Genomic DNA, 217,201 nt, shown 5'->3' on the forward strand with positions numbered 1-217,201 from the left:
TTTACATTTACATTTACGTCATTTAGCAGACGCTCTTATCCAGAGCGACTTACAAATTGGTGCATTCACCCTATAGCCAGTGGGATAACCACTTTACAATATGTTTTTTTTTTTTGTTTTTGTTTTTTTGGGTGGGGGGTAGAAGGATTACTTTATCCTATCCCAGGTATTCCTTAAAGAGGTGGGGTTTCAAATGTCTCCGGAAGGTGGTGAGTGACTCCGCTGTCCTGGCGTCGTGAGGGAGCTTGTTCCACCATTGGGGTGCCAGAGCAGCGAACAGTTTTGACTGGGCTGAGCGGGACCTATGCTTCCGCAGAGGAAGGGGAGCCAGCAGGCCAGAGGTGGATGAACGCAATGCCCTCGTTTGGGTGTAGGGACTGATCAGAGCCTGAAGGTACTGAAGGTCATTCTCATTCTGTTGCATGTGGTGACACAAGCATTAAGGTTTGGTTCATGGAGACGCAAACTTGGTGGGGATAACATGTCACTTAGTGGGGATAACATGTCACTTAGTGGGGATAACATGTCACTTAGTGGGGATAACATGTCACTCGTGTCAGCGGCAGAATGCATAGAAGAGTCAAGCCACTAGACCATCCTCGCCACTTTCCCTAATGAACTCTGGGCGTAACCTAACACTGTGACCTCAAACCTCCACCAACCATAACACACAGCGATCGCCACATCTCAAAGCGATCTTTCGACGGCCCCGACAAATTCTTTGGGATTCCACTGCAAAACATACAGCGAATCGGATCAATGAAGAGAGGAGCCCGTGGAGCGAGTTCTGCGAGTTCTGCGAGTTCTGCGGTGCGCACCTAGGGTCGATTCTAGGTCCGTCCCAGCAGGCATGCAGAGAGCCGCGCTGAAAGAAGCGAGAGATCGCGGTTCTCATGAAGGGAGGAATTAACTAGGATTGCCTTGGCTCACCGCTCTCTGAGCCTACTGAGGGAATAGTAAGCTACACAGGCATAATGAGGACTGCTTTAATTTGAACTCAGATTCAAAAGGTTCAGAGGAGAGTTGATTCTCTGGCTTGAAATGGTTATTTTCACCCTTCAGTTTTCTAGACACCTCCAACATATGTTTTGATGTGAAGGCAGATATTACATTTATAGAATACCTCTTCTTCTTCTTCTACAGTTGAATATGTACCGATAGACCAGGGATCATCAACTAGGGGGGCACCAGTTGCTATAGACACTGAGGTGTTCTACACACACGACTCTAGGGAAATGGGCTGAACACAATAACAATGTTCCAATTCTCAGCATTAGAGAGTGTTTCATTTGAAACCTACCCTAAATCTAATGTAATAACGTGAGCATTGCTTTTTAATTTTATATACACCTATATCTCGAGGATTGGTCCATTTTGATTCAGTAATAAAGTAGCCATTGTTGACCCAAATATAATCTTTAAATTGATCTATTTCTGCACCTGAGAGGCATAGAATATGTAAATATAAATCTGGAATAACTCATTTAAAAAACTAAGATGACAAAAAGAAAAGCATTTGAAAAGTTTTCTTTGCGTTCTCTGTGAATCTTTGTTTCAAGAGATTGACTAAAAGCTTTGCCGGGATCAGTCCTGTTTTGCATCAGTCTGTCTGCCTCAGCAATGATTTCCTCAAGCAAGGTCGGTAGCCTCCGCTTGAAATCAGCTAGATTAAACTCAAATCCTAGATCAATGTCTGCTATTTCGGTGTGGAAGGAGTGCTAATTCTACTGTGTTAAGAGTGATTGACCTTGTACGATCCACAGGGATGGGAAAGATTTAGGTAAAATTTAATAAAATGTAGTTTATTTGAAAACCTGACTGAAAATACTTTCACAGATATAGGGAATGTTGAGGGAATTGACACATTTCGATCGTTGCAACAGGATTTGAAATTGTAGTCCATAATGTACCTTGGTTAGGCTATTAGCTGGACAAAAGTAGGCTACATGAAAAGTGCAATACTGTTAATATAACCATGTGTTAGTGCGGGTTTTCAGTGAATTATGTAAATCACAAAGCTCATCTGCATTTCCTACAGCGCAGGAAAATTCAGAGCAACAAAAGACAGATCAAATTAAGATCCTAAGTCCGTACGTTCCTATCACATGTTTTCAGAAGTGCAGATGCCCAGAGATGTATTTAGGTATTCTTAACAGTGGCTATCGCGTGTATTTAGCAACACATATTATAAACATTAAAAACACTGTCAGACCGGGCTGTGTTTGAGCTTGATGAGGGCATGGCACTTACGTTCAAGGCATTCTTGGCAGCTTCTGCCTCTGATCGGCTGTCAAAGCTGACAAACCCCACTGGCTGGAGAGACACAACAGGCGAGACAAAAAACAGACAGAACAAAGGAAAGAAACAGGGTTTTAGGCATAATACTGACTCGGCACTTCTCTGTCTGAGTGACATATACATGTTTTTTTTCTCTCTCTCTCTCTCTCTCTCTCTCTCTCTCTCTCTCTCTCTCTCTCTCTCTCTCTCTCTGTCTCTCTCTCTCTCTGTCTCTCTCTCTCTCTCTCTCTCTCTCTCTGTCTCTCTCTCTCTCTGTCTCTCTCTCTCTCTCTCTCTCTCTCTCTCTCTCTCTCTCTCTCTCTCTCTCTCTCTCTCTCTCTGCTCTCTCTCTCTCTCTCTCTCTCTGCTCTCTCTCTCTCTGTCTCTCTCTCTCTCTCTCTCTCTCTCTCTCTCTCTCTCTCTCTCTCTCTCTCTGTTATAACCATGGCGACAGAGAGATCTAGAGGCCTGCAGTGTGGAGTCCACCAAGAGTTCAACATTCACTGGATGGTGCATAGCTCCCTATGCCTGTATAAGGGCAATGGGCCAGCAAGTACGCGTGAAAGAAAGAGAAACAGAGAGAGGGAGGGAGGAAAGAAGAGGGGGGAGAGAGAAAGAGGGAGAGAGGGAGGGAGGGAAAAGAGGGGGAGGGAGGGAGGAAAGAAGAGGGGGAGAGAGAAAGAGGGAGAGAGGGAGAGAGGAAAGAAGAGGGGGAGAGAGAAAGAGGGAGAGAGGGAGGGAGGAAAGAAGAGGGGGAGAGAGAAAGAGGGAGAGAGGGAGGGAGGGAAAGACAGAAGGAGGAAGTCACTTGTTTACGAACTCTCCGAACAGGCTTGTCATCTATTGTAGAAGCATAAATGCCTGTTCTGTGTTTCTTTCACCAAAACATTAGTGCATGTGTTACATTTTCTGTGACTTCACTTTTGTTTAGGAGAGAGGTGTGAGCAAAAGGCTTGAACAATGCAGTACTGGTTTGGAATCAAAATACATAAACATGCAGTACTGGTTTGGAATCAAAAGACACAAACGTGAGGCACTGGTTTGGAATCAAAAGACATAAACATGAGGTACTGGTTTGGAATCAAAATACATAAACATGCAGTACTGGTTTGGAATCAAAAGACACAAACATGAGGTACTGGTTTGGAATAGGAAGGTCTCTATGCAGAAAACAATTTTTGGCTATGAACACGGGAGACACTTTTTCATAGATTCCTGAACACAAACATCAGAGGGGAAGAGAGAAGAAAAGAGACATTGAGAGATAGAGAGAGAGAGAGAGAGAGAGAGAGAGAGAGAGAGAGAGAGAGAGAGAGAGAGAGAGAGAGAGAGAGAGAGAGAGAGAGAGAGAGAGAGAGAGCAGAGAGAGAGAGAGACAGAGAGAGAGAGAGAGAGAGAGAGAGAGAGAGAGAGAGAGAGAGAGAGAGAGAGAGAGAGAGAGAGAGAGAGAGAGAGAGAGAGAGAGAGAGAGAGAGAGAGAGAGAGAGAGAGAGAGAGAGAGAGAGAGAGAGAGAGAGAGAGAGAGAGAGACGTCAGAAAGTGTAACGGGTATAAAAATAGAACAGCCAGAGATCTTGCTATATATGGAGATGGCTGTGTTCTCTGTAGGAATGATTGATTTACATTAGCACTGTCATTACCATTAGTCAGGAAGGATCAACTCACAGTGCAGTGAACACAGAACATGGGAGAGGCATTCAAAACAAAGCCCTGAGTCCGTTATACTGTATGAGGCATCACATGACATCTGGCATGAGGCAAACAAGTAAGTCCTCAAAATACTGACAACTGAAGAGGAAATTAATATGTTGTAGGATTACTCACACGTCTACTTAAAGCAAAAGGCAGCTTTCCGTTTGCTGATACTGTCCATGAGGAATCTCTATCACCATAACCCCGTTTTAATGAATGTGTTATCTCTTTATGGGACACAATGTGATTTGGAATGAAGTACATCGACATAAGCTCCACTACCTAGCTCTCCAAGTGGACAGACGCCAGCCAAGCTCATTTTCAGCCACCTTCGGGAGTGAAAAGATACCGTCAGAGAATCGTTATTGTCAAAACATTCGCTTTGACACCTCAAATTTCTTTCCATCTCCCTTCCCCCTTGAACGTCCCACTAGAGTGTCTGCAAGCGTGCTATCTGAGAGCCAACGGCAAACATTAGCCAAAGCTACAGCTACTATTAGCCAAAGCTACAGCTACTATTAGCCAAAGCTACAGCTACTATTAGCCAAAGCTACAGCTACTATTAGCCAAAGCTACAGCTACTATTGCTGGGGTTTACACAAAACATTTTTAGTCATTTAGCAGACGCTCTTATCCAGAGCAACTTACAGTTAGTGAGTGCAAACATTTTTCATACTGGCCCCCCTGCGGGAATCGAACCCACAACCCTGGCGTTGCAAGCACCATGCTCTACCAACTGAGCTACAGGTGGCATAATACATAACGTTAATACAGTTACAGAACTGTATAAAAAAAAAAAAAATCTATATTTATTACAATACCTAGTATTAATAGACAGGTAAAGAACTACATAAATGTAAAATAAGAACGCAAACTTTCATATTCTTATGCCTTTTAGCAATTCATGCAACATGTACTCATAATAACGGCTACACTGCAGTCATCCATTTTGTTACAGTTGCAGGTCCGGACCCTAGAACCAGTTGTTCTGTAAACACTAGCGAGAATCTCACAACATTACGAACCACCCGTGTCTTTGGTTCACCCGTTTTGACGTCAATACGCGGTCCTCTGTAGCTCAGCTGGTAGAGCATGGCGCTTGTAACGCCAGGGTAGTGGGTTCGATCCCCGGGACCACCCGTACGTAAAAAAATGACCGTAAATCGCTTTGGATGAAAGCGTCTGCTAAACGGCATATTATTATTATTATAATAATAATGTGATTCGTAGATGCTACAATGGAAATGCAACAATTCCTCAAGCTAAGGCTTCAACCACAGTTTTCACTATACAGTAGCAATCAATAGCTACAGGTGGACTTTCCTCCGCGCTAAGGCTTCAATTTAATCTTTCACCTCAGCAACCATGTTGGAGTGTCCTCCGCGCTAAGGCTTCAATTTAACCCTTCACTTTAGCTACATATGTGGACTTTTAGTGATCCATCACTCCACTCCTCACCATTATCATCAGATGGGCTTCACGTCCTCCTTCCCTGTCTAGTGCATAGACACGAACTAAACCAAACATTTGCAGTGTTACAGTCTACCACCCATAAAGGGTTAACTGAGATATAGTGTAACGTGATACAGTCTACCCACCATAAAGGGTTAACTGGTGTATATATTACGTGGCCTTTGGACTTATTCATAAAAAAAGTCCCCTTGATATAGTTTCCTCCAGTTCTCTTATGGAGTTTCCTCCAGTTCTCTTATGGAGTTTCCTCCAGTTCTCTTATGGAGTTTCCTCCAGTTCTCTTATGGAGTTTCCTCCAGTTCTCTTATGGAGGTTCCTCCAGTTCTCATAAACTTGTTTTGCATTTGCAATTTAATTCCCCGCAACAACCTCACACCCAGCAGCATCCACCAGTCACACACAAAATAAGAATAAACTTTCATACACTTTCAATAAAACGTTGCTCTACTAGCCAACATCAGCAAGATGACCAGACTGCCACATCATAAGGAGCAGTGCATCCTTACTCTACTGAGGCTTTGCTTACAATTGCTTTCTCTGAGCAGGCCCTGATATCCTGATGCCAAGGGCACATCTTATCTTGAACTTTAAACCAAACACCAGATGTGCTCAGGAGGGCGATGCTACAGTTACTTAGGTCAGTGCCGTTGTGCTGTGATGTGCTGTTTTGTTTCTTGTTTTAAACTACACTGAAACAGCCTGCTGAGGGACTGAGCCATGTCTAACCTACACTGAAACAGCCTGTTCACTCATTCGTTACACCGTGTGGGAAAATGATGTATTTTTTACATACCTGTTTTGAGGTGAGTTTTATCAATGATCCCTCATAACCCTAAAAAAAAAGACCAAGACAAATTGTTATCATAAACAGCAATATTATTGAAAAACAGCAAGAAAATGTATAAGTATATACTCTATTTGATGTTATGATAGGATTCAACATGACAGTATATACTCTATTTGATGTTATGATAGTATTCAACATGACAGTATATACTCTATTTGATGTTATGATAGTTTTCAACATGACAGTGATGGTTCTTCTCGTAAAACAAAAAGATGTCAATGTGACATTAATGGACTTGGCATATGGTGTCAATAAAAACATTGTAAATGTGTATTAATTTACGTATTTTGGAGCAAAGTCTCATTAAATGCCTGAGCGTGTTTGTGTTACTGGTCGTTGGCTAGTCGTGAAAACTACACGTAGAGGCCCCCCCTTGAGTTTTACCTGATTAGCCTAAATGTACTGCTTTAAACACTTACATGATATACCATTTCAATGTACATACCAAACGCATGATCTAAGCGCCATATCAACTGCTCAAGGTAGAACATGCATAGTTCCTGTGCCATTAAAATGCTTGATTATATTCTGTAACTACACTGACAATGTTTATCCACCTCGAAACTACTATTTTTTTGGGAGACAACTGGTATTTTTCCATGATTACAGGTTTTCCCCATGGATTCGTTTTGATTGAATTCCAGGTTGAGGAATGCGTGCAGTTTTCCATTGCCATTTATTTCCTCATGACTAATGGAGGCCTATTGACGGAGCCTGTTTGAACAGAGGCCCTATCAATAAAAGAGGCCCTATCAATCGTTTAAAATCAACCATTTTAATGCGTACAAACCTTAAATGGTCTAAACAGGAGATACAGCTCTCGCGGTTTTATATCCAGAGGTAGTCCGCTGACAAATAGCGTCCGGACCTAAAGAGGAGGAAATGAGAGAGAGAGAGAGAGAGAGAGAGAGAGAGAGAGAGAGAGAGAGAGAGAGAGAGAGAGAGAGAGAGAGAGAGAGAGAGAGAGAGAGAGAGAGAGAGAGAGAGAGAGAGAGAGAGAGGGAGAGAGAGAGAGAGAGAGAGAGAGAGAGAGAGAGAGAGAGAGAGAGAGAGAGAGAGAGAGAGAGAGAGAGAGAGAGAGAGAGAGAGAGAGAGAGAGAGAGAGAGAGAGAGAGAGAGAGAGAGAGAGAGGGAGAGAGAGAGAGAGAGAGAGAGAGAGAGAGAGAGAGAGAGAGAGAGAGAGAGAGAGAGAGAGAGAGAGAGAGAGAGAGAGAGAGAGAGAGAGAGACGTTCATGTATTTTTCATTAACCTTCAGTAATTATAAATAGCTCCCGTACCTGACAGATGATGTAGGACATTGAAACAGAGAAATGGAGTCTGAAATGGTCTGATAAGCGTAGTGATTCAGTAACTTACGTATGGGGAACAAGTATGTGAAATACACTTGAAGCCAAGGTAAATACCATTGAAATATAATACACACAACCGATATGAGCCTCACTTAACTCCATCATCCCCTCCCTCCCTCCCTCCCTCCCTCCCTCCCTCCCTCCCTCCATCCCTCCCTCCACAACACACACTTTCCTTTGTAAGCATACGACGTTTTCTCTATGTAAGCTGAGTTTTATGGCCGTCCTCCCCAGCAGTTTTTTATTTTACCTTCTGTTTTATGTTTCAACTTTTCAACTCGGGAGATGTGAGCTGTGAAAGTCCTGCATTACGATGTATACGTCAGCTTAGAATGAAGTGAGGAATTCTGATCCTGGTCTTCTCTGCAAGGGGGGGGGGGTTGAACTATGAAAAACAACATGAGAATGATGACTACTGTTGAGGCTTCTTTCTCATACAGTGATGCTCTGGGAACTGATAGGCTCAGAGATCGGTTCAGGGATGGGATTGGTTACAGTGGTGCTCTGGGAACTGATAGGCTCAGAGATCGGTTCAGGGATGGGATTGGTTACAGTGGTGCTCTGGGAACTGATAGGCTCAGAGATCGGTTCAGGGATGGGATTGGTTACAGCACATGGGAAGTGACCCAGCGGGCAAAACTGGTTGCGATGACGTCATGGTCTTTTATTTTATTTTTTTGCAACCGGAAAAATACGTTGCCGTCATGTCATCATGAAAAAAAAAGGAGACGTATTTACCAGAAAGTGACGTCACTAAAACTAATTTAGGGGTGGCTGAGTGGAAACGTATAGGATAAGTTGGGTTTTAGTGGAACTTAGCAGGGGAAGGATATCTATGAGCTAAACATCTCTTGTTGACTGTGCAGTGAATCAAAACCAGTGCTCTTCATTGGTACAAGGATGTAGGACATGAAGGGTACGAACTGTGTCCCTACATGGGGAAGAACAGGGGGTTCATATATTCAACTAACAATGTCAAATGTTATTTTTTTTGTGTTCAATGTCCAAGCTAAGAACACACACATTTTGTCCAGTGTCAACAAATGTGCAATATAACCTCTTCTACCAGGCCTCATGTGGATACTTACTATATATACTACATCATTGATATCCCTGGTGAATTTGCTAGCAAAGACCACTTTCCAAATTAAAATAATCCTTTTCAGTGTTATTTTTTTACACCTGCCGGACGCATTTACTAAGACAACCACATGCCACATTATATCAGCTTGCGAGCCGAACTTGGCACGCAGGCCTTTAGTTTAAGACCCCGGATTCTAAGTAAAAGCTGTTGAAGTAGATCTGCATTTAGCCATGTAAAAATTCAGAGGAGTGTGGATTTCACAACTCACCATTTAGCACAACAGGATCTGAACAGATGAAGCGATAAAACATCCATCCAAAGCAACGTGAAACCCTGCGCCGATGCCAAAACTGCACCAACACAAACAGAGAAGCCTAGCAACTCCAGTGCTGGCAAGCCAAACCGCCAGCTGGCTAATTTAACCTCTATGACCTCCTCACTTTAGCCCTTATCTTACCTGAGCCAAGCCAACTCTACAGATCTGTCACTGGTGTTTGTCAACGGCAGGTTGGCTTAAATAAATGTGTGTCGGAGCTGCACTGGAACACCAGGTAGTGACAAGGGCAATTGCTGACAGGCAGTAAGGACTGTAAAACTGGAAGACAATGAGTGAGAAAGTAGACAAAGAAAAAAACAGTAATAATAATAAGGGTAGTGGAGATCCCATGAAAGTCTACTCAGGTGCCTAAATACTGTGGTGAGAAAAAACTGAGAGTTTGGCAAATGTTCAAGACATTCCAAAAGTTAATTGAGTTATTTGGACCTTTCAACTAACTTATTTCCGGGTTGACAATTTATGGTCTTTTGCCATGTGTTCATTCTCATCAATTGAGAAAGATTTGACTCCATTACTAAGCTACTGAACCGAACTGCTGTGGGTTTAAACCCTAACAACTCCATTACTAGGCTACTGAACCGAACTGCTGTGGGTTTAAACCCTAACAACTCCATTACCAGGCTACTGAACCGAACTGCTGTGGGTTTAAACCCTAACAACTCCATTACTAGGCTACTGAACCGAACTGCTGTGGGTTTAAACCCTAACAACTCCATTACTAGGCTACTGAACCGAACTGCTGTGGGTTTAACCCGAACTGCTGTGGATTTAAACCCTAACAACTCCATTACTAGACTACTGAACCAAACTGTTGTGGGTTTAAACCCTAACAACTCCATTACTAAGCTACTGAACCGAACTGCTGTGGGTTTAAACCCTAACAACTCCATTACTAAGCTACTGAACCAAACTGCTGTGGGTGTAAACCCTAACAACTCCATTACTAAGCTATGGAACCGAACTGCTGTGGGTTTAAATCCTAACAACTCCATTACTAAGCTATGGAACCGAACTGCTGTGGGTTTAAACCCTAACAACTCCATTACTAAGCTACTGAACCGAACTGCTGTGGGTTTAAACCCTAACAACTCCATTACTAGGCTACTGAACCGAACTGCTGTGGGTTTAAACCCTAACAACTCCATTACTAAGCTACTGAACCGAACTGCTGTGGGTTTAAATCCTAACAACTCCATTACTAAGCTACTGAACCGAGCTGCTGTGGGTTTAAACCCTAACAACTCCATTACTAGGCTACTGAACCGAACTGCTGTGGGTTTAAACCCTAACAACTCCATTACTAGGCTACTGAACCGAGCTGCTGTGGGTTTAAACCCTAACAACTCCATTACTAAGCTACTGAACCGAACTGCTGTGGGTTTAAACCCTAACAACTCCATTACTAAGCTACTGAACCAAACTGCTGTGGGTGTAAACCCTAACAACTCCATTACTAAGCTATGGAACCGAACTGCTGTGGGTTTAAATCCTAACAACTCCATTACTAAGCTACTGAACCGAACTGCTGTGGGTTTAAACCCTAACAACTCCATTACTAAGCTACTGAACCGAACTGCTGTGGGTTTAAACCCTAACAACTCCATTACTAGGCTACTGAACCGAACTGCTGTGGGTTTAAACCCTAACAACTCCATTACTAAGCTACTGAACCGAACTGCTGTGGGTTTAAATCCTAACAACTCCATTACTAAGCTACTGAACCGAGCTGCTGTGGGTTTAAACCCTAACAACTCCATTACTAGGCTACTGAACCGAACTGCTGTGGGTTTAAACCCTAACAACTCCATTACTAGGCTACTGAACCGAGCTGCTGTGGGTTTAAACCCTAACAACTCCATTACTAAGCTACTGAACCGAACTGCTGTGGGTTTAAACCCTAACAACTCCATTATCAGGCTACTGAACCGAACTGCTGTGGGTTTAAACCCTTACAACTCCATTACTAAGCTACTGAACCGAGCTGCTGTGGGTTTAAACCCTAACAACTCCATTACTAGGCTACTGAACCGAACTGCTGTGGGTTTAAACCCTAACAACTCCATTACTAGGCTACTGAACCGAGCTGCTGTGGGTTTAAACCCTAACAACTCCATTACTAAGCTACTGAACCGAACTGCTGTGGGTTTAAACCCTAACAACTCCATTATCAGGCTACTGAACCGAACTGCTGTGGGTTTAAACCCTAACAACTCCATTACTAAGCTACTGAACCGAACTGCTGTGGGTTTAAATCCTAACAACTCCATTACTAAGCTACTGAACCGAACTGCTGTGGGTTTAAACCCTAACAACTCCATTACTAAGCTACTGAACCGAACTCCTGTGGGTTTAAATCCTAACAACTCCATTATTAAGCTACTGAACCGAACTGCTGTGGGTTTAAACCCTAACAATTGCATTACTAGGCTACTGAACCGAACTGCTGTGGGTTTAAACCCTAACAACTCCATTACTAGGCTACTGAACCGAGCTGCTGTGGGTTTAAACCCTAACAACTCCATTACTAAGCTACTGAACCAAACTGCTGTGGGTGTAAACCCTAACAACTCCATTACTAAGCTACTGAAACACTGGACATGTCAAGACGAAGACTCCCAACATTGAGTCCACTATACAGACAGAACAATGGGACATTCCTAACTGAGTTGGACCATGCTCTACTGCACTCCAGTTGCTGACTTAGTATGACGTTAGTTATTGTGTTACATGATATATGCTGGAACAAGTCTGGTTTTGTGGTGCGTGTACTGTCGGATGTCAGACGACGCTCAAATGTGTTAACAGCTCTCCACACACATCTGCAATCGATTACCCCCCCCCCCCAAGAATACGATGAAAAGACATGGGTGTAAACATGTGTACTACCGTTTCCAGTGAGATATTACACCTCTACTATGCAGTAAACTGAATAGAAGGTTAAAGCAGTACTCCAACTAGACTCAGTGATTTCTGAAGAAGAAAAAACGAAGATGATGAAAGTAACTGATATCCTGTATAACTCTCTACTTTCCTGCCATGCTTTAAAGACCCCCAATGCAGCCGTTTTTTTTATAGCAACATCAAATAATTTCTGGGTAACAATGAAGTACTTTACTGTAATAGTTTTCCATTCAAATTTATCAAATTTATCCCCCCCCAAAAAAAATTGTCATTTTTTTTTTTCTCAAGCAACATTCTGCTAGGACTGTCTGGGAGTGGTCTGAGTAGGGGAGGGGGAAGTAGCAGTTTTAGGCAGAGAGGTTTGGAACTCTCTTTTTTATTGGTCTATTAACCAATTTACCGCCTAGTGATGTCACCAGGCGGGCCCAAACTCCCGCCAATGCAAACAGGCTGATTAGAAGGTCCTATTGTATTTTCAACCCGCAAGTATCAGGAAATACCACTGATACATTTTTATAGTGTTCGTTTTATCAGCTGTTGTACAATATGATACAAGAAACAGGAAAAACTGAATTTTGACTGCACTGGGTCTTTAATTGATTTAAGCCATGTTTTAGAACATTCTCCGGAGTCACTGTGAGTTTTCCACCTGCATTCCCATAGTGCTGAGGTGCCCTGTTTCTGGCTTGGAATCATTGACCATTTAGGGTGCTCTCATGCACACAAACCCGCTGAGCGTACTTCAATCAAAAACAGCAGACCCACCACCAGCCAGCTGAGAACTTCACAAAGTGCACACAGCGCCGTTACCTGGCAACAGTTAGCAAAGCTCGGTGCGCACCGGGCCAAAAACATCAAATCCTATTAAGGCCACCTTTGCTGTTTGTCCCGCGGGAGGAATGCATCTCTAATCAGCCCTCCATGATGCCTGTGAATGAAGTCATCACCTCAACTGTGATGGCCAAAGACAACTTTTGGGGGTCCCAGACCCACCTAAAGACAAAAAAAACAACCAAAAAAAACATTGTGACTCCTAGAACACAGTCATCAACCCCAACTGTAGCCCTAACTGAGGAGATGTCAGACCATTTCCAAAACAATGGCCTTTGTTTTCACACAAAATAAAGGCTGATTTCAGAATCAATTACAACCGAATCCAAAGTAAACATACTCTTAAAAATGTCTAACATGATTAGCAATCATTATATTGAGGCTTGCAGTAAAAGCCTTTTCAGTAACAACACAGTTGGTTCCTAGAAAGAGACATGTCTCAGCCATTCATGGTTCTTAATGAATTATTAATAATAACTCATTTGTGACAGTTGTAAAGAGCTACTGATGAACAGCAAAATAAATAACCATCTGTTCAGACTTAGATAAATACTTTTATTCTGAGTTAGAAAAGTTTGGTAGAATTATAAAATGATCTGTCTGATCGTAATAACATTATATCTATGTAACCATTGATTGTTTCATAAGCAATTACAATATTAATAAATCAATTATTTCTTAATGTAAGGAATGCATCCTTTCTTGAAGTCAGAGATGCATGGCTTCAGATAGGTGTCAAGTTAATGCGCTTTTTTTTTTACCACCTGTTATTGTTCAAATGAGAGATATGACCTTGGAGTGTGAGTGGGATGAATATTATCTATGTTGGAGCCAAGTTCAGTAGATAGAGGACTTAGGTGTGGTAGGGAGAGATCTGGCCCTGGAGGTTAGACTTGGCATTGTGAGGTCTGATTGTGTGTGTGTGTGTGTGTGTGTGTGTGTGTGTGTGTGTGTGTGTGTGTGCTTATATTTGTCCTATTTCACACATGTGCAAGTGTGTATTAATACACGTGTGAATTGGAAAGCTTTAGATGTCATCTCAGTTGTCACTGTTCTCTGTTAACGTCAGTCTGCTTCATTCTCATAGTTTTTCCTACGGTTAAGAGAAACTGAAGGCCTTCTAAGTGTCAAACTCAAGATCAGGGGTCATAGCAAGGTTAACGTTTGGGTCAGGGGTTAACTGAGAGGTCAAATCCACGCAAAGTGTTTTCAACCAACAATCACTGCCTCACAAAGGTCTGAAAACGTTAAAACAAGTCATTGAAGCCAGAGCAAATAACGAGTTGTCTTTAGGTGTTGTGTTCTCCTGGTCTTCCTCTCATCTAAACTGAGCCTTTAGGCTTCTTCATCTCCTGTCGATCAACCGCCGTCCTTCTTGAACCCAGTGACAGGCTGCGAGGGATCTTTTAACACGTCAAGAAGAAGGATACATTCACAGACTGTCAAGTAGATTATCCGTTTTTGGACACATTTACAGCTGCCTCAGTATGCCTCTCCTATATCCTCCCCCGTCTCTGTGATAAGACCCTCCCCCTCTCTGTGATAAGACCCCCCCCCCCCCTCTCTGTGATAAGACCCTCCCCCCCCTCTCTGTGATAAGACCCTCCCCCCCTCTCTGTGATAAGACCCTCCCCCCCGCTCTGTGATAAGACCCTCCCCCCTCTCTGTGATAAGACCCTCCCCCCCTCTCTGTGATAAGACCCTCCCCCCTCTCTGTGATAAGACCCTCCCCCCTCTCTGTGATAAGACCCTCCCCCTCTCTGTGATAAGACCCCCCCTCTCTGTGATAAGACCCTCCCCCCTCTCTGTGATAAGACCCCTCCCCCTCTCTGTGATAAACCCCCCCTCTATGTGATAAGACCCTCCCCCCTCTCTGTGATAAGACCTTCTCCATAGGCTGACTTAACAGCATTCCAAAGACAATCATTAGGATTGGCTAATTGAGCCTTTCCCACAAATCCCTTTGTTACTGATCGCCCAACCCAAGTCGGTAAGGTATGAGCTAAACTGAACAGAAACCGAGAACAGTCACTATTGGTTAAGCTTAAAACTACAGAAGAAAATGACCCTTTAAAAGTTAACTCCTTTCAAGTGGAGCTGCCCCACCTCCTGAAACAAACCAATTTAACACCTGAGGGTAAGACACTCCCACTTAATACAATGATGGGAGAGACTAACCCTGGTTAGCTTGACTGACACACTGGCTAAAGGCTCATGGCTTTCAGCTGAGCAATCAGCAGTCAGCCTCACACATTCTGCCTGGCTGGGTCATCTCAGGGTCATCTGTTAAACACTCAGGGTCATCTCAGGGTCATCTGTTAAACACTCAGGGTCATCTCAGGGTCATCTGCTAAACACTCAGGGTCAACTGTTAAACACTCAGGTTAATCTGTTAAACACTCAGGGTCATCTCAGGGTCATCTGTTAAACACTCAGGGTCATCTCAGGGTCATCTGTTAAACACTCAGGGTCATCTCAGGGTCATCTGTTAAACACTCAGGGTCATCTCAGGGTCATCTGTTAAACACTCAGGGTCATCTCAGGGTCACCTGTTAAACACTCAGGGTCATCTGTTAAACACTCAGGGTCATCTCAGGGTCATCTGTTAAACACTCAGGGTCATCTCAGGGTCATCTGTTAAACACTCAGGGTCATCTGTTAAACACTCAGGGTCATCTCAGGGTCACCTGTTAAACACTCAGGGTCATCTGTTAAACACTCAGGGTCATCTGTTAAACACTCAGGTTCATCTGTTAAACGCTCAGGGTCATCTCAGGGTCATACCAGGGTCATCTGTTAAACACTCAGGGTCATCTGTTAAACACTCAGGTTCATCTGTTAAACACTCAGGGTCATCTCAGGGTCATCTCAGGGTCATCTGTTAAACACTCAGGGTCATCTGTTAAACACTCAGGTTCATCTGTTAAACACTCAGGGTCATCTCAGGGTCACCTCAGGGTCATCTGTTAAACACTCAGGGTCATCTCAGGGTTATCTGTTAAACACTCAGGGTCATCTCAGGGTCATCTCAGGGTCATCTGTTAAACACTCAGGGTCATCTGTTAAACACTCAGGGTCATCTGTTAAACGCTCAGGGTCATCTCAGGGTTATCAGTTAAACACTCAGGGTCATCTCAGGGTCATCACAGGGTCATCTGTTAAACACTCAGGGTCATCTGTTAAACACTCAGGGTCATCTCAGGGTCATACCAGGGTAATCTGTTAAACACTCAGGGTCATCTGTTAAACACTCAGGTTCATCTGTTAAACACTCAGGGTCATCTCAGGGTCATCTGTTAAACACTCAGGGTCATCTGTTAAACACTCAGGGTCATCTCAGGGTCACCTCAGGGTCATCTGTTAAACACTCAGGGTCATCTCAGGGTCATCTGTTAAACACTCAGGGTCATCTCAGGGTCATCTGTTAAACACTCAGGGTCATCTGTTAAACACTCAGGTTCTTCTGTTAAACGCTCAGGGTCATCTCAGGGTCATCTGTTAAACACTCAGGGTAATCTCAGGGTAATTTCAGGGTCATCTGTTAAACGCTCAGGGTCATCTGTTAAACACTCAGGTTCTTCTGTTAAACGCTCAGGGTCATCTCAGGGTTATCAGTTAAACACTCAGGGTCATCTCAGGGTCATCTCAGGGTCATCTGTTAAACGCTCAGGGTCATCTGTTAAACACTCAGGGTCATCTCAGGGTTATCTGTTAAACACTCAGGGTCATCTCAGGGTCATCTCAGGGTTATCTGTTAAACACTCAGGGTCATCTCAGGGTCATCTCAGCGTCATCTGTTAAACTGCTGAGGGTTATCTGTTAAATGCTCAGGGTAATCTCAGGGTCATCTCAGGGTCATGTTTTCATGTTACAATATATGCCAATAGAAAGCTTGTCTGCTGGGATATGGGGGAGGGATGGGGGAAATAAAGAGAGAGGAAGGAGGGGGGAGTTGAATCGAGAGAGAGAGAGAGAGAGACTAAGATGATGGTTGGTGCTACTGAGGGTCATTATAATGCCATGAGTTAGTGAGTGCATGAGTGAAAAAGGGAGAGTGAGGGAGAGGAGGAGGAGGAGAAGGAGGGGGTGTTAAGATAGATCTAATGTGGTTAATTATAGTATGTGAGTGAGAGAGATGAAGTGCAGGTGACAGAATATGCACATAGACACAGCATGACAAAGCAAACCAAACCGGCAGACTGGCACGTCTTCCAACACCACTATCTGTCAATGATCACACAGCATCATAAGACATGAATGGACCTTAAGTCAGCAACGAGGGGGGGTTAAACCAAGATGATCAGAGGCACAATGGCTGCTTCTATTCTCCTTCTGCTGGTTTATTCTCAAATGGTTTTGAAGACTTCTGTACAATTCTAAACCCTTCTTTTTTTCTCTCCCAGCGTCACATTTCACGGTCGCACCAGCAGTTGTTGACACTAAGCCTTGTTGTGTTTTCAAATACCTCTTGTCACACAGCTGACAAATGGCCAAGATAAGATGACAATTCCCCTAGCGCTTTTATAAATAAACTCAACCCATCGGGTAGGGGGGAAGGTAGTGTGTGTGTGTGTGTGTGTGTGTGTGTGTGTGTGTGTGTGTGTGTGTGTGTGTGTGTGTGTGTGTGTGTGTGTGTGTGTGTGTGTGTGTGTGTGTGTGTGCGTGTGTGTGTACTTGTGTGTGTGTGTGTGTGTGTGTGTGTGTGTGTGTGTGTGTGTGTGTGTGTGTGTGTGTGTGTGTGTGTGTGTGTGTGTGTGTGTGCACTATCATAACTAGATTATGGCTCCAGTACCCCCCTCTGATATGTTCCACGTCATAGTTTGTTAATGTATCTGTGTGCCCTTTTCACAAACAGAAACACACACTCACCCACCAACCCACACCCACCCACCCACCCACCCACACCCACACCCACACACACACACACACACACACACACACTCCACACACACACACACACTCAGACACACACACACACACCCACCCACCCACCCTTACACACACACACACACACACACACACACACACACACACACACACACACACACACACACACACACACACACACACACACAGACACGGGGGAAATAACACGGTAACTGCACAGGACCCCATCGTGGCTTCACTCAACGTCATCCTTCATCATTTTCCCGCTGTATACCTCCCTGCTAAGATGTATCTGAAAAGGTCAACCTGGCCACATGACCTGCCATTTGAAGAGGACGCAGATAGCCAAAATGGGCTTGCACAATTCAATTAGGCTCCAGGGAGGGACGGTTGCATCCGTTGGACTGTAGTTAAGTGCAATTCTCTACCTCTAAGCTCTTCAGGTTTACTGTAACCTCTTGACCAAACTCAACCTATGGCTGGGCTTTGGTCTTATCTTGGATGAGGTTTCTCTTGCAAAAAAAATATGTAACCTCAGTGAGACTAACCTGGGTAAATAAAGGTTTAAATCAATAAATGAATAACAATAATATATTGATACAATTGTAATAGCTGAGATCAAATAGGGATCGGTCACTTGATAAGGCTAGTGATGAAGCCTTCAAAAGGCACAACGCAACATTAGACTCAAGAGTGAGTGAAACTTTGTTCCGAATTAAATGCTTGTTAAAAGTGAGGTTAGATTACAAGGTTGAAGATGAGATGAGTGCGGATGTATGGAGGAATGTGGAGATATGGAGATGTGACAGAGGGGTGGAGGAATGTGGAGATATGGAGATGTGACCGAGGGGTGGAGGAACATGGAGACATGGAGATGTGACCGAGGGGTGGAGGAACATGGAGACATGGAGATATGACCGAGGGGTGGAGGAACATGGAGACATGGAGATGTGACCGAGGGGTGGAGGAACATGGAGACATGGAGATGTGACAGAGGGGTGGAGGAATGTGGAGATATGGAGATGTGACCGAGGGGTGGAGGAACATGGAGACATGGAGATGTGACCGAGGGGTGGAGGAACATGGAGACATGGAGATGTGACCGAGGGGTGGAGGAACATGGAGACATGGAGATGTGACCGAGGGGTGGAGGAACATGGAGACATGGAGATGTGACCGAGGGGTGGAGGAACATGGAGACATGGAGATGTGACCGAGGGGTGGAGGAACATGGAGACATGGAGATGTGACCGAGGGGTGGAGGAACATGGAGACATGGAGATGTGACCGAGGGGTGGAGGAACATGGAGACATGGAGATGTGACCGAGGGGTGGAGGAACATGGAGACATGGAGATGTGACCGAGGGGTGGAGGAACATGGAGACATGGAGATGTGACCGAGGGGTGGATGAACATGGAGACATGGAGATGTGACCGAGGGGTGGATGAACATGGAGACGTGACAGAGGGGTGGAGGTTGTGCAGAGGAGCATGGTTAGAGGTGGAGGAGACATTTATCTAAAACTCCTACAGAAAATGTATGCAAATTCTTCAATTTCTTTGTTTTAGAGAAAGCATTGTCTAACTTCACTTTTATGGTAACCAGCACTGCTGGTCAATCCTGACCTAATATAATCCACAGTTACAATAATAACCCAATAATTCGAGACCATAATTTATTTCAACATTGCCTACATCAGTGATTAACAGTATTGGTGGTTCGGGAGAGCTACTGGGTTCTAGTCAAGAACTGAAACCCAATTCAACTAATTGATTAATCATTCATCAATGATGGTGTCATCTGCAGAAAATCAACAGTTTACTGTAATCCAGCACCAGTCAAGTCTTTAAGAGACACTAGTTTACAGTGAACAAGGGTGGCAGGTAGCTTAGTGGGTAAGAGCGTTGTGCCAGTAACCGAAAGGTCGCTGGTTCTAATCCCCGGGCCGACTAGGTGAAAAATCTGTCGATGTGCCCTTAAGCAAGGCACTTAACCCTAAATGCTCCTGTAAATCGCTCTGGATAAGAGCGTCTGCTAAATGACAAAAATGTAAATGTAAACAAGGTGTGTGTGTAAGAACAATGAAGCAGGTTTATGCTGCACTGAATTGCACAGATGATTGCTACTCCAAGAACTGTTTTTTGAGGAAGATGCCAGAATGGTAGTTGAACGTTTGGCACTTTTAGTATGAGGATTTACTGTTCCTGTGTGGTGTTGTGGAACAGGAAAAATTGACACCCTATATTACTTGTTTTTGACTAGAGGACAGTGTTTTCCCAGCAAACCAAAATTGGTTCTGTGAATGTTCCCAGATTGTGGGAAAGGTGTAAGAACATTCCTCCCAAACGTTCTAATGACAAAACATTTGTCCAGTTAGTGTTTAGTGCATCAAGGGTTAAAACCCAAACTACACTAATTCACATAACGTACTTTGGCGTCAGTTGTGATTTGAGAAATGTTTTTTTGTTTTGTGTGTGATGTGCCTTAATGTGTTTGGACCCCAGGAAGAGTAGGTGATGCCTTGGCAGCAGCAAATGGATATACCTAATAAATAGAATCAGATCTCTATTAAGTGGTCCTCTGTAGCTCAGCTGGTAGAGCACGGCGCTTGTAACGCCAAGGTAGTGGGTTCGATCCCCGGGACCACCCATACACAAAAATGTATGCACGCGTGACTGTAAGTTGCTTTGGATAAAAGCGTCTGCTAAATGGCATATTATTATTATTATTAAGAACATCGCAGATTTAATTTCATAACGTGAAACTGAACATGATCAGTATTTGAGCAATTTCCAAACGCAATGTGTCAGTCTAGGATTTACAGTGCTCATACCTACATATACCGATCAATAAGCAGTGGTGTCTATCCACTGGGCACACACTGGTTGAATCAACGTTGTTTCCACGTCATTTCAATGAAATTACGATAAACCAATGTGGAATAGATGTTGAATTGACGTCTGTGCCCAGTGGGTACTTATTTAGATGTTAGTGAACAAGCAAGAAAAGTTGCAAGTCATCCACACTTGAGGGTACATTTCTTTGAAATTATGCAAACGCTTAGTGTGTGTGTGTGTGTGTGTGTGTGTATGTGTGTGTGTGTATGTGTGTGCATGCGTGTGTGTTTGGTGTGGGTGTCTGGGTGTTTGTGTCTCTGTTAGTTTATCTGTGTTTGAGTGTGTGGCCTTATGTGGGTATCTGTTAGTGCTGGGCGATTAACATAAATGTTGAGTCGTTTTTGTTTTTTAAACCATGAATTGACCGACATCGGTTCAGTTATTTGAAATCCATTTCGTTAGATATTTTCTGTGATCACAATGCACAACATTGCGCAGTTTCTCTAGAGCTAAATCAGATCAAGCCCGAACTGTGCGATGTAGTCGGGAGTTGTAGTTTCCAACAGGCCAATATTCTACATAGTTTAGCGCAGAAAACGTGGTCATTAACTACAATGACCATAATCCATTGCGTGCCTAATTGTCCAGTCTGTGACAGTCTGTCACGCCCTGGCTCTGGGGACTCCTAAATGTTGAGCCAGGGTGTGGAGTTTCTATGTTATATTTTCTATGTTAGTTTCTAGATCGTGTGGATCTATGTTGGCCAGGGTGGTTCCCAATCAGAGGCAGCTGTATCTCGTTGTCTCTGATTGGGGACCATACTTAGGCAGCCTGTTTGGCACTAGTCGGTGTGGGATCTTGTTCCGTTAAGGTTTGTTTTGGTAACCTAGGACTTCACGTATCGTTTGTTTGTTGTTTTGGTTCGTGTGTTAAGTACGAATAAATATGTACGCTTATCACGCTGCGCCTTGGTCCGTCTCTTCCGTATACGATCGTGACACAGTCACTACCATCATGGGACTTTTATTAATATGTTTTATTCTTGTTGTTACAGCATTCAACCCACATAGTGCATTTGCTAATCACAACCGAAATCGAAAACTGTGATTATTTTGTAATAATCTAACTGAAACCAAACCGACCTCAAAAAGCACTAATCAAATCGCTCAATTCTAGTATCTGTGTGTGAGTGTGTGTGTGTGCATGTGTGTGCATGTGTGCTGGGTTGTACAATGTGTACTTCAAATGAGTAACGAACCCCTTACAAATATTTGGACATATTTCATCTCATTAAAGACAAAGTGTCACTGTCTAACTTCCAAGTCAATATACCTGAGTAAATATTAGGCTTTGTGTGGTCTGGAAAGCTTCCAGATTTCTCCATGGCCAAGTTCATTAGAATCTCCTGTGCTCTTTAATGTAGTCTGTATAATCTCTCGACTCCAAGCTTTGCTTTATATTGTACAAGTAGAAGGAGGCCTCAGCTGGAATAATGATCCACTATCGTACTTTTTGTTAGAAACTTTCATGAGAGCAACTACATGAATTTGTTTCCACAACCAAACAAATACCATTTCTTACAGAGGACGCAAAGTTAAAATACTTGGGTGATGGGTTCATTTAGAGTGATATGAGTCTTTAGGTGCTGCTGTGAGCGTTGACGTGAGACGGGGTGGCAGGTAGCTTAATGGTTAAGAGCGTTGTGCCAGTAACCGAAAGGTCGCTGGTTCTAATCCCCGAGCCGTCTAGGTAAAAAATCTGTCGATGTGCCCTTGAGCAAGGCACTTAACCCTAGTTGCTCATGTAAGTCGTTCTGGAGAAGAGCGTCTGCTAAATGACTAAAATGTAAGAAGTCTTCAGATTAGTCTGTTAGAGAACACTCGTAACGTTTGCTCAGATTGACTTGAACTAAGCCGTTCAATTTATGTTGAAAAATAGGACCAATGTTTGTCAAGTGTCATGATGTGCTGTAGGTATGAAAGGTTTATTATAGCACACTTACCTTCGGGACTTTACTGGAAAACTTTACTGGAAAATTGCAGTAAACCAAAGAGAGAGAGACACACAAGGAACATAATACTTTTCTCTATGACTCTCTCCTCCGATATCTGTGTGATGCAAACCGGATTGCATCCATAGTAGTCTAAATAAGGTCTAAATATAAGGTCAGGTCAAGATGGACTGTTTGCCTATTCAGACATGTGTGACTAATACTTAGGCTGTAATTCAATTATTTCATGATAAATAACACATTTAATCTGATATACGTTTCTTACATCACTTGGCTGGGTAGACTGCAGCATATTGCAATAACACATCTGTCACCTAGAAAGTGTTCATTTCACTGCCAAAATAAATGACTCCATGAAAATTATACCACTACAAAACATATTTACATAGCAAGAGATATTAGGACATTTGATACAATATTGCTCAACGGAGCTCTTATTATTTTTAGAGAGAAGAAAACAACTGTCAAATTAGTGAGATATTACTTTACCAGCCTACATTAGTGTTCAGATTATGGATACCAGAGACAATAACATTCAGCGATATAACGTTTTTTCTTTACTGAAACATTGTTCTCGGTTCTTTTCCTGTGCTAATGCAGTATGAAGGCATATTGCCTGCATGTTGCAAAAGCAGTGTTTGAAGATGAACTGAAGATCAGCTGACGGCCATTCAGCTTAGTTAGAATGAACATGCATACTCCTACACAAAAATGTTCCTATCAAGGAAATCCTACATTACTCAATCTATCTCACATATTCATCAACAACATGATGTTGGACTTTTTCTTCAAAACTACTTCAGCAGAGTTTTAATTTGTAGTCAAAAGTTAAGAGATGATTATCACCAGTATGAATATCTCATTGTCTTCGGTCATTGAGAATAACCACAATTGAACAGTTCTAGACACATTATGACCGTCATAAACTAATAGGTTTAAACATGCATCACCTGTGAATCAACTATTTGAATGTTCTTACTTATCGAAGAAGTATATATATATATATATATATATATATATATATATATATATATATATATATATATATATATGTTAGAATTAAGATGCGCTAGTCAGACAACGTGACAAACCAAAATGATATTAGATGGTCATACCTCCTCTTCATGACTGGTGAATTCATTCGATTCGTTCTCCTTCTCAATTGTATTGTTATTCATTCTGAGACAGTTATCACTTTATCTTGGACCGCGTTTAGTTTTGTTCTGTCCTTCTCCGGAGAAAACTGAGATCAAGCCGTGTCCGACCGCTGTCCTGTGTAAACTACCTCGAGCTTTTCCCTACTTTCCCGGCATTAATCAAATAAGTCAATGTTAAAAGTCAACTGACAGATAAACTGATAAATCTTGAAATGGTTCTGGATATAGTTCTAGATAACCCGTTAACACGACGATATATTCCTCATTAGAATTCAGTATTCCTATGGAAATCTTTCCAGAACCACTGCGCGCCGGGAGGAGTGAGATGAAATAACTATTCATTTAACTGCACAACGGCAAGGCAGACCTTGACGAGGAAAGTTCTCCCATCTCCTTCAAAGAGGGAGGGGGGGCTGGGATGGGGCGTGGGATAGGGAGTGTGATGCGCCGTTTCTCCGAGCTTATGAATGTTTTATAAGGTGTCATACTGGGAATACAACAAAGAAACACTTATTTGAGCCTCCTGCGCAATACACACGATTATCGAACGTTTTAGATTCTCACGCGCGTTTCAGGTGGCCAAACATGTTTTCCAATCGAGGGGACATCTAAGCTATTCACGTGCTTTTAACAAAAACACAACAATAACACGTTCACAACGATATTTCATTGTATTGTATTGCACAGAAGCCTATATGTAAAGATAGCCTAGCTGACATTTGCTTTGGCCTGTTACATGCTATTGTATATAATTTGACGCTTTTATTCAGTGTGCAGTCAGTGTGTTGCGAGTTGAAGTTGTGAACTGCTTCAAGCTCATATAACATGTATCGCAATAGGATTAAGCATTAACCCACTCGAATTGCACATCATCATAGACTTCTGTCAATTATACATGTAGGAACTCGAGATTCACACAATTGTTTAACTAACTGTGTTTTGCAAACTCGGAGAAAATGCAAACACATGAGAACAAACTCTCATACACACTCATGCCACACACACACACACACACACACACACACACACACACACACACACACACACACACACACACACACACACACACACAAGCACTAGGGGTTTGAACAATAGTCCAAAGACAGTAAGACACCAAAACAAACAGAAATAGGTATAATAATAATTCAAGCTGGAAGCAGCAATGCCGGGGTTCAAGCTGTGGGCCCACTGTGCCACCATCAGGACAAATTGGACACATCGCCACAGGATGAGCTACTTTTCATTCCTTACTACGCTTGCCAAATATCACAAATCAAGACTCTAGTTCATACGATAATAAGCCAATGAGCTTGCATGAATGGATTTTCCCTGTCCAACAGCGCCACCTTGAGGCCAAACTGAAACACACTCTACAGGTTAGCTAGACTCACATCGCTGAGCATGTGTGCCAAATTCCATGACTGAGTCAAACAGATCAAGAGATATGTGCCTGCCATAGGGCCACCATGTGGTGGATCTCATTGTTCTTGCATATGTTGAGTCTTGACAGTGTTTGCAACATGTCGTTACACTACGAATATCATTGACTGATTTATATGCGTTTATGTGCCAGACCACGCCCACACTAATGTTTATTGGTCAGTGTTTATTGGCCATGTTGTTTGAGATGCTAGCCTGGAAAAACACGGGGGCAGTATGAAAAAAATATATAAATAATAATGTATTCACTAACTGTAAGTTCTGGATAAGAGCGACTTTACTAAAATGTAAATATAATGCAAATACAACAAATACAACAAATATGACAAATACAACAAATAATATGACGAGATCCTGAGGCCCATTTTTAAAAATGGTATCTGTTACCAAAAGATACATATCTGAATTCCCAGTCAGGTGAAATCCATAGATTACGGCCTAATTAATTTATTTAAATTGACTGATTTCCTCATATGAACTGTAACTCAGTAAAATGATATTGCTGCATGGTATTACTCCAACCTCGTGAAAGTGTTTTTTTTTTTTTTACATTTTACTCATTTAGCAGAAGCTCTTATCCAGAGCGACTTACAGTTAGTGAGTGCATACATTATTTTTCATACTGGCCCCCCGTGGGAAGCGAACCCACAACTCTGGCGTTGCAAACGCCATGCTCTACCAACTGAGCTACATCCCTGCCGGCCATTCCCTCCCCTTCCCTGGACGACGCTGGGCCAATTGTGCGCTGCCCCATGGGTCTCCCGGTCGCGGCCGGCTACGACAGAGGCTGGATTCGAACCAGGATCTCTAGTGGCACAGCTAGCACTGCGATGCAGTGCCTTAGACCACTGCACCACTCGTTTTCATTTTTGTCAAAAAAACCAACTTTATATCGAAGGAGTGCCTTTGATTTGACGGCCTTCACATGCGCAGTTCGGCGAGAGACGACCGTTAGACCCGATGACGTGTTTCTACGTATGAGCTTAGCTAGCCAACGTCGCCATGACATCACCTACAAGGGTGATCGGGGATTTCTATTGGAGAAGCAGTTTCTGTCTATCTTCATACTGTACTGTCTTTGGTTTCATAAATAGCATGAAATGAACCCCCGCATGGCCTTTCAGAACTTTGACCTTGCTTTCCGATGGCTGCATCCATCACTTAAAGCCCCTGAGTACATGTGTGCTTTCAGGCAAAATAGTTCTCTCAAGACATCATCCATGTCTCTGTTTGTCCAGAGTGATGATGACCATCACCGGCTGGGTATTCACCCAAGGTGTGGTGTGAAGGAATAACTGGTGTCATTCAGTCAAGATGTCACCTTGTCTGTGCTTCCTGCCTCTCCTGGAAGCCTGTCACCTTGTCTGTGCTTCCTGTCTCTACTGGAAGCCTGTCACCTTGTCTGTGCTTCCTGCCTCTACTGGAAGCCTGTCACCTTGTCTGTGCTTCCTGCCTCTCCTGGAAGCCTGTCACCTTGTCTGTGCTTCCTGCCTCTCCTGGAAGCCTGTCACCTTGTCTGTGCTTCCTGCCTCTACTGGAAGCCTGTCACCTTGTCTGTGCTTCCTGTCTCTACTGGAAGCCTGTCACCTGTCTGTGCTTCCTGCCTCTACTGGAAGCCTGTCACCTTGTCTGTGCTTCCTGCCTCTCCTGGAAGCCTGTCACCTTGTCTGTGCTTCCTGCCTCTACTGGAAGCCTGTCACCTTGTCTGTGCTTCCTGCCTCTGCTGGAAGCCTGTCACCTTGTCTGTGCTTCCTGTCTCTACTGGAAGCCTGTCACCTTGTCTGTGCTTCCTGTCTCTACTGGAAGCCTGTCACTCTGTCTGTGCTTCCTGCCTCTACTGGAAGCCTGTCACCTTGTCTGTGCTTCCTGTCTCTACTGGAAGCCTGTCACCTTGTCTGTGCTTCCTGCCTCTACTGGAAGCCTGTCACCTTGTCTGTGCTTCCTGTCTCTACTGGAAGCCTGTCACCTTGTCTGTGCTTCCTGTCTCTACTGGAAGCCTGTCACCTTGTCTGTGCTTCCTGCCTCTACTGGAAGCCTGTCACCTTGTCTGTGCTTCCTGCCTCTACTGGAAGCCTGTCACCTTGTCTGTGCTTCCTGCCTCTGCTGGAAGCCTGTCACCTTGTCTGTGCTTCCTGTCTCTACTGGAAGCCTGTCACCTTGTCTGTGCTTCCTGCCTCTACTGGAAGCCTGTCACCTTGTCTGTGCTTCCTGCCTCTACTGGAAGCCTGTCACCTTGTCTGTGCTTCCTGCCTCTACTGGAAGCCTGTCACCATGTCTGTGCTTCCTGCCTCTCCTGGAAGCCTGTCACCTTGTCTGTGCTTCCTGATGTGTGCCTGTGTTCTTATTAGTCAGCCCCCTGAAGCCCTGAGAGGCACTGATATTGAAGCATCAATTTACAATGACCTAAGACTGCTAGAAGATTTAGAAGATTTGGTAACACCGTTTAGCGGTGTTAACGCATTGAAGTTTAAAGAGCCATAGGGCTAGGCATTCTAGAACTCAAAATGTTACAATTTCTACATATTTATGTTCTAATTAACTTATAGTGTAGTAAAAAAAAAAAAACGGTAGTTTGCCATGCTAAATTACAGTTGAAGTCGGAAGTTTACACCTTAGCCAACTACATTTAAACTCAGTTTTTCACAATTCCTGACATTTAATCCTAGTAAACAGTCCCTGTCTTAGGTCAGTTAGGATCACCACTTTATTTTAAGAATGTGAAATGTCAGAATAATAGTAGAGAGAATGATTTATTTCAGCTTTTATTTATTTCATCACATTCCCAGTGGGTCAGAAGTTTACATACACTCAATTAGTATTTGGTAGCATTGCCTTTAAATTGTTTAACTTGGGTCAAACGTTTCGGGTAGCCTTCCACAAGCTTCCCACAATAAGTTGGGTGAATTTTGGCCCATTTCTCCTAACAGAGCTGGTGTAATTGAATCAGGTTTGTAGGCCTTCTTGCTCACACACGCTTTTTCAGTTCTGCCCACACATGTTCTATAGGATTGAGGTCAGGGCTTTGTGATGGCCACTCCAATACCTTGACTTTGTTGTCCTTAAGCCATTTTGCCACAACTTTGGAAGTATGCTTGGGGTCATTGTCCATTTGGAAGACCCATTTGCGACCAAGCTTTAACTTCCTGACTGATGTCTTGAGATGTTGCTTCAATGTATTTTCCTTCCTCATGATGCCATCTATTTTGTGAAGTGCACCAGGCCCTCCTGCAGCAAAGCACCCCCACAGCATGATGCTGCCACCTCCGTGCTTCACGGTTGGGATGGTGTTCTTCGGCTTGCAAGCATCCCCCCTTTTCCTCCAAACATAACGATGGTCATTATGGGCAAAGAGTTCTATTTTTGTTTCATCAGGCCAGAGGACATTTCTCCAAAAAGTACAATCTTTGTCCCCATGTGCAGTTGCAAACCGTTGTCTGGCTTTTTTATGGCGGTTTTGGAGCAGTGGCTTCTTCCTTGCTGAGCGGCCTTTCAGGTTATGTCGATATAGGACTCGTTTTACTGTGAATATAGATCATTTTGTACCTGTTTCCTCCAGCATCTTCACATGGTCCTTTGCTGTTCTTCTGGGATTGATTTGCACTTTTCGCACCAAAGTACATTCATCTCTAGGAGACAGAACGCGTCTCCTTCCTGAGCGGTATGGTGTTTACTTGCGTACTATTGACTGTACAGATGAACGCATTTCAGGCATTTGGAAATTGCTCCCAAGGATGAACCAGACTCGTGGAGGTCTACAAAAAAATGTCTGAGGTCTTGGCTGATTTATTTTGATTTTCCCATGATGTCAAGCAAAGAGGCACTGAGTTTGAAGGTAGGCCATGAAATACATCCACAGGTACACCTCCAATTGACTCAAATGTTGTAAATTAGCCTATCGGAAGCGTCTAAAGCCATGACATCATTTTCTGGAATTTTCCAAGCTGTTTAAAGGCACCGTCAACTTAGTGTATGTAAACTTCTGACCCACTGGAATTGTGATACAGTGAATTATAAGTGAAATAATATGTCTGTAAACAATTGTTGGAAAAATGACTTGTGTCATGCACAAAGTAGATGTCCTAACCGACTTGCCAAAACTATAGTTTGTTAACAAGAAATGTGTGGAGTGGTTGAAAAACTAGTTTTAATGACTCCAACTTAAGTGTATGTAAACTTCCGACTTCAACTGGAGGTGTTCAATGTCTAACAGTCTTTGACAGTTGAGACTTTGACAATGGTTTAACCATAAATGTGACCAGTTTCAGGAAACTAGGCGTATATGGCGCGTCACTACTTCACAGGAGAGGCATTTGAACGTAAACATAAACAAATAAAATCTAATGCTTTCTGGAACGTGAACATTCATGTGCCTTAATAGCAAACTTGTTTGCCATCTGTAAATCCGAATAAAAAAATTAAATTACGAGCCTAGTTGGTTTATCCACGGAAAAAGACAGGAACCTTCCCGCTAGCCATGATTGGCTGAGATAATAGATGGGCTAGACATGCCAAGAGATGAGCTCAGATTGGTCTGCCATGTAGAACGCTTCTGTCTATAACATGAGCTGCTTAGTATGTAGCAATGTACTAAAGCATATATTTTTTAAAGATATCATGAAGAACTACAAAAGTGTTGCTAAGGCTCTTCACTTTCTGGAGGACCGAATTTTGAAATCAGTGGAATGCCCGGTGGAAGCAGGGTATGATAGCTAAGGAGATGGAGAGAATTTGATTGCAAATGCGAAGGGAGTCAAAAAGGGAACCCAGAAGGCTGTTGTGTAAAACACCTGTTACATCTTCAAACTAAGGGCAATAATGGCATCCGTGACAAAGAGGGAGAAGCATTCATCCATGTATACGGCTAAGAGAGTCTAGCTAGCTACATTTTCAGATATGATACATTTCTAATTTTGTCAGAAATTTGTTTCCATTGCAAGTTAAAGCGTACTGTTAGCTAGCTAGCTAACGTTAGCTGGCTGGCTGGCTGGCTGGCTGGCTCGCTAGCTAACGTTACGTGTATGATCTGTGTAGTTATATTATTCGTATCTCAGAGCCATTTACATTGCTAGTTATAGTCTAATGTTAGCTAGCTAACATTGAACCTATCTAGTTGGTTAGCTTTAGCTACCTGTATATTCATGTAGGGTAGTAACATTATGGGTTGGGATTATGGTTCATTTTTTAGCTAGCTAGCTAGCTACATGTCTAAACAAAAGACTCCACTATGCAAGTAACCATTACACTGTAACGTTTACACCTTCTGTATCCTGTGCATGTGACAAATAAACTTTGATTTGATTTTATATACTGTGTGTTTACCAGAGGCGGTAATGTGAGGAACAGCATGACCTGCAGCAATGTCAAATTAGGATATAAAGTTATGCCAGCGAGACAGTGTCCAAGTTCTAAAATTCTCCGGTAGAATGCCCTGCTTTTATTTCATCACACTCTCAACGGTAAGCTATTTTCTGTAATTAGATCGCCATTAACTTGTAAATAATGATCTTGTTGTGAGTTTATTTTCCAGTGATAATTAATACAAATTAGCTACAGTTAAGACGTTGTGAGCTATATGATATGGTCATTATTTGAACTGGCTAGCCAGCTAACTTAACGTTAGCTAGCTAGCTAACAAGCTAGAAATAAACCAAAACATTGTTTAGAAAGTTGCTTTTAGTTGCCTGGTTTGCTAGATTGACATATACTAAATTGATCTTTAAACGGATGGGTTTATTGGTGTTAAAATACACCAGTTATGCTATTTTGGACCACATTTGGACCACCAGGCTGCTGATGTCATGCAGCCTGTCGTTTTTGTGTTTATACTTTTTAATAACGACAACGACAAGTTTGATGTCGGACAACAATAGAATGTTCATGATGTCACTGTGACAACCGTATACAGACATGTCCATAGACGTAGTATAAACCAGCCTTTAGTCTTGAAATCTTTGGTTGTTTAGTCCACTACCGTACTCACTCTGTTTAGCACATGGCCTCACATGTTGAATCCTTTAAGAGATGGGTGGGGCTAAGGCTTAAGAGGGTGTGAACGATGCTGAATGGGTGTAGACAAAGAAGAGCTCTCCAGTAGGTTTACCAAAACATTCTAGGGCCATTTTCTCAAAAGTGGGGTTACAAGTTTATCAACATTCAAAGCAGAATTACTTTCCCATTGTCCCTCAACTGTAGTGTATGATATACCATTTTCTAGTGCCGAGTCTCTACTTTTATCCAATGTAAAAAACACAATTTCAAATGTTGCTACATAAGACCGAATCAAGCCGGCCGGTCACAAATGTTTATGGTGTGTAACAACAGCTTCACATACAGTATGGTGCTGTACCTTTTGAGTGAAAACAGAGATGACGAGTTATATACACTGAGTGTACAAAACATTAAGAACACCTTCCTAATATTGAGTTGCAGCCCTTTTGCCCTCAGTTCATCGGGTCATGGACTCTACAAGGTGTCGAAAGCGTTCCACAGGGATGCTGGCCCATGTTGACTCCAATGCTTCCCACAGTTGTGTGAAGTTGGTTAGATGTCCTTTGAGTGGTGGACCATTCTTGATACACCTGGGAAACTGTTGAGAGTGAAAAATCCAGCAGCGTTGCAGTTCTTGACACAAACCGGTGTGCCTGGCACCTACTACCATACCCCGTTCAAAAGCACTTGAATCTTTTGTCTTGCCCATTCACCCTCTGAATGGCACACATACACAATCCATGTCTCAGTTGTCTCAAGCCTTAAAAATCCTTCTTTAACGCGTCTCCTCCCCTTCATCTACACTGATTGAAGTGGATTAAACAAGTGACATCAATAAGGGATCATAGCTTTCACCTGGTCAGTCTATCTCGGGTTTTGTACACTGTGTAGACTGTTTAAGATATTCTTTGTCTTTGCAAAGTCTTTGTCAGTTTTATCTTTGTGTAACATATTCATACCGTCTTATTGTAGTACAACTGTAGATGAACCAGAAAGAAACATCCAGCAAAAGAGATGCATGTTTTTGATGTGTTTTATTCAGGGTGGGGAGGAGGAGGACGAAGAGGAGGAAGAGGAGGAGGAGGAGGAGGAGGAGAAGAGGAGGGGAAGAGGGAGGAGGGTCTTCAAGCAGATAAAAATGTAAATGTTCTTCTGCTTTCCGATGTGTACCCAGACCCTTATCAAAGCTTGCTCCCAGGCTCTGGGGGGTTGGGAAGGGGGAGGAGAAGAGAAGAGAAGAGTGGTGGAAGGAGAAGGGGTGAGAGGGGAGGGGAGGGGGTGAGAGGAGAGGGGAGGCGGGAGGGAGGGAGGGAGATGTCCCAGCTGTTTTTGACAGGTCTCAGAGCTGTGTGTTTTGCTCTGACAGCAGAGATGTCCTCTGAAGAGCTGGTCCGGGAGACCAGGGGGACACGTCAGCAAGATTTAACACCACACCGCCTCAAAATCAATGATGATACTTGCAGTTTCTGATTTCTTAGTTTCTTGAGCAAGAGAGAGAGAGAGAGCGAGAGAGAGAGAGAGAGAGAGCGTGCGAGAGAGAGAGCAATCTATATTTAACAATGTTTTGTTTCACACTTCGTCCTGTAAGCATTACATGGCAACGCAATAATTTTGATAGCGCACAGGGCTACGGGCCAGAAGGTCGTGGGTTCGCAGACCACCGTGGACAAGAGTAGGGGTGGAAAGATATCCTTTATAGTAAAAGCATTGCATTAATCTATCATCGTATTTGTAGGTCAGAGAAAAAATGTGCCTTTTATAAACAATTCATGCAATTCTACGTCATTTGGCAGAATCTTTTTTAATACCACACAAATTACAAGCTAAGAATGAACAGAGAATGCCAAATCAGGGTGTCTTGTTTGCAACGAAACTGTCCCCTGTTTGTAAATAATTTTATCTGAGACGTCATTCAGAATCTGAGCGTGGTACTTTCAAAAGTCAGGTCTACCTTTCCATCCCGGACAGAGGAGGCCGAAAAATCTAAACTTTAACTGCTCTTTACTATTCTTCCGGGGCTTAACCCAACAAGAGAAGGTCACAAGAGTTTCCCTAAAAGCTGTCTGGGTTTAAACATCTTCTATTGTACAGAAAGTTAATAGCGTAATCAGTTGACAGTGACAGTATTAAATTACTTCCCAAGCAAAGTCTATTTATTGTCTCCTCGGCTATAAAATATTGTATCTCAGCCTCTGATAGTCCCATATGGATCGGCGTCACGACTTTCCCGGGTATTTTACAGCTTGTTTCTAGCATTAAGCATCGCGGACCAAAGCGCTGTTATAGGTTTAAAGGAGTTCATTTAAAGAGTGCATGGTGGGTGGAGGAATTGTCCGACAAATATATGGATATAGCAGCCTATAGCCTAATTCTGTCTGTCAAACAGGTAGGCCTAACTCTTATTTCTTAAATAGGAAGAAATAGGCTCAGACACAAAGCCCTCTTGTTGTTAGTAAAGTCTGATTAAAATGAAGACGGTTGAAATGAATTATGCCTACTTTCAACACCATGAGTTCTCCATTTCCAATTGATTGTGCGGCGGCTGAGGATTCAAGTTTCTGCACGAAAATGTAAGTGACTCTACTCTGATAAATACATAATGGGCAGGAAACATAGCTTGCTACTACTGTAATTGATTTAATTAAAAACGATCAAAGTTGTCCTCCATTGCATCTTTGAGCTCTCATGGCTATATTCTAGCCCGCGCGCAAGATCGTGCATTTTTTGGACTAGGCATAATCAAATATTATTTTCGGAAGAAGCCTTTGACTCCTCCTGAACTGTCACCGGAGGCCTACACAGCATAGCCATTGGTTAGGCAGCACAGGAAAACGTTTTGATCAGCAAGGGCAGAGCAGGCCGGGGGCTCAGGGTTGGAATATCCATTGCAGTGTGTAATGCAGCCTAGTTTTATTTACACCATCCCAGCAGCTATCTTAGAAATATAAATTTGCTCTGTGCTTCTCCCAGCATGCACGTCGTAGCCTATAGCCTATAGGATATGGATAATTTGATTGTGACCACACAAATAGCCTATAGGCGTGCTTGATATTGTGTGCCCAGTGGAGAATCAGAGATGAGGGTCGGCATCGGGCACATCCATATATAGCCTAATAAGCAATTAATTATAAAACACTGAGAAATATTGACATTTCCTCAATTACAAATTACATGACCCTCGCCTGGACTAGATTAAAAAAAAAATATATATATATATACCTTGACTGAAATTGAAAAAGCATGACCCTCCCCCATTTTCCTCCAGGTAACCATTCTGTACATTTCAATCCATCCCTAAGCATGTGGCCTCAGTCAGGCTCCCCCTCTCCCAAAACAACACACTGTTGCAGTAGTCACCTCTACAAAACCAAGAAAACATCCCATCAAAGCCAATGGCCATGGTTCGTTTGGCAGTGTACAGTGATGTAGAGTAAGTGGGTCTCAATGGGCTGAGAGTCAAACCATTCCATTCCTTTGACTAGCGTTTCTCCACATTCCTGGTTCCTATATGGTTGGCAGGCTTGGCTGCCCCTTGATCTACCTCTGACATCACTAATGAGCAATATGCGGAAAGATTGACCCATTCTAATTGGCTGTAGGAGGCTGGAGGACGGGGTCACTTCTCGAGGGATTGGTTCTTCTTCCAAAGGTATCCATCCCTTCATGTTCTTTAAAGTCACAGGGGGGGAACAACACTAGGTCTGTTTTCCAAGGCTTTACCAAGGTGTGGCCCCTGTTTTGTCAAGTGCATTGTGGCAATAAAGTTTGTCAACGGATGCATTTGGATTCAACTTTTTTTTTTTAACAGTGAGTTGGCGGACTCACATTATTCTTAAACTCTCTGGTTTGCGTCTTTCTCCTTTCAACCAACATCTGTTTTATATCTGACAGGGTAGCAGGCCAGCGACCGAGTTCTGCTGATTAAGTAGGTTGCGTCCCTGTGTAGGGGAGATAGAACTTTAGTTCACCCTCAAGGACAACATAGAGGTCCTCCACCTCACTGCTATAAGAATTAAACGTTGCACAGAACAGAAAACAATAACATGACTGGGTCTCCAACCCCACACCTGACATGTATCAGAAGAATACCTGCAATTGTTTAGCAGAGTAAATCTATGTTCAAATAGAGGGGGAAGGGCTGTGCTTTTGGGTGGGTATAAGCTGCCATGGGTCAATGAGTAGATAAGATGTCCTCTGTTCTCTTCTTAACATGTTAAGTGTGTCCTTCAGGCTTGGCTTCCATTCTGTTGACACGTGTAATGGAGTATAAGGTTCTCTTATGGAATGCTTTTGAGAAGTCCTAAAATGTATTGAGAGAGAATTCAATTCAAAAGGGAGGACCAAGGGTTTAACTCGTAAAGTTATACTTTCTCCTTTGTTTGCTGGTGAAGAAAGTGCATTGGGTTAAGAGTAAACCTAAAACCCTCATCATAACCCCATGTCTCTCCAAAAATAGCAATTTAGCAGAGACGCTTATCCAACAGTCAGTGCATTCAACTAAGGTACGTAAGACAACCACATATCACAGTCATTGAAAGCGAAAATAAATAAATAAGCTGCACACATTTTGGGGACTTTACCAAGCCTGACTTTACTAAACCTGACTTTACTAAACCTGACTTTACTAAGCCTGACTTTACTAAGCCTGACTTTACTAAGCCTGACTTTACTAAGCCTGGTGAATCCAAAATAGTGAAGGTAGCTTTCATTCTGGATTCACCAGGCTAGACTTTAGGAATGTAAATGACCAAAGACTTAGACTTTACGTAAAACAAAATGCTGTTGAGGTCTGCTTAGTCTGACAACCAGCTGTCTGTGACTGAATATAACTGCTTGTCTGATTATACTGTTGCGCCATCTATATTTTTGCCAACTTTATCTCAGACTTGATAAACTGGGATCTCCGATAACGCTTGATTTAAAATTACAAAGACAAAAGTACGCAAGAAACGATAAGGTATTTTGATTAAGGATACTTATTGGAGCTACAGTACATAAACACAGGTGAAATTGCTGTTGCTGTTTACTTTCCATTCTCTGAAATTCGTGTTTTCTTTCTCCTCAAGGCTAAAGCTGTTGTCACTATAATTCAAATTGACATTTATGGAGACAACTGGTGTTATGATTCGTGTTATGGAAAGTTTCCCCGATTTGAGAAATCTATTTTTCTTTCAATATCAACAGATTATATCAACAGTTGCATTACCACTGTTGTGGATATTGTGTTTGTCAAACACAACTTCAACAATTTGATATGCATGTCGAATGTCTCGAAGGCAAAAACCAATGCTGAAATATTAATGCTGAATAAAATAGGATTGCAGCAAAACCATAGTCCCAATAGAGAAAAGACCAGATACGTGTATATGGGAACCCTTGTTTATCTAAAGGCAAGGACTGAGGACATGACAACCAGTGTAGTCTTAGTCCCTGTTGGGATGAAGTTAATTATTCCTGTTGAAATGCAATGGATGCCACTGTGCCCTATAGGTCACATTTCACATTTCAAAAGGGAAGCAGACCTGGATGCAAAGGTCAGCTGTCAGAAAGCCTTTATCTCCTCGGGACTAATAGTGGCCTTTTTTTCAACATGACCGACAACAACTTGACTTGAACTGTATCTAGTTTGTGTGTCCAAACCGTGTACTGAATACGAAAATAGATGAGGTTCTATTTTGTAAATCATGTTCTTGGTTGGCTACTACGCTGGTTGGTTGGTGTACGCCGTCATCCCCGATAGATCGTGAAACATTTTGTAAAAGAGGCTGGCTTTCAAAATGGAAGGGAAATTATGTTGTTTACATGGCTTCCCTAACATATAGAACTAGAGAAAGTTCTAGAGCAAGTTCTCCTAAATCAGATTCTCAGGTACTAATATTTACGGTGGCTTAAAGGTCCAATGCAGCTGTTAAAAAAAAATATCAATATCAAATCATTTCTGAGTAACAATTAAGTACCTTACTTATTTTGATTATTTTTCAGTTAAAATGGTCAAAAAGAAACAAAAATAGCTTCTTAGCTAAGAGCAATTTCTCAAGCAAGAATTTTGCTAGGACTGTCTGGGAGTGGTCTGAGTTGGGGGAGGGGAATACTGACACCTTGCTGTTATATTGGCAGAGAGGTTTGGAACTCTCTTTCTTATTGGTCTATTAACAAATATACTGCCTGGTGACGTCATCAGGCGGGCCAAAGCTCCATCCCACCAAAACAGGCTGACATTTCAGGCACCTTTTCAAACAGCTCTAACACTAAAAGGGCATTATCATTATTTTCACAATTGCACCATATTATACCAACCTCATTGTGCGGATATATATATATATATATATATATATAAACACAGGAAAATCACGTTTTTGACTGCACTGGGCCTTTAAGATAACATGCTGTGGGGCCTTTCTGCGGGGCCTTTCTGCATGTATCTTATAGTTTCTTGTAGACTAAATATCAGTGTTATGATTTAATTATGGCACACAGAAAAACAAACATAATTCTGCACACAAAATGGAAACATGATATAAAACCTGAACTCTTTCATGGTTGATAAATGTCCAATCCATGCAATTACTCAAGAAAAAACAATCACTCAGACACAAAAAGAACATAATTCTGATTTAATTCCACCCGTGACAGCTGTACTATTCTCCTACAAAAGACTATGTGCTTGGGGAGTATAAATAACTAGTTCCCAAATATAGAATTGCATTTCAACTTCCTGCTGAATTCCTGCTTCGACTCCCTATCAACATATGCCCCCTGCCTCTCCAGCTTCAGAAAAACCCGTCCACAGATTAGAAAAGCCACAGATGCACACACACACGCAGTCCTTGTCACTCCACACATCCGTACAAATGAGCCGGACATCTGTCCCCCTTGTCAAATTAAAGTAACTGATTGGCGCTGCGGAGAGGGCAAGCCCCAAAATAAACCAAAGGGAGAGGGATGGAAAGCCCCTGCTGCACTCCACCCCACCTGTGAAATAATTAGCCCCCTGGTTGATCTGGGGCTCATTCAATGAGGATTGGCAGTTTGAGACGCCAGCTGTACCCCCTACCATGAGCTGCTGCACTGCGGTGCCCATGTAGAGTACAACAAAACATTCTCCATAGGATAAATGTGTGTGGGCTCTCTATGGATCTCTCTGTTGATGTTATGCATTTTGGGGCGGTTTCCCGGACACAGATTAAGCTTAGTTCTGGACTTTTTTCAAATCGTTTTCATTGATTCTCCATTGACTGCTTTTCAGACCAGGACTTGGATTAATCTGTGTTTAACATAACAAAACATTTTACCTCGTTCGACTGTATCTGTTGCTTGAATCACTTTGGAGATGCAACAGATACATAGCTTTGAGTTATTTCCTCAAATAAGAGTTTGAAGTGTGTCCTAGTTTGTGAATAGTTTAATTTATTTAGAAAAACTGGCTTTTCGCCTGTGCTGTCTTCACAACAATGACAGGTTACTACACACACTCCATTCTCTTTTGTCTACATATCCAAAGGACCCACTGGGCAAAAACAGGTTGAATCAACGTTGTTTCCACGTCATTTCAACAATATGATTGTATTTGCTGAAAGTCGTCAACGTCAGGGAATTACGTCTTTTTTTCACCTAAGTTTGAACCTAAATCCAATGACATGGTGACATGTCTTGTTGATTTCACTTTGAATTCACGTTAGTTGACAACAACCAAATATAAATGTAAATTAGACGTTGAAATGACGTCTGTGCCTGGTAGGGAAGTAGATAAAAAAAATACATTAAAAAGCTCCCCTCACACACCCACACACACACACACACACACACACCCACACCCACACACACACACCCACCCACCCACCCACACACACACACACCCACCCACCACACACACACACACACACACCCACACACACACCCACACACCCACCCACCCACCCACACACACACCCACCCACACACACACACACACCCACCCACCCACCCACACACACACACACACACACACACGGGAGAGGGTTGTCTGTGGTGCAGATGGAACACCACACAGGGGGCTCTATGGAACAGCCTCGGAACACCACACAGGGTGCTCTATGGAACAGCCTCGGAACACCACGCAGGGGGCTCTAAGGAACAGCCTCGGAACACCACACAGGGGGCTCTATGGAACAGCCTCGGAACACCACACAGGGGGCTCTATGGAACCGCCTCGGAACACCACGCAGGGGGCTCTATGGAACAGCCTCGGAACACCACACAGGGGGCTCTATGGAACAGCCTCGGAACACCACGCAGGGGGCTCTAACGAACAGCCTTTGGGCAGCCATTGTTCCACCCTGCTCCGTAGTGAGAGTAGGGATAGCTGCCACACCCCTGCCCACCACAGCGTACCAGCTGTATATCTAGAGCTCCCACTGTGCTGGCCTGTAGCGCGCGGCTCCTCTCTGACAACCCCTGATAGGAAGCACCATGTCACGCTGCCTTAGAAGATTAACGCCTTCGGCAAAGTGTCGGCCACTCCTAGTTTCTTTGGTCCAAACAAAGACTGTGTAATATAGTCTTGTTGAGTATTTGGGTCATTCCACGAATAGAGTGCCTTTCATGTCCCCCGGACATTATGTGTGTACATTTTGATAAAACACTCAATTTAACAGTTGAATCACATACATCTGCACTTTAACTAAAGTAAACTCAAATCCAATAGTGTGTTTTTATTCAAATAAATTACTTGTTTTCTCTGAATGTCCCACGCCATGTTTGTCCAACATCTAGGAAGATTTTAACCCACTTAACTCCCAAAATGTCACCATTGCTGTAAAGCCCTAGTTATTTTGTTGCTTTGAGAAAGGAATTTCTGAAGATTGTTATTTATTTAATGTGATGAGTGATGAATTTACATTTGTCCCTCAGGTTTAAAGTCAACCCTGTAAAGTTCAAATATTGTTGTTAAGCTTGCATTCAATTTCCCCTCCCTGTTGCACACAACAAGCTCCCTGTCACAAGGGGTGTTATGGCTGATTTAAGATTAAATCATCAACCCTGTCACTTTTATAGTAATCTTTCTTAATTTAACTTCTTGAGATAATAGTTATGAAGTTGAACATGTGCTCTTTATGACAGAATGTTAAAATTAGGTCAAATAAATAGCTATTTTTCACAAAATTACTCTACCCGAAAGCCACTCTATTCGTAGAATGACCCATGCATGAATTTGCAATGAATATTGAATATGTACAGATTAGTAGTATAATTTGAGCTTGATATCATGTTCTGGGATTTGTATTCCTACTTTTAAAGGAGGTAGTATAATTGTATTTGAATCGTGTTAAATTAGTTTATATATGGCAACACCCCCCCCATCAGATGAAAGACAATCAGACTATCCTGTTTAGATATCAGAAAATGCTTTCTTGACTTCTTAAAAAAAACAGTCCACTAAACGAATAAGATCAACCCGTGGCTAGTCTCATGACCAGTATGTGTTTAATGTATCTGTGACTGATATGGGTGGAGGGTAAGCTACAATAGGCGATAAATCCCTCACTGGCACCTCCTTGTGGAAATCACACAAATAGCGTCAAAAAAACGTCAAGCAAATCTTCCATGGACTACTGAGCCTACCGTCCGTCTAATCTAAACGGAGCGTTATGTGGCGCAATACGCTTTCCCTACAGCTTAGAAAAAGCAATCAACACCAGCTTTATACTTTGTTTACATACAACTACATACATTCAGGGCCTATACTAGTCTGTGAACAACCACACAAGAATGAATCCATCTTCATTGTTTCTTTTGAATTGCTTTATATTTCACAACAACCAAAGCTGAAAAATATCCTTTATATATTAACATAAAAACAGAATCTGCTCAATTTAAGACAGAAAAACAACATATGACATTTGAACAGACAAAAAAAATAATAATCTACAATAAAAAAAGAGCAAGATAATAGACGAATATGAAAGAAAACCAGGAACTGTTTTACTATTGGTTTAGCTAATGACCCAATGGAGTGCTGAATATGGGCTCTCTCTTATGATTGGGAAGTGAGAAAAGCTAGAAATGTGCTCTCATGCCTCAGAGGAGAGAAACTACTTCTTATGCGGTCTAGGACAACTGGTCTAGTACCACTGGTATAGGACCACTGGTATAGGACCACTGGTGTAGGACAACAGGTGTAGGACCACTGGTGTAGGACCACTGGTATAGGACCACTGGTATAGGACCACTGGTGTAGGACCACTGGTGTAGGACAACAGGTGTAGGACAACTGGTGTAGGACAAGTTCAGTCTCTACACCTTTCATTGTTAAGGTCTGGTGAGCGTCAGGGAATGCTGATCTTCGGTTAGTCAGAGGTTAGTTTCTGACAGGGGTGGAGGTTCCTTTGGCAGTCTTCTTCATGTGATGGTAGTTGGGCAGGATCTTCATGAGGAAATCTAGCTGGAGCGTCTGAGGCTGGAAGATACATTTTTGTTAGAACAAATTACAACATTTTAAAATCAGCTGTCAGAGATTACAATATTAGAAGACAAAATAAATCCTAAGCATTTTAATCATAAAATGGATTAGCTATCCCCTGATGACAATATTAATGCAACCACTAGCATTGGACGGAGAATACAAATATTTTGTTGGTGTCCTTTACCACAGTCACCTAATACTATAGGTTTCTGTACCACGCTGGCATACCATTAAGAATAACGTGATGTATTGGGCTAGCATTCTCAGTGGTATTATAGTATGGACACTGGCACATGGGGTAAGCAGGTAGCCTAGCGGGTAAGAGCGACGGGCCAGTAACCGAAAGGCCGCTGGTTTGAATAACCGAGCCGACTAGGTGAAAAAAAAAACGTCACTTGTCACTTAACCCTAACTGCTCCTGTAAGCCACCCTGGATAAATGACTCAAACATCATTTGTCTAGTATATTCCTTACTGAGGAGCTAGGTGGAATTAATGGCAGGGACAAACCTGAGGCCTTTCTGTCTGCACACGCCTCATGCAGTTGGACCCGTAGATGACTGTGTTCTCGGGAATGACCTCGCACGTGTTCACCTGGCAACAAGCGCCGACGATACAGCCACTGGTGAGAATGACGTTCTTCCCTAGGTCCGCTGGGACAGAGAGCGAGGGGTGTTTCGTCATCATACAGACTGCATTCAAAATGGCTTCCAAATAACAGCAGGAGGGTGCATCATTAGTGGCTTACGTATGGGCACCAGGCGTTTTATAAGCATATTTTTGCCGTCACATACAGTATCATACCTTTTGACTCGATTACATTGTTGTCCCCAATTTTCAATGCTTGAGAGACTTAAGAAATTGGTTGAGGGTTAAACATGAGAAGTTGGTTGAGGGTTAAACAAGAGAAGCTGGTTGAAGGTTAAAGGTTAAAGGTGATGAGTGTCAGACATTTTCTTCAACTGCTCCAAAAATCATTGGGAGATAACACAAAATCAACATGTCATTACAATACTTTGTTATTTTTCCTCTTGTATAGACATTAGTTAAACTAGCCTTTAGGAGATGTCCCTCATTTAAAAAAAAGCAATAACATCACACTAGTTTCCTTGAGCAAATGGTCCACAACAACCGGTCATTGTGATCACGCGCAGTAGAAGGATACCACAACCGACTTCAAACACATTGTTGATTCCAATCGTCATGGTCTTGGGTTCAACCCCTTCAGTGTCAGGCATAATATTTTCTGGATAACTAAAAGATCAGAGGCAAAATGTAGAGGAATAAAAAGAGCGTGTTAAAACTGACTTGGACGTATGGATACACAGCTAACTGCAGTTGTGACCTACCTGTTAATGATCAGGGCCTGTTCCTCGATCAGGTTACCTTCTCCAATGATTATAGGGCCTGCCTCAGCTATAATACGTGCTTTGGGGTGGACCACTGTTCTTGGACCTGCCGGAAGGAATAGACGGTTGATACGCATCTATAATGCGACACAGCACAGGGAGCGTGCTTATTCTGATTTGGAGGAAAATGGATAAAACAGTATAGAGTGTGACTAAAGTCTTACCGATGGTCACATCTCCTCTTATTTCACTTTCTACACACACAACTGCTCCAGCAGCAATGTTGGCACTGCAAGAGTTGGCAGAAAATACATGAAATTGTGATGGTAGCTAGTCATGGCTTGCCTGACGACTCAAACTGAATTATTTCCCGCTGCTCTATCGTCTGCCATAATTTAAAGTCGTTTGTGGTGACGTCAATATGAGGGGATGTGTACAAAAAGTAATCAGCGATTGGATCATCTCTAACCAATTGGGAGTATCAAAGCCAATGAGGATTTTTTTCCAAAACGCCGCTTTACCCACGTGTTCTGCGATGGGTCCCAGAAATCCCATCGGTTTTCTGGGACCAATCAGACGTCTAGAGTGGATTTCCATTCTAGAATTCGTCAGGGAGGTACTCAGATCCAGAATCAATGGTGAGGTTAGTTTTGCATGACCCGGTGCCCCGAGTGGGTGGAGATTTCACTTAAGGACCAATGGAATGGTCCAAAATGACCAAATCTACCCAGCTGTGGCACCAGGCCATGCAAAACAAACTCGACCATTGCGGAGAGAAACTAACGTCCGTGGGCGTGGCGTAGCAATGAGCAAGGAGTTTGGGTAGCCAGGCAAAGTCATGGCAACATTAGTCAGACTTATCTCCAAGATGGCAATGATTTAGCCTTCTTATTTGATGAGCTAACGTTACTGTAGCTAGCAAAACCGCAATGGCTAGCAGCCGGCTAACTTAGCTAGCTAGCTAACATAACCACTTGATCATCAGGGGCCTCATTTATAACCGTTGCATTAATTTAACACAACATTTCTGCTTGTGCCATTTCTGAAGATATTGAGATTTATAAACTTGGCGAAAGCGATACATACGCATGTTTCCCGTTATAAAATCAGACCTGTCGTAAAACTCTGTGCACGTAAACGAGCATTAAAACTCTGCCTGGAAAACGCCCTCCATTCAAAGGTGAGCAATATATTTAGCAATAGAGCCCCACAGTGGAGGTGTCATAAAACCTAGCAGTCAAACAGGGAAATGGTTCCAATCATTTTTCCACCATTACATTTTTCCCATAGGGGATTTTAGAAACACTTCAAATAAGGGCTGTGTATCGTGTAGGCTTACCCTGGTGTGACGTTTTGATAACCATGTAAATCTCTCTTGGACAAGGTGACTTGTATCAATATATTTGGCTCTATTTACTCTCAGATTTGAAAATGCTAATTAGCATCAAAGTAGACATCATGCAAAACTACAAATCCCTGCAAGCTCCTGCACATCATCTCTAGCCGACACCTTTGCTAACAGGTATTGTGTCAATTTAAAACGTGCACAAGACAGTTCACAGAATTGTCCATTTAAATACATTTTGCCAATTTATTCATTACTACATTTAGCTAACATTTCTTGAGATTCTTACCTTTGCCTTGGTTCGGCAGTCTGGACCAGGCCATCATGGCATTTGTAGTTCTTTATGATAGCCGCATTAGCAGCTAATTAGTATTTCATTTTTGGGGGGTAAATACGGGGCGAATATATTGATAAAAGTCACCTTGTCCTAGAGAGATTTACACGGTTATAAAAACGTCATGCCAGGGTAAGCCTACACGAAACACAGCCCTTACTTGAAGTATTTCTAAAATCCCCTATGGGAAAAATGAATGGTGGAAAAACAATTGGAACCATTTCCCTGTTTGACTGCTAGGTTTTATGGGTATTATGACTCATACTGTGGTACTCTATGGTTGTGAAAATAAAATAAATAGGAAAAATATTCCTTTGTGTAATTATAAGATTCCTGTCTATTTTAGATTCTAAAAAGAAACACTCTTATCACTAACGGCAAATGGCTGCATTCTTGTTAATATGTTTTCTGTTTTTTGTGACTTAAGCTTTTCATCAAAATATGTATTTGCCAGTTTGTAATACAATATTTCAACCACTAGCAGATGTGCATACAGCATGGTCTAAGGTTTGCGGTGAGGCGAGCACATTCTCACGTCAAGTTCAATTTTTATAAATGCCAACTTTTGTATGAAAAACTGGCGCATTCAACTTTTGGGGTATATTTTGTATGTACGAACGGTTTATAAACGAGGCCCCAGCTGACCGTCAGATGTTAGCTATTAAAAGATACGATACATTCATTATGTTTGCTAAGCAACAAACTAACAACACGTCACTTAAGGCCAGAGACGTATCTATCTCTGTTAAAGCACACAACTGAATATTACCGGAGATGTTCTATCGTCTTTGATATTACTGAGGCATGGCACTGGCTAGCTAGCTAGCTGAATAGCTAACAACATTACCGGGTGTTGCTTCTTTGCTAGCAAGCATTGCCAGCCAGAAAAATACATTGACATCTTAGTTGGTTGGCTAGCTACATTGTTCCAGAAAATGTGCATATTAATATAACCTTGTGGCTAAATTAGTACAAATATTACCTTTTCTGTAGCATCTGTTTAGTGTTGGGGTCTGCCATCCTGACAGAGAAGAGGATACTATCGACAGTTGATTATGATTCCTGGGGGAACAGTCGTTGTTGATTGTTGCTGTCTGGATACACCAATTCTACGTCTCTACTGCACTCTGCTGTATTACTTTGGTGGTGCGATTCAGACTGACTCAGATTTCTGTTGAGTTCAGCTTTATCAGAGAAGAATACCACCATCTTTGCCTTTATTTACTGTACTCGCCGAGTTTTCAGACTTGCTGCAGTCTGCAGAGCTTCAGTTATCGGTCATTAGGTAAAACATCTGTGTGTCGACACTCAAAGTAAAAATATTCCATATAAGAGAAACAATGATCTAGTCTAGGCCTACATCACCACCTAAACATTACCTTTGCATGCCTTTAATTTAAAAAAGGAAATAAGAAAAATGAAAATTATTAAAAGGTTTGTTAAAGAATGAAAGCTCAAAAAAGATTCAAATAAATAGATAATTTATCATCTTACTATTGAAAGTAAGAATTGTAGAATACACCAGGTGCAATTTCGAAATGTGTTTGTGCATCAGCAGTATTTATCTTGTTATGTCAGTCATCGACAGTCACTCAATTAGCCCACGTCAGCTAAACATTTTTAGATTAGTAGTTAGTCTAGCCAGCTATCTAAACTTGTAGTAATCATGTGTGAATATCGACCGGGCACGCAGGGCACATGCCCAGGGGCCCTGACCTCCAAGGGGCCCCCATTGATTTTGGTAGTTCATTCTCACTCAGATATCACATACAGTGCATTCAGAAAGTATCCAGACCCCTTGACTTTTTCCACATTTTGTTACGTTACAGCCTTATTCTAAAATGGATTAAATTACATTTCTTTCCTCACACAATACCCCATAATGACAAAGCAAAAACAGTTTTTTTTTTTAAATGTCTTTGCTATGAGATTCGAAATTAAGCTCAGGTGCATCCTGTTTCCATTGATCATCCTTGAGATGTTTCTACAACTTGATTGGAGTCCACCTTTGGGAAATTCAATTGATTGGACATGATTTGGAAAGGCACACACCTGTCTATATTAGGTCCCACGGTTGACAGTGCATGTCAGAGCAAAAACCAAGCTATAAGGTCGAAGGAATTGTTCGTAGAGCTCCGAGACAGGATTGTGTCGAGGCACAGATCTGGGGAAGGGTACCAAAACATTTCTGCAGCATTGAAGGTCCCCAAGAGCACAGTGGCCTCCATCATTCTTAAATGGAAGAAGTTTTGAACCACCAAGCCTCTTCCTAGAGCTGGCCGCCCGGCCAAACCCTCATAGATATCATCCTGACAAATTTACCCTCTAAATACACCTACGCTGTCTTCAACCAGGATCTCAGCGATCACTGCCTTATTGCCTGCGTCCGTAATGGGTCCGCGGTCAAACGACCACCCCTCATCACTGTCAAACGCTCCCTAAAACACTTTAGCGAGCAGGCCTTTCTAATTGAGCTGGCCCGGGTATCCTGGATGGATATTGACCTCATTCCGTCAGTAGAGGATGCCTGGTTGTTCTTTAAAAATGCTTTCCTCTCAATCTTAAATAAGCATGCCCCATTCAAAAACTTCAGAACTAAGAACAGATATAGCCCCTGATTCTCCTCAGACTTGACTGCCCTTGACCAGCACAAAAACATCCTGTGGCGTACTGCATTAGCATCAAACAGCCCCCGCGATATGCAACTTTTCAGGGAAGTTAGGAACCAATATACACAATCAGTTAGGAACCAATATACACAATCAGTTAGGAAAGCAAATGCTAGCTTTTTCATACAGAAATGTGCATCCTGTAGCACTAACTACAAAACGTTTTGGGACACTGTAAAGTCCATGGAGGCTAGGAAACACTGTCACCACCGATAAATCTACAATAATCGAGAATTTCAACAAGCATTTTGCTACGGCTGGCTATGCTTTCCACCTGGCTACCCCAACCCCGGCCACCAGCCATGCACCCTCCGCTGCAACTTGCCCATGCCCCCCCGCTTCTCCTTTACACAAATACAGACAGCTGATGTTCTGAAAGAGCTGAAAAATCTGGACACCTACAAATCAGCTGGGCTAGACCATCTGGACCCTTTCTTTCTAAAATTAGCCGCCGAAATTGTCGCAACCCCTATTACTAGCCTATTCAACCTCTCTTTCGTAACGTCTGAAATCCCCAGAGATTGGAAAGCTGCCGCGGTCATCCCCCCTCTTCAAAGGGGGTGACACTCTAGATCCAAACTGTTACAGACCTACAGTGGGGGAAAAAGTATTTAGTCAGCCACCAATTGTGCAAGTTCTCCCACTTAAAAAGATGAGAGAGGCCTGTAATTTCCATCATAGGTACACGTCAACTATGACAGACAAAATAAGAAAAAAAAATCCAGAAAATCACATTGTAGGATTTTTTATGAATTTATTTGCAAATTATGGTGGAAAATAAGTATTTGGTCAATAACAAAAGTTTCTCAATACTTTGTTATATACCCTTTGTTGGCAATGACACAGGTCAAACGTTTTCTGTAAGTCTTCACAAGGTTTTCACACACTGTTGCTGGTATTTTGGCCCATTCCTCCATGCAGATCTCCTCTAGAGCAGTGATGTTTTGGGGCTGTCGCTGGGCAACATGGACTTTCAACTCCCTCCAAAGATTTTCTATGGGGTTGAGATCTGGAGACTGGCTAGGCCACTCCAGGACCTTGAAATGCTTCTTACGAAGCCACTCCTTCGTTGCCCGGGCGGTGTGTTTGCGATCATTGTCATGCTGAGAGACCCAGCCACGTTTCATCTTCAATGCCCTTGCTGATGGAAGGAGGTTTTCACTCAAAATCTCACGATACATGGCCCCATTCATTCTTTCCTTTACACGGATCAGTCGTCCTGGTCCCTTTGCAGAAAAACAGCCCCAAAGCATGATGTTTCCACCCCCATGCTTCACAGTAGGTATGGTATTCTTTGGATGCAACTCAGCATTCTTTGTCCTCCAAACACGACGAGTTGAGTTTTTACCAAAAAGTTCTATTTTGGTTTCATCTGACCATATGACATTCTCCCAATCCTCTTCTGGATCATCCAAATGCACTCTAGCAAACTTCAGACGGGCCTGAACATGTACTGGCTTAAGCAGGGGGACACGTCTGGCACTGCAGGATTTGAGTCCCTGGCGGCGTAGTGTGTTACTGATGGTAGGCTTTGTTACTTTGGTCCCAGCTCTCTGCAGGTCATTCACTAGGTCCCCCGTGTGGTTCTGGGATTTTTGCTCACCGTTCTTGTGATCATTTTGACCCCACAGGGTGAGATCTTGCGTGGAGCCCCAGATCGAGGGAGATTATCAGTGGTCTTGTATGTCTTCCATTTCCTAATAATTGCTCCCACAGTTGATTTCTTCAAACCAAGCTGCTTACCTATTGCAGATTCAGTCTTCCCAGCCTGGTGCAGGTCTACAATTTTGTTTCTGGTGTCCTTTGACAGCTCTTTGGTCTTGGCCATAGTGGAGTTTGGAGTGTGACTGTTTGAGGTTGTGGACAGGTGTCTTTTATACTGATAACAAGTTCAAACAGGTGCCATTAATACAGGTAACGAGTGGAGGACAGAGGAGCCTCTTAAAGAAGAAGTTACAGGTCTGTGAGAGCCAGAAATCTTGCTTGTTTGTAGGTGACCAAATACTTATTTTCCACCATAATTTGCAAATAAATTCATAAAAAATCCTACAATGTGATTTTCTGGATTTTTTTACCTCAATTTGTCTGTCATAGTTGACGTGTACCTATGATGAAAATTACAGGCCTCTCTCATCTTTTTAAGTGGGAGAACTTGCACAATTGGTGGCTGACTAAATACTTTTTTTCCCCCACTGTATATCCATCCTGCCCTTTCAAAGCCAAGTTAACAAACAGATCACCGACCATTTCGAATCCCACCGTACCTTCTCCGCTATGCAATCCGGTTTCCGAGCTGGTCATGGGTGCACCTCAGCCACGCTCAAGGTCCTAAACGATATTATAACCGCGATCAATAAAAGACAGTACTGCGCATCCGTCTTCATCGACCTGGCCAAGGCTTTTGACTCTGTCAACCACCGCATTCTTATTGGCAGACTAAATAGCCTTGGTTTCTCAAATGACTGCCTCGCCTGGTTCACCAACTACTTCTCAGATAGAGTTCAATGTGTCAAATCGGAGGGCCTGTTGTCTGGACCTCTGGCAGTCTCTATGGGGGTGCCACAGGGTTCAATTATTGGGCCGACTCTATTCTCTGCGTATATCAATGATGTCGTTCTTGCTGCTGGTGACGCTCGGATCCACCTCCATGCGGATGACACCATTTTGTATACATCTGGCCCTTCATTGGACACTGTGTTAACAAACCTCCAAATTAGCTTCAACGCTATACAACAGTCCTTCCGTAGCCTCCAACTGCTCTTAAACACTAGTAAAACTAAATGCATGCCCTTCAACCGAACACTGCTTGCACCCGCCCACCCGACTAGAATCACTACTCTCGGCGGGTCTGACCTAGAGTATGTGGACAACTACAAATACCTAGGTGTCTGGTTAGACTGTAAACTCTCCTTCCAGACTCACATTAAGCATCTCCAATCAAAAGTTAGATCTAGAATCGGCTTCCTATTTTGCAACAAAGCCTCCTTCACTCATGCTGCCAAACATGCCCTCGTAAAACTGACTATCCTACCGATCATTGACTTCAGCGATGTCATTTACAAAATAGCCTCCAACACTCTACTCAGCAAATTGGATGTAGTCTATCACAGTGCCATCCATTTTGTCACCAAAGCCCCATATACTACCCACCATTGTGACCTGTACGCTCTTGTTGGCTGGCCCTCACTACATATTCGTTGCCAAACCCACTGGCTCCAGGTCATCTATAAATCACTGCTAGGCAAATCTCTGTCTTATCTTAGCTCACTGGTCACCATAGCAACACCCACCCGTAGTCTGCACTCCAGCAGGTATATCTCACTGGTCATCCCCAAAGCCAACACCTCCTTTGGCCGCCATTCCTTCCAGTTCTCTGCTGTCAATGACTGGAACGAACTGCAAAAATCTCTGAAGCTGGAGACTCTTATCTCCCTCACTAACTTTAAGCGTCAGTTGTCAGAGCAGCTTACCGATCACTGCACCTGCACACAGCCATTCTGAAATTAGCCCATCCAACTACCTCATCCCCATATTGTTATTTATTTAGCTAATTTGCACCCCAGTATCTCTATTTGCACATCATCTTTTGCACATCTATCATTCCAGTGTTAATACGAAATTGTAACTATTTTGCACTATGGCCGATTTATTGCCTTACCTCCATAATTTACTACATTCGCACACACTGTATATATATTTTCTATTTGTATTTTTGACTTTATGTTTTGTTTACCCCATATGTAACTCTGTGTTGTTGTTTTTATCGCACTGCTTTGCTTTATCTTGACCAGGTCGCAGTTGTAAATGAGAACTTGTTCTCAACTGGCTTCCCTGGTTAAATAAAGGTGAAATAACAAAATAAAAAAATAAAAACTGAGCCATTGGGGGAGAAGGGCCTTGGTCAGGGAGGTGACCAAGAACCCGATGGTCACTCTGACAGAGCTCCAGAGTTCCTCTGGGGAGATGGGAGAACCTTCCAGAAGGACAACTATCTCTGCAGCACTCCACCAATCAGGCCTTTATGGTAGAGTGGCCAGACAGAAGCCACTCCTCAGTAAAAGGCACATGACAGCCTGTTTGGAGTTTACCAAAAGGCACCTAAAGGACTCTCAGACCATGAGAAACAAGATTCTCTGGTCTGATAAAACCAAGATTGAACTCTTTGGCCTGAATGCCAAGCGTCACGTCTGGAGGAAACCTGTCAGCATCCCTACGGTGAAGCATGGTGATTGCAGCATCATGCTGTGGGGATGTTTTTCAGCGGCAGGGACTTGGAGACTAGTCAGGATCGAGGGAAAGATGAACGGAGCAAAGTACAGAGAGATCCTTGATGAAAACCTGCTCCAGAGCGCTCAGGACCTCAGACTGGGGCGAAGGTTCACCTTCCAACAGGACAATGACCCTAAGCACACAGCCAAGACAAATAAATAAATATGCCATTTAGCAGACGCTTTTATCCAAAGCGACTTACAGTCATGCGTGCATAAATTTTTGTGTATGGGTGGTCCCGGGGATCGAACCCACTACCTTGGCGCTACAAGCGCCGTGCTCTACCAGCTGAGCTACAGAGGACCGCAATGCAGGAGTGGCTTCGGGACAAGTCTCTGAATGTCCTTGAGTGGCCCATTCAGAGGCCGGACTTGAACCTGATCGAACATCTCTGGAGAGACCTGAAAATAGCTGTGCAGCGACGCTCCCCATCCAACCTGACAGAGCTTGAGAGGATCTGCAGAGAAGAATGGGAGAAACTCCCCAAATACAGGTGTGCCAAGCTTGTAGCGTCATACCCAAGAAGACTCGAGTCTGTAATCGCTGCCAAAGGTGCTTCAACAAAGTACTGAGTAAAGGGTCTCAATACTTATGTAAATGTAATATTTCCGGGTAAAAAATGTTTTGCAAACATTTCTAAAAACCTTTTTTTGCTTTGTCATTATGGTGTATTGTGTGTAGATTGATGAGGGGGAAAAACAATTTAATACATTTTAGAATAAGGCTGTAATGTAACAAAATGTGGAAAAAGTCAAGGGGTCTGAAAACTTTCCGAATGCACTGTAAGCATAAGTCATTACAAAATGTGTAGAATAGCAGGTAATTAGCTTTAAAACTGCAAACATTTCTCTCCACCTCATGGCAAATAGGTAGAATTGCAGGAAATTAGCTGTAAAATGGCTAACAATTTCTCTCTGCCCCATGGCAAAATGTGTAGAATTGCAGGAAATGAACTTCCCAGCATACATTTTTCTCTCCACCATCAAGACAGGGGCCACTAAAACGTTTAGTTTTTTTCTTAAGGGGGTGGGGTTTCTTTAATGTATAAGTGGGTTGGTAGGAAATGTGGAATAGCTGTCTACTTCCTGACTCCTCCTCTCTCTTCCTCCATCCTCCATTATTCCTCCCAGCTCAGTCATTCACACTGAGGAATCGGAAAGCAGAAAAAGAAAACAGTCAAATCATTTCTGCAGTTACAGTACATACTTTGAGGTGGTTTTATATATCCAAACACAAGTGCTATGGGAGTTCCAGTCAATCTCAACTGTCTCATGCGAATGCTAGAAGAATAGAGTGTCTCTGGCTATGTATGCAAGCAATTGGCCCAGCGTCGTCCAGGGTAGGGGAGGGAATGGCCAGCAGGGATGTAGCTCAGTTGATAGAGCATGGTGTTTGCAACGCCAGGGTTGTGGGTTCGATTCCCACGGGGGGCCAGTATTAAAAATAAATATGTATTCACTAACTGTAAGTCGCTCTGGATAAGAGCGTCTGCTAAAAATGACTAAAAAAAATAAATAAAAATTTTTGTTTCTGTGACCATATCGCTAGCCGTATTCTTATTCGATCCTCATGTCTCTGTGTTGGCTATACAAACCAGCGTGGATCTCAGGGGCCCATAGAATAACTGTCAAGGTGTACGGGGACAAATCTGAATGATTAGTGTCTCTTAATTAATGTGAAGTGTCTTTAGCCTTCTTTTTTCAACATGTCATATTTGACTACTTCAACCTCTTCTTTTTCGACCTTCAGCTGTCCACCTGTTTCTGTCACTCCACTCTTGATGAACTCCCTCTTCCATCACATCTCCTTGATAACCCTCGCCATGAAGAAGATGAATACTTTATTGATACATTGTTCTTATAGTCCACAACAATATGTCTTATGCTTTTTTAAATCACTTCCTGACACACACACACACACACACACACACACACACACACACACACACACACACACACACACACACACACACACACACACACACACACACACCCACACTCCAGATCTTTCCTGTTGCTGGTCCACTCCAGGCCAGATTTTTCCAGGTGGTCATGGCATTCAAACTAACCCTCAGGTGATGATCTCCATCTTCCACCTCTTCTTATAATCCTCCCTCCCTCCACCCTCTTCACCTCACCCTCCCTTTTCTTACTTGATGCTTCTTTCTCTCCACCATCTTCTTAATCATGGCCTCTCTCTCTCTCTCTCTTTCAACTTCTCCTTAGCGCTCAGCATTAAATTACTTACTTCACACAGGATGTCATACGGTATTTGACTTTGGAATCAAAAGGCCCTCGGGAGATAAATAGGTAATTTATTCAAAATATGAATCAAGAACATTTTAGCTGAACAAGACCATTTTTAAAGTCAAGAGAGACACAGGTTGTAAAGATTATTTTCACAGGTTGTTCTTCTAGGGGTGGCCAATCTTTTACGCATAGGGCTCTTGTTAGATCCAAGCAGCAACACACCTGATTCATCTACTAATCTTGATTAGAAACATTGAAACTGAGTGGAGAAACCGACTGCGCGCACACACAGACCAGTGTTGTCAAAGCGCGCGCGGAGCAATTTTTTGTTATGGACAGATTTTTACGCACACTCGTGTCACGCAAGCACCTGTCTTTCTTGCGATGGTAGGCTATGGAGTGCTGATAGATCAGCTACCATGCAAGTGGACTATGCATTTTTTTGTGTTTAGTGGGAAATCTTCTTATGATGAATAGGAGTTTAGGGTGGATTGGCGTAGCCTACTGAAAAAAATGCTACGGCGGTCCTCTCAACTCCACAATCTTTGAGGGAGAAGATGTCCTGAATCTGATAGATTTACAAGATCCATGATAGCTATGAGCTAGCTATCATCATAAGGGCTATGCTTCGGGCTTAAGCTACCTTCATTCTTGCAAGCAACAGCCAGCAGCCTTAGCTAGCTACTATTTTTAGGAATCATATCACATATAAACAGACACCTAATGAGATATCTAGCTATGTAGATAAGAACGTTGCCAGCCAGTCTGGCAATGGAACATTTAGAATGAATGACTGGGTCGCGTCCGTAGATACAGAACAAAAAGACTGAACGACTGGGTCGCGTCTCTGGCAACCGAACCGATAGAACGAACAACCAGCCGGCTTGGGTAGCAACCCTAGATTTGTGTCGGGACTATATCTTGTGGAAGGATGAATAAAATTAATCAAAATAACGGTTTTAATGAAAATATGTAAATCATTATTTGAATATGTTGGTAACCCGTTGTATAAAAGTGATAATGCCCTCAAAGCCGGTGTTTGGAGGATATATTGGCCTCGACTTCGTCTCGGGCCTAACAACACCCCTGCCAATATATCCTCCAAACACCGGCTTCTCTGACATTATCACTTATATGTAACTAGTTATCTAGCTAGCTAGCTAATAATTAGATGGGTATCATACATTTTATTGGTAAAATAGCAATCCTTCAGCAGCCCTCTCATAGTTGTGGCTGGTTAGCTAGCTACTGTACTGTAGACATCAGACACTAGCCAGTTCATTTTAGCTCTTCGCTAATACCAATGACAAATGCTCTTCAAATTGTCAATATGACCATTTTATTGTGTACAGTTATAAAAGACAACATTAACATAAAAAAGACAAGACAAGCGAATAGCTAAATCAAATGGGCTAGCTAACCTGCTAGCTACCTTGCCTCGTTTTTGGCTGACTGTCTACTCGGCTTGTTATCAGAAGTTAATTTCACAGATTCATCTTATCAATCGGAAAGAATACTCTAAAAATGTACATATTATAATTACCAACATAAAAACGAAATGTATACAGTTTCTTTCCTTAATATTTTTGTCCTGATTTAATTGACAAAGCTGTCAAAGTTGTGAGAAACCTTTCAGGCCCAGTGGAGGTGAGGCGCCTCCCGGTGGCAGCATTCATTTACTTTCAGTTCCCGCACCAAAACTCACAATTTGCTCAAACCTGCCAATGACACATTGGCGTCTGTCGTTACTATGGCAATTCAAGATGGCGCTACCGATACCTCCAATAAACGTTCTTCAAGATCAAAATCCTAAAAATATAGATGTTTCTATGTTAAATGCACGTTTGGTATTAGTGGACGAAAAACATCTCTTTGTTTAGCTGTACTTCCTGAAGTCTTCCCTGTTCCCTTTGTAAACAAATAATGTATATATTCTAAGTGTGTTCACTTTCATGTTGACAGTGACACACACGCACACACACACACACACACACACACACACACACACACACACACACACACACGTGCACGCAACACACGCACACACGTGCACGCAACACACACACACATTCTCAGACACACACACACACATAAACACACACACACACACGACTTACAGTTAGTGAGTGCATACATTTTTTCATAAACATGACATAATACAGAACATTAATAGACAAGAACAGCTCAAGGACAGAACTACATACATTTTAAAATGGCACACATAACGAACATATCAATACATACACACAAAATATCTAGGTGAAATAGGGGAGAGGCGTGTGCCGTCAGGGGTTGCTTTATCTGCTTTTTCTAAACCAGGTTTGCTGTTCATTTGAGCAATATGAGATGGAGTGGAGTTCCATACAATAATGGCTCTATATAATACTGTATGCTTTCTTACATTTGTTATGGATTTGGGGACTGTGAAAAGACCCCTGGTGGCATGTCTGGTGGGGTAAGTGTGGGTGTCAGAGCTGTGAAAAGACCCCTGGTGGCATGTCTGGTGGGGTAAGTGTGGGTGTCAGAGCTGTGTCTAAGTTGTAACTTGCTTTTTGGAGTATGCAAACAATTTGGAATTTTCAACACATTCATGTTTCTTATAAAAAGAAGTGATGCAGTCAGTCTCTCTTCAACTCTTATTTATTTGCAGCAGTTGACCACATGACTGGACAATAATCAAGATAAGACAAAACTAGACCCTGCAGGACTTGCTTTTTGGAGTGTGGTATCAAAAAAGCAGAGCATCTCTTTAGTACGGACAGACCCCTCCCCATCTTTACAAACATTGCATCTATATGTTTTGACCATGACAGTTTACAATCTAAGGTAACACCAAGTAATTTAGTCTCCTCAACTTGTTCAACAGCCACACCATTCATTACCAGATGCAGCTGAGGTCTAGAGCTTAGGGAATGATTTGTACCAAATACAATGCTCTTAGTTTTAGAGATGTTCAGGACCAGTTTATTACTGGCCACCCGTTCCAAATCTGACTGCAACTACTTGTTAAGGGTTTCAGTGACTTCATTAGCCATGGTTGCTGACACATATACAGTTGAAGTTGGATGTTTACATACACTTAGGTTGGAGTCATTAAAACTCGTTTTTCAACCACTCCACAAATTTCTTGTTAACAAACTATAGTTTTGGCAAGTCGGTTAGGACATCTACTTTGTGCACGACACAAGTAATTTTTCCAGCAATTGTTTACAGACAGATTATTTCAGTTATAATTCACTATATCACAATTCCAGTGGGTCAGAAGCTTACATACAGTGGGGAGAACAAGTATTTGATACACTGCCGATTTTGGAGGTTTTCCTACTTACAAAGCATGTAGAGATCTGTAATTTTATCATAGGTACACTTCAACTGTGAGAGACGGAATCTAAAACAAAAATCCAGAAAATCACATTGTATGATTTTTAAGTAATTAATTTGCATTTTCTCACAGTTGAAGTGTACCTATGATAAAAATTACAGACCTCTACATGCTTTGTAAGTAGGAAAACCTGCAAAATCGGCAGTGTATCAAATACTTGTTCTCCCCACTGTACACTAAGTTCAATGTGCCTTTAAACAGCTTGGAAAATTCCAGAAAATGATGTAATGACTTTAGAAGCTTCTGCTAGGTTAATTGACATCATTTGAGTCAATTGGAGGTGTACCTGTGGATATATTTCAAGGCCTACCTTCATACTCAGTGCCTCTTTGCTTGACATCATGGGAAAAAGAAAAAAATCGGCCAAAATATTTGTAGACCTCCACAAGTTTTGTTCATCCTTGGGAGCAATTTCCAAATGCCTGAAGGTACTACGTTCATCTGTACAAACAATAGTACACAAGTATAAACATCATGAGACCACGCAGCCGTCATACCGCTTTCTAGAAGGATTGGATCCACTTTTAGATCTGTAAGTAAATGATTTTCATGAATTTATATAGCTAATTTACTATATGTATTTCATTTTTTACAAGTTGTTTACTTTTTGGGCTTTAGTTTACATAGGCCTATCTAACAAGTAATTTCAATGTTATATAATTCCAAAGTAGTTATTGTCTACGTTTCATATTAGTTCACTGTTTCATCCTTGTTACTTTGGAGAGGCCACTGAACTCTCATTGTTTATTTGTGGTTCTCACCTCTGCCTTTGTCTCCAAAGTGTTTCTGTTTGCTTCACACCTTCTATGTGAGTCACTGTACAGATAAAGTTTAGTTTTTTTTTGTCATTTAGCAGACGCTCTTATCCACAGCAATTAGGGTTAAGTGCCTTGCTCAAGGGGCACGTCGACAGATTTTTCACCTAGTCAGCTCAGGGATTACAACCAGCAACCTTTCGGTTCCTGGCACAACGCTCTTAACCACTAAGCTACCTGCCGCCCACCACTGCTTGGTGTTTTTACCTTACAGTAATGTCATTTTGTACATTTAGTCAACTGTAATTCTGTGTGTCTTACAAACAATATATCCCTTTATTTTATTCACCACAGAGTGGAGGATGCAGAGGATTTGGACGATGACATTTGGGAGCCACCCCTCCCCAGCAAGCGCCCCCGCCAGTCAAGGTCTTCACACCCCACTGCTATGTCAATCACCCCGTCTGATGGTTCTACATCCACCACTCCGCAAAGACCCCACTCCTCTTCAACCACCCCCACACTGTAGGCCCTGGCACCACTCTCCTCTCTGCAAGTTCATCTGGAGGTGCGGGGGCAAGGAGGAGATCTAGGCCTCAACAGAGAAGAGGGAGAGGCAGTGGAAGCAGCACAACAGAGGGAGATGAAACTGAGGACAGGTTAAATACGGTCCTTGAAGATGAGGAGGAGACAGAACAATTTAGGTTTAAACCCAAACGACCTGAAGGCCCACAGTTGGTTAGTGATGAAAACATACACCCACTTACAGCTGTTTCAGCTCTACTTTACCACCTCTGTACTGGGAACACTAATTAGTCATACCAACAAGTATGGGGACAAGAAGAAGCAGCAGGGGGGGAAGGAAGAGGTCCTGGAAACCTGTCACCATGGGTGATTTACATGGGACTGGTAAAGGTATCAAGACTAGTTGACAACTGGAGCAAGTCCCCACTCTATCGGTTGGAGTTCCCCACTTCCATCATGAGTGAAAAACTGATTCTTGGCCATCAACCGTACACCTTCACATGAGTGACCCACAGAGGGATCAGGAGAATGTCCAGAAGAAGGGGACTGCACGGTATGATCGTCTTGCAAGGGTCAAGACCCTTTATCATGACATGATGGAGGCATGCAAAACTTGCTTCCAGCCCTGCTCAAAATCTATCTATAGATGAGCGCATGGTTGCCTCAAAGGCTCGAATTGGCCTGAAGCAATATATGAGAAATAAGCAGACCAAATGGGGCTACAAGCTCTTTGTGCCAGTTCAGCCTCTGCCTACACGTGGAACTTGTTCATCTATGAAGGCAAAGGCGATCACACCCGCTGGGAAGGGCCTTAGTTATGACTCTGTCAATTCGTCTTGGCACCTAAAACCCTCACAAACTTTTACAGATGCACAATTGAGAGCATACTGTCGGGCTGTATCACTGCCTGGTATGGCAACTGCACCGACCGCAACCGCAGGGCTCTCCAGAGGGTGGTGCGGTCTGCCGAACGCATTACCGGGGGCAAACTACCCGCCCTCCAGGACACCTACAGCACCCGATGTCACAAAAAGATCATCAAGGACATCAACCACCCGAGCCACTGCCTGTTCACCCCGCTATCATCCAGAAGGCGAGGTCAGTACAGGTGCATCAAAGCTGGGACCGAGAGAATGAAAAACTGCTTCTATCTCAAGGCCATCACTGTTAAATAGCCATCACTAGCACATTAGAGGCTGCTGCTGCCAATTTGAAATCACTGGCCACTTTAAGAAATGGAACACTAGTCTCTTTAATAATGTTTACATATCTTGCATTACACATCTCATATGTATATACTGTATTCTATTCTATAATATTCTACTGTATCTTAGTCCATGCCGCTCTGTCATTGCTTGTCCATATATGTATATATTCTTAAATTCCATTCCTTACTTAGATTTGTGTGTATTGGGTATATGTTGTGAAATTGTTAGATATTACTTGTTAGATATTACTGCACTGTCGGAGCTAGAAGCACAAGCATTTCGCTACACCCACAGTAACATCTGCTAAACACGTGTATGTGACAAATAAAATTGTATTTCATTTTCATGCAGCTGATGGACTTCCCCCTTACTTGGCAGTGGGTACAAGCGCTTTTGTGGACAATTTGTATACTAGTCCCATGCTTTTCATAGACCTCTTCAAAAATAAAACAGGGTCTTGTGGCACCATTCGTCCTAACATAATGGGTTTTCCCCAGGACCAAGGTAAACCACATGACAAAGACAGCGGAGAGGGGGACCATACGTTGGATCAGGACTAACAAGCTGCTTGTTGTGAAATGGAAGGACACTAGGGAAGTAACCACGCAGCATAAGGTATTCAATAACAACCATGTCTCAAGGAGGGTGAAAAAATGCCAATGGGGCATGGGTGGGGGGGGGTTGTCGACCTATCTGATGCTCTGATAGGTTACTACCAGGTCCTCCACAAGACCAGGAAGTGGTATTGATAGAATAATTTGGTAATGACTAATTATTACACTCCATTTTATTAAATGTGTTAGAATCCTGAGACTATAATCTAATAATGTGTGTGTGTGTGTGTGTGTGTGTGTGTGTAGGACCAGTAAAGATTATGACATTGTGTTACTATTTAGCAATGTGAGTAGAAGTTAGACCAGACAACAAAGGACAAGGAGAACTGTCTACAGATAACTGAGGAATGCAGCCTGCCCGAGAAGGGAGTAGATTATGATAAGAACGTGTGTGAATAAAAGTTGGACTCTGAAATTGTGATAACAGAGCTCTCAATGAATAAAGGCTGACCATTGCATGATTGGGTCTTTGTTTAATTAATTTCTGAGAATTATTCAAAGATTTAAGTGTTTGACTTCAACCATTGAGATAGCAAAATTCTCATAACAGGTATAAGACTTTTTTAAACCACTTTGTGGACATTGCTACAGTAAACACTTTCATTCTCCACAAGCAGATGACCAAAGCAAAAGGTCAAACCCCTCTCTCCCAGTTGACCGTCCGAGAGCAGCTGGTGTTGGAAATGGCTGAATTGGAGCACCACTATCCAACACACATGCCATAAGACAAAAGGAAGAACTGCGAGCAAAACACAGCGGGAGGGGGGTGAAATGCCAGATCTTCTGTCCGAAATGCCAGTTCGCTTTTTGTTTCCTGACAGAGAGGGACTGCTTCAAAGACTATCATGACATGCACCAGCTTTGGTGAAAGTGAAATCGAATCATCTACACCTGGGATGTAAAAGAACACGAAAGCCATTTGTAAATAGTTCAGCTTATTTCTATTTTTTGCTACTTTTTTAGTGAAGGACACATGTGTAACCAAATTTGTGTTTGATAATACATTTTTATATATATTTTAATGTATGTGGGACCACTACATTGGAAATGCCTAGGCTAAACGTTCAGGCACTTTGGAGAGGATGAAAAAACACTTGGATATCCCCTGTATGTCCCCCGACACCACCACAATGTTTGAGAGAGGTTGGTGTTGTAGAAATTTTGTTTTGATAGTGAACAATAACTTTTAGGCACATCCAGTGTGCAAAAACAGTGCAATTACCACATTCGGACACTTTGGAGAGGTTGAAAGGAACCTTGAATGTACCCGGGATACCCCATAACACCACCACAATGTTTGAGTGGGGTTGATATGGTAGAAATTGTGTTTTTATACTGAACAAATAGCATTTAGGGATTGCAAATATGTAATAGCACTGGGATTATCTAATTTACAGACATGTGGCACTTTGGAGAGGTTTAGGGACACTTGGAAAGGTCCCGTGACCACACCTGACACCACTTACTGAAACATCTGCCCATTTCTAGTTGTTAGGTCTATCAATCCCATTTTCTTTTCTGATATTTTTCACGTTGTGGAAGCCATCTGATGTGTTTCCAGCTCTCTAGTCATCAATAGTTCACTTATAGCTTGTCAATGGAAGATGACTTTCAAAATAAAAAAACAAAAATACGGTTATTTTGTGTGTGCTTGATCTTGTGTATTCTGAACTATGTAACTCCTATCTATCTTCTGATCATTTCCTCATCATCTCTCAGATGTCTTCTTTCCAAATATACCAAGTTTTTAGCGGAAATATACATTTTACCATTACATTTAAGAGGTTAAGTGGATTCAAATCTTCCTAGAAGTTGAACAAACGTGACATGTCAAAATTGGGATTTTCAGAGAAAACACAATTGTTTCTTTTTTTTACCCCGTTTACTCATATCCAATAGGTAGTTACAGTCTTGTCCCATCGCTGCAACTCCCGTACGGACTTGGGAGAGGCAAAGGTTGAGAGCCATGCGTCCTCCGAAACACGACCCCGCCAAGCCGCAATGCTTCTTAACACAATGCACGCTTATCCCGGAAGCCAGCTGCACCAATGTGTCGGAGGAAACACTGTACGCCTGGCGACCGTTTCAGCATGTCTGGCCCGCCACAGCACGATGGGACAAGGACATCCCAGCCAAGCCCTCCCCTAACCCAGACGACACTGGGCCAATTGTGCGTCGCCTCATGGGTCTCCCGGTCGCGGCCGGCTGCGACACAGCCCGGTATTGAACTAGGATCTGTAGTAGCGCCACTCGGGACGCTATTGGACTTTTTAAGATTGTTTAGTTAGAGCAACTGTTAAATTGAGCGTTTTATCAAAATGTACACATTATAATGTCTGAGGGACACAAACAGCACTCTGTTCGTCGAATGACTCAACTGTATCTTATCTTAACAGGTTATAAAATAAACATTAAACAAAATAAAGAAATTGTAAATGAAGTGGAACACAAATGCTTTCATTAAGTTGTTGTGTTGTGTTGTGTTGTGTTTGGCAGGTTTGAGTCTCCAACAAGGACCTTGACCATGGAGGCTCCCAGAGGGGTGGAGGTCACTGAAGCCAGGGGGAAACTGAAGGCCACGGGTCGGAAAGACCTGGAACTCCAGTCAACAGAGGGAGAGGTGAGGAGGTCATTGCACAGCATCAAATGTCCTCAATTAAGTTATCATAATCTATCAAAACAAACTGTAGTCTGTAGATGGTATTAATGATTGTCAGTTTCTGCTGTTGTTGATGTTCAGTAAGGGAAACTGGGGACAATTGTAACAGATTTTTGCGTTGTTTTTTTAAAACCTTATTTACTTATTTTTCACTGTTTGATTTAGATATGTCCAAATCTCAAAAACAAAAACAAAGTACATTTGTCGGCTAACTAATAGTACATAATAGAGACCTGTGTTAAATTCTGTCTTAAAGACCCAAAGTCCTTAAAAGTCCTAATGTTACAATTAACCCCAATAGCAGGTTTAGTTGTAGCGTTATATGGGACAGCTTTAACACTGTCTTCAACGGTAAAAAATGAGGGGTAATTGAACAGTGTTTTGATTTTAAACTGATATTTGGATGGAAATACACCAAATTGACCAAAACATATTTTCATTGCATCTTTAAAGCTACAAAAGAATGAAAACTACCTCTTTGAAAAAAAAAAAAATTTAACCTCCCGTTTTGGACTCGACGTGTCAACGTATGGTGCAGACATGCACTATAAACCATCTGTGGTTATTTCCTACCGTATACATAGCCTAAAGAAAGTTACACCCCCTTGAATTTATTTCTCATTTTGTTGTGTTACAAAGTGGGATTGAAATTGATTTAATTATAATTTATTTGTAATTGGTGTACTATGTAAATACTTCGTAATGTCAAAGTGAAAAGAAAATTCTACAACATTTTACAAATTAATAAGAACAAATTAAACTAAAATATAGTTGTTGCATAAGTATTCACCCCCCCTTTGTTTAGGCAAGCCTAAATTAGTTCAGAAGAAATTTGCCGTAACTCATTATATGGACTCACTCTGTGTGAAATAATAGTGGTTGACATGATTGTTGAATGACTAACTCATCCTCACGCACATCTGGCAACCATCATTACGCACACCTGCGTCTCATCAGTCACACCTGTACTTCATTACTCCCTTGATTAGTTAGCCTTTATGTAGCACTCTTTTGTTATCAGTCATCAGGTAGTATTGTTTGTGTTTCTATGTCAGACGCTTCTCTTGTTTTGTATCGCGCCATGGTCGTTATTATTAAACTCACTAACTGCACCTGCTTCCTGACTCCCTGCGTCTACCTTACACCCAAGCAGACACAGGCAACAACCAGCTAAACGACAGCGAGAATAAGTTGATTTTCAAACTATTATATGAATGCATCATAAGTTAGAAGCATCACGAAATAACAGATATAATATCTATAAGACTTCATTAGTTAGTTTCATTTCAAGCAGTAAACTGTTTTCACCCAAGTATAGATAAGACTTTTTAAGGCCTACTTACAATGTGATAATGTAATTTTGCAGCCTACAATGGAAAAGCTATTATTCTATGTTCGCATCAAATACCCTATTCCTTGCAAGTCATGTAGCCTATAGATTATAACTAAACCATAAGTGATGATGATCAGCTCGGACAATAGATAGCTGCAGTGTTTTGGAGAGTTATTGGAATGTTGTGAGTTTATCAAGACAAAAAGGACACTATGGAATTACTGATACGTTTCCGGGATGCGACTCCGGGATGCTGACCTTCTAGGCAGAGTTGCAAAGAAAAAGCCATATCTCAGACTGCCCATCTTAATCTTTTATTTTTATTGGCCAGTCTGAGATATGGCTTTTTCTTTGCAACTCTGCCTAGAAGGTCAGCATCCCGGAGTCGCCTCTTCACTGTTGACGTTGATACTGGTGTTTTGCGGGTACTATTTAATGAAGCTGCCAGTTGAGGACCTGTGAGGCGCTTGTTTCTCAAACTAGACAGTCTAATGTATTTGTCCTCTTGCTCAGTTGTGCACCGGGGCCTCCCACTCCTCTTTCTATTCTGGTTAGAGCCAGTTTGCGCTGTTCTGTGAAGGGAGTAGTACACAGCGTTGTACGAGATCTTCAGTTTCTTGGCAATTTCTCGCATGGAATAGCCTTCATATCTCAGAACAAGAATAGACTGACGAGTTTCAGAAGAAAGTTATTCGTTTCTGGCCATTTTGAGCCTGTAATCGAACCCACAATTGCTGATGCTCCAGATACTCAACTAGTCTCAAGAAGGCCAGTTTTATTGCTTCTTTAATCAGCACAACGGTTTTTAGCTGTGCTAACATAATTGCAAAAGGGTTTTCTAATGATCAATTAGCCTTTTAAAATGATAAACTTGGATTAGCAAACACAACGTGCCATTGGAACACAGGGCTGATGGTTGCTGATAATGGGCCTCTGTACGCCTATGTAGATATTCCATAAAAAATCAGCCGTTTCCAGCTACAATAGCCATTTACAACATTAACAATGTCTACACTGTATTTCTGATGAATTTGATGTTATTTTAATGGAAATGTTGCTTTTCTTTCGAAAACGAGGACATTTCTAAGTGACCCCCAAACTTTTGAACGGTAGTGTATTTCTAGACACATGGATAATGTTCCAGAGGTCAGTAATACAACAAGAGAGGTGGCCAAAAATACAATAATACAAAAATAGATATATAGATGTATTTCAAAAACACGTATTAGACATGTAGAGACACTAACCAAGCATTGGCACATTGAATAACAGCTGTGGTTTCTAATTTGAGTAATTTATCCTTTTACAATTGTCCCGGGTCTCCCCTGTTCCCAATGCACTCAAATCACCCCTATTCACATATCATTTATTTAGTTGAATTGGCATCAATATACCTTTCAGAAAATGTATCATTGCTTTAGTCTAGCCAAAATATCCGATCCTGATTCTATTTTTCCAATCAGATCTTTTAGATGCAAACACGATCCGACCGGGGAGCTTTCTTCCTGCTTGGCTTCCACTCCCCGTCCTCAGACGCAGCTTCTCAGAAACAGACTGTTGTACGAGCTGTGTATCTGCCCCAACGGCAAGCTGTATCTCTCCCCTGCCGGCAGCAGCTCCACCTGCTACTCCACGAGCAACGTCTGTCCTGGAACTGATATAAGAACAGACAGGCATCTTGCATCATTTAAGATCTTAGCTGTGATTCCCACCGCTGCTGCAGCATTAATAATAGCAAAACAACGACAGTGGAGTGACCTTGGCCCTGTCCAGAACTGACAGGTATAAAGCAATATGGCTAATATTTCACTCAGCCTATCAGACGGCAAGTTTGGACCTACTACCATGGTACTAACGGTTCACATGCTGTCGGAGTTATCGGAAAGTTCGGAGTTCCGACTGGGAAGTTTCACTTGAACGAAAATGTTTTTACCCGAGGTGCCGAGGTGTGACGTTTCGCCACTGACCTTTCACCTTTTCAACCAAAAGATGACAACAAATCCGTTTTTGAAAATTACAAACGTATCAGTTGGGATAATGCAACAAGTTAGACCATATATTCAATGTTAAGCAAGCTAGTTAACTTTAATGTTAGCAACGTTAGCTAGCTTATCAAGTTAGCTAAAATCGTATTGGTTGAATGATTTTTCCGACTTCAAAAGCACTTGAATACAATCGTGTCGAACTTAGGACTACCAAGTTTCCCACTTCTCAGTTTCCCACTTCCCACGAGCACATGAATGCCCTATCCAATACCTTCAGATATACATGAGTGTCCAGAGTGAAGGGGCTAGGGGTTAGAGTGAATGAGCTAGGGGTTAGAGTGAAGGGGCTAGGGGTTAGAGTGAAGGAGCTAGGGGTTAGAGTGAAGAGGCTAGGGGTTAGAGTGAAGGAACTAGGGGTTAGAGTGAAGGAGCTAGGGGTTAGAGTGAAGAGGCTAGGGGTTAGAGTGAAGAGGCTAGGGGTTAGAGTGAAGGAGCTAGGGGTTAGAATGAAGAGGCTAGGGGTTAGAGTGAAGGGGCTAGGGGTTAGAGTGAAGAGGCTGGGGGTTGTTTCTGGACTGGGCCCATGTTTCAGAACAGCTGAGCCCAGAGGACGGTGCTTTATTTTTGTACTGTATTTTTTTAAAGCTTTATTGGATATACTGGATTCAATGACAGTGATATGACAGACTAATCATGATATATATACACTGTAAAGGAAACAAGAGAACTAGAGGAGAGATGAAACACAGGCACTTTTGCTATGGAAAACATGTGATTGAAAATAGGATTGAGCCTGTCAGTATCCTTGTGTCTCCGAAGAAGATGATCTCCTAGATGAAGTTTGAAAAAGGCAGTATGCATCGCACTTGTTATTAAAAGCGCAGATTTTGCCATTAATTTTTTCAATGTCTAGAATTTTCAAAGTTCGTTTTTCATAAAATGCTTGATGGGAATTGCTGTATTTTCCATTGTCTTAAAAGTGTAATAATTTCAAATGATATGTTTTCTATGTTCCATGTACTGTACTTTAAACTAAAACATGTTTGAAAAATACATTTGTAATGGTACTGGTAAATACACAAATATTTTGTTTGTCCTGTTATTTCATAGTGTGCACACTTCACTTGATTTCCATTTCTAAATAAAATGATGCTCAATAAGAATGCTAAATGGTTTAGAAAATAATATGGGTTAATCATTTTCATATACTGATGGTTTCCCTGACACAGATTAAGCCTGGAGAATTTCATTTTCAGTGGTGTAAAGTACTTAAGTAAAAATACTTTAGAGTACTACTTAAGTATTTTGGGGGGGTATCTGTACTTTACTTTACTATTTATATTTTGGCCAACTTCTACTTTTACTTCATAATTATGTACTTTTTTACTCCATCCATTTTCCCTGACACCCAAAAGTACTCGTTAGATTTTGAATGCTCAGCAGGACAGGAAAATGGTCCAATTCATGCACTTATCAAGAGAACATTCCTGGCAGACTCACTAAACACGAATACTTTGTTTAAATTATTTCTGAGTGTTGGAGTGTGCCCCTGGCTGTCCATAAATTAAAAAAACACTAACATTGTGCTATTTGGTTTGCTTAATATAAGGAATTTGTAACAATATATTTACTTTTGATACTTAAGTATATTTTAGCAACTACATTTACTTTTGATACTTAAGTCTATTTAAAACCAAATCGTTTTAGACTATTACTCAAGTAGCATTTTACTGGGTGACTTTCACTTTTACCTGAGTAATTTTCTATTAAGGTATCTTTACTTTTACTCAAGTATAACAATTGAGAACCCACCACTGCTCATTTTAACATGCTTTTTAGTCCATGACTACGCTTAATCTGTGTCTAGGAAACCGTCCCATAGATCCAACAGTATCATCTAGTAGTTCAAGTAGTCTGTCTTATGTTACCTCCCATTATTAAGCTTTTTGCCAAAGAAAACCCATCAGGCACCTGTGGCCAGGCCCTGTGGCCAGATTATCCTGTAAGGAGATGCAGCCATGCATTTGAAAGAGTCTTAACTCCCACAACCCTTCACTTACTGGTCCTCCTGTAACCCCAGGGCACTGTTACCCTCCAGCAGGGACGAGCTATGATGCTAAGGTCCATGTCAAATTTTTTTTGGAAGACCTTTGATCCATTTTGAGCCGCTTGCACTGGGGCTGAGATGGTGCTGGATTGGGTTTCAAAATGTAAGCTTTAGCTTATCTCCTCTTGCATGGTTATAAGTCATACTGAACTTGCCTATGCGCTTCCTGCAGCGATGGCCTCTACCCTCTAGTCCAGTACCTCTACCCTCTAGTCCAGTACCTCTACCCTCTAGTCCAGTACCTCTACCCTCTAGTCCAGTACCTCTACCCTCTAGTCCAGTACCTCTACCCTCTAGTCCAGTACCTCTAGTCCAGTACCTCTACCCTCTAGTCCAGTACCTCTACCCTCTAGTCCAGTACCTCTACCCTCTAGTCCAGTACCTCTACCCTCTAGTCCAGTACCTCTACCCTCTAGTCCAGTACCTCTACCCTCTAGTCCAGTACCTCTAGTCCAGTACCTCTACCCTCTAGTCCAGTACCTCTACCCTCTAGTCCAGTACCTCTACCCTCTAGTCCAGTACCTCTACCCTCTAGTCCAGTACCTCTACCCTCTAGTCCAGTACCTCTACCCTCTAGTCCAGTACCTCTACCCTCTAGTCCAGTACCTCTAGTCCAGTACCTCTACCCTCTAGTCCAGTACCTCTACCCTCTAGTCCAGTACCTCTAGTCCAGTACCTCTACCCTCTAGTCCAGTACCTCTACCCTCTAGTCCAGTACCTCTACCCTCTAGTCCAGTACCTCTAGTCCAGTACCTCTACCATCTAGTCCAGTACCTCTACCCTCTAGTCCAGTACCTCTACCCTCTAGTCCAGTACCTCTACCCTCTAGTCCAGTACCTCTAGTCCAGTACCTCTACCCTCTAGTCCAGTACCTCTACCCTCTAGTCCAGTACCTCTACCCTCTAGTCCAGTACCTCTACCCTCTAGTCCAGTACCTCTACCCTCTAGTCCAGTACCTCTAGTCCAGTACCTCTACCCTCTAGTCCAGTACCTCTACCCTCTAGTCCAGTACCTTTACCCTCTAGTCCAGTACCTCTACCCTCTAGTCCAGTACCTCTACCCTCTAGTCCAGTACCTCTACCCTCTAGTCCAGTACCTCTACCCTCTAGTCCAGTACCTCTACCCTCTAGTCCAGTACCTCTACCCTCTAGTCCAGTACCTCTACCCTCTAGTCCAGTACCTCTAGTCCAGTACCTCTACCCTCTAGTCCAGTACCTCTACCCTCTAGTCCAGCAATGGCTATTTTCATAAACATGAGCTGCATCACATTATTTTGGGTTTGAAAATGCCTATCCCTATGTAGAGGGAGTTATTCTCCTGAAATAAAGATAACAGAGTAGCATTAAAGATGTACTGGCTGATTTCCTCGTGATTTTCCTCATTAAAGAAATTAGACTGAAAAGATGAGTGCTTTGATGTGGGTGTTTCTTGTGTGTGTCATCGCACGTGGGATGCGTTTGTACATTCACGCTGGCAACACAGTCACTCAATCATCTAGAGAACATTAAATGAGTGTAACCGGCTCTGCAAGGTAAAACAAGCAGAGTGAGGTGTTCTCTCATTTGTGTGTCAAGGTAGCTAGCAAGCTAGCCAACTTTAGCCAAGGTGCTTGACTGACATCAGAACGCTACTCTTTAGCCGGAACGTCCAGTGTGCCCCACCAAGTGAGAATTTACGAACGAACAACCATTTGTTAGCGGGTATTACTTGAAATTAAAATCAAACCGAACCTTCAAATATTAAAAGCAAAGCAGAGACGTTGCGGATAAATCTCAGACTTTTGGGCTATCTGAAGTAAAACCTTCTTAGAAGAGTATGGTTTCAATCCATCAACCACTGGGTTATGGGCACCTCACACCATGTCTTCAGCTGAGAACGGAGGCAATGTTCTCTGCTTTCCGCCAACCCAGATGGGACTCAAACCTACAATCTCTGACTTTGGAAGCCAGTGCCTTATCCATTTGGCCAATGGCACACTATTTTTCAACCCTGCTTGCACTTCAATGCTAAAAACCAGCTGGATAGTTTCAATCCATTGACCTCTGGGTTATGGTGCCAGCGCGCTTCCGCTTTGCCTCTCTGCTTTCAACCAATCCGGACGTGACTTGAACCCACAATCCCTGGCTTAGAACGCCAGTGCCTTATTAGGCCACTGGGGCACTTTCTAATCAGTATGAACAATACGTACTGACAGAAGGAGTGAAAACAATACACCATTGAATGGACTGAGACCTACTCACAAAATTAGACATTTTTCATCCAAGTTTGCACTAACTAACTGGTTAGCTTCAATACATTTTACTCTGGGTTATGGGCCAAGAATGCCCAGAACCTGTATGAATTATACAAACTGACAGAACCAGTTAAATAAAATCAGCATTGAATGGGCCCAGCACGCTTCCGCTGCGCCACTCTGCTGTCGGACACCCCAGATGCGAGGTGAACCCACAACCTATAGCTTAGGAGGCCAGTGCCTTATCCATTAGGCCACTGGGGGCACAGGTTAATTAGTTAGAACTATACGAATTGACAGAACCAGTGAAAAAAATACTAAGTTGAAGGGACTGACACCTTAGCTCATGAAATTAGTATTTTCATCGCTGTTTGCACTTCTTAGCTAAAAGAAATCAGAGGATGGTTTCAATCCATCGACCTCCACTCTGCTTTCAGCCACCCCAGATGGGACTCGAACCCACAATCCCTGGCTTAGAAGGCCAGTGCCTTATCCATTAGGCCACTGGGGCACAGGTTAATCTAGTTAGAAATATACGAATTGACAGAACCAGTGAAAAAAATACTAAGTTGAATGGACTGAGACCTACTCATAAAATTAGAAATTTTCATCCAAGTTTGCACTTCATAGCTAAAAATCAACTGGATAGCAGAGGATGGTTTCGATCCATCGACCTCTGGGTTATGGGCCCAGCACGCTTCCGCTGCGCCACTCTGCTGTCGGACACCCCAGATGGGACTTGAACCCACAATCTCTGGCTTATGAAGGCCAGTGCCTTATCCATTAGGTCACTGGGGCACAGGTTAATTAGTTAGAACTATACGAATTGACAGAAACAGTGAAAAAAAATACTAAGTTGAAGGGACTGAGATTAGCTCATGAAATTAGGCTCTTTTCATCCAAGTTTGCGCTTCATAGCTAAAAATCAACTGGATATCAGAGGATGGTTTCGATCCATCGACCTCTGGGTTATGGGCGACCACTTATCCATTAGGCCACGGGGCACAGGTTAATTAGATATACGAATTGACAGAAACAGTGAAAAAATACTAAGTTGAAGGGACTGAGATTAGCTCATTAAATTAGGCTTTTTCATGCCTGTTTGCACTTCATAGCTAAAAAAATAACTGGATAGCAGAGGATGGTTTCGATCCATCGACCTCATCACGCTTCCACTGCACCACTCACTCTGCTGTCGGACACCCCAGATGGGACTTGAACCCACAATCTCTGGCTTAGGAGGCCAGTGCCTTATCCATTAGGCCACTGGGGCACAGGTTAATTATTTAGAAATATACGAATTGACAGAACCAGTGAAAAAAATACTAAGTTGAAGGGACTGACACCAGCTCATTAAATTAGGCTTTTTCATCCCTGTTTGCACTTCATAGCTGAAAACAACTTGATAGCAGAGGATGGTTTCGATCCATCGACCTCTGGGTTATGGGCCCAGCACGCTTCCGCTGCTGTCAGACACCCCAGATGGGACTTGAACCCACAATCTCTGGCTTATGAAGCCAGTGCCTTATCCATTAGGTCATTGGGGCACAGGTTAATTAGTTAGAACTATACGAATTGACAGAAACAGTGAAAAAAATACTAAGTTGAAGGGACTGAGATTAGCTCATTAAATTAGGCTATTTTCATCCCTGTTTGCACTTCATAGCTAAAAACAACTGGATAGCAGAGGATGGTTTCGATCCATCGACCTCTGGGTTATGGGCCCAGCACTCCCGCTGCGCCACTCTGCTGTCAGACACCCCAGATGGGACTTGAACCCACAATCTCTGGCTTAGGAGGCCAGTGCCTTATCCATTAGGCCACTGGGGCACAGGTTAATTAGTTAGAACTATACGAATTGACAGAACCAGTGAAAAAAATACTAAGTTGAAGGACTGACAACAGCTCATGAAATTAGTATTTTCATCCCTGTTTGCACTTCATAGCTAAAAACAAATTGATAGCAGAGGATGGTTTCAATCCATCGACCTCTGGGTTATGGGCCTCCACTGCACCACTCACTCTGCTGTCGGACACCCCAGATGGGACTTGAACCCACAATCTCTGGCTTAGGAGGCCAGTGCCTTATCCATTAGGCCACTGGGGCACGGGTTAATTATTTAGAAATATACGAATTGACAGAACCAGTGAAAAAAATACTAAGTTGAAGGGACTGACACCAGCTCATGAAATTAGTATTTTCATCCCTGTTTGCACTTCATAGCTGAAAACAACTTGATAGCAGAGGATGGTTTCGATCCATCGACCTCTGGGTTATGGGCCCAGCACGCTTCCGCTGCGCCACTCTGCTGTCAGACACCCCAGATGGGACTTGAACCCACAATCTCTGGCTTATGAAGCCAGTGCCTTATCCATTAGGTCATTGGGGCACAGGTTAATTAGTTAGAACTATACGAATTGACAGAACCAGTGAAAAAAATACTAAGTTGAAGGGACTGAGATTAGCTCATTAAATTAGGCTTTTTCATCCCTGTTTGCACTTCATAGCTAAAAACAACTGGATAGCAGAGGATGGTTTCGATCCATCGACCTCTGGGTTATGGGCCCAGCACGCTTCCGCTGCGCCACTCTGCTGTCAGACACCCCAGATGGGACTTGAACCCACAATCTCTGGCTTAGGAGGCCAGTGCCTTATCCATTAGGCCACTGGGGCACAGGTTAATTAGTTAGAAATATACGAATTGACAGAACCAGTGAAAAAAATACTAAGTTGAAGGGACTGAGATTAGCTCATTAAATTAGGCTTTTTCATCCCTGTTTGCACTTCATAGCTAAAAAATAACTGGATAGCAGAGGATGGTTTCGATCCATCGACCTCTGGGTTATGGGCCCAGCACGCTTCCGCTGCGCCACTCTGCTGTCAGACACCCCAGATGGGACTTGAACCCACAATCTCTGGCTTAGGAGGCCAGTGCCTTATCCATTAGGCCACTGGGGCACAGGTTAATTAGTTAGAACTATACGAATTGACAGAACCAGTGAAAAAAATACTAAGTTGAAGGGACTGACACCAGCTCATGAAATTAGTATTTTCATCCCTGTTTGCACTTCATAGCTGAAAACAACTTGATAGCAGAGGATGGTTTCGATCCATCGACCTCTGGGTTATTGGCCCAGCACGCTTCCGCTTCGCCACTCTGCTGTCAGACACCACCGATGGGAATTGAACCCACAATCTCTGGCTTAGGAGGCCAGTGCCTTATCCATTAGGCCACTGGGGCACAGGTTAGTTATTTAGAAATATACGAATTGACAGAACCAGTGAAAAAAATACTAAGTTGAAGGGACTGACACCAGCTCATGAAATTAGTATTTTCATCCCTGTTTGCACTTCATAGCTGAAAACAACTTGATAGCAGAGGATGGTTTCGATCCATCGACCTCTGGGTTATGGGCCCAGCACGCTTCCGCTGCGCCACTCTGCTGTCAGACACCCCAGATGGGACTTGAACCCACAATCTCTGGCTTATGAAGCCAGTGCCTTATCCATTAGGTCATTGGGGCACAGGTTAATTAGTTAGAACTATACGTATTGACAGAAACAGTGAAAAAAATACTAAGTTGAAGGGACTGAGATTAGCTCATTAAATTAGGCTTTTTCATCCCTGTTTGCACTTCATAGCTAAAAACAACTGGATAGCAGAGGATGGTTTCGATCCATCGACCTCTGGGTTATGGGCCCAGCACGCTTCCGCTGCGCCACTCTGCTGTCGGACACCCCAGATGGGACTTGAACCCACAATCTCTGGCTTAGGAGGCCAGTGCCTTATCCATTAGGCCACTGGGGCACAGGTTAATTAGTTAGAACTATACGAATTGACAGAACCAGTGAAAAAAAATACTAAGTTGAAGGGACTGAGATCAGCTCATGAAATTAGGCTATTTTCATCCCTGTTTGCACTTCATAGCTAAAAAATAACTGGATAGCAGAGGATGGTTTCGATCCATCGACCTCTGGGTTATGGGCCCAGCACGCTTCCACTACCCACTCTGCTGTCGGACACCCCAGATGGGACTTGAACCCACAATCTCTGGCTTAAGAGGCCAGTGCCTTATCCATTAGGCCACTGGGGCACAGGTTAATTAATTAGAAATATACGACTTGACAGAACCAGTGAAAAAAATACTAAGTTGAAGGGACTGAGACCAGCTCATGAAATTAGTATTTTCATCCCTGTTTGCACTTCATAGCTAAAAACAACTTGATAGCAGAGGATGGTTTCGATCCATCGACCTCTGGGTTATGGGCCCAGCACGCTTCCGCTGCGCCACTCTGCTGTCGGACACCCCAGATGGGACTTGAACCCACAATCTCTGGCTTATGAGGCCAGTGCCTTATCCATTAGGCCACTGGGGCACAGGTTAATTAGTTAGAACTATACGAATTGACAGAACCAGTGAAAAAAATACTAAGTTGAAGGGACTGAGATTAGCTCATTAAATTAGGCTTTTTCATCCCTGTTTGCACTTCATAGCTAAAAACAACTGGATAGCAGAGGATGGTTTCGATCCATCGACCTCTGGGTTATGGGCCCAGCATGCTTCCGCTGCTGTCGGACACCCCAGATGGGACTTGAACCCACAATCTCTGGCTTAGGAGGCCAGTGCCTTATCCATTAGGCCACTGGGGCACAGGTTAATTAGTTAGAACTATACGAATTGACAGAACCAGTGAAAAAAATACTAAGTTGAAGGGACTGACACCAGCTCATGAAATTAGTATTTTCATCCCTGTTTGCACTTCATAGCTAAAACCAAATTGATAGCAGAGGATGGTTTCAATCCATCGACCTCTGGGTTATGGGCACAGCACGCTTCCGCTGCGCCACTCTGCTGTCTGACACCCCAGATGGGACTTGAACCCACAAGTTGAAGGGACTGAGATTAGCTCATTAAATTAGGCTTTTTCATCCCTGTTTGCACTTCATAGCTAAAAACAACTGGATAGCAGAGGATGGTTTCGATCCATCGACCTCTGGGTTATGGGCCCAGCACGCTTCCGCTGCGCCACTCTGCTGTCGGACACCCCAGATGGGACTTGAACCCACAATCTCTGGCTTAGGAGGCCAGTGCCTTATCCATTAGGCCACTGGGGCACAGGTTAATTAGTTAGAACTATACGAATTGACAGAACCAGTGAAAAAAATACTAAGTTGAAGGGACTGAGATTAGCTCATTAAATTAGGCTTTTTCATCCCTGTTTGCACTTCATAGCTAAAAACAACTGGATAGCAGAGGATGGTTTCGATCCATCGACCTCTGGGTTATGGGCCCAGCACGCTTCCGCTGCGCCACTCTGCTGTCAGACACCCCAGATGGGACTTGAACCCACAATCTCTGGCTTAGGAGGCCAGTGCCTTATCCATTAGGCCACTGGGGCACAGGTTAATTAGTTAGAACTATACGAATTGACAGAACCAGTGAAAAAAATACTAAGTTGAAGGGACTGAGATTAGCTCATTAAATTAGGCTTTTTCATCCCTGTTTGCACTTCATAGCTAAAAAATAACTGGATAGCAGAGGATGGTTTCGATCCATCGACCTCTGGGTTATGGGCCCAGCACGCTTCACTGCACCACTCTGCTGTCGGACACCCCAGATGGGACTTGAACCCACAATCTCTGGCTTAGGAGGCCAGTGCCTTATCCATTAGGTCATTGGGGCACAGGTTAATTAGTTAGAACTATACGAATTGACAGAACCAGTGAAAAAAATACTAAGTTGAAGGGACTGACACCAGCTCATGAAATTAGTATTTTCATCCCTGTTTGCACTTCATAGCTAAAAACAAATTGATAGCAGAGGATGGTTTCGATCCATCGACCTCTGGGTTATGGGCACAGCACGCTTCCGCTGCGCCACTCTGCTGTCGGACACCCCAGATGGGACTTGAACCCACAATCTCTGGCTTAGGAGGCCAGTGCCTTATCCATTAGGCCACTGGGGCACAGGTTAATTATTTAGAAATATACGAATTGACAGAACCAGTGAAAAAAATACTAAGTTGAAGGGACTGAGATTAGCTCATTAAATTAGTATTTTCATCCCTGTTTGCACTTCATAGCTGAAAACAACTTGATAGCAGAGGATGGTTTCGATCCATCGACCTCTGGGTTATGGGCCCAGCACGCTTCCGCTGCGCCACTCTGCTGTCAGACACCCCAGATGGGACTTGAACCCACAATCTCTGGCTTATGAAGCCAGTGCCTTATCCATTAGGTCACTGGGGCACAGGTTAATTAGTTAGAACTATACGTATTGACAGAAACAGTGAAAAAAATACTAAGTTGAAGGGACTGAGCATTAGCTCATCAAATTAGTCTTTTCATTCATCGTGTTAGCACTTTTATAGCTAAAATCACGAATAGCATAGGATGGTTCGATCCATCGATCCGGGAAGCACCCTAGGTTGCATGGCCGCTGCCTTCTCCGCTTCAACCCCAGCAGATGGGACTGGCACCCACAATCTCTGGCCAATCACCAGTCTCCCTGGGGCGCACCATAGGGTACATTTGATAAGATTAAAACTTGAAAACATTTAACAAATTGACAGAACCAGGAAACGATACTAAGTTGAAGGGACTGAGATTAGCTCATTAAATTAGGCTTTTTCATCCCTGTTTGCACTTCATAGCTAAAAACAACTGGATAGCAGAGGATGGTTTCAATCCATCAACCTCTGGATTATGGGCCCAGCACACTTCCGCTGCGCAACTCTGCTGTCGGACACCCCAGATGGGACTTGAACCCACAATCTCTGGCTTAGGAGGCCAGTGCCTTATCCATTAGGCCACTGGGGCACAGGTTAATTAGTTAGAACTATACGAATTGACAGAACCAGTGAAAAAAATACTAACTTGAAGGGACTGAGACCAGCTCATGAAATTAGTCTTTTCATCCCTCTTTGCACTTCATAGCTAAAAACAACTGGATAGCAGAGGATGGTTTCGATCCATCGACCTCTGGGTTATGGGCCCAGCACGCTTCCGCTGCGCCACTCTGCTGTCAGACACCCCAGATGGGACTTGAACCCACAATCTCTGGCTTATGAAGCCAGTGCCTTATCCATTAGGCCACTGGGGCACAGGTTAATTAGTTAGAAATATACGAATTGACAGAACCAGTGAAAAAAATACTAAGTTGAAGGGACTGAGATTAGCTCATTAAATTAGGCTTTTTCATCCCTGTTTGCACTTCATAGCTAAAAACAACTGGATAGCAGAGGATGGTTTCGATCCATCGACCTCTGGGTTATGGGCCCAGCACGCTTCCGCTGCGCCACTCTGCTGTCGGACACCCCAGATGGGACTTGAACCCACAATCTCTGGCTTAGGAGGCCAGTGCCTTATCCATTAGGCCACTGGGGCACAGGTTAATTAGTTAGAAATATACGAATTGACAGAACCAGTGAAAAAAATACTAAGTTGAAGGGACTGACACCAGCTCATTAAATTAGGCTTTTTCATCCCTGTTTGCACTTCATAGCTAAAAAATAACTGGATAGCAGAGGATGGTTTCGATCCATCGACCTCTGGGTTATGGGCCCAGCACGCTTCCGCTGCGCCACTCTGCTGTCGGACACCCCAGATGGGACTTGAACCCACAATCTCTGGCTTAGGAGGCCAGTGCCTTATCCATTAGGTCATTGGGGCACAGGTTAATTAGTTAGAACTATACGTATTGACAGAAACAGTGAAAAAAATACTAAGTTGAAGGGACTGAGATTAGCTCATTAAATTAGGCTTTTTCATCCCTGTTTGCACTTCATAGCTAAAAACAACTGGATAGCAGAGGATGGTTTCGATCCATCGACCTCTGGGTTATGGGCCCAGCACGCTTCCGCTGCACCACTCACTCTGCTGTCGGACACCCCAGATGGGACTTGAACCCACAATCTCTGGCTTAGGAGGCCAGTGCCTTATCCATTAGGCCACTGGGGCACAGGTTAATTAGTTAGAAATATACGAATTGACAGAACCAGTGAAAAAAATACTAAGTTGAAGGGACTGACACCAGCTCATGAAATTAGTATTTTCATCCCTGTTTGCACTTCATAGCTGAAAACAACTTGATAGCAGAGGATGGTTTCGATCCATCGACCTCTGGGTTATGGGCCCAGCACGCTTCCGCTGCGCCACTCTGCTGTCAGACACCCCAGATGGGACTTGAACCCACAATCTCTGGCTTATGAAGCCAGTGCCTTATCCATTAGGCCACTGGGGCACAGGTTAATTAGTTAGAACTATACGAATTGACAGAAACAGTGAAAAAAATACTAAGTTGAAGGGACTGAGATTAGCTCATTAAATTAGGCTTTTTCATCCCTGTTTGCACTTCATAGCTAAAAACAACTGGATAGCAGAGGATGGTTTTCGATCCATCGACCTCTGGGTTATGGGCCCAGCACGCTTCCGCTGCGCCACCACTCTGCTTTCAGACACCCCAAATGGGAATCGAACCCACAATCCCTGGCTTAGAAGGCCAGTGCCTTATCCATTAGGCCACTGGGGCACAGGTTAATTAGTTAGAACTATACGAATTGACAGAAACAGTGAAAAAAATACTAAGTTGAAGGGACTGAGATTAGCTCATGAAATTAGGCTTTTTTCATCCCTGTTTGCACTTCATAGCTAAAAACAACTGGATAGCAGAGGATGGTTTCGATCCATCGACCTCTGGGTTATGGGCCCAGCACGCTTCCGCTGCGCCACTCTGCTGTCAGACACCCCAGATGGGACTTGAACCCACAATCTCTGGCTTAGGAGGCCAGTGCCTTATCCATTAGGCCACTGGGGCACAGGTTAATTAGTTAGAAATATACGAATTGACAGAACCAGTGAAAAAAATACTAAGTTGAAGGGACTGAGATTAGCTCATTAAATTAGGCTTTTTCATCCCTGTTTGCACTTCATAGCTAAAAAATAACTGGATAGCAGAGGATGGTTTCGATCCATCGACCTCTGGGTTATGGGCCCATCACGCTTCCACTGCACCACTCACTCTGCTGTCGGACACCCCAGATGGGACTTGAACCCACAATCTCTGGCTTAGGAGGCCAGTGCCTTATCCATTAGGCCACTGGGGCACAGGTTAATTAGTTAGAAATATACGAATTGACAGAACCAGTGAAAAAAATACTAAGTTGAAGGGACTGACACCAGCTCATGAAATTAGTATTTTCATCCCTGTTTGCACTTCATAGCTGAAAACAACTTGATAGCAGAGGATGGTTTCGATCCATCGACCTCTGGGTTATGGGCCCAGCACGCTTCCGCTGCGCCACTCTGCTGTCTGACACCCCAGATGGGACTTGAACCCACAATCTCTGGCTTAGAGGCCAGTGCCTTATCCATTAGGACATTGGGGCACAGGTTAATTAGTTAGAACTATACGAATTGACAGAAACAGTGAAAAAAATACTAAGTTGAAGGGACTGAGATTAGCTCATTAAATTAGGCTTTTTCATCCCTGTTTGCACTTCATAGCTAAAAACAACTGGATAGCAGAGGATGGTTTCGATCCATCGACCTCTGGGTTATGGGCCCAGCACGCTTCCGCTGCGCACACTCTGCTGTCGGACACCCCAGATGGGACTTGAACCCACAATCTCTGGCTTAGGAGGCCAGTGCCTTATCCATTAGGCCACTGGGGCACAGGTTAATTAGTTAGAACTATACGAATTGACAGAACCAGTGAAAAAAATACTAAGTTGAAGGGACTGAGACCAGCTCATGAAATTAGTATTTTCATCCCTGTTTGCACTTCATAGCTAAAACCAAATTGATAGCAGAGGATGGTTTCGATCCATCGACCTCTGGGTTATGGGCCCAGCACGCTTCCGCTGCGCCACTCTGCTGTCTGACACCCCAGATGGGACTTGAACCCACAATCTCTGGCTTAGGAGGCCAGTGCCTTATCCATTAGGCCACTGGGGCACAGGTTAATTATTTAGAAATATACGAATTGACAGAACCAGTGAAAAAAATACTAAGTTGAAGGGACTGAGATTAGCTCATTAAATTAGGCTTTTTCATCCCTGTTTGCACTTCATAGCTAAAAACAACTGGATAGCAGAGGATGGTTTCGATCCATCGACCTCTGGGTTATGGGCCCAGCACGCTTCCGCTGCGCCACTCTGCTGTCAGACACCCCAGATGGGACTTGAACCCACAATCTCTGGCTTATGAAGCCAGTGCCTTATCCATTAGGTCATTGGGGCACAGGTTAATTAGTTAGAAATATACGAATTGACAGAAACAGTGAAAAAAACACTAAGTTGAAGGGACTGAGATTAGCTCATTAAATTAGGCTTTTTCATCCCTGTTTGCACTTCATAGCTAAAAACAACTGGATAGCAGAGGATGGTTTCGATCCATCGACCTCTGGGTTATGGGCCCAGCACGCTTCCGCTGCGCCACTCTGCTGTCAGACACCCCAGATGGGACTTGAACCCACAATCTCTGGCTTATGAAGCCAGTGCCTTATCCATTAGGTCATTGGGGCACAGGTTAATTAGTTAGAACTATACGAATTGACAGAACCAGTGAAAAAAATACTAAGTTGAAGGGACTGAGACCAGCTCATGAAATTAGGCTTTTTCATCCCTGTTTGCACTTCATAGCTAAAAACAACTGGATAGCAGAAGATGGTTTCGATCCATCGACCTCTGGGTTATGGGCCCAGCACGCTTCCGCTGCGCCACTCTGCTGTCGGACACCCCAGATGGGACTTGAACCCACAATCTCTGGCTTAGAAGGCCAGTGCCTTATCCATTAGGCCACTGGGGCACAGGTTAATTAGTTAGAACTATACGAATTGACAGAACCAGTGAAAAAAATACTAAGTTGAAGGGACTGAGACCAGCTCATGAAATTAGTATTTTCATCCCTGTTTGCACTTCATAGCTAAAAACAAATTGATAGCAGAGGATGGTTTCGATCCATCGACCTCTGGGTTATGGGCCCAGCACGCTTCCGCTGCGCCACTCTGCTGTCTGACACCCCAGATGGGACTTGAACCCACAATCTCTGGCTTAGAAGGCCAGTGCCTTATCCATTAGGCCACTGGGGCACAGGTTAATTAGTTAGAACTATACGAATTGACAGAACCAGTGAAAAAAATACTAAGTTGAAGGGACTGAGACCAGCTCATGAAATTAGGTATTTTCATCCCTGTTTGCACTTCATAGCTAAAAACAACTGGATAGCAGAGGATGGTTTCGATCCATCGACCTCTGGGTTATGGGCCCAGCACGCTTCCGCTGCGCCACTCTGCTGTCAGACACCCCAGATGGGACTTGAACCCACAATCCCTGGCTTAGAAGGCCAGTGCCTTATCCATTAGGTCATTGGGGCACAGGTTAATTAGTTAGAACTATACGTATTGACAGAAACAGTGAAAAAAATTATGAGTTGAAGGGACTGAGATCAGCTCATGAATTAGTATTTTTCATCCCTGTTTGCACTTCATAGCTGAAAACAACTGGATAGCAGAGGATGGTTTCAATCCATCGACCTCTGGGTTATGGGCCCAGCACGCTTCCGCTGCGCCACTCTGCTGTCAGACACCCCAGATGGGATTTAGAACCCACAATCTCTGGCTTAGGAGGCCAGTGCCTTATCCATTAGGCCACTGGGGCACAGGTTAATTAGTTAGAACTATACGAATTGACAGAACCAGTGAAAAAAATACTAAGTTGAAGGGACTGACACCAGCTCATTAAATTAGGCTTTTTCATCCCTGTTTGCACTTCATAGCTGAAAACAACTTGATAGCAGAGGATGGTTTCGATCCATCGACCTCTGGGTTATGGGCCCAGCACGCTTCCGCTGCGCCACTCTGCTGTCAGACACCCCAGATGGGACTTGAACCCACAATCTCTGGCTTAGGAGGCCAGTGCCTTATCCATTAGGCCACTGGGGCACAGGTTAATTAGTTAGAAATATACGAATTGACAGAACCAGTGAAAAAAATACTAAGTTGAAGGGACTGAGACCAGCTCATGAAATTAGTATTTTCATCCCTGTTTGCACTTCATAGCTGAAAACCAAATTGATAGCAGAGGATGGTTTCGATCCATCGACCTCTGGGTTATGGGCCCAGCACGCTTCCGCTGCGCCACTCTGCTGTCAGACACCCCAGATGGGACTTGAACCCACAATCTCTGGCTTAGGAGGCCAGTGCCTTATCCATTAGGTCATTGGGGCACAGGTTAATTAGTTAGAACTATACGAATTGACAGAAACAGTGAAAAAAATACTAAGTTGAAGGGACTGAGATTAGCTCATGAAATTAGGATTTTTCATCCCTGTTTGCACTTCATAGCTAAAAACAACTGGATAGCAGAGGATGGTTTCGATCCATCGACCTCTGGGTTATGGGCCCAGCACGCTTCCGCTGCGCCACTCTGCTGTCGGACACCCCAGATGGGACTTGAACCCACAATCTCTGGCTTAGGAGGCCAGTGCCTTATCCATTAGGCCATTGGGGCACAGGTTAATTAGTTAGAACTATACGAATTGACAGAAACAGTGAAAAAAATACTAAGTTGAAGGGACTGAGACCAGCTCATGAAATTAGGATTTTTCATCCCTGTTTGCACTTCATAGCTGAAAACAACTGGATAGCAGAGGATGGTTTCGATCCATCGACCTCTGGGTTATGGGCCCAGCACGCTTCCGCTGCGCCACTCTGCTGTCAGACACCCCAGATGGGACTTGAACCCACAATCTCTGGCTTAGGAGGCCAGTGCCTTATCCATTAGGTCATTGGGGCATAGGTTAATTAGTTAGAACTATACGAATTGACAGAACCAGTGAAAAAAATACTAAGTTGAAGGGACTGAGACCAGCTCATGAAATTAGTATTTTTCATCCCTGTTTGCACTTCATAGCTAAAAACAACTGGATAGCTTCAATCCATCGACCTCTGGGTTATGGGCCCAGCACGCTTCCGCTGCGCCACTCTGCTGTCAGACACCCCAGATGGGACTTGAACCCACAATCTCTGGCTTAGGAGGCCAGTGCCTTATCCATTAGGCCACTGGGGCACAGGTTAATTAGTTAGAAATATACGAATTGACAGAACCAGTGAAAAAAATACTAAGTTGAAGGGACTGAGACCAGCTCATGAAATTAGTATTTTCATCCCTGTTTGCACTTCATAGCTAAAAACAACTGGATAGCAGAGGATGGTTTCGATCCATCGACCTCTGGGTTATGGGCCCAGCACGCTTCAGCTGCGCCACTCTGCTGTCAGCCACCCCAGATGGGACTTGAACCCACAATCTCTGGCTTAGAAGGCCAGTGCCTTATCCATTAGGCCACTGGGGCACAGGTTAATTAGTTAGAAATATACGAATTGACAGAAACAGTGAAAAAAATACTAAGTTGAAGGGACTGAGACTAGCTCATGAAATTAGGTATTTTCATCCCTGTTTGCACTTCATAGCTAAAAACAACTGGATAGCAGAGGATGGTTTCGATCCATCGACCTCTGGGTTATGGGCCCAGCACGCTTCCGCTGCACATCACTCTGCTGTCAGACACCCCAGATGGGACTTGAACCCACAATCTCTGGCTTATGAGGCCAGTGCCTTATCCATTAGGTCACTGGGGCACAGGTTAATTAGTTAGAACTATACGAATTGACAGAACCAGTGAAAAAAATACTAAGTTGAAGGGACTGAGACCAGCTCATGAAATTAGGTATTTTCATCCCTGTTTGCACTTCATAGCTGAAAACCAAATTGATAGCAGAGGATGGTTTCGATCCATCGACCTCTGGGTTATGGGCCCAGCACGCTTCCGCTGCGCCACTCTGCTGTCAGACACCCCAGATGGGACTTGAACCCACAATCTCTGGCTTAGGAGGCCAGTGCCTTATCCATTAGGTCATTGGGGCATAGGCTAATTAGTTAGAACTATACAAATTGACAGAACCAGTGAAATAAATACTAAGTTGAAGGGACTGAGACCAGCTCATGAAATTAGGCTTTTTTAATCCAGTTTGCAATTCATTGCTAAAAACCAAATTGACAGCAGAGGATTGTTTCGATCCATCGACCTCTGGGTTATGGGCCCAGCACGCTTCCGCTGCGCCATTGCTGTGAACCAGATGGGACTTAAACAATTCTGCAGGAGGCCAGTGCCTAAAGGTCATGGGGCACTATTAGAAGGCACTCTGCTGTCGGACACCCCAGATGGGACTTGAACCCACAATCTCTGGCTTAGGAGGCCAGTGCCTTATCCATTAGGCCACTGGGGCACAGGTTAATTAGTTAGAAATATACAAATTGACAGAACCAGTGAAAAAAATACTAAGTTGAAGGGACTGAGACCAGCTCATGAAATTAGTATTTTCATCCCTGTTTGCACTTCATAGCTAAAAACCAACTTGATAGCAGAGGATGGTTTCGATCCATCGACCTCTGGGTTATGGGCCCAGCACGCTTCCGCTGCGCCACTCTGCTGTCAGACACCCCAGATGGGACTTGAACCCACAATCTCTGGCTTAGGAGGCCAGTGCCTTATCCATTAGGTCATTGGGGCATAGGCTAATTAGTTAGAACTATACAAATTGACAGAACCAGTGAAAAAAATACTAAGTTGAAGGGACTGAGATCAGCTCATTAAATTAGGCTTTTCATCCCTGTTTGCACTTCATAGCTGAAAACAACTGGATAGCAGAGGATGGTTTCGATCCATCGACCTCTGGGTTATGGGCCCAGCACGCTTCCGCTGCGCCACTCTGCTGTCGGACACCCCAGATGGGACTTGAACCCACAATCTCTGGCTTAGGAGGCCAGTGCCTTATCCATTTGGCCACTGGGGCAGAGGGTAATTAGTTAGACCTATACGAATTGACAGAACCAGTGAAAAAAATACTAACTTGAAGGGACTGAGACCAGCTCATGAAATTAGTATTTTCATCCCTGTTTGCACTTCATAGCTAAAAACCAAATTGATAGCAGAGGATGGTTTCGATCCATCGACCTCTGGGTTATGGGCCCAGCACGCTTCCGCTGCGCCACTCTGCTGTCTGACACCCCAGATGGGACTTGAACCCACAATCTCTGGCTTAGAAGGCCAGTGCCTTATCCATTAGGCCACTGGGGCACAGGTTAATTAGTTAGAAATATACGAATTGACAGAACCAGTGAAAAAAATACTAAGTTGAAGGGACTGAGACCAGCTCATGAAATTAGTATTTTCATCCCTGTTTGCACTTCATAGCTAAAACAACTGGATAGCAGAGGATGGTTTCGATCCATCGACCTCTGGGTTATGGGCCCAGCACGCTTCCGCTGCGCCACTCTGCTGTCAGACACCCCAGATGGGACTTGAACCCACAATCTCTGGCTTATGAAGCCAGTGCCTTATCCATTAGGTCATTGGGGCACAGGTTAATTAGTTAGAACTATACGAATTGACAGAAACAGTGAAAAAAATACTAAGTTGAAGGGACTGAGATTAGCTCATTGAAATTAGGATTTTTCATCCCTGTTTGCACTTCATAGCTAAAAACAACTGGATAGCAGAGGATGGTTTCGATCCATCGACCTCTGGGTTATGGGCCCAGCACGCTTCCGCTGCGCCACTCTGCTGTCAGACACCCCAGATGGGACTTGAACCCACAATCTCTGGCTTAGGAGGCCAGTGCCTTATCCATTAGGTCATTGGGGCATAGGCTAATTAGTTAGAACTATACGAATTGACAGAACCAGTGAAAAAAATACTAAGTTGAAGGGACTGAGATCAGCTCATGAAATTAGTATTTTTCATCCCTGTTTGCACTTCATAGCTAAAAACAACTGGATAGCAGAGGATGGTTTCAATCCATCGACCTCTGGGTTATGGGCCCAGCACGCTTCCGCTGCGCCACTCTGCTGTCGGACACCCCAGATGGGACTTGAACCCACAATCCCTGGCTTAGAAGGCCAGTGCCTTATCCATTAGGCCACTGGGGCACAGGTTAATTAGTTAGAACTATACGAATTGACAGAACCAGTGAAAAAAATACTAAGTTGAAGGGACTGAGACCAGCTCATGAAATTAGCTATTTTCATCCCTGTTTGCACTTCATAGCTAAAAACAAATTGATAGCAGAGGATGGTTTCGATCCATCGACCTCTGGGTTATGGGCCCAGCACGCTTCCGCTGCGCCACTCTGCTGTCTGACACCCCAGATGGGACTTGAACCCACAATCTCTGGCTTAGAAGGCCAGTGCCTTATCCATTAGGCCACTGGGGCACAGGTTAATTATTTAGAAATATACGAATTGACAGAACCAGTGAAAAAAATACTAAGTTGAAGGGACTGAGACCAGCTCATGAAATTAGTATTTTCATCCCTGTTTGCACTTCATAGCTGAAAACAACTGGATAGCAGAGGATGGTTTCGATCCATCGACCTCTGGGTTATGGGCCCAGCACGCTTCCGCTGCGCCACTCTGCTGTCAGACACCCCAGATGGGACTTGAACCCACAATCTCTGGCTTAGGAGGCCAGTGCCTTATCCATTAGGCCACTGGGGCACAGGTTAATTAGTTAGAAATATACGAATTGACAGAACCAGTGAAAAAAATACTAAGTTGAAGGGACTGAGATTAGCTCATTAAATTAGGCTTTTTCATCCCTGTTTGCACTTCATAGCTAAAAAATAACTGGATAGCTTCGATCCATCGACCTCTGGGTTATGGGCCCAGCACGCTTCCGCTGCGCCACTCTGCTGTCAGACACCCCAGATGGGACTTGAACCCACAATCTCTGGCTTATGAAGCCAGTGCCTTATCCATTAGGTCATTGGGGCACAGGTTAATTAGTTAGAACTATACGTATTGACAGAAACAGTGAAAAAAATACTAAGTTGAAGGGACTGACACCAGCTCATGAAATTAGGCTTTTTCATCCCTGTTTGCACTTCATAGCTAAAAACAACTGGATAGCAGAGGATGGTTTCGATCCATCGACCTCTGGGTTATGGGCCCAGCACGCTTCCGCTGCGCCACTCTGCTGTCAGACACCCCAGATGGGACTTGAACCCACAATCTCTGGCTTAGGAGGCCAGTGCCTTATCCATTAGGCCACTGGGGCACAGGTTAATTAGTTAGAACTATACGAATTGACAGAACCAGTGAAAAAAATACTAAGTTGAAGGGACTGACACCAGCTCATGAAATTAGTATTTTCATCCCTGTTTGCACTTCATAGCTAAAACCAAATTGATAGCAGAGGATGGTTTCGATCCATCGACCTCTGGGTTATGGGCCCAGCACGCTTCCGCTGCGCCACTCTGCTGTCAGACACCCCAGATGGGACTTGAACCCACAATCTCTGGCTTAGGAGGCCAGTGCCTTATCCATTAGGCCACTGGGGCACAGGTTAATTAGTTAGAAATATACGAATTGACAGAACCAGTGAAAAAAATACTAAGTTGAAGGGACTGAGACCAGCTCATGAAATTAGTATTTTCATCCCTGTTTGCACTTCATAGCTAAAAACAAATTGATAGCAGAGGATGGTTTCGATCCATCGACCTCTGGGTTATGGGCCCAGCACGCTTCCGCTGCGCCACTCTGCTGTCAGACACCCCAGATGGGACTTGAACCCACAATCTCTGGCTTAGGAGGCCAGTGCCTTATCCATTAGGTCATTGGGGCACAGGTTAATTAGTTAGAACTATACGAATTGACAGAAACAGTGAAAAAAATACTAAGTTGAAGGGACTGAGATTAGCTCATGAAATTAGTCTTTTTCATCCCTGTTTGCACTTCATAGCTAAAAACAACTGGATAGCAGAGGATGGTTTCGATCCATCGACCTCTGGGTTATGGGCCCAGCACGCTTCCGCTGCGCCACTCTGCTATCGGACACCCCAGATGGGACTTGAACCCACAATCTCTGGCTTCGGAGGCCAGTGCCTAATCCATTAGGCCACTGGGGCACAGGTTAATTAGTTAGAACTATACGAATTGACAGAACCAGTGAAAAAAATACTAAGTTGAAGGGACTGAGATTAGCTCATTAAATTAGGCTTTTTCATCCCTGTTTGCACTTCATAGCTGAAAACAACTTGATAGCAGAGGATGGTTTCGATCCATCGACCTCTGGGTTATGGGCCCAGCACGCTTCCGCTGCGCCACTCTGCTGTCAGACACCCCAGATGGGACTTGAACCCACAATCTCTGGCTTAGGAGGCCAGTGCCTTATCCATTAGGCCACTGGGTCACAGGTTAATTAGTTAGAACTATACGAATTGACAGAACCAGTGAAAAAAATACTAAGTTGAAGGGACTGAGATCAGCTCATGAAATTAGTATTTTTCATCCCTGTTTGCACTTCATAGCTGAAAACAACTGGATAGCTTCGATCCATCGACCTCTGGGTTATGGGCCCAGCACGCTTCCGCTGCGCCACTCTGCTGTCGGACACCCCAGATGGGACTTGAACCCACAATCTCTGGCTTAGAAGGCCAGTGCCTTATCCATTAGGCCACTGGGGCACAGGTTAATTAGTTAGAACTATACGAATTGACAGAACCAGTGAAAAAAATACTAAGTTGAAGGGACTGAGACCAGCTCATGAAATTAGGTATTTTCATCCCTGTTTGCACTTCATAGCTAAAAACCAACTTGATAGCAGAGGATGGTTTCGATCCATCGACCTCTGGGTTATGGGCCCAGCACGCTTCCGCTGCGCCACTCTGCTGTCTGACACCCCAGATGGGACTTGAACCCACAATCTCTGGCTTTAGAAGGCCAGTGCCTTATCCATTAGGCCATTGGGGCACAGGTTAATTAGTTAGAAATATACGAATTGACAGAAACAGTGAAAAAAATACTAACTTGAAGGGACTGAGACCAGCTCATGAAATTAGTATTTTCATCCCTGTTTGCACTTCATAGCTGAAAACAACTGGATAGCAGAGGATGGTTTCGATCCATCGACCTCTGGGTTATGGGCCCAGCACGCTTCCGCTGCGCCACTCTGCTGTCAGACACCCCAGATGGGACTTGAACCCACAATCTCTGGCTTATGAAGCCAGTGCCTTATCCATTAGGTCATTGGGGCATAGGCTAATTAGTTAGAACTATACGAATTGACAGAACCAGTGAAAAAAATACTAAGTTGAAGGGACTGAGATCAGCTCATGAAATTAGTATTTTCATCCCTGTTTGCACTTCATAGCTAAAAACAACTGGATAGCAGAGGATGGTTTCGATCCATCGACCTCTGGGTTATGGGCCCAGCACGCTTCCGCTGCGCCACTCTGCTGTCTGACACCCCAGATGGGACTTGAACCCACAATCTCTGGCTTAGGAGGCCAGTGCCTTATCCATTAGGCCATTGGGGCACAGGTTAATTAGTTAGAACATATACGAATTGACAGAACCAGTGAAAAAAATACTAAGTTGAAGGGACTGAGACCAGCTCATGAAATTAGTATTTTTCATCCCTGTTTGCACTTCATAGCTAAAAACAAATTGATAGCAGAGGATGGTTTCGATCCATCGACCTCTGGGTTATGGGCCCAGCACGCTTCCGCTGCGCCACCTGCTTCGACACCAGATGGGACTTAACACAAGGAGGCCAGTGCCTTATCCATTAGGTAGGACAGGTTAAATGGGCCCAGACGCTCGCTGCGCCACTCTGCTGTCGGACACCCCAGATGGGACTTGAACCCACAATCTCTGGCTTAGGAGGCCAGTGCCTTATCCATTAGGCCACTGGGGCACAGGTTAATTAGTTAGAACTATACGAATTGACAGAACCAGTGAAAAAAATACTAAGTTGAAGGGACTGACACCAGCTCATGAAATTAGTATTTTCATCCCTGTTTGCACTTCATAGCTGAAAACAACTTGATAGCAGAGGATGGTTTCGATCCATCGACCTCTGGGTTATGGGCCCAGCACGCTTCCGCTGCGCCACTCTGCTGTCAGACACCCCAGATGGGACTTGAACCCACAATCTCTGGCTTATGAAGCCAGTGCCTTATCCATTAGGTCATTGGGGCACAGGTTAATTAGTTAGAACTATACGTATTGACAGAAACAGTGAAAAAAATACTAAGTTGAAGGGACTGAGATTAGCTCATTAAATTAGTCTTTTTCATCCCTGTTTGCACTTCATAGCTAAAAACAACTGGATAGCAGAGGATGGTTTCGATCCATCGACCTCTGGGTTATGGGCCCAGCACGCTTCCGCTGCGCCACTCTGCTGTCGGACACCCCAGATGGGACTTGAACCCACAATCTCTGGCTTAGGAGGCCAGTGCCTTATCCATTAGGCCACTGGGGCACAGGTTAATTAGTTAGAACTATACGAATTGACAGAACCAGTGACAAAAATACTAAGTTGAAGGGACTGACACCAGCTCATGAAATTAGTATTTTCATCCCTGTTTGCACTTCATAGCTAAAACCAAATTGATAGCAGAGGATGGTTTCGATCCATCGACCTCTGGGTTATGGGCCCAGCACGCTTCCGCTGCGCCACTCTGCTGTCTGACACCCCAGATGGGACTTGAACCCACAATCTCTGGCTTAGGAGGCCAGTGCCTTTTCCATTAGGCCACTGGGGCACAGGTTAATTAGTTAGAACTATACAAATTGACAGAACCAGTGAAAAAAATACTAAGGTGAAGGGACTGAGACCAGCTCATGAAATTAGTATTTTTCATCCCTGTTTGCACTTCATAGCTAAAAACAACTGGATAGCAGAGGATGGTTTCGATCCATCGACCTCTGGGTTATGGGCCCAGCACGCTTCCGCTGCGCCACTCTGCTGTCTGACACCCCAGATGGGACTTGAACCCACAATCTCTGGCTTAGGAGGCCAGTGCCTTATCCATTAGGTCATTGGGGCACAGGTTAATTAGTTAGAACTATACGTATTGACAGAAACAGTGAAAAAAATACTAAATTGAAGGGACTGAGATTAGCTCATGAAATTAGTATTTTTCATCCCTGTTTGCACTTCATAGCTAAAAACAACTGGATAGCAGAGGATGGTTTCGATCCATCGACCTCTGGGTTATGGGCCCAGCACGCCTCCGCTGCGCACACTCTGCTGTCGGACACCCCAGATGGGACTTGAACCCACAATCTCTGGCTTAGGAGGCCAGTGCCTTATCCATTAGGCCACTGGGGCACAGGTTAATTAGTTAGAACTATACGAATTGACAGAACCAGTGAAAAAAATACTAAGTTGAAGGGACTGAGACCAGCTCATGAAATTAGTATTTTCATCCCTGTTTGCACTTCATAGCTAAAACCAAATTGATAGCAGAGGATGGTTTCGATCCATCGACCTCTGGGTTATGGGCCCAGCACGCTTCCGCTGCGCCACTCTGCTGTCTGACACCCCAGATGGGACTTGAACCCACAATCTCTGGCTTAGAAGGCCAGTGCCTTATCCATTAGGCCACTGGGGCACAGGTTAATTAGTTAGAAATATACGAATTGACAGAACCAGTGAAAAAAATACTAAGTTGAAGGGACTGACACCAGCTCATGAAATTAGTATTTTCATCCCTGTTTGCACTTCATAGCTAAAAACAACTGGATAGCAGAGGATGGTTTCGATCCATCGACCTCTGGGTTATGGGCCCAGCACGCTTCCGCTGCGCCACTCTGCTGTCAGACACCCCAGATGGGACTTGAACCCACAATCTCTGGCTTATGAAGCCAGTGCCTTATCCATTAGGTCATTGGGGCACAGGTTAATTAGTTAGAACTATACGTATTGACAGAAACAGTGAAAAAAATTATGAGTTGAAGGGACTGAGATTAGCTCATTAAATTAGGCTTTTTCATCCCTGTTTGCACTTCATAGCTAAAAACAACTGGATAGCAGAGGATGGTTTCGATCCATCGACCTCTGGGTTATGGGCCCAGCACGCTTCCGCTGCGCCACTCTGCTGTCGGACACCCCAGATGGGACTTGAACCCACAATCTCTGGCTTAGGAGGCCAGTGCCTTATCCATTAGGCCACTGGGGCACAGGTTAATTAGTTAGAAATATACGAATTGACAGAACCAGTGAAAAAAATACTAAGTTGAAGGGACTGAGATTAGCTCATTAAATTAGTATTTTCATCCCTGTTTGCACTTCATAGCTGAAAACAACTTGATAGCAGAGGATGGTTTCGATCCATCGACCTCTGGGTTATGGGCCCAGCACGCTTCCGCTGCTGTCAGACACCCCAGATGGGACTTGAACCCACAATCTCTGGCTTAGGAGGCCAGTGCCTTATCCATTAGGCCACTAGGGCACAGGTTAATTAGTTAGAACTATACGAATTGACAGAACCAGTGAAAAAAATACTAAGTTGAAGGGACTGACACCAGCTCATGAAATTAGTATTTTCATCCCTGTTTGCACTTCATAGCTAAAAACAAATTGATAGCAGAGGATGGTTTCGATCCATCGACCTCTGGGTTATGGGCCCAGCACGCTTCCGCTGCGCCACTCTGCTGTCTGACACCCCAGATGGGACTTGAACCCACAATCTCTGGCTTAGGAGGCCAGTGCCTTATCCATTAGGCCACTGGGGCACAGGTTAATTAGTTAGAAATATACGAATTGACAGAACCAGTGAAAAAAATACTAAGTTGAAGGGACTGAGATTAGCTCATGAAATTAGTATTTTCATCCCTGTTTGCACTTCATAGCTAAAAAATAACTGGATAGCAGAGGATGGTTTCGATCCATCGACCTCTGGGTTATGGGCCCAGCACACTTCCGCTGCGCCACTCTGCTGTCAGACACCCCAGATGGGACTTGAACCCACAATCTCTGGCTTATGAGGCCAGTGCCTTATCCATTAGGCCATTGGGGCACAGGTTAATTAGTTAGAACTATACGAATTGACAGAAACAGTGAAAAAAATACTAAGTTGAAGGGACTGAGATTAGCTCATGAAATTAGGATTTTTCATCCCTGTTTGCACTTCATAGCTGAAAAACAACAGGATAGCAGAGGATGGTTTCGATCCATCGACCTCTGGGTTATGGGCCCAGCACGCTTCCGCTGCGCCACTCTGCTGTCGGACACCCCAGATGGGACTTGAACCCACAATCTCTGGCTTAGAAGGCCAGTGCCTTATCCATTAGGCCACTGGGGCACAGGTTAATTAGTTAGAACTATACGAATTGACAGAAACAGTGAAAAAAATACTAAGTTGAAGGGACTGAGATTAGCTCATTAAATTAGGCTTTTTCATCCCTGTTTGCACTTCATAGCTAAAAACAACTGGATAGCAGAGGATGGTTTCGATCCATCGACCTCTGGGTTATGGGCCCAGCACGCTTCCGCTGCGCCACTCTGCTGTCAGACACCCCAGATGGGACTTGAACCCACAATCTCTGGCTTAGGAGGCCAGTGCCTTATCCATTAGGCCACTGGGGCACAGGTTAATTAGTTAGAACTATACGAATTGACAGAACCAGTGAAAAAAATACTAAGTTGAAGGGACTGACACCAGCTCATGAAATTAGTATTTTCATCCCTGTTTGCACTTCATAGCTAAAACCAAATTGATAGCAGAGGATGGTTTCGATCCATCGACCTCTGGGTTATGGGCCCAGCACGCTTCCGCTGCTGTCAGACACCCCAGATGGGACTTGAACCCACAATCTCTGGCTTAGGAGGCCAGTGCCTTATCCATTAGGCCACTGGGGCACAGGTTAATTAGTTAGAACTATACGAATTGACAGAACCAGTGAAAAAAATACTAAGTTGAAGGGACTGAGACCAGCTCATGAAATTAGTCTTTTCATCCCTCTTTGCACTTCATAGCTAAAACAACTGGATAGCAGAGGATGGTTTCGATCCATCGACCTCTGGGTTATGGGCCCAGCACGCTTCAGCTGCGCCACTCTTCTGTCAGACACCCCAGATGGGACTTGAACCCACAATCTCTGGCTTAGGAGGCCAGTGCCTTATCCATTAGGTCATTGGGGAATAGGCTAATTAGATAAAACTATACAAATTGACAGAACCAGTGAAAAAAATACTAAGTTGAAGGGAATGAGATTAGCTCATTAAATTAGGCTTTTACATCCCTGTTTGCACTTCATAGCTAAAAACAACTTGATAGCAGAGGATGGTTTCGATCCATCGACCTCTGGGTTATGGGCCCAGCACGCTTCCGCTGCGCCACTCTGCTGTCGGACACCCCTGATGGGACTTGAACCAACAATCTCTGGCTTAGGAGGCCAGTGCCTTATCAATTAGGCCACTGGGGCGCAGGTTAATTAGTTAGAACTATTCGAATTGACAGAACCAGTGAAAAAAATACTAAGTTGAAGGGACTGAGACCAGCTCATGAAATTAGTATTTTCATCCCTGTTTGCACTTCATAGCTAAAAACAACTGGATAGCTTCGATCCATCGACATCTGGGTTATGGGCCCAGCACGCTTCCGCTGCGCCACTCTGCTGTCGGACACCCCAGATGGGACTTGAACCCAGAATCTCTGGCTTAGGAGGCCAGTGCCTTATCCATTTGGCCACTGGGGCACAGGTTAATTAGTTAGACCTATACGAATTGACAGAACCAGTGAAAAAAATTATTAGGTAAAGGAACTGAGATCAGCTCATGAAATTAGTATTTTTCATCCCTGTTTGCACTTCATAGCTAAAAACAACTGGATAGCAGAGGATGGTTTCGATCCATCGACCTCTGGGTTATGGGCCCAGCACGCTTCCGCTGCGCCACTCTGCTGTCTGACACCCCAGATGGGACTTGAACCCACAATCTCTGGCTTAGGAGGCCAGTGCCTTATCCATTAGGTCACTGGGGCACAGGTTAATTAGTTAGAATATACGAATTGACAGAACCAGTGAAAAAAATACTAAGTTGAAGGGACTGAGACCAGCTCATGAAATTAGCTATTTTCATCCCTGTTTGCACTTCATAGCTAAAAACAACTGGATAGCAGAGGATGGTTTCGATCCATCGACCTCTGGGTTATGGGCCCAGCACGCTTCCGCTGCGCCACTCTGCTGTCAGACACCCCAGATGGGACTTGAACCCACAATCTCTGGCTTAGGAGGCCAGTGCCTTATCCATTAGGCCACTGGGGCACAGGTTAATTAGTTAGAACTATACGAATTGACAGAAACAGTGAAAAAAATACTAAGTTGAAGGGACTGAGACCAGCTCATGAAATTAGGCTATTTTCATCCCTGTTTGCACTTCATAGCTGAAAACCAAATTGATAGCAGAGGATGGTTTCGATCCATCGACCTCTGGGTTATGGGCCCAGCACGCTTCCGCTGCGCCACTCTGCTGTCTGACACCCCAGATGGGACTTGAACCCACAATCTCTGGCTTAGGAGGCCAGTGCCTTATCCATTAGGCCACTGGGGCACAGGTTAATTAGTTAGAACTATACGAATTGACAGAACCAGTGAAAAAAATACTAAGTTGAAGGGACTGAGACCAGCTCATGAAATTAGGCTTTTTCATCCCTGTTTGCACTTCATAGCTAAAAACAACTGGATAGCAGAGGATGGTTTCGATCCATCGACCTCTGGGTTATGGGCCCAGCACGCTTCCGCTGCGCCACTTGCTTCGACACCCAGATACTGAACACATGCTTAGGAGCCAGTGCCTTATCCATTAGATGCGGAATTAGTGGGCCCAGCGCGCGCGCCACTCTGCTGTCGGACACCCCAGATGGGACTTGAACCCACAATCTCTGGCTTAGGAGGCCAGTGCCTTATCCATTAGGCCACTGGGGCACAGGTTAATTAGTTAGAACTATACGAATTGACAGAACCAGTGAAAAAAATACTAAGTTGAAGGGACTGAGACCAGCTCATGAAATTAGTATTTTCATCCCTGTTTGCACTTCATAGCTAAAAACAAATTGATAGCAGAGGATGGTTTCGATCCATCGACCTCTGGGTTATGGGCCCAGCACGCTTCCGCTGCGCCACTCTGCTGTCAGACACCCCAGATGGGACTTGAACCCACAATCTCTGGCTTAGGAGGCCAGTGCCTTATCCATTAGGTCATTGGGGCACAGGTTAATTAGTTAGAACTATACGAATTGACAGAAACAGTGAAAAAAATACTAAGTTGAAGGGACTGAGATTAGCTCATGAAATTAGGTATTTTCATCCCTGTTTGCACTTCATAGCTAAAAACAACTGGATAGCAGAGGATGGTTTCGATCCATCGACCTCTGGGTTATGGGCCCAGCACGCTTCCGCTGCCGCCACTCTGCTGTCGGACACCCCAGATGGGACTTGAACCCACAATCTCTGGCTTAGGAGGCCAGTGCCTTATCCATTAGGCCACTGGGGCACAGGTTAATTAGTTAGAACTATACGAATTGACAGAACCAGTGAAAAAAATACTAAGTTGAAGGGACTGAGACCAGCTCATGAAATTAGCTATTTTCATCCCTGTTTGCACTTCATAGCTAAAACCAAATTGATAGCAGAGGATGGTTTCGATCCATCGACCTCTGGGTTATGGGCCCAGCACGCTTCCGCTGCGCCACTCTGCTGTCTGACACCCCAGATGGGACTTGAACCCACAATCTCTGGCTTAGAAGGCCAGTGCCTTATCCATTAGGCCACTGGGGCACAGGTTAATTAGTTAGAAATATACGAATTGACAGAACCAGTGAAAAAAATACTAAGTTGAAGGGACTGACACCAGCTCATGAAATTAGTATTTTCATCCCTGTTTGCACTTCATAGCTGAAAACAACTTGATAGCAGAGGATGGTTTCGATCCATCGACCTCTGGGTTATGGGCCCAGCACGCTTCCGCTGCGCCACTCTGCTGTCAGACACCCCAGATGGGACTTGAACCCACAATCTCTGGCTTAGGAGGCCAGTGCCTTATCCATTAGGTCATTGGGGCACAGGTTAATTAGTTAGAACTATACGTATTGACAGAAACAGTGAAAAAAATACTAAGTTGAAGGGACTGAGATTAGCTCATTAAATTAGGCTTTTTCATCCCTGTTTGCACTTCATAGCTAAAAACAACTGGATAGCAGAGGATGGTTTCGATCCATCGACCTCTGGGTTATGGGCCCAGCACGCTTCCGCTGCGCCACTCTGCTGTCGGACACCCCAGATGGGACTTGAACCCACAATCTCTGGCTTAGGAGGCCAGTGCCTTATCCATTAGGTCATTGGGGCACAGGTTAATTAGTTAGAACTATACGAATTGACAGAAACAGTGAAAAAAATACTAAGTTGAAGGGACTGAGATCAGCTCATGAAATTAGTATTTTCATCCCTGTTTGCACTTCATAGCTAAAAACAACTGGATAGCAGAGGATGGTTTCGATCCATCGACCTCTGGGTTATGGGCCCAGCACGCTTCCGCTGCGCCACTCTGCTGTCAGACACCCCAGATGGGACTTGAACCCACAATCTCTGGCTTAGGAGGCCAGTGCCATATCCATTAGGCCAATGGGGCACAGGCTAATTAGTTAGAATTATACGAATTGACAGAACCAGTGAAAAAAATACTAAGTTGAAGGGACCGAGACCAGCTCATGAAATTAGGCTTTTTTAATCCAGTTTGCAATTCATTGCTAAAAACCAAATTGATAGCAGAGGATTGTTTCAATCCATCGACCTCTGGGTTATGGGCCCAGCACGCTTCCGCTGCGCCACTCTGCTGTCGGACACCCCAGATGGGACTTGAACCCACAATCTCTGGCTTAGGAGGCCAGTGCCTTATCCATTAGGCCACTGGGGCACAGGTTAATTATTTAGAAATATACGAATTGACAGAACCAGTGAAAAAAATACTAAGTTGAAGGGACTGAGACCAGCTCATGAAATTAGTATTTTCATCCCTGTTTGCACTTCATAGCTAAAAACAACTGGATAGCAGAGGATGGTTTCGATCCATCGACCTCTGGGTTATGGGCCCAGCACGCTTCCGCTGCGCCACTCTGCTGTCGGACACCCCAGATGGGACTTGAACCCACAATCTCTGGCTTAGGAAGCCAGTGCCTTATCCATTAGGCCATTGGGGCACAGGTTAATTAGTTAGAACTATACGAATTGACAGAACCAGTGAAAAAAATACTAAGTTGAAGGGACTGAGATTAGCTCATGAAATTAGGTTTTTTCATCCCTGTTTGCACTTCATAGCTGAAAACAACTGGATAGCAGAGGATGGTTTCGATCCATCGACCTCTGGGTTATGGGCCCAGCACGCTTCCGCTGCGCCACTCTGCTGTCGGACACCCCAGATGGGACTTGAACCCACAATCTCTGGCTTAGGAGGCCAGTGCCTTATCCATTAGGCCACTGGGGCACAGGTTAATTAGTTAGAACTATACGAATTGACAGAACCAGTGAAAAAAATTATGAGTTGAAGGGACTGAGATCAGCTCATGAAATTAGTATTTTTCATCCCTGTTTGCACTTCATAGCTGAAAACAACTGGATAGCAGAGGATGGTTTCGATCCATCGACCTCTGGGTTATGGGCCCAGCACGCTTCCGCTGCGCCACTCTGCTGTCGGACACCCCAGATGGGACTTGAACCCACAATCTCTGGCTTAGGAGGCCAGTGCCTTATCCATTAGGCCACTGGGGCACAGGTTAATTAGTTAGAACTATACGAATTGACAGAACCAGTGAAAAAAATACTAACTTGAAGGGACTGAGACCAGCTCATGAAATTAGTATTTTCATCCCTGTTTGCACTTCATAGCTAAAAACAAATTGATAGCAGAGGATGGTTTCGATCCATCGACCTCTGGGTTATGGGCCCAGCACGCTTCCGCTGCGCCACTCTGCTGTCTGACACCCCAGATGGGACTTGAACCCACAATCTCTGGCTTAGGAGGCCAGTGCCTTATCCATTAGGCCACTGGGGCACAGGTTAATTAGTTAGAACTATACGAATTGACAGAACCAGTGAAAAAAATACTAAGTTGAAGGGACTGACACCAGCTCATGAAATTAGTATTTTCATCCCTGTTTGCACTTCATAGCTGAAAACAACTTGATAGCAGAGGATGGTTTCGATCCATCGACCTCTGGGTTATGGGCCCAGCACGCTTCCGCTGCACCACTCACTCTGCTGTCGGACACCCCAGATGGGACTTGAACCCACAATCTCTGGCTTAGGAGGCCAGTGCCTTATCCATTAGGTCACTGGGGCACAGGTTAATTAGTTAGAACTATACGTATTGACAGAAACAGTGAAAAAAATACTAAGTTGAAGGGACTGAGATTAGCTCATTAAATTAGGCTTTTTCATCCCTGTTTGCACTTCATAGCTGAAAACAACTTGATAGCAGAGGATGGTTTCGATCCATCGACCTCTGGGTTATGGGCCCAGCACGCTTCCGCTGCGCCACTCTGCTGTCGGACACCCCAGATGGGACTTGAACCCACAATCTCTGGCTTATGAAGCCAGTGCCTTATCCATTAGGTCATTGGGGCACAGGTTAATTAGTTAGAACTATACGAATTGACAGAACCAGTGAAAAAAATACTAAGTTGAAGGGACTGAGATTAGCTCATTAAATTAGGCTTTTTCATCCCTGTTTGCACTTCATAGCTAAAAACAACTGGATAGCAGAGGATGGTTTCGATCCATCGACCTCTGGGTTATGGGCCCAGCACGCTTCCGCTGCGCCACTCTGCTGTCGGACACCCCAGATGGGACTTGAACCCACAATCTCTGGCTTAGGAGGCCAGTGCCTTATCCATTAGGCCACTGGGGCACAGGTTAATTAGTTAGAACTATACGAATTGACAGAACCAGTGAAAAAAATACTAAGGTGAAGGGACTGAGACCAGCTCATGAAATTAGTATTTTCATCCCTGTTTGCACTTCATAGCTAAAAACAAATTGATAGCAGAGGATGGTTTCGATCCATCGACCTCTGGGTTATGGGCCCAGCACGCTTCCGCTGCGCCACTCTGCTGTCTGACACCCCAGATGGGACTTGAACCCACAATCTCTGGCTTAGGAGGCCAGTGCCTTATCCATTAGGCCACTGGGGCACAGGTTAATTAGTTAGAAATATACGAATTGACAGAACCAGTGAAAAAAATACTAAGTTGAAGGGACTGAGACCAGCTCATGAAATTAGTATTTTCATCCCTGTTTGCACTTCATAGCTAAAAACAACTGGATAGCAGAGGATGGTTTCGATCCATCGACCTCTGGGTTATGGGCCCAGCACGCTTCCGCTGCGCCACTCTGCTGTCAGACACCCCAGATGGGACTTGAACCCACAATCTCTGGCTTATGAGGCCAGTGCCTTATCCATTAGGCCATTGGGGCACAGGTTAATTAGTTAGAACTATACGTATTGACAGAAACAGTGAAAAAAATACTAAGTTGAAGGGACTGAGATTAGCTCATTAAATTAGGCTTTTTCATCCCTGTTTGCACTTCATAGCTAAAAACAACTGGATAGCAGAGGATGGTTTCGATCCATCGACCTCTGGGTTATGGGCCCAGCACGCTTCCGCTGCGCCACTCTGCTGTCTGACACCCCAGATGGGACTTGAACCCACAATCTCTGGCTTAGGAGGCCAGTGCCTTATCCATTAGGCCACTGGGGCACAGGTTAATTAGTTAGAACTATACGAATTGACAGAAACAGTGAAAAAAATACTAAGTTGAAGGGACTGACACCAGCTCATGAAATTAGGATTTTTCATCCCTGTTTGCACTTCATAGCTAAAACAACTGGATAGCAGAGGATGGTTTCGATCCATCGACCTCTGGGTTATGGGCCCAGCACGCTTCCACTGCGCCTCACTCTGCTGTCGGACACCCCAGATGGGACTTGAACCCACAATCTCTGGCTTAGGAGGCCAGTGCCTTATCCATTAGGCCACTGGGGCACAGGTTAATTAGTTAGAAATATACGAATTGACAGAACCAGTGAAAAAAATACTAAGTTGAAGGGACTGACACCAGCTCATGAAATTAGTATTTTCATCCCTGTTTGCACTTCATAGCTAAAAACAAATTGATAGCAGAGGATGGTTTCGATCCATCGACCTCTGGGTTATGGGCCCAGCACGCTTCCGCTGCGCCACTCTGCTGTCAGACACCCCAGATGGGACTTGAACCCACAATCTCTGGCTTAGGAGGCCAGTGCCTTATCCATTAGGCCACTGGGGCACAGGTTAATTAGTTAGAAATATACGTATTGACAGAAACAGTGAAAAAAATACTAAGTTGAAGGGACTGAGATCAGCTCATTAAATTAGGTTTTTTCATCCCTGTTTGCACTTCATAGCTAAAAACAACTGGATAGCAGAGGATGGTTTCAATCCATCGACCTCTGGGTTATGGGCCCAGCACGCTTCCGCTGCGCCACTCTGCTGTCGGACACCCCAGATGGGACTTGAACCCACAATCTCTGGCTTAGGAGGCCAGTGCCTTATCCATTAGGCCACTGGGGCACAGGTTAATTAGTTAGAAATATACGAATTGACAGAACCAGTGAAAAAAATACTAAGTTGAAGGGACTGAGACCAGCTCATGAAATTAGTATTTTCATCCCTGTTTGCACTTCATAGCTAAAAACAAATTGATAGCAGAGGATGGTTTCGATCCATCGACCTCTGGGTTATGGGCCCAGCACGCTTCCGCTGCGCCACTCTGCTGTCAGACACCCCAGATGGGACTTGAACCCACAATCTCTGGCTTAGGAGGCCAGTGCCTTATCCATTAGGCCACTGGGGCACAGGTTAATTAGTTAGAACTATACGAATTGACAGAACCAGTGAAAAAAATACTAAGTTGAAGGGACTGAGATCAGCTCATGAAATTAGTATTTTTCATCCCTGTTTGCACTTCATAGCTGAAAACAACTGGATAGCAGAGGATGGTTTCGATCCATCGACCTCTGGGTTATGGGCCCAGCACGCTTCCGCTGCGCCACTCTGCTGTCTGACACCCCAGATGGGACTTGAACCCACAATCTCTGGCTTAGGAGGCCAGTGCCTTATCCATTAGGCCACTGGGGCACAGGTTAATTAGTTAGAACTATACGAATTGACAGAACCAGTGAAAAAAATACTAAGTTGAAGGGACTGAGATTAGCTCATTAAATTAGGCTTTTTCATCCCTGTTTGCACTTCATAGCTAAAACCAAATTGATAGCAGAGGATGGTTTCGATCCATCGACCTCTGGGTTATGGGCCCAGCACGCTTCCGCTGCGCCACTCTGCTGTCGGACACCCCAGATGGGACTTGAACCCACAATCTCTGGCTTAGGAGGCCAGTGCCTTATCCATTAGGCCACTGGGGCACAGGTTAATTAGTTAGAAATATACGAATTGACAGAACCAGTGAAAAAAATACTAAGTTGAAGGGACTGAGACCAGCTCATGAAATTAGTATTTTCATCCCTGTTTGCACTTCATAGCTGAAAACAACTGGATAGCAGAGGATGGTTTCGATCCATCGACCTCTGGGTTATGGGCCCAGCACGCTTCCGCTGCGCCACTCTGCTGTCAGACACCCCAGATGGGACTTGAACCCACAATCTCTGGCTTATGAAGCCAGTGCCTTATCCATTAGGCCACTGGGGCACAGGTTAATTAGTTAGAACTATACGAATTGACAGAACCAGTGAAAAAAATACTAAGTTGAAGGGACTGACACCAGCTCATGAAATTAGTATTTTCATCCCTGTTTGCACTTCATAGCTGAAACCAAATTGATAGCAGAGGATGGTTTCGATCCATCGACCTCTGGGTTATGGGCCCAGCACGCTTCCGCTGCGCCACTCTGCTGTCTGACACCCCAGATGGGACTTGAACCCACAATCTCTGGCTTAGGAGGCCAGTGCCTTATCCATTAGGCCACTGGGGCACAGGTTAATTAGTTAGAACAATACGAATTGACAGAACCAGTGAAAAAAATACTAAGTTGAAGGGACTGACACCAGGGGCCTGTTGCACAAAAGTAGAATTAAGACATCCGGGATAAATGACTCAGCTGAGCTCAATGAAGCCAAAACATGTGCGTCCAGGCTTAATTGGTTGCACAAAGACCAAGCCAGGATGAGCAGACACGGATTCATTAAGCCAGGTGAAACCAATCCTGGATAGGTGCGCGCTCACGGCTCACTCAAATAGACCCCGCCACAGATCACAGATTAACTGATTTACCATGGCAACTAGAGCCGCGTACTTTTCCCCGTCGGAAGCACAAATCCTCATGGAGGCATACGAGGAGGTAAAATATATAATTAAGAAGAAAGGCAACACCGCCACAGTGATAAAGCAAAGAGAAAAAGCGTGGCAAAGTATAGCAGACCGCCTGAATGCGTAAGTAGTGCACAATTATACACTCACCGCTCCGCTGAAACATCACAATTACAATTCAAATATTTAATTCACATCTCCAAAAATGCAGTTGTACTGTAATTATGAAACGGTTAAATTTTTTATTGAAATGCACTGCAGATATGAGTGAAATTGTGTAAAGTAACTCCATCACACTGTATAAAGCTATGATAAATTTTTTGATATTTTTACTGAAAACAAGACAAAAATACCAAGTAATTTTTGCAGTGTGACTCCATTAAATGTGTGTGTGTGTAGATTAAACATGAACGGGCCAAAACGGACATGGCAGCAGGTCAAAATCAAATACAAGAACATTCTGCAGAATGGTATGGTCCCTGACTAATATTTAACAAAGCACAAGCATATATTGTACCCAGAAGGTGCCTGCTCACACATTGTCTGTACTGTTTTAGCAGTGAAAAAGAATACCCACAGACAAGGCACGGGTGGTGGGTCACCAAAGGCTGACCTTACCCCAGCAGAGGACATGGCCTTGGAGCTAAATAAAGGCAGGCCCGTCTTAGAGAGGATCCCTGGGGGAAAGAGACGAGCATAGGTTCCTCCCAAGATGCCACCCGCTTCATTCAAGGTATGTCCTTCCATCTCTACATGGGATACAACCACATTCATATTGAATCAATTTGGACTGTCTGACTTTGGTTTACCTATTGCCTTGCAGTGTCTGGCAGCACTGTGTTCCTGTTAGAGCCACCAGCACAAGCACCAGACGATGCTGATCCAGTGAGTACTCCATCAAAGGCATACTGTAGGCCTGGCATGTCTTGTCTACTAGCTTCAATATGAATCCGATTAAATGTGATAGGGTGAAGGCCCCAGTGCAGCAGCAACAGCACATGATGGAGACGATGATGAGGAGGAGACCATCTCTCGGATTCCAGAAGGCATGAGGTATCATGTTAAGACTGTGAAAGTACTATTTACTCTACAATGGTGAGGAGTCCTCATCAAAATCAAAAAATCTAATTTCTTTTACAGGACCCAGATGCTATACAGTGGGAAAACCAGCCTGGCAACATAGTGCGTATTAATAAAAGGACACCACATCCTGCCAAATTCCAGCTGCGCTAATTGTATTGTGTTCACAGAGCTCACAAGCTATCAGAAAGTTGTATGGCAACCACCTCCGGCGCCAAATAGAACTGGCAGACATAGACATTCAGTACAAGAAGAAAAAGATGGAAAATCTTGCACTGGAGTCCGAAATAAAAAAGAGGACAATTAGGAAACTGGACCTTGAAATAAAAAAAACTTGAGAGGGAGGTGAGATATGCCTTCAATGTACACTGTATGCTAACTGTAACACAAATGTATTAATCATTATTTTTCTTTCCTCCCCCAGCTCCAAGAAGATGACACAGCTCAAAATAAAAATTAGGTATATTCTCGTAAAGTCAAGTGAGCCATGACATATGAGCTCTTATTGTGAGCACACAGGACGGTGGCATCTTTCTAAGTTTTTTTTTATTTTCCCAGCAATCAGTACAACCAAGTCATCGTTATAAGGCATCGCCTCTTTTGCCCACCCCCAGCACCAGGTGTGGCCACTAGCCTATATGAAGGCCCAAAATTGTGTGTTCCTTTCTGCTCTGACAATGGCATGCCCATTCGTGCGAGATGTGGTGGATGAAGAAGCACTTGTGCTGAGGAGAGCCTTCAGGCGAGAAAGGGTCTTCAGGGACCGGTTGGACCCACTGGCCTCCCTGATGACCATCTATATGAAAGATACAGGTTTTCTGCAGATGGCATCAGGTATCTATGCAGACTACTGGGTCCCAGGATTAAGCACCGCACTGCACGGAGCCATGCACTGAGTGTGGAGCAAATGGTTTGTGTGGCCTTGCGCTTTTTTGCTAGTGGAGCCTTCCTGTACTCAGTGGGGGATGCAGAACAGCTGAACAAGGCCACAATTTGCCGCACAATAAGGAGTGTGTGTCTGGCTATCAAAGCATTAGCAGATGTCTTCATCTCCTTCCCTGGCCACAGAAGACTCTGTGACATCAAAGAGGAGTTCTATAGGATTGCAGGTAAGAGGATCTACAAATTACAGGACAACTGTTAACACATAGTAGGATACTCATTACTTTGTGTGACAGGTTTCCTAATGTCATTGGTGCAGTGGACTGCACACACATAAGGATAAAAGCCCCTCAGGTGCCCATGAGGCCGATTTTGTGAATAGGAAATCCTTTCACAGCATTAATGTTCAGGTGAACATAACTTTTTGATATTGTCCATTGACGAACACTCTGCATTGCCAGTGATGTGCATTGATTGGTGTAATATTCCTCATCTTATGATTTCAGATGGTCTGCAATGCTGACTGTGTGATCAGCAATGTTGTGGCAAAATGGCCTGGCTCAGTCCATGACTCCAGAATCTTTCCGGGCCTCTGAAATCTATCAGTGCCTATCACAAGGTAAGCCACACAACCCCTATTTATAACCATCATGGCTGTGTCAAGAATATCACTGTGTTTATGAGGTAGTAATGATGAGATTTTGTGTTGACAGGTGAATTCTCTGGTGTGTTGCTGGGAGACAGGGGTATTGCTGCCAGCCTTTTCTCCTGACACCTTTCACAGACCCCCAGGAAGCACAGCAGGCCTACAACCATGCCCATGCCAGGACCAGGGCCAGGAGTTGAAATGACCTTTGGCCTCCTGAAGGCACGCTTTCACTGCCTTCACAAATTAAGGGGTCAGCCCTGTTAGGGCATGTGATATTACTGTGGCTTGTGCTGTCCTCCACAATGTGGCCTGCCTGAGGAAGGAGAGGGCCCCCAGAGTGCCACCAGCCATGGACTGGGACAATCCGGCAATCTTCCCTGATGACGACAGTGGTCGGCTGCTGAGGGACCAATATGTGTTGAATTATTTTAGTTAGTATGTGTGCTTTCAATTTTGGTTAAATATGCCCTGCGGTGGCAGAGGAATTTGGGTTTTTTGGGTTCGTTTTTTTACGAATTTGGCCTCTTATGATGTTTGTGCGGTATACTGTGTGTAATACAAGGCTGCAGGGAGGCTACTGCATCCATTCATTTGTCTGTTCAGTTGATGTGTATGGATTTGTCCTGCATTTATTTTAGTGTGCAGACATGCAGGGTGTGTTATATACAGACCTTTGAATGTGTATGTATCATTTTGTATAATATGCTTGGATTCTGTGCTTTCCATCTTGTAGAGTCACTGTGACTTCAGTTTCGAAAGGAGCTGATGGTTTACCTGCTTTGTTTTGTCCTTATTCAATAAAGGAACATAATGTTACACATTGTGTTTTTATATTCATATGGAATGTGTATTTGTTTATATGACAGAGTACTAGGGCCACACTGAAGAAAAAGGATAAAGTCATAAATTTATGAGGCTGGTTCTTTCTGCAGAAAAGCTACATATTGTTTTTACAGTTTTGATACTTATGACAATGTGATACTTAATATTCTGGCACATCAGCATGTCTTTGTTTATGAAACCATACTGAAGTACAATTTCACGAAATGCCCCACATCTGTCATTTTAACAACTGTCCTCCTTTAAAACAACTGGTTACAATATTATGACTTGTGTTTTTTTCCCTCTGTGGCCCTAATATTCTATCATTTTATATATAGCCTTATAGTCTATGGGAAACTGTAAATTATCTAATGATAGCAACATCATCTAAAAATCATTTTTTATCCAAAATCATTGAAATTAATGATCACAAACGTTTAAATAATGACAGTGGGTCTAGTTATATGTGATAACAATGTATAGTGAGCAGTGAAATAACTATTGGTTTCCATTTGTGGTGACTGCTGACTGACATTAGGGATGAGATTAAATAGATCCTGGAATTTAGCCTGGTCTGGAGCAGGCTAGCTCCACAGAATAAATCTCCATGGTAATTTATACCATAACATATCCTCCTGCCCCCTATCCATCTTTAGTGCAACCGGATTACGGATCAATTGAGCCAGGATCACCAAGATATCCTGGCTTAATCCCTTATCCTAGTTTTGTGCAACAGGCCCCAGCTCATGAAATTAGTATTTTTATCCCTGTTTGCACTTCATAGCTGAAAACAACTTGATAGCAGAGGATGGTTTCGATCCATCGACCTCTGGGTTATGGGCCCAGCACGCTTCCGCTGCACCACTCTGCTGTCGGACACCCCAGATGGGACTTGAACCCACAATCTCTGGCTTATGAAGCCAGTGCCTTATCCATTAGGTCATTGGGGCACAGGTTAATTAGTTAGAACTATACGTATTGACAGAAACAGTGAAAAAAATACTAAGTTGAAGGGACTGAGATTAGCTCATTAAATTAGGCTTTTTCATCCCTGTTTGCACTTCATAGCTAAAAACAACTGGATAGCAGAGGATGGTTTCAATCCATCGACCTCTGGGTTATGGGCCCAGCACGCTTCCGCTGCGCCACTCTGCTGTCAGACACCCCAGATGGGACTTGAACCCACAATCTCTGGCTTAGGAGGCCAGTGCCTTATCCATTAGGCCACTGGGGCACAGGTTAATTAGTTAGAAATATACGAATTGACAGAACCAGTGAAAAAAATACTAAGTTGAAGGGACTGAGATTAGCTCATTAAATTAGGCTTTTTCATCCCTGTTTGCACTTCATAGCTAAAAACAACTGGATAGCTTCGATCCATCGACCTCTGGGTTATGGGCCCAGCACGCTTCCGCTGCGCCACTCTGCTGTCAGACACCCCAGATGGGAGTTGAACCCACAATCTCTGGCTTAGGAGGCCAGTGCCTTATCCATTAGGCCACTGGGGCACAGGTTAATTAGTTAGAACTATACGAATTGACAGAAACAGTGAAAAAAATACTAAGTTGAAGGGACTGAGATTAGCTCATTAAATTAGGCTTTTTCATCCCTGTTTGCACTTCATAGCTAAAAACAACTGGATAGCAGAGGATGGTTTCGATCCATCGACCTCTGGGTTATGGGCCCAGCACGCTTCCGCTGCACCACTCACTCTGCTGTCGGACACCCCAGATGGGACTTGAACCCACAATCTCTGGCTTAGGAGGCCAGTGCCTTATCCATTAGGCCACTGGGGCACAGGTTAATTAGTTAGAACTATACGAATTGACAGAACCAGTGAAAAAAATACTAAGTTGAAGGGACTGACACCAGCTCATGAAATTAGTATTTTCATCCCTGTTTGCACTTCATAGCTAAAAAATAACTGGATAGCAGAGGATGGTTTCGATCCATCGACCTCTGGGTTATGGGCCCAGCACGCTTCCGCTGCGCCACTCTGCTGTCAGACACCCCAGATGGGACTTGAACCCACAATCTCTGGCTTATGAAGCCAGTGCCTTATCCATTAGGTCATTGGGGCACAGGTTAATTAGTTAGAACTATACGTATTGACAGAAACAGTGAAAAAAATACTAAGTTGAAGGGACTGACACCAGCTCATGAAATTAGTATTTTCATCCCTGTTTGCACTTCATAGCTAAAAACAACTGGATAGCAGAGGATGGTTTCGATCCATCGACCTCTGGGTTATGGGCCCAGCACGCTTCCGCTGCGCCACTCTGCTGTCGGACACCCCAGATGGGACTTGAACCCACAATCTCTGGCTTAGGAGGCCAGTGCCTTATCCATTAGGCCACTGGGGCACAGGTTAATTAGTTAGAACTATACGAATTGACAGAACCAGTGAAAAAAATACTAAGTTGAAGGGACTGACACCAGCTCATGAAATTAGTATTTTCATCCCTGTTTGCACTTCATAGCTAAAACCAAATTGATAGCAGAGGATGGTTTCGATCCATCGACCTCTGGGTTATGGGCCCAGCACGCTTCCGCTGCGCCACTCTGCTGTCGGACACCCCAGATGGGACTTGAACCCACAATCTCTGGCTTATGAAGCCAGTGCCTTATCCATTAGGTCATTGGGGCACAGGTTAATTAGTTAGAACTATACGTATTGACAGAAACAGTGAAAAAAATACTAAGTTGAAGGGACTGAGATCAGCTCATTAAATTAGGCTTTTTCATCCCTGTTTGCACTTCATAGCTAAAAACAACTGGATAGCAGAGGATGGTTTCGATCCATCGACCTCTGGGTTATGGGCCCAGCACGCTTCCGCTGCGCCACTCTGCTGTCGGACACCCCAGATGGGACTTGAACCCACAATCTCTGGCTTAGGAGGCCAGTGCCTTATCCATTAGGCCACTGGGGCACAGGTTAATTAGTTAGAACTATACGAATTGACAGAACCAGTGAAAAAAATACTAACTTGAAGGGACTGAGACCAGCTCATGAAATTAGTATTTTCATCCCTCTTTGCACTTCATAGCTAAAAACCAAATTGATAGCAGAGGATGGTTTCGATCCATCGACCTCTGGGTTATGGGCCCAGCACGCTTCCGCTGCGCTCACTCTGCTGTCTGACACCCCAGATGGGACTTGAACCCACAATCTCTGGCTTAGGAGGCCAGTGCCTTATCCATTAGGCCACTGGGGCACAGGTTAATTATTTAGAACTATACGAATTGACAGAACCAGTGAAAAAAATACTAAGTTGAAGGGACTGAGACCAGCTCATGAAATTAGTATTTTTCATCCCTGTTTGCACTTCATAGCTGAAAACAACTTGATAGCTTCGATCCATCGACCTCTGGGTTATGGGCCCAGCACGCTTCCGCTGCTGTCAGACACCCCAGATGGGACTTGAACCCACAATCTCTGGCTTAGGAGGCCAGTGCCTTATCCATTAGGCCACTGGGGCACAGGTTAATTAGTTAGAACTATACGTATTGACAGAAACAGTGAAAAAAATACTAAGTTGAAGGGACTGAGATTAGCTCATGAAATTAGGTATTTTCATCCCTGTTTGCACTTCATAGCTAAAAATCAACTGGATATCAGAGGATGGTTTCGATCCATCGACCTCTGGGTTATGGGCCCAGCACGCTTCCGCTGCGCACTCACTCTGCTGTCGGACACCCCAGATGGGACTTGAACCCACAATCTCTGGCTTAGAAGGCCAGTGCCTTATCCATTAGGCCACTGGGGCACAGGTTAATTAGTTAGAACTATACGAATTGACAGAACCAGTGAAAAAAATACTAAGTTGAAGGGACTGACACCAGCTCATGAAATTAGTATTTTCATCCCTGTTTGCACTTCATAGTTAAACCAAATTGATAGCAGAGGATGGTTTCGATCCATCGACCTCTGGGTTATGGGCCCAGCACGCTTCCGCTGCGCCACTCTGCTGTCTGACACCCCAGATGGGACTTGAACCCACAATCTCTGGCTTAGAAGGCCAGTGCCTTATCCATTAGGCCACTGGGGCACAGGTTAATTAGTTAGAAATATACGAATTGACAGAACCAGTGAAAAAAATACTAAGTTGAAGGGACTGAGACCAGCTCATGAAATTAGCTATTTTCATCCCTGTTTGCACTTCATAGCTAAAAACAAATTGATAGCAGAGGATGGTTTCGATCCATCGACCTCTGGGTTATGGGCCCAGCACGCTTCCGCTGCGCCACTCTGCTGTCTGACACCCCAGATGGGACTTGAACCCACAATCTCTGGCTTAGGAGGCCAGTGCCTTATCCATTAGGCCACTGGGGCACAGGTTAATTAGTTAGAAATATACGAATTGACAGAACCAGTGAAAAAAATACTAAGTTGAAGGGACTGAGACCAGCTCATGAAATTAGTATTTTCATCCCTGTTTGCACTTCATAGCTAAAAACAAATTGATAGCAGAGGATGGTTTCGATCCATCGACCTCTGGGTTATGGGCCCAGCACGCTTCCGCTGCGCCACTCTGCTGTCGGACACCCCAGATGGGACTTGAACCCACAATCTCTGGCTTATGAGGCCAGTGCCTTATCCATTAGGCCACTGGGGCACAGGTTAATTAGTTAGAACTATACGTATTGACAGAAACAGTGAAAAAAATACTAAGTTGAAGAGACTGAGATCAGCTCATGAAATTAGGATTTTTCATCCCTGTTTGCACTTCATAGCTGAAAACAACTGGATAGCAGAGGATGGTTTCGATCCATCGACCTCTGGGTTATGGGCCCAGCACGCTTCCGCTGCGCCACTCTGCTGTCGGACACCCCAGATGGGACTTGAACCCACAATCTCTGGCTTCGGAGGCCAGTGCCTTATCCATTAGGCCACTGGGGCACAGGTTAATTAGTTAGAACTATACGAATTGACAGAACCAGTGAAAAAAATACTAACTTGAAGGGACTGAGACCAGCTCATGAAATTAGTCTTTTCATCCCTCTTTGCACTTCATAGCTAAAAACCAAATTGATAGCAGAGGATGGTTTCGATCCATCGACCTCTGGGTTATGGGCCCAGCACGCTTCCGCTGCGCCACTCTGCTGTCTGACACCCCAGATGGGACTTGAACCCACAATCTCTGGCTTAGGAGGCCAGTGCCTTATCCATTAGGCCACTGGGGCACAGGTTAATTAGTTAGAAATATACGAATTGACAGAACCAGTGAAAAAAATACTAAGTTGAAGGGACTGAGACCAGCTCATGAAATTAGCTATTTTCATCCCTGTTTGCACTTCATAGCTAAAAAATAACTGGATAGCAGAGGATGGTTTCGATCCATCGACCTCTGGGTTATGGGCCCAGCACGCTTCCGCTGCGCCACTCTGCTGTCAGACACCCCAGATGGGACTTGAACCCACAATCTCTGGCTTAGGAGGCCAGTGCCTTATCCATTAGGCCACTGGGGCACAGGTTAATTAGTTAGAAATATACGTATTGACAGAAACAGTGAAAAAAATACTAAGTTGAAGGGACTGAGATTAGCTCATTAAATTAGGCTTTTTCATCCCTGTTTGCACTTCATAGCTAAAAACAACTGGATAGCAGAGGATGGTTTCGATCCATCGACCTCTGGGTTATGGGCCCAGCACGCTTCCGCTGCACCACTCACTCTGCTGTCGGACACCCCAGATGGGACTTGAACCCACAATCTCTGGCTTAGGAGGCCAGTGCCTTATCCATTAGGCCACTGGGGCACAGGTTAATTAGTTAGAACTATACGAATTGACAGAACCAGTGAAAAAAATACTAAGTTGAAGGGACTGACACCAGCTCATGAAATTAGTATTTTCATCCCTGTTTGCACTTCATAGCTAAAAACAAATTAATAGCAGAGGATGGTTTCAATCCATCGACCTCTGGGTTATGGGCCCAGCACGCTTCCGCTGCGCCACTCTGCTGTCAGACACCCCAGATGGGACTTGAACCCACAATCTCTGGCTTAGGAGGCCAGTGCCTTATCCATTAGGTCACTGGGGCACAGGTTAATTAGTTAGAACTATACGTATTGACAGAAACAGTGAAAAAAATACTAAGTTGAAGGGACTGAGATTAGCTCATTAAATTAGGCTTTTTCATCCCTGTTTGCACTTCATAGCTGAAAAACAACTGGATAGCAGAGGATGGTTTCGATCCATCGACCTCTGGGTTATGGGCCCAGCACGCTTCCGCTGCGCATCACTCTGCTGTCGGACACCCCAGATGGGACTTGAACCCACAATCTCTGGCTTAGGAGGCCAGTGCCTTATCCATTAGGCCACTGGGGCACAGGTTAATTAGTTAGAACTATACGAATTGACAGAACCAGTGAAAAAAATACTAAGTTGAAGGGACTGACACCAGCTCATGAAATTAGTATTTTCATCCCTGTTTGCACTTCATAGCTAAAAACCAAATTGATAGCAGAGGATGGTTTCGATCCATCGACCTCTGGGTTATGGGCCCAGCACGCTTCCGCTGCGCCACTCTGCTGTCAGACACCCCAGATGGGACTTGAACCCACAATCTCTGGCTTATGAAGCCAGTGCCTTATCCATTAGGTCACTGGGGCACAGGTTAATTAGTTAGAACTATACGTATTGACAGAAACAGTGAAAAAAATACTAAGTTGAAGGGACTGAGATTAGCTCATGAAATTAGGATTTTTCATCCCTGTTTGCACTTCATAGCTAAAAACAACTGGATAGCAGAGGATGGTTTCGATCCATCGACCTCTGGGTTATGGGCCCAGCACGCTTCCGCTGCGCTCACTCTGCTGTCGGACACCCCAGATGGGACTTGAACCCACAATCTCTGGCTTAGGAGGCCAGTGCCTTATCCATTAGGCCACTGGGGCACAGGTTAATTAGTTAGAACTATACGAATTGACAGAACCAGTGAAAAAAATACTAAGTTGAAGGGACTGAGACCAGCTCATGAAATTAGGTATTTTCATCCCTGTTTGCACTTCATAGCTAAAAACCAACTTGATAGCAGAGGATGGTTTCGATCCATCGACCTCTGGGTTATGGGCCCAGCACGCTTCCGCTGCGCCACTCTGCTGTCTGACACCCCAGATGGGACTTGAACCCACAATCTCTGGCTTAGGAGGCCAGTGCCTTATCCATTAGGCCACTGGGGCACAGGTTAATTAGTTAGAACTATACGAATTGACAGAACCAGTGAAAAAAATACTAAGTTGAAGGGACTGAGATCAGCTCATGAAATTAGTATTTTTCATCCCTGTTTGCACTTCATAGCTAAAAACAAATTGATAGCAGAGGATGGTTTCGATCCATCGACCTCTGGGTTATGGGCCCAGCACGCTTCCGCTGCGCCACTCTGCTGTCTGACACCCCAGATGGGACTTGAACCCACAATCTCTGGCTTAGGAGGCCAGTGCCTTATCCATTAGGCCACTGGGGCACAGGTTAATTATTTAGAAATATACGAATTGACAGAACCAGTGAAAAAAATACTAAGTTGAAGGGACTGACACCAGCTCATGAAATTAGTATTTTCATCCCTGTTTGCACTTCATAGCTGAAAACAACTTGATAGCAGAGGATGGTTTCGATCCATCGACCTCTGGGTTATGGGCCCAGCACGCTTCCGCTGCGCCACTCTGCTGTCTGACACCCCAGATGGGACTTGAACCCACAATCTCTGGCTTATGAAGCCAGTGCCTTATCCATTAGGTCATTGGGGCACAGGTTAATTAGTTAGAACTATACGTATTGACAGAAACAGTGAAAAAAATACTAAGTTGAAGGGACTGAGATTAGCTCATTAAATTAGGCTTTTTCATCCCTGTTTGCACTTCATAGCTAAAAAATAACTGGATAGCAGAGGATGGTTTCGATCCATCGACCTCTGGGTTATGGGCCCAGCACGCTTCCGCTGCGCCACTCTGCTGTCGGACACCCCAGATGGGACTTGAACCCACAATCTCTGGCTTAGGAGGCCAGTGCCTTATCCATTAGGCCACTGGGGCACAGGTTAATTAGTTAGAACTATACGAATTGACAGAACCAGTGAAAAAAATACTAACTTGAAGGGACTGAGATCAGCTCATGAAATTAGGCTTTTTTAATCCAGTTTGCAATTCATTGCTAAAAACCAAATTGATAGCAGAGGATGGTTTCGATCCATCGACCTCTGGGTTATGGGCCCAGCACGCTTCCGCTGCGCCACTCTGCTGTCTGACACCCCAGATGGGACTTGAACCCACAATCTCTGGCTTAGGAGGCCAGTGCCTTATCCATTAGGCCACTGGGGCACAGGTTAATTAGTTAGAAATATACGAATTGACAGAACCAGTGAAAAAAATACTAAGTTGAAGGGACTGACACCAGCTCATGAAATTAGTATTTTCATCCCTGTTTGCACTTCATAGCTAAAAACAAATTGATAGCAGAGGATGGTTTCGATCCATCGACCTCTGGGTTATGGGCCCAGCACGCTTCCGCTGCGCCACTCTGCTGTCGGACACCCCAGATGGGACTTGAACCCACAATCTCTGGCTTATGAGGCCAGTGCCTTATCCATTAGGTCATTGGGGCACAGGTTAATTAGTTAGAACTATACGTATTGACAGAAACAGTGAAAAAAATACTAAGTTGAAGGGACTGAGATTAGCTCATTAAATTAGGCTTTTTCATCCCTGTTTGCACTTCATAGCTAAAAACAACTGGATAGCAGAGGATGGTTTCGATCCATCGACCTCTGGGTTATGGGCCCAGCACGCTTCCACTGCAAGACTCACTCTGCTGTCGGACACCACAGATGGGACTTGAACCCACAATCTCTGGCTTAGGAGGCCAGTGCCTTATCCATTAGGCCACTGGGGCACAGGTTAATTATTTAGAAATATACGAATTGACAGAACCAGTGAAAAAAATACTAAGTTGAAGGGACTGACACCAGCTCATGAAATTAGTATTTTCATCCCTGTTTGCACTTCATAGCTAAAAACAAATTGATAGCAGAGGATGGTTTCGATCCATCGACCTCTGGGTTATGGGCCCAGCACGCTTCCGCTGCGCCACTCTGCTGTCTGACACCCCAGATGGGACTTGAACCCACAATCTCTGGCTTAGAAGGCCAGTGCCTTATCCATTAGGCCACTGGGGCACAGGTTAATTAGTTAGAACTATACGTATTGACAGAACCAGTGAAAAAAATACTAAGTTGAAGGGACTGACACCAGCTCATGAAATTAGTATTTTCATCCCTGTTTGCACTTCATAGCTAAAACCAAATTGATAGCAGAGGATGGTTTCGATCCATCGACCTCTGGGTTATGGGCCCAGCACGCTTCCGCAGCAGCACTCTGCTGTCTGACACCCCAGATGGGACTTGAACCCACAATCTTTGGCTTAGGAGGCCAGTGCCTTATCCATTAGGCCACTGGGGCACAGGTTAATTAGTTAGAAATATACGAATTGACAGAACCAGTGAAAAAAATACTAAGTTGAAGGGACTGACACCAGCTCATGAAATTAGTATTTTCATCCCTGTTTGCACTTCATAGCTAAAACCAAATTGATAGCAGAGGATGGTTTCGATCCATCGACCTCTGGGTTATGGGCCCAGCACGCTTCCGCTGCGCCACTCTGCTGTCTGACACCCCAGATGGGACTTGAACCCACAATCTCTGGCTTATGAAGCCAGTGCCTTATCCATTAGGTCATTGGGGCACAGGTTAATTAGTTAGAACTATACGTATTGACAGAAACAGTGAAAAAAATACTAAGTTGAAGGGACTGAGATTAGCTCATTAAATTAGGCTTTTTCATCCCTGTTTGCACTTCATAGCTAAAAACAACTGGATAGCAGAGGATGGTTTCGATCCATCGACCTCTGGGTTATGGGCCCAGCACGCTTCCGCTGCACCACTCACTCTGCTGTCGGACACCCCAGATGGGACTTGAACCCACAATCTCTGGCTTAGGAGGCCAGTGCCTTATCCATTAGGCCACTGGGGCACAGGTTAATTAGTTAGAACTATACGAATTGACAGAACCAGTGAAAAAAATACTAAGTTGAAGGGACTGACACCAGCTCATGAAATTAGTATTTTCATCCCTGTTTGCACTTCATAGCTAAAACCAAATTGATAGCAGAGGATGGTTTCGATCCATCGACCTCTGGGTTATGGGCCCAGCACGCTTCCGCTGCGCCACTCTGCTGTCTGACACCCCAGATGGGACTTGAACCCACAATCTCTGGCTTAGGAGGCCAGTGCCTTATCCATTAGGCCACTGGGGCACAGGTTAATTATTTAGAACTATACGAATTGACAGAACCAGTGAAAAAAATACTAAGTTGAAGGGACTGACACCAGCTCATGAAATTAGTATTTTCATCCCTGTTTGCACTTCATAGCTGAAAACAACTTGATAGCAGAGGATGGTTTCGATCCATCGACCTCTGGGTTATGGGCCCAGCACGCTTCCGCTGCGCCACTCTGCTGTCAGACACCCCAGATGGGACTTGAACCCACAATCTCTGGCTTATGAGGCCAGTGCCTTATCCATTAGGCCACTGGGGCACAGGTTAATTAGTTAGAACTATACGATTGACAGAAACAGTGAAAAAAATACTAAGTTGAAGGGACTGAGATTAGCTCATTAAATTAGGCTTTTTCATCCCTGTTTGCACTTCATAGCTAAAAACAACTGGATAGCAGAGGATGGTTTCGATCCATCGACCTCTGGGTTATGGGCCCAGCACGCTTCCGCTGCACCACTCTGCTGTCGGACACCCCAGATGGGACTTGAACCCACAATCTCTGGCTTAGGAGGCCAGTGCCTTATCCATTAGGCCACTGGGGCACAGGTTAATTAGTTAGAAATATACGAATTGACAGAACCAGTGAAAAAAATACTAAGTTGAAGGGACTGAAACCAGCTCATGAAATTAGTATTTTCATCCCTGTTTGCACTTCATAGCTAAAACCAAATTGATAGCAGAGGATGGTTTCGATCCATCGACCTCTGGGTTATGGGCCCAGCACGCTTCCGCTGCGCCACTCTGCTGTCAGACACCCCAGATGGGACTTGAACCCACAATCTCTGGCTTATGAAGCCAGTGCCTTATCCATTAGGTCATTGGGGCACAGGTTAATTAGTTAGAACTATACGTATTGACAGAAACAGTGAAAAAAATACTAAGTTGAAGGGACTGAGATTAGCTCATTAAATTAGGCTTTTTCATCCCTGTTTGCACTTCATAGCTAAAAACAACTGGATAGCAGAGGATGGTTTCGATCCATCGACCTCTGGGTTATGGGCCCAGCACGCTTCCGCTGCTGTCAGACACCCCAGATGGGACTTGAACCCACAATCTCTGGCTTAGGAGGCCAGTGCCTTATCCATTAGGCCACTGGGGCACAGGTTAATTAGTTAGAACTATACGAATTGACAGAACCAGTGAAAAAAATACTAAGTTGAAGGGACTGACACCAGCTCATGAAATTAGTATTTTCATCCCTGTTTGCACTTCATAGCTAAAACCAAATTGATAGCAGAGGATGGTTTCGATCCATCGACCTCTGGGTTATGGGCCCAGCACGCTTCCGCTGCGCCACTCTGCTGTCAGACACCCCAGATGGGACTTGAACCCACAATCTCTGGCTTATGAAGCCAGTGCCTTATCCATTAGGCCACTGGGGCACAGGTTAATTAGTTAGAACTATACGTATTGACAGAAACAGTGAAAAAAATACTAAGTTGAAGGGACTGAGATTAGCTCATTAAATTAGGCTTTTTCATCCCTGTTTGCACTTCATAGCTAAAAAACAACTGGATAGCAGAGGATGGTTTCGATCCATCGACCTCTGGGTTATGGGCCCAGCACGCTTCCGCTGCGCCACTCTGCTGTCGGACACCCCAGATGGGACTTGAACCCACAATCTCTGGCTTAGGAGGCCAGTGCCTTATCCATTAGGCCACTGGGGCACAGGTTAATTAGTTAGAACTATACGAATTGACAGAACCAGTGAAAAAAATACTAAGTTGAAGGGACTGACACCAGCTCATGAAATTAGTATTTTCATCCCTGTTTGCACTTCATAGCTAAAACCAAATTGATAGCAGAGGATGGTTTCGATCCATCGACCTCTGGGTTATGGGCCCAGCACGCTTCCGCTGCGCCACTCTGCTGTCTGACACCCCAGATGGGACTTGAACCCACAATCTCTGGCTTAGGAGGCCAGTGCCTTATCCATTAGGCCACTGGGGCACAGGTTAATTAGTTAGAACTATACGAATTGACAGAAACAGTGAAAAAAATACTAAGTTGAAGGGACTGAGACCAGCTCATGAAATTAGTATTTTTCATCCCTGTTTGCACTTCATAGCTAAAAACAACTTGATAGCAGAGGATGGTTTCGATCCATCGACCTCTGGGTTATGGGCCCAGCACGCTTCCGCTGCGCCACTCTGCTGTCTGACACCCCAGATGGGACTTGAACCCACAATCTCTGGCTTAGGAGGCCAGTGCCTTATCCATTAGGCCACTGGGGCACAGGTTAATTAGTTAGAAATATACGAATTGACAGAACCAGTGAAAAAAATACTAAGTTGAAGGGACTGACACCAGCTCATGAAATTAGTATTTTCATCCCTGTTTGCACTTCATAGCTGAAAACAACTTGATAGCAGAGGATGGTTTCGATCCATCGACCTCTGGGTTATGGGCCCAGCACGCTTCCGCTGCGCCACTCTGCTGTCTGACACCCCAGATGGGACTTGAACCCACAATCTCTGGCTTATGAGGCCAGTGCCTTATCCATTAGGTCATTGGGGCACAGGTTAATTAGTTAGAACTATACGTATTGACAGAAACAGTGAAAAAAATACTAAGTTGAAGGGACTGAGATTAGCTCATTAAATTAGGCTTTTTCATCCCTGTTTGCACTTCATAGCTAAAAACAACTGGATAGCTTCGATCCATCGACCTCTGGGTTATGGGCCCAGCACGCTTCCGCTGCGCCGCTCTGCTGTCTGACACCCCAGATGGGACTTGAACCCACAATCTCTGGCTTAGGAGGCCAGTGCCTTATCCATTAGGCCACTGGGGCACAGGTTAATTATTTAGAACTATACGAATTGACAGAACCAGTGAAAAAAATACTAAGTTGAAGGGACTGACACCAGCTCATGAAATTAGTATTTTCATCCCTGTTTGCACTTCATAGCTAAAACCAAATTGATAGCAGAGGATGGTTTCGATCCATCGACCTCTGGGTTATGGGCCCAGCACGCTTCCGCTGCGCCACTCTGCTGTCTGACACCCCAGATGGGACTTGAACCCACAATCTCTGGCTTAGGAGGCCAGTGCCTTATCCATTAGGCCACTGGGGCACAGGTTAATTAGTTAGAAATATACGAATTGACAGAACCAGTGAAAAAAATACTAAGTTGAAGGGACTGACACCAGCTCATGAAATTAGTATTTTCATCCCTGTTTGCACTTCATAGCTGAAAACAACTTGATAGCAGAGGATGGTTTCAATCCATCGACCTCTGGGTTATGGGCCCAGCACGCTTCCGCTGCGCCACTCTGCTGTCAGACACCCCAGATGGGACTTGAACCCACAATCTCTGGCTTATGAAGCCAGTGCCTTATCCATTAGGTCATTGGGGCACAGGTTAATTAGTTAGAACTATACGTATTGACAGACCAGTGAAAAAAATACTAAGTTGAAGGGACTGAGATTAGCTTATTAAATTAGGCTTTTTCATCCCTGTTTGCACTTCATAGCTAAAAACAACTGGATAGCAGAGGATGGTTTCAATCCATCGACCTCTGGGCCCAGCACGCTTCCGCTGCGCCACCACTCTGCTGTCGGACACCCCAGATGGGACTTGAACCCACAATCTCTGGCTTAGGAGGCCAGTGCCTTATCCATTAGGCCACTGGGGCACAGGTTAATTAGTTAGAAATATACGAATTGACAGAACCAGTGAAAAAAATACTAAGTTGAAGGGACTGACACCAGCTCATGAAATTAGTATTTTCATCCCTGTTTGCACTTCATAGCTAAAAACAACTGGATAGCAGAGGATGGTTTCGATCCATCGACCTCTGGGTTATGGGCCCAGCACGCTTCCGCTGCGCCACTCTGCTGTCAGACACCCCAGATGGGACTTGAACCCACAATCTCTGGCTTATGAAGCCAGTGCCTTATCCATTAGGTCATTGGGGCACAGGTTAATTAGTTAGAACTATACGTATTGACAGAAACAGTGAAAAAAATACTAAGTTGAAGGGACTGAGATTAGCTCATTAAATTAGGCTTTTTCATCCCTGTTTGCACTTCATAGCTAAAAACAACTGGATAGCAGAGGATGGTTTCGATCCATCGACCTCTGGGTTATGGGCCCAGCACGCTTCCGCTGCGCCACTCTGCTGTCGGACACCCCAGATGGGACTTGAACCCACAATCTCTGGCTTAGGAGGCCAGTGCCTTATCCATTAGGCCACTGGGGCACAGGTTAATTAGTTAGAACTATACGAATTGACAGAACCAGTGAAAAAAATACTAAGTTGAAGGGACTGACACCAGCTCATGAAATTAGTATTTTCATCCCTGTTTGCACTTCATAGCTAAAAACAAATTGATAGCAGAGGATGGTTTCGATCCATCGACCTCTGGGTTATGGGCCCAGCACGCTTCCGCTGCGCCACTCTGCTGTCTGACACCCCAGATGGGACTTGAACCCACAATCTCTGGCTTAGGAGGCCAGTGCCTTATCCATTAGGTCACTGGGGCACAGGTTAATTAGTTAGAACTATACGTATTGACAGAAACAGTGAAAAAATATGAGTTGAAGGGACTGAGATCAGCTCATGAAATTAGTATTTTTCATCCCTGTTTGCACTTCATAGCTAAAACAACTGGATAGCAGAGGATGGTTTCGATCCATCGACCTCTGGGTTATGGGCCCAGCACGCTTCCGCTGCGCCACTCTGCTGTCTGACACCCCAGATGGGACTTGAACCCACAATCTCTGGCTTAGGAGGCCAGTGCCTTATCCATTAGGCCACTGGGGCACAGGTTAATTAGTTAGAAATATACGAATTGACAGAACCAGTGAAAAAAATACTAAGTTGAAGGGACTGACACCAGCTCATGAAATTAGTATTTTCATCCCTGTTTGCACTTCATAGCTAAAACCAAATTGATAGCAGAGGATGGTTTCGATCCATCGACCTCTGGGTTATGGGCCCAGCACGCTTCCGCTGCGCCACTCTGCTGTCGGACACCCCAGATGGGACTTGAACCCACAATCTCTGGCTTAGGAGGCCAGTGCCTTATCCATTAGGCCACTGGGGCACAGGTTAATTAGTTAGAACAATACGAATTGACAGAACCAGTGAAAAAAATACTAAGTTGAAGGGACTGACACCAGCTCATGAAATTAGTATTTTTCATCCCTGTTTGCACTTCATAGCTGAAAACAACTTGATAGCAGAGGATGGTTTCGATCCATCGACCTCTGGGTTATGGGCCCAGCACGCTTCCGCTGCGCCACTCTGCTGTCAGACACCCCAGACGGGACTTGAACCCACAATCTCTGGCTTATGATGCCAGTGCCTTATCCATTAGGTCATTGGGGCACAGGTTAATTAGTTAGAACTATACGTATTGACAGAAACAGTGAAAAAAATACTAAGTTGAAGGGACTGAGATTAGCTCATTAAATTAGGCTTTTTCATCCCTGTTTGCACTTCATAGCTAAAAACAACTGGATAGCAGAGGATGGTTTCGATCCATCGACCTCTGGGTTATGGGCCCAGCACGCTTCCGCTGCGCCACTCTGCTGTCTGACACCCCAGATGGGACTTGAACCCACAATCTCTGGCTTAGGAGGCCAGTGCCTTATCCATTAGGCCACTGGGGCACAGGTTAATTAGTTAGAACTATACGAATTGACAGAACCAGTGAAAAAAATACTAAGTTGAAGGGACTGACACCAGCTCATGAAATTAGGCTATTTTCATCCCTGTTTGCACTTCATAGCTAAAACAAATCAGAGGATGGTTTCGATCCATCGACCTCTGGGTTATGGGCCCAGCACGCTTCCGCTGCGCCACTCTGCTGTCTGACACCCCAGATGGGACTTGAACCCACAATCTCTGGCTTAGAAGGCCAGTGCCTTATCCATTAGGCCACTGGGGCACAGGTTAATTAGTTAGAAATATACGAATTGACAGAACCAGTGAAAAAAATACTAAGTTGAAGGGACTGACACCAGCTCATGAAATTAGTATTTTCATCCCTGTTTGCACTTCATAGCTGAAAACAACTTGATAGCAGAGGATGGTTTCGATCCATCGACCTCTGGGTTATGGGCCCAGCACGCTTCCGCTGCGCCACTCTGCTGTCTGACACCCCAGATGGGACTTGAACCCACAATCTCTGGCTTAGGAGGCCAGTGCCTTATCCATTAGGCCACTGGGGCACAGGTTAATTAGTTAGAAATATACGAATTGACAGAACCAGTGAAAAAAATACTAAGTTGAAGGGACTGACACCAGCTCATGAAATTAGTATTTTCATCCCTGTTTGCACTTCATAGTTAAACCAAATTGATAGCAGAGGATGGTTTCGATCCATCGACCTCTGGGTTATGGGCCCAGCACGCTTCCGCTGCGCCACTCTGCTGTCTGACACCCCAGATGGGACTTGAACCCACAATCTCTGGCTTAGGAGGCCAGTGCCTTATCCATTAGGTCATTGGGGCACAGGTTAATTAGTTAGAACTATACGTATTGACAGAAACAGTGAAAAAAATACTAAGTTGAAGGGACTGAGATTAGCTCATTAAATTAGGCTTTTTCATCCCTGTTTGCACTTCATAGCTGAAAAACAACTGGATAGCAGAGGATGGTTTCGATCCATCGACCTCTGGGTTATGGGCCCAGCACGCTTCCGCTGCGCTCACTCTGCTGTCGGACACCCCAGATGGGACTTGAACCCACAATCTCTGGCTTAGGAGGCCAGTGCCTTATCCATTAGGCCACTGGGGCACAGGTTAATTAGTTAGAACTATACGAATTGACAGAACCAGTGAAAAAAATACTAAGTTGAAGGGACTGACACCAGCTCATGAAATTAGTATTTTCATCCCTGTTTGCACTTCATAGCTAAAACCAAATTGATAGCAGAGGATGATCTTGATCCATCGACCTCTGGGTTATGGGCCCAGCACGCTTCCGCTGCGCCACTCTGCTGTCTGACACCCCAGATGGGACTTGAACCCACAATCTCTGGCATAGAAGGCCAGTGCCTTATCCATTAGGCCACTGGGGCACAGGTTAATTAGTTAGAAATATACTAATTGACAGAACCAGTGAAAAAAATACTAAGTTGAAGAGACTGACACCAGCTCATGAAATTAGTATTTTCATCCCTGTTTGCACTTCATAGCTGAAAACAACTGGATAGCAGAGGATGGTTTCAATCCATCGACCTCTGGGTTATGGGCCCAGCACGCTTCCGCTGCGCCACTCTGCTGTCGGACACCCCAGATGGGACTTGAACCCACAATCTCTGGCTTATGAAGCCAGTGCCTTATCCATTAGGTCATTGGGGCACAGGTTAATTAGTTAGAACTATACGTATTGACAGAAACAGTGAAAAAAATTATGAGTTGAAGGGACTGAGATCAGCTCATGAAATTAGTATTTTTCATCCCTGTTTGCACTTCATAGCTGAAAACAACTGGATAGCAGAGGATGGTTTCGATCCATCGACCTCTGGGTTATGGGCCCAGCACGCTTCCGCTGCGCCACTCTGCTGTCAGACACCCAAGATGGGAATTGAACCCACAATCTCTGGCTTAGGAGGCCAGTGCCTTATCCATTAGGCCACTGGGGCACAGGTTAATTAGTTAGAACTATACGAATTGACAGAACCAGTGAAAAAAATACTAAGTTGAAGGGACTGACACCAGCTCATGAAATTAGTATTTTCATCCCTGTTTGCACTTCATAGCTAAAACCAAATTGATAGCAGAGGATGGTTTCGATCCATCGACCTCTGGGTTATGGGCCCAGCACGCTTCCGCTGCGCCACTCTGCTGTCTGACACCCCAGATGGGACTTGAACCCACAATCTCTGGCTTAGGAGGCCAGTGCCTTATCCATTAGGCCACTGGGGCACAGGTTAATTAGTTAGAAATATACGAATTGACAGAACCAGTGAAAAAAATACTAAGTTGAAGGGACTGACACCAGCTCATGAAATTAGTATTTTCATCCCTGTTTGCACTTCATAGTTAAACCAAATTGATAGCAGAGGATGGTTTCGATCCATCGACCTCTGGGTTATGGGCCCAGCACGCTTCCGCTGCGCCACTCTGCTGTCTGACACCCCAGATGGGACTTGAACCCACAATCTCTGGCTTAGGAGGCCAGTGCCTTATCCATTAGGTCATTGGGGCACAGGTTAATTAGTTAGAACAATACGAATTGACAGAACCAGTGAAAAAAATACTAAGTTGAAGGGACTGACACCAGCTCATGAAATTAGTATTTTTATCCCTGTTTGCACTTCATAGCTGAAAACAACTGGATAGCAGAGGATGGTTTCAATCCATCGACCTCTGGGTTATGGGCCCAACACACTTCCGCTGCGCCACTCTGCTGTCAGACACCCCAGATGGGACTTGAACCCACAATCTCTGGCTTATGAAGCCAGTGCCTTATCCATTAGGCCACTGGGGCACAGGTTAATTAGTTAGAACTATACGTATTGACAGAAACAGTGAAAAAAATATAAGTTGAAGGGACTGAGACCAGCTCATGAAATTAGTATTTTTCATCCCTGTTTGCACTTCATAGCTGAAAAACAACTGGATAGCAGAGGATGGTTTCGATCCATCGACCTCTGGGTTATGGGCCCAGCACGCTTCCGCTGCGCCACTCTGCTGTCTGACACCCCAGATGGGACTTGAACCCACAATCTCTGGCTTAGGAGGCCAGTGCCTTATCCATTAGGCCACTGGGGCACAGGTTAATTAGTTAGAAATATACGAATTGACAGAACCAGTGAAAAAAATACTAAGTTGAAGGGACTGACACCAGCTCATGAAATTAGTATTTTCATCCCTGTTTGCACTTCATAGCTGAAAACAACTGGATAGCAGAGGATGGTTTCGATCCATCGACCTCTGGGTTATGGGCCCAGCACACTTCCGCTGCGCCACTCTGCTGTCAGACACCCCAGATGGGACTTGAACCCACAATCTCTGGCTTATGAAGCCAGTGCCTTATCCATTAGGTCACTGGGGCACAGGTTAATTAGTTAGAACTATACATATTGACAGAACCAGTGAAAAAATCACTAAGTTGAAGGGACTGAGATCAGCTCATTAAATTAGTCTTTTTCATCCCTGTTTGCACTTCATAGCTGAAAACAACTGGATAGCAGAGGATGGTTTCGATCCATCGACCTCTGGGTTATGGGCCCAGCACGCTTCCGCTGCGCCACTCTGCTGTCAGACACCCAAGATGGGAATTGAACCCACAATCTCTGGCTTAGGAGGCCAGTGCCTTATCCATTAGGCCACTGGGGCACAGGTTAATTAGAGAGAACTATACGAATTGACAGAACCAGTGAAAAAAATACTAAGTTGAAGGGACTGACACCAGCTCATGAAATTAGTATTTTCATCCCTGTTTGCACTTCATAGCTAAAACCAAATTGATAGCAGAGGATGGTTTCGATCCATCGACCTCTGGGTTATGGGCCCAGCACGCTTCCGCTGCGCCACTCTGCTGTCTGACACCCCAGATGGGACTTGAACCCACAATCTCTGGCTTAGGAGGCCAGTGCCTTATCCATTAGGCCACTGGGGCACAGGTTAATTAGTTAGAAATATACGAATTGACAGAACCAGTGAAAAAAATACTAAGTTGAAGGGACTGAGACCAGCTCATGAAATTAGTATTTTCATCCCTGTTTGCACTTCATAGCTAAAAACAAATTGATAGCAGAGGATGGTTTCGATCCATCGACCTCTGGGTTATGGGCCCAGCACGCTTCCGCTGCGCCACTCTGCTGTCTGACACCCCAGATGGGACTTGAACCCACAATCTCTGGCTTAGGAGGCCAGTGCCTTATCCATTAGGCCACTGGGGCACAGGTTAATTAGTTAGAACTATACGAATTGACAGAACCAGTGAAAAAAATACTAAGTTGAAGGGACTGACACCAGCTCATGAAATTAGTATTTTCATCCCTGTTTGCACTTCATAGCTAAAACCAAATTGATAGCAGAGGATGGTTTCAATCCATCGACCTCTGTGTTATGGGCCCAGCACGCTTCTGCTGCGCCACTCTGCTGTCTGACACCCCAGATGGGACTTGAACCCACAATCTCTGGCTTAGGAGGCCAGTGCCTTATCCATTAGGCCACTGGGGCACAGGTTAATTAGTTAGAACTATACGTATTGACAGAAACAGTGAAAAAAAACTAAGTTGAAGGGACTGAGATCAGCTCATGAAATTAGGCTTTTTCATCCCTGTTTGCACTTCATAGCTGAAAAACAACTGGATAGCAGGTTTCGATCCATCGACCTCTGGGTTAGGGCCCAGCACGCTTCCGCTGCACCGCTCTGCTGTCTGACACCAAAGATGGGACTTGAACCCACAATCTCTGGCTTAGAAGGCCAGTGCCTTATCCATTAGGCCACTGGGGCACAGGTTAATTAGTTAGAAATATACGACTTGACAGAACCAGTGAAAAAAATACTAAGTTGAAGGGACTGAGACCAGCTCATGAAATTAGTATTTTCATCCCTGTTTGCACTTCATAGCTAAAACAACTTGATAGCAGAGGATGGTTTCGATCCATCGACCTCTGGGTTATGGGCCCAGCACGCTTCCGCTGCGCCACCCTGCTGTCTGACACCCCAGATGGGAATTGAACCCACAATCTCTGGCTTAGGAGGCCAGTGCCTTATCCATTAGGTCATTGGGGCTCAGGTTAATTAGTTAGAACAATACGAATTGACAGAACCAGTGAAAAAAATACTAAGTTGAAGGGACTGACACCAGCTCATGAAATTAGTATTTTTATCCCTGTTTGCACTTCATAGCTAAAACCAAATTGATAGCAGAGGATGGTTTCGATCCATCGACCTCTGGGTTATGGGCCCAGCACGCTTCCGCTGCGCCACTCTGCTGTCTGACACCCCAGATGGGACTTGAACCCACAATCTCTGGCTTATGAAGCCAGTGCCTTATCCATTAGGTCATTGGGGCACAGGTTAATTAGTTAGAACTATACGTATTGACAGAAACAGTGAAAAAAATATAAGTTGAAGGGACTGAGATTAGCTCATGAAATTAGTCTTTTTCATCCCTGTTTGCACTTCATAGCTAAAAACAACTGGATAGCAGAGGATGGTTTCGATCCATCGACCTCTGGGTTATGGGGCCCAGCACGCTTCCGCTGCGCCGCTCTGCTGTCTGACACCCCAGATTGGACTTGAACCCACAATCTCTGGCTTAGGAGGCCAGTGCCTTATCCATTAGGCCACTGGGGCACAGGTTAATTAGTTAGAACTATACGAATTGACAGAACCAGTGAAAAAAATACTAAGTTGAAGGGACTGACACCAGCTCATGAAATTAGTATTTTCATCCCTGTTTGCACTTCATAGCTAAAACCAAATTGATAGCAGAGGATGGTTTCGATCCATCGACCTCTGGGTTATGGGCCCAGCACGCTTCCGCTGCGCCACTCTGCTGTCGGACACCCCAGATGGGACTTGAACCCACAATCTCTGGCTTAGGAGGCCAGTGCCTTATCCATTAGGCCACTGGGGCACAGGTTAATTATTTAGAAATATACGAATTGACAGAACCAGTGAAAAAAATACTAAGTTGAAGGGACTGACACCAGCTCATGAAATTAGTATTTTCATCCCTGTTTGCACTTCATAGCTGAAAACAACTTGATAGCAGAGGATGGTTTCGATCCATCGACCTCTGGGTTATGGGCCCAGCACGCTTCCGCTGCGCCACTCTGCTGTCAGACACCCCAGATGGGACTTGAACCCACAATCTCTGGCTTATGAAGCCAGTGCCTTATCCATTAGGTCATTGGGGCACAGGTTAATTAGTTAGAACTATACGTATTGACAGAAACAGTGAAAAAAATACTAAGTTGAAGGGACTGAGATTAGCTCATTAAATTAGTATTTTTCATCCCTGTTTGCACTTCATAGCTGAAAACAACTGGATAGCAGAGGATGGTTTCGATCCATCGACCTCTGGGTTATGGGCCCAGCACGCTTCCGCTGCGCCACTCTGCTGTCGGACACCCAGATGGGAATTGAACCCACAATCTCTGGCTTAGGAGGCCAGTGCCTTATCCATTAGGCCACTGGGGCACAGGTTAATTAGTTAGAACTATACGAATTGACAGAACCAGTGAAAAAAATACTAAGTTGAAGGGACTGACACCAGCTCATGAAATTAGTATTTTCATCCCTGTTTGCACTTCATAGCTAAAACCAAATTGATAGCAGAGGATGGTTTCGATCCATCGACCTCTGGGTTATGGGCCCAGCACGCTTCCGCTGCGCCACTCTGCTGTCTGACACCCCAGATGGGACTTGAACCCACAATCTTTGGCTTAGGAGGCCAGTGCCTTATCCATTAGGCCACTGGGGAACAGGGTAATTAGTTAGAAATATACGAATTGACAGAACCAGTGAAAAAAATACTAAGTTGAAGGGACTGACACCAGCTCATGAAATTAGTATTTTCATCCCTGTTTGCACTTCATAGCTAAAACCAAATTGATAGCAGAGGATGGTTTCGATCCATCGACCTCTGGGTTATGGGCCCAGCACGCTTCCGCTGCGCCACTCTGCTGTCTGACACCCCAGATGGGACTTGAACCCACAATCTCTGGCTTAGGAGGCCAGTGCCTTATCCATTAGGCCACTGGGGCACAGGTTAATTAGTTAGAACTATACGAATTGACAGAACCAGTGAAAAAAATACTAAGTTGAAGGGACTGAGACCAGCTCATGAAATTAGTATTTTCATCCCTGTTTGCACTTCATAGCTAAAAACAACTGGATAGCAGAGGATGGTTTCGATCCATCGACCTCTGGGTTATGGGCCCAGCACGCTTCCGCTGCGCCACTCTGCTGTCGGACACCCCAGATGGGACTTGAACCCACAATCTCTGGCTTATGAAGCCAGTGCCTTATCCATTAGGTCATTGGGGCACAGGTTAATTAGTTAGAACTATACGTATTGACAGAAACAGTAAAAAAAATTATGAGATGAAGGGACTGAGATCAGCTCATGAAATTAGTATTTTTCATCCCTGTTTGCACTTCATAGCTGAAAACAACTGGATAGCAGAGGATGGTTTCGATCCATCGACCTCTGGGTTATGGGCCCAGCACGCTTCCGCTGCGCCACTCTGCTGTCTGACACCCCAGATGGGACTTGAACCCACAATCTCTGGCTTAGGAGGCCAGTGCCTTATCCATTAGGCCACTGGGGCACAGGTTAATTAGTTAGAAATATACGAATTGACAGAACCAGTGAAAAAAATACTAAGTTGAAGGGACTGACACCAGCTCATGAAATTAGTATTTTCATCCCTGTTTGCACTTCATAGCTGAAAACAACTGGATAGCAGAGGATGGTTTCGATCCATCGACCTCTGGGTTATGGGCCCAGCACGCTTCCGCTGCGCCACTCTGCTGTCAGACACCCCAGATGGGACTTGAACCCACAATCTCTGGCTTATGAAGCCAGTGCCTTATCCATTAGGTCATTGGGGCACAGGTTAATTAGTTAGAACTATACGTATTGACAGAAACAGTGAAAAAAAATACTAAGTTGAAGGGACTGAGATTAGCTCATGAAATTAGGATTTTTCATCCCTGTTTGCACTTCATAGCTAAAAACAACTGGATAGCAGAGGATGGTTTCGATCCATCGACCTCTGGGTTATGGGCCCAGCACGCTTCCGCTGCGCCACTCTGCTGTCAGACACCCCAGATGGGACTTGAACCCACAATCTCTGGCTTAGGAGGCCAGTGCCTTATCCATTAGGCCACTGGGGCACAGGTTAATTAGTTAGAACTATACGAATTGACAGAACCAGTGAAAAAAATACTAAGTTGAAGGGACTGACACCAGCTCATGAAATTAGTATTTTCATCCCTGTTTGCACTTCATAGCTAAAACCAAATTGATAGCAGAGGATGGTTTCGATCCATCGACCTCTGGGTTATGGGCCCAGCACGCTTCCGCTGCGCCACTCTGCTGTCTGACACCCCAGATGGGACTTGAACCCACAATCTCTGGCTTAGGAGGCCAGTGCCTTATCCATTAGGCCACTGGGGCACAGGTTAATTAGTTAGAAATATACGAATTGACAGAACCAGTGAAAAAAATACTAAGTTGAAGGGACTGAGATTAGCTCATTAAATTAGGCTTTTTCATCCCTGTTTGCACTTCATAGCTAAAACCAAATTGATAGCAGAGGATGGTTTCGATCCATCGACCTCTGGGTTATGGGCCCAGCACGCTTCCGCTGCGCCACTCTGCTGTCTGACACCCCAGATGGGACTTGAACCCACAATCTCTGGCTTAGGAGGCCAGTGCCTTATCCATTAGGTCATTGGGGCACAGGTTAATTAGTTAGAACAATACGAATTGACAGAACCAGTGAAAAAAATACTAAGTTGAAGGGACTGACACCAGCTCATGAAATTAGTATTTTTATCCCTGTTTGCACTTCATAGCTAAAACCAAATTGATAGCAGAGGATGGTTTCGATCCATCGACCTCTGGGTTATGGGCCCAGCACGCTTCCGCTGCGCCACTCTGCTGTCTGACACCCCAGATGGGACTTGAACCCACAATCTCTGGCTTTGGAGGCCAGTGCCTTATCCATTAGGTCATTGGGGCACAGGTTAATTAGTTAGAACTATACGTATTGACAGAAACAGTGAAAAAAATTAAGAGTTGAAGGGACTGAGATCAGCTCATGAAATTAGTATTTTTCATCCCTGTTTGCACTTCATAGCTGAAAACAACTGGATAGCTTCGATCCATCGACCTCTGGGTTAGGGGCCCAGCACGCTTCCGCTGCGCCGCTCTGCTGTCGGACACCCACAGATGGGACTTGAACCCACAATCTCTGGCTTAGGAGGCCAGTGCCTTATCCATTAGGCCACTGGGGCACAGGTTAATTAGTTAGAACTATACGAATTGACAGAACCAGTGAAAAAAATACTAAGTTGAAGGGACTGACACCAGCTCATGAAATTAGTATTTTCATCCCTGTTTGCACTTCATAGCTAAAACCAAATTGATAGCAGAGGATGGTTTCGATCCATCGACCTCTGGGTTATGGGCCCAGCACGCTTCCACTGCGCCACTCTGCTGTCTGACACCACAGATGGGACTTGAACCCACAATCTCTGGCTTAGGAGGCCAGTGCCTTATCCATTAGGCCACTGGGGCACAGGTTAATTAGTTAGAACTATACGAATTGACAGAACCAGTGAAAAAAATACTAAGTTGAAGGGACTGACACCAGCTCATGAAATTAGTATTTTTCATCCCTGTTTGCACTTCATAGCTAAAACCAAATTGATAGCAGAGGATGGTTTCAATCCATCGACCTCTGGGTTATGGGCACAGCACGCTTCCGCTGCGCCACTCTGCTGTCTGACACCCCAGATGGGACTTGAACCCACAATCTCTGGCTTTGGAGGCCAGTGCCTTATCCATTAGGTCATTGGGGCACAGGTTAATTAGTTAGAACTATACGTATTGACAGAAACAGTGAAAAAAATATAAGTTGAAGGGACTGAGATCAGCTCATGAAATTAGGCTTTTTCATCCCTGTTTGCACTTCATAGCTGAAAAACAACTGGATAGCAAGTGGTTTCGATCCATCGACCTCTGGGTTAGGGCCCAGCACGGTTCCGCTGCGCCGCTCTGCTGTCGGACACCCCAGATGGGACTTGAACCCACAATCTCTGGCTTAGGAGGCCAGTGCCTTATCCATTAGGCCACTGGGGCACAGGTTAATTTGTTAGAACTATACGAATTGACAGAACCAGTGAAAAAAATACTAAGTTGAAGGGACTGACACCAGCTCATGAAATTAGCTATTTTCATCCCTGTTTGCACTTCATAGCTAAAAACCAAATTGATAGCAGAGGATGGTTTCGATCCATCGACCTCTGGGTTATGGGCCCAGCACGCTTCCGCTGCGCCACTCTGCTGTCGGACACCCCAGATGGGACTTGAACCCACAATCTCTGGCTTAGAAGGCCAGTGCCTTATCCATTAGGCCACTGGGGCACAGGTTAATTAGTTAGAAATATACGAATTGACAGAACCAGTGAAAAAAATACTAACTTGAAGGGACTGAGACCAGCTCATGAAATTAGTATTTTCATCCCTGTTTGCACTTCATAGCTAAAAACAACTGGATAGCAGAGGATGGTTTCAATCCATCGACCTCTGGGTTATGGGCCCAGCACGCTTCCGCTGCGCCACTCTGCTGTCAGACACCCCAGATGGGACTTGAACCCACAATCTCTGGCTTATGAAGCCAGTGCCTTATCCATTAGGTCATTGGGGCACAGGTTAATTAGTTAGAACTATACGTATTGACAGAAACAGTGAAAAAAAATTATGAGTTGAAGGGACTGAGATCAGCTCATGAAATTAGTATTTTTCATCCCTGTTTGCACTTCATAGCTGAAAACAACTGGATAGCTTCGATCCATCGACCTCTGGGTTATGGGCCCAGCACGCTTCCGCTGCGCCACTCTGCTGTCGGACACCCAAGATGGGAATTGAACCCACAATCTCTGGCTTAGGAGGCCAGTGCCTTATCCATTAGGCCACTGGGGCACAGGTTAATTAGTTAGAAATATACGAATTGACAGAACCAGTGAAAAAAATACTAAGTTGAAGGGACTGACACCAGCTCATGAAATTAGTATTTTCATCCCTGTTTGCACTTCATAGCTAAAAACAAATTAATAGCAGAGGATGGTTTCAATCCATCGACCTCTGGGTTATGGGCCCAGCACGCTTCCACTGCACCACTCACTCTGCTGTCGGACACCACAGATGGGACTTGAACCCACAATCTCTGGCTTAGGAGGCCAGTGCCTTATCCATTAGGCCACTGGGGCACAGGTTAATTAGTTAGAAATATACGACTTGACAGAACCAGTGAAAAAAATACTAAGTTGAAGGGACTGACACCAGCTCATGAAATTAGTATTTTCATCCCTGTTTGCACTTCATAGCTGAAAACAACTGGATAGCAGAGGATGGTTTCGATCCATCGACCTCTGGGTTATGGGCCCAGCACGCTTCAGCTGCGCCACTCTTCTGTCAGACACCCCAGATGGGACTTGAACCCACAATCTCTGGCTTAGGAGGCCAGTGCCTTATCCATTAGGTCATTGGGGCACAGGTTAATTAGTTAGAACTATACGTATTGACAGAAACAGTGAAAAAAAATTAAAGTTGAAGGGACTGAGATCAGCTCATGAAATTAGTATTTTTCATCCCTGTTTGCACTTCATAGCTGAAAACAACTGGATAGCTTCGATCCATCGACCTCTGGGTTATGGGCCCAGCACGCTTCCGCTGCGCCACTCTGCTGTCAGACAACCCAAGATGGGACTTGAACCCACAATCTCTGGCTTAGGAGGCCAGTGCCTTATCCATTAGGCCACTGGGGCACAGGTTAATTAGTTAGAACTATACGAATTGACAGAACCAGTGAAAAAAATACTAAGTTGAAGGGACTGACACCAGCTCATGAAATTAGTATTTTCATCCCTGTTTGCACTTCATAGCTAAAACCAAATTGATAGCAGAGGATGGTTTCGATCCATCGACCTCTGGGTTATGGGCCCAGCACGCTTCCGCTGCGCCACTCTGCTGTCTGACACCCCAGATGGGACTTGAACCCACAATCTTTGGCTTAGGAGGCCAGTGCCTTATCCATTAGGCCACTGGGGCACAGGGGCACAGGTTAATTAGTTAGAAATATACGAATTGACAGAACCAGTGAAAAAAATACTAAGTTGAAGGGACTGACACCAGCTCATGAAATTAGTATTTTCATCCCTGTTTGCACTTCATAGCTGAAAACAACTGGATAGCTTCGATCCATCGACCTCTGGGTTATGGGCCCAGCACGCTTCCGCTGCGCCACTCTGCTGTCAGACACCCCAGATGGGACTTGAACCCACAATCTCTGGCTTATGAAGCCAGTGCCTTATCCATTAGGTCATTGGGGCACAGGTTAATTAGTTAGAACTATACGTATTGACAGAAACAGTGAAAAAAATTATGAGTTGAAGGGACTGAGATCAGCTCATGAAATTAGTATTTTTCATCCCTGTTTGCGCTTCATAGCTGAAAACAACTGGATAGCTTCGATCCATCGACCTCTGGGTTATGGGCCCAGCACACTTCCGCTGCGCCGCGCTGCTGTCTGACACCCCAGATTGGACTTGAACCCACAATCTCTAGTTTAGAAGGCCAGTGCCTTATCCATTAGGTCATTGGGGCACAGGTTATTTAGTTAGAACTATACGTATTGACAGAAACAGTGAAAAAAATTATGAGTTGAAGGGACTGAGATCAGCTCATTAATTAGTATTTTTCATCCCTGTTTGCACTTCATAGCTGAAAACAACTGGATAGCAGAGGATGGTTTCGATCCATCGACCTCTGGGTTATGGGCCCAGCACGCTTCCGCTGCGCCGCTCTGCTGTCTGACACCCCAGATTGGACTTGAACCCACAATCTCTAGTTTAGAAGGCCAGTGCCTTATCCATTAGGCCACTGGGGCACAGGTTAATTAGTTAGAACTATACGAATTGACAGAACCAGTGAAAAAAATACTAAGTTGAAGGGACTGACACCAGCTCATGAAATTAGTATTTTCATCCCTGTTTGCACTTCATAGCTAAAACCAAATTGATAGCAGAGGATGGTTTCGATCCATCGACCTCTGGGTTATGGGCCCAGCACGCTTCCGCTGCGCCACTCTGCTGTCTGACACCCCAGATGGGACTTGAACCCACAATCTCTGGCTTAGGAGGCCAGTGCCTTATCCATTAGGTCATTGGGGCACAGGTTAATTAGTTAGAACTATACGTATTGACAGAAACATTGAAAAAAATTAAGAGTTGAAGGGACTGAGATCAGCTCATGAAATTAGTATTTTTCATCCCTGTTTGCACTTCATAGCTGAAAACAACTGGATAGCTTCGATCCATCGACCTCTGGGTTATGGGCCCAGCACGCTTCCGCTGCGCCGCTCTGCTGTCTGACACCCCAGATTGGACTTGAACCCACAATCTCTAGTTTAGAAGGCCAGTGCCTTATCCATTAGGCCACTGGGGCACAGGTTAATTAGTTAGAACTATACGAATTGACAGAACCAGTGAAAAAAATACTAAGTTGAAGGGACTGACACCAGCTCATGAAATTAGTATTTTCATCCCTGTTTGCACTTCATAGCTGAAAACAACTGGATAGCAGAGGATGGTTTCGATCCATCGACCTCTGGGTTATGGGCCCAGCACACTTCCGCTGCGCCACTCTGCTGTCAGACACCCCAGATGGGACTTGAACCCACAATCTCTGGCTTATGAAGCCAGTGCCTTATCCATTAGGTCATTGGGGCACAGGTTAATTAGTTAGAACTATACGTATTGACAGAAACAGTGAAAAAAATTATGAGTTGAAGGGACTGAGATCAGCTCATGAAATTAGTATTTTTCATCCCTGTTTGCACTTCATAGCTGAAAACAACTGGATAGTGTTACACCCCTGAAAAAGGGGAGAAATAATCACGAACGTGACGCAGTTATGTTTCCTCACTGACAAATTTAGTGTAATGATTTTACAAAAATACCACATTTTACAGAACAACAGATCTACAGGAACCAGAGATTTGTAGGGTACAAAGCTTATTCAAGTCACAACAGCATAAACTGTAATTCACTAAAACATATACAAATGTTTCAATATAACTGTCAAACACAAAGTAGCTTTAGCTCAGTAACCCATAACTACATTTATCAACCATGTCAACAAAGTATTCGAAACACATTATACAAATAACCCCAAATATATTATTAACAACGCACATGTTCATTCACAATTAGCATAAAATGGCAGCTACTCTCAGTACGAAGCTATCGCTGCAACCAAGCAGATTACAGTCACACACGCACCTAATAACTCTCTTCAACTTAACTCTAACTTCCTCAAGATGTTACTAACACATACCTTAAACTCTCTTCACAGGTTAGCAAGTTATTACATTCAAATTAACTCGTTTCATATCAATAACGTACCTGAAAAAGGGAAGAAATAATCACGAACGTGACGCAGTTATGTTTCCTCACTGACAAATTTAGTGTAATGAGAAAAAGACCGCGATTTCCCCAGGAAGTTGGGTGGAGACCAGAGCAATCGATCTCAGGCTCATAGATTAAGAGCATTTAGTAGATCACAGATGAACACTTTTACCCTTAAATTAGGCACCACAAAATAAAGTAGTCAATATAACATTTACACATTCCTCTTACAATATTAACCCTTTGACTCTTGACGGATTTTAAACACATTTATGCATTTTATCAATCTCTATGAACTAGTACTGGATGCATTCTCTTTTTAACCTTAGATATTTTAAGATCCTTACATACCATGAACTTACTAATACTTTTTAGTGTATAACAGGCTATGAATATGTCCTTTAACCTGTCACACTCTCCCCGACAAAATAAATGTTGTCCCAACATTACCAACATTATCTTCTTAAACAGTCTATAAGCACTGGACGTAGAAAATCCTCTTCTGTAAGCTAGTCCTTGAGCAGAGGTCAAAGTTCACAGTTCAAATAGAACCAAGAAATTATATTCACAGTCCATATCTGTTGACCAGCTGTATAAACAGTCCATAAGCAGTCTTTTCTCATACTATTGTCAACAGTCCATCAGTTTTAATGATCTATATGCATAGTCTGCTAATTGTCTTGTGAAAGTCTGTGAAATCAGTCAGTAGTCCATGGTCAAACATGTCAACTCTGTCTGTGGCCTCAAGTTTGCTGAAGTCCATACATGTAGGGTGGCTGAAGGTAATATCGCTGTAGTGATGGCAGCCATGGAACCAGTCCTGGTGCAGGGTAGACAGGGAACAACTGTGGCTGTGGCTGGATACTGTAGCAGGAAGGGATACCAAGCTGATCATAGGTGATACGTCTTGGAGGGTGTCTCTCTCTTTGTGGCAGCTGGTAAGCTGGTTCCTCCGGTTCAGCAGCAGCAGTTAATGAAGGAAAGGCACTTAGTGGACGATCATCCAGCACATTTTCAGCAGGCAAGTTCATCTCCTCAGCAGGCAGTTCTTTAACTGTTGTTTTCTCCTCCAGCTGATTTTCAACAAGCGGCTGTGCTGGTAGCATATCAGGAACTGGCACCGCAACTGTTTGTTTCACTGGTGGGGGCCTGTTTTCCGACTCTCTCGCTGGTTCAGCATACCTCTCAGGCACTGTAGGAAATGTGGGGACCTGTAGCGGCTCATGATGAAGGTCATATTCATCCCCGCTGTCTTCATCAGAATCTAGAGGCTGTGATCCAGGCTGATGTCTCTTTTTCTTACTTTTTGTCATCTTTAGTCATTTCTGGTTGTCTCTCAAAAGGTAAGTAGTCACAGGACATGAGCAGGTTTCTGTGCAGGACCCTGGAGCGTCCCCTACCCTTTTCTGGTCTCAACTCATAAATCGGCAGGTCTGAACCCATTTGTCTCACTACTGTGTGAATTTGATCTTCCCAATAGTTACGGAGTTTGCCTGGTCCTCCTCTTGGTGTCAGGTTTTTAATCAGAACTCGCTCGCCAGGCTGTAGCACTGAACTCCTAACTTTAGTGTCATAGTACTTCTTACTTCTTTCAGCAGCTTTCTGAGCATTTTCTTTTGCAATGGCGTATGCTTCTTCCATTCCTCGTTTCCAGTTCTCCACGTAGTCTCGCTGGTTACTGGAACCTGCCTCTGTGCACAATCCAAAGAACATATCAACTGGAAGCCTGGGTGATCTCCCAAACAGAAGATAAAATGGTGAATAGCCAGTCACTTCGCAACGGGTGCAGTTATAGGCATAAACCAGTTTGTTTAGAGACTCCTTCCAGTTTGACTTTTGTGTCTCAGTTAGTGTCTTTAGCATTTGCAACAATGTTCTGTTCATTCGTTCCACTTGACCGTTCCCCATCGGGTGATAGGGTGTTGTTCTGGACCCCGCCATGCCACTGAGTTTCTTTAACTGATGGAACAACTGATTTTCGAATTCTCCCCCTTGGTCATGGTGGATGCGGAGGGGAACCCAAACTTCAGGGCAAAGTCATTGAAGATGAGATTTGCAGCAGTTTTTCCTGACTTTGATGTGGTGGCGTAGGCTTGAGTGTAACGTGTAAAATGATCAACAATCACGAGGATGTACTCATATCCCCCTTTGCATCTGTCGAGATGGAGGAAATCTATACATACCAGTTCAAATGGCTGTGTTGTCACAATGTTTGTCAGAGGAGCTCTTGTTTCATGGCCTGGCTTTTTCTGCTTGACACAGCTACAAGTTTTAGTCACATAGTGCTCAATGTCAGATTGCATATAAGGCCAGAAGAAGCGGTCACGTACTAGTGATACAGTGCGGTCAGTACCTTGGTGTCCCATGTTATTGTGCAACTCTTCCATCACTTTACCTTTGTACTGCTCTGGTAGAACTAACTGCTTGCGGGCTGTAGTGATTCTGTAAAGAATACCATCACTGTCGATTGTCAATTTGTCCCATTCTCTGAATAGGCATTTTGTCTTTGGACTGAATTCCTTTTGCTCTTTAACTGGCGGTTTGGAACCAGACAGCTTGAAATCGAGCACAGGACGGATGACCGGATCAGACTCTTGTGCCTCTCTTATCCCCTCTTTTGGGATCGAGCTGATTGTTGCTGTAGTTGTCTCACCTTCAGCTGATACTGACATAGATGCAGCTGAAATTGACCAAGGCACAAAAGGCTCTTTCTGTACCTCTACTGCTTGTATAGTGGCGGCAATGGTGTCTGGTGGAAGCTCCTCAGAACATTCTCTCATCAGTGACTCTACATCCAGTGGCATCCTTGACAAAGCATCTGCATCACCGTTCTCTCTGCCTGGCCTGTACTTTATTGTAAAGTGGAAATCAGCCAATTCTGCAACCCACCTGGAAGTGGTTGCGTTCAGTTTTGCAGTAGACAGAATGTAGCTCAGCGGGTTGTTATCACTGTATACAGTGAAGGTCGGAGCATAGTACAAATAATCATGGAACTTATCAGTGATTGCCCATTTTAGAGCTAGAAATTCTAGCTTGCCAGAGTGGTAGTGATAGTTCTTCTCAGCTGCTGTTAAGGTTCGAGAGCCATAAGCAATGACCCTAAGCTTCCCATCTTGCTCTTGATAAAGAACTGCTCCCAAGCCTTGGTGTGACGCATCAGTGTGTACAACAAATGGCTGAGTGAAGTCAGGGAAACCTAAGACTGGTGGGTGAAGCAGACACTCAATCAGCTGTTCAAGTGCCTGTTGATGCTGGTCAGTCCACAGGATTGGCTTGTTTGAGGGCACCACATGACTTACTTTCTTTGTTTTTGCTTTCCGTGGGTGGTCAGGTAATTTCTCTGAATCTGCTTTCAGGAGGTCATACAGACAGCTGGCCCTCCTAGAAAAGTCTTTGATGTACTGTCTGTAGTAAGTGAGTAAACCAAGCATTTTTCTGAGCTGGCCCACAGTCTGTGGTCTGATCTCTTTCAATGCTCTTACTGCTTCAAAATCGGCTGGGTCAACTTTGCTGCCGTCTGCAGACACTATTCTGCCCAAATAACGGACCTGGGGTTTAAAGAGATCACACTTACTTGGCTTGAGTTTGATGCCATACTCTCTGAGACGCTGCAAAACCTTTTGCACATCATTCACATGGCTGTCGAAAGTTTTACTGAAAACTAGCGTGTCGTCCAGATAAGGAATGCAGATGTTGTCCCGGAGCCCTTCCAAACATTCCTCCATACAACGCTGAAAAGCTGCAGGAGCGTTCATGAGGCCGAATGGCATACGTATCCACTCATAGAGTCCCCATGGGGTCACAAATGCTGTCAGTGATCTGCTTTCTTCAGAGATGAACCCTTGGTGATATGCTTTTCCCTGATCTAAAAGGGAGAACCAGGAATTACCACCTAAACTGTCCATGATGTCCTGGACCCGAGGGATGGGCTGGCGGTCGGGATGTGTCTTTCTGTTCAGGTCTCTGTAATCTATACACAACCGGAGGGTCCCGTCCCTTCTTCCTAACGCACACGACAGGTGAAGAATATGAAGAGTTTGACTTCCTAACCCAACCCTGGGCTATGAGGTCATGAAGGTAACCCTTCATCTCCTGATACAGTGGCCTGGGCACTGACATGTATGTGCGCTTGACTGGTTCAGAGTCCTTTAGAGAAATAGTCATTTTCAATCGTTCAATGCAGCCAATGTCATTGTCTGATCTGGAGAAGGAGTGACACTCTTCTCTAAGCATTTTCCTAACAACCTCTCTGTTCTTCGGTTAGGTGACTTAAACCTACTGGTGGATCCCACTGTTCAGTAGCAGTACATGGAGTTTGAACACTAGTGTGATTCACTGTGGCTGGGGTGACAGCTTTTTCAAAGACTTGGGCAGGTAACACAGTCATAATGGTTTGTACTGTACCGATTATGGTGCGTCCTAGCAGGGCAATGTCGTGGTCAGTGGGGTTAGAGACATCAAGCATGACAACTGGAAAACACCTTTCTTAACTCTGACTAGTGTGTCAAAGAACTCAAGTTCATCTGGCCACTGCGGGTTCAGGTCTGGCTGGAAAAGCATTGTCATGTCATCTTTGAAAGGCTGGGAAGCTACCCGGCACTCAATCTGAATGCTACTGTGTTTTGGTACAGCAACCTTCTCTTTCTTGGTCTTCACTGCGTATTCATCTGTCTGTTCTGCGCTAACAGCCTGTATAAAAGCCCTCACCTTATTTCTTTTGAGGCTTGGGAAAGCTTTTTTCACTGTACTGTACCGTTTAGTCTTTTCGGTCCTTGTCAGGATGTGCTCAATAACATTGAAACCTATGATGGGATGAGATAGGTGACAGCCTTTCATTACCAGCACTGGGATGATCAGTTCCTTCGTTTGGTCAGTTTCAGAGGCAAGCCGAAAAGTTGTTTCAATCCATCCCAGGTACGGCATTTCAGTCCCATTTGCTGCCGTCAATCTTAGATCATCAGGTGAGTCCAGAATTTCTGAAACATCCCTCAGCCTTGTGTTTGGGAGAGATTCCGCTTTCCATCGTTCATCAATGACCGATACCTGAGAGCCTGTGTCCCATAGAGCTTGGAGGTGGTGGCGATTCAGGTGACACTCAACAAGGCACTGTCTACCGACTAGCGAGGTGACCTTATGGGGGGTGGCAACCTTGAGCTAGGGATGGTAAAGAGTGGGCATTTTCTTCTGTACAGGAAAGCTTTTCACAGGTAGAGTCCATTTTCAGGTGAGTGCATTTTTCCTTATGTTTAGTCCAATGTTGGTTTTGACATCCTTTGGAACAGTACAGTGTCTCTTTACATGATGAACATTGTTTCAGGTTCTCAAATGAATCTTCTCTGGCACAATTTGCACATTTCTGGGACTTTTTGGTAGCTACGGTTAACACTTGTCCCTCAGCGGTAACCCTTCCCCGTTTAAAGGGGCCTCTTTGGATGGTCTGACTCCCCGGATTTTACATCCAGCTTGAAAATGTTCTCCACTCCCACATCGGAAGCAGTGTGTGCAGCGTGCATCTGTTCTGGCCTGCTGGCAGACAAAACACCTCCTTGGAGCTTGAGCAGAGCGGTTGGTATACAGGTTAGGTGCATATTGATACTGCGCAGGGTCAGGTGCTTGGGGCTGACTGTAGTTGCTGTAATACTGCTGCTGGGAAACAGGTGGCTGGGGTTCCCTATCTGGCCTCCTAACTGGAAGTGGGGCATGGGCATAAGGCGATGACTGAAACATAGGCTGCTGTAATGTCTCCTTAATCTGAGCAATCTCTGCACTGAGACCTTTTAGGGAAGCTACACCTGTCTTAAGTTCAGCTAACTCTGTTAACAGTTCTGCGGGTATCTTAGCTTTGGCTTCCTTCACAGGACACTTTGCAGATGGCGTATCTTCTAACTGGACTACACTTACAGTTGTAGCAGGCTGTGGGGCATTAAAACGCTTTTTGTTTCGTCTTTCTAACTCATTAGCACAAGCAATGTTAAGCTTCTCTAGCAAAACCTCATCTGATGTTTCGCTATCAAGCAGGAGAGGCTGCATGTCTATCCTGATACTGTCACTCTGGAGACCTGTAAGGACTGTGTGTAAACACATGCGCTGGACTAGGGCAGGGTCATACTTAAGCCCTGATTCTGACTCCTGGGACGCAAATAGTACTTTCTGCCTCAAATCTAAGACGCGCATCAGGAAGCTTTGAGGGGTCTCCTTGCTATGCTGTGCTTCTGAAGCTAGCTGTTTGTAAAGCTCTGTTGCACTCTTCTCTTGGAAGTGGGAACGCAGGATGCATCTAAGTGTGGGAAGAGTTAGCTGGGGTTTACCTTCCAAGTAGCTGCGTAGCTGTGAGCCTGGAGAAATAGCCCTGATTACTGCGTCTACTATTTCTACCTCAGGATAGCCTCTGTTAAGTCCATTCTCAATCTGATGGGCAAGGCTGGAAAAAGTCAGTTTATCTTTCTGGCCCGGTTCACCTATCTGACCAGAAATTTTTAACTCTTTGCGCCAGTATGAGCCGGGCTGTGCACTGGGTGAGAGCTGCATGCTCCTCTGAAGATGGGCAGGGGGTTGGGGCTGGCGCAGAGAATCACTGGCTTGGTCTGCAGTACTCTGCTCAGTTCCCACCCCTTGTTGTGGGGTTACAGTTCTCAGTCCCTCTATTCTGTGATGTGTTCTGGCTGTTTCAATATCATGGTCAGTTTGCCCTGTCTTGCTATCTATGCCACTGATCATCTCTGTCATTTTGTCTTTAAGTAACAATAATTCCGACATGCCGCCATCTTCTAACTCTGCAACTTCCTCTCTTTCAAGGAACATCATAATGTGAGTCATCAGTGATATGCGGGATTTGTCTTGAACATCTCTTCTCTGTTCGCCTGATATGTCAAGGAAATCACATACGTCTAGTAACTTGTCTTTAGTCAGGGTGTGCAATTCTCCTACTACCTCTTCCTGTAGTTCTTCCAAGGCGGTTGTCATGTTGACAGGACAGGAGGAACCTTTACTGTGCAGGAGTTGACTCTGAATTAGATGGTCCTTACTGTCTCTGATGGTCTCTCAACGGCCTCAGTTGACACGTACTTAACCACCAACTTCCAGCTCCCCTCGAACAGCAACACTTTCCTCACTGCAGCCGGCCTGGGTTGTTATGTAGGGATTTAGCTGGCTCAGAATTCAGCGACCAGGATGTGGAAGCCGGACATCTGAGCAGCAATCTCAGCGGAGCCTCCAAAATGTTACACCCTGAAAAAGGGGAGAAATAATCACGAACGTGACGCAGTTATGTTTCCTCACTGACAAATTTAGTGTAATGATTTTACAAAAATACCACATTTTACAGAACAACAGATCTACAGGAACCAGAGATTTGTAGGGTACAAAGCTTATTCAAGTCACAACAGCATAAACTGTAATTCACTAAAACATATACAAATGTTTCAATATAACTGTCAAACACAAAGTAGCTTTAGCTCAGTAACCCATAACTACATTTATCAACCATGTCAACAAAGTATTCGAAACACATTATACAAATAACCCCAAATATATTATTAACAACGCACATGTTCATTCACAATTAGCATAAAATGGCAGCTACTCTCAGTACGAAGCTATCGCTGCAACCAAGCAGATTACAGTCACACACGCACCTAATAACTCTCTTCAACTTAACTCTAACTTCCTCAAGATGTTACTAACACATACCTTAAACTCTCTTCACAGGTTAGCAAGTTATTACATTCAAATTAACTCGTTTCATATCAATAACGTACCTGAAAAAGGGAAGAAATAATCACGAACGTGACGCAGTTATGTTTCCTCACTGACAAATTTAGTGTAATGAGAAAAAGACCGCGATTTCCCCAGGAAGTTGGGTGGAGACCAGAGCAATCGATCTCAGGCTCATAGATTAAGAGCATTTAGTAGATCACAGATGAACACTTTTACCCTTAAATTAGGCACCACAAAATAAAGTAGTCAATATAACATTTACACATTCCTCTTACAATATTAACCCTTTGACTCTTGACGGATTTTAAACACATTTATGCATTTTATCAATCTCTATGAACTAGTACTGGATGCATTCTCTTTTTAACCTTAGATATTTTAAGATCCTTACATACCATGAACTTACTAATACTTTTTAGTGTATAACAGGCTATGAATATGTCCTTTAACCTGTCACAATAGCAGAGGATGGTTTCGATCCATCGACCTCTGGGTTATGGGCCCAGCACGCTTCCGCTGCGCCACTCTGCTGTCGGACACCCAAGATGGGAATTGAACCCACAATCTCTGGCTTAGGAGGCCAGTGCCTTATCCATTAGGCCACTGGGGCACAGGTTAATTAGTTAGAACTATACGAATTGACAGAACCAGTGAAAAAAATACTAAGTTGAAGGGACTGACACCAGCTCATGAAATTAGTATTTTCATCCCTGTTTTTACTTCATAGCTAAAACCAAATTGATAGCAGAGGATGGTTTCGATCCATCGACCTCTGGGTTATTGGCCCAGCACGCTTTCGCTGCGCCACTCTGCTGTCTGACACCCCAGATGGGACTTGAACCCACAATCTTTGGCTTAGGAGGCCAGTGCCTTATCCATTAGGCCACTGGGGCACAGGTTAATTAGTTAGAAATATACGAATTGACAGAACCAGTGAAAAAAATACTAAGTTGAAGGGACTGACACCAGCTCATGAAATTAGTATTTTCATCCCTGTTTGCACTTCATAGCTGAAAACAACTGGATAGCTTCGATCCATCGACCTCTGGGTTATGGGCCCAGCACGCTTCCGCTGCGCCGCTCTGCTGTCTGACACCCCAGATTGGACTTGAACCCACAATCTCTAGTTTAGAAGGCCAGTGCCTTATCCATTAGGCCACTGGGGCACAGGTTAATTAGTTAGAACTATACGAATTGACAGAACCAGTGAAAAAAATACTAAGTTGAAGGGACTGACACGAGCTCATGAAATTAGTATTTTCATCCCTGTTTGCACTTCATAGCTAAAACCAAATTGATAGCAGAGGATGGTTTCGATCCATCGACCTCTGGGTTATGGGCCCAGCACGCTTCCGCTGCGCCACTCTGCTGTCTGACATCCCAGATGGGACTTGAACCCACAATCTCTGGCTTAGGAGGCCAGTGCCTTATCCATTAGGTCATTGGGGCACAGGTTAATTAGTTAGAAATATACGTATTGACAGAAACAGTAAAAAAAATACTAAATTGAAGGGACTGAGATTAGCTCATTAAATTAGGCTTTTTCATCCCTGTTTGCACCTCATTGCTAAACATCAACCGGATAGCAGAGGTTGGTTTCGAACCCTTTTTCTACATTTTGTTATGTTACAGCCTTTTTCTAAAATGGATTAAATAACAATTTTACCTCATCAATCTACACACAATACCCCATAATGACAAAGCGAAAACAGGTTTTTGGAAATGTTTGCAAATATATTAAAAATAAATACCTGAAGATTCCACCTGTGGTCAATTAAATTGATTGGACATGATTTGGAAAGGCACACACGTGTCTATATAAGGTCCCACAGTTGACAGTGCATGTCAGAGCAAAAACCAAGCCATGAGGTCGAAGGAATTGTCCGTAGAGCTACAAGACAGGATTGTGTCGAGGCACAGATCTGGGGAAGGGTACCAAAACATTTCTGCAGCATTGAAGATTCCCAAGAACACAGTGGCCTCCATCATTCTTAAATGGAAGAAGTTTGGAACCACCAAGACTCTTCCTAGAGCTGACAGCCCGGCCAAACTGAGCAATCGGGGGAGAAGGGCCTTGGTCAGGGAGGTGAACAAGAACTCGATGGTCACTCTGACAGAGCTCCAGAGTTCCTCTGTGGAGATGGGAGAACCTTCCAGAAGGACAACCATCTCTGCAGCACTCCCCCAATCAGGCCTTTATGGTACAGTGGCCAGACGGAAGCCACTCCTCAGTAAAAGGCACATGACAGCCCGCTTGGAGTTTGCCAAAAGGCACCTAAAGAACTCTCAGACCGTGAGAAACAAGATTCTCTGGTCTGATAAAACCAAGATTGAACTCTTTGGGGCGAAGGTTCACCTTCCAACAGGACAACAACCCTAAGCACACAGCCAAGACAATGGAGGAGTGGCTTCGGGACGAGTCTCTGAATGTCCTTGAGTGACCCAGCCAGAGCCCGGACTTGAACCCGATCTAACATCTCTGGAGAGACCTGAAAATAGATAGCTGTGCTGTGACGCTCCCCATCCAACCTGAGCTTGAGAGGATCTGCAGAGAAGAATGGGAGAAGCTCCCCAAATACAGGTGTGCCAAGCTTGTAGCGTCATACCCAAGAAGACTTGAGGCTGTAATCGCTGCCAAAGGTGCTTCAACAAAGTACTGAGTAAAGGGTCTGAATACTTATGTAAATGTGATATTTCAGTGTTTTATTTTGTAATAAATTAACAAAAATGTCTAAAAACCTGTTTTTGCTTTGTCATTATGGGGTATTGTGTGTAGATTGATGAGGGGAAGAAAAACGATTTAATCCATTTTAGAATAAGGCTGTAATGTAACAAAATGTGTAAAAAGTCAAGGGGTCTGAATACTTTATGAATGCACTGTGTGTGTGTGTGTGTGTGTGTGTGTGTGTAATACAGTACCTTAACATCAGGGAAATAAGTCTTAAGCGTGTTAGAGCTGGGGTATCTAGCGTAGAAGAACATCAGTTTGGCTTTCTTCAGATGACAGGGAGACAAACCCTCCTGAGAGTTACCATGGTATACTATCATATCCTTGTTCTCCACTGGATTAAGATTAGACCGTATTTTTGTTTTAATGGCCTTATTTCTATAACAGCATATTGGATGAATGTCATTTATATTCCATTCACCCAGTTCAATGTAACATCGATAGGTTTAGGCTCCTACGTGATACTTGAATTTTCCCTATACCCTATCAGGAGGTTGATACAACCTAGCCTACAAATGAAAGTTTACAACATAGGTGCAAACAGGTCGGGAGAAAATGGAGTAATCAAGGTGACAGACAGTGGCATTCAATACCGCATTGCACACTCTTGCCTGCATCTAGCTGATCTAGGGTGTAATCACGCCCATTTGGACGAATTCAGGTAGGTCCCCGTTTCGTTCCAGTTGCTTCCTTTTAAGAAACATTTTGCAACAGAATCGGTGGAATGAATATACCCCTGATCACATGCACACACAGTTCACTTTTCATAGCAGCCACATACAGGATGATGATGATGATCCCTTTGCCTTTTGTATAATTCCTCCTGGCATCTGAGGGCTCTCCTTTTCTCTTCGCTTGTGGACTTCAGTGCACAACACAACAGCTGTCTGTGACCAGACACAAAAAAAACTATCCAAGCCACACCTTCATACCATAACCGCTAACCGCTACACAGACAACATCGTTGTCGCCATATTAACATTATTAGTCAATGAACTAGAACTAACGCGTTAGTAAACCCACAATCCAATCCTTGTTCAATCACAGAGTATAATGTACAGCAAGCAGTTTAGCAGTTACAATGGTGGGCCCCGGTGGCAATACATTAATAAAGATCTAAAGCGAACTAGTTGGAATATGGGGAAAAATGCACCAAATTCCAGTTCCCGCAAATATCAGGCAACTTCGACAGCCATTGAAGAGGAGTGGGACAACATTCCACAGGCCACAATCAACAGCCTGATCAACTGTATGCGATGTGTCGCTCTGGTGGTCACACCAGATACTGACTGGTTTTCTGATACACACCCCTACTTTTTTTTTTTTTTTAGTTATCTGTGACCAAAAGATGCATATCTGTATTCCCAGTCATGTGAAATCCATAGATTAGGGCCTAATGAATTTATTTCAATTGACTGATTTCCTCATATGAACTGTATAACTCAGTCAAATCTTTGAAATTGTTGCATGTTGCGTTTATGTTTTTGTTCAGTGTAAATTAATGCTTTATACACGTTTAAATTTGCATAAGGCCTAAATATTATTTTCTACTAAATACAGTTGTCCCAACAGTTTTGCATCATTATTTTAAACAAAATGATAAAACATTTTACACATCAAGTCACACGAACTGGGAAGTGACAGTGGTGTCAGAGGAGGAAGGGGAGGAGCCTCCTACTCACTGAATTTCATACAAATAGTGAAACATTATTAAAGTTATCCATTTCAGATAAAACTACACTAAATATATTCACGTCACCAAATAACTGATTTAAACACAGCACTCTCTGTGGCACAATGGTGTAGCCGGAGGACAGCTATTTTCCGTCCTCCTCTGGGTACATCGACTTCAATACAAACAAAACCTAGGATGCTCATGTTTCTCACCCCCTTCCATAGACTTACACAGTAATGATATAAGCTGAAGATAGATAGTACTGCAGTGCATGAGGTGTGGTGAGTAGTTGACTCAAAGAGAAAGACAAATAGTTGAACAGTTTTGAACAAATCCATTTCTTCAAACATGAAGAAGTAGCAGCAGCGAGAGCTAGCTATATTTCGTTATATTTATAATGGCTGCAACGGAATCAACGGAATGCTATCAAATTCATCAAACACATGGTTTCCATGGTTTCCGTGTGTTTGTTACCATTCCATTCACTCCATTCCAGCCGTTATGAGCTGTCGTCCCTTCAGCAGCCTCCTGAGATGTACTGTTAGTCCCTCTATTTCCTTTGTTAATATTAACTATTTTGACCTAAATTGCTTTTGTTGTATTGAATTGCGTGTCCTCTAAAGGCACATTTGAAAGTGTCCCATACAATAAGGGGATCTGCTGTACCTATGTTATGTCGGGAAAAAGTAAAGTTGTAAATTATTTTGTCCTGGTTAAAAACATCCAGTAGGCTTTGATTACATTTCCAATATCCTCGCCCACGTGGAAATTCTGTAAGTGTAATGTGTATTCCAATTATTAGATGGTCCGACCGCATTCTGTCCGCTATCAACGTTTGGTGCCAGCAAGAATGACATAAGAATGTAGTCAAGACGACTAGCTTGATTGAGCCTCCGCCATGTATATCTCACTCAATCTGCATGATCCAATAGCATATTTAAAAGGATCCACCTTCCTTGTGGATCTGTTTGGACAGTCTGCACATTCAGATCTAAATTATTGTTAATTAGTATCATCACCCCTTTTGTTTCTTTGCCTACGGGAGAAATATATTCCCCCACCCCAGTCCACACAACTTTATCTAAATATGTAGAATGAGTTTCCTGTAAACAATAGATATTATATTCTTTCTCTTTTAGCGGGTAAATACTGATCGTCTTTTCTTATGATCTGCTATACCACTACAATTATAACTGGCTATACTTATTTCACCATTTACCATAATGAGATGCAACTTTCAATTATATTTACCGTAATATATATGTTTGTAAATGTACCATTAAAAAGTACCATGATGATTGACTGTCCATATGCAGTAGCTGTATTTGCGACTGAGTAAACCTTCAATTGTCCTCCAATATTCCACCCGCTGAAACCTCCCCCCATCCCAAGTTGGGTTGTCGTCCCAGTGGTCAAGCAAAGAGGCACTGAGTTTGAAGGTAGGCCTTGAAATACATCCACAGGTACACCTCCAATTGACTCAAATTATGTCAATTAGCCTATCAGAAGCTTCTAAAGCCATGACATCATTTTCTGGAATTTTCCAAGCTGATAAAAGGCACAGTCAACTTAGTGTATGTGAACTGACAGACCACCTCTGTACACATGGATCCTCGGGCCTTCAAGAGAATGAGCACATAGTGCCACCTTAAGAACAGAAACAGATGTTATACCCCCCCACCCCCAGTTTTTCCATCCCAGAGCCCAGCTGCAGCTGCTTGAGAAGGCATGCCAGATTGAGCAGGGATGGGAGGGTTTGATTAACCAATGTCTAGTCCTTGCTCGGATACACCCCTTTCCCCCAACACACACACACACACACAAGCTGTTTCCCCGTTGTGACCCTTCTTCCCAAGCACCACTGTGTAGTCAGACCATTTGATTATTCTGTGCCACCAGGTCCACAATAATATGCCCCCCTCTCTGATTGTCCATGTGTGACCCCCTCCCCACGGGTTACTGCAGCCAGTGTTGCCAGCACTGCCCACTACCTGGGTGGGGGTACCCCACCGGAATCCCCACCGGCTAGGTACAAGGTCGTCAAGGTTCTCATTAGCAGCTTTGAGAAAAACCTTGCACATTATACTTTTCCCATCAGGGGACTTTGGCTTTGTTGGACCCAACCCTGCCAGGCAGGCTCAGACTCTTGAGGGGTCGGTGCTGCTTTAGTGGGTCTCTGACCACGTTTATCTTTCTGTCTTGGCTGCGTAGGCTACTTGCAGTAGTCCTATAAGCAAAAGAGGACTTTTCCTTAGTGGGTAGGTTGATGTCTAGGATATACGGTTGGCACCGTTCCATCATTGATAGGACAATAAATAAACTATATATTTTAAAATTTATTTTAAAATTTATTTCCCATATGCGCTCAAAAGTGAAGACTCTCTCATTCTGTTACAACTCCTGCTCGCAGACACACATGGGCTCTGCAACCATTTTCCTTGCTCACTCACTTATAATTCATCACACGTTTCCAATCACACGGGCACCCCATCTTCAAACACGCCCGCACTACCCCCACATACTGCGCCTTCTATTTCCTCTGTTTGGAGTGTTGTTGATTTCTGGGTAATTTTGGGCTTTTAAGTATTTTTATGTTCCAGATGTATTTCATTAGTTGTCCCATCTTCTAATATCTATTTAAAAACACTATAAAAAAAAAAAATTGACTATGAATTATTTTTTTCTACGTTCCCTATCATTGTAGTTTTTTCTTTATCTATTGTAGTTTTTTGTGTTACAATCCCTACCATGGATATTGTTGGGTATTCCATCATTTAGAATAACAGCCATGGTGCACAGTAGGTTGATGGCACCTTCATTGGGGAGGACGGGCTCGTGGTAATGACTGGAGCGGAATTCTGGAATGGTATCAAATACATCAAACACATGGTTTCCATGGTTTCCAGGTGTCAGCTGCCATTCCATTTGTTCCGTTCTAGCCATTATTATGAGCTGTTCTCCCCTCAGCAGCCTCCTTTGTCATGGAGTATTCTTGGCGTCTCAGGACAGTTGGTTATCAATATACAGCTTATTGATTACGAGAGCTACACATTTCCCTTTTTGTCTATTCTATTTGAAGATATTTAAAAATATTGTTAAATGATCAACCTTTTTCTTGTTGAAATACATAGCAGAAGATCAAAAGTCAGGGTGTGTTACAATTCCCTTATCAATGCAAAACAGTGAAATACAGAAATAAAATGCTTTAAAAAAAAAAAAGACCCCAAAAATATTTGAAAAATAAAACAAATAAAAATGTTAAGCTTATTTTAGGGTCAACTGTAAAAGAAAAAAATCAAAATCAATATTTATTCTTAAAATCTACCTCCGGGACACAAAAAAAGCCTGTCGTTTTAGAATAACCCATAATAATGACATAATTAAATTGTAGTCTTAACAGAAAGTATTCATTGTTACCACAAAAAAATAAAAAATCCATCAATTGAAGCTAGATATACTGTAAATGCCAGACACTTCAGAACAGACTTCCTTTACATTTCTGTTATTCAATGTGTTTGTATGGACTAAGAGCAGTAAAGCCCCACAAAAAAAGTGTATTACACAAAAAAGTGTAAGATTATGACTTTCTTAATGGAACCAGAGGGGATGTTTATGTTAGTTCAAAAATAGCCATTTGTAGGGTGACGCCCCAGGGGAGACAGGTGATTGGACAGCAGAGGGAGCAACCCATATTTTTGCATTGTTTATAAGTATATGCTGGAGGCAGAAGAGGTTAGAGCAGCCATTGCAATCTGGGACGTTGCTCTCCGGGTGATCTTGACACCTGTAACTCATGCTGAAAGCTTGTGATATGAATAAACTTATGATCAAGGTTCAGTATGAGCGGACTCCTTTGTTTATCAGCAATGACTAGCAACTTTTACTCGATACCACAGAATGGCGTCACGAAAAGGGGCGGTCTGCGTTTCTTCAGTGTTATACTCATGAGCAACGACGTGACTCTCGCTCAAGGCGCCGGCATAAGGTGAGATTTCTCACGGTCTTGTCTGTGTTTACTTCGTCTGCTTCTGGGTATGTTCGCGGGGAGATGCACCGTTGGAGAACTGATGTGTGCTTTCTGTTGCTTGTCTTGCTGTTGACTATAAGGGGTCTGGACTAAACATTCTACATTTCTTTGCGCTGGTAACCAGCGCAAAAGGGGGGAGAGAGTACCTATAGAGGGTCTATAGAGGGATTTTGCTTGAATAACAGTTCAAGAACAATCGATTGAGAGAGGAATAAGGAATGAGGCCTAGGCAGAAATGTATGTAACTTAGAGCCGCTGTAAATCATGGGAAAAGCCCTGGAAGACAGGCGACCTATTAAGGGTGGGCCAGAAAATCCTGATAACGCGTTATGTGTTTTAGGTTAGCCCTATGGGCTGGGGACCGTGGTATATTGATGATGAATGTTGCCTCTCAGCTGGCGGTTGACGAACGGCTTGTTTGACGCAATCTCTCGTGTCGATTCCACAGATCTCGTGGTAGCATAAATTTAGCTAACAAATGGAATTTTACGGTACAGCGGAGGGAGAAATGCTAACGTGGCCTGCTAATTATGCTACATGCTAATGCTAAATGCTAATGCTAAATGCTAATCATGCTACATGCCAATTTTGGATGCGGGTTATGATTAATATTTCTTCCTTGGTGGTCCATAGGAATGGGACGAGCCATCAGAAATGTGTTTAGTTAGCTTGGGCTTGGTGCCTGGTGTCTTGTGAACTGTTAAGTGTTATTGTTTGTCTTTAAAGGGTAAAAGAGAGGAGATATAGCGGAATGCTAACGTTCTGTTGTCTGGAGCTGCTTCCATGGTGAAATCGTAATGATGAATGTACTGCGCATGCGTTTGATTTTACGGCACTAAAACTACAACACGAGGGGTTTTACTAAAACTACAACAAGGGGGATTTTGGGTAAATGGGTCATACTTCTGTTACACTGCAGGGGGAGACAGAGACACAGACGAGGGAACAAAGAGGAGAGATTATAACACAAATGGAATCTTCTAGTTGTTACGTTGCCTGTTGGTTAAAGATGAAACTGGTTTTGTGACCTATTGAATTGATAAATGAGAGAGAGATGTTGACGGATTAAAAATAAAAACAATTAAATAAATAAATAAAATAAAAATGTTATTGAGCTATTTGAATGCGATTCCTGAGTTGATTCTTAGAGCGAATGTGACTGGAGGAATATTGAATGCTGTAAATAACTCAGTGAATGTATAAACTTTAAAATCTTGTCTGTTTCTATGCTCTTTTGTCATATGAGAGGAACGATAGGACGAGACGAGAGGAGAGAGAGGGAGAAAGAAAGAGGTGCTGACGTGACATCACGTGACAAGGGGAGGATCGAGTCAAAAGGTTTTGAGGCTGGTTCTGTTTGCAAAATCTTCCCCTACAGGATATTTGATGTTATGACAATTTCACAGAGGCTTGGCAACAGACTGATCATTTGAATAAAATTTGCATTTTGGAGTTTCTGTGCATCACTTGGCTTGATTAGGGGTTGTGTTGGAAATTAAGTACTGACATTATTCTGTAAAATTAAGATAATTAGGTGCTTATAAAGCAAGGGGGTTTATGGGTATTGTAGTGATTGTAGGGGTAGAGGGCTTTGTTTTTAGGATTGGTAAGATAGCCACTAATTGATAAATTGGTAAGATAGGATATATAAATAAAAAATTGGTTTTAATTATTCATAAATTTTAATTGATTTTTTAATTGATTTTTTATTTTAATTAAAAATATTTTTTGAATAAATTTTTTAATTGAATTTTTTAATATTCATATTTTGGTTGATTGATTTTATAAAAAAAAAGGGGGGGAAGCCATAGGCTATATAGTCTAAAATAAAATAATTCACAATAAAGGAATATAAAAGGGTTGTTACAATGGGGAGAAAGGACAGCAAGGCTATGAGGGTGATTACACCTGTTGATATAGTACAAAATAGTAATCCTTTAACTAAAGTATTGCTAGGTTATCCGGCAAATGAAACAAAAGTTGCCCTTCATTCTCAAACAAAAACTGATAAAAGATTCCAGCGATAAGATAAACAAAGGTATAGAGGAAAATGCTAAAGGAAGAAAAGGCGACAGAAAAACTAATGGCAGAAGTTAGTACACCTTTCTCACATACGGATTCAGCAAAAAGACCCCCACCTTATGAGAAGGAAGTAGAGCTTAGGGATGTTTATCCTCAGCTTCCAGTGATCATCCAGGAGGGTGATTATTGCATCAGAGATGAAGATGAACGAATAATAGATAGAGGACAAGCAGAAACGACCAGAAAGATGAATCCAAAACTCCAGAAGTAAGAAAAACCGAGATGTCTGGAAACTAAGAGAAGAATACAGTGAGGCCAAGGAAAAAGGCCACTAGTAAGGAGATGATGGAAGATGATATTTCGGGGACAGAACTTAGAATATAAGCTGTTGAAGAATACTGATATGTCAACAACAAGAAAGAACAGGGCGAAGAAACTCTCAGAAAACTCAATCAAATACAACTTACAACTGGTGGAGAAGAAGAAGGAGAAGATAAGCTTTGGTTATGAAGAATCAGAGTGCACCAAATCAACAATCACTGCCACAGCGTCAACAGGACCAGTTCCAACCGCAATGGTACCAGCCACCAATGGGGGTACCAGGTGTTTCATATCCACAGCCAGTTTCTGGACAGACACAGAATTGGAGAGGAAGAGGACGAGAAGGCTTAGAAAGAGGAGAAAGATTTCAGCCACACTTCCAGCAACTTTCAGAAGAGTGTTATAATTGTGGACAGATTGGTCACTTTACCTGTGATTGCAATGCGCCAGGAGGAAACAACAGAGGAAATTTCTGAGGAAGATAAAGGAGCAAGTGAAGATCACCTGTTCTCCAGGTGAACCCCTACAGGGGTCCGGAGCGAGGATTCTAGAGTGCCTAGAAGATCCGAAGGGGGGTGTCAGCTGATAGAGCCGATTTAGAGAGAAGAAGAGAAAATATCTAACAATTGAAGTAAAAACAAAGGACTAGGAGAGGTGAATAGTGGAAAAGCTTTTATCTGTGTTGAGCCTAAAGAGGTTAAACATCTCACTATGTAAAATTAACTAATTAGGATAGGGATTTGAGGTAGTAAAACAGCTAATTACTCTTAAGGAACCAATTGAGCTCTTCTATAAAAAATCAAAGAGAAATTAAAATAGACATACTAATATCAGAACATATACCTATTGCATTGTTGGAAAGAGATGCATTGTGTAAATTGAACTGTACAATAAGATGTACACTAGACGGCTGTCTGGTAGAAGATTTTTAAAAAAAGAATAGGGTTTTGGGGAATCATATTTGCTTAAAAAGATAATATCATAGGAAGGATGATAATCTATTAGACTGCCTATTAGACAATCTGTCTGAAAAATAAAGTTAAAAGGGGTGACTGTTATTCTTGGTTACATTCCCACACCAAGAGGGGAAGGAAATTTCAAACTAGGCTAAAGGATGTTTAGTCATTTGCCAAGTCTGTGTGTAAAGAAGTCAGAAGCAGGTGGGGACTTCCCCATCACATATTCAAAAAAATGGTGGTAAAGGATTTTGTGAATAAATCAGTGGAAACAGGTTTTAAAGGTTAGGAGAAAAGATTAGATTAAAAAGTTAAGAAAACTAAGATTGAAGGAACTCTAGGACAGTAAGCTAAGTTTCAAAGTTAGTAGTAAGAGAGAGAGAACAGTGGTGAAGGACATTTTAGAGTTTAGTGGGAAGATAGATATGGTAGGAGTTTAGATCTGTTAGGAGCAGATGCATTGAGAAAGTATGCGTTGCTGAATGATAAGAGAAGATTGAGGGTGATTGAGTATCTATATTTACAGTTCCCAGCAGGAAGATCAAGGTAATTGTAGGTGTATTTTTTATAATCAAAAGTTTGAAAGTCAGGGATTAGAGGTAGGACTGAGAGCAACAACAAAAAAGTGACACTAGTGGTGATAGAGGGAAATACAAGTAAGGAGTTAAAAGTCTTAGGGAAAATAGATGAAGTAACAACAATGACATTAACACTTCAGCATATTAAAACAACAGTGAGAAGCAATTTAACTCTTTCAACATTGATAGTTATTAAAGCCATAAATATATTGCATTTGATTATAAGGGAACCAATAGCTCCAGCACCAATTTTAGGGGGAAAAAGACTGTTATTAGGGTTAGGATGGGGACGTTCCTCCCACATGGAGAGATAATTAGGGAGAAGAAGTATTGTTATCAGGACCAGATGTAGAAGCTGTTGCACCTAGTCAAAGGAGGTATAGTTTGTACAACGATATGAAGTGGAAGAGGGTTATGAGTGATTGTTCATTTATTTTGCGTAATGTTACAGAGAAAGATCAGGGAGAATATATGTGTACTTATCTAGTGCAAGCATAAAAATTTGTTCCGGTTAAGAATTATTGGTTAAAAGGCTATGTAATTCGTAAAGTGACGCTTATAATGGAAGAGTTGAAGTCTGTTGAAGCTTCCACAGTCACCGAAGGAGTTCAGGAGGAGTATATTACAGTAGTCACTCCAACAGTAAATAATACACAGAGGATATTGGTAGATTTCCCACTAGAAGTAGTCAAGGGTGTTAATACATCAAGTAAATCAACTACTTTAATGGTAACTTTGGAAGGGATTAATGGTACGACGGCAATGGCAAATGTAGGAAGTATGACACAGACATCAACAACAACTTTTCTGAAATTAAAGCATGTAGCAAGAGTGACTCGGGAGTTACGGATGGAGAGTGCTGTCAATGATAGTAAGGATAGGATTAAAATAGGAGAGCAGATAGTGGTAGAGAACAATATAGATTCATCTGAAATAGTGAAGGATACTATCATGGAGGTACAGGATGAGGTCTTTGATTTTAATGACAGACAATGAGAGGTATCTGATCAGTACCGCTCGTTAGGGAAGAGAGAAACTAAATGGAAGGCATGTGGTTTGATTCTTCTGTTGTGAAAATTAAAAATGGATGGGCAGGTAGGAATCTTTGGTTCCAGCAGCTAGCTCATTCTGTAAGATCAGTGAGGAATCTTGAGGGTCCATGTCTGTTGAGAATTCCAGCTCCAAACATTTTAGAGACGGTCGCTCAACCTCTATCAAGTATGTATCAATCTTATGCTTTGTCATGACTGTTGTATCAGCAACAATCAGTAACAGATAAAATAATGTCGTTGTCAAAACATTTGTTTAAACCTAGGTTTAAGTGTTATTGGGTTAAGTGAATTAACTTATGTGAATTTGTTAGATGGGAAGGAAAATCAGGTAACAGCGAACCCTGAAGCATTGGAGGTGAAACCAGTGAGGGCTAAAAGTTGTTTTTGTTCTAATAAAACATATGATGTAAGGGGTATGTTTATGGGAATATCAGATTGTGATGATTATATGATAACTTTGGGTATGCATGACCTTAAGGGTAGTAATGAGAAATATAATGTTACTTTTTATGTTCGAGTTAGTAAGAAGAGCAAGACTTTGATGGTTAAAAGATTAGCTTTTGCCTGACAATGTGACTATTGGGAATTTTAGAGATATTTGGAGGGTTTGTGGTGATAAAGCGTATATATTCTTACCCTATGGATGGATAGGATGTTGTTACATGTCAACGTTGAAGCTTCCATATGAGGCTTTTACCATTAAAAGAGGGGTAGCACCGGACACAGATAAATCTGATTCTAGGTTTGGAAATAGGGTGAAAAGGGACATGGCGACATGTCATAGTCTTGAAGCCTATCATTGGAGGATAAGGCTAAGAGAGAAGGGGGGACTTTTTTCCATGGTATGGTGTAACATTTTTGGCAGATCATATTGATAATATTAGCTATACTTTGATTCCAGATAGTTCAGATAGTATCACTATGCGTTGAAGAATATAAGGGATGCGTTTGGTAGATCTGAAGGAGCTGGATGGTCAGCGAAGACTTGGTTGCAAGATCAGTTAGGCCCAGTAGGAGCAGTGATGGTTTACGATTTAATAGCAGTTTTGATAGCACTGTGTGTGATGTTTGTAATTTGTTACTGACCTTTGAGAAAGCTATGATATTGAGATAGGTTGGAGTTGTGATGCCTGGAGACAACGCTCAGATGCCGTTGTTGACTGTTCCTGATCTGGATGAAGATGGAGAAGTGGGACTGGATGGAGTATTGATGATAAATATCCTTTTTGATTGTTTGATCATTTTTTTTTTTTTTTTTTCAATATTAGTGTGATTTTGGTATGATGTTATGAATCAAAGGGGGGGAAGTGTATGAATGAATCACATTATCCTATTTCATTATTCTATCATTTATATTGATTCATACATCATTTATATATAATTTTTATATTCTTAGTTGATATTGATGTTTAATTTGAAAGTGTTGTTTTGCAAAAGATACTGTTTGGTCTTTTCTTTTCTTCCAGAAGCGTTTGGGGGAAAATGTAAAGATTGAAATACTCAAACAAGGACAATATGAAGGGACAATATGAAAGGAGAATGACTGGAGGAGATGGAACAAGGAAGGTGTGGAAAGATTCCGATTCCATCATCAACAATACATTGGAAGTCGAGACTACGGGGGAGTGTAGTGGACTACATTCCAGTGTCTGCAATGAAATATAGACATATTTGCATGTGTAATACATAATTTGTGTCATATTCTTAGGTATTAATTTTTGTAGAATGATATTTGATGTTATTGAATACATGTGGGGATCTTAGATGTTTTTGTTTATTTCGTGAATGCTTAGGGACAGGGAGTCTAGGCAGGGATAGAGGTCCACTATAGGGTCCGATGGGTTGACCAGCCTTAGAGTGGACATTTTGGATAGTATTTTGTGTGCAGGGGCTTACATGTGTATTTAATTGCATCATAGTTTCAAATGCATTGATAAAGATTTATGAATTCATCGGGAGTACCTAGGTGGTTGCCTGGGGCAGAGGGACCGTGAGAGAATTTTACTGTCTTGATTGATGGATGGATTTGGAACGAAGGTTGCCAGACAGTTTTTCGCTCTCACACTCCATAAAGATTTGTTCATATTTCATAGTAATGTATTCACACTTCATAAACATTTGTTCATAGTTCATAGAAAGGTATTTACACTCTAGAGAAAAATGTTTTTTTGGTTTAATGTTAAAGATGTCAATAAGATAAATTGTTACTTGTCATAATCCTATTCTGTTTGTTTTCGAGACTTTTAGTTCGTCTCGAAGGGGGGATATGTAGTGTATTAAGATTATGACTTTCTTAATGGAACCAGAGGGGATGTTTATGTTAGTTCAAAAATAGCCATTTGTAGGGTGACGCCCCAGGGGAGACAGGTGATTGGACAGCAGAGGGAGCAACCCATATTTTTGCATTGTTTATAAGTATATGCTGGAGGCAGAAGAGGTTAGAGCAGCCATTGCAATCTGGGACGTTGCTCTCCGGGTGATCTTGACACCTGTAACTCATGCTGAAAGCTTGTGATATGAATAAACTTATGATCAAGGTTCAGTATGAGCGGACTCCTTTGTTTATCAGCAATGACTAGCAACTTTTACTCGATACCACAACATCACTACAAACCATGAAGGGATTTGTTTCGATGTTATAGGCAAGATAAGTGATTTTACGCTGTCAAAAAGACATGTTAATGTCACAAGAGAAAATGTGTGAAATCTTTATTAATATTTTTAGAAAATATAAGTTTGAAAGAAATTACCAAGCGAAATGCAATTGGTTGAAACAACAACTATCGCCTCGCATCATAAAAAAAAAAGAGGCAGACTGCCAGGTTTATTGATCAATAAAATATATTTGAACAAAAAACAAAAAAACATTTGAAATGACTACCCACTAGGCAGACTTCAGTTCAATGTCTAGTTTCGATTTACCACATTTGGTTGAGTTGTCAACTAACATGAATTCAACGTGAAATCAACAAAAAACCTCACCATGTCATTGAATTTAGGTTAGAAGTTAAGGTGATTTTTATTTTTTATTTTAAAATGCCCTTATGTTGACGACTTTTTGCCAATCAAATCAATTTTCCACGTTTGATGCAAAGTATTCCCATTGATTTTTTGTTGTTGAAATAACATTGAAACAACATTGATTCAACCAGTTTGTACCCTATGAGTAAAGATTGCGTCACATATTTGGGCCGTTTTTCACGGATATCACTAAACAGTCACTCCTTATTAAAATGCTTCATTTGATGAACTGACTCTTCCCTATTTGGGAATCTGTCTGTTCTATACACTACATACAGTTGAAGTCGGAAGTTTACATACACTTAGGTTGGAGTCAACGTTTTTCAACCACTCCACAAATTTCTTGCCAAAACTATAGTTTGTTAACAAGTCGGTTAGGACATCTACTTTGTGCATGACACAAGTAATTTTTCCAACAATTGTTTACAGACAGATTATTTCACTTATAATTCACTGTATCACAATTCCAGTGGGTCAGAAGTTTACATACACTAAGTTGACTGTGCCTTTAAACAGCTTGGAAAATTCCAGAAAATTATCTCATGGCTTTAGAAGCTTCTGATAGGCTAATTGATATCATTTGAGTCAATTGGAGGTGTACCTGTGGATGCGTTTCAAGGCCTACCTTCAAACTCAGTGCCTCTTTGCTTGACATCATGGGAAAACCAAAAGAAAATCAGCCAAGACCTCAGAAATAAAATGGTAGACCTCCACAAGTCTGGTTCATCCTTGGGAGCAATTTCCAAACGCCTGAAGGTACCACGTTCATCTGTACAAACAATAGTACGCAAGTATAAACACCATGGGACCACGCCGCCGTCATACCGCTCAGGAAGGAGACACGTTGTCTCCTAGAGATGAACGTACTTTGGTGCGAAAAGTGCAAATCAATCCCAGAACAACAGCAAAGGACCTTGTGAAGATGCTGGAGGAAACAGGTAAAAAAGTATCTATATCCACAGTTAAACGAGTGCTATATCGACATAACCTGAAAGGCCGCTCAGCAAGGAAGAAGCCACTGCTCCAAAACCACCATAAAAAAGCCAGACTACGGTTTGCAACTGCACATGGGGACAAAGATCGTACTTTTTGGAGAAATGTCCTCTGGTCTGATGAAACAAAAATAGAACTGTTTGGCCATAATGACCATCGTTATGTTTGGAGGAAAAAAGGGTTAGCTTGCAAGCTGAAGAACACCATCCCAACCGTGAAGAATGGGGGTGGCAGCATCATGCTGTGGGGGTGCTTTGCTGCAGGAGGGACAGGTGCACTTCACAAAATAGATGGCATCATGAGGAAGGAAAATTATGTGGATATATTGAAGCAACATCTCAAGACATCAGTCAGGAAGTTAAAGCTTGGTCGCAAATGGGTCAGAGACATTTGACCCAAGTTTTAAACAATTTAAAGGCAATGCTACCAAATACTAATTGAGCGTATGTAAACTTCTGACCCACTGGGAATATGATGAAAGAACTAAAAGCTGAAATAAATCATTCTCTCTACTATTATTCTGACATTTCACATTCTTAAAATAAAGTGGTGATCCTTACTGACCTAAAACAGGGAATTTTTACTTGGATTAAATGTCAGGAATTGTGAAAAACTGAGTTTAAATGTATTTGGCTAAGGTGTATGTAAACTTCCGACTTCAACTGTATAATCGGACCATTCTGTAATGTGTCTTGCTGAATAAGACCGCAATTACAGTAACACGCACAAAAAAAAAAATCAGGAACTGATTTGTACCAAGTAATGATTAACACAGAATGACTTTATACTTATTAGGTGTAAAACACGATCCCACATTTTTTTTTATATATTAACACATTCATAATTAGCAGGCAGCAGAGAGTACCACTGAATTCATCGCAGATGAGGCAGAGTCATTAGTGACATTTCTCCAATATGATCCATCATATGGGATTTAGCAAGAGCTAACATTTGGTGTAGACAGGGTAGGCAAAAAGGTGCCCAACAAGATTGCCTGTTCCAAAAACATCTTAGTGTCTTGACCAATTTACATCTGAAAAATAAACCATGTACATAAAACCAAACATTTTTGGCCTCTAAAAGCCTTTTAATCCCACTAGGAATGAGCCTCAATCCAAAATGGTGTGCAATGTTTGGGAAACACTGCTTAAAAAAAAAAAAAGCATAATATGAACCACCTAAACTCCTGAATGAGTAGCCTCTTCAGCAGCTGTAAGTCACGAGTTTATTGACCGTGGGCCAGTTGAGGTTGACGGGTCACTGAGCTGAGGTTTTGCCCTTGCCCCTGTCAACGCCCTTGTGTGTTTGGATGTGCCTGTAGGGGCAGTTGGGCCTCCTGTCGCAGCCCTGGTTCCTCCAGAAGAAGCACTCCTTTCTACAAGTGATAGAAAAGTCACAGATACCATAAAACTGAGTTGTGCCATTTAAATGTATGCCAGCCCAAAGAAGGGTGTTACCCAACCACATTGACCTTTTCTAGTAATTCTTACTGTGCCAACAATTTATTATTTTCAATAGGCTACTCACTGCTAGCAGGAAGCAAACAATTTAAAGATCAAAATACCAGGGACAGTTCTATATATTGCCCTTTCGCCATTCGTCCAAGATCCTACGTACGTGCTATTGGAAGGCAGGTCCACAGCTTTCTGGGCGTCCTTGGCTATGCCCAGGTGTGTTGGGTTCCTGTCGGGGTAACGCACAGAGATCTTGGTCCCATTGATCTCCATCCCCTTTAAGATGGCAGACAGACACAAACGTGACCCAAGTCTTGCACGAAACATCCAATTAAGACCCAGACAGAATTCTCTGTCCTTGTTTCCTCAATTCCGCTCTAAGTTCATTGGAGGAGGAGGAGGTCTGAGAGACTGACCTTAGCGCCCAATAGGCTTCAAGAGGAATTGAAGTCTGAACACAATGAATTAAGAAACGTATGGGAACATAGTGTGCGAAACCAAACATGTTACTCAAACAGAATCAAGTACAGCACATGGGCAGACACTAGACCACGGGCCTTAGCACAAGTCTGCATGTTGTAAAGACACTTACGTGAAACTTCAGAGCGATCTCACAACATTCTGGGTCAAAGTAGTTAATAAAGGCACATCGTCTGGCACGCAGAAGCTTAATACTATGAATCTTCCCAGCTCTGCAATGAAAGACATTTGATTAGGGTAACTAACAAGCACGGGGATATTTTCAAGAGTTCTAGTTCGTCACTTTAGTTTTCTACTAAACATACAGTTGAAGTTGGACGTTTCCATACACCTTTTTAAACTCAGTTTCACAATTCCAGTGGGTCAGAAGTTTACATACACTAAGTTGACTGTGCCTTTAAAACAGCTTGGAAAATTCCAGAAAATGATGTCATGGTTTTAGAAGCTTCTGATAGGCTAAAACTCAGTTTTTCACAATTCCTGACATTTAATCCTAGTAAAAATTCCCTGTCTTAGGTCAGTTAGGATCACCACTTTATTTTAAGAATGTGAAATGTCAGAATAATAGTAGAGAGAATGATTTATTTCAGCTTTTATTTATTTCATCACATTCCCAGTGGGTCAGAAGTTTACATACACTCAATTAGTATTTGGTAGCATTGCCTTTAAATTGTTTAAAACTTCGGTCAAACATTTCGGGTAGCCTTCCACAAGCTTCCCACAATAAGTTGGGTGAATGTTGGCCCATTCCTCCTGACAGAGCTGGTGTAACTGAGTCAGGTTTATAGACCTCCTTGCTCGCACATGCTTTTTCAGTTCCGCCCACAAATGTTCTATAGGATTGAGGTCAGGGCTTTGTGATGGCCACTCCAATACCTTGACTTTGTTGTCCTTAAGCCATTTTGCCACAACTTTGGAAGTATGCTTGGGGTCATTGTCCATTTGGAAGACCCATTTGCGACCAAGCTTTAACTTCCTGACTGATGTTTTGAGATGTTGCTTCAATATATCCACATAATTTTCCTTCCTCATGATGCCATCTATTTTGTGAAGTGCACCTGTCCCTCCTGCAGCAAAGCACCCCCACAGCATGATGCTGCCACCCCCATTCTTCACGGTTGGGATGGTGTTCTTCAGCTTGCAAGCTACCCCTTTTTTCCTCCAAACATAACAATGGTCATTATGGCCAAACAGTTCTATTTTTGTTTCATCAGACCAGAGGACATTTCTCCAAAAAGTAGGATCTTTGTCCCCATGTGCAGTTGCAAACCGTAGTCTTGCTTTTTTATGGCGGTTTTGGAAAAGTGGCTTCTTCCTTGCTGAGCGGCCTTTCAGGTTATGTCGATATAGGACTCGTTTTAATGTGGATATAGATACTTTTGTACTTGTTTCCTCCAGCATCTTCACAAGGTCCTTTGCTGTTGTTCTGGGATTGATTTGCACTTTTCGCACCAAAGTACGTTCATCTCTAGGAGACAGAACGCGTCTCCTTCCTGAGCGGTATGACGGCGGCGTGGTCCCATGGTGTTTATACTTGCGTACTATTGTTTGTACAGATGAACGTGGTACCTTCAGGCGTTTGGAAATTGCTCCCAAGGATGAACCAGACTTGTGGAGGTCTACAATTTTTTTTCTGAGGTCTTGGCTGATTTCTTTTGATTTTCCCATGATGTCAAGCAAAGAGGCACTGAGTTTGAAGGTAGGCCTTGAAATGCATCCACAGGTACACCTCCAATTGACTCAAATGATGTCAATTAGCCTATCAGAAGTTTCTAAAGCCATGACATAATTTTCTGGAATTTTCCAAGCTGTTTAAAGGCACAGTCAACTTAGTGTATGTAAACTTCTGACCCAATGGAATTGTGATACAGTGAATTATAAGTGAAATAATCTGTCTGTAAACAATTGTTGGAAAAATTACTTGTGTCATGCACAAAGTAGATGTCCTAACCGACTTGCCAAAACTATAGTTTGTTAACAAGAAATGTGTGGAGTGGTTGAAAAACGAGTTTTAATGACTCCAACCTAAGTGTATGTAACCTTCCGACTTCAACTGTAGTTGTCAAACAAAATCTGGAACCCTGGGTAAGGTGGTTGGCTGTGGCAGAACACTAAATAGATCTAATGAACGGTGTGTAAAGGAGATCTTTCTAAATTGCCCACTTCTCTGGAGGGTTAAATTAAAATATATGTGGTGCATTCACTTACCCCTCAAATATCTCTTTAATCATAGCCTCCGTTCCTGAAGGGACCAAGTTTCCAACCCAAATAGGGTATAATTTACTGTAAGTAAAAGCAAATATCAAATTGCTACACCTACCAAAACACTGATTACAACCCCAGTTGCAATTTTCATAAAACTGAGATACTACATCTCCAACACTACATTTTCATGTCTAGACATTAACATTGGAGGTTTTTCAAGGACTGTGGATTGAAAAACATTTTTAAAAAGTAGTCATCAAACCGTTACGTTTCTACAGAAAAGTTTTCCGACATTGTCATTGCAGGGGTGTTGGACTTGGGCTTGTCCTGGAGGCTTGGTGAATGTTGGGCCTGACGAGGTTTTGGGTCTGAAGGGAACGCTGATGTTCTGGAGACGCTGTAGGCACTGTCCACTTTGGCAGGATGGGCAACACTTGCAGTTGGGTAACGGCCATTATAGAGGATTCCTAAAAACAGTTGGGTAACGGCCATTATAAAACAAGAACAGAGTTCAAAATGTATGCGAGGTTTCTCCGTTCAAATAACTCTGCACTCCCAACGGTTTATAATGTGTCAAGTAGCCTGCCTACCTAGAGAGAAACTTTCAGATGCCCTTACCAGATATTTTGGACAGTGCCTCAAGTGATTTCTCCACGGTCCCGTGAATTATTAAGGCATTTGAGCTCTGCTCCCGAGAAAAGCCAAACTCCTGCAACAAGACCACAAAACCCAGATAAGCTATAGAAATCAATGTATCAGAAATATGTAACACTGCTCTATGGTACTTGACTACTATCGAGTCCAACCAGTTTGACATCCTTTCTACCACATCTTTCTTTGTAGAATGGACAAGTTAACGTATTAGCAGTAGCCCATAGAATAAATAGTCTCCTTCCTTTTCTATAAAAAATTGTCCTAATGTAGTTGGTGTGTGATCTGTCAACTCTACATCATCACGTTGCTGACCATTAGCTGTGTTATTTGAACCCTCATTAGTTCCTGGGCGGCATCTGCACAGTAACCGTCCAGCTGCAGCACTTCCTTTAAGGCCTGGGCGGCTTCGTCGTATCTCTGCGGGGGAAATTATGGTAAATTATCTAGGCCAATTGTAAAAATTACACACTGAATAGTATCAGACGTTACCTTCAGCCCAGCCAGAGCTCTGCCCTTTCTGTAAAGGCCTTTGACCCAGCCGGGACTCATGTTGAGGGCTAACTCTGCATCAGCAAGGGCTTTCTCATATTCCTGCATCTTCTCATAACAGAAGGACCGGTTGCCAAACAGCCTGAAACACAAAAGTAGTTTTAGTTTTCTTGTCAAAAAAATACATCTGCATCACTTGATGAGGAGCAATGTAAAGCCTGAGAAAGTGGTTTCACTTCAACCAAATCAATTATCCTAGTTGATGGCACAACCTAGGAACCTATGAATTCTGTATGAAAAAATCATTATGCAAATCATGAGGCCAGGAAAGGCATGGACCATTGAAAAAAAATCACATTTATTCAAAAATAATTGGTGAACAGTTTGACATTTCAAGATGATTGTAGTTTCTCACCTAAACTCTGCGGGGTTGTACTTAATTGCATCCGTAAAATACTTAACAGCCATGTCAAAATGTCCACCGCTGGCAAACTGATTACCAATTACTGTGGAGAGAAAAAAAGTAGCCAAATTCAAAAATCAGGTGTTCTTTTCAAGTAACTCCGTTCTAGAATACTCACTTTTGCAACATTTGGACTAAATGTTCTGAAATGATGAAGGAAGTTCTTTAATAATATGTATAACCACTTCTAAAGAGAAACTCACCAGCCAGCTCTGTACTTCTTTTAACTATATCTTCAGTGTTGGGTACAGGAGATTTCTGTGCAAGGATAAACAAGACAGTTTACGCACTCAGAATCCTTAAAAAAAAAGTGGTAATATACTGCGTGGTAGACTGAACGATATTTCTACGATTTCACTTGTCGCGGATAATTTGGATCGTATTTTAAATCTTGAGGCATACAGTGTCACAGGGGGCAACAATCTCCAGACATTCATAACGGTTTGCCCCCATCATCTCTCATTGAAACCGCATGTGTCAGTTAGAAAAACAGCTGCTAAGTGAGGGGGGGGCGTCCATCGTACACTCCACCGATGGCAACATCAAGATTTAACCTCTGGTTTATCGTACAGTGTGCCATATATATATATATTTGGGATGTTTAATATTGTACAGTGTATTCCTGCCTTTACGTATACCTTAAGCATCTAATAGGAATGACAGCTTTGCACACCTTTTGTACATCTTTCCGTTCGTCATTTGGTTTCTCCTTCGTTTGACACTTATTTTTCACCTTCCATTCTGGCTTCTGTTCAAGTTGACGCTTCGCTATTTCAGCAGCCTTGGATACAAAACTGCTGGTCATATCCAGTTGCAGTTCCTGTTGGAAATTGAGGGGGGGGGGAGAGAGAGAAAAGGGTCAAAACCGACAGACCTAAAAAATGGCAGCAGTCTATTTTCTCCAAAATAGAAACTTGATAAACTGGTTAAAAACCTACAATTGACAGGCTGCTTCTATTTTGCCAGTGTTAATTTTGTTAGCCATCTTAGATTTAGTCTTTATGACTGATCTTAGTCCCATTTTAGTAAATTCGTCCTTCTTAGTTTGAGTTATTAGTTGCCTTAAAACTAGACAAATTGTCCTGAGTTTTAGTCAGTCATTTTAGTCAGAGTCCGTGCATTACCCCCCAGAAATAATGAATTTTCCGTCATGTGCACATTCAGATAGCCTTGTCCAACCGGGCCTGCAATCCCTTCCTATAGCTGGCACTACCGTATGTTATTTTTTTAGTACTACATTGATTATTGATTACTGCATTGTTGGGTTTAGAGCTGGCAAGAAAGGCATTTCACTGTACTTGCGCACATGACATAAAAACTTGAAACATTGCTATTGTGTCAGATTGTAACCAATGCCAGTCATGATTAACTATAGCCCAGGTTACAGGTTAATTTAGGGATACTTTTCTCCCCTCCATAACTATAAGTCCACGAGTGGCGCAGTGGTCTAGCTGTGCCTCTAGAGATCCTGGTTCGAATCCAGGCTCTGTTGTAGCCGGCCGCGACCGGGAGACCCATGGGGCGGCGCACAATTGGCCCAGCGTCGTCCAGGGTAGGGGAGGGAATGGCCGGCAGGGGATGTAGCTCAGTTGGCATGGCGTTTGCAATGCCAGGGTTGTGGGTTCGATTCCCACGGGGGGGCCAGTATGAAAAAATATATATAAAATAATAATGTGTGCACTCACTAACTGTAAGTCGCTCTGGATAAGAGCGTCTGCTAAATGACTAAAATGTAAATGTAAATGTATGACTATACTACACTATCCATAACTAAGGATGGAGGTACATAAAAGGGGAAAATGTAAGCTTTCCAACGACGCCAGAAATATTACCATACTCCTGACACTCAGCAAATAGCATGAATATTTCCAATCGGGGGAAAAAAAACTGCACTCGCATGTGGACACTGAATAATAATAATATAATATAATAAGCCATGTAGCAGACGCTTTTATCCAAAGCGACTTACAGTCATGCGCGCATACATTTTTACGTATGGGTGGTCCTGGGGATCGAACCCACCACCCTGGCGTTACGAGCGCCGCGCTCTACCAATTGAGCTACAGAGGACCACATGAACAGCGCACGTCGGGAAATAGAGCTTCTGATGTCATCAAAGCAAAATTAGCTTTCGTGAAAGTAAGAGAGTAATACAATGTTTCTAGTTTAAGTTATTTGCAGTTTAAGTTATTTGCAGTTTAAGTTATTTGCAGTTTAAGTTATTTGCTGCGCATCAGTGACTGAAATAACCGCCAGGGAGCTGTGTGGGAGAGCCGGGCAGCTCTGCTCAGACTGAAAGATGTTAATACTGTCAATGAGAGGATTGCATGAAATATTCTGCAAAGCCATGCATGCTTATGATTGGACAACACATATGAAAAAAGGAGCTTTGTGTCAAATTAAAAAAAAAAAAATGTTCATTAGTCTCACGTGGAATTCTCATCTCATCACATTTTTTTCAACTGAAATAAAGTCATTTGCAACAGTTAGCGTTTTTTTCTCCCATGGCATCTCGTCTTGTTATCGTCATTCATTTTCATCAAGGAAAATACGTGGTTGACAAATACATTTTTGGGCAGTTATTGTTGATTAAATGAACACCGCATTATGCTAACGCAGGGAATGACATTAACTTCTAAAATATATTGGCTGCCTTTCATCTACACATAGGGGAGGAGCCATATAGCGCAGCGGCTCGATGATTCACGTACAACTGTCCCAAACGCGAAGACACCATTTTAGTTTTCCTTACGTCCGAGTTGCTCTCCTCTTCACTGTCCTCATCGTCGCTGGACTCTCCGCTGCTGTCTCCGCTATCCGTAACAGACAAGTCCTGCATGCCCTGAGCGAGGGTCCCTTTAGCGCTGGTACCAGTCTTGTTACACTTCTCTTTTCCTTTACTCTCCTCTGCATCAAGCTGTGAACAGTCACCGTTCATATGCCAAGAGAGAAAATCATACTAAATAATATTGATATTCTTAAACTGATATATGAAGACAGGTGTGCTTGCTTTTGCTTTGATTAAATATAATGACCATTCTGTTAAATCAGCTGACTTGATAATAGCACTCACCTTGACTTCTTTAACTGGGTTCTGTTTCTCTTTCTCTAACTTCTCAAGCAGTCTTCTTTCCCTTTGTTTCTGTAGGACGGAAATTAAGAAAGTAGAACTTTGTTTAAATCGTCTGAGCTTTCTTAAACCCACTCTAACCTCCTGACGAGTACGGATTAGTTGGGGAACTAGTTAACCTTTCACCCCAAAACTCACAATTTTCTTCATCCGCTTCTTCTCAGCCTTTAATTTGCTCTTTCGTTTCTCTTCTAATAGCTCAGCAGCTTTCTCTGCATGCTGCGGAATGAAAACATTTATTTGAATAGAAGATCATTCAAAAAGGTTTGGAGCAATCAAAAGCCAGAATTCTTCCATTAGATTAACAGGAGACTGCAATGCTCACATTAACTGGAGATGGTTTGGAGGGTGCTTTAGGTGGCTGATTGTAACGCACAGAGGTGGGTTGGTTTGAAGGGCTTGGTTTGGCTAAGAAGTTTCTGGAAAATCCACAGTATGACTTTCTGCCATGGTGGTCTTCATAATTGCCGTCATCATAACAGTCTTCACCCGTGTAATATTCATGGGTTACAAAATCCAAACCTATGTAAAAAATAATGGCAATTGTTAGTGGCCTAATTCACGGTGATCAGTAGAGCTAGACGTTGGGAACGGAGTAGATTCAAACTAATGTTAAGGCACATCTTGTTTAAATATGAATAATCTTTCCAGGTCCAGTGACATTTCTTCTTATGAATCAAGGCGACTGACATGAGATAAACATATTGTTCATCTAATACATATTCTGATAAGTCTTCTTGGTATAATAACACTAATAATAATAATAATAAGCCATTTAGCAGACGCTTTTATCCAAAGCGACTTACAGTCATGTGTGCATACATTTTTACGTATGGGTGGTCCCGGGGATCGAACCCACTACCCCTGGCGTTACAAGCGCCACGCTCTACCAGCTGAGCTACAGAGGACCACTAATAAACCTGTCTTCAATGTTATTTTACATTCATACTATGCTAGCACTAGGCCAGCATTTCCCCAAACTCTGTGCTCCAGACCCCAAGGGGGGCACCTTTTGGTTTTTGCCCTAACACTACACAGCTGACTCAAATGATCAAAAGCTTGATTTAGTTGATTACTTGAAATCGGCTGTGTAGTGCTAGGGCAAAAAACTAAACATGCACCCCTTGGGAGTCCCAGGTTTGGGAAACCCTGCACTAGGCATTGCTTTTAACATCAGTTCTTACCAAGAAATCCAACGTTTAGCCCGTGAGAGTTTCCTCTTACAAAATCCATTACGGCATTCTGAGAAAGAAAGGAGGTAGAGAGATACATTTTATGCATGGGTCTTAGATAGGGTTGCAAAATGATGGGCACTTTCAATAAATTCCCTGCTTTTCCTGCTCACTCCCTCTTTATTCCAGGAATCCTCCAACCGGCATTCCTGGAAAACCAAGGAATTTATTGAAAGTTCGCAGAATTGTAAAAAAAGTCTCAACTGTTTGTGTCTTACCGTTACATATCACTGTCTAACCCCGTTAGTCATTCTCTAATGATGTTCTATCTTGTCTGAACAACTATCAGTTTGACCAACATATGCACACTGAAATGAGAAACCATCTGGCCATATCTACTCTTAACTTCTACCTGGTAGGGGATGGGCCTGCTCTTTGAGGCAACTGCTGATCAATGTTACCTCTAATTTTTTCAGGCACTGAGCAAATTTCAGGTCTGCTAAGCGCAAACGTTGTGAAAATACGGTGAAACTGCCAGCGTGCGTTTACTGTGAACACGGATGCTGTACCCGCTTTCAGTTACAGTTTTAACAGTGGACAAGTAGACTACTGTAGAGGTGCCGCTTTCAAGGAGCGGGACTAACCCTGACGCTTATGAGAAATCCCGCTATGCCCTCCGACGAACCATCAAACAGGCAAAGAGTCAGTACAGGACTAAGATTGAATCGTACTACACCGGCTCTGACACTCGTCGGATGTGGCAGGGCTTGAAAACTATTACAGACTACAAAGGGAAGCACAGCCGCGAGCTGCCCAGTGACACAAGACTTCCAGACGAGCTAAACCACTTCTATGCTCGCTTCGAGGCAAGCAACACTGAAGCATGCATGAGAGCACCAGCTGTTCCGGATGACTATGTGATCACGCTCTCCGTAGCCAATGTGAGTAAGACTTAAGCAGGTCAACATTCACAAGGCCGCAGAGCCAGACGGATTACCAGGACATGTACTCCGAGCATGTGCTGACCAACTGGCAAGTGTCTTCTCCGACATATTCAACATGTCCCTGACTGAGTCTGTAATACCAACATGTTTCAAGCAGACCACCATAGTCCCCGTACCCAAGGACACTAAGATAACCTGCCTAAATGACTACCGACCCGTAGCACTGACGTCTGTAGCCATGAAGTGCTTTGAAAGGCTGGTCATGGCTCACATCAACACCATTATCCCAGAAACCCTAGACCCACTCGAATTTGCATACCGCCCCAACAGATCCACAGATGATGCAATCTCTATTGCGCTCCACACTGCCCTTTCCCACCTGGACAAGAGGAACACCTACGTGAGAATGCTATTCATTGACTACAGCTCAGCATTCAACACCATAGTGCCCTCAAAGCTCATCACTAAGCTAAGGACCCTGGGACTAAACACCTCCCTCTGCAACTGGATCCTGGACTTCCTGACGGGCCGCCCCCAGGTGGTAAGGGTAGGTAACAACACATCTGCCACGCTGATCCTCAACACGGGGGCCCCTCAGGGGTGCGTGCTCAGTCCCCTCCTGTACTCCCTGTTCACCCATGACTGCATGGCCAGGCACGATTCCAACACCATCATTAAGTTTGCCGACGACACAACAGTGGTAGGCCTGAACACCGACAACGATGAGACAGCCTATAGGGAGGAGGTCAGAGACCTGGCCGTGTGGTGCCAGGATAACAACCTCTCCCTCAACGTGACCAAGACAAAGGAGATGATTGTGGACTACAGGGAAAAAAAGAGGACTGAAATGCACAATAATTATGTACAGGTCCTAATCTCAGATCCAGGAAATTGTTTAAAATCACTAGTCTTTTTTTTTTGCTGACTGTTTCCTGAGAATGACCCTTACACCACCCCCCCCTTCCACCCCCACCTTCAAATCAAATCAAATTGTATTTGCCACATGTGCCGAATACAACAGGTGTAGACATTAGTGAAATGCTTACTTATAAGCCCTTAACCAACAATGCATAAAAAAGAAAAATAAATTACAAAAAGATAAAGCAAATAACTAAAAGAGCAGCAGTAAAATAAAATAACAGTAGGGAGGCTATATACATGGGTGTACAGGTACAGAGTCCATGTGCGGGGCACCGACTAGTGAGGAGAGGTGACTCTGATTACCCCTCGGGCACCCCACCGTTCTCAATACTAAGTCCCCCACCTTGCCTCTCTAACGCCCTACAACAGTCGCTAACTAAACATTCAGCTGGGTACTTACCATCATATGGATGTCTCCGGGGTCTAAGAGTAACAGGAACAATTACAAATGTCAGCAGGGCACACACAAATATGCAATGGTAACTAATAGTTAGCAGCTAGCTAGGATCATAAGAAAAGAGAGATCCAAGTTATGAGTTAATGCCAGAGACCGCTTAAAAACGTCTGCGCATCTATACAAAAACAAAATACAAATAAAAACATAGCTAGCTAGACTAAATGTTACCTACTTCTAGCTAGTTAACTTACAGGAAGTATGGAACTAGCAGCTAGCTAACATTTGCTACCTAGCAAAGTCCTTGTTAGCCAAACATATGCATTTGTTCAGAAATAGTATTCTCTTACCCGGTTCCACTTCTGTAACCTTAACGAGTCTTCTTTCAGACATCTCGAATGAGAGCTAGCTATATATATTATTTAAAAATTAGCCAGCTTAATGACGCTAGCGTATTAATCGAAATGTTTTACCTCCTTAATTTCACCCTTTTTTTTTCTTCTACTGACTTCCCCCACAATCCCCAGCGGGTCACTTCTTCTTCTGCGGTTGGCATCCAACGTTATAGTGCATTACCGCCACCTACCCGCCAGCCACCTTTGATAAAAACAGATTTGAGACTGTATCTAATGATGTTCTACTCAGTTTGCTCTTTAAACTAAATAGCTGTATCCCCTTCTCCCTCATACTGGATCTCAGTCTCTCTCTTTCCCTCTCATACTGCCCTCACACACTGTATCAGTACATGCTCCACTGTCTGTTTCCTGGCAGTAATCACACCTTCCGGTTGGATGCTTTCCTATCACATTTAATGTCTTGTTCAACCCGTTGTGTCCCACCCTTAGCCTTGTATAGATGGCCTCGACTTTACTCTTTACTTGGAATAGATGTTTGCCCTCAGTGTCTGTGTCCCAGTGCTCCTGTCTTCTCTGCACCACCACTGTCCATATCATTCCTTTAGCCTCTGCCTTGCTCATTGGCACCTCCACATCCACCTCCTCTCTCCTAAGGACCTGTTTTGCTTCCACCCAGGGACACACACTTTTCACGCCACTTCCATACAGCTACAACCGGAAGGGATTTTCGTAGCAGGTTAGGAGAGCATTTTCCTAACCTTAACCTAATTCTCCTAACCTGCTACCTTAATTCTCCTAACCTGCAACCTTTATTCTCCTAACCTGCTACCTTTATTCTCCTAACCTGCTACGAAAAGGTTGTGGCTGTATCGAAGTGGCGTGAGAGTATGGTTGGGAATTGTAGGTATGGGGGGGGGGGTGTGGTCAGTGACTGACACACAACAACTAAACCATTACGCCAAGAGATCCGATCCAGTCATTCCTATGGAGGACTGCTCCTTCTGAGGATTCTCAATACGGACGGTGGTTCAAAGCCGCTCATTGGCCAATACATAGCATCCGCAATCTAGTGTTTGCATACATAATTGAAGGTCACTACACTACCCCCTTCTTTCAGGAGAGCGTGTCCCCACTGTTCTCTATACTAAGTCCCTCGCACGCCTCTCTGATGACCTCACCATCCCACCCGGGACTCAAACCCAGGTCCAGCGACTGAATTTGATAGTGGTTACATTTCTCCAGCCCAGTCCCTCTGCATTTTACCAAAACCAGGCGGGGTAACCATTATTGTTTGAACCTCAGATTGCCCCTTTAAAACCCTCCAGTTGTCCTAGGGTCAAAATGACCCGCCACTGTGTTGAACCAACTTTATTTAATTTTTATATTTTTTGGATCATTTGTGAGAAGGAGGCAGTGATACTTTCTTTAAAGTCTCACTGCCTCCTTCTCACAAATGATCCCCCAAAAATTAAAAAATAATAAAGTTGGTTCAACACAGTGGCGGGTCATTTTGACCCTAGGACAACGGGAGGGTTAAGTGACATTTATATTAAAATTAGGTTTTAAAAACATTTCCCATGGTCAAATAAAGAACACATTATACTGTATTAAAGCACATAATGTGGCTGTACAGGAAGAAAAAAAGTGTCCAAAAACCATAGTTCAGTCTATGTCCCCAGTATCCAAAATTACTTTGTTTGAACATTGAGCTGCGTCGTGTTGTGATGCTGCAGTTTGACCGGTTAAATAGGTTAAATGATACAGAACAAAATAATTAATTACAGAAATGATATGTTGTCTGTCAATATACAATGTGTATTTTAATAAATAGACAGAACTGTGAAAATAATCTAGGTTGATGAAGACATCCAATAATCTAGGCTGATGAAGACATCCAATAATCTAGGCTGATGAAGACTCCTGTCTGAGAAGAGGGTGGGGAAAGCAGCTACCATCATATTTACATTTCAGTCGTTTAGCAGACGCTCTTATCCGGAGCCACTCACAGGAGCAATTAGGGTTAAGTGCCTTGCTCAAGGGCACAGACAGATTTTTCACCTAGTCGGCTCGATGATTAGAACCAGCGACCTTTCGGTTACCAGCACAACGCTCTTAACCACTAAGCTACCTGCCGCCCCATAAGTCAGTGGGTTTACAGGTCGGTTCTGACTAGCACTTCAGCCTTACGCTATAACAAGCATGCAACGGAAAACGGTTCAAAAAGTTATGCAACAGAAAACAAAAAATGTGTATTTGTTGAGTCCTGTTTCAGTCTGTTTTCTTACGTTTGGCACCTAATGAATATGACCCTGACACGTGCAGTGTTATTTCTTATACAGCAGCATCAGACCAACACCTGACTGTTATTGGAAGCCCTGTATGGTGGTGTTAATGATAAGTCAAATCAAATCAAATCCACAACAAAAACACCACATGCGCCGAATACAACAGGTGCAGACCTACCTGCCGCCCCGTTTACCAGAGTAAAGCAGCACTTGAAAAGGACAGAAAAGTAGTCTTCTGTCACAGGATTTTCACACAAATCCATCAAGACGCCAACCATGATAAAGGCTTAAACATAGGGTTTTAAATCAACTCGTGAATTTTATTGAATATAACTACGGTCCCCCCCCCTTTTACATCTTAATGTAATGACTTGTAAGAAAAACAAATCTTATCAACAGCTGTAGTAACAAGTCATCCAGCATAGGAAATCCTCACTGGTCCCCTAGTTTATAAAGAAAGCCCCCCCATGTTGTTTGGCCACCGGGAAGAGGCATCCAGAGTAAGGTCACACAGCCACTCGGTATAATATATAATAGACTTTTTAATTTTTCAATCAATACAACAGGTCCATTTTGATATGTGACATGCATTTATTCTTATCACATAAAACATGGATTCTTACTGTAGGCACTATCATTGTATAGTAAAAACTACAATCTCATGATAGCAAATAATTATCAGGATGAAAGACTGCTTCAAGGAACAACCAGTCAAGATATGGCAGAAATGTTCCTTCCCGTCTGGGATAAAGAGGCAGGACTCTTGTTAGTGAATTTAAAAACCTATTATTTGCTATGTTTTTTTATTCAACATTCACAAAATGTATGGGTACTTTAATAGATCAAAAACATCGACGATGTCGATGCATTAAAGATTCACAAGCAAGAGTTGCACCTCTTCATATAACATACTTTAATATATACCCACAATATCACATAAAAACAGGTTTTCCATTATTTCAATAACAGTGACTCTGTTGGAATCAGCCCCTTCAACTACATGCATGTACATATTTTTTCAATACTAAAAGTTACCATTATTCAATTCAGTTACAACATAAATGTTACAAATTAACCGATGTTTAAAATCAGTGGTCCCCCCCCCAAACAAGCCAAGTACACTTTCAAGACGAGGGAGAGCACATTAGAAATGGCTTTTCCATACAAACTCAGTGAAGTAGCACTTACAGCAGTATTTTTAGCAGTGGTAGTAGCTCCTTTTCAACTAGAGAAGCGACTCTCGTCTCGAACTCAGCTGAAGATAAATGACCATACCGTTTGTTCTTGACCAAACATCTTCAATATCAAACCTGAGAGACAAACTATAAGGCATTATGAAACTGTCACCAGCAGCAACTTCATTAGTGAAAGCTCCTCATTTTAGGATAAATGTCGACAAAAAGCCCCCCCCCCCCAACTCCCCAACCTAAAAAAAGGGTGTGGGGGGGGTTCTATATTCGCTACTCCAGGATCCTGCCGTGACGCACAGCGAAGGAGACGAGTTTGTGGTAGAGGGCCCCCAGGAGTAGTATGGCCCCCAGCACCATGCAACAGATGAGGCTGAAGGCCCAACGTGGCCCCAGGATGGTGTACACCTGGGAGACGAACACGGGCCCCAGGGTCCGGGCCCCGCTACCAGAGGCTGTCAACCACCCCATGTACACACCCTGGGGGACAGGAAGAAAGACACACATGTCAAGAAGACTTACCAGTCTAGTCTTTTACATGCTGTACCAGTCTTTTACATGCTCTACCAGTCTAGTCTTTTTCATGCTGTACCAGTCTAGTCTTTTATATACACTGTACCAGTCTAGTCTCTAACATGCTGTACCAGTCTAGTCTTTTACATGCTGTACCAGTCTAGTCTCTAACATGCTGTACCAGTCTAGTCTTTTACATGCTGTACCAGTCTAGTCTTTTACATGCTGTACCAGTCTAGTCTTTTACATGCTGTACCAGTCTAGTCTCTAACATGCTGTACCAGTCTAGTCTTTTACATGCTGTACCAGTCTAGTCTTTTACATGCTGTACCAGTCTAGTCTTTTACATGCTGTACCAGTCTAGTCTTTTACATGCTGTACCAGTCTAGTCTTTTACATGCTGTACCAGTCTAGTCTTTTACATGCTGTACCAGTCTAGTCTTTTACATGCTGTACCAGTCTAGTCTTTTACATGCTGTACCAGTCTTTTACATGCTGTACCAGTCTAGTCTTTTATATACACTGTACCAGTCTAGTCTTTTACATGCTGTACCAGTCTAGTCTTTTATATACACTGTACCAGTCTAGTCTTTTATATACACTGTACCAGTCTAGTCTCTAACATGCTGTACCAGTCTAGTCTTTTATATACACTGTACCAGTCCAGTCAGTTGATAATATTTTGTAAACGTAACACCTGGCACAGCAGAAAAAGAGGATGATATGACACCTACACTTGAGAACAATAAATAATATGAAGGAATGAGAGGCCTGTGAGGACCTGACGAAGACTTCTGAGGAGTCTAAACCAGAGCTGGGTTCAAATATTCTATACATTTACATACAGTCAGTATTAGGATATATTTTCTTTTAAAGTAAAAGTAGTTCAATATTTGGACATTTATTTGGAAATACTTAAATACAAGTGTATTTTCAAATACACATATTTAAACACTCCCATGCATTTGAAGCCAGAGCCCATATCCACAAAGCCTCTCATAAGAAAGTCCAAGGAATCCTGTTAAAACCCGTTTTAAGACCAAAAAAAAACTCCCAGCTACCAGAGTAGCTTTTAGGATGATGTTAAGACACTGCCCAGACAAACTCTGAGCCAGGAGTAAAATCAACTCATGAAAGTTTATCTCAGCTGGTAATCACGACAGTTGGAGGTACCGCAAAGGAAGGATGGTGATGACGCTCATTGACATTGTTGCAAATGATGGGGAATAACCAATCACGATGAGGCATTGCCAGCTGTGATCTCTACAGCACGATTCAGACCAACCAAGGTGAATGTGACTGTACATCAAATGTTGCAATGGTAAAACGTTTGATATCATTTGTCTGACCTGATCACTTTGCCTACTCCTAATTATTGCCTAATATGTTGGCATGCATAACCTTTTTTTTTTTACCAATTCTGATGTTTGTTAAAAATATGTTGACAATATTACTGTTATATCAACACACTCATCACTCCTGTCGAACAACTCTAAAAAGTACACCGTAGGCATCAAGTCATTTACCGATATGTTGCTGTTGCAAAGGCTCATGGCAGAAATCAGGGTTTCCTCTGGCCACACCCCTCTGCTCATTACAACCTTGACTATTTAAGCAGCAGTTTCTCCCTCCAGTCTTCCTTATTCCTGTTGGTGAATGCATGGGGTGGCCAACTTGCGTTTTCCTTTCCGTGTTGTACGTGACTGACAAAAGCACACAACATTAACATTATCCTGTAGCCTTTCCCCCCATGTGCTCCTGGATCGGTGTGCAGTAAACCCCACTATCTGCATTCTTACCATGCGCCATGGTGGCGCTTTGAACTCTGAACCAGTCAAACCCTCCTGCTAGAGTCCAGCTTTTCTATCCTTTTCATCTAACACAAATCAGAGTTATATCTAGACTCTGCTAGATGACATTGCCACGAGCAGCGCCGGCGATATTGACATGAGCGAGAAGCAACACTTCGCTCTCCCACAGTCACACACAGTATTCTGCGTATGTGCACGGTTTGCGTCACGCTGTGCACAGCACGGTAGCCACAGGACAAAACAGCAGTGAAGTAGAGCCTCTCGCTTCAACGCTCTTTAGTTGTTGCGGAAATTGACACACGATGCCGTTTACTTTCTGTATCTACGTCATATCGCTGAGACTACCTTTAAAAACGTAGGCCCTAGCTGCCTTCAATTTCCCAACTTATGCATATTTTTATAACAACGTGATGTTGCGCTCCGAAGGGATAACTTGAATTAACATGATCTAGGTCAGGTGTTTCCGACAGGTCGATTAAACTACCTCTGAGTAGCTCGCCAAACAATGTACATGCAAGTTTCACTCGTTCCACCGCAAACTGTCATCAACAAATCTGACAAGTATCAGACACCACAACCTCCCAGCTACTATCTAATCAACGCAACACTGACATTATCCCACCCCTGGTTAGCCACTATTGGCTTAAAAAAGCCAAACCTAACACAATATCTGCCAATACATTTCCAGCAATATTGCCCCTGCCTGTGTGGTGCGTTCGTTTATCACTCTGTGTGTAGCCAGTTGATGTCTTGTGGGTTGACAGAAATACTTTCCCCAAAACCCTCTCAATTTTAATTGTTAGAGGCGCCATTAAAAAAAGAGCCAGATGGGCAATTAATGGGGAATTAGAATGACACTACAAAATTGTCTTCTGATGTGATTTAAGCATTGAGATGGACTCAGAACATCAAATTTAGTTATTTTACTATTAAAATAAAACAGAACATAATTTGATCAAATATAAAAACAACTCTTAATGCCCCCTTGGAGTTGTTTATGAACCATTATTTTTGCCAGCTTTATTGACAAGAAACACAGTGCACTACTTTCTCGGGGAAGAGTTTCAGGTGAGAGGAGAAGAAAGTGCCTATTAGAAAGCTAGAAAAAAACAGAGGAGCAACATGTTACATTTTTTATAAGTAGCTCTCATGCTGATGTAGGTTATTAAAATCATAAAAAATAAAAACTTGTTTATTTATTAGCCTAGTGGTTATAAGCATTTACAGTGAGGGAAAAAAAGTATTTGATCCCCTGCTGATTTTGTACGTTTGCCCACTGACAGAGAAATGATCAGTCTATAATTTTAATGGTAGGTTTATTTGAACAGTGAGAGACAGAATAACAAAACAAAAATTCAGAAAAACGCATGTCAAAAATGTTATAAATTGATTTGCATTTTAATGAGGGAAATAAGTATTTGACCCCTCTGCAAAACATGACTTAGTACTTGGTGGCAAAATCCTTGTTGGCAATCACAGAGGTCAGACGTTTCTTGTAGTTGGCCACCAGGTTTGCACACATCTCAGGAGGGATTTTGTCCCACTCCTCTTTGCAGATCTTCTCCAAGTCATTAAGGTTTCGAGGCTGACGTTTGGCAACTCGAACCTTCAGCTCCCTCCACAGATTTTCTATGGGATTAAGGTCTGGAGACTGGCTAGGCCACTCCAGGAACTTCATGTGCTTGAGCCACTTCTTTGTTGCCTTGGCCGTGTGTTTTGGGTCATTGTCATGCTGGAATACCCATCCACGACCCATTTTCAATGCCCTGGCTGAGGGAAGGAGGTTCTCACCCAAGATTTGACGGTACATGGCCCCGTCCATCGTCCCTTTGATGCGGTGAAGTTGTCCTGTCCCCTTAGCAGAAAAACACCCCCAAAGCATAATGTTTCCACCTCCATGTTTGGCGGTGGGGATGGTGTTCTTGGGGTCATAGGCAGCATTCCTCCTCCTCCAAACACGGCGAGTTGAGTTGATGCCAAAGAGCTCCATTTTGGTCTCATCTGACCACAACACTTTCACCCAGTTCTCCTCTGAATCATTCAGTTGTTCATTGGCAAACTTCAGACGGGCCTGTATATGTGCTGGCTTGAGCAGGGGGACCTTGCGGGCGCTGCAGGATTTCAGTCCTTCGTGGCGTAGTGTGTTACCAATTGCTTTCTTGGTGACTATGATCCCAGCTGCCTTGAGATCATTGACAAGATCCTCCTGTGTAGTTCTGGGCTGATTCCTCACCGTTCTCATAATCATTGCAACTCCACGAGGTGAGATCTTGCATGGAGCCCCAGGCCGAGGGAGATTGACAGTTCTTTTGTGTTTCTTCCATTTGCGAATAATCGCACCAACGGTTGTCACCTTCTCACCAAGCTGCTTGGCGATGGTCTTGTAGCCCATTCCAGCCTTGTGTAGGTCTAAAATCTTGTCCCTGACATCCTTGGAGAGCTCTTTGGTCTTGGTCATGGTGGAGAGTTTGGAATCTGATTGATTGATTGCTTCTGTGGACAGGTGACTTTTATACAGGTAACAAGCTGAGATTAGGAGCACTCCCTTTAAGAGTGTGCTCCTAATCTCAGCTCGTTACCTGTATAAAAGACACCTGGGAGCCAGAAATCTTTCTGATTGAGAGGGGGTCAAATACTTATTTCCCTCATTAAAATGCAAATCAATTTATAACATTTTTGACATGCGTTTTTCTGGATTTTTGTTGTTGTTATTCTGTCTCTCACTGTTCAAATAAACCTACCATTAAAATTATAGACTGATCATGTCTTTGTCAGTGGGCAAACGTACAAAATCAGCAGGGGATCAAATACTTGTTTCCCTCACTGTATGCATATCATGTGTATAAATAGGCCTCGTGAGAAATCATTGTCAAAAAGTAGGTCTAGATTACATGTAGGTCTAGATTATTTATAGTTTGATCATACAGAAATATCAAAATATTATTTTAACATCTCCAAAGCAATTGCATGTCTATGAACCACTAACTACTTTTTCTATTATCAAGACACCTGCTGGTAACTCTGAACTGGTCAGGTCAGCTCATGAGGTCTCCTAAATATCTGTCCACTAGGTAGGACTCATATCACTAAAAGAGGTTTAATGCCTAGCTTGTATTTTTACCCATCAGAGTAGGAGTAAAATATTTATATTTCTCAGCACTTACCACCAACTTTCTACTCTGAGACGCTTTGTGGATACTTGTTTCTTGTTTTTGCATACTTGTTTCCAAATACATTTAAAATACCCCTAGGGGTCACTTAGAAATGTCCTTGTTTTCAAAAGAAAAGCACATTTTTTGTCCATTAGAATAACATAAAATTGATCAGAAATACAGTGTAGACATTGTTAATGTTGTAAATGGCTATTGTAGCTGGAAACGGCTGATTTGTAATGGAATATCTACATAGGTGTACAGAGGCCCATTATCAGCAACCATCAGTCCTGTGTTCCAATGGCACGTTGTGTTTGCTAATCCAAGTTTATCATTTTAAAAGGCTAATTGATCATTAGAAAACCATTTTGCAATTATGTTAGCACAGCTGAAAACTGTTGTGCTGATTAAAGAAGCAATAAAACTGGCCTTCTTGAGACTAGTTGAGTATCTGGAGCATCAGCAATTGTGGGTTTGATTACAGGCTCAAAATGGCCAGAAACAAAGAACTTTCTTCTGAAACTCGTCAGTCTATTCTTGTTCTGAGATATAAAGGCTATTCCATGCGAGAAATTGCCAAGAAACTGAAGATCTTGTAAAACGCTGTGTACTACTCCCTTCACAGAACAGCACAAACTGGCTCTAACCAGAAGAGAAAGAGGAGTGGGAGGCCCTGGTGCACAACTGAGCAAGAGGACAAATACATTAGAGTGTCTAGTTTGAGAAACAGACACCTCACAGGTCCTCAACTGGCAGCTTCATTAAATAGTACCCGCAAATCACCAGTCTCAACATCAACAGTGAAGAGGCGACTCCGGGATGCTGACCTTGTAGGCAGAGTTGCAAAGAAAAAGCCATATCTCAGACTGGCCAATAAAAATAAGATTAAGATGGGCAAAAGAACATTAGACACTGGACAGAGGAAGATTGGAAAAAAGTGTTATGGACAGACGAATCGAAGTTTGAGGTGTTCGGATCACAAAGAAGAACATTTGTGAGACGCAGACCAAATGAAAAGATGCTGGAGGAGTGCTTGATGCCATTTGTCAAGCATGGTGGAGGCAATGTGATGGTCTGGGGGTGCTTTGGTGGTGGTAAGATGGGCACCATCAAGCCAATCCAACTTGTGAGAGGTGCTTCAGGAAGCATGGGGTGAAATCTCTTCAGATTACCTCAACAAATCGACAACTAGAATGCCAAAGGTCTGCAAGGCTGTAATTGCTGCAAATGGAGGACTCTTTGACGAAAGCAAAGTTTGAAGGACACAATTTTATTTCAATTTAAAATAATTTTTTCTAACCTTGTCAATGACTACATTTCCTACTCATTTTGCTATATTTCCTATTCAAACACATTTTATGTATGTTTTCATGGAAAACAAGGACATTTCTAAGTGACCCCAAACTTTTGAACGGTAGTGTATGGTATGTATATATATATATATATATATATATATATATATATATATATATATATATATATATATATATATATATATTATTTATAGGACATTGTTTTAAAATACGAAGTACTTTCAAATAGAAGTAGTTGATTCGGGCACATTATTTGAAAATGCTCTAATACACAGAAAATTACTATTTAAAAAAACGAATACTTCAATAAGCATATATTTGAATCCAGGTCTAAACATTGCCTAATTATGTTGCAGGAATAAAGCACTGGGGAGGAGCAATATTCTGTGCCAGCCTCTCATTCCTTTATGAAAACCTGGCATAGACTCTTAAGACACAAAGCAGTTAGGGAGTCCAGAGAGTTATAATGGAGGAGCAAGCAATAAGATAATACAACATTCCTCTCTCATTCCAATGAAAATATGGGCCTATGAGAGCCCCCCATTCATGACAACGGACCTAGCGTCATTCGCAACACACACCGCCAGAGTGCATGAACGAGTTGGAATGCTAAAAATGCTAAACGCTTGGATCTCACCATGCCCCTTAATAGGTTCAGTATGATAGTGTTAGAATTAGATGCGTCAGTTGGTGAAGCTGTGTTCTGTGAACGCAGTGCACATACCTGAGGCTTGGACCCTAGGATTTTGGAGTAGAGTGTGTAGGACATGACGTTGCAGGCCGGGTAGCCCACTCCAATGAGGACGTCGGCGGTAATGAACTGTGCCAGGTGAATGGCGGGGGTGAACTGGCACCATGTCTGCTCAGCGGGGCAGCCTGTCGGCTCAGAGGAGCTGTTGGAGACCGGGGTTGGGGCAAAGGTCTCGTGGATGACTGTGTTATTCTTGAGGTCTATTTTCGAGAGATACAGTGCCTTCAGAAAGTATTCACACCCATTTACTTTTTCCACATTCTGTTGTGTTACAGCCTGAATTTTAAAAATGGATTACATTTTGATTTTGTGTCTCTGGCCTATACACAATACCCCATAATGTCAAAGTGGAATGATGTTTTTATAAATGTTTACAAATTAATTAAATATGATAAGCTGAAATGTCTTGAGTCAATAAGTACTCAACCCCTTTGTTATTGCAAGCCTAAAGTTCAGGAGTAAAAATCTGCTTAATAAGTCACATAATAAGTTGCATGGACTCACTGTGTGTGAAATAATCGTGTTTAACATGATTTTTGAATAACTACCTCATCTTTGTACTCCAAAAATACAATTATCTGTAAGGTCCCTCAGTCGAGCAGTGAATTTCAAACACAGATTCAAACACAAAGACCAGGGAGGTTTTCCAATGCCTCACAAAGAAGGGCACCTATTGGTAGATGGGTAAAAATGTAAAAAGCAGACATTGAATATCACTTTGAGAATGATGAAGTTATTAATTACACTTTGGATGGAATATCAATACACCCAGTCACTACAAAGATACAGGCGTCCTTCCTAACTCAGTTGCCGGAGAGGAAGGAAACCACTCAGGGATTTCACCATGAGGCCAAAGGTGACTTTAAAACAGTTACAGAGTTTAAAGGTCATTAGGTCATAGGAGAAAACCTGAGGATGGATCAACAACATTGTAGTTACTCCACAACACTAACCTAAATGACAAGCGTGAAAAGAAGAAAGCCTGTACAGAATACAAATATTCCAAAACATGCATCCTGTTTGCAATAAAGGCACTAAAGTAATACTGCAAGAAAAGATGTGGCAAAGAAATTAACTTTATGTCCTGAATACAAAGCTTTATGTTTGGGGCAAATCCAACACAACACATCACTGAGTACCACTCTTCATATTTTCAAGCATGGTGGTGGCAGCATCATGTTATGGGTATGCTTGTCATCGGCAAGGACTAGGGAGTTTTCTATGAATACAAAAAACGGATTAGAGCTAAGCACAGGTAAAATCCTAGAGGGAAAACCTGGTTCAGTCTGCTTTCCACCAGACACTGGGAGACAAATTCACCTTTCAGCAGGACAATAACCTAAAACCAGGCCAAATCTACACTGGAGTTGCTTACCAAGAGGCATTGAATGTTCCTGAGTGGGCTAGTTACAGTTTTGATTTAAAATCGGCTTGAAAATCTAAGGCAACACTTGAAAATTGCTGTCTAGCAAACACCAACTTGACAAGCTCTTAGAGACTTACTTAGAAAGACTCACAGCTGTAATCGCTGCCAAAGGCGATTCTAACATGTATTGACTCAGGGGTTGAATATTTATGTAAATTAGATAGATCTGTATTTCATTGTCAATAAATTAGCAAAACATTTCTAAAAACATGTTTTCACTTTGTCATTATGGGTTACTGTGTGTAGACGTGAGACAAAAAAATAATCAATTTAATCCACTTTGAATTCAGGCTGTAACAAAATGTGGGGGTATGAATAGAAGAAAAAGTAAAGGGGTATGAATACTTTCTGAAGGCCCTCTAAGTTTAATGCAAAACTGTCTCAGTTTCTTCCCTCCAGTATCTTCCCTCCTGCAGTCTTATAGCTCAGCCTATGCTGCTAACATACTGTATTTACAGTTTAATTTTAACCCACCCCGTCCCACCCCCCAAAAAAAGAAAACAATAAGAATTGTGAAGATAGCTCAAATGTCACATCACTGACGTTAAAACAACCTTAGGTCAGGGGACAGGTCAAAAAGCTATAGATTCCATACCTGCCCACTGGATTGCAGGGTAATGGTTCCCCCATGGGAGCAGGACAAAGAAGCCACAGAATACGATGGCCAAGCCTCCAAGGAGCACAGGACGATCACCAATCCTGGAAGACAACAGTCCCTTTCATACTCAACGCACAGTCAATTCAACTGCCTATACTATATCCTGACAGTGGCATTCACAATTAACATTGTGTCCCCCCCTCACAGTCCGCAGCTGTGTTCTGCACTATGGACCTGAGTCATGTTTGAACACAGCTTTAAAAAAATAAATATGATATTGTTTTCATTATTATGAAATGAGCAGTGAAGTGGTTTTGAACGGCTTACCTTTGAGAGAGAACCTTCACAACTAGAAACACTAGGATGGACTCAACGCCGACGCAGGACAGTATGATACCGTTGTACAGCACCGCATCCTTCCTAGTCCAGGAAAACATATCCATAGATAGGGGTGTGGCTATGCTGAAAAAAAAAAAAAAACATTAAAGCGTAGGTGTAGAAACCCTCTACAGATTAATTAATTATTATTATTAATAATTATTGAAACAAATGGGATGAAACTAGCAAATAAAACTTGCACTGGTTTTACTTGTGTCTTCCAACAGTGGTGTCATTCTAAATGAGCTTCCAAGTATTCAACAAAATACTGATATTATTCTTAAGCATTACAGATGATACTACATTATTATTGGCAAGACTATAAAAACAGTACATACGTCTCAAAGACTGCAAATATGAACATGATGATGAAAAATAGAATATTGGAGGTCAAAACAGCAATTTGATCAATGTCCCCTTCTGTTTCCTGACTGACATCCATTCTTTCTGTAAGAGAGGAGAGAAGACATGGTACTCAACAACTTACAAGCCAAGCAACCGTACTACTTTATCTTGTTTCAGCTACAGAAACAAAGACGCTTACTCTATCCACAAACACGCCAGGGTTGTGGGTTCGATTCCGGGCCTATGAAAAATGTATGCACTCACTAACTGTAAGTCGCTCTGGATAAGAGCGTCTGCTAAAATGACAAAAAATGTAAAATGTCCTATAGGACTTCATGAAAGCTGATACTGGTTAAAATACAAGGCAATATCAACTACACGACAGACAAAGGCTCCAAATTTATTCAACCAGTCTTTTGGAAAAGTATGTACCTTCAGACACGTAATTGATGGCTCTGATATGTCTCCCATAGTCATCAACTTGGTGTTCCCTGTTGAAAAGAAACGGGAGAGTTGAATCATGCCTGCTCCCAGCACGGTAATAAACAAACCTGTGGTACAATCCACGTCAACATCGTCAGATATAACGTGTATTTGAACAGGTGGTACATTTACATCTTGGGAGAAATCCAAGGTGTCAGTAAAAAAGTTGAAAATGTAACCGCTCACCTTAGTACTAATATGACGAGCAGGACATTGATGAGGCCAAACAGGGCAGCCAGTAGAGCTGGGGCGGTGTACATATTCAGCTGTAGGTCAATGACCTTCACGCTAACACCCTGTTCACCAATAAATGACAAACCGGCCTGCAGAGCTGAAAAACCCCCAAATATAAATATATTACACCTTAGCTGCTGTCTAAATGAGCTTTGTCCACTACCACGGCATGTTGTAAACAATGATCTGTTTTGGGGGGGACCAGTGATGGGGAAAAAATCAATACAGTTACATATCAGGATGTTATTTTTGATGACATATCATATCGACAATATCGCAATATTATTTTTGTGCTAGTTGGCTGTACGTGCACCCAAACACCAAACTCCAGTATTTTTCCTTCATAGTTTGTTCTCCATCTTCTTTTTAAACAAAGAGCCAATTTGTTTCCAGCACTTATTTCCATGACTGATCAAAACGCGTTCTCATTGGCTCTCTCGTCCCTCTGCAGCAGACATACGGTGAGCAATATGTTCGGAACATCGAATCTCAATAAAAATCACAATATCGAATCACAATACATATAGAAATCGTGAGAGTCGCAATACATATCGCATTGGCAACTAAGTATGGTGCTAATATCGTATCGTGAGGTCCCTGGCAATTCCCAGCCCTGGTAAACACCGCTGCTAGTACAGATTATCAGAGATTCGCGAGGTACAACATCAAAACTGAACGAACTGGTTCCGGTTTTGTTGTTCTGATTGTCGTTTTCTCACTTGCGTCATAGTTCCGTTTTACCGCAGATCGTCACACTCGCTAATCAACTGCTGAATCCCTATCTGTTGACTAGTCTTCACCCCTCTCTCAACTGACGTAGCCTTATAGCGAATTAGGCTCATTGGGATAAAACATACTTCTGTAGTTAATACCCAATGCTGACAATACACTTACTCAGCGTACTAGGTCAGCATACAGTACTCCAACGCTCACTATGAGACCGAGTAATGAGAACGGGAGAACAACCATACCTGGACCCAGAATGAACGCTCGCTATGAGACCGAGTATTGAGAACGGGAGAACAACCATACCTGGACCCAGAATAATTGCTCGCTATGAGACCGAGTAATGAGAACGGGAGAACAACCATACCTGGACCCAGAATGAACCCCAGAGCTTGACAGGCACTGATATTAGCCATAGCACTGTTCCTCTCCTTCAGCGAGGTGGCTCCGGCAACATAGGACCTCACAACAGCTACGTTCCCTAGCAGAGCAAAGACAGGACCAACAACCAAATGTTAGACAGGCTCATCCAAATGACTTTTGTTCAACAATACAGGTGGGAGAAAAAGGGCAATGAACGAAATGAGCTGGTTGTCAATTTAGCACGGCGGTAGGCAACCCTATTCCTGAAGAAACCCATGATTCTGTTCCAACACAGGCACCACACCTGACCAACTGAGCTAATTGATCAGTTCAGTGATTGCCAAAATTCAACACACCTTGGTCTACCAGGTCGGTTAAATCAAAAACAGGATCAGGGTTGCCTACCCCTGATTTAGCTAATCAACTAAACAAAAGGAAATCTGCATGCTCAAGTGTGCAGTGAAAGAGCCCCTTTTCTTCAACTGGTAATCCTGTATTACATCTGACTAAACCAGAGACATATCATAATCCTGTATTACATCTGACTAAACCAGAGACATATCATAATCCTGTATTACATCTGACTAAACCAGAGACATATCATAATCCTGTATTTCATCTGACTAAACCAGAGACATATCATAATCCTGTATTACATCTGACTAAACCAGAGACATATCATAATCCTGTATTACATCTGACTAAACCAGAGACATATCATAATCCTGTATTACATCTGACTAAACCAGAGACATATCATAATCCTGTATTACATCTGACTAAACCAGAGACATATCATAATCCTGTCTTACATCTGACTAAACCAGAGACATATCATAATCCTGTATTACATCTGACTAAACCAGAGACATATCATAATCCTGTATTACATCTGACTAAACCAGAGACATAATCCTGTATTACATCTGACTAAACCAGAGACATAATCCTGTATCACATCTGACTAAACCAGAGACATAATCCTGTATTACATCTGACTACACCAGAGACATAATCCTGTATCACATCTGACTAAACCAGAGACATAATCCTGTATCACATCTGACTAAACCAGAGACATAATCCTGTATCACATCTGACTAAACCAGAGACATAATCCTGTATCACATCTGACTAAACCAGAGACATAATCCTGTATTAAATCTGACTAAACCAGAGACATATCATAATCCTGTATTACATCTGACTAAACCAGAGACATATCATAATCCTGTATTACATCTGACTAAACCAGAGACATATCATAATCCTGTATTACATCTGACTAAACCAGAGACATATCATAATCCTGTATTACATCTGACTAAACCAGAGACATAATCCTGTATTAAATCTGACTAAACCAGAGACATATCATAATCCTGTATTACATCTGACTAAACCAGAGACATATCATAATCCTGTATTACATCTGACTAAACCAGAGACATATCATAATCCTGTATTACATCTGACTAAACCAGAGACATAATCCTGTATTAAATCTGACTAAACCAGAGACATAATCCTGTATTAAATCTGACTAAACCAGAGACATAATCCTGTATTAAATCTGACTAAACCAGAGACATAATCCTGTATTACATCTGACTAAACCATAGACATAATCCTGTATCACATCTGACTAAACCAGAGACATAATCCTGTATCACATCTGACTAAACCAGAGACATAATCCTGTATCACATCTGACTAAACCAGAGACATAATCCTGTATCACATCTGACTAAACCAGAGACATAATCCTGTATTACATCTGACTAAACCAGAGACATAATCCTGTATCACATCTGACTAAACCAGAGACATAATCCTGTATCACATCTGACTAAACCAGAGACATAATCCTGTATTACATCTGACTAAACCAGAGACATAATCCTGTATTAAATCTGACTAAACCAGAGACATAATCCTGTATTACATCTGACTAAACCAGAGACATAGCCTACCTGCTCCGAAACCTACTAAAGCTCGAGCCATGAGCATATGGTATTTGTTCTGAGATGTGGGCAGGCAGATGTAGACGTAGTAGATGTTGGCTGCGACGTTGATGAAAATAGAGCAGGCCAGCGGTTCTCTCCTGGGTCTGTGATTGGACCAGAGCCCAAAGAGGGGGGACGCCAGCATCTGTCCCAAGCTGTATGCCGCCACCACCCAGCCCAGGAAGCTAGCATTGGCACTGTCATCAATCTAGACAACAGATAAGAGTAGATTGAGATTTGACAGGCAATAACGGTATCAAAGCCGCACGACGAATGTCTTTGTGGTCAACCACTGTGTCAGTCATGCTGTAGATTGTGGTTTGGACATGAGCCATGTGCCACATTATCTCTTATTTAGACATTACATTTACATTACATTTTAGTCATTTAGCAGACGCTCTTATCCAGAGCGACTTACAGTTAAGTGAGTGCATACATTATTTTTTATTTTTCATACTGGCCCCCCGTGGGAATCGAACCCACAGCCCTGGCATTGCAAACGCCATGCTCTACCAACTGAGCTACATCCCTGCCGGCCATTCCCTCCCCTACCCTGGACGACGCTGGGCCAATTGTGCGCCGCCCCATGGGTCTCCCGGTCGCGGCCGGCTACGACAGAGCCTGGATTCGAACCAGGATCTCTAGTGGCACAGCTAGCACTGCTTAGACCACTGCGCCACTCGGGAGGCCATTCTAATGTATTATTTTTGTTGTTGTTGCATGCACTATGATATTGTCACTGTTTTGAGGATTATTTCAAGAGCTTCACATTTATATACACCAACAACTTCAACAAAAACATGGCTTATATGGTGTTCTGGCATTTCTAAGAAATAAACAGGGAGGTTCTTCTTTGCTATTTTTTCTTTCTCACTTCTCCTTTTCAGCTCTAAAATTGCACTTACGTTAAATGAATTGTATTGAGTATGAACACGTTAGTTCAGCACTGGTTCTTCTATTCAACCAAAAAAGGTTGTAAAACAAAAGCAGGGAGGAACAACATCAACCTCACCTTTTGCAGATAGGGCCAAACTGATGTGATGACAATAGTGAAACCTAGAGGAAGTCACAAATAATTAAGCCTAGGCTATATCTATAGTTAAACATGTTGCACAGCATGCACAGACTAATCAATCCCATTAATAGTTTCTGGCTATGGGGTTAACATCTATGAGTTACACATCCATGACTAACAACTCTCCCAGGGGCAGATACTGGTAGCATTTCAGTCTGTCACGTTTAAAAAGGTAGGCCTTGTGGCTAGGATAAAATAAATGGTATCAAATTTGCTTACCAACGCTGCTTAGAAACATTGTGAAGTACATTACACGAATTGACCGCCATCTACTCTTGTATTCATCATTTTGGGAGTCAACACTAGATGGAAGGGGAAAGGACAAACTGCATAAGCTCGACAATGGTAGAACAACATGCTTGATGATCATTAAGGCAAGGGACAAATGTGAACTTTGGGAGCATAAACAGTAAAGCAGCATGGAGTAATAACGTAACGTTAGCCTGTGCTATAACCCACCTGCCAGAATCATCTTTGAGCAATGGCGTATTCTCTTCGGAATCCATAAATTGAGACATCGCTGATTTTTCCGTTGTGATTTCACCGAAATCTAGACGTTGTGGTGGGTCATTTCCGTCGCCATGTCTCTGGGAGATAGCTAGAAAGCCAGTCCTACTTGGACGACAGCTATCGCTAGACTGCTAGGTTCACTTCAACGACATCACAGAATTGAACTTTTTGTACCATTCAATCATTTGGTTAATTTAAAAGATGACGCTGGGAGTCAGACAAATTATGCTACGGTACAAAGACTACGGTGTCATTGATTGCAAACAAGAATTACATTCGCGCTCCGTCTACCGTTCACGTGAAACGTCAAACTCTATTATTTGTCAACATTTCCTACGGCTCTTCTTCTTCTTCTTCTGTTCTGCTTCTGCTTCTGCTTCTTCTTCTTCTTCAGTGGGGTTTATCGGCGGTTGGCATCCAACGTTATAGTGCATTACCGCCACCTACTTTACTGGAGTGTGTGCCAGAGACAGGGAGAAACGAAATACTACCTGCCATCCCCGTTGCTCTTAAAAAATATAACAAAATATTTGAGACTATATCTAATGACGTTCTACTCAATACACTCCTTAAACTAATTTCCTGTATCCCCTTCTCCCTCGTACTAGATCTCAGCCTCTCTCTTTCCCGCTGATACTGCCCACACTGTAGCAATACAGTTTCCTGGCATTAATCACACTTTCCTATTGGATGCTTCCCTATCACATTTAAGGTCTTATTTAACTGGCTGTGCCCCACCCTTAATCTTGTAAAAGTAGCCTCCTCTCTTCTGTCCCTTTATGCCGTCCTCCCCTCCCCGACTTTCCTCTGTACTTGAAATAAATGCCTTCCATCTCTGCACCATCACTCAGTATTTTTGCCTCTGCCTTGCTCATTGAAACTTCAACTTCAACATCAACATCCCCACTACTAAGTGCTTGTTTAGCCTGTTCATCTACTGCCTCGTTCCCCTCCATCCCCACATGGGCTGGGACCCAAGTAAATCATATCTGAATACCCATCTGTTTAATCCTGCCATGGGTTTGTAGCACCTCATAAAGCAGGTCTTCTCTGCTACGTGAGCTAAAGGACTGGAGACTCATTAACACTGCACATTAATCAGAGCAAATAACTACTCTGTCTGGCTTGACTTCCTCCACCTACTGCAAGGCCAACAGTATGGCCATCAGCGCCGCCGTATATTCAGCCAGATGATCTGTAATACGTTTCCTGACTGCCACCCCACATTCCTGTACTACAAATGCTGACCCAGTACATCATGTCCTTGGATCTTTTGAACCATCTGTGTAAATGGCCACAAAATCCTGATACACAGTATCCAGACGTCTCTTAAACAAATCAGATGGATCAACACCCTCCCTATCTTGCTGTAGCCTGCTCTTCTTCTTCAGTGAGGTTTAACGGCGGTTGGCATCCAATATGTTGCATTACCGCCCCCAACTGGACTATAGTATAAATTTATTACACTTTGTGATATAAAATTCGAACAGGGGAAACTAAAACAATTTAATAAACATGCAAATATATGTTTTATTTCCCTACCAACTAACCCTAAATTCATTAAAACCCACCACCTTATTCCACTACTTTAACCCTATCTGATCCTACCCCAGGCCAATGACCTGAGAGGACAGGACACCACCACTCAACACACTCTGTAACTCTTCTGAAGTCAAATCTCGTACCCCCTAGTACTTCTCTGCAGCTGCCACCACAACATCTATTTTCTGTGACTTAAGTTCCATCTCTGCGGTACAGTTGATAACCATAGCTATGAACGCTAAGAAGCCAACCACACGGAAACATGCACTCATTGGCCTATCCCTCTGTTCTGGCACAGATCTACTATTCAAAGGGATCCTCTCAGAATCCCTCACCCTTGATCCACCCTCCTCTACTTTCTTCACTGCCTCAGCATACGACATCTTCTCCACTACTCTGACCCTGGCCACCTCAACCTGCATCTCTCGCACTGGACACCTCCGATCCCCAGCAACATTGTCTCCCCCACAGTTGACACACACACACAACTTTTTCCACCGAAACTACACATTCCTCTGTCCCGTGTCCTCCAGCACACTTCCCACATCTCGGATTCGTGACACCTGTAACACCGCAGTGTATTCTGCACAAAAGCTTTAACAGCATAACTCATAATATATCCTAACATTACTTTGTCAGGTAAAGACTCTTAATCAAAGCTAAAAAAGGAACAGAATGCCACCTCTGCGTCGCGCCAAACGGCGGGCATCACAAACACCAGGAATCTTCAGCTTAAATTGCTCCACCTTCACACTTAACGGTAACCCAGGAATCACTGCCTTCAAACGGTGCCCTGTACCTAAGCGCAAAGCAAGATACAAGTCTTTCCCCAAGTTGCGTCGCACCGAGCGCCTGCTCCCTTTATTCAGATTACAACCTCTCACTTTCAGTTATTTGAAAAGGAAATCATCTCCCAAATATCACTATTTCTAAAACAAGCCATAGAAAGTTGGTTGCAATTTCAATGTAATCCTCCAGAAATGACAGAACAAATAATGCAACAAATATTGTGGTTAAACTCAAATATACTAATTGATTTAAAAAAACATTGAAAAAAAAAAAAGAAAAGAAAAAAGGTATAATCTTCGTAAATGATATCATCGGTAGGACTGGTGGAGTTATGTCGCACATGCAGCTAACAAAAACATGTGGAAATGTCTGCTCGACCCAAAATTACAACCAAATAATTGCAGCCTTACCGCAAAAATGGAAGAGGAAAGTGGAAGGAGGAGAAAGTAAGGAACTTGTCTGTCAGCCTTGTATTAAAGAACATAATTGGTTAAAGAAAACTGTGATAAATAAACAAGTATATCAGTTTCCTTTAAGGACCAAAGGATTGACAGCCGTCCCATATAGATTGCAAAATAGTTGGGAAGAGATTTTTGACGTACCGTTGCCATGGCATTGTGTTTATGAACTGATATGCAAAACGACGCCGGATTCAAAAATTAGAATCTTTCAATTTAAATTATTATATAAAATTCTTGCTACCAATAGAATGTTATTTATATGGGGGATACAATCTTCCCAGCTCTGCAGATTTTGCTGCGAAGAGACAGAATCATTAGATCATTTGTTTTGGTACTGTCCATTTGTAGCTTGTTTTTGGACACAGGTCCAGGAATGGCTAAAGGATTGTAAAATTTACCTGGAGCTAACCCTGCAGATTGCATTACTGGGTGATCTGAAAAGTCATAGTCAATCGATCAATACTATAATACTTTTTAGCAAAAATGTTTATTTTCAATTTACAATCTGTAGAAACAATGAGAATAGAAAGGTTCAGAACTTTTGTAAAACATCACAGTACAGTTGAAAAATATATGCATAGAAATCCAATATGGATGGTGTTAAGAGATAGATGGGTGGTGTTGAATGGAGTTGAAGGATGGGACTAATAACAACTAACAACAACTAATAACAACAAGATAACTAATAATGTAAAGCATACTGTGTCCATAATAAGTATATAGGTTATAGGTTGAGAGCTTTTGTGAAAGAGCACAGTTAGAAAGATATGGCATATAGAAGCAAACCGGATGGACATCATGAAAATGATCAGAGAGGTTGAGGGTAGAATAAGTTAAGGAGTAAAAACAAACAAAATATAATTATTGTAAAATTGACTGTGTCCATAAAATGTATATATTATGTATAAGCTGGAAGTAGAGGCCTAAGCATTGTTGTTCACTAGTTTACTCCAATTAGGGAAGGGGTCGTGGGGTTGGAAAGTAATAAAGGGAAATATATATATATATCTATTTTTTAAGGATATGTATATGTGTGTGTATGTGTATGTGTGTGTATGTATATATATGTATGTATGTATGCATGTATGTATGTATGTATTTATGTATGTATGTATGTATGTATGTATGTATGTATGTATGTATGTATGTATGTATGTATATATATATATATATATATATACACACATATATATTTGCGAGAAGAAAAAAAACATATGAGGGATTGGAAGTGATGCAGACAATTACATTGATGGAAGTTACAATCTATCTTCAATATTAAAGCTGATCTACCCCCTAAAAAATATATTTTTAAAAATAAAATAAAATAAAAAATAAATAGCACAAGTCCACTTCAGGTTACCTTCACCGTCACAAGAGACACCCACCATATTTTCCACCCAACCTGTAACCACCCATGGATCGGAGTCATGGGTAACTGCATTCGTGGAGTGTCTCTGGAAGTGGGCGTGTCAAAAGAAGTGGGCGGTGGAAAAGTTGTTGACACAACAGCTGTGCTGGAACGCAAACAAAATGGGTGTCAGTTCTGATGGTATGGAGCAGGAGGATGAGGGTCAAAGACCGGAAAGGTCGGTAGTGGAAAGACACAGGAAAAAGAGACATCATGATACAGAAAGACACAGGAAGAAGAGAGATCATGATACAGAAAGACACAGGAAGAAGAGAGATCATGATATAGAAAGACACAGGAAGAAGAGAGATCATGATACACAAAGACACAGGAAGAAGAGAGATCATGATACAGAAAGACACAGGAAGAAGAGAGATCATGATACAGAAAGACACAGGAAGAAGAGAGATCATGATACACAAAGACACAGGAAGAAGAGAGATCATGATACAGAAAGACACAGGAAGAAGAGAGATCATGACACAGAAAGCAGTGGAGCGTCTAGTATAGAAAGCATAAAGAGGGCCAAAATAGAAAGCAGGAGTAATGATGCGTCGGAGTGGAAAGGGGTGATGGTGTTTGATGAGACCACATGCCCTCATTTACACCCTAACCGACTAACAAATGCCATAGAGAATGACGTAGGTGAAGTGAAATTAGCTCGGTTCATTGGAAATGGTAGATTGTAAATATGTTGTGGTAGCCAGGCTCAGCTAGAGAAAAATCTGAAAATGGAAAAGCTTAATGGGAAGAAGATTAAAAGCCATGTCCCTGGTGCTTATGCTAGATTGAGGGGAGTCATCACTGGGGTCCAAATATATCTATGTCCACAGATTATATTTAAGAAAATGTGATGGGAGGCAGAGTGATTGAGGCCAAAAGGTTGATCAGTAGGAAAGAGGGTCAAAGAAGTGTAATATTATCAGTGTCACGCCCTGGCTCTGGGGTCTCTTAATTGTTGAGCCAGGGTGTGGATTTTCTATGTTTTGTTTGCTATGGTTTTCGTTCTAGATCGGTTAGATCTATGTTGGCCGGGGTGGTTCCCAATCAGAGGCAGCTGTAGCTCGTTGTCTCTGATTGGGAACCATACTTAGGCAGCCTGTTTTCACTAGTCATTGTGGGATCTTGTTCCGTATGGTTTTGTTGTATTACCTAGGACTTCACGTATCATTTTGTTGTTTTTGTTCGTGTTGTGTAGACTTAATAAAAGTATGTACGCCTATCACGCTGCGCCTTGGTCCGCTTCTCATAACGATCGTGACAATCAGTGACGCTGAGGTTTGAGAAAGTACAGATAGTATTCCTTAGTTTCAATGTCAGAGAATTTGTCACATATTCACTGCAGTGTTTTAAATGCCAAAGAATGGGACATGTAGCTGCTCAGTGTAAAGGAATTGAAAATATATGCCAAGTGCGGAGGGGCACATGATTACGGTGAATGTGGAAGCAATGTGAAGGTTACGTGCTGTAATTGTGTGGGAGAACACAGTGCAGCGTTTGTTGGATACCAGTTACAGAGAGCGGTTAGAGAAGCTCAGAGATATAGGATCAGTCATGATGTATCGTATGAAGATGGCCGTAAAACAGATTGGTAGAACTACAGTGTGGATTGATGGAGTTTACGTGGACATACCTGTAGTAAGTGGACCTGCTGTCGGGGCTGGTGCTTCCGATGGTCCTGGCATGGTTTCGAGGCCTGTTCAGAAATGTGCGGTGTCAAAAGGACACTTTGATAATGAATAAAGTTGACATCTTAGCTTTTATTGGTAAGGTTATCAATACGACTCCGGTTGTGGAAAGCAGAAATGCCAGGTTGAAGGTTATTGTGGAGACGGAAAAATAGATATTGGGGGTAGCAGATGTTACTGTTGAAATGGTTGTTGACATGCTGAACAATCCTAAGGGGGGGTAGTATTTCAGCATGATATAGCTGAATTGGTAGAGCATGGCGCTTGTAACGCCAGGGTAGTGGGTTCGATCCCCGGGACCACCCATACGTAAAAATGTATGCACACATGACTGTAAGTCGCTTTGGATAAAAGCGTCTGCTAAATGGCATATTATTATTATAGATACATTTTAATGGGGTTGGGGAGCTGGGGAGGGAGAAGGGTGGACACACATTGAGCCTCACATATTGAAGGCTGTGCCACATAGAGGTAAGCACATGTAGTTACAGTAATTGAGCCAACATATACTAAATTAATCTGTAAAAAAGGCAGTCCTGCTCCTCTCCTCTCTACCTAACTCCCCCTCACAGTCCCGTTAGTTTGGCTGCTCAGCCTACCTTAGTTATCCCTCAACCATCGTAGCCCTGCAATTCCCAACCAATCAGAGCGCTTGGAAATGCGCCTCTGGACACTGCACCTGCTCTCTGACGCAGTCCTTCAAAGAAGAAAGGAAGTAATACCAGCTATGAAGGCTGAAAGAGAACGAGGTGACATGACAAACTGGTTGTTCCACCCTCCCTCCCAAGGAGTTAGGAGCAGCGACAGTAACAGCCTCCCTGAGGTATGACAAACTGGTTGTTCACCCTCCCTCCCAAGGAGTTAGGAGCAGCGACAGTAATTACAGCCCCCCCCGCTGATTCATGTTTGGACATATAAATACTGTAAATCTACCAAAGAAAGGTCTGTTAATTGCTCACTTTAATATATGCAGTTTAAGGAACAGGATTCATGAAATATGCTGTCTAGTGCAGTCAAACACTATTCACGTATTGGCAATATCAGAGACTCACTTGGACTCTCCTTCTGAGGATGCTGAGATCTCTATACATGGATACAATTTGTTCAGGAGGGACAGACATAGATATGGGGGTGGAGTTGCAGCTTACATCCAGAGTCATATTCCAGCAAAACAACGCAAGGACTTAATGTTGAATGGATTAGAGGCGCTATGGGTACAGGACTTAATGTGGTCCTCTGTAGCTCAGCTGGTAGAGCACGGCACTAGTAACGCCAAGGTAGTGGGTTCGATCCCCGGGACCACCCAGAAAATAAAAAATGTATGACTGTAAGTTGCTTTGGATAAAAGCGTCTGCTAAATGGCATATTATTATTATGTTGAATGGATTAGAGGCACTGTGGGTACAGGTGCATTTACCACATTTGAAAAACCTATACCAGTTGGTTGCTGCTATAGGCCACCTAATGCTGATGTGAAATATCTTGATGTAATTTGCTAAATGTTGGATAAGGTATCTGATGAAAATGTGGAAATATATTTTTGGGGGGAGATATGAATATTGATTTTTTTTAACCCCAACTGTCAAATGAGAAGGAAACGTATTTCTGTTGCCAATGAATGTAACCTGACCCAAATTATGACATCACCAACCAGAACGTTCACTAACAGGTCCGGTATCACATCGTCAACCTGTATTGATCACATTTTTACTAACATGGCTGAACATTGTTCTAAAGCTGTATCAGTGGCACTAGGTTGTAGTGATCATAACTTGGTTGCACTCACTGGGAAAACTAAAATACCAAAGGCTGGTCATAAGGTTATCTACCGAAGGTCCTACAGAGGGTTCAATCAGGACTCATTTGCGGATGAGATTAAGAATGTGCAATGGTTAGAAGTGTGTAGTAAGGATGATCCTGAAATGTCACTGAGTGTGTTTATGAAATTATTAATGAGTATTGCTGATAAGCATGCCCCTTTAAGAAAATGCACTGTGAGGTCAAACGGTGCCCCATGGATTGATGATGTGCTGAGAAATGTAATGATTCAACGTTATGATGCCAAAAAAGCAGCAGATAAATCTGGCACTCTGTTTGATAAGCAAAGTTATTGTAAATAATGCTTGTGATGATGATCCCCAATTGAATTTGCCGATGAATAGAACGCATGTAGTGCAAACAAAACTAATTCACTAGACGTCATGTTGGACGCAGCTTTATCATGGTCAGAGATAATATTGTTATTAAGATGGAATTTGAGGGAATTGCGGTTACAATAATGTTCAGAGTATGCAACATCTAGCACTCTGAATCAGGTGATTCAATCCCTGGTCCTATCACACCTAGACTACTGTCCTGTTACAGTGAGGGGAAACAAGTATTTGATCCCCTGCTGATTTCGTACGTTTGCCCACTGACAAAGAAATGATCAGTCTATAATTTTAATGGTAGGTTTATTTGAACAGTGAGAGACAGAATAACAACAACAAAATCCAGAAATACGCATGTCAAAAATGTTATAAATTGATTTGCATTTTAATGAGGGAAATAAGTATTTGACCCCCTCTCAATCAGAAAGATTTCTGGCTCCCAGGTGTCTTTTATACAGGTAACGAGCTGAGATTAGGAGCACACTCTTAAAGGGAGTGCTCCTAATCTCAGTTTGTTACCTGTATAAAGGACACCTGTCCACAGAAGCAATCAATCAATCAGATTCCAAACTCTCCACAATGGCCAAGACCAAAGAGCTCTCCAAGGATGTCAGGGACAAGATTGTAGACCTACACAAGGCTGGAATGGGCTACAAGACCATCGCCAAGCAGCATGGTGAGAAGCTGACAACAGTTGGTGCGATTATTCGCAAATGGAAGAAACACAAAAGAACTGTCAATCTCCCTCGGCCTGGGGCTCCATGCAAGATCTCACCTCGTGGAGTTGCAATGATCATGAGAACGGTGAGGAATCAGCCCAGAACTACACGGGAGGATCTTGTCAATGATCTCAAGGCAGCTGGGACCATAGTCACCAAGAAAACAATTGGTAACACACTACGCCATGAAGGACTGAAATCCTGCAGCGCCCGTAAGGTCCCCCTGCTCAAGAAAGCACATATACAGGCCCGTCTGAAGTTTGCCAATGAACATCTGAATGATTCAGAGGAGAACTGGGTGAAGTGTTGTGGTCAGATGAGACAAAAATCGAGCTCTTTGGCATCAACTCAACTCGCCGTGTTTGGAGGAGGAGGAATGCTGCCTATGACCCCAAGAACACCATCCCCACCGTCAAACATGGAGGTGGAAACATTATGCTTTGGGGGTGTTTTTCTGCTAAGGGGACAGGACAACTTCACCGCATCAAAGGGACGATGGACGGGACCATGTACCGTCAAATCTTGGGTGAGAACCTCCTTCCCTCAGCCAGGGCATTGAAAATGGGTCGTGGATGGGTATTCCAGCATGACAATGACCCAAAACACACGGCCAAGGCAACAAAGGAGTGGCTCAAGAAGAAGCACATTAAGGTCCTGGAGTGGCCTAGCCAGTCTCCAGACCTTAATCCCATAGAAAATCTGTGGAGGGAGCTGAAGGTTCGAGTTGCCAAACGTCAGCCTCGAAACCTTAATGACTTGGAGAAGATCTGCAAAGAGGAGTGGGACAAAATCCCTCCTTAGATGTGTGCAAACCTGGTGGCCAACTACAAGAAATGTCTGACCTCTGTGATTTCCAACAAGGGTTTTGCCACCAAGTACTAAGTCATGTTTTGCAGAGAGGTCAAATACAGTGGGGAAAAAAAGTATTTAGTCAGCCACCAATGGTGCATGTTCTCCCACTTAAAAAGATGAGAGAGGCCTGTAATTTTCATCATAGGTACACGTCAACTATGACAGACAAATTGAGAAAAAATATCCAGAAAATCACATTGTAGGATTTTTAATGAATTTATTTGCAAATTATGGTGGAAAATAAGTATTGTGTTGGGTCATTGTCCTGTTGAAAAACAAATGATAGTCCCACTAAGCGCAAACCAGATGGGATGGCGTATCACTGCAGAATGCTGTGGTAGCCATGCTGGTTAAGTGTGCCTTGAATTCTAAATAAATCACAGACAGTGTCACCAGCAAAGCACCGTAACACCACCTCCTCCATGCTTCACGGTGGGAACCACACATGCAGAGATAATCTGTTCACCTACTCTGTGTCTCACAAAGACACGGCGGTTGGAACCAAAAATCTCCAATTTGGACTCATCAGACCAAAGGACAGAATTCCACCGGTCTAATGTCAATTGCTCGTGTTTCTTGGCCCAAGCAAGTCTCTTCTTCTTATTGGTGTCCTTTAGTAGTGGTTTCTTTGCAGCAATTCGACCATGAAGGCCTGATGCACGCAGTCTCCTCTGAACAGTTGATGTTGAGATGTGTCTGTTACTTGAACTCTGTGAAGCATTTATTTGGGCTGCAATTTCGGAGGCTGGTAACTCTAATGAACTGATCCTCTGCATCAGAGGTAACTCTGGGTCTTCCTTTCCTGTGGCGGTCCTCATGAGAGCCAGTTTCATCATAGCGGTTGATGGTTTTTGCGACTACCCTTGAAGAAACTTTCAAAATTCTTGAAATGTTCCGTATTGACTGACCTTCACGTCTTAAACTAATGATGGTGTGTCATTTCTCTTTGCTTATTTGAGCTATTCTTGCCATAATATGGACTTGGTCTTTTACCAAATAGGGCTATCTTCTGTTTACCAGCCCTACCTTGTCACAACACAACTGATTAGCTCAAACACATTAAGAAGGAAATAAATTCCACAAATTAACTTTTAACAAGGCACACCTGTTAAATGAAATACATTCCAGGTGACTACCTCATGAAGCTGGTTGAGAGAATGCCAAGAGTGTGCAAAACTGTAATCAAGGCAAAGGGTGGCTACTTTGAAGAATCTCAAATATAAAATATATTTTTATTTGTTTCACCCTTGTTTGGTTACTACATGATTCCATGTGTGTTATTTCATAGTTTTGATGTCTTCACTATTATCCTACAATGTAGAAAATAGTAAAAATAAAGAAAAACCCTTGAATGAGTAAGTGTGCCCAAACTTTTGACTGGTACTGTATATAGCGGGTGAGGGCATGCTCAGACGGGTGAGGGCATTCCAGCCAACCGTTTTTACGTGGTCCTTGTAGCCGGACGTTTTTACGTGGTCCTTGTAGCCGGACGTTTTTATGTGGTCCTTGTAGCCGGATTTAGTGACCAACAGTTCTTTACATGGGCCTTAATTTCTCCGGATTTAGCGACCAATCATTTTTACAAAATCAAATATGAAAATTATGATTTCCAAGTAGGTGAATGAATAATGTTGTTACAGATAGCTACAGAAAGCTGCTAGCCACATAACACCTTAGTGGCGCAGCGGTCTAAGGCACTGCATCTCAGTGCTTGAGGCGTCACTACAGACCCTCTGGTTCGATTCCAGGCTGTGTCACAACTGGCCGTGATTGGGAGTCCCATAGGGCGGCGCACAATTGGCCCAGCGTCGTCCGGGTTCGGCTGGTGTAGGCCGTCATTGTAAATAAGAATTTGTTCTTAACTGACTTGCCTAGTAAAATAAAGATAAAAAATAAAGCCTACCATTAATTAGGTCATCACATGGTACATGAATAGCTTTAGGTTGGTTGTTTTTAAGCTCAATGTCAACATTTCCACCAAGGACGTTGACTTTCCTATCATCACTCTCCCTTCGCTTGGGCAAGGGACATTTAAGGTACACTCGGATGTGACGATGTAAATGATGAGGGCTGACTACTTTGAGTTTGGACTAGCGTGTCTCTGTATCCAATTTACAACCGGTCTCAGAAAATCCTCAGTTTAAAAAAAACTAGTTGTATAAAAAGTTTCTCACAAATCCCTCTCCCCTGAATTCTGCAAATTACAAAATGTATAAGAACAATTTTACTCACCTACTTCGGATATCCAAAAAATTGTTATTTTACTAACAAATTCCAAGAATCCTTAAATAATATAAAGTCAACTTGGAAAAATCATCAATGAACTGTTGAATAAGAAAAACACATCTACAACAATCCCATCTAAATCTATTGTTGGAAATAAGACCTAGAGTGATCCTGATGTTATTTAATGTGAATTTAATAACTCGTTTGTCAATGTGTGTTCCTCTCTGTCAAAGAAAATAGAGAAAACTGATGTAAATCTCTTGGTTTACATGAAGGGATATTTCCCTCAGTTTGATCCTCCTGATGTGATGGAGGTGATGGAGGTGATGGAGGTGATGGAGGTGACGGAGGTGATGGAGGTGATGGAGGTCATTGGTAACTTAAAGTATCAGCAGCAGGTTATGATGAGATTGGTGCCTCTTTGGTGAAATCAGTGTCTTCCTCCATTACTGAGCCGCTAACGTATATCTTCACCAAATCTATGCAAACTGGTATTGTTCCTGAAAATTAGAAAATGCGCAAAGTTATCCCCCTCTACAAATCTGGGTATCCAAGATATTTAAAAAATTATCGCCCAATATCTGTACCACCATGTTTTTCTAAAATCCTAGGAAAATTGTTGTATAAGAGAATGTTGAAACATTTAAATCAACACTGTATTCTATATGAGCACCAATATGGTTTCAGCACTGTATTCTATATGAGCACCAATATGGTTTCAGCACTGTATTCTATATGAGCACCAATATGGTTTCAACACTGTATTCTATATGAGCACCAATATGGTTTCAACACTGTATTCTATATGAGCACCAATATGGTTTCAACACTGTATTCTATATGAGCACCAATATGGTTTCAACACTGTATTCAATATGAGTACCAATATGGTTTCAACACTGTATTCTATATGAGCACCAATATGGTTTCAACACTGTATTCTATATGAGCACCAATATGGTTTCAACACTGTATTCTATATGAGCACCAATATGGTTTCAGCACTGTATTCTATATGAGCACCAATATGGTTTCAACACTGTATTCTATATGAGCACCAATATGGTTTCAGCACTGTATTCTATATGAGCACCAATATGGTTTCAGCACTGTATTCTATATGAGCACCAATATGGTTTCAACACTGTATTCTATATGAGCACCAATATGTTTTCAACACTGTATTCTATATGAGCACCAATATGGTTTCAGCACTGTATTCTATATGAGCACCAATATGGTTTCAACACTGTATTCTATATGAGTACCAATATGGTTTCAACACTGTATTCTATATGAGCACCAATATGGTTTCAGCACTGTATTCTATATGAGCACCAATATGTTTTCAACACTGTATTCTATATGAGCACCAATATGGTTTCAGCACTGTATTCTATATGAGCACCAATATGGTTTCAACACTGTATTCTATATGAGCACCAATATGGTTTCAACACTGTATTCTATATGAGCACCAATATGGTTTCAACACTGTATTCCATATGAGCACCAATATGGTTTCAACACTGTATTCTATATGAGCACCAATATGGTTTCAACACTGTATTCTATATGAGCACCAATATGGTTTCAACACTGTATTCTATATGAGCACCAATATGGTTTCAACACTGTATTCTATATGAGCACCAATATGGTTTCAACACTGTATTCTATATGAGCACCAATATGGTTTCAACACTGTATTCTATATGAGCACCAATATGGTTTCAACACTGTATTCTATATGAGCACCAATATGGTTTCAGCACTGTATTCTATATGAGCACCAATATGTTTTCAACACTGTATTCTATATGAGCACCAATATGGTTTCAGCACTGTATTCTATATGAGCACCAATATGGTTTCAACACTGTATTCTATATGAGCACCAATATGGTTTCAACACTGTATTCCATATGAGCACCAATATGGTTTCAACACTGTATTCTATATGAGCACCAATATGGTTTCAACACTGTATTCTATATGAGCACCAATATGGTTTCAACACTGAATTCTATATGAGCACCAATATGGTTTCAACACTGTATTCTATATGAGCACCAATATGGTTTCAACACTGTATTCTATATGAGCACCAATATGGTTTCAACACTGTATTCCATATGAGCACCAATATGGTTTCAACACTGAATTCTATATGAGCACCAATATGGTTTCAGCACTGTATTCTATATGAGCACCAATATGGTTTCAGCACTGTATTCTATATGAGCACCAATATGGTTTCAGCACTGTATTCTATATGAGCACCAATATGGTTTCAACACTGAATTCTATATGAGCACCAATATGGTTTCAACACTGAATTCTATATGAGCACCAATATGGTTTCAACACTGTATTCTATATGAGCACCAATATGGTTTCAACACTGTATTCTATATGAGCACCAATATGGTTTCAACACTGTATTCTATATGAGCACCAATATGGTTTCAGCACTGTATTCTATATGAGCACCAATATGGTTTCAACACTGTATTCTATATGAGCACCAATATGGTTTCAACACTGTATTCTATATGAGCACCAATATGGTTTCAACACTGTATTCTATATGAGCACCAATATGGTTTCAGCACTGAATTCTATATGAGCACCAATATGGTTTCAGCACTGTATTCTATATGAGCACCAATATGGTTTCAGCACTGAATTCTATTTGAGCACCAATATGGTTTCAGCACTGTATTCTATATGAGCACCAATATGGTTTCAACACTGTATTCTATATGAGCACCAATATGGTTTCAACACTGTATTCTATATGAGCACCAATATGGTTTCAACACTGTATTCTATATGAGCACCAATATGGTTTCAACACTGTATTCTATATGAGCACCAATATGGTTTCAGCACTGTATTCTATATGAGCACCAATATGGTTTCAACACTGTATTCTATATGAGCACCAATATGGTTTCAGCACTGTATTCTATATGAGCACCAATATGTTTTCAACACTGTATTCTATATGAGCACCAATATGGTTTCAACACTGTATTCTATATGAGCACCAATATGGTTTCAACACTGAATTCTATATGAGCACCAATATGGTTTCAGCACTGTATTCTATATGAGCACCAATATGGTTTCAACACTGTATTCTATATGAGCACCAATATGGTTTCAGCACTGAATTCTATATGAGTACCAATATGGTTTCAACACTGTATTCTATATGAGCACCAATATGGTTTTTGTAAAAACTACTCCACAGATATGTCTCTTTTGCAACTTGTGGATATAATCTTTACAGCCCTTAACAACAATGAATACGCTCTTGGCATCTTTTTATATTTATCCAAAGCGTTTGACACGGTTGATCATGAAATACTGCTTTCTAAGTTGCATTATTACAGTTTTCATGATTTTTACATATTGGTTACATAGTAATGTTTATGATAGAGAACAATTTGTTCATGCAAACGGCTGTGCATCTACCAGGGCCCAGATATCCTGTGGCGTCCCACAGGGTTCGATAACTGGACCGTTGTTGTTCCTGATCTATATCAATGCCCTTGCTGCTGTGTCTTCTACCGTACTTCCCATTCTCTTTGCTGATGATAACAATTTGATTTTATCACACAATAATTTTGATTCACTAATTAATGAAGCAAACTCAGGCATGGCCACATTTTCTGAATGGTTCCAGATAAACAAATGATCTTTAAAAAAAAATTAAAATCAAACTTTATAGTATTCACTATTAAGAATAAGAAATATTGTTTTTTAAAAAGAGCCAGAATCTCAATTGGTGGGAATGAAATGGAACAAGGCACATCCAATAGATTCCTCAGAGTTCTAATTGATAAAGTGATCCTGGAAAGATCATTTCAATTTGTCTGCAGCAAAGTGATGTAATCTGTTGGTATCATCAGAAAGATTAGTGGTTTGGTTCATCAGGCTTGCTTCCTAAATCTATACTGTAGCTTAATTTACCCATATCTCATTTACTGTAATATTGTCTGGGCCAGTACATAGGTCTCCTACCAACACAAATTACTCATCATCCAATAGAAATGTGCACCACCGGCCACCTCCTCTAATTACCAGGCTTCATCTGCACCTTTGGTTAAGAAACTCAATATCTTGTCTATTTACGACATTAATGTACACCAATTATGCATTTTAATCTACAAATACTCATACCTCTCAGACAGTTTACCTAAACCCTTCAATGGATTCTTCCAGATTAATTCTGAAATCCATCTATATTAACACAAGACAGTGCGATAAACTTTACCCTCCCCACTGCCGCACCTCACCTAGTCAATTCTCGATCAGACGTAGAGGAACCATACTCTGGAATTCTTATCTTCATATTGCCAAAACATCATCATCCCTCAATAACTTCAAGCGAAGACTGGGGGTCAGCCTGATGAACCAAACTACTCTGTAATCTCCTCAATATAGATTTGGGGTCAGCCTGATGAACCAAACTACTCTGTAATCTCCTCAATATAGCCCAACTCTCACACACTCACATCCACACAAGCACACGCACATTTAAACAAAACATATACTGTTTATTATAATTTTTTATTGCTGATCGGTGCATTTGTATATTTATAATTAGTAGGTTTTGTTATCTGTTTTAACAAACCTTTTTTATTTTTGTACTCATGTATTGTTTTTTTGTGGTGTGGTTTTCAGATCAGCCCTTCGGCTTCCAACCACACCTGTACACCCTTTTCTATAAAAACATGTAATAATTCATCTGTTTTGTTGTTTATCATTTATTTTCTTTAGTTTGTGTGTTTTAGGTTTTTCAATTTCAGAGGGATCTGTGGATTCTGGTGGTGTTTCTGCGTCTGAAGCCGTTTGTATGACTCAGTTTCACCACTCACTCAAAATCAGAGGCCTGTCACACGGGGCTTTTCGGAACCTGCAGGCCCTGGGGAAGTGTATCACGCTGTGTCGAACGAAGACCAGCCGTGTGTGTGTGTGGGCGGCCTCTGGTCTCTGCTGGAGAGGAGCGTCAGTATAGAAGAGGTGGAGCTGACACAGAAAGAGAGGGAGGAGTACGAGCTAGCAGGCACAGAGGGACGCACCACCATCAGCAGGTACGTTGCAGAGGGGACCGTCCTCAGGAACTACGCAGATATCCTGGCTTTCCGGGTCAGGCTGAGACGGTTCTGACCTACTGGGCAAGACCACTACACACATACAGGTGTGGTTGCTGTGACTCCTGGAGAGTTGAGAGAACGTCATAGAGAGGCTGAGGCTGAAGTTGGGCAGTGGACATCATAGAGAGGCTGAGGCTGAAGCTGGGCAGTGGACGTCATAGAGAGGCTGAAGCTGGGCAGTGGACGTCATAGAGAGGATGAAGCTGGGCAGTGGACGTCATAGAGAGGATGAGGCTGAAGCTGGGCAGTGGACGTCATAGAGAGGCTGAGGCTGAAGTTGGGCAGTGTACGTCATAGAGAGGCTGAAGCTGGGCAGTGGACGTCATAGAGAGGATGAAGCTGGGCAGTGGACGTCATAGAGAGGCTGAGGCTGGGCAGTGGACGTCATAGAGAGGCTGAGGCTGAAGCTGGAAAGTGGACGTCATAGAGAGGTTGAAGCTGGGCAGTGGACGTCATAGAGAGGCTGAGGCTGAAGCTGGGCAGTGGACGTCATAGAGAGGTTGAAGCTGTGCAGTGGACGTCATAGAGAGGCTGAGGCTGGGCAGTGGACGTCATAGAGAGGATGAGGCTGAAGCTGGGCAGTGGACGTCATAGAGATTCTAAGGCTGACGCCGGGCAGTGTGTGCTATGGGTCTGCTCTGTCCATCTGCCCGTTATCACACCGTTCACACGTCTACTGCAGACTGCACCGCAGAGGTCATATGTACCGAGCAGGCGCGGTGCCCTCTATGCAGAGGCCAGATCAAGGCCCGTGATCTGGTGGAGTTTCCTCACGAAGAAGAGGAGAGCAACCTCTCAGAGACCTGGCGGAGCCGCTCCAAGGTGGAGGCTCTGTCTAGCCTGCTCAGACTGTGCAGTGAAGGACAATGACATCAAGAATCTTGTTGTCTCTGTTCACACGCTTCCTCACCCTACTGGATATCCCACTCAGGGAGCAGGTATTCAGGTTTGTGCGTCTGGATGGCACTGAGCCAGAAGAGTCGGGCTCAGGTGATCCTGGAGTTCCAGAGCAATGCGCCCGGCAGCTCATTGGTCATGCTGCTGTCACTCAAGCTAGAATTTGTACATTGGATTGTCAGAAATGTCAAGTGTAGAAAAAGAGGTCTGTGAAGAGGGGTGGGTTTCTTTAGGATTCAGATTAGACATAGATGCTTGTAATGTCCGACTGGTTTAGTCATGATGATAACACTGACATATCATGACACCCCTCCATCTCAAGAACTCCAGTACTTCATGTATACTCCAAATGTCATTCTGTTTGGGCTGTACTTTGTTCGATGAATATCTCACAGTAAAATGGCCTCTTTCATCATTTCATTATTTTATTATTGTCCTGTTCACATGGCCAGGCGAAACATGTTGTGTGAATTTGAGATTCCATCTAGTATCATCACCTGTACTGCATGTAAAATATGTGGTTTAGCATTGTTTAGCTTGAGCTGAATAGGCAATATGTATTATTTTCAGTAGTGTAAAGTACTTAAATAAAAATACTTTAAAGTACTACTTAAGTAGTTTTTTGGGGGTATCTGTACTTCATTTTACTATTTATATTATTGCCTACTTTTACTTTTACTCCACTACATTTGTAATGTACTTTTTACTCCATACATTTTCCCTGACACCCAAAAGTACTTGTTACATTTGTAATGCTTAGCAGGACAGGAAAATAGTCTAATTCAGGCACTTATCAAGAGAATATCCTTGGTCATCCCTACTGCCTCTGATCTGGCGGACTCACTAAACACAAACGCTTCGTTTGTAAATTATGTTGGAGTGTTGGAGTGTTGGAGTGTGCCCCTGGCTCTCTGTAAATTAAAAAAAAAACAAGACAATTGTGCCATCTGGTTTGCTTAATTTAAGGAATTTGAAATGATCCATAGTTTTACTTTTGATACTTCAAGTATATTCAAAACCAAATACTTTTAGACTTTTACTGAAGTAGTATTTTACTGGGTGACTTTCACTTTTACTTGAGTCATTTTCTGTTAAGGTATCTTTGCTTTTACTCAAGTATGACAGTTGGTTACTTTTTTCCACCACTGATTATTTATTTATTACGTTTATTTAGCAGAGACAACGTACAACAAAACATAAGTCTCAGAATATGAGGAGTGAGGCGTTGCACCAGGTCCTTGCATTCATAACTCTGTCTATGAATATAAGAGTGGTTACATTTCTCCAGCCCCATTCCTCAGACGTTTACCAAAAACTGTCGAGATGTCCACATATGGTAGTGAGAGGATGCCCTGCGGCTGACAGTGGGAGAAGATGGAAGGAGATGGATTTTCACCTACATTCTGCGCATTTTCTCGTCAATGAAACGTTTGATCTCAATACAGTTTTCTGTTCCCAAAACTAGGATCTGTTATGAACAGAGTGGATTAAGTTTTGTAGATTTTACCCTTTGCCAAAGTATTAAAAAATAGCGTTGTTTAGAAGGAGTGCAAAGGCAAATAGAGTTACAGCACACGCGCACTTCACAGAGTAGGCGTTCCCTAACTGAAATATGCTAGAACGGGCCAATAGGATCTCGCTAGTGCGTGGTTGGCTCTGCCCACCTCCTTGTTGTTCTGCCCACTATAATAATATGCCATTTAGCAGACGCTTTTATCCAAAACTGCATATATTATTTTTTGTTTGCGTATGGGTGGTCCCGGGGATCGAACCCACTACCTTGGCGTTACAAGCGCCGTGCTCTACCAGCTGAGCTACAGAGGACCACCTACAATACACTAGGACTCACCTACACTTACACTATGACTCATTTGTTGAGGTTGGAAACATGATGATCAGTGATACGGCTCAGATTTTTTTGAACAAATTCGAAAGTGAAAGGAAACTGTGACGAATAAGCACAGCACATGTATTGTTCAACGGCCTTGTCGGGGGAAGATCAAGTCAAGTTATTTGCACAAGTGTGATTTAGATATTACATGGTAAAGATTTGTTAGCGTTAATATTTCCCGACTTTATTTGGATGTCGAGATTTGTCAGAGATTTGACGCACGACATGCCACCTTGCGTTATTGAAAAAGCCAGCTCGAGGGCCCTGAATACAGTAAGTAGGCCTAGACTTTTACAGCTACATCATGGCATACCGTGCTTTACCTTTGTCTCGTTTGTTATAAACTATTGCGGAAATACAGTATTTAAATGGATTTAGCGACGATGGACCATAAGGCCAATGAATATATTTTAGATTGCTATTTGAAAGTGAAAGTAATATGTGCCCACAAAAGATTAGCAAGATTTTTCATATAACGTTAGTGAAATTAACAATTGTTCATTCTCTTTAGGTTATGCGGTTGTGCATATTGGCAGCTTTGTGCGCGTCTCTTTCCACTGCCACTACCGGTGAGTAGCGAAGACTAGTGGCGGTTTAAAATCTTTACTGAATTATGACAAATATGCAATAAAGGGACTGTAATAGCATAATTACAGTATTTGGATAGGCCTACTTGCAATAACTGATGTGATGCGTTGCCCTTCCTCTGATGGCAGGTTGGGTGCGGTTTGATAAGTGGGGTTAAACACAGTTCAGAGGGTTATTTAAGCAATAAGGCCCGAGGGGATGTGGTATATGGCCAATATACCACGTCTAAGGACTGGCTGTTCTTATGCTGGATACAGCCTTAGCCGTGGTATATTGGCAATATACACGCTTAGAAAAAAGTGTTCCAAAAGGGTTATTTAGCTGTCCCCATAGTAGAACCCTTTTTGGTTCCAGGTAGAACCCTTTTTGGTAGAACTCATTTGGGTTCCATATAGATCCCTCTGTAAATGGTTATACCTGGAACCAAAAAGGGTTCTTCAAAGGATTCTCCTATGGGGACAGCCGAAGAACCCTTTTAGGCTCTAGATATCACTTTTGTATATATAAGTTTGTACCACAAACCCCTGAGGTGCCTTATTACTATTATAAACTGGTTACCAACGTAATTAGAGCAGTAAAAATAAATGTTTTGTCATACCCGTGGTATATGGTCTGATATACCATGGCTGACAGCCAATCAGCATTCAGGGCTTGAACAACCCACTGTATCTACAGTGCATTCGGAAAGTATTCAGACCCCCTTGACTTTTCCACATTTTGTTACGTTATAGCCTTATTCTAAAAATGGATTTTTTTTGCCGCATCAATCTACACACAATACCCCTGTCACGCCCTGACCTTAGAAATCACCTGTATTCTCTGTTTGGTTAGGTCAGGGTGTGATTTGGATAGAATCTAGTTGATTATATTTCTATGTTGGCCGGGTGTGGTTCCCAATCAGAGGCAGCTGTCCATCGTTGTCTCTGATTGGGGATCATACTTAGGCAGCCATTTTGCCTACCTTTAGTTGTGGGATCTTGTTTCTGATTCTGTTTAGGCTTGTTGCTGTTAGCGTTTAGAACTTCACGTTCAGTTGCTTTTTGTATTTTGTTAGTTTATTTAAATATTAAAACATGTACGCATACCACGCTGCACCTTGGTCAACCTTTAGCAAGAGGAACCCCCAGACAAAGCAAAAACAGGTGTTTAATATTTTTTGGAAATGTATTAAAAATAAACAACTGAAATATTAATTTAATATTATTAGACCCTTTATAGTACTTTGTTGAAGCATCTTGGCAGTGATTATAGCCTTGTGTCTTCTTTGGGTATGAAGCCACAAGCTTGGCACACCTGTATTTGGGGAGTATTTTTGCAGATCCCCCCTCAAGCTTGTCAGGTGGGATGGGGAGGCGTGCACAGATTTTATTCCAGAGATGTGATCAGGTTCAAGTGGGTGGGGCCACCAAGGACATTCAGAGACTGGTCCCGAAGCCACTCCTGCGCTTGTCTTGGCTGTGTGCTTAGGCGTCGAAGGTGAAGTCGACCAGCTGAGGTCTGAGTGCTCTGGAGAGTAGGTTTTCATCAAGGATCTCTGTACTTTTGCGCCGAATTTCGATCCGACTAGTCTCCCAGTCCCTGCCGCACGAATAAATCCCCAAAGCATGATGCTGCCACCACCATGCTTGCACCGTAGGATGGTGCAGGTTGCTCCAGAGATGACGGGATTAGGCCAAAGAGTTGATCTTGGCCAGTAGAATTGTTCAATCATGGTAGAGTCCTTTAGGTGCCTTTTGGCAAACCTCCGAAGGGTAGTGCTTTTATGAGGAGTGGCTTCGTCTGGCCACTCTACCATAAAGGCCTGATTGGTGGAGTGCTGCAGAGAAGGTTGTCCTTTGGAAGGCTTCTCCCATACAGAGGAACTGGAGCTTGTAGAGGAATCTGGTCACCTTTCCTGACTCAAGGCCCTAGATTGCTCTAGGAAGAGTTTGGTGGTTCAAACTTCTTCCATTTGAGAATGATGGAGGCACTGTGTTTGGGACCTTCAATGCTGCAGTGAAATGTTTTGGTACCCTTCCTCAGATCTGTGCCTCTCGGACACAACTTCTGTCTGGAGCTCCACGGACAATTTCGACTCATGGCTTGGTTTTGTGAATGCAGTCAATGTGGGACCTTATATAGACAAGTGTGTGCTTTCCAAATCATGTCAATCAATTGAATTTATACAGGGAAATCAAGTGTAGAACATCAAGATGATAATGGAAACAGGATGCACCTGAAATTTCGAGTTATAGCAAAGGGTAAAAGTATAATTATT

The 217,201-nt window shown here is 43.1% G+C and overlaps 4 protein-coding genes, 1 long non-coding RNA gene and 143 other non-coding genes across 153 annotated transcripts in view; all 148 read right to left on the minus strand.

The window, feature by feature from the left end:
- Window positions 1-24,067, minus strand: part of LOC121571050 (RNA-binding protein with multiple splicing-like) — a 46,037-nt gene extending 21,970 nt beyond the window's left edge. For 3 of the 4 annotated variants that reach the window (XR_006001637.2, XR_006001636.1, XM_041882293.2), the window contains exons 1-4: window positions 23,645-24,067; window positions 7,080-7,157; window positions 6,236-6,274; window positions 2,251-2,313 (exon numbers count right to left, since the gene is read on the minus strand). Coding sequence is in view for 2 of the 4 variants with exons in the window: in XM_041882293.2 (XP_041738227.1) it covers window positions 2,251-2,313; window positions 6,236-6,274; window positions 7,080-7,157; window positions 23,645-23,707 (243 nt within the window). In the remaining 2 variants the exon portion in view is untranslated. The remainder of the gene's footprint in view (window positions 1-2,250; window positions 2,314-6,235; window positions 6,275-7,079; window positions 7,158-23,644) is intronic. The other variant, XM_041882292.2, reaches the window with a different exon arrangement.
- Window positions 24,068-40,872: 16,805 nt separating this feature from the next.
- dctn6 (dynactin subunit 6) lies at window positions 40,873-45,647 on the minus strand. Its single transcript, XM_041882294.1, has 7 exons — window positions 45,565-45,647; window positions 43,128-43,192; window positions 42,904-43,009; window positions 42,720-42,808; window positions 42,359-42,406; window positions 42,065-42,207; window positions 40,873-41,549 (listed from the first exon to the last, which is right to left on the minus strand). Exons 1-7 carry the CDS (start codon window positions 45,600-45,602, stop codon window positions 41,451-41,453), a joined length of 588 nt encoding a protein of 195 aa, XP_041738228.1. The 5' UTR covers window positions 45,603-45,647; the 3' UTR covers window positions 40,873-41,450.
- Window positions 45,648-68,555: 22,908 nt separating this feature from the next.
- On the minus strand, window positions 68,556-69,073 carry LOC123483699. The gene is made up of 3 exons (XR_006658315.1): window positions 68,979-69,073; window positions 68,678-68,943; window positions 68,556-68,642 (listed from the first exon to the last, which is right to left on the minus strand). It is a non-coding gene; the product is annotated as an uncharacterized LOC123483699 (long non-coding RNA).
- Window positions 69,074-71,008: 1,935 nt separating this feature from the next.
- On the minus strand, window positions 71,009-71,081 carry trnar-ucu. Its single transcript has one exon. It is a non-coding gene; the product is annotated as a tRNA-Arg (tRNA).
- A 689-nt stretch (window positions 71,082-71,770) lies between these two features.
- trnar-ccu lies at window positions 71,771-71,843 on the minus strand. Its single transcript has one exon. It is a non-coding gene; the product is annotated as a tRNA-Arg (tRNA).
- A 484-nt stretch (window positions 71,844-72,327) lies between these two features.
- On the minus strand, window positions 72,328-72,400 carry trnar-ccu. Its single transcript has one exon. It is a non-coding gene; the product is annotated as a tRNA-Arg (tRNA).
- A 204-nt stretch (window positions 72,401-72,604) lies between these two features.
- On the minus strand, window positions 72,605-72,677 carry trnar-ccu. The gene has a single exon. It is a non-coding gene; the product is annotated as a tRNA-Arg (tRNA).
- A 494-nt stretch (window positions 72,678-73,171) lies between these two features.
- trnar-ccu lies at window positions 73,172-73,244 on the minus strand. Its single transcript has one exon. It is a non-coding gene; the product is annotated as a tRNA-Arg (tRNA).
- Window positions 73,245-73,456: 212 nt separating this feature from the next.
- Window positions 73,457-73,529, minus strand: trnar-ccu. The gene has a single exon. It is a non-coding gene; the product is annotated as a tRNA-Arg (tRNA).
- Window positions 73,530-73,739: 210 nt separating this feature from the next.
- trnar-ccu lies at window positions 73,740-73,812 on the minus strand. Its single transcript has one exon. It is a non-coding gene; the product is annotated as a tRNA-Arg (tRNA).
- A 494-nt stretch (window positions 73,813-74,306) lies between these two features.
- trnar-ccu lies at window positions 74,307-74,379 on the minus strand. Its single transcript has one exon. It is a non-coding gene; the product is annotated as a tRNA-Arg (tRNA).
- A 770-nt stretch (window positions 74,380-75,149) lies between these two features.
- trnar-ccu lies at window positions 75,150-75,222 on the minus strand. Its single transcript has one exon. It is a non-coding gene; the product is annotated as a tRNA-Arg (tRNA).
- A 392-nt stretch (window positions 75,223-75,614) lies between these two features.
- trnar-ccu lies at window positions 75,615-75,687 on the minus strand. Its single transcript has one exon. It is a non-coding gene; the product is annotated as a tRNA-Arg (tRNA).
- Window positions 75,688-75,898: 211 nt separating this feature from the next.
- Window positions 75,899-75,971, minus strand: trnar-ccu. The gene has a single exon. It is a non-coding gene; the product is annotated as a tRNA-Arg (tRNA).
- Window positions 75,972-76,465: 494 nt separating this feature from the next.
- On the minus strand, window positions 76,466-76,538 carry trnar-ccu. Its single transcript has one exon. It is a non-coding gene; the product is annotated as a tRNA-Arg (tRNA).
- Window positions 76,539-77,318: 780 nt separating this feature from the next.
- On the minus strand, window positions 77,319-77,391 carry trnar-ccu. The gene has a single exon. It is a non-coding gene; the product is annotated as a tRNA-Arg (tRNA).
- A 494-nt stretch (window positions 77,392-77,885) lies between these two features.
- trnar-ccu lies at window positions 77,886-77,958 on the minus strand. The gene has a single exon. It is a non-coding gene; the product is annotated as a tRNA-Arg (tRNA).
- Window positions 77,959-78,458: 500 nt separating this feature from the next.
- trnar-ccu lies at window positions 78,459-78,531 on the minus strand. The gene has a single exon. It is a non-coding gene; the product is annotated as a tRNA-Arg (tRNA).
- Window positions 78,532-79,029: 498 nt separating this feature from the next.
- trnar-ucu lies at window positions 79,030-79,102 on the minus strand. Its single transcript has one exon. It is a non-coding gene; the product is annotated as a tRNA-Arg (tRNA).
- A 212-nt stretch (window positions 79,103-79,314) lies between these two features.
- Window positions 79,315-79,387, minus strand: trnar-ccu. Its single transcript has one exon. It is a non-coding gene; the product is annotated as a tRNA-Arg (tRNA).
- A 216-nt stretch (window positions 79,388-79,603) lies between these two features.
- On the minus strand, window positions 79,604-79,676 carry trnar-ccu. The gene has a single exon. It is a non-coding gene; the product is annotated as a tRNA-Arg (tRNA).
- A 494-nt stretch (window positions 79,677-80,170) lies between these two features.
- Window positions 80,171-80,243, minus strand: trnar-ccu. The gene has a single exon. It is a non-coding gene; the product is annotated as a tRNA-Arg (tRNA).
- A 210-nt stretch (window positions 80,244-80,453) lies between these two features.
- Window positions 80,454-80,526, minus strand: trnar-ccu. Its single transcript has one exon. It is a non-coding gene; the product is annotated as a tRNA-Arg (tRNA).
- Window positions 80,527-81,305: 779 nt separating this feature from the next.
- trnar-ucu lies at window positions 81,306-81,378 on the minus strand. Its single transcript has one exon. It is a non-coding gene; the product is annotated as a tRNA-Arg (tRNA).
- Window positions 81,379-81,588: 210 nt separating this feature from the next.
- On the minus strand, window positions 81,589-81,661 carry trnar-ucu. The gene has a single exon. It is a non-coding gene; the product is annotated as a tRNA-Arg (tRNA).
- A 494-nt stretch (window positions 81,662-82,155) lies between these two features.
- Window positions 82,156-82,229, minus strand: trnar-ccu. The gene has a single exon. It is a non-coding gene; the product is annotated as a tRNA-Arg (tRNA).
- Window positions 82,230-82,440: 211 nt separating this feature from the next.
- Window positions 82,441-82,513, minus strand: trnar-ccu. Its single transcript has one exon. It is a non-coding gene; the product is annotated as a tRNA-Arg (tRNA).
- Window positions 82,514-83,008: 495 nt separating this feature from the next.
- On the minus strand, window positions 83,009-83,081 carry trnar-ccu. Its single transcript has one exon. It is a non-coding gene; the product is annotated as a tRNA-Arg (tRNA).
- A 485-nt stretch (window positions 83,082-83,566) lies between these two features.
- Window positions 83,567-83,639, minus strand: trnar-ccu. Its single transcript has one exon. It is a non-coding gene; the product is annotated as a tRNA-Arg (tRNA).
- A 210-nt stretch (window positions 83,640-83,849) lies between these two features.
- On the minus strand, window positions 83,850-83,922 carry trnar-ucu. Its single transcript has one exon. It is a non-coding gene; the product is annotated as a tRNA-Arg (tRNA).
- An 861-nt stretch (window positions 83,923-84,783) lies between these two features.
- Window positions 84,784-84,856, minus strand: trnar-ccu. Its single transcript has one exon. It is a non-coding gene; the product is annotated as a tRNA-Arg (tRNA).
- Window positions 84,857-85,350: 494 nt separating this feature from the next.
- Window positions 85,351-85,423, minus strand: trnar-ccu. Its single transcript has one exon. It is a non-coding gene; the product is annotated as a tRNA-Arg (tRNA).
- Window positions 85,424-85,634: 211 nt separating this feature from the next.
- trnar-ucu lies at window positions 85,635-85,707 on the minus strand. Its single transcript has one exon. It is a non-coding gene; the product is annotated as a tRNA-Arg (tRNA).
- A 778-nt stretch (window positions 85,708-86,485) lies between these two features.
- On the minus strand, window positions 86,486-86,558 carry trnar-ucu. The gene has a single exon. It is a non-coding gene; the product is annotated as a tRNA-Arg (tRNA).
- Window positions 86,559-86,769: 211 nt separating this feature from the next.
- trnar-ucu lies at window positions 86,770-86,842 on the minus strand. The gene has a single exon. It is a non-coding gene; the product is annotated as a tRNA-Arg (tRNA).
- A 210-nt stretch (window positions 86,843-87,052) lies between these two features.
- On the minus strand, window positions 87,053-87,125 carry trnar-ccu. Its single transcript has one exon. It is a non-coding gene; the product is annotated as a tRNA-Arg (tRNA).
- Window positions 87,126-87,611: 486 nt separating this feature from the next.
- trnar-ccu lies at window positions 87,612-87,684 on the minus strand. Its single transcript has one exon. It is a non-coding gene; the product is annotated as a tRNA-Arg (tRNA).
- A 210-nt stretch (window positions 87,685-87,894) lies between these two features.
- On the minus strand, window positions 87,895-87,967 carry trnar-ccu. Its single transcript has one exon. It is a non-coding gene; the product is annotated as a tRNA-Arg (tRNA).
- Window positions 87,968-88,461: 494 nt separating this feature from the next.
- trnar-ccg lies at window positions 88,462-88,534 on the minus strand. Its single transcript has one exon. It is a non-coding gene; the product is annotated as a tRNA-Arg (tRNA).
- A 208-nt stretch (window positions 88,535-88,742) lies between these two features.
- On the minus strand, window positions 88,743-88,818 carry trnar-ccu. Its single transcript has one exon. It is a non-coding gene; the product is annotated as a tRNA-Arg (tRNA).
- Window positions 88,819-89,019: 201 nt separating this feature from the next.
- On the minus strand, window positions 89,020-89,092 carry trnar-ucu. Its single transcript has one exon. It is a non-coding gene; the product is annotated as a tRNA-Arg (tRNA).
- A 212-nt stretch (window positions 89,093-89,304) lies between these two features.
- On the minus strand, window positions 89,305-89,378 carry trnar-ucu. Its single transcript has one exon. It is a non-coding gene; the product is annotated as a tRNA-Arg (tRNA).
- A 493-nt stretch (window positions 89,379-89,871) lies between these two features.
- trnar-ccu lies at window positions 89,872-89,944 on the minus strand. The gene has a single exon. It is a non-coding gene; the product is annotated as a tRNA-Arg (tRNA).
- A 307-nt stretch (window positions 89,945-90,251) lies between these two features.
- trnar-ccu lies at window positions 90,252-90,324 on the minus strand. Its single transcript has one exon. It is a non-coding gene; the product is annotated as a tRNA-Arg (tRNA).
- Window positions 90,325-90,818: 494 nt separating this feature from the next.
- trnar-ccu lies at window positions 90,819-90,891 on the minus strand. The gene has a single exon. It is a non-coding gene; the product is annotated as a tRNA-Arg (tRNA).
- A 210-nt stretch (window positions 90,892-91,101) lies between these two features.
- On the minus strand, window positions 91,102-91,174 carry trnar-ccu. Its single transcript has one exon. It is a non-coding gene; the product is annotated as a tRNA-Arg (tRNA).
- A 496-nt stretch (window positions 91,175-91,670) lies between these two features.
- On the minus strand, window positions 91,671-91,743 carry trnar-ccu. The gene has a single exon. It is a non-coding gene; the product is annotated as a tRNA-Arg (tRNA).
- Window positions 91,744-91,953: 210 nt separating this feature from the next.
- trnar-ucu lies at window positions 91,954-92,026 on the minus strand. The gene has a single exon. It is a non-coding gene; the product is annotated as a tRNA-Arg (tRNA).
- A 494-nt stretch (window positions 92,027-92,520) lies between these two features.
- On the minus strand, window positions 92,521-92,593 carry trnar-ccu. Its single transcript has one exon. It is a non-coding gene; the product is annotated as a tRNA-Arg (tRNA).
- Window positions 92,594-92,793: 200 nt separating this feature from the next.
- On the minus strand, window positions 92,794-92,866 carry trnar-ccu. The gene has a single exon. It is a non-coding gene; the product is annotated as a tRNA-Arg (tRNA).
- A 210-nt stretch (window positions 92,867-93,076) lies between these two features.
- On the minus strand, window positions 93,077-93,149 carry trnar-ccu. The gene has a single exon. It is a non-coding gene; the product is annotated as a tRNA-Arg (tRNA).
- A 496-nt stretch (window positions 93,150-93,645) lies between these two features.
- On the minus strand, window positions 93,646-93,718 carry trnar-ucu. The gene has a single exon. It is a non-coding gene; the product is annotated as a tRNA-Arg (tRNA).
- A 211-nt stretch (window positions 93,719-93,929) lies between these two features.
- Window positions 93,930-94,002, minus strand: trnar-ccu. Its single transcript has one exon. It is a non-coding gene; the product is annotated as a tRNA-Arg (tRNA).
- A 200-nt stretch (window positions 94,003-94,202) lies between these two features.
- trnar-ccu lies at window positions 94,203-94,275 on the minus strand. The gene has a single exon. It is a non-coding gene; the product is annotated as a tRNA-Arg (tRNA).
- Window positions 94,276-95,041: 766 nt separating this feature from the next.
- trnar-ccu lies at window positions 95,042-95,114 on the minus strand. Its single transcript has one exon. It is a non-coding gene; the product is annotated as a tRNA-Arg (tRNA).
- A 211-nt stretch (window positions 95,115-95,325) lies between these two features.
- trnar-ccu lies at window positions 95,326-95,398 on the minus strand. The gene has a single exon. It is a non-coding gene; the product is annotated as a tRNA-Arg (tRNA).
- Window positions 95,399-95,608: 210 nt separating this feature from the next.
- trnar-ccu lies at window positions 95,609-95,681 on the minus strand. The gene has a single exon. It is a non-coding gene; the product is annotated as a tRNA-Arg (tRNA).
- Window positions 95,682-95,894: 213 nt separating this feature from the next.
- Window positions 95,895-95,967, minus strand: trnar-ccu. Its single transcript has one exon. It is a non-coding gene; the product is annotated as a tRNA-Arg (tRNA).
- Window positions 95,968-96,268: 301 nt separating this feature from the next.
- On the minus strand, window positions 96,269-96,341 carry trnar-ccu. Its single transcript has one exon. It is a non-coding gene; the product is annotated as a tRNA-Arg (tRNA).
- A 495-nt stretch (window positions 96,342-96,836) lies between these two features.
- Window positions 96,837-96,909, minus strand: trnar-ccu. Its single transcript has one exon. It is a non-coding gene; the product is annotated as a tRNA-Arg (tRNA).
- Window positions 96,910-97,120: 211 nt separating this feature from the next.
- trnar-ucu lies at window positions 97,121-97,193 on the minus strand. Its single transcript has one exon. It is a non-coding gene; the product is annotated as a tRNA-Arg (tRNA).
- Window positions 97,194-97,970: 777 nt separating this feature from the next.
- On the minus strand, window positions 97,971-98,043 carry trnar-ccu. Its single transcript has one exon. It is a non-coding gene; the product is annotated as a tRNA-Arg (tRNA).
- A 212-nt stretch (window positions 98,044-98,255) lies between these two features.
- On the minus strand, window positions 98,256-98,328 carry trnar-ccu. The gene has a single exon. It is a non-coding gene; the product is annotated as a tRNA-Arg (tRNA).
- A 210-nt stretch (window positions 98,329-98,538) lies between these two features.
- trnar-ccu lies at window positions 98,539-98,611 on the minus strand. The gene has a single exon. It is a non-coding gene; the product is annotated as a tRNA-Arg (tRNA).
- A 211-nt stretch (window positions 98,612-98,822) lies between these two features.
- trnar-ccu lies at window positions 98,823-98,895 on the minus strand. The gene has a single exon. It is a non-coding gene; the product is annotated as a tRNA-Arg (tRNA).
- Window positions 98,896-99,106: 211 nt separating this feature from the next.
- trnar-ccu lies at window positions 99,107-99,179 on the minus strand. The gene has a single exon. It is a non-coding gene; the product is annotated as a tRNA-Arg (tRNA).
- Window positions 99,180-99,389: 210 nt separating this feature from the next.
- Window positions 99,390-99,462, minus strand: trnar-ccu. Its single transcript has one exon. It is a non-coding gene; the product is annotated as a tRNA-Arg (tRNA).
- A 214-nt stretch (window positions 99,463-99,676) lies between these two features.
- On the minus strand, window positions 99,677-99,749 carry trnar-ccu. Its single transcript has one exon. It is a non-coding gene; the product is annotated as a tRNA-Arg (tRNA).
- Window positions 99,750-100,244: 495 nt separating this feature from the next.
- On the minus strand, window positions 100,245-100,317 carry trnar-ccu. The gene has a single exon. It is a non-coding gene; the product is annotated as a tRNA-Arg (tRNA).
- A 210-nt stretch (window positions 100,318-100,527) lies between these two features.
- On the minus strand, window positions 100,528-100,600 carry trnar-ccu. The gene has a single exon. It is a non-coding gene; the product is annotated as a tRNA-Arg (tRNA).
- A 494-nt stretch (window positions 100,601-101,094) lies between these two features.
- trnar-ccu lies at window positions 101,095-101,167 on the minus strand. The gene has a single exon. It is a non-coding gene; the product is annotated as a tRNA-Arg (tRNA).
- Window positions 101,168-101,379: 212 nt separating this feature from the next.
- Window positions 101,380-101,452, minus strand: trnar-ccu. The gene has a single exon. It is a non-coding gene; the product is annotated as a tRNA-Arg (tRNA).
- A 210-nt stretch (window positions 101,453-101,662) lies between these two features.
- On the minus strand, window positions 101,663-101,735 carry trnar-ccu. Its single transcript has one exon. It is a non-coding gene; the product is annotated as a tRNA-Arg (tRNA).
- A 211-nt stretch (window positions 101,736-101,946) lies between these two features.
- On the minus strand, window positions 101,947-102,019 carry trnar-ccu. The gene has a single exon. It is a non-coding gene; the product is annotated as a tRNA-Arg (tRNA).
- Window positions 102,020-102,229: 210 nt separating this feature from the next.
- Window positions 102,230-102,302, minus strand: trnar-ccu. The gene has a single exon. It is a non-coding gene; the product is annotated as a tRNA-Arg (tRNA).
- Window positions 102,303-102,513: 211 nt separating this feature from the next.
- On the minus strand, window positions 102,514-102,586 carry trnar-ccu. Its single transcript has one exon. It is a non-coding gene; the product is annotated as a tRNA-Arg (tRNA).
- Window positions 102,587-102,797: 211 nt separating this feature from the next.
- On the minus strand, window positions 102,798-102,870 carry trnar-ccu. Its single transcript has one exon. It is a non-coding gene; the product is annotated as a tRNA-Arg (tRNA).
- Window positions 102,871-103,363: 493 nt separating this feature from the next.
- trnar-ccu lies at window positions 103,364-103,436 on the minus strand. Its single transcript has one exon. It is a non-coding gene; the product is annotated as a tRNA-Arg (tRNA).
- A 4,929-nt stretch (window positions 103,437-108,365) lies between these two features.
- Window positions 108,366-108,438, minus strand: trnar-ccu. Its single transcript has one exon. It is a non-coding gene; the product is annotated as a tRNA-Arg (tRNA).
- A 201-nt stretch (window positions 108,439-108,639) lies between these two features.
- trnar-ccu lies at window positions 108,640-108,712 on the minus strand. The gene has a single exon. It is a non-coding gene; the product is annotated as a tRNA-Arg (tRNA).
- Window positions 108,713-108,927: 215 nt separating this feature from the next.
- Window positions 108,928-109,000, minus strand: trnar-ccu. Its single transcript has one exon. It is a non-coding gene; the product is annotated as a tRNA-Arg (tRNA).
- Window positions 109,001-109,494: 494 nt separating this feature from the next.
- On the minus strand, window positions 109,495-109,567 carry trnar-ccu. Its single transcript has one exon. It is a non-coding gene; the product is annotated as a tRNA-Arg (tRNA).
- A 494-nt stretch (window positions 109,568-110,061) lies between these two features.
- trnar-ccu lies at window positions 110,062-110,134 on the minus strand. Its single transcript has one exon. It is a non-coding gene; the product is annotated as a tRNA-Arg (tRNA).
- A 212-nt stretch (window positions 110,135-110,346) lies between these two features.
- trnar-ccu lies at window positions 110,347-110,419 on the minus strand. The gene has a single exon. It is a non-coding gene; the product is annotated as a tRNA-Arg (tRNA).
- A 191-nt stretch (window positions 110,420-110,610) lies between these two features.
- Window positions 110,611-110,683, minus strand: trnar-ccu. The gene has a single exon. It is a non-coding gene; the product is annotated as a tRNA-Arg (tRNA).
- Window positions 110,684-110,898: 215 nt separating this feature from the next.
- trnar-ucu lies at window positions 110,899-110,971 on the minus strand. The gene has a single exon. It is a non-coding gene; the product is annotated as a tRNA-Arg (tRNA).
- Window positions 110,972-111,180: 209 nt separating this feature from the next.
- trnar-ucu lies at window positions 111,181-111,253 on the minus strand. The gene has a single exon. It is a non-coding gene; the product is annotated as a tRNA-Arg (tRNA).
- Window positions 111,254-111,464: 211 nt separating this feature from the next.
- Window positions 111,465-111,537, minus strand: trnar-ccu. The gene has a single exon. It is a non-coding gene; the product is annotated as a tRNA-Arg (tRNA).
- Window positions 111,538-112,031: 494 nt separating this feature from the next.
- On the minus strand, window positions 112,032-112,104 carry trnar-ccg. Its single transcript has one exon. It is a non-coding gene; the product is annotated as a tRNA-Arg (tRNA).
- A 211-nt stretch (window positions 112,105-112,315) lies between these two features.
- Window positions 112,316-112,388, minus strand: trnar-ccu. The gene has a single exon. It is a non-coding gene; the product is annotated as a tRNA-Arg (tRNA).
- A 212-nt stretch (window positions 112,389-112,600) lies between these two features.
- Window positions 112,601-112,673, minus strand: trnar-ccu. The gene has a single exon. It is a non-coding gene; the product is annotated as a tRNA-Arg (tRNA).
- Window positions 112,674-112,888: 215 nt separating this feature from the next.
- Window positions 112,889-112,961, minus strand: trnar-ccu. The gene has a single exon. It is a non-coding gene; the product is annotated as a tRNA-Arg (tRNA).
- A 210-nt stretch (window positions 112,962-113,171) lies between these two features.
- trnar-ccu lies at window positions 113,172-113,244 on the minus strand. The gene has a single exon. It is a non-coding gene; the product is annotated as a tRNA-Arg (tRNA).
- Window positions 113,245-113,458: 214 nt separating this feature from the next.
- On the minus strand, window positions 113,459-113,531 carry trnar-ccu. Its single transcript has one exon. It is a non-coding gene; the product is annotated as a tRNA-Arg (tRNA).
- Window positions 113,532-114,027: 496 nt separating this feature from the next.
- trnar-ccu lies at window positions 114,028-114,100 on the minus strand. The gene has a single exon. It is a non-coding gene; the product is annotated as a tRNA-Arg (tRNA).
- A 212-nt stretch (window positions 114,101-114,312) lies between these two features.
- Window positions 114,313-114,385, minus strand: trnar-ccu. Its single transcript has one exon. It is a non-coding gene; the product is annotated as a tRNA-Arg (tRNA).
- Window positions 114,386-114,596: 211 nt separating this feature from the next.
- Window positions 114,597-114,669, minus strand: trnar-ccu. Its single transcript has one exon. It is a non-coding gene; the product is annotated as a tRNA-Arg (tRNA).
- Window positions 114,670-115,164: 495 nt separating this feature from the next.
- trnar-ccu lies at window positions 115,165-115,237 on the minus strand. The gene has a single exon. It is a non-coding gene; the product is annotated as a tRNA-Arg (tRNA).
- Window positions 115,238-115,449: 212 nt separating this feature from the next.
- On the minus strand, window positions 115,450-115,522 carry trnar-ccu. The gene has a single exon. It is a non-coding gene; the product is annotated as a tRNA-Arg (tRNA).
- A 498-nt stretch (window positions 115,523-116,020) lies between these two features.
- trnar-ccu lies at window positions 116,021-116,093 on the minus strand. The gene has a single exon. It is a non-coding gene; the product is annotated as a tRNA-Arg (tRNA).
- Window positions 116,094-116,303: 210 nt separating this feature from the next.
- trnar-ucu lies at window positions 116,304-116,376 on the minus strand. Its single transcript has one exon. It is a non-coding gene; the product is annotated as a tRNA-Arg (tRNA).
- A 210-nt stretch (window positions 116,377-116,586) lies between these two features.
- Window positions 116,587-116,659, minus strand: trnar-ccu. The gene has a single exon. It is a non-coding gene; the product is annotated as a tRNA-Arg (tRNA).
- Window positions 116,660-117,157: 498 nt separating this feature from the next.
- trnar-ccu lies at window positions 117,158-117,230 on the minus strand. Its single transcript has one exon. It is a non-coding gene; the product is annotated as a tRNA-Arg (tRNA).
- A 210-nt stretch (window positions 117,231-117,440) lies between these two features.
- On the minus strand, window positions 117,441-117,513 carry trnar-ccu. Its single transcript has one exon. It is a non-coding gene; the product is annotated as a tRNA-Arg (tRNA).
- A 493-nt stretch (window positions 117,514-118,006) lies between these two features.
- On the minus strand, window positions 118,007-118,079 carry trnar-ccu. Its single transcript has one exon. It is a non-coding gene; the product is annotated as a tRNA-Arg (tRNA).
- Window positions 118,080-118,563: 484 nt separating this feature from the next.
- trnar-ccu lies at window positions 118,564-118,636 on the minus strand. The gene has a single exon. It is a non-coding gene; the product is annotated as a tRNA-Arg (tRNA).
- Window positions 118,637-119,131: 495 nt separating this feature from the next.
- On the minus strand, window positions 119,132-119,204 carry trnar-ccu. The gene has a single exon. It is a non-coding gene; the product is annotated as a tRNA-Arg (tRNA).
- A 210-nt stretch (window positions 119,205-119,414) lies between these two features.
- trnar-ccu lies at window positions 119,415-119,487 on the minus strand. The gene has a single exon. It is a non-coding gene; the product is annotated as a tRNA-Arg (tRNA).
- A 211-nt stretch (window positions 119,488-119,698) lies between these two features.
- trnar-ccu lies at window positions 119,699-119,771 on the minus strand. Its single transcript has one exon. It is a non-coding gene; the product is annotated as a tRNA-Arg (tRNA).
- A 484-nt stretch (window positions 119,772-120,255) lies between these two features.
- On the minus strand, window positions 120,256-120,328 carry trnar-ccu. The gene has a single exon. It is a non-coding gene; the product is annotated as a tRNA-Arg (tRNA).
- A 210-nt stretch (window positions 120,329-120,538) lies between these two features.
- On the minus strand, window positions 120,539-120,611 carry trnar-ccu. Its single transcript has one exon. It is a non-coding gene; the product is annotated as a tRNA-Arg (tRNA).
- Window positions 120,612-121,100: 489 nt separating this feature from the next.
- trnar-ccu lies at window positions 121,101-121,173 on the minus strand. Its single transcript has one exon. It is a non-coding gene; the product is annotated as a tRNA-Arg (tRNA).
- A 494-nt stretch (window positions 121,174-121,667) lies between these two features.
- trnar-ccu lies at window positions 121,668-121,740 on the minus strand. The gene has a single exon. It is a non-coding gene; the product is annotated as a tRNA-Arg (tRNA).
- A 210-nt stretch (window positions 121,741-121,950) lies between these two features.
- On the minus strand, window positions 121,951-122,023 carry trnar-ccu. The gene has a single exon. It is a non-coding gene; the product is annotated as a tRNA-Arg (tRNA).
- A 208-nt stretch (window positions 122,024-122,231) lies between these two features.
- trnar-ccu lies at window positions 122,232-122,304 on the minus strand. Its single transcript has one exon. It is a non-coding gene; the product is annotated as a tRNA-Arg (tRNA).
- Window positions 122,305-122,514: 210 nt separating this feature from the next.
- On the minus strand, window positions 122,515-122,587 carry trnar-ccu. Its single transcript has one exon. It is a non-coding gene; the product is annotated as a tRNA-Arg (tRNA).
- A 495-nt stretch (window positions 122,588-123,082) lies between these two features.
- On the minus strand, window positions 123,083-123,155 carry trnar-ccu. Its single transcript has one exon. It is a non-coding gene; the product is annotated as a tRNA-Arg (tRNA).
- A 205-nt stretch (window positions 123,156-123,360) lies between these two features.
- Window positions 123,361-123,433, minus strand: trnar-ucu. Its single transcript has one exon. It is a non-coding gene; the product is annotated as a tRNA-Arg (tRNA).
- Window positions 123,434-123,643: 210 nt separating this feature from the next.
- Window positions 123,644-123,716, minus strand: trnar-ccu. The gene has a single exon. It is a non-coding gene; the product is annotated as a tRNA-Arg (tRNA).
- A 495-nt stretch (window positions 123,717-124,211) lies between these two features.
- On the minus strand, window positions 124,212-124,284 carry trnar-ccu. The gene has a single exon. It is a non-coding gene; the product is annotated as a tRNA-Arg (tRNA).
- Window positions 124,285-124,494: 210 nt separating this feature from the next.
- trnar-ucu lies at window positions 124,495-124,567 on the minus strand. Its single transcript has one exon. It is a non-coding gene; the product is annotated as a tRNA-Arg (tRNA).
- A 494-nt stretch (window positions 124,568-125,061) lies between these two features.
- On the minus strand, window positions 125,062-125,134 carry trnar-ccu. Its single transcript has one exon. It is a non-coding gene; the product is annotated as a tRNA-Arg (tRNA).
- A 210-nt stretch (window positions 125,135-125,344) lies between these two features.
- Window positions 125,345-125,417, minus strand: trnar-ccu. Its single transcript has one exon. It is a non-coding gene; the product is annotated as a tRNA-Arg (tRNA).
- A 776-nt stretch (window positions 125,418-126,193) lies between these two features.
- Window positions 126,194-126,266, minus strand: trnar-ccu. The gene has a single exon. It is a non-coding gene; the product is annotated as a tRNA-Arg (tRNA).
- Window positions 126,267-126,760: 494 nt separating this feature from the next.
- trnar-ccu lies at window positions 126,761-126,833 on the minus strand. The gene has a single exon. It is a non-coding gene; the product is annotated as a tRNA-Arg (tRNA).
- Window positions 126,834-127,043: 210 nt separating this feature from the next.
- Window positions 127,044-127,116, minus strand: trnar-ccu. Its single transcript has one exon. It is a non-coding gene; the product is annotated as a tRNA-Arg (tRNA).
- Window positions 127,117-127,326: 210 nt separating this feature from the next.
- trnar-ccu lies at window positions 127,327-127,399 on the minus strand. Its single transcript has one exon. It is a non-coding gene; the product is annotated as a tRNA-Arg (tRNA).
- A 210-nt stretch (window positions 127,400-127,609) lies between these two features.
- Window positions 127,610-127,682, minus strand: trnar-ccu. Its single transcript has one exon. It is a non-coding gene; the product is annotated as a tRNA-Arg (tRNA).
- A 1,053-nt stretch (window positions 127,683-128,735) lies between these two features.
- On the minus strand, window positions 128,736-128,808 carry trnar-ccu. The gene has a single exon. It is a non-coding gene; the product is annotated as a tRNA-Arg (tRNA).
- A 210-nt stretch (window positions 128,809-129,018) lies between these two features.
- On the minus strand, window positions 129,019-129,091 carry trnar-ccu. Its single transcript has one exon. It is a non-coding gene; the product is annotated as a tRNA-Arg (tRNA).
- Window positions 129,092-129,575: 484 nt separating this feature from the next.
- Window positions 129,576-129,657, minus strand: trnar-ccu. Its single transcript has one exon. It is a non-coding gene; the product is annotated as a tRNA-Arg (tRNA).
- Window positions 129,658-129,867: 210 nt separating this feature from the next.
- Window positions 129,868-129,940, minus strand: trnar-ccu. Its single transcript has one exon. It is a non-coding gene; the product is annotated as a tRNA-Arg (tRNA).
- A 210-nt stretch (window positions 129,941-130,150) lies between these two features.
- On the minus strand, window positions 130,151-130,223 carry trnar-ccu. The gene has a single exon. It is a non-coding gene; the product is annotated as a tRNA-Arg (tRNA).
- Window positions 130,224-130,717: 494 nt separating this feature from the next.
- On the minus strand, window positions 130,718-130,790 carry trnar-ccu. The gene has a single exon. It is a non-coding gene; the product is annotated as a tRNA-Arg (tRNA).
- A 495-nt stretch (window positions 130,791-131,285) lies between these two features.
- On the minus strand, window positions 131,286-131,358 carry trnar-ccu. The gene has a single exon. It is a non-coding gene; the product is annotated as a tRNA-Arg (tRNA).
- Window positions 131,359-131,568: 210 nt separating this feature from the next.
- On the minus strand, window positions 131,569-131,641 carry trnar-ccu. Its single transcript has one exon. It is a non-coding gene; the product is annotated as a tRNA-Arg (tRNA).
- Window positions 131,642-132,410: 769 nt separating this feature from the next.
- Window positions 132,411-132,483, minus strand: trnar-ccu. The gene has a single exon. It is a non-coding gene; the product is annotated as a tRNA-Arg (tRNA).
- Window positions 132,484-132,693: 210 nt separating this feature from the next.
- trnar-ccu lies at window positions 132,694-132,766 on the minus strand. The gene has a single exon. It is a non-coding gene; the product is annotated as a tRNA-Arg (tRNA).
- Window positions 132,767-133,257: 491 nt separating this feature from the next.
- Window positions 133,258-133,330, minus strand: trnar-ccu. The gene has a single exon. It is a non-coding gene; the product is annotated as a tRNA-Arg (tRNA).
- Window positions 133,331-133,542: 212 nt separating this feature from the next.
- On the minus strand, window positions 133,543-133,615 carry trnar-ucu. Its single transcript has one exon. It is a non-coding gene; the product is annotated as a tRNA-Arg (tRNA).
- A 485-nt stretch (window positions 133,616-134,100) lies between these two features.
- Window positions 134,101-134,173, minus strand: trnar-ccu. Its single transcript has one exon. It is a non-coding gene; the product is annotated as a tRNA-Arg (tRNA).
- A 214-nt stretch (window positions 134,174-134,387) lies between these two features.
- On the minus strand, window positions 134,388-134,460 carry trnar-ccu. The gene has a single exon. It is a non-coding gene; the product is annotated as a tRNA-Arg (tRNA).
- Window positions 134,461-134,945: 485 nt separating this feature from the next.
- trnar-ccu lies at window positions 134,946-135,018 on the minus strand. The gene has a single exon. It is a non-coding gene; the product is annotated as a tRNA-Arg (tRNA).
- Window positions 135,019-135,228: 210 nt separating this feature from the next.
- Window positions 135,229-135,301, minus strand: trnar-ccu. The gene has a single exon. It is a non-coding gene; the product is annotated as a tRNA-Arg (tRNA).
- A 10,610-nt stretch (window positions 135,302-145,911) lies between these two features.
- On the minus strand, window positions 145,912-145,984 carry trnar-ccu. The gene has a single exon. It is a non-coding gene; the product is annotated as a tRNA-Arg (tRNA).
- Window positions 145,985-146,194: 210 nt separating this feature from the next.
- Window positions 146,195-146,267, minus strand: trnar-ccu. The gene has a single exon. It is a non-coding gene; the product is annotated as a tRNA-Arg (tRNA).
- A 17,240-nt stretch (window positions 146,268-163,507) lies between these two features.
- LOC121563385 (tetratricopeptide repeat protein 31-like) lies at window positions 163,508-175,567 on the minus strand. Of its 2 annotated transcripts, none has more exons than XM_045213793.1 (18): window positions 175,404-175,567; window positions 175,060-175,082; window positions 172,807-172,864; window positions 171,948-172,144; window positions 171,761-171,841; window positions 171,566-171,634; window positions 171,245-171,409; window positions 169,166-169,312; window positions 168,696-168,750; window positions 168,445-168,535; window positions 168,030-168,171; window positions 167,853-167,957; window positions 167,505-167,595; window positions 167,179-167,353; window positions 166,890-166,964; window positions 164,794-164,893; window positions 164,365-164,477; window positions 163,508-164,122 (listed from the first exon to the last, which is right to left on the minus strand). In XM_045213793.1, the coding sequence occupies exons 1-18, from the start codon at window positions 175,444-175,446 to the stop codon at window positions 164,005-164,007; spliced, it is 1,848 nt and encodes a 615-aa protein (XP_045069728.1). In that variant the 5' UTR covers window positions 175,447-175,567; the 3' UTR covers window positions 163,508-164,004. The 2 variants fall into 2 exon arrangements, with proteins under 2 accessions (XP_045069728.1, XP_045069727.1); XM_045213792.1 differs by having other exon boundaries at window positions 167,155-167,353.
- Window positions 175,568-178,218: 2,651 nt separating this feature from the next.
- Window positions 178,219-194,928, minus strand: mfsd8 (major facilitator superfamily domain containing 8). Of its 2 annotated transcripts, none has more exons than XM_045213795.1 (12): window positions 194,515-194,928; window positions 194,275-194,357; window positions 193,993-194,036; window positions 192,948-193,188; window positions 190,979-191,092; window positions 189,838-189,982; window positions 189,601-189,659; window positions 189,162-189,270; window positions 188,773-188,907; window positions 188,443-188,546; window positions 186,395-186,621; window positions 178,219-179,361 (listed from the first exon to the last, which is right to left on the minus strand). In XM_045213795.1, the coding sequence occupies exons 1-12, from the start codon at window positions 194,571-194,573 to the stop codon at window positions 179,155-179,157; spliced, it is 1,527 nt and encodes a 508-aa protein (XP_045069730.1). In that variant the 5' UTR covers window positions 194,574-194,928; the 3' UTR covers window positions 178,219-179,154. The 2 variants fall into 2 exon arrangements, with proteins under 2 accessions (XP_045069730.1, XP_045069731.1); XM_045213796.1 differs by having other exon boundaries at window positions 179,277-179,361; window positions 186,395-186,563.
- Window positions 194,929-217,201: the final 22,273 nt, after the last annotated feature.

The sequence above is a fragment of the Coregonus clupeaformis genome, unplaced genomic scaffold (assembly GCF_020615455.1).
Source record: "Coregonus clupeaformis isolate EN_2021a unplaced genomic scaffold, ASM2061545v1 scaf0154, whole genome shotgun sequence".
Classification (NCBI taxonomy): Eukaryota; Metazoa; Chordata; class Actinopteri; order Salmoniformes; family Salmonidae; genus Coregonus; species Coregonus clupeaformis.

Bases quoted from the DNA above. Each gene is read 5' to 3' on its own strand.
- dctn6 (XM_041882294.1), bottom strand. From the start codon at position 45,602: ATGGCAGACCCCAACACTAAACAGATGCTACAGAAAAG. The intron at 42,208-42,358 runs GTATGATACTGT...TCTCTGTCCCAG, and splicing joins CAATGTAATCGAGTCAAAAG to CGGACCTAGGGAAGAACGTC. The intron at 41,550-42,064 runs GTTTGTCCCTGC...TGTATCTTCCAG, and splicing joins TGCAGACAGAAAGGCCTCAG to CCTCAGACGCTCCAGCTAGA.
- LOC121563385 (XM_045213792.1), bottom strand. From the start codon at position 175,446: ATGTCTGAAAGAAGACTCGTTAAGGTTACAGAAGTGGAACCGG. The intron at 175,083-175,403 runs GTAAGAGAATAC...TGTTACTCTTAG, and splicing joins GGTTACAGAAGTGGAACCGG to ACCCCGGAGACATCCATATG. The intron at 167,596-167,852 runs GTCAGCAACGTG...GTCTTGTTGCAG, and splicing joins TTCAAATAACACAGCTAATG to GAGTTTGGCTTTTCTCGGGA.
- mfsd8 (XM_045213795.1), bottom strand. From the start codon at position 194,573: ATGTCTCAATTTATGGATTCCGAAGAGAATACGCCATTGCTCAAAGAT. The intron at 194,358-194,514 runs GTGGGTTATAGC...CCTTCCATCTAG, and splicing joins CTCAAAGATGATTCTGGCAG to TGTTGACTCCCAAAATGATG. The intron at 189,271-189,600 runs GTACATACTTTT...CCTCTCTTACAG, and splicing joins CATCAATTACGTGTCTGAAG to AAAGAATGGATGTCAGTCAG.